The 220117-nt window shown below is 38.4% G+C and overlaps 8 protein-coding genes across 14 annotated transcripts; 3 read left to right on the plus strand and 5 right to left on the minus strand.

Annotated features, from left to right (window-relative positions):
- Positions 1-12791: 12791 nt before the first annotated feature.
- Positions 12792-61845, minus strand: slc24a4b (solute carrier family 24 member 4b). The gene is made up of 17 exons (XM_026923856.3): positions 61236-61845; positions 51418-51528; positions 33431-33507; positions 30012-30086; positions 29623-29707; positions 29327-29430; positions 24504-24578; positions 24254-24279; positions 24105-24158; positions 22241-22332; positions 20271-20440; positions 19656-19797; positions 16986-17152; positions 16781-16895; positions 15565-15677; positions 14572-14637; positions 12792-13234 (listed from the first exon to the last, which is right to left on the minus strand). The coding sequence occupies exons 1-17, from the start codon at positions 61396-61398 to the stop codon at positions 13082-13084; spliced, it is 1788 nt and encodes a 595-aa protein (XP_026779657.3). The 5' UTR covers positions 61399-61845; the 3' UTR covers positions 12792-13081.
- An 11842-nt stretch (positions 61846-73687) lies between these two features.
- Positions 73688-85735, minus strand: cpsf2 (cleavage and polyadenylation specific factor 2). Its single transcript, XM_026923696.3, has 15 exons — positions 85579-85735; positions 84681-84853; positions 83106-83265; positions 82851-82956; positions 81973-82102; positions 81750-81865; positions 80706-80893; positions 80063-80353; positions 79278-79378; positions 78941-79144; positions 78672-78824; positions 77233-77458; positions 76448-76759; positions 76003-76137; positions 73688-75358 (listed from the first exon to the last, which is right to left on the minus strand). The coding sequence occupies exons 2-15, from the start codon at positions 84827-84829 to the stop codon at positions 75266-75268; spliced, it is 2364 nt and encodes a 787-aa protein (XP_026779497.1). The 5' UTR covers positions 84830-84853; positions 85579-85735; the 3' UTR covers positions 73688-75265.
- Positions 85736-85981: 246 nt separating this feature from the next.
- On the plus strand, positions 85982-88189 carry LOC113532225 (NADH dehydrogenase [ubiquinone] 1 beta subcomplex subunit 1). 2 transcript variants are annotated; one of them, XM_026923491.3, is made up of 3 exons: positions 85982-86136; positions 87691-87835; positions 88023-88188. In XM_026923491.3, exons 2-3 carry the CDS (start codon positions 87696-87698, stop codon positions 88057-88059), a joined length of 177 nt encoding a protein of 58 aa, XP_026779292.1. In that variant the 5' UTR covers positions 85982-86136; positions 87691-87695; the 3' UTR covers positions 88060-88188. The 2 variants fall into 2 exon arrangements, with proteins under 2 accessions (XP_026779292.1, XP_053098074.1); XM_053242099.1 differs by having other exon boundaries at positions 86032-86116; positions 88023-88189.
- Positions 88190-88712: 523 nt separating this feature from the next.
- On the minus strand, positions 88713-98449 carry riox1 (ribosomal oxygenase 1). 2 transcript variants are annotated; one of them, XM_026923278.3, is made up of 15 exons: positions 98335-98449; positions 96626-96769; positions 96255-96409; positions 95582-95681; positions 94034-94147; positions 93726-93832; positions 93257-93364; positions 93129-93163; positions 92823-93001; positions 92627-92731; positions 91993-92134; positions 91057-91177; positions 90369-90468; positions 89682-89768; positions 88713-88927 (listed from the first exon to the last, which is right to left on the minus strand). In XM_026923278.3, exons 1-15 carry the CDS (start codon positions 98395-98397, stop codon positions 88859-88861), a joined length of 1629 nt encoding a protein of 542 aa, XP_026779079.3. In that variant the 5' UTR covers positions 98398-98449; the 3' UTR covers positions 88713-88858. The 2 variants fall into 2 exon arrangements, with proteins under 2 accessions (XP_026779079.3, XP_026779080.3); XM_026923279.3 differs by having other exon boundaries at positions 96626-96766; positions 98335-98442.
- A 2268-nt stretch (positions 98450-100717) lies between these two features.
- Positions 100718-125474, plus strand: extl3 (exostosin-like glycosyltransferase 3). The gene is made up of 6 exons (XM_026923154.3): positions 100718-101106; positions 114603-117187; positions 117400-117527; positions 118767-118911; positions 120484-120612; positions 122070-125474. Exons 2-6 carry the CDS (start codon positions 115058-115060, stop codon positions 122277-122279), a joined length of 2742 nt encoding a protein of 913 aa, XP_026778955.1. The 5' UTR covers positions 100718-101106; positions 114603-115057; the 3' UTR covers positions 122280-125474.
- Positions 125475-130921: 5447 nt separating this feature from the next.
- Positions 130922-149278, minus strand: ints9 (integrator complex subunit 9). 2 transcript variants are annotated; one of them, XM_026922618.3, is made up of 17 exons: positions 149137-149278; positions 147725-147852; positions 146991-147051; positions 146792-146854; positions 144968-145107; positions 144179-144265; positions 143804-143924; positions 143087-143221; positions 142799-142910; positions 142041-142221; positions 141088-141148; positions 140551-140722; positions 139998-140122; positions 139662-139829; positions 138306-138404; positions 137494-137631; positions 130922-132504 (listed from the first exon to the last, which is right to left on the minus strand). In XM_026922618.3, the coding sequence occupies exons 1-17, from the start codon at positions 149143-149145 to the stop codon at positions 132328-132330; spliced, it is 1977 nt and encodes a 658-aa protein (XP_026778419.1). In that variant the 5' UTR covers positions 149146-149278; the 3' UTR covers positions 130922-132327. The 2 variants fall into 2 exon arrangements, with proteins under 2 accessions (XP_026778419.1, XP_026778421.1); XM_026922620.3 differs by lacking the exon at positions 130922-132504 and adding an exon at positions 132527-135838.
- Positions 149279-149357: 79 nt separating this feature from the next.
- On the plus strand, positions 149358-187824 carry kif13bb (kinesin family member 13Bb). The gene is made up of 42 exons (XM_026922610.3): positions 149358-150012; positions 151387-151489; positions 152567-152660; positions 156859-156871; positions 158149-158209; positions 159255-159347; positions 159628-159808; positions 161146-161233; positions 161322-161456; positions 161572-161684; positions 163605-163716; positions 164111-164323; positions 164405-164515; positions 164605-164739; positions 165774-165904; positions 166057-166143; positions 166272-166450; positions 166541-166760; positions 168896-169058; positions 169232-169378; positions 170399-170548; positions 172365-172469; positions 173241-173417; positions 173977-174134; positions 174454-174586; positions 174755-174877; positions 174969-174998; positions 175681-175780; positions 176091-176217; positions 176336-176391; positions 177592-177710; positions 178427-178603; positions 179347-179439; positions 179664-179813; positions 181013-181090; positions 181185-181238; positions 182573-182666; positions 183429-183565; positions 184229-184291; positions 184374-184526; positions 184821-185754; positions 186161-187824. Exons 2-42 carry the CDS (start codon positions 151420-151422, stop codon positions 186397-186399), a joined length of 5796 nt encoding a protein of 1931 aa, XP_026778411.3. The 5' UTR covers positions 149358-150012; positions 151387-151419; the 3' UTR covers positions 186400-187824.
- A 2229-nt stretch (positions 187825-190053) lies between these two features.
- hmbox1b (homeobox containing 1 b) lies at positions 190054-214234 on the minus strand. Of its 4 annotated transcripts, XM_053242098.1 has the most exons (11): positions 214041-214234; positions 211174-211325; positions 206196-206687; positions 203177-203262; positions 202661-202771; positions 200949-201102; positions 197503-197585; positions 197129-197224; positions 195309-195418; positions 193750-193833; positions 190054-193653 (listed from the first exon to the last, which is right to left on the minus strand). In XM_053242098.1, exons 3-11 carry the CDS (start codon positions 206684-206686, stop codon positions 193510-193512), a joined length of 1359 nt encoding a protein of 452 aa, XP_053098073.1. In that variant the 5' UTR covers position 206687; positions 211174-211325; positions 214041-214234; the 3' UTR covers positions 190054-193509. The 4 variants fall into 4 exon arrangements, with proteins under 4 accessions (XP_053098073.1, XP_026778427.1, XP_026778426.1 ...); XM_026922626.3 differs by lacking the exon at positions 211174-211325 and having other exon boundaries at positions 195309-195400; XM_026922625.3 differs by lacking the exon at positions 211174-211325 and having other exon boundaries at positions 195309-195403.
- Positions 214235-220117: the final 5883 nt, after the last annotated feature.

Genomic DNA, 220117 nt, shown 5'->3' on the forward strand with positions numbered 1-220117 from the left:
TTCATGCTGCAAATCTACCACATCCCAAAGGTCTTCTACTGGATTCAGATCAGGTGACTGGGAAGGCCACTGAAGAATACTGAGCTTATTGTCATGTTCATGAAACCACTTTAAGATGATTTTGCTTTGTGACATGGTGCATTATCGTGCTGGAAGTAGCCATTAGAAGATGAGTAAATTGTGGCCATGAAGGGATGCACATGGTCATCAACAATACGCCAAATAGGCTGTGACATTCAAGTGATGATTGATTGGTATTAACAGGCCCAAAGTGTGTCAAGAAAACATTCCCCACACCAACCTGGCTGTCCATGGGTTCATGCTGTAGGCACCAAATTCTGACCCTACCATCTGTGTGCTTCAGAAGAAATGAAGATTCATCAGACCAGGCTGTGTTTTTCCAGTCTTCGACTATCTAGTTTTGGTGAGCCTGCACCCACTGCAGCCTCAGCTTTCTGTTCTTGGTTTACTGAATTGGAACCCGATGTGGTCTTCTGCTGTTGTAGCCCATCCGCCTCATGCCGATTCGACATGTTGTGCATTCTGAGTTGCTTTTCTGCTCACCACAATTGTACAGAGTGGTTATCTGAGTTAATGTAGCTTTTCTGTCAGCTTGAAACAGTCTATTTTCCATTGACTTCTCTCATAAACAAGGTGTTTCCATCCACAGAACTGCTGCTCACTGGATATTTTTTCTTTATTGCACCTTTCTGAGTAAACTCTTGAGACTGCTGTGTGTGAAAATCCCAGGAGATCAGCAGTTATAGAAATACTCAAACCAGCCCATCTGGCAACAACAATCATGCCACAGTCAAAATCACTGAGATCACATTTTTTCCCTATTCTGTTGGATGTGAACATTAACTGAAGCTGCTGGACAATGTCTTCATGATTTTATGCACTGCACTGCTGCTACATGATTGGCTGATTAGATAATTGCATGAATGTGTAGGTGTACAGATGTTTCTAATAAAGTGCCCCATGAGTGTACATGCAATATATGTATGTATGTATGTATGTACGTATGTATGTATGTACGTATGTATGTATGTGCTTGTTGAACATATCATTCCAGAGTTGGTCCCCCATTTGCTGTAATTAACATCCTCCACTGTTCTAGGAAGGCTTTCCAGTAGATTTTGGAACATGGTTGTGGGGATTTGTGCATTCAGACCCACAAAAGCATTAGTGAAGTTAGGCACTGATGTCAGGCAAAAAAAGCCTGGTGTGCAGTCGGTGTTCCAATTCATCCTAAAGGTGTTCAGTGGGGTTGAGGTCAGGGCTCTGTGCAGGCCACTCAAGTTCTTATACACCAAACTTGGCAAACAATGTCTTTGTGCACAGGGGCATTGTCATGCTGGAACAGGTTTGGGCTAGGCCCCAAAGTTCCAGTGAAGGAAAATCTTAATGCTGCAGTATACAACGACATTCTAGACAATTGTGTGCTTCCAACTTTGTGGCAACAGTTTGGGGAAGACCCACATATGGGTGTGATAGTCAGGTATCCACATACTTTTAGACATATAGTTTATGTGTAACATTACTGACTAAAAACCAAAGAAATATTCCTTGAACTGACTTACCAGTCTATAGTGAAGGGTGAATATGTAGATTTCTTGATTCACCTTTTCAAAAAGATTGGAGGTGTGTTTGAAATGGTGCATCTCTTTTTGCTGTCACATGCTTCAAACGATACATAAGGAATAAAACATGATGGGGCCTGTTGTTATAGGAAAATAATTCATGCCATCCATGTGTGTGATACTGCCTGACGTGAAGTAGAGGAGCCTGAGTTCATACCTGACATATGCAGAAGCAGCAGTAACATGAGCGGCATTGTTCACACATTCACCTATCTTATGTACATCTGGAGGATTAAATGGCATGTCAGAGCCAAAACTTCACTGTCCATCAGGTTTCCATGTTGAACTGTATAATGTTTAATGATTTCATATAAAGCTCTGATTCTCTTTAAACCCTTCCGCTGTCATTGCTGTGTCATGGGCTGCTTTTCAGATCAAACTCTCACCTTACCTTCTAAAGTATTTACTCATCTAGAAAATCCAGAAGACCGGTATGCAAACAGACCTTTCAGTAGCTTTGAAGGCTAAATGAGAGGTTTTTAAAATTCAAACACTAACTATAATAGGAAAACTGGTTAGTGTTGTGTACGTAATGATGGTATAGAATAGTACAAAAGACACAATTCTAGTTTGTAATTTTTATTGTTGAATTCTTATGCTACTGCTGCATGTCAGGATAGTGAAAATGCTAAAACAGTTTAATTTAACAGTTTAAAAGCATTTAAATGTAGCGTTTGAACATTATTCCTAGTGACATTTCAAAATAGCCACATACCAAATCCATCTTTGTAGTTTTAATGTTGATGGTATGAGAATAAGTTACCTTCTTGAAATATGACAAAACTTTGCTTTGTGGAAAAGTGTTTTGATTGGCCAATTTATGTGTGTACTTTTTAACCTTTCTTGAAATTGAAAAATCAATTTGGGTAAGGAGCCAGTTTAACAAAAGAAGCAGTAAATTGAGTCAGTCTGTCTGAAGATGTCTGAAACCTTGCTAGTTAAGTGTGATTTTCTCACAGGTTGATCAGGTTTTTGGATAGTTGAAACAGACATGAATAAAAAAAATGCTGAGTTTCAAATAATAATAATAATAATTAATTTCACTGTAAACATATAATTCTTTACAATTTTGCAGTAATGTCTTTCCAAAAGTATGATTATAAATGGAGCATTGTTCAGTGGAATTGGAATTTTTAAATGCTTTAAATTTTTCTACCTTTGCTTCAGGTTGAATATGTAAAAAAATAAAAATAATTAAAAAAAAAAAAAAAGCAAATTGCAGTTCAGGACAACATAGAGTTTTGGGAATTATGGGTATAGATTTCCCAGGCCACCACACTATATGACTGTTATGGTCAACTAAACTTGCATGATGATAAAATCTTCATATACTTATAGTCTCATTTTGGTATAAACTATTTTTAAGTCTGCATTATTAAATTTGAAGTAGAACTATTTTATCTGCATAATTTTCAGCTTAAATTCCAGATTAAATTCCGCCTACAAACTTTCGGGTGAAGAAAAATTATGCAAAGGAAAAAAAGTCATTCCTGCTGTCCTAGATGACTTACTGATTCAACCAAGACTTAGAATAAAGTTGTTTTATTTTTTTTATTTAAGATTTATGCAAAGGCTAATATCAAGCATCGTAAGTATGTAATGGATTGTAGAACTATGGAGTATTGAATTTAGTCTCTGAGTAGTTCATTTCAGGTCATGTTTTCACTATGTGAAAGATCAGCATCTTCATGTCAGATCCCATTATTCTATATATTGTGCCAAAATGTTCTTCTTGGGCCACTTCCAACACTAATCCCGCGGTTCAGCACAGAATCTTTGCCTCTTACACATAAATCACTCATAGGTATTCACATGTTCAATATGTCCTCCGTCTAGAACCTTCCACTATAGCCATTACAGTTAATGTTCTGTAATAGGAGGCAAACAGCATCTTTGCTGGCATTTTATTATCAGAGACCCAATCAAGCTCACAGTTATGCTGATGAGGACAAACTCTCACTGCTCTTTGTCATAAACGCTGTTATTTATTTAAAAAAAAAAAAAAAAAAAAACACTCCACATCACCACACCTGGAAGTAAAAGGCATCAGTGTGTGGGTTTGACTGCCAGGACAGTGATTTAAAAATGTTTCTGCCCAGGAGGAATAGATCTCTCCCTGCCAAGGATAAAAATAAATGGCTTTGCTGGGAGGGCCTTGTAGTGCATTACCATCCCATCATTTTGTCCCCAAAATATTTATGGGTCTTCAGGCAGGAAAAGCTCAGCATGACTTCCATTTTAACAGTTCTGTGCAGTATTGTAGAAGTTGCTGTCTGTGATGTCACCCTTCATCTCTGTGGGTAGAAATTAGGAAAACGCTATTTTTGTTAATGTATTGCTAACACCTCTGACTGCTGTAAACATGCAAATCTCTATGTTTTAATGTTGCTACAGCATGAATAAGTTTTTTCGACATTAAAACTAAGTTGAATGGTTAATTAATAGAATGAATACAGTTCAAAACTTTTGCAGGAAACAAAACTTGTGGAGAAAGAAGTCTTCAGATTAGCATATCCAATATGGAAAAAAGAATCTAAAAAGAGATCTCCTTATTATCTCTATAGTTTCTTCTAGCAGTGAGAAATTGAATTAAAAGGGAGATGTTTGCTTGATGTGTCAAGCTCATTCAAATATACTACCAAGTTTGAAGAGAAGTACACTAGTCTATTTTTCATATGCTAGATTAAGTACTTGGAGAAAAGTACATTATAGTACTTTTTATATGCTAGCATTTGTAAGTAGGAAAGAAAACTATAACTCTAATTATAGATGTAGTAATACTGGTATAAAAAGTATTTATTCTTTAGTGGATACTAAATTCTCAGGGGTACATTTTTATTATCCACACTAAATTATTTATATTTTACAAGAGCAAGTTTTAATCCAGTAATTTCATACAGTATAACTATGTTAAGAATGCATTTATTTCAAGCATTTAAATTTGTATTTGGAGAAGATTCAATTCCATTGTCTCATACTATTTCTCTTAGGGAATTTTTTGGAGAAGAATTGTGACAAAGTTGATACCTAAATGTGCTACAGTGTGCTACAAGTGCTAATCCCTTTTAAATCTCTTGGACTATCACAGATATTTTTGTCTAGGATATTAGGAGCAACTGAGGTTTGTCAGAAAGTCATGCTGAGAGTAAAGATCTCATCAGGCGCTTCCTGATAATTAAGCCTGTGAAAAAAGACAGAGGGCACGTGCACACATGTCATTAGTGGCTCTGGGCTCATCAGAGGGCAGGATAGCACAGTCACAAGACCATGAAATATGTGACCAGCCTGTAAGCTCCATGGCCTGAGGCACAGCTCATTAGAGAAAATCAATCAGCCGAACCTGAAAAAAAAAAAATCACTGAATATTAGGAACACATGGTAATGATGTCCATTCTTGCACATTCTGGTTCTGGGGACACTTCATGTAATTCATTCTCTGCTGTACGACAGCATACCAGTGAGGTTAGAATGGCCCATCATTAATCATTCCATTCTAAAGCTGTTTTCCTATTAGAATAAAATCATACTCAAACCATATTTTCTAAAATACACATATTAAACTCCATCCAAATATAGTCAGCAAACACATGTTTGGTGTCTGACATTTGTACCTTCGGGTTTGCACTGGAGCAACAAAGCTAATGTGTAGTAGCTAGCAAGTCAGGAAAGTTTATAGCTGCCTGTTTAGCAAACACTGCAAGACTCATTTTCTGAATGCGGCAGAAATCACGTGAAACAAAGAAGCCGTCACTCATGCACAGGAAGTTCTGTATGAACACACAGATAATAATTTGAGTAGCTGTCATTAACTATTACTATTACTATAATACTAAAGTATTTTATTCAGGCAGATTTAATGGTACAGTGACAGCAGAAAGGAGGCAAAATCATCAGTAATCTGAACATTTCCCTTAGATTTTTTGGTAAATTACCTGAAAAAGACTTCATATTACTAGAATTATGCTATACTTGCAGTTAGTCAACCACAAACCTATATTCTTTAGCTGCTGCCATATTAAGAAACACTCGAACTTTGAAGGCGATGGAAGAAATCACATGAAACAGTAAAGCCAGTCACTTATGTGCAGCACCAGTGAATATGACTACTGAACAATATGAATACACCATGCTGCTGATTGGGGGAAAAAAAGTCACTAACTGACTATTGTAAACTTTTCACACAAAACAGGCAGCAGTAGTCTACACTAGGCTTCTATGCATAGCAGATCATGAAACTGCTCAAACTTTACCAGGGTGGGAATTAACAAGCTTCATGTACTCTTACTATGGCACTTGACATGGCTGTAACAATACTTACTGGGTATAATTAAATTATAGTTATTTTACTTCAGTTATTCAACTTCGCTACATTTATGGTTGATCACCCTTACAGAGTAATAATAATAATAATAATAATAATAATAATAATAATAATAATAATACATTTAACCCCAGAAGACTGTAAGCCAATTAAAAGACAGTTTGTGCAAACTTTAAATACCTCCATTTCAAGACCCAATCAAAATAAAGCCACTTCTTGCAGAAAGTCTACACTTCAGGCATCAAATGCTTAGTCAGCAGCAGCAATGTCTGACACAGTGCACACAGATCTTCAGTTTTAAATGCTTAAAGGCCAAAACCCATGGAGATATCAGCATTTCACAGCTCAATATCCAACCTGCAGAAACATGTACAGGTAAGCCATTCACTACCTGAGTGATCTCGACTAGCTAGCCAGATCTTTTAATGTTTTACATTATGAAAGCTCTGTATTAAACTTAAGATATCACTTCAATGTTGTGTTAAATCTATAATACAAGTGCTGCTATAGCCTGTAGGTGACATTCAGGATAATATGTACCAAAGGAGCATCTTTGCTAGATAACTAACTATGTAGCAGGAAACTTGTATGAATTAACGTGAGCAAGCCTGGTAACGTTACCTTTCTTTATATACTGTTGATAATTGAGGTGGTGTTCACTTCAACATAGCTGAAAAGGTTAGTTAACATAATTGTTCAAAACTGCATTCCTTAGATATAGAACAGTTATAGGTCAGTTGTAGACACAAAAAAAATAATACATTAAGTAATTATTCAAGTAGTTTTTGATCAGATATCTTCTATAGTCTTACTTGAGTCATTTTCTTGATCAGTACTTTTACTCAAGTAAATTATTGCTATAGTAGCTGTACTTTTACTCATCAGTATGTTTTGCACTCTTTCCACCACCTCAGTACACAACATCTGATTTAATTTTCTGTCATTCTTGACGTTTATTAGATATTATTTACCCTCTCACTCAGTTGGATTCACAGACAATTTACCATCCTGTTCAACATACAATACAGCCATGGGGCAAAATATTGTCAACAAAATTGTTTGAATTGCTTGTACATGAGCAGTTTCATTAAACGGCAGAGTGAGTCCATATAAAAATGTCCAAGTACAACTGGATATATTATCATCCGAATAAATATTTCTGATGCTGCCACTAAGTGATACCAGTGCTGAAGAAACTATGAGGAAGAAGGTGATTCTGGCTTCAAGATGTACCTATGGTTGTTTTTAGCTCTATGATGTCCTTTTGTTAATTTTAGAGACGTCATACAGTGTCAGAAACCACATAAAGAAATCTGCTTGAGCTACTAAACAACTCAATAACATAGGTTTGAAGTGAAACTGTGATCATTTGTGCAATCACATTGCTATGCTAAGTTGCTTGCTTAGATACTGTATATTAGCATTTTAGCGCCAATAAAAAAAACTAAAGAAGTAAATTTTATGCATTAACCATGTCTTGGGGCATTGAAGTATAATGAGAACATTGTGTAAATTATATTTTTTAGCCAAAATGTTCTTTTAATAAATATTTTGGTGAAACTCAGTAGCTGAACCTGAGGCAAAATCAGGAAAATGAGCAACATATTAGCAACATTCATACATGCATGAAATTATTTCACCTTTACATACCATTATAGTTGTTCTTGAAGAATTTCACAAGCTTATTACATTTTATTGAACAGTGGTAGAACAGTGTGTCGAGAATGTCTCAACTGAGAACACGTGGGGTGTTCAAATTTCCAAACTTTCTGAATGTGTGCTTTGAACATAAGAAGTCAAACATACTGTATGATACGCTCGCTGTTCAAGTGGTTAAAACTTTGAGAACACTGTTGCTTGGCAACTGGGAAATATGAAAACACAGTATAAGGCTAATGTTTTAGGTAGCTAATGTAACCATGAAGCATTTTATACGGGCTGTTTTAAAGGAACAATGACAGAGGAAAGATGCCAAAATCCTCATGAATATGAACATTTGTTGGTAAATTAACAAAAAAAGACTTCATACTACTAAAACAATATTGTAACAGACTTTCCATTGCTTCTGCTATATCAAAAATAACCGTGACTAGTAAAACTTGGAGATATCTCAAGGTATTAATACCACAAGTGAGCCATTCATATGGCCTCTTGTCATAAATACTGTATGTCACTAGCCAATTTGAATGTAGAACTCTTTGAATGGAATATAGCCTATTCAAACACTGCTCCTGGAATAGAAAGGAATAGACAACCCATTTTCACAGATAATAATCTCTTTGCTTTTATACACATTCGTTCACCGGCATCTCTGCAAAAATATGAAATGGACATGATCATAACCTTTGTCATGTGATCAATGGGGATGATTATTTTATTAAATACTTAGCAAAGAGTGCCACCTGCTGGTCAAAATTTACTTTTGTAATTTGCTTTCAACTAGAGCTTGAGATCAACTCTGTGGTCCAGGAGCCATAATGGCTTGTTTTTTCTGCAACCTAAATGTGACTGTCATGTTGTAATTGCATTTAAAACCGAACAAATCAACCTATTTAACAAACACAGGTAATTACCGAGAAGGCACAGTGTATATGCTAAAGTAAATACACACATGCTGCATTCATAAAGCAGCTAACAGCAACAGTATGATGATAATCACATTAGCTTGTCCACCCTGTCTTTTCCTTTTTTACTGAAACATCTGTGAGTGTTTCCTGAATTTTCCTGATTTGTACATTCTCTTTGATTTTTTGTTGTCACAATTTGGCCCAGTCATTTTACACCAGCTATATATCGCTCCATTTATCCTAGCTAAGCTTCTGTAAGGTGAGAAAAGAGATAGCATAAGAGTTTATCTGGCTATGAGATAAACCAGTAAGAGAACTGTGAACATGCCTAAGGAAAGCACTACAAGGCATATGAGGCATATGTTTTTCTTTCTTAGGATGAGCAGCAACAAAAATTCCCAAGTTCCGTTTTCTAATTTCTGTTTTGAAGTATTGAAATTTTTAATAATCAGCATAAAGATGATGCTTTTCTCTAGATGTCTATTGTCACATGTTCTTACAGTCTTAACAGCTTATTTAGCAGAATTCCTAAGTCACCCTAAAACTTGATTTGAAGATTACAACATTGTTATATTAAATAATAAATTGATTGAAGTAGTAGTTCCCCAAATACTATGTCATTATACAAGAAAAATGGCCTGTTTTGGCATACTTTATATTATTACCTCCACTAATATAAAATATTATTGGAACAAGATATTGGAACCTTATTGGCTCTTAAATTTTATGATGCAATAACTTTTGCCTGTCACATATTCAATAGTAACTCAAGTTTTTCAATGGGATGTTCGTCACTCTATTTCTTTAAAAAAATGCAGCAAAAATCATGGACTATCATGGGTATCATCAGTAATCTGGCTTTATTCACCAACTCCATTGTTACTCATGGCAACAAGTAGCTGTTAGTGAACATCAGTATTGTGATACAGTATACAGTACATATATTTTGCCTCATACCACAGCATAGTAGTAGCGTAACCAGTAGCGTAACCAGTAGCATAACCAGTAGTGCTGACGATTTTGGGATAATCACAGGTTTACATTAATGCACTCAATCTAATGTTATTGTTTCTATGGCAACAGCTTAACCAGAGTATGTACAGTGGATGCTAAATGTAAATTGATTTTAAAAATGTGTGTAATTGTTGATATAGTGATGTATAGTGCCTGTGTTTTTAAGAGTCAGAGGATAAACTGTAAATTTTGTTTTCCGACACAGGAAAACCTTCAGGATGCAGAACTTTGCAGTTTCTTGCCTATTTTTTTTACTGTTTATAGCTGCTATAATGTCAGTGATAACAGGATCTAACATTCTGTGGATGTTCCAGTAAACTATAAACTGACTGCTGTGGTATAAGAGGAATAAAACAGTATAAGTAGTTAACAGTAACTACTTTGCGGCAGTCTGCATCACACCACCTCATCTTTGATTATTATTGAAAATGTATTGTTCATGTATCATGTGTTATTCCTTACATATCGCACACCCCTACTGCACACTCTGAAACTGCAATTCCCCTGAAAAGATTTAATCTTTTTTTTTTTTTTTTTTAAAAAGCCCATTTTATTTTTATAGTGTTACTTTAAGAAGCAGCATAAAAACACTTCAGGATAGACTCTGAATGTGTTAAGAAGGTTTTTTTTTTCCCTCCTTCTTAACTATTGCCCTGCATCAGCAAGACCTGAGACAGAACAAAAAAAAGTTGAAAACCTCAGTGGTTGGGTGAAATCAGAAATCAGGTTCAGAGTGAAAAGCAGTAGGGTACTGACAGAGGAGCTGATTAAAGCTTTGGCCCTCAGGAGGAACCACTCACTATATCTGAAATGAAGGGAAAAAAGACTTTCCAGTGCGCAATCACTGTTTCAGCTCTAAACCTCGAGCGAAAGAGGGAGGTCCTGTATCCCATAATGCACTGCATACAGAGATAGGATGTGCTCTCAGTGGCATCACTGGCACATTGAGACATTTAAAATATCACATTCCAACACTTTGACGCAGGTATAAACATCATAATTTAATCCAAACAAATTCCCATTCATAAGTGTTGATATATGACAAATACACAGGACTCATTTAGATTTTTTTTTAATGTTATTGCTTTACAGTAAAATGCATAATGGATATGTCCATTATTACAAGACAATACATTCATTGAAGTTAAACAGATGTAATCGTTAATGGTATCTATGTTTACATTAAATTTATACATATTCTTTCATTTTTAATGATCTTTTTCATAATAGAGACACAAATCCCACATCGAGTTGAGCTCACAGTGCATAGGGTCACGTTCATTTATACTGAATCGCAATTAACTCCCCCTCCATGTTCCATATATATATATATATATCATATGAAGATCATATGAAATGTGTTGTGTGCTTCTTTGTACACAATCTTTAATATGCACTCACAACACATTCTACTTTTTGAAAAATGTATTAAGTAAGCATTTATGAATTGTGAGACAGTACATTGCATGTGTGTAACAGTACAAGAGAACATCAAAAGGACATACAACAATGGAGACTGTCACAGATCCAACCACACCAAAAAACTGGTACATTTTCATTTTCAGTCTCCACAAATTAACTAAATTCTTTGCTCTCACACATGTACTTTTAAAAGAAAAGATTTTCTTTCAAAACAAAGAAAAGTCCAAGACAGCTGAGAATTCAGCATCATTATCTGTAAAGTGTAAAAAATGGCACTAGAGAAAATTTTCCCTGTCCATTAAATGAAACCCCATACAAGCTGCCATTCAAACAAACATTAAAATTGCCAGTGTGCTGAAGCGAGAGAATCTGAGTCTCTGGGAAAGATGAGCAGCTGTATTACAACAGTGTGAGTGAGGTCACTTCCTCCCAATCATGGTTAGCAGCTTCAGAAATCCAAAAACAAAAAGTCTTGCAGTCTCATCATGTCCCATGTTGGAGAAGAGGAGGGACGCAGATTCAAGTCATTCCTGAATGGGAAAGATGGGAAATATAATGCCCGTCCTCCTTGCATAGTGCCCCCATCCGGAACTTTCTTCTCATTCCTAAATAGCTACTAAATCGAGCCTCCTGATGAAAAGCAGTTCATGTTTGTCCTTCATGCTAAGACGTGAAAGCAATGCTCATGTTGAGATTGCATATTGTAGCAGCAACCCTTACACACAAATTAGACATGCCTTTCAAAAATGGTGCTTGGGTTTGTTATGTCGTGTTTTTGCAATATGAGGGGGGAAAAAGTCATCAGTTTTTGTTCACTGCTGCTGGTTTGGGTTTGGTTGAGGGTCACTGAACTGTCCCATCATGCACTGCGAATGGAGACGGGATGTGCTTTCGGCATCTGTGCTCAAGGAGTCATCGCCAGGGATCTCATCTTCCCTGAAAATATCCCATAATCTTTCTACAGTCTTTTTACACTTACACAGAAGGAAGCATGTTACACTGATGAGAGAGGACTTGCTTGGATGCTTGTGTTAAAGTGCAAGTATCTACATGGAAAGTTGTTTAAAAAAAAACAAAACAAACACAATCATCCGCCACTACAAGGCTTTCAGAGTAGCACATATCTGTCCATATCTGCTAGGAGACAAAATAAGGGTCAAGATCCAACCTATGATTCTCCACCTCTTCCTCAAAACTGAACACATACTCACACCAATTATGCACGGATCTCACAAGATGACATTCCAGACATTTCTTCAGACTGTGACAAAAAAATCTGTTAGATGAGATGACACACTTTTTACTGAGAAAGCATTTCCCCATTCCTGCAGTTCCCTGGAATAAATAGGAACCATTTTCATCTTTAAAGGACAACACACAGCGCACACAACCCAAGAGTGATTGGAGATCTTATCCAGATCTTATGCTTCTGCTTTTCTACTCTCTCTCTTGCTCTCTCTGCCATTTTGCATTCTTATTACAAAAATGTAAAAAAAAATTTGTTCAAAATTAAATATGATTTTCACATAGTGCTGCAAAATAGAAAAACATGCAAATCTGTCAGTCACAGTCCAATGACTGAGTTCTTAAAATAAAATTAGTGACATTAAATTAATAAATAACAATAAAGAATATGAAAAAGCAATGAAGAGAAAAAAAGGTGAGTTTATGTAGGACAAAGCCAACACAATCTGTATTTGACAGATCCACTCTGAAACATGGAAGATGTCTTTTCTTTTTTTTTTCTCTTAAAAGAATAGAAGAGCTGCCAACAAGAAGATCCTTCCTCTTGGATCATGGTGAGAACTTTTTCATGGGCTTGTGTTATTGTTTGACCTGCTATGTTGAGACAAGCTCCTGCTCACCAGAGAAACACCAAACACTTTGTGGACTGCTGCCATTGAGAAAATGATTTACTGTAAGATTGAGAACGACATCCTAAGTCCACTTTGAGGTAATGGTGGTTTTGACACTACAGTGGAAGACCAGCAGCTATTAAAAGAACAGAAACAGAGAGAGAGAGAGATAGTTTGGATGAGGGTTGAGAAAGGAATATCAAGGGGGACAACAGGATGGAGGTGAACATTAGCAAGATGTGGAGGATTGCATGGATTCTAATGGTCCTCCTGACACATGGGCAGGTTGACGAAGGTGAACACGTTGTACTCGATCATGATGGAGAAGCAGAGGAAGACAGCGTACAGGACCAGCACATAGACACCCAGCTTGAAGTCCAGCTTCCACTTGTTGATGTGGATGCCCAAGATCTAAACACACATCAGTCACATAAATACAGACAGTTAAGCTCTACACTCTTAATTAAACTGAGTCTAGGCTACTTTCACACTTGTTTTTTTTTATAAGTTAGAGAAGGTTTTTTTGTTGTTGTTGTTTTAGCTGATGACCAATCAGGTCGCAAGCTGGGAGACAAAGAAGAAAGGAACATTTAGGACAAGGTTTTTTGTTTTTTTTTTAGTACATCAATATAAGTAAGGTATAAAACACTTCTGAACATGCTGTTACAGGAAAATAATCCATGATGAGGAGGTGTGATGCAGCCTGATGTAAAGTGTAAGGCTGTTACCACCACAAAGTGGATTATTTTCCTATTATTTAACAGCATGTCCCAAAGTGTTTTGTTCCTCTTATACCACAGCAATTTGCAAACCATTACAATTAAAGTTACCTGTAGTGTTGTGGAATATCCACAAGTTAGTTATCACTTACGTTATAGCGGCCATAAACAGTAGTTCCCTCATTAACCTCTCTTTTTATCTCTCTTGAATACAACAAAAAAATGCAGCTTGTCATGTTAACGAGAATCCAGAAAGCACAAACTGCTATGTCTTCGAGACTTTCCTGTGTCGGAAAACTTACTGACCATTACAACGCGCTGAAACTGGAGACTCCTTCTAGAAATGTTAAATAAACTTAAAACCTTCACCCTTTCAACAATTGTGTTTTTCTTCGTCAAATAACATTTTTATCCATTTATTATAAGCCTTTGATTATCCAGATTGCCGTACAATTACAAGCAAAACATATTTTACAATAAAGAATTATGCTGTGCATATTAAATATGATTGACAGGGCTAATCTAAAATACGCTGTGTAAGCTTCACCTTCATCAATCATAGACTGTCAATCAAGCATGCTGATTAGAATATTAAACCACACCCACAAAGTTATCAACTCAATCTCTGATCTGGAAACTCAGCAGCATTTTTATCATATTTCTAACTTTTTTCTCATTTAAACTTTCCTCAGTGTTTAATATAACACTCAAGTTTGCACTACAAATCATATACCCTGGGGATTTAATATACACCAATTTGAAGAGTATGTACTAAGAGTATTGTTCTTTCAGCAAGAGACTGATTGCGCTTGACAACTGTAGCAATGTCTTATGAGAGCTAATAAAGTCTGTTTACTGTTTACATATTCATTTGTGAACACTAAGACAATTTCAAGCTTCAATAAAGCAGCTTTTCAGCCAAGTCAGCAAAAGCAACTGGATTCTGGTTTATTTGCCAGGTTTTTGTGTGTGTGTGTGTGTGTGTGTGTGTGTGTGTGTGTGTGTGTGTGTGTGTAGAATCACACCCACAGTGAGAGCGACGGAGCCGAGCAGCAGCACGACGGAGTACACTAACCCTCGACTGTTTATCATCACCTGAATGAGAAAGCAGAAAAGACGAGGTTTAAACACTTCCCTAAGAGGAACCACAGCAAACATTTCTGATGGGAGTGTAAATGGTGTTTATGCGCACAGCTCAGTTTATTTTATGCAAAATGTTTGCAGCCAAGGACCTCCTAGCAGTTTAAAAAAGTAAATCACAGACCTGAAAATCACAGCATGAGTTTGTTTATTCAGTAAGGGTTTTATCCTGGTCAGGGTCACAGGAACTATCCCAGGAACACTGAGTGCAAGGCAGCAATACACTCTGGATCTCGGGGCACCACCTACACACACCCACCCGCACCCACCCGCACAGACCCGCACCAACGGGCAATTTATCTTAGCCAATCCACCTACCGCCATAGTTTTTGGGAGGAACCCAGAGGAAATACACAGGGAGAACATGCACAGAAACTGCACAGAGACAGTACCCTGAGCTCACGATCAAAGCTGCTAGGCTTATAATTATAAACTCTATAAATAAAACAATACCAACTTTGACTGCAAGTTAATACTGATCCACATTGTTATGCTCACGAAAACCAACAACAGTACAGTTATGGGCTCCTGGTGGTACGCAGACTTTTTGAGCACCACCGCACTATTTCAGAAACAAGATGAAATCAGTGTTTTAATTTTCTCCATTTTCTCCATATCTTATTTCCAGTCCCTGCCATCAGGAAGATCCCAGAGCATGGACAGTACTCAAGAATGTTTATATTGATCACTGACACAGATATATTGAGGTCTTTTAAATAAATGGGAAGAGACCTCCTAACTCAGTGGGACAGAACATTGCTAAGCATTGAGCATAAAGCCTCTATAAAAACCACTATATTCCAATATCAGCTCAAAAGCTGTGCCACATTACAGTTAATGACCCAAGACCAGTTTAAGCGAACACAAAGTGGATGATTTTACCACTGAGCCGTAGCTGATGGCCATTGTCTGCAGAGCCCACGGCAATCCGAGCCCCACCAGGATGTCAAACACATTACTGCCGATGCTGTTAGACACAGCCATGTCGCCCAGACCTGCAGAGCACACACACACATATATGCACACGCACACAATGTCACACAACCAGCCAACACAGCCTGCACAGCCATACATGACCTAATGTTATTAGAGTCAGGGACACAGTGCTTAAATAAATAAATGTGACTGAAACTCACACGATAATAATAATAATAATAATACAAAAAAAGACTGATACCCACATAGTAAATCATATAGCTTTGTCATTATTTAATCTGTTGTATTTAATGTGAGCTGTAATGTTTTTGGTTAAGTCATTCCCACATGACAGAACAGTGAGAAGTTGTCCTTTAAAGTCTAACTTTACACAAAATAGAAACTAAGTGATAATAAGTGAGTAAACGCTACAAAAAGTCTACATGCAGAAGACTTCAGATAGCAGAATGAAAGTTATTGACATATGTTTTGTTAGCTAACATGAGCTAAGCTGACAGGAATTCTGAGAGGATTTCAAGCCTTATTCAGGAATTCACAAATCTTCACAGCTAATGCTAGCCAGCCAGCTAACATGAGCTAACTAGACAGAATTCAAGAGGAGTTTTGTTCAATAATGCTGATAATCTCCTCTGCTAGTACAATCTAGCTAACATGAGCTAACCAAACAAGAGTCTGGTTACACAAGGATTTTGAAGTCATATTTACACATTTATGAATTTTCACTGCTAATGCTTGCCAGCTAGCTACAATGAGTTAAATTGACAAAAGTCTCAGATGATATTTAAGTCATACAGACTAACTAAGAATGTTCAATGCAAGCTAACTAACATGAGCTAATCTGACAGGATTTCTGAGAGGGTTTACTTTTGAGGGTCGGGTACTGCTTAATAAAGTTTGAATAGCGTGTCTGAGTTTATATATAGGCTAATCTGTTTAATAATAGGCTTAGATTATGGAGAGTACTGCCGTGCAAGTCCCTGTGAATGACTTATTACTATAGAAATGATATTGTATTAGGACAAGTGCATTCATAATAAAGCTATCATTTGCCTTGCAGTCAGCACTACTGTCAGACCTCCAGGAAATTGTTCACAAGTTGGCAATCATAACAAAATCCTCCCCACTACACACTCAACATGATATTTGAATAGAAGAGACAAACCTTGGCGAGCAACAATCAGGCTGGCAATGCAATCTGGAACGCTAGTCCCGGCTGCCAGGAACGTGATGCCCATAATAACATCGGGAATGCCGAGAGTGTACCCAATGATGGTAACCTACAACCGCATGTAAGCTAGGAGGTCAACAAAACAAGGAACTATGATAAAAGCAGAGTGAAACAGAAAAGGTGGCTATTCTACACTTACCATCCACACCATAAAGTAGGAGAAGACTGCGATCCAGACAGTCGAGAGGATGAAGGACAGCATGAAGTATTTCTCCCACCGAGGTCTGGAGCAGTTTGGGATGGTGAAGAAGAGCAAAAGCAGCAGAGGCCATGAGATCAGCCATTTGGTCTTGTTCATGCAGCCCTCTAGATACACACACACAAACACACACACCTCAACAGCAGATCCTACAGGAACAATGAAGCAATAAAGACCTCTGAACACTGTTTCTCCTCTTAGACCAGTGATGGAGGGCTTTTAGGAGAAGTTTCTATGAGAAATTATAATAAAGCGGAACATCTTTACAGCATGTCTGGCAGTTCCAACTGGTGCAGCTGTCAAAAAAGTTGCCCTGCTCTCAAGTGGCTGCGATTTCAATTCCAGACAATGCCACAGCCATCTAAAAAGAGCACAAGTACACACTTTAAAAAATGAGCTCTGCTCACTCACAAACATACACAAATATAACTTCCTGTGAGTGATCTGTGCATCCTACAATGTGTTTGACTGCTTTGCTAGTATCAAATACATTAATGAAGTTTTACACAATAGATTATGAATGCGTTATTAGAGGGACTTGTTATAGAAGACAAGTTATTAGTGCTTTATTAACAGGATTTCCTACAGAAGACACACTGATAGAAAGGATCGTTTCATAGTTAAAAAGTAGCAATCAATTGTTAATCACGTTTCATACATCATTTACAGTAGGGTAATTTTGTTTATTCTGAAATGAGTTTTTTTTTTTTTTTTAAATATACTAATGCCCAACCCCAATTTTTACTCTCAGCTTTTTTGTTTTGTTTTGTTTTTCCAATTTGCATTTGTACAGGAACCACAGGAACTGTAACACACTCAACAGTGGAAAGAAATGGTTTGGGCTGAATATATTTAATTTTTTATATTGAATTAAGATTTAGTTAATGACAATCATTTTGAATAGAAAATATATATTATTTTTACAGAAGGCCACACTCAGAAGACCGAATTAGGGGAATTAGGAAGATTATATTCCTTTACATTTGTTATTTTTTAATTAAAACAAAATTGGCTTAAATACAGTGGCTGCTATCGCAAACATTTAAAACCTCCTTTAGCAAATCCATTATTAATTTTTTTATAAAATGTCGAACTTCACGCCTCAGCATATTTTGCGTTTAGGTGAACTCAGATTTTAATTGTTTTAGCATTTTTTCACACAGCCACTGTAAGAGAGAACAGAATGTTTAGTGTTCCCTATTTTTGTCCACTTTTCCACAATAATGGATTCTTTTGTCAGTGATGAAGCAGGAATGATTGACAGCTTTCTATGGAGCCATTTGGGGAAACATTGCTGTGTTTTTATTCCCTTGAATTCATGTTTTTCAAATAGATATTATAATCCAGAATGTGTGCATGTGTTTGGAGTTCAGTGGTGACCTCAATATGACCTGCCTAAAGCATTACTTTAAAAACCTCTATAAAAAAAAAATATATAAAAAAAATAAATAAAAAAAACCACTAGTCCTTTTTTTTTTTTTTTTTTTTTTTTTTTTTTTTAACTACACCAGTGTTGGAACAAAGCGATGTGTACTGAAGGCATAACATTTACACAGTACATTGAACACTGCAGTCACTTCACTGCTGCTAGGAACTTAGATGGAAATGATCTGCTTACATTAATCTTTCCATCACCAAATGCTGGTGAAGATTTAGTACAGGATAAACAAATGAAAAAAAAAAAAGTCTGCTGCGTGCTTTAAAGAGAATCCACTAATCTTTAATTTTAAGTGGATTATAATCATCTATACAAGATACCAAGATGCATAAAAGGTGCAGCACCTGTATTAATGGAAGCAATGCCACATACAGTTGTTTGTAAGTAATGTCTAACTGATTTGCATTCTGATAAACAGACTTGCCTGATCCATCCCTACTTCTGACTGGAGTTCTCATCACCTGAAAATCACTCGCTGCTGCTGAGGATGGTCCGACATGCACAGCCTAAAGATCACCATGAGATTACTGTGAATGGTACCACATAGAATGCTTAAAGATGGCTACAGATGTTCTTCCTCGGATAGCCTTAGGACTGCAATTGCTAAGAACAGTTTGCACTCCAGTCTCCATCACTGAACAGTTAATAACTTCAGCTCGATACAATAGACTTAAAGTTAAGACTATAATGAATTCAGAAATAATTCTGATGCTCATACTCATTAGCTGCTCATAAGTTCCTGTTTAAACAACTGTACTTTTTGACTATATAATGTACAGTTGTAGAAAGAATTTATTTATAACAATAGATAGAAATTACGCTAAAGATAGTAATCACACTATCCAGTGTCACCCAGATGACGATGGGTTCTCTTCTGAGTCTGGTTCCTCTCAAGGTTGCTTCCTCATGTTGTCTCAAGGAGTTTTTCCTTGCCACTGTCACCTCTGGCCTGCTCATTATGGATAAATTTATACATTTAAAATTAATATCTGGATTTAATATTTATATAGCAAGTACATTTATATAACAACTATGCTGTTAAGGGCCTTAATCAAGGGCCTTCAAATCTGCAGAACTGACCATCAACCATGAGTTACCAGTGCTATTTCTTCCCCAGTTTCACAGAGGAAATCCACCGTCACACCCTTTTCTTTTCTCCATGTCTATCTTACTTGGTATAGTGAACGGTGAGGTCAGTTCTCCATCCTCCTCCTCACTTGGCTTGTCCTCTGGTACGTTCCCGTTCTCAATGTCGCTCTTTCCATCCACCACTGCCACCTCAACGCCGTTGGCTCCCTGCACCAGCTTCTGCCTCTGCGCCCAAAAAAAAAAATAAAAAATTTAACACATTATTATTAGCATTATTTTAACACATTATTAGGCTAATTATTTAGGAAATTAGATTTAAGGAAACTGCATAAGCACTGGCATTAGGCCAAGTCTACCTTTATTATCCGATTCACATATGTTAGGACTGTATGAATTTTACTGTTGGATAAAAATTGAAATTGTTTATCAAGCAGTAATATTTCCATATTCAAAGGCAAAAGGTCCACATGTAAATTTTAAAATGTCATTCTAATGTTGCATGTTTCCTGAAAAACAACTTTTCTAAACTTTCTGCCATATCTGTAAAATCGATAAAATAAATTACCATAGGTACTGTAAATAAATTAAAACTAACCTTAAACATTAAAGGTTCACTGTGTGTAGCTGTATAACACTACAGGCTCATTAATATTCAAATGTCATTTTTAAAGAGTCTCTACATGTCATGTGATGCGCACCTCTGTAATAATGAGACGGCTGGCCATGCGCAGGCGAGTTTTGGGTCCGAAGTGGTTGGTGACCATGATACGAAGTCCAGCCTCGGGAAAACGGTAATTTGGAGGACTGGCATTGATGATCTCATCCACCATGACCACTGAACCTCGAGTGTAGGCCTTACTAGGTTTGACTACAGAGGGTATAGCACGCACACATTATGACATACTGCGATCGTAGGAATATACCCGTTTTATAATTCAGCGTAATTAGAAGTGAGGATAAGACACATATGAAACAGTCCAGTTAAAGTGTGAAATACGGTTAAAATTCAGTTCAGCTAAATACTAGCTACTAGCTATTATAGCTACTGTTGTATTCATTTTAGAATTGTGTGCGTCAGAAATGCACAAATGATGTGCAAGGACATGAACAGCTTTTAATTAGCAGCTTAAGTTCATCATGCTAAAATTTTCAGCAAAAAAAAGAAAATGTGCCTTATAATCCAACAATTATAGCTCATAACTACAATTACACAATTGTACACAATTTCTGCTACAACGGCAAACCCCATTTTTCCTCAAATTCCCTCTAATGTTCAACATTTATTCAAAGGTACAAATAGTGTTTAAACTAAACACACAGAACAGAGATAGTTATCCCATAAGAAGACATAAAACAATGGCCAGACAGAAGCAGGAGTGGGTTTAGTACGGCTAAACAGACAGGCTAGTGGGCTCGAATAAAGCAGAATTGAGCTGAAAAGCTTTCAGAATTCACATAAGGAAACAGAGAGAAAAAGATAAAGAGAGAGGACACAAGGGATTACCTTTTCATCAAACTGCAGCAAAAAGCAAGCACACACATACTTGCATATACATACACACACACACACACACACACACACACGTGCACACACAACTGGAGCACATGGCCACAGGAGGACGTCTCTGCTGAAAACTTCAAAAGCACATTCAAATTAGATATGAAGTTCAGAAAGCAAAGTGCTTTACAATTCTTGTTTAGTACAAAGTGTAAACAAAAGGGTGGAGATTTTTTTTTTCTGTAAATCAGAATTTTTTTTTCACCGCAAAGTGAAATATTTAGCCTGAATGGAACGCCATTTGTGCGCACACGCACGCGCGCATGCACGCACACACGCACGCACACACTGTGCCACCCATGGTTTATTCCTTACATAATAAATCTTTATACGTTAACAATTAGAATGTTATTTTCCTTAGTTAAAACTATTTTAACTAATATCAAGTCTATGAATAATATTAAATCTGTCAATACTATCAGTTCTTTATTTTGTGTTGTTCTAATTTCACCATAAATTAAGTAAAATGGTCATTTTATACAACACCTAAACAAAAGTGTGACCATAATTTGTTCTACAGTACACTACGATATTCAGCATATTACATTATTACGGATACGTCACCTTATCATCATGACGACTATGTTATATAATCTGTACTATTCGAGTCTGTCCTATTCAAGACAGGCATGTTCTTTAATTTGGACAAATATGATAGCAAAAAAGTTCCATGAAAGTATGCATAACATGGCACACATAACACTTGCTCCAAGCAAAGATATAACAAAAAAAGATACAACTTTGTGACCATATCATAAAGTGTGATAAGATACTGGCCAATTAGCATTGTGTGAAAAATTAATAATCATAACACACTTATAATTAAATGTGCAAGTACTGAGTTTTTATTAGTTTTGTATTTACTGTTATTCATCATTCTCACTCTCTCTCTCTCTCTCTCTCTCTCACCTAAAAAGAGTTTCCTTTCAATCAATATTATTTAATCAACATGACTCAATATGATTTATTAATACCTCATTATCCTTATGAACTATGTAACTAAAAGCTGGAGTCGAATTGAGAGTGAAGATCAGCCTGTCTGTTTAGCCTTACCTGAACCCAGCAAAGGTAATGAAGGGTCATCGGAGACAGAAGCACAACAATCATTACCGTCCTCCAACTCGTTTGCGCTTGCTGCGTTCCCGTTAGCAACATTCTTGTTGCCTTTTCCAGTGAAAAAAGTCTGCATGGTGGAGTTAAATCTAAAAGAGAAAAAGATACACAGAGGGAAATCAAGTGTTGAAAAAAACACAAATAGCAATGGATTTATTTTTTAATATTTGTAGAGTATACATATATCACTGCCAGCACATCCGAGCGTGGCTGCCGAGCAATTTCACAACTGATCAGCACTGTGCTTCATTCACACCAATTTAAAAACGATGAGGAACGTTCTGTCAGTTGCAATGTTTTGTCGACGGCGTGTCTCATTTACACAGTTTTCTAGCTCAATGAACAGCAAAAAGCATAAGACATTTTAAAGGGAAAATCAAAAGATATAAACTCCCTAAAGCCTGGTTCATTATTGTATTGGAAATATTAAAAGGATGATCCAAATGTACAAAGTTTCCCCTCTTCAACCAAATATAGTGCATCAGCCAAGACATGGTTGGTGTCTGAATTTTTCTTCTTTAGTTTTGCATGGGAGCTACGAAGCTTATAGCCGACTAAATCACACAGTCAACTCCTAACAACACTGCTTGGCTCAATAATGCCATTTATATGTAAATATATCAAATAAAAATATCAAAATGGCCATGTGAGACTAATTACATGCATGAATATGACACAATTAATAATTAATGAAGTAATAGTTATTCATAATTTAATGTTGTAATCAGAGGCATTTTAGACTCCAGTCTATTATTTCTTTGAATTCACTTGAATCTTCTCATTTGTATATTATCATATTTGTCTTAATTTTATTTTCCATTTTTAAATTTGCTATTCTGTTTAAATTACATCATATTACATTTGACAGCAAAGAAACAAAAACACTATTTCTTTCTTTAGTCTGCATTTTTTTTAAACTTAAAGGCATATGGCCTTTGAAGTTGAACTAGCATGAGGATGTGTTTTTGATGGAGAATATAAAGCATTTCTGTAATGCGCTCTGGATAAGGGCATCTGCTAAATGCTGTACAATGGAAATGTCTAGATGCTATTGAAAAGAAAAAAAAAACACACCAGAAAAATCTGGCAACCTCGGAAATCTCAAATACACACAGGTGTTTTGCATAATTTGAATGAGGCATATATATCTACTTAGAATAGCATTTATTTTTGCCATTGTACACAGTACAACGAAATTCTAGTGCGACAACCTCAGCAGTGCTTGTCACATAATAACACAAATAAAATTCAGTAAAAATATGTTTATAATAAAATAATTTTTTTTAAAAACTGTACGAAATAAGCATGGATAAAACACATTCACATACACACACACACTCAGACACATACTCATATACATATACTCATGCATGCACACAGTCACATATGCACTTGCATGCACGTTATCCACTTAAGCGTGTGCGTAACCCGTCTCTGAATACGAGTAACTTTCCCAGCATAAGCATTGTTAGCTGCATTAGCCTCACAGCTCCTTGAAAAAAGCAAACTTCAGACACCAAACAAGTCATGACTGGTCAAAGTGTAAATCTGTAACTTATATCTAAAATTGTATATGTACAACATTGCTGTGACATTTTTAAGTCAGAAATTGTAATTTATATATCAGTTTATGGACTTTTAACTATTTCCCACAGAACTTTGACGCAGCATGAGCAGCAGATGGAAAAAGATGCATTTGGCTGCCTTCACATATGTCAGAGGAAGGGTGTTAGCCTACACTCTCCCCAGTTGGTAGCTGTCGTGTGCTAGGGGAGAGCTGGCTGGTGGGTGGGAACTGGCAGGTAACCAAAATGGGGAGAAAAATGATACGTGATGCATTATATAAATCCCCTGTACTCACTTCATGATCAGAATGTATCCCGTATACATGACCACCAGCACCAAGCTCTCCCACCTGGAAAGAAGAAAACAATATGTAAAAGTCCATTTCTGCTAATCATGCTGTTAAACAATCAGCAGAAACAGAAAACACAAGTAACACACACTCACCATACGATCTTCCCATCATAGATGAACTTAAAAAAAAAAAAAGAGCAGAAAAAGATGATTGAAGAATCATTAGACCACAAAAAGGACGTCAGAGTGACATTATGTAATGGTGTATGCATTCAAATTATGTAGACAAGTCATTTAATACTGTCAGCTGATCAAACTGCTGATTTGGAATAAATGTGTGTGTGTTTACTGAGATGATACTGAGCACACAAAGTCTTGTATTTGTGTTTGCAGCAGGACTTACTGCAATCAGTGCCACAACAGACAGGATGTAGTAGAGAGAGTCCCGAAACACGGCCCACCATGTCAATAGCACCACCTGACATGCGCACACACACACACACACACACACACACACACACACTTGCAGTTAGAGGGGGAAATTCATGTTATCATGAACAAAAATATGTATGTATTTGTGCATAGTATAAACCTGGATGAAAATATATATTTGGAATTAGAGTTCATGCAGAGGCATCAAGCATCAAACCACTGCCATGATCTGTAATTAATTTCTGTACTTAATGGGTTAAAAAAATGGATGCAACATGAAGCAGCCAAACAGAGGGGAAGAAGCCCAGTTACCTGAATGGAAAACGACAAGGTATTGGGGAAAAAAAAAAGATTCCAGTAGCAGTTTCGCATCCACTTCCCTTGAATTCCCTTCTCTATTCACAGATTTTATATAAACCAGAGGTGTCAAACCTTTATCTAGGACACATTTCAGTCCAAATTGGTTCAGCGAGGGGCAGAAACACATGTCTAGGCTATCTGAAGAACCAAATATAACAAAAGGTATTCTGACTTAAAATGACTCTTTTTATTATAATATGTGTACAACTTCTGAAAAAGCTCTTCAGTGCCCCCTACTGGTGTACTCTACAAGGTGTCCCAAAAGTCTCCATACATAGGGAAAATTAACACTTTTTTTTTTTTTTTAGCAAAATGTCATTTTCATTGTCAAGTCATTCCATATTCGGGCTAGTGTAATGCTTAACATTCTAAATCCTGAGTCATATCAGTATTTTATAGGATATAAAACTTCTTACAGTCCAAAACTTATGGCACGGCAGAAGCCAGCTTTCAAGAAAATAATAAACAACCAAACGCAGGAATCTGAACTTTCTCCTTGTCTTTGTGTGGATTTACTGCAGTCAAAAGACAGACTGCTGCTCACACATGAAGCCTAGAGGCCCAAACTTTCTCCCACAAGAGAACAGTTCCACAAAACCACATCCATCCCTGCAGCAATGTGCACCATAAACAAACCGTGATCCTTCTCCTCACACAAGCTACTGCAGCACATCCTGATCTATTCCTGCATGGTGTCCTGTCTCCGTGCTGCGTTTTAAGTCCAGGCCCCTGAGACAGCACTCTGCCTCAGGCTACAACCTTCGCTCGATCCGACTGCTGCAATAGTACAGTGAAAATAATCACAGAGTGATGGCAAATAAGAACAACAATTTCAGTTCGGTGTTAGTGCCGGGTGATTATAGCACTGTGAAAGAAGTGCTACCTCATTTAGCTCACAGTGCATATATTAACCAGAAATGTACCCTATAGTGAAGTAAGTGAAGCATAAGCCTATCCAAACACAGAGCTGAGCAGCTGAGGGTCCTTACTTTGGATTAACATTGACTCTGTGACTCAATAGTAGCACTGCTTTTCCACAGACACTTTGCGAGTGCTGGTTCAGTTCTCCAGCAAATTCAATTTGATGTTTTATTTGTATAGTGTTTTGAACAATAGATGATGTCAGAAAAGCAGTTTGACAGAAATCCAGATGTAGATTTAGATCCCTAATGAGCACGTTAAAAGTGACAGTGGCAAGGAAAAACTCCGAGACAACATGAGGAAGAAACCGTGAGAGGAGCCAGACTCAAAAGGGAACCCATCGTCTTCTGGGTGATATCGGCTAGTGCGATTATACACCATTACAGCATATAGGTGTATACGTGCAAAGGCAAACAGTACTAGGTGTGTTGAAAGGATGGTCAGTATGAACAGATTGTGAGTAAGAGTGCTGGGATCAGCACAGGACAGTCTTACAGCAGCAGTTCTTAGGTACAAATCTACATTATCTATGTGAGATAATCCACTGACGCAAGGATGAGACTTGGGTTTCAACCAGGATGAGAATCAAATGATACAAAATGGTGGAGTTTACGCTTATGACTCATTACTGGTGTAAACATCACCACCATGGATTATTTTACAAGCTGTACTTCTTCATACCTGTGTTTTAAGTTTTATTAACATTATCTTTAACATAAGCCATATAGCAAACATTCAGTCTATTGCAATTGCTAGTAAAATGGTTGTTTTGTAAAATGGTTGTAAAATGCTGGAACTGAATAAGTTTTTTATGTTTTTTGATGGAAACATACAGAAGATTTCAACATCACTGTTTCACCAATACGGTTATCAGAAAAGGGCTATGGAAGGCACGGGAATGGGATTTGAACTCACAACCTTCAGATCACTAACACAGAAAATTAACCACTGAGAGCCCATTCTCATAATTAAATTTTTTTAGCTATGTATTTCCTATCATACTATAGTATTCAACTGTTTAATGAGTGTCTTACTTTGGATATTAAGCATATATTAGCCTACTAATACAAAACCACATTTTCCGGACTACAAAAAGAAATGTATGTTATCATTTTTTTTTAGTGTAACTGTAAAATGCACCTTTGTTAGATTTTTTTTGTTAGGTTTGCTACCCCAGCAGTTATAGTGGAGTTAGGAGAGGTTATAGTAAAGCTTAGCACCAAAATTCCAATCAAATTCCTATTGCTGTGCTAGCAAGAATTAGCGAAATCATAGCAGCAAGAACTGAACAAACCAAAACTCTTTACAAACTAAATGACAAGATTTCAGTGTTGTGTAATAACTTTTTACTAAGGACTGACCAAAGTGTTAAGATCTGCACTGTAACAAAGGCTTAAGCTTAGGAAACAAAACGGCCCTGAACTATACCATAACACTAATGAGACAAACAGTAAACTAGCCTAAACCAGTATAACAATATATATATATATATATATATATATATATATATATATATATACAGTCAGGTCCATAAATATTGGGACAGTGACACAGTTTTGGTAATTTTGCCTCTGTACACCACCACAGTGGATTTGAAATGAAGCAGTCAGGATGTGACTGAAGCGTAGATTTTCAGCTTTAATTCAAGGGGTTTAACAAAAATATTGCATTAACCGTTTAGGAATTACAGCCATTTTTTACAGAGTTCCTCCATTTTCACAGGCTCAAAAGTAATGGGACAAACTAATATAATCATAAATATTAGGATTATTTTTATTACTTGGAGGTAAATCCTTTGCAGTCAATGACTACCTGAAGTCTGGACCCCATGGACATCACCAAATGCTGAGTTTCCTCCCTTGAGATGATTTGCCAGGTCTTTACTGCAGCCATCTTCAGTTGCTGCTTGTTTGTGGGTCATTCTGCCTTCAGATTTGTCTTCAGTAAGTGAAAAGCAGCTCAGTTGGGTTGAGGTCAGGTGACTGACTCGGCCATTTAAGAACATTTAATTTCCAAGCTCTTGGGCTGCTTTCACAGTATGTTTTGGGTTGTTATCCATCTGTACTGTGAAGCGCTGTCCTATCAGTTTTGCAGCATTTGACTGAATCTGAGCAGAAAGTATAGCTCTGTACACTTCAGAATTCATCCTGCTACTTCTATCAACAGTCACATTATCAATAAACCCCAGTGACCCAGTTCCATTGGCAGCCAAACATGCCCATGCCATAACACTGCCTCCACATGTTTGACGGATGATGTGGTATGCTTTGGATCATGAGCCCTTCCTTTCCTTCTCCATACTTTTCTCTTCCCATCATTCTGGTACAAGTTAATCTTGCATCAGAACTGGTCAGGCTTTTTTTAGAGGTTTTTTAGCAAAGTCTAATCTGGCCTTTGTGTTCTTGAGTGTTAACAGCGGTTTGCATCTTGAGGTAAACCATCTGTATTTACATTCATGAAGGTGGCTCTTGATTGTAGACTTTGACAATGATAGGCCTACCTCCTCCAGAGTGTTCCTGACTTGGCTAGATGTTGTGAAGGGGTTGTTCTTCAATAAGAAAAGAATTCTGCAATCATCCACTTTAGTTGTTTTCTGTGGTCTCCCAGGCCTTTTGGTGTTGCTGAGCTCGCCAGTGCATTCCTTCTTTTTAAGAATGTACCAAATTGTTGATTTGGCCCTCCTAAAGTTTCTGCTGATAGGTCTGTTTTGGTTTTTCAGCCTAATGATGGCCTCCTTCACTTGCATCAACACCTCTTTGGACGGCATATTGAGAGTTCCCATGAACAGCTACCAAATGCAAATTCAACACTTGGAATCAGCTCCAGACCTTTTATCTCCTTAATTTATCATGATATAAGGAGGAAACAGGCCACAGCTGGCCATGAAACTGCTTATCAGTCAATTGTCCCATTACTTTTGAGCCTGTGAAAATGGAGGAACTCTGTAAAAAATGGCTTTAATTCCTAAACGGTTAATGCAATATTTTTGTTAAACCCCTTGAATTAAAGCTGAAAGTCTACGCTTCAGTCACATCTTGACTGCTTCATTTCAAATCCACTGTGGTGGTGTACAGAGGCAAAATTACCAAAACTGTGTCACTGTCCCAATATTTATGGACCTGACTGTATATATATATATATATATATATATATATATATATATATATATGTATATATGTATATATGTATATATGGTTATGGTTAAACATCTTAATATCACACAACTGCATGACAGATTCTTATAAATATCAGTTCATGATATATTGACATTTTTGTTTTTGGTAAGCAGCAAGAATTTATGTGGTTGCCACTTATATGGTACTGTAAGCTGTGCACAAGTAAACAGCCACACTACACTGTGAAAACTGTGTGTACTCTACACACACAACCAGAAAGCAACCAAACATGCCCACATGTGTACTTGGCACTATATATCACTGGAAATATATGGGTTAATACATAAATGAATGAAGACACACACACACACACACACACACACACACACACACATACCTGTCCAGCAAAAATCCCACACACTCCAATAATGCAGAGGATGTTGAATACAGCAGAGCCGACAATGGTTCCCACTCCAACATCACCGTGAGTAATGAACACACCTGCGAATGCATATTAGATCTGAAATCTAGTAAATTAAGCTCTCAATCGGTATAATTTAGGCATGACATCTGAATACAGTCATATTTTGTATTGTATTTTCTTTTCTTTAAATGCCATATACTGTATACATACAGATGGCTGAGATTTAGCTCTTCTCTAGTATTATAATACTAATGTGCGTTTGCTCTTACCTATAATGGATGCGAAGAGTTCAGGAGCCGAGCTTCCTGCAGCCATGAAGGTGGCTCCCGCTACATCCTCACTAAGATCCAACTTCTGCAGAACACACCCAATATCCCACACACAAATCCACAGTTTACAACACACACATACACAACAAATACAATTTACAAACTACACACAGACCACAATCTACATACACTTCAGGACATGGCCCACAATCCACAAACACTGAACACACGCACGCATACAGACACACACACACACACACACACACACACACACACAAAAACATTGACTCTGAGCCTGTTAGTGTATCTTTAAAAACTAAAATAAGATGTGATGTCCCCACGGTATCCTGATTTCCTGTCTTTAAGAAGCAAGTGCCTTAAGTTCTTACCTCACATATCTTCTCCAGAGAGGTCACAAAGTAGTCATCACACACAATCGCCAGTGCCAGGAACATATACAGAGCCTGTGAGGACACACATACAGCAGGATACTCCAGATCTCACACAATCTTTCCCCAAACCTATAATCCTGACTGCTGAAAATGTGGTAAGTAATGTAATAATAGAAATTAAAAGATGAAATTTTTAAGATAACTTTAAAAGATGAAATATTATATATATTATACACACAGTACTGTGTAAAAGTCGTAGGCACCCTATTTTTTTTAGTACAAACTTTGGTATAGATTTTTATTTTATGACTTCTACATTATTGATTCAGTACAAAAACATTTTAGATTTCCAAACACTAGTTTTCCAGCACAAAATTAAATGTTACAGAAAAATGTTTGTATGTCAGTAAAGAAAGCAGCATATTACATAAGAGACACTTTTCAGACCAAAAAAACATAATGAAGGCTGCTGGGTTTTGCTGCAAAAATAAGAAGCAAGTGTGACAGTCAAGGTCTCCAGAAGAACTGTGGCTGGTTCTGCAAGATGCTCAGTAACACTTACAGCTCATTTCCTTATAAAACTGCACACACTGTACCTGAGACTACTATTTTTTTTTTTTTAAAGCGAAGGATCGTCACTCCAAATATTGACTTTGTTTCATTTATTACTGTTTACTGCTCTTTATAGTATTTTTTTAAATGTAGAAGCATTTAGTTTCATTACTTTTGAAGGCATCTTTGCTCTACAGCATTTCTTTGCATGCGCCAAAGACTTTTGCACAGTACTGTATATATATAATAGTAAAACAAAACAGTTAAATGCCAAATTAGAAATACAAGCTAGTGAATGGCAGGGAGAAAAATATTTTGGTACGGAGATATTTAGTGGTGAAATGATCAAATTTTTGTTATTTGGTAAGCTGTAAAGCTATTTTTATTAGACACAGTATTAAAATAGAGGAAATAAAGGAAATTAGACAAGAACACAATATTTCCACCTTAAGAATATCCGTAAAAACTATCCATACTGCAAGCTACAATATATTTCTCCAAAATATTGAACATTACAAGTTTCTGATGTTTATGGTTTATACCTTGAACTAAACTTTAAAATTGTCGTCATGTATTTCATGTGTATTTTTGGGAAATCGCTGTAACCAACTGTGTAGCTAGCTTTTTAAACTCTGGCTTATTTTTTTAAAATAAAAGCTTAAAAAAATATTAAAAATACATCATGGAAGGTTATTATTTTCCATTTCATTAGCTTTTGCAAATAACCAATTACAATCCTTTCTGACCTGACCTGCATATTTGGCATCTAAAAATCTGCAGGTTTGAAACGTATACTGAAAAGAACAACTCAAGGTTTTATAATCATCTCAGAAATACAGAGCAATGAGATAATACATAAATCCCTCAATAGAGTTAATGAACCCATATTTTTAAGGTCCAGAGTTGGAGTTTGAAAGATGGCAGCTATAAACTTAACCTGGTCAATAAAACTCCCCTTTAACCACCATTGATTGAATCATACACAGCTCTGGTGGAAGCAGCATCTTGACTGAGAATTGAATCATCAATAAGTTCCTCACTCCTCCAGCAGGAGAGATGACATGATGAATAAATGATGGATCTGCCTTCATGTATTGCTGCAGCAGCTGGAGCAGGAATAGATATCAGCCATAGGGGGCGACACAGCACCGAGCAGCCGGTCAGACTCACGGATGAGAACAGCACAAGCAGTAAAGCCATTACGCCATCTTATAGTGTGTTACATAACGAAGAGCAGATTTTAACTGCTGCAAACGAGCAAGTGGAGTTAAGCTGAGTGTTAGGATAGCACCAGATTATCAGTGCAGCACCACTGCCTCCAAACAGCTCTATGATTTTTCAGGACAAAAGAGTTTGACAACAATATAATGACATTTAGGATTAAAAAAACAAACATATTTGAGATTTTCTACTAAAAGTTCCTCATTTCAATTATTAGAAATGTCTATTTTAAAGCCTATTTAAAGTCCTAAAGGTGAATTCTGTTAGTCAGAATTATTGAAATGAAGTATTTTATTAGAGCATGAATTTACAGATGGAGGTGGATTGTGAAAGAGACAAAATGAATGTGGAAATGACGAGAAAGAGGTGGATATAAAAGATAAACAGAAAAAAAATGAGTGATAAGCAATGAAATATGGAGACTGGAGCAAAGGCATTATGGGTAAAGAAAGATCCATGTGGAGATAAAAACAAGGAGGTGGAGTTGGAGATTAATAGAAGATGTTAGGATGAGAGAAAAGAAGATGAATATGAAAACAGAGACAGAGGAAGAGGTAAGAAAAAGAGATTGAGGTGAGAGTGGATTTGAAGAGACAAAAGGAGATGGAAATGAAGACAGAGTGATAGAGGTAGAGTTGAAGAGATGGACAGAGGTGAAGAGACAGATGGAGGAAGAGATGGGAAGACAGGAGGAGATAAAAGGGAAAGCAACTGAGGTAGAGGTGGGAAGATAGATAGAGTGTGACCTGGGTAAAGGAGAGGAGACAGATGGAGATAAAAGGACAGTGATTTGTGGAAATAGATGGGGATGAAGGATGAGATAGAGGTTAGAGGTGGAGACAGATGGAGATGAAGAAAGAGGAGATGATGAAAGAGCTAGAGGTAGAGTGAAAGACAGATGAAGAAAGAGAGATGGAGTTAGATGGAGATAAAAGAAAAGATGGAGGTAGAGGTGGGGAGAAGGATGAAGGGAGAGGGATGTACGTGAATTTTGAAAGATAAATAAAGATAAAGGAAGAGAGATGAGGTAGAGGTTGAGAGATAGATGAAGATAAAGGAAGTACATTGGTCAGTAGAGGTAGAAAGAAAGACAGATGAAGGGAGATGTGAGGCAGTAGATAAAGGGAGAGATGGAAGTAGAGGTGGATGGAGATGGATGAAAGGAGAGGGATGGAAGTGAAGATAGATACATGGAGATAAAAGGAGAGAGGTGGTGGTAGAGATTAAGAGATAGATGGAAAAAGAGAATGATGGAGGTAGAAAGGGAGTGATAGAGATGAAGAAAGAGGGAGATGGAAGTAGAGGTGGAGATATAGGGATGAAGAAAAAAGCGATGGAGAAAGTAGTAGCAGTATATACGGAGATAAAGAGAGGAAGAGAGAAGTAGAGGTGGAGAGACAGATGGAGATGAAAGAGAGAGATGAAGGAAGGCAGAGACATAAATGGACATGAAGATGAAACAGAGTCATGTGGAAGTGAAGACAGTTACAGAGATGAAGAAAGAGATGAAGATGATGGTGAAGAGGAAAGAGTTAGAGATAAAAAGAGAGCGAGAGAGAGCAAGAGAGAGAGAGAGAGAAGTGGAAATCCATTACGGCAGGCAAAGATGTGACAGAGAGGAGAGTAGAAGCTTTTTTCCTCACCGCTAGGATATGCAGTAGCACTGCTCCACTTTTCCGCTCAGCGTTGGTGAAACAGTCATCAGGAAATTCGTGTATGGCTGCAACACACACACACACACACACACAAACCTTCATTTTATACAATAGGTCATTTCGGTTCTAAAATCTGATTGGCTGAGCCGTGTTTGCAGCTGTTGTAACATCGTTGATATACACACACCTGCGAGCACATAACGATAATTCAATTCTGTTATCAATGTGCCAATAACACCAACAAAACCGTAACACTTCAGCCATTGTTCAGTCCAGAGAATACACTCATCTTTGCCGGTTCCATTCCTTAGCAACCAAAGTTTATTGTTAACAGACTGCAATGCAGGGCTCCTGAGTGGCGCAACAGAGAGACCGCAAGTCCGAATCCACAGCCTAGAGAGTCTAGAGAGCAAAATTAGCTGAGCTCTCTGGATGGGAGGGATGGTATACTCTATCTAATGTCAATCATAGTGACACTAGCCAATCATGGGTGTCTGTGAGCTCATGTATGCGCAAGAGGGGAGATAGTGCTTACTTCCGAGTGTGTTACAGTATGCAGCCCTGTGATGCAGCATGAGCAGGAGTTTGGGAGCAAAAGATGTGGTTGGCTGGCTCAAAAGACACACGTGTCAGACGTCAACTTAACCCAGTAGGTAGCTGTCATATGATGGAGAAGAGCTGGCTAGTGGGTAGGAAGTGGCCAAGACCAAATTAGGGAGGAAATGGGGGAAAATATTCAAATTCAAATTCAAATTTTATTTGTCACATGCATAACCATACAGTCTTGCAGTGAAATGCTTTATACAACTGTTCTGACACAAAATAAAAAAATATAGAAAAATATTAAATATTAAGAAAAATATATACATAAAAATATATATAAAGAAAAACATAAAGAAAAGTATTAAATATAAAGAAAACTATATACATAAATATATGAAGGGATTAAAAAATATCCAAACAAAAAAAAACAGATATATTGTATGGTAGAAAAATGGTTTATTGTGAATATTATTAATAATACATTTAATTTATTTACTTTTATCGTATATTTTTGTCGGCATTTTATAAAAGCAATAACCCACTCAAGCTCATGCATTACAGTAACAGGAAGTACAGTAAAAACACCTTTACCTGTGATAAAATCACTGTAATGAAGGCCATCGTGTGGATTATTGCTTTTAATCTAAACCTGCACAGTGAACTCATACTGATCTAATAAATGATTCAATTGTTCAATAATTCAATAAATGATTTGAATTAGTGCTGCATTCTTAATATTTCCAAACCCAAATTCAGAACAGCATGCAAAAGAGCGAAATACGTGTGGTACTTTTATTACTCTTTTTACAACTCTTACTATTGAATACATAATGTTCATTATTTAAAAACATTATCAAATCATTAGGGTTCCTTTTGCATTGCATTTTTTTTCCCAGTGAAAGTGGAATGGCCTAACACTTTTTTTTTTTAACTTAATAACAAGTCATCTTTGCAATACTGAATCATACTATTGTGTGTTCCTCTGAATCAGCTCTGAATCATATTGGCTGTTTTAAATGGATCCCTTACACATCAGGGTGTTAACTGTGGCTACACACACACACACACACACACACACACACACACACACACACACACAGCCTTGCAGCATGCAGTGATCTGCTCCTACTGTTCAGCATGACTGGGTAATGCAGCTCCATTTGAAAGGTCAAACACAAGCAAAGTCCTCACACTCCTCTGTGACAGGAATACAAAGTGCAGCTGTACCAGAGCATAACATGAATCTTCTGCAGCTAGGTCCTAATGTTCCGCCGAACTGCTGGATTGGGAAAATTACATATTTGTGTCCTATTCACCCAGATGTGGTAGAGGAATGAGACAACAACTTAATATAATGCAATGCCACAGCTTACAGTCCATCATGGTATCTTGATGTAAACACCTTCCTGTTATCAGAGATGACTTTAAACACAGTATGACACCGCAGGTTCAACGTGGATAAAGAGGCTCACGGTTAGCCTTATGGCTTGGTTTTAGAACTTGAGATAGTGCCCAATAGACTGCCTCTATAGACTCCTATAAAGCTTGAGTTCAAAATGTGCTTAAAAAAAATAAAACAAGATTATCACTAAACCAAACCTGCAGTTATGACACGTAAGATGGGAGCAGTAGGGGGGGATGACACCACTGGCATCAGCTCCAAGAATAGCAGCATATAGATTAATGTCTCCAGCAGGCCAAGGTGACCCTCTACACCATTCCAGCCAACATCACGCCTCACACTCATCATACACAGCGGCGCTGTGGTTTACCGCTGCTATCCCACACATCAATGTGTCAGAGGAAAGGTGGTAAAGTTAGAGACACAGAAGACACCCTTCATCCGCTCATTCATCCTTTAGTAACTTTTGCTATCCTGGTCAGTACTGAGGTGGATCCCAAGCCGTTCCCGGAAACAGTGGGAGTGAGGTGGAAATACACCCTGGATGGCACATCAGTCCATCAGACATATTACAATCCAGTAGAATAGTTGTTCATGTTCCAGGATTGTTTTTCACATTTCATCTTAGCTAAAATCAGTTAAGATCTTAAGGGTTGTTTCATTACTTTATTGTCTTGAGGATAGTTAAATGATCAGTAAGAGTCAACAAGTTCAGAACTTATCCAGAAAATAATTCAAAGGAAATAGCCTGTACAAATTGCTCCATAATAAAAGTCATTATTAGCCATAATAGTTTAAACAGATTTAATGTTATTTTAGTGATTAGTGATGAAGTGATGAAAAATACAGTATTTCTGTCAACTAATACAGAACCGTTTTAGCCAATGAAAATTAAAAGGTTCTCAGATTTCCCCCCCCAATATGTCCAAAATGCAAGTGCATTAGTTTTCCATGTTTTAATTCCTTCTTAAACTGAATACTGATCAATTTACAAATGCACACTGCCATGAGTAGCTTCCCAAAGCTTTTTTTTTTCCTCTGATGAAAGTCCTGCAGAGACTAAAACTATCACTAGGTTATGACCATGATTCTAACAATGCAACTGCTTCAGAGGGAAGTAGTACCTTTATTACGCTGCATACATCTGAAAAAAGTTAATTAATTTTGCCTGACAAAAACAGTTTTTGCTAGAGGATAAAACGTTTGACAAAAATATTGTCACCGTAGTCAAAAGGGTTGCAACTGTTAAAACAAAGACAAAGTTTTTAAAAAGAAAAAGAAGAAGAAGAAGAAAAATAGTTTTTACCTGCAGGCCACCATTTTACATTAATATTTTACTGATTTGGCAGACACCTACTGTATATACAAAGAAACTTATAATTGAGCTGAGCAAATGAGGATTAATGGTCTTTCTCAAGTGTCCAACAGTGGCACTGCTGCATGCCAGGATTTGAACTCAACCTTCTGATCAGTAGCCTAAATCCTTAACCGCTGAGCCATCACTGCCCCTTCAGGTTCTTAACTCGCCTCTAAGCCAGTTCATTCCCCTATTCCCACTGAGTCACTACATGTCCACTGTACTTCTGTTGTCACTAAATCACTTTACACCCCACCTTAGCACCGTGCAATAATTTGTAAGTTTGCTAGCCACATAATATTTTGAGTTAAGATTTTGAGTTCAAGGATGTTGCTGACAACATACACTTCATCAACAAAATTAACATTGGAATTATATGAATATGTAACATGAGTGTCAGCCAAATATGGAGACATGTAGACCTCATGTACACATACAGTACACTTCAAAATGAAAAGCAATTCATGAATAAATAAGCAAGAGTCAGAATGAAGAATGCACTTACACTGACCCTCACCATCAGCACTTCCCTTTCCTTATTATGTGTAACATAATACATTACATAAATATTCCTCTAAATGTGCAACACACACCTACTTCCTGACTTTCACTTGTCCTGGAACGTGTAAGTGCAGTCACACAGCGTGAGAAATGTGAGTGGTATGCAGCAGGACACTGAATCAGACTTCATGGTTTGTTTCTCTAATGAATTTCTCTAGTCTCACTCAACATATTCAAATATTTACCCATAATGCTTCTGGCTCATCAGGTTTCTCCAGCAATGTCATATCACTGAGACTTGAGCTGCAGCTCACATTTAGTTCAGGCAGAAATTCATGATTCAACTCAGAGAATTATGACAAATTTCATTTTAAAAACAATGTCAATGTAAATTTGTCATTACTTGTTATTTGGCATGTGCTGATAATCGATTCGATAAATTCAATACATTTGATAATTAAATGATTTCAAAATGTATGAAAATCAGTGACATTAACAACACTTTTACTCTGCAATTTCCATAAGTGTCTCATTGTCAAATAGCGTTTTACCTTCTTAGCATGGTGTGGTGCCGGCACTCAAATATATTTATATTTCACATCCATTTATATTTCACCACTTATCCCCACTGCAAAGCATGGTGGTGGTAGCATCATGTGCATTATCCTTGATCTCTTAGTTGCTTTGCTGAATAATGTTCTTCTTACCTGATCACCTGACTTTTGGTGGAAGGCTTCCTCTATGCCACATGTCAAACACAAGGCCTCGTTTCATTTGACCTGTGTAAACTTGGAAAAAATAAAACTGAAACAGCCCGTAGTACACTACTGCTCAACATTTTCACACTATACAGAATTCACAGCAGATCAAGAGAAAAGTGACATTGTACAGCGCGCATGGGCTCACAGTGCTGAAATACGGGTTAAAAGCAACGCCTGCATGCTGAGTTTGATGTAGATCACACTCGCACCTAAAAATGATTCACAAGCATCAGGTGTTGTGCTGGCAGTGGCATAAAAATAAATTAATTTCTGAGGAAATACATCGTAAAATCATGATTATTTTCTTGATCTGTAATTAACTTGGTAAGTGTGATATGCTCATGCATAGTAAGTGTGATATGCTCACAGGTGGATGTGAGACAGCAGTAGAAACAGAGATAATTTGTTATTTAATCATTTAAGGTAAAATCTACCATCAAACAATCTTCCCATATTAACAATGTTACCACGAAATACCTTTATGACAGTTCCACTGACAATGACTAAAATATGTTAGCAAAAGGGGAAAATTGTACCTCATATTATAAATCCTGTGCTACTTTTCTTTTGCAGGAAACTGCAGCAGGCTACTTCACCGACTCTCACCTCAGTGCTTTTAGTGTAGCTATCTGGCAAAAAGTTTTCAAAAAGAAACAGGAAAAATGCATCATCCCAACTGGCTGATCCTGCTTCTCATCAGAGCATCTGGTATCCAAAGAATGTTTAAAACAAAGGCATGCATTCATTCATTATAATCAATATAATAAATGTTATTACCCAATAGTGCATACAATTTCATCTGTAGCCCTTTTTCTGTAGCCCTTCTTTTTCCTAGAAAAATCTAGGTTATTTGCGTTAATCAATAGAATATGCTAAATAATTTAAAGAAAATGTAGACTGCAATTATAACCCTTCAGAGTATCACAAAAATGCTGATGTGGTTTGAAAATCTAGGAAGAATCATGGTGCTATATTCTTTCCACGTTTTAATAATGGATTTAATTGTGCCCTGCAGGCTGTTCAGAGTTTGGACTATTTTTTATACACCCAACTTTGTCCTGGGCTTGTTTTGATAGCTCCATTGTCTTCATGATACTGTTTGGTTAGGTATGTTCTCTAACCAACTCTGGGGTCAGTTAGAGGTAATGTAAGGTAATGCACTTATACCGAGATCTTACGACACTCTACTTGCACATGGGTAAACTTCATTTAACTAATTATTAGACTTCTAAAGAGAATTCATTTACTAATTTAGGGCTTTCACCAGAATGTAGCTACATTGAACAGCATAAACAGTAATATTGACAGCTTGAATGAAACAGTATAAAAGCATGCTAACGTTCAGAGTAGTCTACGCAAACATCAATTAGCCTTGCAAAATTAAGTATATGTTGCTATTTGTTGTTATGTTTTTGATGTCTAATTTAAGGCGACAATAACAGTCCTTATACCAGATGCTATCTGAATAAGTTTCCTATATTGCTCCGGTCACTAGCTAGTCAGTCTCTACAGGATTTCAAAGAGTTTTTTGTGATTGTTGTGGCCAAAATTGCTTGATTTTGCTGTGGCTTTTTTTTTTCAAAATTTGCGATGCAACTTGCGAAGTTTTTTTTGGGGCTTTTTTTTTTTTTGCAGAAAACTACTTGAATTAGCAAAATTGCAAGCACAGGATTCTTCTTTTAAACTACTATCAGTGAAGACACATATGTACTCACTTTCTATGATAGCTGTACTCATGACGCAAGTGAATCGAAGAGGGCTTTGGCTGAAGGCGCACTGTGATGACGTGACATGATGCGTCTTGGCCTAAATCTGCGGAAAATCTGTGGTAATTGTGAAGAAGCTCCTCTGAATATTGCAGAGTTTGCTTGATTTTGCATTAAATTTCTATGATCACAAAATTGCTAAATCCTGGAGGGACTGGCTAGTAGTACACAACCTAATAAGAGTGTGCTAGCTAGCCCAGCCCAGTTTACAAAGATCAAGATCTATATATATATATATATACATATTTCTCAGTGAACTAAAGGAGCCAGTCTGCATGTCCATGTCTAGACAGAAATGTCTACATGTCACATTACTAATAGTGATTTTCTCAGTAAGTCTGAAGCAGGTAGACATGTGTCGATCTCTTACAGTGAGATTCAACACACAATATAATTATCATTGAAATTTCAAAATATCATCTTTCTGCTCTAATTTGCACTGGAATTTTTTTGTGTGAATGTATCATTGTGTGAGAATGGCTACAGTTCAGCATTTTGAATATTTTCTAATCTTTCTGCATTTTATAAATAGTAATGAACATTAAATAGATTTAGATCCATTACATGCATGGATTACCTAGACATGTCCAAGCACAATGAAGCTACAACTGTAACAGCAGGTTCTCCCAATTTTAACTGTGTTTGTCATTACTGAGTGGTTAAAGTGGCATTGTTCTGTACAACAGCAACAATTACATTTAGTTTACATTTCACACGTTGTGATTTTGTTTAATATAATATTATGATATCTTTACCTCATATCAAAAGTTAGAAGCTTACTGCAATGTGATATGTTAATATCAGCATTTTCCCTAAAAGCAGGTAAAGAAAATGTGTTTGGAACCCTTATGGTACTGCTTAAGCCAAACATCTCAAAGGACTTTCAAAATTCCTGAAAACAGAGAACATCACACACTTAATGTCTTTTTTATCACAGTATTTCATAGTACATGGGACAAAGGATACAAAGGATAGGGAATTTCAGGCATTAGACAAGATCACACACAGCCTACAGCAGCCAAGACTTGAGATTAAATCAAACCAATCTAATTGTCTCCTTAAGTCCCAGATGCTTCAGTGCATCACACCATTCAGGAAGGGCTAGAGTAGATCAGTTGGGCTATACAAATTGGTGTGAATTGTGGGATTTAGTGAGCACACTGGAAATATTTTACACTAAGTCTAGTGTTTACACTTTCAGAAATGGCAAAATGGCCATCTCCTAACTAAACACTACAAGCCCAGATCACAATCCCAAGAGTCTCTGCCCACTTCACATTAAATGGATATGAGTGAAAGTGAGATTTTCGTATTAATCCTGGTCATTTGCTTGGGATTCGACTTCGGTGTTTACCTATGCAAAAAACTGTTCATGTCCCTTTCTTCCACTTGGTCCTTCAAATAATCTATCTGTCTCCTTCCTGTCTTCTCCTTCCACATCCACTAGACTGAATACAAAGCATGTGCAGCAACCACAGCCAATAATGCAGAGAGGAAGATTCAGTGACAGGTGCCAAAATGCAAATCTGTGCTTAATATAGTTCCCTGTGCTATATTCTGTACATTCGAGAGATACGCACACTTATTCAGGGGATGGCTTCCATGATTCAGGTAATCAGTGTGGGCAAATAGTTTGCTGATCTGTTTGTGATGGTACTGTTATGTCCATCAAATATAGATACAATATCATGATAATATTGTAAAAATTAACATGGGAACCTGCCTATAGCCACCATCACAAATGAAATTTTATGTCAGCTTACTGATGAAGCTGATGGAACGAGTACGTATAAAGCAAACCCCAAACCCATCAAGCAAAAGCACTTTAAAACCAGGAACATTTTCCAAGAACATTTGCAGTGCAAGTATTATTCAAACAGCTGGTCAATTTACAGCCCACTAATTTCTGTTCTTGACAACACGTAGTGAAACTCACAGGAGGAATGCAGGGACAGCTTGTTTCTTTTGAGGGAAAACATAAATCATGAGGTGTGTTTGCTTCAATAACTTCTGAAAACAACAAATCCACAGACCGGTGGCTATGCACCTGGTTAACAGGTAGATCTATGGTTTTCGATTTAAAAAAAAAACTTAATAACATCTACAAAGATATTCTACACGAGCAAATGTAGGAAATTTGCACTTCTAATTATTCACATGGTAAGGCATAGATCTGGTGACAACAGTGGATATGGGATGAGGGATACAAGGTACCTGTATCAAAGTATCAAAATGTTGGACGCACAACATGGGAAACGCAGATTAGGTGACGATGTATGGGAAGCAGATTAGGTGGTGACACTGATGACCCAGAATAGGTGAGGGTGCTTAGGCCATGTTAAGGCAGACCTGGATCAGGTGATGACATGGGGGACCAGAATCAGGTGACGACACTGGGGACCCAGATCTGGGGACGACACTGGGAACCCAGATCGGGTGATGACACTGAGGGCCTGGATCGGTTGATGACAGAGGAACCTAAATCATGTGACAACACCGGGGAGCCAGATCAGGTAACAATTCAAGGGACGCTGCGCAACTGCTGATATGACGAGCCATATTCGTTCTTATAACCACTGATTTGAAGCACACAAATGTACTGTGGAAACACTATATTTTTCTTCCATCCTGTTTGCTGTTGGCACATTTTTCTTTTGATGACATTCAAAACATACACAAATAATCTAAATGCAGCTGAAGACTTTTAGGACCAACAGAACAATCAATCCCAATAGCACTAATCAAGTCAGATCTTATACAATGATTTAATACTGGATTCAGTAAATGCATGGTGTTTATTGCACCCATTGCAGACGTCCCACATTAAGTGAGCATTATTCATCACTCTTCTCTCAATACCAGTTCTTAACGAAGACATACATTCTGCCTATACAACAACACTGCAAAATTCTCAGCTCCTTAATAAATCTTGATCTCTTCTATTTGTGTGTCTGTGGACCTTCAGTCAAGAAGCTGACAGTCACCAGAACATGGTAATTGACTTTACATCAAACACTTACTACTGGTGTCGCCTGTTTTACGTGAGTTACAGAACTGCAATGCTGCCTGCAGTATACATTTGTGAATTCTCCATATTTTTAACTTAAAGGAACTGTTTAGTCAAAAAATGAAACACAGTATTACCCTTACCCAAATGTAATGTAGTTGTATAACCTAGACATGACTCTTTAGCTTTCACTGGATCTATGAAGCCAGCTACCAAGTAAGGATATAGCTACTAGATTAGCCTTGTGCAAACTGCATGTCAAAGCATAATTTGACTCCATTCAGATTCATAAAATAGCAAAATAAGTCAGTATTAAAATTAAACATACCATTTAAATTGAAACTGACTTGAATCACTTCAGACACACAGTTTAGCCTTCAAACTTGGGGTCACTTCTCCTGTCCAAGTCTGAGGCATGCACACAGTGAGACCAATTTATATCCTGAAAAGCAAAGTCATTACAGTCATGATGCTATCACTGGTTTCAGCTCAGAGACTTCCTTTTGTTGATTTTTATAAATAACACTTTTCCATGCAGTGTCCTAAATCGCATAACTCGACATAGCTTGAAGTGTGTGTGATCAAAAATTGTGCAAATGTAATTTTTGCCCTAACTATTCTTTTAAAGTACAATACATAGTCAACTATTAACATAGCTTTAACATAGCTTTATGTTGACCTACCACACCAACGGATCAGTTCCCTCCCACACCTGTGTGTGTGCTATCTCACAAGGTATGTGCCAAGTAAGGAATAAAACACGATGGAGCACGCTGTTATAAAAAAAAATAATCACCAGATGTAACCTGATGGGGAATGGATTTACAGTTACCACCCCGAAGTTGATTATTTCCCATTAATAGCAAGTCTCAAATCATTTTATTCTTTTTCTCTCTCTTGAAGTTAAGAAGTTAGACATGGCCACAAAGTCCTCTGCCCTGAAGATTTTCCCATGCTGGAAAACTTACTGACCATTACAAAGCACTGACACTGGAGACTCCTTTCGAAAACATGAAGTAAATATCTCCTTACAGAAAACGTCATCATATTTATGATTATATTTTTTTCTTTGTTAGATAATGGCACATTTTCAATCCATGTATTATTAGTCTTAGATTATATGGAGGGTCCAATTTACAAGTGCCTGTGAATGAGCAGTTACTATACTGCAGAACTGAGAAAGTATTAGAACAAGTACAGTAATATATATCTGTGATATTATAAGTCAGTATCGCAAATGCATATAATGTAATGTTTATAATATATATTAAGCAAAGAGCAGTGGGTCCAGCTGCTAACATCTGGTTTGCACAGAAGTGTCACCATCAGAGCAGAGAATGGTCTGTCGTGTGTATGTGTGTGTGCATGTGTGGGGTGGGGTTAATGGGGGTAGAGCATATGAGTGTGTAATCAGCTGGGCAAAGAAGAAAATGTGCCAGATTAGATGCCTGCAGGAGCAGCATTCTGATAAACACACCAACACACACACAGAGACAAGGACAGGGTGATATAAATTCATAATTGTATCCATCTGATGTGAATTTTGACTTTTACATAAGAAAGCTTTGTACCCATGTTTTGCCGGACATTCTTTACCTAATCTTTTCCAATTTCAGTTGGATAAGTCTACTCTTTTGTATAGCACTACTATTGTTGACATGTCGATTAAGAAGAGATGTGATAATGTGACACAAGATCCATGCTGCAATCTGTTGTACTCAGTACTCGGAAAAACCCGACCTCTAATGCGGAAAAGCACGATGGAACGGTCATTCTGCCCGGAATTCCCGGTCGAGAACTCAGGCAACATCCACCTTGCCCAAGTTCTCTGACACAAACACACCTGATGAAAAGGTGTTTTAACAACTTTATAAGATAACTTTGTTAGATTTGTGTGTGTGTGTGTGTGTGTGTGTGTGTGTGTGTGTGTGTGTGTGTGTGTTGTATGTTTGCCTGGTTTGCTTTTAATGCCGTCATCTTATTGTTCCTTAAGGAACAGTTTATGGAAATGTTTTTGCATTTTCTTTTGTATATTTTTTTTACAAAATTCATTTTACATTGGTTTTATTGTACAATGCAACTCTTGTTAGCAAGAAACTTCAAAACACAACATACTCTTTCCTGAAGACTTCCTGAACAAGAACCAGCTTCTGGCACTGGAACTACAAGATACAAAGATACAAGATTCTTTTCTACTGAAGCATGTGTTCAGACAACACTCCAATAGATTTGATCTAAAATGGATCATAAGGATTTATATAAACTTGTGGAGTCCATGCCAGCTCGAAAGCAAAAAGGGAGACGTACCAAATACTAAGAAACTCTGAAATTCATGTAAATATTTCAAAGATTCTACTTTTCACTCAAGTTGTTGTCAGTGATATAATTTGTAATGAAAATTGTTGTATTAAATTAGAAAAGAATGTAAAATAGAAGCCTTTTCAGTGGTGCTCTCAGACTTTGGACCCCACTGTACATGTACAGCATTTCCCAGATGCTTTTATCTACATTGGCTTACAGAAGTGCTTCGCTGTCTACTTAGAAAATATATAGATATGCAATGTGTAAAGAAATCCATAAGTCTAAGGCACTGCCAGAAACAGGAGTCAGTGCTGATAGATTACTACATTAATGCACATGTTACAAGTGTCTCTTTTCAAAAGTGCCCAATTAGTGGTCATTCTTATTAAAGGCTTATTAAAGACATCAGCCTTCGGTCTATATTTGAAGATATCAAGGGACTTGGCTGTTCAGACAGTCACAGAGAACCAATTTCACTGTTCAAACACTATTCCAGTTTTCACAATATTTAAATATTCAATGGCTAAAAATCTACATTTTAATTTTTAAGTGGAAACAAGTTTCCTATCTAATTAGCCTTCTTAACATTTTGCTAAATAACCCATGTGTGTTGTTTTAATGTAGGAAGTATGACAAATCTGGTATGTCATATTATATATTACATTTTTAATGATGTATTTTCTCATGGAATATACTGTAGTACTGTTGTATTTAAGTACTTAATTTCCTACAGACACTTATTGGTGACACTTTTTTGTATTTTATAGTGTTTATGTAATAAACTATAAGTTCTCCTATGCTATCATGTTGGTCCCCATATAGTGAGCATCTGATGAATAAGCCTGCAAATTGTGTCTCTGGTAACAGCCAGGAAATGTAGAATACACCGAAATACCAGCAATAATAACATAACATCAATATAACAACAGTAATAACATCATTTTGCAATGCAAACACAAAGCACAGTGACCATTTTGATCAAAATGTAGTTTTTGACGGAAAGCTCTTATGGAAATATGCTTATATCTTGGAAAACTCTTCGATATTTTCTGTTTAGAGACCTAGGGTCTATTCCAGAAAGCAGCATCTTCATGTTAGCCTGAGAACATGAGCTGACCAAAAACCCGAGTCTTTGATATAAGCATAAGAAAAAAATCAAGATCGGTTAGCTTAACAGCTTATACTCTTCAACTAACATTCAGGTTTAGAAGAGTTAATTTTTTTCTGTAACATAAATAAGTCATAATTGGCCATTGTTTGCCATTCAGTGAGCAAAAAATTGTTACATGTGATTTTTCTTTGCTGTAAGCTGTAACTGATTACATTTACAGGGCTTGATTGATAAGGGGTTTTAAATTTTGCAGTGAACTGACACAGCCTATCTAATTATAATCTGTTTTTTTTTTTTCTTTTAATCAACAAATCCGCAAGCACTAAATTTGGCTAATTCAACTCAAGATTCGAGATTGATCTTAAATTATTTTTTTTTAATCTCCTCCTCTGATTCAAACTTGGGAACATTGAACAACAGTGGTGTGTGTGTGTATATGTAGACATTAACACAGAAAAATAGTGAGATGGACAGTAAGACGCAAACAGTCAGATACAGTACAGAGAAAGACACAGACAGATGTAGACAGACAGACAGGCAGATAGACAAATAGACTGACAGAAGGACACATAGACAGACATACAGAGAGAAAAATACACTCCCATTGTGCAGAAAGACAGAAATGCTCAGTGAGAAAGAGACAGATAGAGACAGACAGTAACACAGTCAGAAAAGTAGTGAGATGGACAGTCAGAGAAGCAGACAGATAGTTGGGCAGACAGACAAAAGGACTTACAGATAAATAGACAGACAAACACACAGACAGGAAGTCACACAGATAGACAGAGAAAAAGACAATCAGTCATGCAGACAGGCAGAGAATGTCAGGGATAGAGAAGATTGTTCGACAGAGAGGCAGACAGAGAGGCAGACAGGGACTGTCAGTAAGACAGCCCACAGGAACATCTATCACTCTTTCAGTCTAATGTATGATGGTAAACTTATTTCAAATAAACAACCCACTTTTAAACAAGTCCATGAGTTTTATAAAAAAAAAAATGATGCTCAGATCTTTTATGTAATGAGGTCAGAAAACACGAATAACAAACAAACAGCACGACGTCCTCACATAACCGGCATACTGCTGAGATCTCATAAAGTCTGGCTTTGTTTATAACCATTAAGGATCGAGCAGAAAACACGGCGCAAGCCAACAAACAAAGCTTTACATAATACCACACACACACAGAGAGAGAGAGAGAGAGAGAGAGAGAGAGCGCAAGCTGCAGCTCGAACACACACACACACTGTGTGTTCTATAGGTGTGGAATCTGGGACTCAGGCCAGATTAACTCAAAGCACAGTGGCAATGCAGCGTCATCTGGTCATTATCACAAAATAAACACTGACATGAAGATCAGCGCCGCAACCCAAATGTTTTGTCGCTCACAGAAGCATTCTCATATTCTATTTATTTTTTTATTTATACAACACTGGACATTGTTACAAAGCAGCTTGACAGAAATCCAGATATAAAATTTAAATTTATCCTTAAGTAACATACTGTCACTATCACAAAATAACACACTGTTGTGTATTAGGCACACGTTCACCAAAACTGGACAGTCAAAGATTGGAAAAAGATCAGCTGTTTTGTTTTCCAATCTCCAACTGTCCACTTAGTCATCCTGTGCCCATGATAGCCTCAGATTCCTGTTCTGGGCTGACAGGAGTGGAACCCGATGTGGTCTTCTGGTGTTAAAGCCCATCCACCCCAAGATGCGATGTGCAACCTGAGATGCTTTTCTGCTCAACACGGTTGTAAAGAGTGATTATTTGAGTAACCATAGCTTTCCTTTCAGCTCAAACAGTCTGGACATTCTCCTCTTACCTTTCTCATCAGCAAGGTGTTTTGTCCTTCACACCATTCTGTGTAAACTCTAGAGACTGTTGTGCATAAAAAATTTAAGACATCAGCAGTTTCTGAAATATTTAAAATACTAACAACCATGACATACACAAAGTCACCGAGATCACATTTTCCCCATTAGGATGTTTAATGTGGACAGTAGCTGAAGCTCTTGACCTGTATCTGCATGCTTTTATGCATTACAGGATGCTAAATCTGGCTCTTTTCAATGAATCAGAGTTCAGCTCACTAATATGCAGTCGATTCTTTTGGCCCTCGAACAGTTGATTATCATTTCTTTCTAACATGGATGTAGTTTGAGATATTTTGACCAGTGATTGTTTTTCTCTGCCTAACTATGACTAGAATGAATCAATGAAATTTTACTCTACCTTTTAATTATCAAAGTAACATTACTGTCCTTTTATGAAACCTATGTAAATATTTATTAACGCAGCATGGCAGTGTGCATTGATAAATACAGTGAGCATCCCTGAATTAAATGTACTGAAGATTAATTTCATTGACTGTATACAAAACATCTTCAACGATCAGATCACACACCTGAGGGTCAAACAAATGTCTCACCATTCACATTGGTTTTTGAACTGAAGCATTTTGATTAAACTGCATAGCAAGAGTAGCAGCATTGCCTACATCTACAAAAAAAAATGCAGATGTAGATGTTTACTTAAATGAGTCGGCTCAAAGAGGCAACTTGTTCACAAATTACACACCTGCCTATAGTCAATTACACAAAAACACAACCAGCTTGCTCATTAGAGAAGCTGGAGATGGAGGAAAAGGATCAGATTTTGTCCCTTAAATAAGGTCATATTCACTTGTGCCTGTACAGAGGTGGTGATTTGAATGCCGAAGCATTTACACGTTCCTCCGAAAGTATTGGAACGGCAAGACCAATTCTTTTGTTTTTGCTATACACTGAAGATATTTGGGTTTGAGATCAAAAGACGAATATGAGAATAAAAAGATCAGAATGACAGCTTTCATTTCCTGATACATCTAGACATGTTAAACAACTTAGAACATGGCACCACCATGGCACCACTTTTAGGTCAGCAAAATTATAGAACCAGATAGTCTTAAAGTAAATTTAAGTAAATAACACTTAATATTTCGTTGCATATAACGTTTTCTACTGTTATGCTTTTCCAGGCTTGTACTGCAGCTTATTTCAATTGTTGTTTGTTTTGTTGGGGGGGTGATGAAGTCCTTTTTTATTGGCAGTGTGCTTCGGGTCATTGTCTTGCTGCGTGATGAAGTTCCTCCCAATTAGACTGCAGCCATGCAGTCCCAAGCCATGACACTACCTCCACCATGCTTGAACAATAAGCTTGTATCTTTTATGGAGATCCTTTCTTTCTCTTCATTTTGGCCTTTCCATCATTTGGGTAAATGTTGGTCTTGGTTCCAGAACTAGCTCATCTCTGTATTTCTTTGCAAATTCCTATCTGGCTTTACGATTCTTACTGCTGATGGGTGGTTTGCATCTTGTGGTATGGCTCTATATTTCTGCTCTCAAAGACTTCCTCAAAAGGTGGATTGTGATACCTTGACCCCTGCCCTGTGGAGGTTGTTGGTGATGTCACTGACTGTTTTGGGGTTTTTCTTTAAAGCTCTCACAATGTTTCTGTCATCAGCGGTGGTTTGTTGCACTGGCTATGCCCAATACTTGTGCAATGGTTCCAATTGATTTTACCTCTTTTCTTAGCTTCAAAATGGATTGCTTTTCTCCCATAAACAGCTCTCTGGTCTTCATGTTGGTTTATCCATTTTAACAATAAATGCAATCTTCACAGTCAAAATCTAGGACTCAAACCAAGAGTAGACATTCAGAGCTATTCATTGTTTAAACAGTCAATCTAACAGTGCACACCTGGGCAACAAGAAACACCTCCCAGTCACATGTTCCAATATTTTTGATCACTTGAAAAATTGGTGGGTTCAAACAAAAGGTGCTATGTTTTAAGCTATTTAACACATCCATATGTAAATATCAGGAAATAACAGCTGAAATTCTGATCTATCTATCTGATCTGTCTTTTTATATCTCAAATCCAAATGTCTTCAGTGTATGGCAAAAACAAAAGAATTGGCCTTGCTCTAATACTTTTGGAGGGGACAGTAAAACTGAGGTCTGATAGCTAAAAATGTTTATGCAATTGAAAATTGTTTTGTGCAAGGGAAATAAGGACTGAAATAATAGGACAATATTGGATCAGTTTTTCAGCTTTGTGCACAAGCACAACAAATTTAATAGATAACTGGAAGCATGTGTGAATATATAATGGCCTGTGGGATAGTTTGTTTTCCTCTCAGTGTGATGCTCAAAAGAATGCTACTAAAATAATGAACCACATTTCTCATAACTCCATGTATTTCTTTATGAAAGCCTCTGATTTAGACTATGAAGTCTAAACCACTGCACTGTTCTATTTGACTGAAAACATAAAACTGTTAAAACTGCATTCTTTAAAAAATAATTTCTTCCACTACATCTTTTTGAACGGAATGTGCTAGGTTATGAATTGAGTCTGTGATCTGAATGGTGGTATTGTAATATTAGGTATAGGATGTTGGAATGAATGTTAGGAATAGGTTAGGTGGGATATGTATCATGACTTTTTTCCACCCCCTCAAGCCATTGAAGCCCTAAATGTTTGTGCACGGGTCTGGAAGAACCAGTCAAGCCACGAGATTAGAGTTGGAGGAAAAAATAAACCATGCCTCACAATTCTGTCCTTATACAAATCTGCACTGGTGCACAAAAACACCATAATCAGACTTTTAACTGAACAAAGTTAATAATACTATATATCTATGATGAAAATAAAACACTATCAGCTAGGGCTGTCAAACTTTAATTACTTGAAAGATTTCGTATTCAAAAACTCATTGTTGAAAAAAAAATGCTGCAATGAATCGGCCTGAAGGTGTTGGATGTAATAAAGAAAGACACTGTGTGTGGGATGTAGATATGCAAGTCAGCACTGCAGCAGCCTATTACTGGAAAACCAGCTTTCTCTCTTGAGCCAGCCATTAAAAGAGATATGATTTAAGCCATATTATCTGCACATCAAAGGTAGGCACCGTAAAAAGGAAAAAGCAGAGGAGGACGAACCGAAGGGAAGAGTGCAGGTAATCCTGAGAGATCGTAGACAAGATTTTGATTGTCTAATCTCGTCAACTGGCACTTTTCAGGAGAGACTGAAAAGTTAATGGAGTCCAAAGCTTATTTTTTACCACTAAGAGACGGAAACACCAGCAATGCTGAGACCCAATGAAGTGCTTCACTTCTCCAAGATCTTGTGTCTATATTTGTGTCTATGTGATGATGACAAAGTGTCCTCTCCTACCTGGCTCAGTACAGTTCTTCTCCACAGTCTCGTTGATTTGCGCCAAGGCCATCAGTCTTCTGCCCCAGTGGGCATCAAAGTTTATCCCTCCATCTACGATCATGCCGTAACCTGGAGAAAATGGAAATGTTGGTCATTTCAAACTGCATGCATCACCACACTTGAGTAACACAAAAAATATATTTCAAATAAGCTGCCATTTTAAATCACATCAAGTTGATATAAACAGACATGACCTAAAAGGTTTTATCTGATGGCTCCCCCATTCTAATAAGATTGAGATGTATGACTGACATGTGATCAGATTGGTGTTTCGCTCCCAAGTTCGACGAGTTCACATCCCAATAAAACCACACTGTAGCCTCGACACAACCTCATTCTGTTTCAAGGAGTAACATACAGTACGTGTTCTATAATTCTACCATAGCATAATAATATTTGTTAACTGTAATAATCGGAAACCGTTAAAAATTGTAGGCTATTGTTATTGAAATTAATTACTATCAGCACCTGACTAACAGCTGGCTTGTTGTAGCTGTGTTTAAAAGTGGAAAAAGATCACATGATAGGAAACTCTATGAAGTTCTGGCATATTGACTTTTTAAACAGATGATGAGGTGTAAATGTTCACATACGACCATTTTTCTCAATTTGATCGCTAGCAAGAGGTGTGATAATGCCAAACAGACCTGATATTCTTGTGAAAGAAGACTAATGCTACTTTAGACAGATGTAAGGAAAGAAAATGGGAGCACACATTGGGAAAATGGGAGCAGGCATTATACTACTTTGGAAAGTGTATATTTATTTCCTTATGCACCTATATAGGTAATGTCAAATACATTGCAGAATTTATTACAGAGAATGATTTAGCCCCATAATAAGATGCAATCACCTCTGTGTATGGACAGTTTCTGCTTCACTGTTCTTAAAACAAGAACACAAGAGAGCAGATATATAAATCAGAGTTCTTGTCTGCCATCTTTGTTAATGATATACAAAATAAATACAAAATTTAGATACATTTCTTAAGCTTCTGGCTCTGGTAGGTGCCACAACATTGAGGGCTGGATGATTTTTGATAAAATAGGAATAATGAATAATGGCTAAGAGTTCACACACTTTTGAGTATGGTGAGTCAGGCTGGAGCCAGAGTCTGTCCCGGGAACACTGGGAATGAGACTGGAGCACACACTGGAGGGAACGCCATCCCATTGCTGGGGACATTCACACATACATTCACACCTGGGGGAGGCAATTTATCTTAGCCAATCCACCTACTGGCATGTTTTTGGGAGTTGGAAGAAAACCGAAGAACTGAAACTCTGAAACTCTACAAAGACAGTAACCCAACCTCAGGATTGAGTTAGGGACCTTGGAGCTGTGATGCGGCAATGCTACTTTCTGCCTGGATTAGAACTGAGATCACGAATTTCACTCATGAGTCTTTGATCCATTTTGCAAGAAACAATAAGCTGCACCAGCTGCTTGACTTTAGCAGACAGGAGCATGTAGTGGTAGCTACATTTGTTTGTGAATGACAGATCATTCATTTCCAATTACTGATTTTTGGTGTATTTGTACTGCCGTAGCCAAAATCTGGAGCAAAATGAACTGCTGCTTAGTATATAAAACATTATTCAGGTTGCTATAAGCACAGTGTGTTAAAGTAAAGCAGCTATATTAACAGCTGTTTAAATAATTAATTGTGGCAGTGTTTCTGTTGTCATGCCTAGAGCAACTCATAAGCCAATTGTGGGTGAAAGTCAGGCTTGATAAATTCACCATATGCATAATGCATCAATGGCAAGTTTTGAGCAAGATGGCAGCCATGACTCACTCAGCCCATTCATTCACTTCATTCATTCAGTCTGTTTAGTGATTGGGAATTTAATATTCAGTCCAAAATTCTAAACATAATATCAATCTGTTTAGGACAAATTTGTTCCTTCTGTCATGAGAGGTAGATAATTTGGGTAATTTTAAAATTCGCTCGCAGCTTAGCTTTTCTATGTTGTTTCTTCCTTTTTCTTCTTCAGGTACGTGCATGAGGTTATGTGGCACATCATCTGGCAAATAAGGGGAATTGTGATGCTCTTTTTTCCCCTGAAGGCTGCCTGAGAGAAAACGGCACAGGAATGATAGTTCTTGAATCAACTGTTGAGAAACAAATATTTTTTTTTGTGCAGCCCAATCTATAATAAGTCGAGCAGTTTCAGAAGTGTGAAAGTGGTAACTATTACCCAAGTATGGTCTTGCTAGTAAATCTACATTAATACTTATACTGGTTAATACGATGGATAAAAAGCATAAATATGTAGTAGTAAAAAAAAAAAAGAGAGAGAGAGAGAGAAACCATCAGTATATAGCCATGTCATTTCATATATGCGAGCCAAACTGATTAAAACAGAAGCGAATATAGATTATACTAGCTAGCACCTTATGAAACACCAACACATTCGCCAACAACACAGTTTTCATTTTTAAGGACCATATATTGGACCAATATCCAGTGTGAAGTTCAGTCGCAACCCAGCATCCTGTTCACCTCAGAGACGTGTGCCAAATATGGTGCTTGATACAGCAAAGAGGTGCCCGGTCAGTGCAGATGCAAGGACAAATGTCAATCACCACCGATGTCCATGCCATGACCTCTCTGCGACAATGATAGCATGCAGACGAATATGCACTAAACCTCTCTCTACAAACACCTACTGAACTGTGCAAGATTCATTTCACTGCCATGGCAACAACTCAGGCAAATCAAGTTAATTAAATGACCTCCTTAAGAAAAAGACAAAGGTGATAACAGTGCTGATAGTTTTTTAATCAATACCAGTAACATAAATTGAATGTTAAATCTAACAACACTCCTCATGCAGCTACACACAGAATAAAGTGGTAAACATTGTCCTCAATCCTGCTTGCACGATTATCACAAAAAAAAAACATAATTTCTGATTGTTTCACTTGATTTAGAGATTATGATTAATAATTTAAATTGATAGAATTTCACACTATAGTGACTAAGGTGTGCATTTATTTTCTATAACAGCACCTCTGACTGTAGTTCTGACTATAACATAAATGATACAACCAGCACATTAATATAAACCTAATAATGCCAATAAAGAATTCACTCTGCTTTTCAGTTTTTCATAAATATAATCCAACTGCTCAAATACACAGTAATGTTCTGGCTATTTTTTAGAGAGGTTTTTTTATTCCTGAACTTTCCATTGACTGAACACATTTTAGAGTTATTTAAGTATGGACTAAGCCCATTCACTTTGAAGGACCAGTCAAAGAGGTTAATAACTATAAGAACTCAGTAATAAATACATTAGCTTTGTAAATAGTGGGTTCTGCTTTCTACCACAATAGTAAAATAAAACAAAATTCAGATTCTGTGGCTTCACTTTACAGACCTAACTTTGAGAACCACTGGTCTATGGCAATGTCTCATTAAAAGATATGACTTTAGATTCTCAAATATTTACATTGTGTCTTAGAAAAATATCATATCTAATGACATTATGAAATAAAAATATCAAAAAATGTCATATCTGTTGACGTTATGAGTCGGCTGTTAAGCTGTTGGAAACTCTGCTGGAGAAGCAAACACACATTGGCTTTGTCAGTGGAAAAAGGATGTGTGTGAGGCAGAAATATGCCATTCAACAATTCCCCTTAATTTAGCTCTGCTGTCACTGTGTCCATCAACTGGTCATCACTGGAAAGGTGAATTAGGATTATTACCTTCTGCAGATACAAACAGGAACATTCAGACAGGACTCGACTGAGGTAGAGAAATGGAGGGAGTGAGGGAGAGGAACAGCTGATGGATGGGGTGTGCACATTTTCTTTCTTTCAGATTATTATGAGTGCAATCATGAGAGCTGAGAAGCACCGACGCACCCACAGCGCCTTTCATCAAGCAACCATTACACAAAAAGACAACCATTACTGACGATAAACGCTTTGTATTCACATCCCACACTTCCTCCTGCGAAATTTAGCATTCTCACTATGATATCATCTGCTATATAATGCTTTATCAGCTTGTTTTTTTCCCCTGACTGATTCTTTGACATACAGGAGACTATGACAGGAATCAAATGATGACTGTTAGTTTATTGAGCTATGTTAAAGCTTCTGTGAAAGGAGACATTATATGAAGCTTGGTCTTGCATTATCTTGCAATATCTTCAGTTTGCATATGATGCTAACTAGCTCGTTAGCTGAATACTAATTGTGAATACTAATTGCAATTGAGTGGAGCTATTACCAGTTGAAGATAGTCGTGATATGTTTCTAAGAAAATAAAATGCCTATGATTGATTATTTATACCTGTCTAAGTGGGTAGTGTATTGAGAGTGTTGACCAACATTAGCCAGCTAAGTTACACAATGTTATCAAATTACATACACTGTCAAAGGTTGTACTAGGGTTAGGGATTAAGGAGGTATTACATTTTCTTGTTAAATTCAACTATGGACTGACATATGAATCAAACATATGAAAAGAATTACCTCAGTGACTAGTAGTACCTACATTTTAGCTACGGCTAATCAAGCAGAAGGCTATTTAAAATCCAATGCCAGAGAAGTGACAATATTTTGTAGTTGGTTAGCAATAAAAACTTTGAATGAACTCTTTTTTATTCATCATCCATTAATTCAAACATAATGCTTTTGCCTTTACTAAAACAAAAGGAAATCTACACTGTGTCATTATTAGCCTTTGTATGCTAATCCATTTTCAGACAACAATTGTCAAACAAAGTAAGTAAGTACTGAGACTCATATCAACCCCTAGCATAAGGTGAGTATTAGAAGGTAAAACACAGAACCAAAGCATGTAGCTAACAATTGAGGAAAACTTTGCATAATGCTAAAAACAATAAGAAATAATTTTCCGCTGTTGGTTAGCTACATTAGCATCTCCGCTCCAGTGCAAGCAGCATGAGACACTTCTGCTCATGAGACATGGAGGATCTGATTATAGTAAACTTTTCTAAGAGTACTGTGAGGTATGGTGGCTGATCCGGTATACTGGTTGTAATTCTTATCGATCTATTTTGTCCACACCATTATGTCAGTATGGAACACTTTTATGTAACAAAAACCAAAACATTACACAAAATTCACAAAGAATGTGATTTGACAGAGTGAAAGAAAAGTGAACATAATTTTATGCAGTATACACGATGGCAGTGGGCACGTGGTGATGCCGCCTGACAGCCCCGGGAATCGATCCTGACCTTGAGTTACTGTCTGTATGGAGTTTCTCATGTTCTCCCAATGTCAGCAAAGGTTTGCTCAGGGTGCTTCGGTTTCCGCCACCTCCCAAAAACATGCCAGTTGATGGACTGGCTATGCAAAACTGTCCCTAGGTGAGCATGTGTGAAAGTGTGCGTGCACGGTGCAATGGACTGGCATCCCATTCAAAGTGTATTCCTGCCTCATGCCCAGTGTTCCCAGGATAGGCTCTAGATCCACCATGACACTGACTAGGATAAAGTGGTTACTGAAGAAGAACGACTGAATGAAGAAAGGCTGTGTGTGAGCATGATATCACTCGTCTCCTTAATTTCACTGACTGTTTCAGCGACTTTACATTTGTCTACTCCTTGTACAATGCAGAATAAGCTGTGTCAACTGTTAATGTACATGTGTGTGTGCTTGACAGAGTACAGTGATAATAGTAATCCTAGAGTAATTTTGCATAAATCCATAAGAGAGGCGATAATGGCAGCATCGCTAGCCTCTGATCTCTCCTCTCACATCCGACAAAGCGACAGGCGATTCTCCTTCAAATCCTGAATGAAGAGCTGATGGGCTGGAGTTATATTAAAGCACATTAATGTCCCCCAAATCTTGTTTTGAAGGCCCCATATTTGTTCTATGAATATGCAAATTCGATACACCCACAACCGTATCCACCCTACCCATTTTCTGGTAAACCAGTATTGCACGGTTTGCATTTGTACATTAAAACCTGATAGGCTCTTATTTTTAATGCAAAGAATAAAACACGATGGAACATGCTGTTATAGAAAAATAATCAATAACTGGGTGGTGTGATGCGCCTGAGGCAACTGTTACCACCCCACAGATGACTATATTCCATTAAAAGAATCAGAAAGATTTCAGGAAGTGTTTTATTCCTCTTATACAACAGCAATTTGCCAACATTTTTATTTATTAAAGAATAAGAAGGCAAAGACAATTATAGCTATCCATGAAGCAAGTTAGATTACAGTAGCTATAAATAGTTAGAATCAAGAATTCAACAGCACTGCGGTATAAGATGCAATAATATGCTTGTTGTATTTTTCTCATGAGACATGTTTTATAAAGTTTAGGGTGATTTACAACCTCGACATGACAGCTTTATTTTACAGCAAGGGTCCCCAAACTAGGGGTCACGACCCCACATGATGTCACTTGATTTACAAATATGGTCATGACAGGAACTCACAATCTCCACTTTTGTTTTATTCATTTATTTAACAAATTAATATTATGAGTATGGCTCAAACTATAAAAATGGATTTTGTGGGCTACTGTTTTGAAATAGTCCAATTGAAACTAGTCAGTCAAGTCATAAATAGACAGTCAAAACAAGCTACATTTAGATGAAGAGCATACATGCTATTTTAGTCTTACTAAAGCACTAGCGTAGGAGTTTAGCAAAAAAATGGACAAATTTCTTGACTAGTTCAACAGCAACACAAAGACTCTATGTGGAACAACAGAGGACAAGAAAACAAACATGAAAATATGCAGATATATTTGAAGATAAATAACAACAAGAAACCAAAATGCCTCATGTGTGACAATTTTGGAACACTGAAAAAAAACAACTAACCAGATATTTCTTGGGTTTTTTTGCAGGCGCCTATCAGCGTGAAGTGCCCCCACCTGCGTTTAGAAAGGCACTCTCTTAACAAGATGCTAAAATGCTCCCAAATACTGCACAGGGCAGCTCTGGAGAATAGCGCACTTCCACCTATGATGCATTTAAGCATCTACTAGAACAATACTGTGCATGTTGAACATCCAGGATGATAATCAGCATGTTCCTGCAGTGTAGGTATTCATGCGACACTGCAGGTGGTAATTTAATACTGGGAGATTTTGCTGTGCAGCTCTACTGATCTCACACACTGCGGCAAGATCACAGACTCAAAGTGAAGACCACCGGCATGAAGAGAACATCCTGCGCTGACCCATATCTTCAGAGTTCAGACCATAACTCAAGGAAACAAGTACACGGTGCCTGGAGAGCAAGTGCCAGGTGCCATCAGCATCCTGAAGCTCTGCCTGAGAGAGAATCATTCACGTGAGCTATTGACACTCTTTCACACTGTGGCAGGTGACAAATGCCACGTGGATTTAACCCCATGAAAAACTCAGTCCTGATTCATCATTTTCCATATGACACCAGTGTAAAAGCTCTGAATATGTGCTAGGATTTTCTGATATTCTCTTTTAGCTAATACTGAGCTTAAGAGAGACAACACTCATTATAATTATGCTGTCTGAAAAAAATATACTGGACAGATCAGATCAGGCTCCAAACAGTTAAGGCTGGGAAATCCATCCATCCACCCATCCATTCTCTGTACCACTTAATCTAGACAGGGTCATGGGGGAAACCTGGAGCCTATCCCAGTGGACTGTGCCAAACCCATCGCAGGGCACAATCACACACTCATTCACACACTCATTCATACACTATGAAACATATGGAACTGCCAATCAGCCTACAACGCATGTCTTTGGACCGGGGAGGAAACCCCTGAAGCACGGTGAGAACATACAAACTCCACACACACAAGGTGGAGGTGAGATTCAAACCCCCAAGGGACCCCGGAGGTGCGAGGCAAACGTGCTAACCACTAAGCCACCGTGCCTGTGATAAATGTGTTATGTAACAATGTTTTTTTTCCTGACAATGTTGTTCAAAGTGGCACTACTGTTTGTGTTGCAGTTTGTTAGCACACTTAAATATCATAATATGTCTAAGTATTGCGATATGATTTTTTCCACAATCCACAAATGTAATCAAATGAATATGAATAAATGATAATCAAAATGATAATTGTGTTGCATATCACAAACTACTACTCACTGGATACCTACGATTTCTACCTGAAACCCTTTCAGATAAGGAGACATTCAGTTTCTAGGGTAATACTTAGAACCTTTCACGCTTTTTTTGGTAATTGCATAGCACTTGACAGTTAAGTTGTGGCTGCAGTGTATTGCAGTGGCTTTAAAGATTAGACCACTGTTATAAACACAACACTGAACACATAAAACTTAGTGGCAATCATATTTGAAAATGTCTACTCAAACTATAGAAGGTGTTGAATATCAACATACACTCACCATTCACTTTATTAGGAACACATGTACACCTGCATATTCACGCAGTTTTCTAATCAGCCAATCATGTGGCAGCAGCACAATGCAAAAAATCATCCAGATACAGATCAAGAGCTTCAGGTAAAGTTCACATCCAACATCAGAATGAAGAAAAAGGGTGATCACTGTGACTTGGCTGACAGAAGTGGAACCTCATGTGGTCTTCTGCTGTTGTAGACCATCCACCACAAGGTTTCATGTGTTGTGTGTTCTGAGATGCTTTTCAGCTCACCACGGTTGTAAAGAGTGCTTATTTGAGTTACTAAAGACTTCCTGTCAGCTCAAACTAGTCTGGTCGTTCTTCTCTGATCTCTCTCATCAACCAGGTGTTTCAGCTAGCAAACATCTCTGTTCACAGGATTTTTTTTGTTTGTTTGTTTGTTTGTTTTTTTAACCATTCTTTTTAAACTCTAGAGATTGTTGTGTGTGAAAATCCCAGGAGATCAGCAGTTTCTGAAATACTCAAACCAGCCCATCTGGTACCAATATACCTGCCACAATCAAAGTCACAGAGATCACACCTTTTCTTCATTCTGATGTTTGATGCGAACATTACCTGAAGATACCTCTTGATCTGTATCTGCATGATTTTTTGCATTGCGGTGCTGCCACATGATTGGCTGATTAGATAACTGCATGAATGTGTAGGTGTACAGGTGTTCCTATTAAAGTGGATGGTGAGTGTACATCATACACTAGATTACACTGAAGATGTTAACCCAACACATTTCAGACTCATCTCTACAGTACCAGATGTGTGTATGAAATGGCTCATTAGGACAGTTTCTCTGATTCCTTCCAATTTGCACATTTCCTTATATTTACAAGGAGCATCTCTGTTTATCATTTGGACCTGAATATGGGCTAATTCAGCTAATGAGCTGAATGATATCTTAGAATAGGAAACACACTAAAACATGTGTATTACACAGACTAGGACTGGAAAACACCTTTCCAAAACGAGCAGCTGTCTGCACAGCACCTTTAATCACAGTGACGTACTGAGACTGATGTTATTTCACTTTGACATCCGAATCAGTGTGTGAATGCGTGGCTAAGTAACATGTTATAGTATATTTAAGAAAAAGAAAAAGAAAAAAAGCATGCATGCCTCGTGCTTGAATTGCATCTGCAAAATTATGCATGCGATCAGGCAGGAACTGATGCAAAACATCGCGGGGTAGTCATGCGGATTGCACTGCAGGATGGAGAGCTTTAAATCAGCTGTGTGTGTGCAGCAGTGGCATCACTTTCCTGCAGAATATCCAAGACGCAGATCAGCTGGATGTGCGCGCGCGTGGTGTGTGTGTGAGTGTGTGTGTGTGTGTGTGTGTGTTGCAGCAGCACCACATCCATCTGCCTGGAGGTGATTATGGACTCACCTGCCTGGGTGAGGAGCTCGGACATGGACCAAACCCCTAGCAGCAGGCTGCACAGCAAACCCGCCTGCGCGCACAGCAGCTCCCTCCTCTTCCGAACTTTGAAGATCTTCGCGATGGCGCATTTCTTCTTCATTTTGTCTCTCTGCTCCAATTCGATCCTCATTTCATTTCATATGCGGCGTTCTCTCTCTCTCTCTCTCTCTCTCTCTCTCTATCTCTCTCTCTCTCTGTCTCTGTCTCTCTCTTGGTACATGCAAGCCCTATAACAAGAGCCGGTGTTCTGAATCAATGCAGCATTTCCGTCCCAAATCCTCCAGATTACTGCCCTTCATAAATCGTAACGATGCGGATATAAACGCATGCACGCGCTGTCTGCGCTCTATCCCACCGGTCACTCACATTCACGTTCCTCGAGTTCACCTTCTTTCCGTCTCTCAAAGCGGCGTGCAGTCCCGCAGACGTGCCCACGCGCGCGCACTCGCGCGCCCCCGCCGCTTGTCTTAATTGGAAACCCGAGCTGATTTCATCTAGTTTAATTGGTCGATATGTAGAGGGCGTGGCTATGTGGCAATCCCGCCCACTCGAACCCATCCGCAAGATGAAAACACGCACTCCCTGCCTTAAGGATTCCAGCAGTGATGCCCAGTTCAGACTTACTTCATCCGATTCGATTCTGTAAAGTGAATCGTTTAAATGATTCATCACTCACTGTTTTTATTCCGGTTCTCAGCATGCTCCAGTCTACCTGCCCTCACCACTCAGATGTGTACATCACCTCAACTGGGTGTGCAGTGACATAAGGAACAACAGGATTCAACAGGAGCACACACACACACACACACACACACAGCAAGATTTTGACCAAAACTAAATGTACCCCCGTGTTCCAAACAGTTGAACAACCATGACAAATGGGCTTTTTTAGTTTAGCTCTGATTAAGATAGGCTAATGTAACTAACAACTAATGGAAGCTTATAGTCTCCAGTTTAGCACTGTGCAAATTCATTCATTCATCATTCATTCACTTTCCATAACCTGGTCAGGGTGGTGGTGGATCTGGAACCTAACACAATACCGCTAACACTGGGCACAAAGTGGGAGAATTCACCCGTGATGGGACACCAGTCTATCACAGGGCACCATGCACACACACATCCACACACTCATTCACACCAGTTGTGGCATACCAATTATGGCAATTTACCACAACCAATCCAGTGCATGTTTTTGAACAGTGGGAGGAAACCATAGGAAACCTACATGAATGTGGGGAGAATCTGAAACTCAGCACAGATGGTAACCCAGGGACACTGGAGCTGTGAGGCAGCAATGCTATCCATCACACCAGCAACCCCATTTATACATACAACAGTTTCAATATAGCAGAATATGTGCATATTAGAAAAATTAAATAATTGGAACTATATTATAATCTAAATCACTTCTAATATTTAATTCATAACTCCAACTGTGGCCCACTCCTCTTACCTGAGTCTGAGGCTTGTGCAGAGTGACAGTTAATTATATATGCTGAGGTTAAAAGCGATTCAGCTTCAAGAATTTCCTTTTTGTCCATTTTGTCCATTTGAAAAACTTGAAAAAGGCATTACCTAGAGGCTATAAGCTGCTGTTAAATGTTAGCTAGACTAGTAACTCCACTGCAAACATCAGACACCAAACTTGGCTGAATGACTACATGAGCTATAGGGTGAATATGGTGGTACATTTCATTTTTGGCCATTTCTTTGAAATAAGAATATGTTCCTGTTATGATGCAATGAGTTTCATGTGTATGTCCATGTGAAAATAACTGACAATAATATATTGCACTCAAACCCACATACAGTGATCTGTGGTGGAGAAAATGAGTGACACTGGCATCTTTAGATGGCACCAAAAGTGTAAGTACCTTGTAGACCTTGTAGTTCTGTGTTGTTCTGTGTCGTCTTATGTAGCACCTTGGTCCTGGAGAAACGTTGTTTCATTTCACTATGTAGTTGTATATGGCTGAAATGACAATAAACTCCACTTGAACTTGAACTAAGTATAAGAGTAAAATGATTTCCGGTAATCCTTAGAGCTGACTGTTCACCATAGAAACACCAGCATGATTTTCATCTACACTCACAATGGAAAGATTTTTGACCTCAACTTTGTCAATAATGCTGAGAATAATGTTGATCTGTCCAGAATTGTTGGAGAACACTGAGCAACAAAGGATTCCAAGCCAAATAACGGATGTAAATTCTTCATGTAAGAATACTGAAAGTGGCTGGCAATAACACCAGTTTTTAACCACAAGCTACCTTCGATGTGGTCAGCAGCAGTGAAATCCTGGTTACACATAAATGTACATCCTTATCAGATCACAGAATCCATGTCTTTGTCCATCCTGATTGCTCTAAGACACAGTTTCCTTAAATCTTCATCCACGAGAAAGCTATGAAAGCTGAGCTAAGGCTGATTTGTTTAGAATTGTAACAAAAAGCGACATTGCAAAAGCAGTCATTGTTGTTGCAGCGGAAGTACACTTACCTGTGAAGGCTCAACAATGGGGATGCCTCAGCCACAAGTCTAGTCTTTCTTGTAATTAATTTGTATGCCAGAAATACCCTTAAAATATACTTCAGACAGGAAGGAAACTATTGAAGAAAAACTATTTGACCTTTCTGTGACCTTGACCCTGTTTGTATCAATTCCAAAATCTAACCAGTTTATTTGCTGGTTCCAGTGCTAATTCTGTATAAATCCTACAAATATTCAACAGCTTGTTCTTTAGATATCACACTAAAGAGAATCTTAAATCTCAGACTGACACATGCACGGACACACGCACAATAAGACACATGGACGGACCAATGGCAAAAATTGTTGCTAGCCAAAAAAATGGGCCTTGAACATGAACGTGTAAATATCATGTGTAAGAGGAAGCTTGAAGAAAAGCTATTTCATTTGACATTTGACCTTGCTGTGACCTTGACCTTGTTTGTATCAATTCATTAATTTATCTGCTGGTCACAATGATAATTCCATATAAATCCTTTTCAAGTATCTGAATTTTGAGGGCTTGTAAGATACCCACCCATTAACATCTCCCTGAATGCTTTCTTCTTATGTTTCATTTTTACAGTAAATCTTTATATAACATATGCAAGCCTGGTTACCACACAAAGCTACAAACTACCTTCACTGTCATAAATACACCAACAAATGGCCTAATTACATTTAGACTAGTGTAAAAAAAAATATATAGCATGTATATCACTATGGTGTAGGACTTAGATCACAAGCTACAAACAAACAAATAAATAAATGACCATTTGGAGTGTAATTATGCAACTGAATAATTTGCTGTGTGTGTTCGTGTGCAATATTTAAATAATCAACATAATAGTATACACTATATTATTTCACTCAGTACAGAAAGGCTGCAGGAAAAAATTGACAGGATGGTGTTTCTAAGCAAGGGCAAGGTCAAATGAAGGACACACGTCCACACATGCTGTCACAGTGAGGACATCAGAGAACTGTCATGTCATATACAGCAACAGTGTGGTGCAATTATTTCATCCATCACGACATTGATGGCTCTGTGTGTGTGTGTTTGTGTGTGTGTGTTTGTGTGTGACACAAGCGTTACAGCTGCTTAGTGAGAGAAATCACACCATGGTGATGATCATTAATAGCTGGGTAGCAGGTAACAGTATGTATGGACAATAGATCAGAATTTTTAAGCATCCTTAATAAAATCGTACCTTTTGCTGTATGCTGACACTATGTCATTATAAACTATCTTTTTAAATCAGTGACAGTGCACTATTTATATTATTTCACCATTTTATGATGCATTTAATACAGCATTAAGCACAAGTTACCCATTAGAACTACCAGATAAAAGGAATTTCTTGATATGTATGTGTGTGTCCTGTTTTTGTGTCCACTGGGTTTTGATCTCACACTTCAGTGTGCAGAGGCCATCCCTATTAAAGCACTATATTAATACACCACTTTTGCCATAATGAAGTCAATTCCCATTGTTAAACTTTTAATTTCTCACCCTGTTCAATTAAATGTTAATGACATTTTCACTAATGGAAAATCACACTCTCGAGTGCCATTCAATTACACAGCACACACACCTGGGCATTAAGGGCCATGAGTGATTTCAGACCTGGAAGTTCACACCAGTGACAGATCTTCATAAATCTAACTTGGGCCAACATTTACAACTCAAATGGAAGGATGGATAGAGAGATTGAGGTGCTGGTGAAATACAACAGCAGGTATAATAAACATTTACAAGGTTTATTACTTTCTCTATAATTATTTTTTTTCTAAATACATTTGGATGAGAACCTAGAACTAAATAGACTAAGCATACTGTACATTGTCCAATCAAACTACAAAATCTTGAGGTTTGTACAGTGTCTCTGAGACGACAGTAGTTTTTTTAATAAGACCTGGTCACAAATTAATAATAATTCACTGAAACTGGACAGGTCAACATCACTTGGTCTTTTTCCAATCTTCAGCTGTCCAGTTGTGGTGATCCTGTGCCCTTAGATTCTTGTTCCTGGCTGACAGGATTGGAAGTCAATGCGATCTTCTGCTGTTGTAGCTCAGTCACCTCTGGGCTTGGCATGTATTATGTACTCTTCTGCTCACCACGGTTGTAAAGAGTGGTTATTTACCAAAGGCTTCCTGTCAGCTTGAACCAATCTGACCGTTCTCCACTGCCAGCAGAACTGCTGCTCAGAACTGATGTTTTTGTTTTTCACACAATTCTGTGTAAACTCTAAAGACTAGCAATTTCTGAAATACTCAAACCATCAACCATGCCACAGCCAAAGTTACTGAGAAATTTTCCCCCATTTTGATAGTTGATCTAAATTAACTGAAGCTCTTTACCTGTTTTTGTGTGATTTTATGCATTTCACTGCTGTCACATGATTGGCTGATTGGATAATTGCAGAAATGAGTGGGTGAACATGTATATTTTGCATTATTTTAGTTATTTGGCAGGAAATGGCTGAAAACACGAAAAAAATACTTTGTTTAAGGTGATGTGGGCTGAGGCTATATCTACGTCACAACACCAGTGACTTCAGTGTGCCTTTATCATTCTATGATTGAAGTAAATGTAATAGTATCAGTCATATTCACGCTTAGGATCCTATGGGCACAATGACTAATTCAATTGATTTCTCTGAGTCTCATCAATTTGAATATACAGTAGTTGCCATGAGCTTTACCATGCTTGTTATTTGGCAGAGACACAACATGTTTACAGACTTGAAAATGTAATTTAGAAAAATTAGAAAGCACAAATGGTGCCGCTTATCTGTCTTTCATCGAGTGCACATATGTGTAATAGCTTTATGGCTCTTGAGACCTTGTGCCAAAAAGGCTCAACCGTAATGATTTTAAGTAATGGCAAGTTACTAACAGTTATTAGAATTTTTTTGACCCTACCATTCAATATCAATATAAGCTATTCACAAGGTTAAATGTCAGTGTTAAGGCACAGAGACACTAAAATATACAGGGATCAGGAAACATTGCTCCACAGAAAAGCTTTTTCTTTTGGTTGGTTTTGTTTTTTTAGCATGTGCACATCATGCACAGTTTTAGACAGATGTGACTGAGTTTTTCATTGGCTTAAATCCATCTAGCAGATCTTTGTCACCTGCCACAGTTTGAAGGAGTGTCAATAGCTTGAGTGAACAATTCTCTCTCCAGGAGACAGGCAGAGCTTCAGCATGCTGAAGGCACCTGGCCGTGTACTCGTTCTTCTGATTTATGGCCTGAACTCTAGAGATATGGGACAGCAAAGGCTAATTTCTTCACGTTGGTTGACCCCAGCAGTCAGTGAACAGTGTGTTGCTCCTCTCTGATCTGCAGCAGGGGGAGTAGCACTCTAGCTAAAGCTGGTTAAGCTCTTTCTGGCACTGGTCCGAGCACATGTGCCAGGTTTCTAGTTCTGGCGCAGTCTAATCCTCTGGAATGGCATATCTCTGCACATATGTATGAATTTGTGTGATAGAGAAGGACGTCACCATGATGTGATCAAGGTCATGACTTTTAGAGCCAAGATGCCAGCCTTGCTTATGAACAGCCTTACTTGAATTTATCTGTTTATACCATTCTTTATCTATTTATTAAAATCTTTCATTTTACTGAAAACTGATCTAACTACAATTTCCATTCCATAGTCTGCTTAAATAAGAGTTGTACCACAGCACTGTTGAATTCTCAAAGGTGTTGATTAATTTTCTATAACAACAGCTCTGACAGAACCTCCGGCAGACACTTTACATAATCTAATACTGATAATAAACAGATGTAATAAGATTGTTATTTAACAAAGAAAAATATATAATCATTTCTTTGGTAAAGATTTCTGTTTATCTTTATTTAGCATTTATTGAAGGAGTCTCAGGTGTCACCACTTTGTAACATTGCAGCTTTGTAACATGACAAGCTGTGTTTTTTTTATTTTTTATTTTGTCTTATTAAGTTCAAGAAAGAGTAAAAAGAGAGGCTAATGAGGGATTGTTTATAGCTTCTATAACATTTTTCTGAACATTCCACAATATTACATGTTTCTATAAATAGCTAAAAAGCATGACTCGTTGTACATTAATTAAATTAAAACACTTAAAATTTGATCTGGAGCCTATCCCGTACATGAAGCAGGAATATCCTTGAAGGGCACCACGTACACACATTCATACACACATTCACACCTAGGGGCAATTTATCTCAGCCAATCCACTGGAATGTTTTTGAGAGGTGGGAAGAAACTGGAGAACTAGAATAAACCCACATGGACATGGGGAGAACATGCAAAGAAACCCAAGCTCTGTGAGGTGACAAAGCGCAGCACCACACCGCCTAATATTTGCACAATATCTTTCAGAGCTAAATTCTCTCATTCAGAAGGTATCATAAGGGCAGCTTCTTAGCATAAGGCCTGTCTTCTTATGTTCCTTACTTTAGCGCAGTTTACTGTATATATGTGTCCTTCTCTGCAAGGACAATACCATAAGTCTCTTCACTGGAAGGCAGTTGCATGAAAGTCGAAAACAAGGGGGACAGCACTGTCATTCCAAGACTAATGGTGTAATTTTTAAAATGTAATACCACGACAAAATGTCAAGCAATTATTGTATTCTGAAAAAGAAATATATGCATACGGTACACATGAGATAAGCTAAATATACTCCTTGTGTCTGGAGGGGAGAGAGAGAGAGAGAGAGAGAGAGAGAGAGAGAGAGAGAGAGAGAGAGAGAGGATACTAAGCAGCAGTATGGAATTGGACAAATTTTATACTGATGCTGTGGATTTTTCCCGTGGCTTATATACATCTATATACAGTAAATATAAAAAGTCTACACAGCGGCAGTTTTGGGATGTAAAAAATTAAGTTAAGCCACGTCAGAACCTTTTTCACCTTCACTGTGAATTTGAACATAGTGATAAACAACCAGAAATGTTTTATGGAAAAAAGAAAAACAAAAAACTTCCAATACCCAGCTTGCATAAGTGTGCACACCCTTTTATAATTGGGAATGTGACAGTGTTCAGAATCAAACAATCACATTCAAACTCATGTTAAATATTAATTAGTATATCATTATAGCATGCCATTAATTAAAGTGACTGATTAACCCCAAATAAAGTACAGCCTTTCCTATAGGATTTTCCTGACATCTTCTTGGTAACATCCAACTGGAAAAGCCAGGGGCCGCAAAGAGCTTACAAAGCAGGTATGGGATCTCGTTGTTGAAAAATATCAATCAGGATTGGGTTTACAAAAAAATTTTCCAAGGCATTGGATATACCATGGAACACTGTAAAAAAATAATTAACAAGTTGAGAAAATATGGCACAACAGTGACATTACTAACAACAGGATGTCCCTCTAAAATTGATGAGAAGACCAGGAGAAATCTGGGCAGGGAGTGTGACAAAAGGCCTACAGCAACATTAAAAGAATTGCAGCAATTTCTGGCAAGAAATAACAATTCTTCATAAGTCTGGGCTACGAGGTAGGGTGGCAAGACAGAAGACCTTTTTAACCCAAAAAAAATCCAAGCCCAGCTTAGGTTTGCAAAATAAATAAATAAATACATCAAATCTCCCAAAACCACGTGGAATAACGTAATATGACCAAAGTTATAATACCAAAAGATGTGTTTGGTGCACAAAAAAAAAACACAGCACATCACCAGAAGAACACCATCCCCACGGCGAAGCATGGAGACGGCAGCTTCATGCTAAAACACTTAAGATGAAGAAGAATTTCACCTTTCAGCACGATAACAACCTGAAGCACACCCCCAAATCAACAAAGGAATGGCTTCACTAAAACAAGATCAAGGTTTTTGAATTCCAGATCTAAATCCAATTGAAAATCTGTGGGGTGACCTGAAGTGGGCTGTGCACAGGAGATGTCCAGCCAATTTGACAGAGATAGAATGCTTTTGCAAGGAAGAATGGCAAAATATTGCTAAGTCAAGATGTGCCAAACGGATTGACCCTTACCCAAAAAGATTGTATGCTGTGATCAAATATAAAGGTGCTTCAACTAAGTATTAGTTTAGGGGTGTGCACACTTATGCAGCCAGGTTATTGAACATTTTTTATTTTTTCCCCTAAAATGATTCTTATTGTTATTCACTTTAATTTATATGCTGCAATTTCAAAATAAAGGTAGAATGGTTTCTGGCATAATTTATCTTGGTTTCTTTTTACATCACAAAAACCTGCCATTTTAAGAGGGATGTGTAGACCTTTTATATCCACTGTATTATAAGATATTCACAACAAAATAAATAATTTATTTTTAACAAATCTTATAGGAACTGAATTATCACAAATACAGAATGCCATGAACACCCAACAAGTCTCTAAACTTGTTGCTGCATATGCATATTATAATACCCATATAATATTCATTTATAGGGCTCTAATAACCTACAATCGTGGAAAATAGAAGTATTACATATGACTGGTGTTTGTAAATTTAACCCACAAAGGTAATGTTACTGGCATCCCATTCTCACCATTTCTAATTTTACCCTCCTGATAGATAAAGTATAGCATTTTAATATAAACTGATAAAACTCAAGCATCCTAAAATAAACTGTATAGTTATTTGTGGTATAAAATCTAAAGAAATAGCTTGGATAAGTGGGGCATCCAGAAGGCAAAGGAACTTTGGGTTCACAAATTATTTATAGTACTACATGCTTTACCACACAGACTTAATGCATCATGAACACGTCACTGATGTGATATTGGATTGGGCACTGGGAATACGTAGCACTAAAATAGCTCCTTTATTTCGCTGTCTGAGGAGGGGAGAAGGGATGATAGTGACAGAGATAGAGTCAGAAAAAAAAGAAAAAATAAAGGAAGAATAACCTTTCGATCTTGTCTTCCACAGAGGCTCATTAAGCCAGACCGCAAAGGTTATTTCCTAAAAAAAAAAAAAAAAAAAAAAAAGCAGATGTTGTGTGCGGATGGAGAATTCCGCTGAGTTTATTCCCCCCAACCTGACAAGCTTCATAGGGAAAATAAATCACTCTGAGTAAGCAGGAGCTCGGACGAGCAGACAAGGAAGATGAATTATATCAAGCTCTGACCTCAAACACTCAGAGATCTGCTCATGTGCTGGCTGCAAGGAAAATTATGATTCGCAATATACAAGGAGCAAAGAGGTTAGTTATGCTTAAGAAATACCATTTACAGTTCTACTTCACTCCTGCTAACCAGCAGTGGTACCTGGAAACCTCCTTGTGCTCACATATACCAAGACCTTCCAACTTATTCTGCAGTATCTGCAATACAGACTGCCATCATACAGCTGTCTTTTCCTTTTTTCTTCTTGCCTGTGTGCATGATGGACTACATGTACACAATATGGAGCTATCTGTTTAGCATCTTGTGACCATGGTCAGAGTAACAGCTCCCCTCATTCCTTTGTACCTCAGTCAGAAGCCCAGAAAATGGTCTAAGATGCCCTCTAGACAATGAGTTGTACCACACTTGTACTTTTCAAAAGAACCCTCCTTTTTGCCCATTGTCAGGAGAGGGTGAAGATGCCATGTCTACAGCTGTGTCTGAGAGGTTGTTCCAAATAGATAATGACCTACCAGACCAACCTCCATTTTTAACTTTGGTCTCAACAGCATCTGAGGAAAAGTCTGGCTTGGCGTCTGCCAGTTGGCCAACATCTATAACAGACTCTAGTCGTGACAGCTACTCTAGAGTCAGAGTTAGTTATTGAGAGCTTTCAGGGAGGATTTGGGCAGACCCCAGCTCCCTGGCTCTGTGGTAAATCATAAACAGGTTGGTTTGTGGGTTTTACCTGCCCTGGTTGTGTTGCATCACTCACTAGACAAAGCGCTGCACCCAGATATGCGTGGCCCAAGTACTGGTTGAAGACTTGCGATATTGAATTGCGTGTGGTTACAATACACTGTTGGCTATTTTGCTGCTACTTCACTCCTAGTGGTGGACACCTGGGCCAGGATATGGGGGGACTCTCCACTAACAAGTGTGCTTGATACAATCTACTATGACTGATGTGTGCAAATCAATTCTGTGGAGTCTGCCATGCTCACCAGGGTCACACGGCTGACATACATAGCTCTAGATAGTAAAGTTCATAGTCTATGAATTTAGAATATAGTGCATTGTGCATGATTTGAGACATGGCTTGAGACCGAGCCAACCACAAACTGAGAATAATCTGCTACTGTCAGTAAACAATAAAATCCTAATATCCCTCATCATAATATCTGGCACACCTGGGTCAATGAGTTTGACCCCACAGTCCATGAATTCTCTAGTTGTATCTCCATTTTGAGCCTACAGCTGCCACCTCCATTATAGCTCAGCTCTGCAGTCAGCATTATGAAGGCTAAGAGGATTAGCCGATGGACAGTTTCTGGCTGTCCCAGTCAATTATCCAAATGAAAGCCCGGATCTCGCATCAAACTGATTTCTGTGTCTCTGTCACAGGAAGCAGAAAGACATAGTGGTATATCTATGCCGTTTTAGGGGGGCAAAATTGTGGATTATAGAAAAGCCTTTACAGGATAATGCCTCTAAAGTGCAAAATGATATTATGCAACACTTGAGAACGGAAAATAGCTCATCTCTGTCAGCCATGCGCACACATACACACACAGATGAACACAAAAATAAAAGGAATCACACACACTGAATACCAGTTAGTGACAGAGAAAAAGAAGAACGGGGGAATAAAGAGTGCTGTTAGTTAGGTTTATCGGAATACCATAATTTTGACTTTGATACTGGTATCACAATGTCCTCTTTAAGTTTTTGCGGTTATTATGACATCGTAGGTCACATGACAGTGCCAACAAGGCAGATGTAGTATATCCACATTGTACTCATGCTACACACGTATACCGATCAGTACATACTGTATCAATGGCCGAGCAGTAGGTACTGCAGTACACCATTTCAGATGCAGCCCAAGAGTAGATATTCAGAGCTATTAACTGTTTAAACAATGAATCTAACACGGCACACCTGGGCAACAAGAAACACCTGTCAGTCACATGTTCCAATATTTTTGATCATTTGAAAAATGGGTAGGTTAAAACAAAAGGTGCCATGTTCTACGTTATTTAACACATCTAGATGTAAATATCAGGAAATGAACGCTGAAAATCTGGTCCATCATCTCATATTCAATCAAAACAAAAGAATTGGTCTTGCTGTTCAATACTTTCAGAGGGGACTGTATAGACATTTGATGCTTCGTATAACACTACCTGCTAGGAACTATGAGAATGACAGTGAAATAGAGCAAGAAAAAAAAATAAGAGACAGAATTTCCTAGAGATGATAGCAATGGATTTAGTTTAGTTCTGCGCTGTAAGAAATATATGCTGCCTGGTGTACTTGGCTCTCATTGGCTGATCAGAAGCCGCTATGGGTTCACGTCACTGCTGCTCTAAATGTGTGACATTATTTTTTATGTCTTTTCCAGTGTTGTTGATTATGGCCAATTTTTCAAACTGCTCCCTTGGGTACAAATAATGGTTTTCAGTTAACACATATACAAGGAAGTAAATGCTTAAAACTGTTCACAGGTAGTATTCCCTCTAAGTCCACTGTGACCACAAACTACACACAATCAATAACTATGGGTTGTAAACGCACTTCTGACCAGTAACACTGAACCGTCATCCTGGAGGACCATAGCACTGTTTCCTGTTTTTCTTATATTGCTGGTACTGTCCAACCAAGTGCTTCACTTTTTAGTTGTCTGTGTACAAATTTATTTTTCAGTAGGAAGACATTACATATACCTTTGATCTAAATTAGTCTGGCATAGGTCTGCACTACTGTTTTATTTTAAGTCTCTCCTGAGAATCAAAGGATTTTTCTAAAACCAGGTTGATATTAGTTGTATCTAGAATTTATTTGAAAGAAAACAAAGCTGTTAATTTTGACATTTAGAAAAGGTGAGCTAGCTAGCAAATTAACTAAATGCATTTAATCATGCAGATGCAGCTCAACAGGTTCAGTTAATGTTTACATCGAACATCAGAATGGGGAAAAATATGATCTCAGTGACTTTGACCACGTTATGTTTGTTGGTGCCAGACAGGCTGGTTTGAGTTTTTCAGAAACTGCTGATCTCATGAGTATTTTACACTTAGCAGTCTCTAGAATTGACAAAGGATGGTCTGAACAACAAAAACATTCAGTGAGCCATAGTTCAGTGGATGGAAAACGTCTTGTTGACAATAAAGGTGAGAGGAGACTGATTCGAACTGACAGAAAGACTACGGTACCAAAACTGAATAGTTGAATATTGGAAAATCATCTGTCCCGTGTTGGTGAACATGTGCCCAGTGTACACTCAGGTTCCTGGTCCTGGCTAGAATTTGATGTGGTCTTCTGCTGTTTTAGCCCACGGTTTAAAGTTTAACATGCCGCTCACTGGATTTTTTTGCACTGCTAATTGCATGAATGAGCAGGTGTAAAAATGTTCCTGTTAAATTGGGTGGTGAATGTACAGGATGAAAGTCCACATAATTACTGTGTTCTTTCTGAGCTTACTTTAGTTTTCAACCGAGTACTCTGAATTTAACTGAAAGGTCTATCTGTTGCAAGTTTTAAAAACTGACAGTCACAAACATTAGTTTCAGTCACTGACAGTTTGGTTCTGGCCCTTTGAATCATCTTCCACGTTCGGCTTCCATTTGGGTCAAAAAAAATAATAAAAATAATACACCCACAGTCCACTAGACGTCCACTGGATTTTTTTTGTTGCAAACGCATACAGGGTGCCCTCACTGACTCCTGTGGACACCTGTTTTAAAGAAGCAGGATGGTCACTGGTGGTGACAGACATTGCAGAAAGACATTAGGTGTTCATTAAACAATTAATTATCTGAAAGAGTGAACAGTATATTTAAAACGCATATTGACTATGTGACTGTGTCATGTAAGTCTGTGGTGTGTTCTGATCTCATGTGGTGTGTTTTTTTATGCAGTTTAGTGCTAGTGGGAACGTCTGAGGTTTGTAAAATACACACTGATCTATGGTCAAATCGTGACATTGAGAAAATGGCTCCATCTGGTGTTTGGATACAAACTGAGAGCAAAATCAACACATCCACACACCCCTAACATCTCATCTGCTTCTGTAGAGAGAATAAATGTGACATAAAACTTTTTTTCATTTCAGAAAAACAAATTTTTTTTATCATTAGACAAAAAAAGATAAAAAAAAAAAAACAATACAAATAAATCCTCCATAATCAATTGTTTTCTCAATGCTTTCAACACCATGTTCCGAGTTCAGGACAAATCTCGGAACCTGCAATGTCTTAGTGAGCATGCTCATACTGAGAGTGACTCAGGGACAGCATCTGCCACACAGCGCAGGTAAACAAGAAATAAACACAGAAACTACAAAAATAAGGAATTAGGACATGTAGGTCCCAGTAGAGCAGATTAGAGCTGAGGAGCGGCACTACACCACGGCATACTGCTGATACAGCAGCTCCCGAATCCTGTAGTAATCCTCGCACATGCAGCCCTCCAGCCCGATCCGGCCTGCTTCCGTCTGTGTGTGAGAGAGAAAGAAAGAGAGACAGACAGTAAGACAGAATTAACAGAAAATAGAATAGAACAGAGACAACAAATAAAAAATTGGCAATGAGAGAACAAGACAACACAAGAAGACAAAAGAGAGGGAACAAGATAGCAGGAAAGAGCAACAGAGAGTGTAAGCAAACAGACAAAAATCCAGTAAATGAAACAGATACAAACACAGTTAATGAGAGAATAAATAAGACAGAGAATGAGAATGAAAGAAAGCAAGACAAGGAGATGAGATAAAAATCAAAATAAGAGTGCAAAAGTTAAGTGGTTAAGACAGAGCTCAGCAGGTTCTTTTTCGTAAATGGAAACATCTATGTGTCCTCCTTTTACTTTTTAGATGTTATTAGAGGAGGATGGGGAAGTGTGTAAATGAGGGCACTTACGTAAGTTATATGCAATGTAAGACGAATTTTAAACGATTTATGGGTGACGACCACCACAACAGGGGGCAGGTGAACAAATATTAAATATACAGAGAACATGAAATAATAATCACATAAAACCAGTCCGTTGTTTCCAATAAGTGTACCAACAAACTGATGAAAGAAACCCAGCATATGAGCACTTACACTGAGGAAGGAAGAAGGGTAGGAGGAGGAGTCTTACCCTGCGCACAGCCACCATGTTGTTACAGACGAGCACTCCGCCCACAAACTCGGCCTGGATCCCCTCACGCAGCAGAACCTGCTTAAAGTCTGAGAGCCTTGGCTCATTGATGAACACAGCCTGGTGACCTGGAGCCTGAGAATACATGTGCACACATACACACAATGTAATGCATAAATCCATCCTGTGTCTTGTATTACATAGGAACACAGTGTTAAACATGGCCTCTGATCAAGGAAGCAGCTTCTGAACTAGTGAAAAAAATTTCACAAATTTTGGGTCTGGCCCTGTAACAATCTTTCAGATGAAGGCCTCAGAGCTCAGTGATATTAATCACTCATCATTTCATTATCACTGAGTCTACCTGAATGTTCACAACCTCTGCTCCTTCACTGGTCCTCAGACTATCATACGGTGTATCACATTGCATGCTCGCTTCACTCACCTCAGTGGGGGGCAGCGGCTCTAATGTAGGAATGACATCACTCTCCTCTGAGATCTCCTTCTCGTCCTCTCCGAACAGTGTCTTCATTGCCCGCTGTGTTGCTACAGTGCTCGGCTCAGTCATGAGGTCGGGGGTCACATCCATGGTGATCTCTCCGTCCTCTGTGTCGTCCCTGGTGTCTCCATCCTCCGGCAGCACGCCTGTGTCCACCTTCACCACGCGCATGTCCAGCACACCATCGATCCAAGCCAGCTCTGTGTCTCTGGCCTTGCAGAACTGTAGAGAGCTGACTAAAGAGTCCTTCAGCCTCACCTACACAAAAAAAGCAAACAACAGTCAGAAACTGGACTCCCATGAGGGCCTAGGGATATAATTTGAAATATAAAAATGTTCCAAACTCTGGACTGTACCAAATGTTCAGCAAAACAAACCAATAGACAGATCATTCTGTACAAGACCCTAATCTGTTAGGCTACTCAAGGAGAACTACACACAACAACACAATTGGAGAGAATCAAGAGTGTTCAACCCTACACATACCAATCACATTTTTTTCCTTGTATAATTTTATGCATTGCACTGTTGCCACATGATTAGCTGACTGGATAATCACATAAATAAACTGGTATACAAGTGTTCCTATTAAAGCAGCCATGAATGTAAACATTTATTATAGATAATTAAAATTCACACATGTTCTTTATTTAAAATCAAAATATACTTGATAAATAAATCTATAACTAAATTCTCAATCCTGGTTTATTCACGTATTAACTTCGGATTACCTGGTAGATGTGTGTTTCGCTGGTGGCGTCCACAGTCTCCTGCAGTTTGGGTGTATAAACTTTGATATCTTTACCGCTGAAGGCCTTGCAGGACTCAGCCAGGTCCTGACTAGCTTCTGGAGGTCCGTGAACAATAACCAGCTGCCGGGGCTTCATCTGGTTTATAATTTTCTTAATGGAATCTCCATCTGAACGGCCCTCGTAGTCTATGTAAGTGACTCGAGCTCTGGGGATGGAAGCATGAACATCTCAATGAAATGACTATTTAAAGAGATCTTACAGCCTCATCAGGAAAATGTGTGAATAACTGTGATGTTACAAAGCTGCGTGTGAAACGTTGCTAAAATATTGCCAGTCTTCTAAAGACATCTCAAGCTGTGATTATGAAAAATAAACAAAACACAGCTTTCTATTATATGTGCAAAAGAACCCTTGACAAGCTCCAGTTATCAGGATATCCACAATTCAGTAGTTTGAAACTGTGACAGCTTGAAAGCTTGACAGAGAAAATATTCAAGTATATGAATCCCAGGAGAGGATATCCTCATATAAGAACAATGGTTATAAAGCATCACTAATAAACTCAGCAATACATTTCATCTCCATTATTATTTCAACTACTCTTAGAAGGGGACCTGGGGGAATTCTCAAAAACTGGCAACTGGCACTCATGAGGAAAAATATGATTATGTCTGCACTTAATGAAAGAATCAACAGCCTGTTGCATTCAAACCTATTGCAGAGACAAACATTAAGCAGGCAATGAGTTTGACACCCTTGAGGTACAACCTCAAATAGAAAATGATGATGGTGGTCACTTAAAATGACAATGCAGGCTAAAGGGACTAAAATAGAGCAAAAAAAAAAAAAAAAAAAAAAAAAACTAAAAATGTGTCACTGTAAGAATGTGTCTTTCCAAAAATTATTTTAATTTTACAATCTATATTGATCCTCCCAACTTCACTATTACGGGCTAATTCTTGTAGTTTCAGGACATATAATCCCAATTAAGTAAAACCATAATTTGGATTTTTTGGGGGTAATAAATTGTTATCAGTTCATCTGCATGTGCATTCAGAATGCACCTTTCAGGCAAATGCTGATAAATGAACACATTTAAGAAAAGTTGTTGATGTGTTATTGGTCACTAAACTGATTTTTTGGTCCAGCTCACTTGACACTGGTGTAAGTGTAATGTGGCCCGTTACCGATAATGAGATTGAAACCCCTGAGGTAGAACATGAAATAGAAAATTATGATGGTTGTCACTTAAAATGACAATGAAGGCTAAAGAGATGGGGGGCTACGTTGGGACCTCTGTAACAGAAGTATGTTTTGAACTGACTTTCTTGTACTGACGTTCTGTAACACTACCAGAGTCATGCTGTTTTTCTGAAAACTGCATTCTGTATTAGAGAGGCAGGCAGAGGGGTACTAACCTGATTTCTAGGGTCTCTTTGATGGATATGCACTTAGTGGGGACGTCAGAAAGGTCCTGCTCCATCGGCTCGTCTCCGTTAGCCAGGCCTGACTCCAGCTTGCTCTTCTCCTCCTCTGTGGCCTGCAGCTCAGGAACCAGGAACTCCTCAGGTCTGGAAGGAATCACATACCGAACACAGCAATGAAATGTGTTATTCAGCAGACGCAGAAAAGCAAAAAAATATCTCAATCTACAAAACAGGAATTACATAAAAATGAGACAACTGACCTAATGATCTCTCCGTACTCATCCCACTTAATCCTCTCCTCATGAGTGGGGAACATAGGGTATGACTTCTTGGCCTGTTTGAAGAAGCCTCCCTTGCGCCCTCCTTCACCTTTCATCATCAGATCGTGATGTTTGGTCTTCACTGCAGCAGGCTGCTCCAGATCATCGTCCATATCACTCTCATCACTCGAGTCCACGTCCACCCTGAGCAGTTAGAAAGCGCTTTACCCTACGGTTTTACGATCTAACTTGGTAATTAACTGATACTACCTCAGAGCTCCATTTGCATGCAACCTAATAACCCGTTAATAATCTGATTCATAGCTGGCTGACTCACTCTTTCGCTTGTTCCAGTTTTTTAGCAGTTTCTTTCTTTATTTTCTCCTTCTCCAGATACTCCTCCAGCTCCTTGCCTTCCAGTTTGATCCTTTTTCTTATCTGGTGCCAGAACAAAAAAGGGAATAAATGAACCAATCAACAGCCTGTTGCATTCAAACCTACTGAAGAGACAACATTAAGCAGCCAAAAATCATTTCAATTTCATATGTGTCTAGATTGTAGGGTGCTGGATTTAGGGGTCTATTAGATGTGATTTTGCCTTCTAGCAGGTGCTGTCAGATAATAAGTGAATCCTAACTGGCATATAATTGTTACAGAAAGTGTGCCACTGCAGTACTTATGGTACTTTGCCCATTTGTTAAGGTAACTAGGGTAATCTCACTTAAGATGGTACACAACTGTTGTCTGAAAAGGCAGTTCCTCATCTGAAAAGCTCATTGTGCCCAAAAATACATATTCCCTTTGAAAACCAGTATTCAGAAGAGCGATGAGCCAATCAGGATTCTGAAGCCTGGGCCAGAAAAGTGTATAAAAGACATCAGACGCTCTGGGCAGAACATCTGAGGCTGAGACTACTGCAACATTAACGGGACAAACACTAAACTAAACTACACATGTAGTGGCTGCTAAAATGCCATTATGGGGGGGAAGGGAGGATGCAGGTGGTGGAACTTCTACATTAATGACACCTGCGGCTTTAGATGATGTGTATTAACACTGTAAGGCAACTTACTGTCTATTAAATATGGTAATTGTATTACTGTTTATCTGTAGAAAGTGTACCTCTAAATCTATCATCTTCTCTCCAGGATGGTCTATAAGGTAGCGTGCCAGTGTGCCCGGCGTGGTGCGATACGTCAGGATGATGGAGTTTTTGGAGTCCTGGCACCACTGAATGAAAAGCTCACGTGAGAACCCAGACTCCAGATCAGGCTGGCTGCACAGCACCACTTTGGGACTTGGCACTCGTGCCAAATCTGCTAAACTATGGCACAAAGACAGGTGGCGGAACTGGAACGGGTTGTTGCGCTTGTCTTCGAAACATCGCATCAGCTTGTCACTCATCCACTCCACCTAGGGAAAAAAGAAAACACGGGACAGGTGTAATTCACCAACACTTCTGAATCCCATTTTCCCCATTTGACCCTGTGCATTCACGATGAGCTTCTGCACTGGACGACTCATTAAAATAGAATTTGTTTTAATTGCAGTGGTAAATTTTCCAAGTGAAAGTCTGATCGCTACGCATAACTGCTGCACACAATTATATAACAATCGGAACAACAACATAAATATGGTGGAAATCTGTTATGGTGATCTTAAAGTATTAAGATTCAGATTTTCTTACCAATGCATACTGTCTTGTGGAAGTCACACCCCTTAGCTACTACCCAGGGATAGTTCTAACACCCCTGTCCTTGATTACCTGAGACTTGGAGAACTCCACCACATTATAGCTGACATTGTTGAGCAAGGCGAGAGAGTAGACGCCCAGTCCTGCGTCCTTTGTCCTCCAGATCTGATCCAGCAGCTGAGCAAGCTCCAGCACACGGCCTGCAGTATCCACTGCGATCAGCACATTGCCATCATTACGCAGCGTTTCCATGATGTTCGCTGGAAGGGCGAGAACATAAGAGTGTGGTGCTGAGCAAAAAAATACAGCAGACTTCCTGAGAGGAGCTGCATTAAACACAAACTGGAAATGACATCCTGTTTACGAGTATATATTTAAATATTTTTATACCACAGCACTGTTTCATTCTTGAATATGATTGGGTAGAAGGTATTAATTAATTTTCTAAAACAGCAGCTCTGACAGTAGTGCTGACTAACTCAAATCAAAGTTTTTTTTTTGTTTTTTTTTTAATAATGTCCATTAAATAATGTACATTATCATTTCAGTAGCAGGAACATACTCACAGGGACACGCCATATAGTGTAATGCTAATAATAAATGGATAAAGAAAAATAACGTAAGGTCATGTAACAAAGGTGTCTAATCTTTGATATGGTGAAGCTTTCTGTAAGGAAAGGTTAATTTAACATTTATGGAAGGAGTCTCGAATGACACTGCATTTTAATGGTCAAAAAGTTTTCCGGGGAAGTCTTCAGGACAGAGGCGCTTGTGTTTTCCAGTTTCTGTGTAACATGATAAGCAGTGTTTCTTCATCTTAACTGTTTATAGGTTATATTTGCCAACGCTAACAAATAAAATTTGTTAGCGTTGGCAAATACAAGAAGTATAAGAGAAATAAAACACTTAGGGATGTTGTGTCACTGGAGAAATAATTTTCTATTCTATAGACTCTTTATTTCTATACATATATACATACATATATAAAAAATACAGATCTCTGTATATTATAAACACTGAATAGCCTATTTATTCCAAACACCTACAAATGTTGTAGCTACATTCATTTGGATAGTCATTTTTAACTTAGCATGCTGAGAGGGTGTGAGGACTCACTCAGGAGCTGCTCATCACGCTGTTTCCTGCGAGGCTGAACGTAAGTGGCATTGAAGGAGTCAGTGATAAGCAGGGAGGGACGATTGATCGCCTCAAGGGAACAACCGTTCAGATGACTGCAAGATCAAGCATAAACCGGTTCATTTCATAATCTGACACTCTATAATACTATGTATTTAAAAAAAAAAAAATTAAATAAAAATCTTTTGGGACATGTACTTACATTTCTCTCTTGTGGTTGAAATCCACCGCATAAATAATCTCCTCTTCTCCATCCTTTACGATTTTCCAAATGGTCCCACCAAGCATGTGTCCCGCAGGGAGAGGAGTGATGGACAAACCATGTCCTTTACCTGTGAGAAAAAAAAACAGAAGAGGTGTAAACTAATCATACTGCTTCTTCTCATGTCTTCTGACTGAGAAACATGTAGTTTGTTTCCCATTCAACTACAGACACTGGGCTATGTAGCAATTTCCATTCTGACAGTAGGGACACTTTCCGTTCCAGTTCCATCAGCAATGTACACTATAGATTTGTAGAATAAACAGATAGTTTGTCCTGCTGCCTGCCAGGTTGTTTTATATACAGATCAGTCTTCATCCACCATCTCTGTTAGTGGATTGCGAGGCATGGTTCTCAAAGTGGGTCCATGAAGCATAGACAGTTAGCGATTTAAAAATAAATACATAAATAATATTATGCTCTTGGAAATTACAACCCACTATTATCCAAGTTACTACTGATTTACTATAGTTATTAGCCAGTTTCATTGGTCACTTGAATTGAATAACCCAAATAAGTAGGATTGCAAACAAAACCAATATGAGATTTGAGAATTTTAAATCTAATAAATTATTAAACACATTTAAATAATGAGTTTAATGTGTGGATTTATGTTAGTAACATAAATCTGTAGTGAGCTGAATTTTCTTCATTATAGTTAAAAGGGGTAAAGAGCACCATACTGTACACATTTTTGATGGTGTTGCTTGTTCCAGTGTATTTTGATGTTAGCTAGCCCTATTCTAATACATGCCTTGATATAAATAGTATGAGCACAGAAGTGCACATGCCCTTTGCCAAAGGCCCTTGCTATTTACCTTTCAGATTCACGATCTGTGAGTATTTCAGCTGCAGGATCTTGTCGAAAGCTGAGTCCACATCATCCAACGTGAACAAGGTGAAGTTCTCTGTGTTGTGACGAGACTGTGAGAAACAGACGTAACATCAGGAACAATACACTCTGTGTGTTTTCATTAGATTGTTTATTCATCATAGCAATATTTTAATGAGTTTTTATATTTTATTTAGATTTTAAAGTTTTTTCCTGCTCAAACGTGACTCCACGTTCATACCTGATAGAGGTCATACATGAACATCTGACCCATCTTATACACAGGGATGGTGGCATAGATGGCACAGTTGAGACCGAGTTTGCCAACAGCATAAGGCAAAGCGCCGAGATGAAGTGGATCTGGGTGGGACAGAAGCACCGCATCAACCTGATGGACATACCTGAAACCAGAGTAAAATAAACACAGGCCATACAACCAGAGTAAAATAAACACAGGGCAAAAAAGACCGTGTTCCCCTTGGAAAACGTCTTTCATTCATTCATGTTGAACTATTTATACTTTGCTTAACAGTTTCCTACATTACCCACAATGCCGTTTGACTACATACTGATAGTGGCACCAGTGGAGATTTATGCTGCGCTCAACTAAAGATCATAACTCTGAAGTTCCAGTCTACAATCCAAAAACCAAAGAAAGCACCCCCTCAACTTGTAATTCCTACTCTGAAAGTCTGTAAGGCCTCCTTGTTCATGGGTTCAGCATATAACATCACGTCAACAGTAACTAAAATCTCTCTTCACTACTTTAAATGAGTTTACTTTAGATCAATGTCTCTGACCAACAGAGACATATTAGGTTGTTAAATTTATAACACTGACCATACAGTTTGCTGTTTTGGGAAAATAAATACATCATAAACTCATGATTAATAATGTTAGTTGGCTAGCTTGTTGTAGTAAAACATATGGTTTCATGGAGGCATCCATGTTTTTTTTCCCTCCCACTTTGACACTCGAACCCACAGAGTTCAAAAATTATATAATTCCAAGTTCAGACTTCCCACTTCCAAGGTAAGTCGAATACAGCATTAGCTGTTCAGAGCTAATGCAACAGCACTTTAGATCTTTAGTCTGTCCAGCTCTCTCACCTTCTCATCTGTACACTCTGGTTCCAAAGGTTCAACTTTCATGCTTATACCACCATCAGCATCATTGTGCTCAATATCTTCTTGATCACTAACTACACAGCTGAGCCGAGTCTCTGCCACAACACAGTGTGTCGTGTAGCTGCACTGCATTCTGGAACTTTGAGTCCAAGGAAAATGGTGAGTGAGAAAAGAAGCTGTTTTTAGGGGCCAACAGCGAAACCTGACTGGTATTCCTTTGGTTTTTGCCTGTTAAATGAATAATGGAAATTCAGCACCATACAACAAATTAGCACCAGAATTGCTAAACACATCACCAATAGCAGAATATATTCAGTCATCTGCAGTAACTGCTTTATCCCTGTCAGGGACACGATGGATCCGGAGCTTATCCAAGGAATACATGGGAATAAACCCTGAATCAACTCCAGGCCATCACAGGGCACCATGCGTGAACACATGCTTTAACACACTCACTCAAACCTAGAGCCGTTTAGCATAGCCAATTCACCTACTGGCATGTTTTTGGGAGGTGGGAGGAAACCAGAGAACCCAGAGGAAACCCACACAGACACGGGGACTCCGCAAAGACAGTAGCCCGAGCTCAAGATCAAACCTGGGATTCTGGAGCTGTTAGACGGCATTGTGTGCCACATAATTTCAAAATAAACATACTTAACATGTTTCACAGTGGAGTTTTCCTTAAGTACCTTTTCATAGCATCTATGATGTCCATGGAGAAGCTCTCGTCCCAGCCACAGTCCAGCAGGAAGCGGAACTCGTCCACCTGTAACAGGTAGCAGAGAGCAGACTCCTCCTGCACCCCGGATACAGCCGTCAACTTGATGATGGACGTCATCCTCGACACTGAGATCTCTCACACCTGAACCGAGGAGGGGAGAAATCACAGGACATACTTGGCACACTTATCTCACCACCTCTGTTTAGTGATTAAATGATTAACCCTTTCTTGTACACCAAGCACCTTATCACTATCTCAAAAATATCATCAAAAATAACTACCATGGCACAGAAGTGATGACTTTCAGCATGCAACTCAGTCAAGTCTATACACAGGAACACTAGTGCTCTCTAGTCAGTTACAATAGATAGATAGATAGATAGATAGATAGATAGATTCACCCCAGAGGGGAAATTCACCTATTACAGCACAGAGTTAGAAGTATGCTAAAAGTAATACTTAATAAATAAAACAAAATTATATATATATATATATATATATATATATATATATATATATATATATATATATATATATATATATATGTTTTAAAAGAAAGAAAGAAAAGGATACAGTGTAAGAGTATGTGCCCAAAAGTTCAGTTTGCTTTGTCATATGGAACCAAATTTCACAAAAGAGATAAACAAAAATTTTAACAACTGGTTCAAACCGTCAAAACCTTAAAAGCGTGACTCTCAAACCTGGATATTTTGTTTAAAAACTGACCGAATTGACCACTTCATTTTGTTTACTAGCATAACAACTAACCACTTTGAAATCAACTCCAGCGTAGCTAACAAAGCTAGCAAACTAGCTAACTGAACTGAAGCATAACTATTACACAATATCCATTGATAGTAGCATACCAGACAGCGTGCTAAATTTAACGTAGTGATTTCGCATAAAAGTAAATCCTGACAAATGTTTAGAAACTGGAACAACATCATTGTTTATTCACATTTTTGGAGCCACACGGCTCACACTTTTCTGTGCTTCAGCCATTTTGTGGCTGAATCCTAAATTGCTCCCTAACAGACATATAGTGCACTACATAGTGCACTACATAGTTCTTTTCTATACCCTACGCAGTGCACATATATAGGAAGTAGCTAGCTGTTTGGGATTCTGCCTTCGTGCGGTTGCCGCTACAGTCCGGCGTCAGCGGTATGTACCATTATATTCCTTAGGGATGCTTTAAAATATGTACTATTTCCGAAATCACTTCACAACGTTTAAATTAACTGTAAACTATAATATTACATAATATAACATAATATCTTGTTTAATTTGGTATGACTCATTACAAAGACCCTTAAAGTTAATGTTAATAAATAAATATAGTTCAAGAGAGCTATTACACAGTTGGTATGGTCCAATGACCTCCGCTTGAGCAGCCTGATACCAGTAAGCGAAGCTAAAAACCCGTAAGTTGAAATAAACTGTAAAAGCAATGTTTAAATAAATAAACTTGGCACAATTGTTCGGTTATCAGTATTTTTTAGATGTTATAATTGTTTATTGAATTTACGAGCAAAGTAGATCATTTGTACTTGAAAATCTAGGATTTTAGCTGAATTAGCCAAGTTGTTTGCTAACTAACGAGCTTTTTTGGACCTGTGTGTGTGTGTCACTGCTGGCTGTTTCACTAGAATTTATTTTTCGTTCCTGTATTTTATTCTTTATCTTTTGGTGTTTCTTCCTTTAGGCTAAAGTTGAATCCCTTTGCTCGCTATTGCTACTCTATAAGACAGTGGAGTAGCTAAGCTAGCTGACCCTGACTCCTGGGTTATACCCTCATACCTTACAGCTTTACTTATTCTAGTACACACATCATCTCAGCAAGAGCTTGTTAATGAGCTGATGCATGTAAACAATTATGCAGTGGAAAGAAATAATTTACTACAGTTAATAGTTATAGATTGTGAAACAGGGGTAGTGTGCATACATGCATGGGAAAAGCAGTAAGTTAAGAATTCCCTGTATGTGTACTCCACTATCATGTAGTTCACTTTTCCCATATACTGTAGCACATCTGTTAGTCTGCACAATGTGTCAGATTCCTACACTGTCCATCAGTGGAAAGGGATGTGTCAGATCCCTACCCCGTCCATCAGTGGAAAGGGATGTGTCAGATTCTCTACCCTGTCCGTCAGCGGAAAGGGACCACTGCTGACCTGATATTTTTTGGTTAGGGATTGGGAACCATTATCAGTAGTGTGTAGTTCTGCCTCAGTGTATTGTCTCGCTGCTGGCTTGAGAAACAGTCCACCATTCAAAAAGTTCAGTCATTATATACCTACAAAATGCACGAATAGAGTTGCTGAACTACAGCTGTTTTTTTTTTTTTTTTTTTTCCTCTCATATGGTTATCGGCTCTGCTGTAGTGCTTTTTTCAAGTAGGTTCTGTGTGCTGAAATAATTTGCCGAGTCCACATCTGGACCACAGTCCACCATTTGACGACCCGGAAAAGTATTTCAGCAGACCACACTAAGTAGAAAAATATTGTTGCAGAGAAAATAAATAAATTAATTAATAAACTGCCTGTAGCTGCTGCTTATCTAATCACATGCATTTATGTCAATTATTTAGCCGAAGGTATCGCATCCGAGACAAGCTACAAGGCTTGAGACATTTAGTATGTATTGGGAGAGTTTTCACAGACTTTCAACGATATTTATTTCATTTTAAATAAATGAAATGGTCTGATTGGGGAACCGAGACATGGCTTGTTAAACAAACAAATGACGCATACAATGTGTAATCTGCTCAGAATCCATGGCACTGGTCAAAAAGTGCTTCTCTGAAACAAAACATAACCACTTTAAGTTGTTATTTATAGCCATGAATTAACCATTTGCTTATCCAGACCTTCCTACGCAAATAATTTTATGTAACTGAACCTTTACAAATTTTAGCTGAACACCCCTGAGTGAGATCTGATATATAATGTGGTCACTGAGTGTATCTGTTGTTCCAGGCATCATGGTGAACTTCGCAGGGATGGTGCGTGAGCACTGGGTGAACGTCCTGGTCCCGCTGGGCTTTGTCATCGGCATCTACCTGGACAGGTGGAATGATCAGAAACTGACAGCATTCAGGAACAAGAGCGCATTGTACAGCAGGTGTGTTTCATACAGGCAGTGTTGAATTGCGCTCACAGAAATGGCCAAGATGTCTAGTATCAGAATTTACACCTTGTATTGATAATGTACAGTCCAATTTTATGGAGAAGATTTACATGCCAGAGCAAAACTGTGGCCAACCCCGATGAAATGTTGACTAAATCCACAAGATGCTCTTTCATTGCAGGGAACTGAAGCCTGGTGAGGAATATACCTGGAAGTGAAATCTTCACCCTCCTATTTATTGGACTTCCTGCTCTCTTAATTTCCTCCCTGTCATCCTCAAAGCTGTAAATGAGTTTTCAATAACATTTGTGATGTAAAATATACTGATACCAAAAAAATCCACTGTGTTTTTGTACTACTTTCTCTTGCCATTTGTCAGACATCATTAGCGTTTCAGTTCAGTCTGAATCAGTTCAGATTGGACACTGTTTACACACCAGTTTACTCCACATACACTCTGAGCTGATTGGGGGTAATTCTTTACAAATGTGAACCTTACCTTGGAAAAGCACTGGAATTATACCTTTCCAGTTTGTATTTAACATGCTCATTCCTAGTTTATTTTCATTCCTATCTCAGTTGTTTCATATGATAGTCAGCCACACAGCCATAGAAACTCTACAGTCTGTGAAGTGCATGTTACATCATTCATGTTTTTGCAAAGGACCTTTTACTGACTATCTCACTGCTTCTTAGCTTGTCCTGGTAGTGAGACACTTGCAAGTCTTTATTGGTTCAAATGTCACGTCTAACACTTTCGTTACGGATATAAATATTTGCAAATCTGAATCACAATTTCAGAAGAGAATATTTTGATGTAGAATTCTACATCACAGATGAACAGGCATTTTAATAACAAGTCACAAAAGCCTTCTGAAGTTAAATTGTTTACTGCAAAGATGTAGATATCAAACAGTCAATTATGACTTTAATCCTGATCCCAATGTTGCCAAAACCAAGAAAAGTGGGAAAAAACAAAGACTTGTTCTGGGCAATTACGGTGAACAGATTAACTCTTCACTTTGTGGTCAAAGGTTCAGATGTGTGGATCAGTCCTTTCGCAAACAGCATCTCTGCCAAGGACACCTGCAGAACGACAGTCACACTGCTGATCAGGACAAGAACATTAACACTAACTTTGTTTACACATGGATTATATCCATTTATCACATATTTAAAACAGTGATTTTAAAACTTTAGATTAAAAATGAAACAAAACATCACAATATGATATCCATCTTTAAACACTGGACAGAGATGGACCAGATTCAATACCAAAGAAATGTTGGATCAGAGAAAACATATCCAATATCGGATCCTGTCGCATACAGCAAATATTGGAACTGGAAAAGAAAATTACTTTTGGAACTAGAAATGTGTACCTATAAAGAAATTTTACTTTTTTTCCCACTCTGATTAGGTCTGATTTTATTATATTTATACTTTATTATATTTACAGTGTGATTTAAAAAGTGATTTTTATGTAAAAGAGTTCAACTGGGAAGTGCTTCAATGGAAAAAAAAAAAAACATTTTAAAGCTTAGTAGTTTTTAAAGAAAACAATATTAAATGGGTAGCAGTATCGGCTGATACTCAAGGCTTCAGCATTGGTAAAGAAACGATGATATCTCCAACACTGGAAGTTGGTGTTTGAAATGTATTTAGCTGATTTGTATATTAAGACGTAATACAGCACTTATCAGAATATCAGTCTGGAGATGCATTTAAGCACGTGTTTATGCACTTGGTTAAAATCTTACCAAGATACAGAATCACGACACATGAAATGGGCAGGAGGGGACAAATGGGGTGATAATTTTCCATCAGGGATATGTGTTACCTTGTCTTCTGTGGAATCACAGGGTAAAGTTGAGATTGTGACAAACTTTGGGTACGAGTGGATCAGGAACTCCACAGCATCTGTGTGCTACAGAGGACACGCCCAAAGTGAATAAAGCAACACACAGCAATGAAAGTACACAATGCATCTTAGGAACTGTCCAAAAACTAAAGCAACACCTAAATGCTGTATATTCCACTGATTAAAGGTATTAAAATCAGTCATTAGCTGTGCTCAGTTCTCACTCCCCCCGGGCTTGCTCTGATTGGCTGCTGGCAACCAAAGAGAAAGTCTATTGCAGTCTAATCAAATACAAAAAAAAAAAAAAAAATTAGATTTAAAAAAAAAAAATAATGTCAATAAAACAAATGTTAGCACAGGGAACAATTTCAATTATCACCCACCTATAAATTAAGTCATTGTGTACTAAATTTCGTGTTCTTGTTATATTAGTAATGTAATAATGTACACTACACTGTTCTGCCTCTCATACATGATGGCTCCTTTCCACTGCTACATGAGAGAATGTGGACAAAGAGCACCTGATATTGTAAGTGTACCTGATTAAATGAGTAGTTTACACACAAAGCTTCCTGAGAAACAGGACACTACAAACTATTTACGGTATGTTACTCATCACTACAGCACACTGCATCTATATGCTCTTACACACTTCCCAGCTCGTACCTCTGCGTTTATCTCAATGCTCTTGGGCTCCTCTTTGTGATAAACTCTGGAGTTCTCGGTGGTGTAGTAAAGATGAACAGCCTCACCGTCACTGCACAGTCTGTGTACAGTAGCACATAGAGAAGAGGTTTTAATCCAAATTTGTCATGGTGCAATGAAAGGCCTCAAATTACAGAAGCGGAACGGTACACTTCCATCCACAATTTGTAGATTTTTTTTAAAAACAAATGTATGAAAAATGGCTAAAATCATAAAAAAATCATTGTGTTTCTACACTCTAAAAGAAGGGGTTACTAAATTATACCTTGTTGATGGGCTGGTATTCTCAAGGGTACACTTAGGTACCTTCAGTGTGTATCTTTGACCTTGAAAGCTGCCTATAGTGCACCTTTAAATAATATGGTCCAATTATGTATCTTAAATCATTTTAAAGGTACACTATATCCAACGTTTCCAGGTAAAACGTACATATTAATGGTACAAAAAAAAGATATTTCCTTCAGGGTACCACCAGCGACACGTAAAGGTACAGTGTAGTACTATTTTTCTGAAAGCGGCATCAATCCAAACACCTTTCCTTTACTCTTTATCACATCATACCTTTTCTAGACACACTGCTTTTATACCTTGGACAAAATCCTGCACTAATCACTAATGTCTGAAATCCTGGCATGAAAAGAGAACACACCTGGCGATTCCTGCACGGAGGAGTCTTATTTTGGTCTGAGCCTTCATGTGTGTGGTCAAATCCACGGCCTCTCCATCCTCGAATCGCACAGGAGCGCCGTACACGCTGCTCGCTTTCTCCGCTACACACACACACACACACACACACACACACACACACACACACACACACACACAGCTATTACTGATCACGTTAGACACTGTACTCAACTCTCATATTTTAACAGGTTTGATTTTGCTGAAGTTAACCTGTAATACATTCCAAATGTTTATTTTACAGATGAGGCTCCATTTACGAATAAATTTGTTTGTATCCAGCTTTATAATGGAGGCCCATGAACTGTAAATTTTCATCCCTAAACAAGCCTAGCTAGATATCTGTAACGCTAAAAGAAAAATTGTTTTGGGATATCATTTGTCACGTACTTAAGCTTTTTCTTTCCAAATAAATCAGAATATATGGGAACAAATTAGCAGAATTTAAAATTGTTATTAATGATTTCTCATGCATTCTTGTCAAGCATTTTGAAATAAACATCTACTCTCTAAACACACAGATATGTTTGGAGAGCTAGCAAAAGTAATACTAGTTTAAGCCTTCATCTTGTTAACATTAACTAGTTTTATTAACTAGCCAGCAGGGTCAAGACTGTTCAGGTTCACATTGTGAGTGGTTGAAAGTCACTCTACATGGAATCAGTTCAGAGATGGACATATTGCATCTGAGCTAATGCTGCTAAGTAGTTAGGTTTAGATTACAGTATTAAAATATGAAAATTCTGTATATCATATAAAATCTCAGAGTATTATGAAGAGGCAGGAATAGCTCACTGGTGTAAAAAAAAAAAAAATGCTAAAGGCTAAAATAAAAAAAAAAATCTGCACTAGTAAATAAAGGGTTAATATTAACACGAGAGGAGAAGGTCATTGCACTTACCTGGAGTTAGCACAGGTGGAAGGCAGTCGTGCAGAAACTCGCGTGCTTTCTGATCCACAGCAGCATCCACCGGAGCATAGGACGCTAACCTCTTCATTAAACCCTCCATGTGAGACAAAAATCTGTCTCTGCGTGGATCTTCCTATTCACACACATACACAAACACACACACCATGAAGGCTAAAGTGGGATGCAGTTAATAAAGATAAATCATGTCCTTGCTTCACCATGCCCTAACTAATTTGCATAAAATATAAAAGAGATTTAAGTATATGGTGCATTAAGATGGATTGAACGTTTGAATACATTGTGTGAAAAGAAGACACACTTGCCGTTCAAGTGGAGAATGGAAATATCATTCCCACAGATGTAATTTACTGTACAAGTACATTAGTGATGTCATACATTTGTGTGACTTCTCAAACCAATTATTTGAGAAGTCACACAAAAAAAGTCATGAACTTGAAGATGTAACAAACTAACAACTAACAAACTTTAACTGTTGAATAGTCTGCTCTTACACATAGTGAACACATGACACCATTTTAACCTGGCATTAATTCCATTTGTTGCCCTTGTAGGAGATGAAGTCACTGCTTGCTTGAGTAAATGTAGGGTGAAATGAACACGACACCTTGTCAGAGTTCTGCACTCCCATGTAGGTGAGGTAATCAAGAGGAAGTCCCTTTCTAAACTCCACATCCTCCTCCATCGCCATTTCCAAAGCTGCTGGCATCACCTGAGGATCGAGTGGAGAAGCTAAAACTTACACACAGGCTCTAAAATCACTCTAAAAAAAAAAATTATTGGATAAATGTGACAGAAGGTACCTTCAGAAGTAGATCACCCCAGCTGCTCCTCTGGTACGAGGAGATGGTGATGTGCAGAGAGTGGGCGTCCGGGAGGCAGTTGCCCTGGTGAATAAACCCGCGGGGAAAATACAGCAAATCACCCGGCTCCAGCACCACGTCCAGCATGGGCTTTCCGATCTCGGACTGACTGAAATTAGCTGGAGGAAACGAGGAACAATACAGAACGATGGTGTCTTTAAGATCCATGTGAATCAGAATCAGTAAAATCTCTGCATCGGTACTGACTTCAAACTTTTTTTACGGCATGAACTGAAAATGACTTACGGCTCGACACAAGTGATAACACATCATCTTCAGACCTAGAAAGATGTCGAACGCTGATGTTAGTATACAACGCTAAAAAGATATCATCATTACCAATATGTTTAACTGAGAACTAACTGGTGACTCACCGTGGGTTATACACTCTCCAGTGCTTCTTCCCTTCCAACTGCACAATAAACGCTTCGATATCATCATAATGCGGTGCGAATCCCTGTGTTCCTGCTGGTGTTAAGTACCTTCATACACAAAAAACACTGATATTCAGCCTCACCTCTCGGAACAGTCAGATCAGAACATCAGAGTGCACTACCAAGCGGTTTTATTTTTATACTCAAATTATATAAACCAAACATTTCTGATTATTCACTAACTGGAACAGGGTGACCGAAATCAGCCACACGTGAGGATTTCTCACACAGATAAACTCTAGATCTGTCTCCGTTTTTTACATAATGGATTCCTCAATAATAAAGATCAGCTGAGAGAAAGTTGTGCTAGTGTTTGCAAAGTGAAAATCAAACTGGTGTAGTTCCTAGTAGTGTAGTCAGATTCTTGGTCCCCGCTTAACAGTTTGCCTTAATCAGTGTTTCCTCTTACACGTTGGCTCCTGCCATGTTGCCGAACTTTTCCTGCAGGATGGACAGAACGTTCCACACAGTAGAGGAGAAGGCCTGAGGGTTCAGCATCCTCAGCGAGCAGCCGTTCTGAGAGCGAACACAAATCCACGCAATCAGTTCTGGTATGGTAATGACCGAACATGAAGCGTGCAAGCTACTCAGAATGATGATGTACAGAACAGTGACTGTGGTTTGTGATTAAACAGTAATTAACAGTTAAGATGAAGCATATTAAACCTTGGAATGGTCTGCTAAATGTCAAGCGATTGTGTACAAACCATTTTGTACCTCATAGAAATCCCACACTGAATAGGGCAGAGCCCTCCCTGGAGGATTGTGTGTCTCTCTCTTGCCATTTGTGTAGCTCGTCACATCCAGATTCACTCCATACTGGACATCATCCTGTAAGATAGCACACAGAACAGTGGTTATCTGTTAGAGTAGTAATTCTCCTTCACTGTTTCAGATTCTGACAAATCCTGACAGTCATCTGCCTAGGCGCAGTCCAACATCTAAGGAATAAAACATGACGAGGTGTGTGGTTATAAAAGAATAATCAACCACGGGCTGGCGAAACACAGCCGGAGCAACAAGGAAACAGGAAATCATTTCCTATTACCACTTATAACAGCTATAAACAGCTGTACTCTCATCAGCATCTTTTTTCCCTCTTGTAGATAATAAGACAAAAACAAAATTAAGCTTTACCTCAAAGCGCTGAAGGCACTGAAGCCTCTAAAAAGAAACGTTTCCTTACAGATAGCTTCAGCCAAGCTACTTTTTGTCATTAAATAACAATACCTACTGAAAATCTGTTTATCGTTATAGTTAAATTATGTGCTGCATTTTCCATACAAGCTGTTACTGTAGAAGCGATAGTGTGTTAGAATGAGTGCATTAACATACAGTGCGGTCCAAAAGTCTGAGACCTCAGTGAAAATCTGGAATTTTTTTTTTTTTTTCATTTAAAATTGGAAATAAACAGAAGGTTTTACAATTTTGAAATATTTCAAACAAAGAAAGTAAATACTCAATATCTTCAATAATATCTTGCTAATTATTCAAGATTCTTGCTTATATTTAAATTTATGCAAATTTGTGATACTGACCATGTTTTTACAAAAGATCAGATTTTCCTCATGCCTAATCTCGTCTATTGAAGCATGTGTTCAGACAACACTCTGATGGATTTCACCCGAAAATGGATCACAAGTTTTTGCACAAACTTGTGGAGTCCATGCCAGTTCGAGTGCACTGTCATTAAAGCAAAAAGGGAGACGTACCCAATACTAAGAAACTCTGAAATTCATGTAAATATTTCAAAGACTCTAATTTTTACTCAAGTTGTTGTCAATAATTTCATTTGTAATGAAAATTGTTGTATTAAATTAGAAAAGAATGTAAAATAGAAGCCTTTTCGCTAGTGCTCTCAGACTTTTGGACCCCACTGTATACCTGTGATTTGCCTTGAATTACTGTCAAAGCTGCTGTTACAGAAAATTAATCAACACCTTCAGACCAATCAGATTGGAGAATTCAACAGATCTGTGGTATATATTGCGATATTCATATACGTCATATCATTATTGTGGACACGCCAAATACTGCCAGTACCCAAGTTCTGTTAGAGAGGACATTGCCTAGGTATACACCATAACATGCAGCATTAGTAACAGGCATTACAACTAACTTTACGCAATCCTGCCAAGGATAAAATGCTGTTATAGTTTAAAATGCTGACCAACCAGATTGGCAAGACAGAATCTTGCATGCATAGTAAGGAAAATACGGTGATAGTTGTAATTAATAGGTTGATCATTACGAAGAATAAATTACATTTCTCAAAATGCGGTCAAACTCTGCTGTTGAGAAAAGGCCCTCATAGTAGTGTGGATTCTGACGTCTGATCAAGAGAGGCTTCTTCTCCCAATTATCCCTAGAGGAGGAAAAAAAAGACAGAATTACGCATCAGTTTGATATTATGCATTTGTCCTTTTGTTACCCCATTTCCTCTGTCAAGGTGCTGGTGCAGGGAACCGCTGAGTCTTTTTAAGCTTTTACGTCATCAGATGTGAGAGTTTATTAATTCATGTGTTAAAAATATTTTATATAGATATATATGTATGTATGTATGCATATATATATTAGATATACACACACACACACACACACACACACACAGAGCACATAGGAAACAATTATGTGCAAGACAAGAGGGCCATGTTTTAGGTTTTATTTTGAATGTGTAGTCTAAGTCTACATTGTTAATATTATTTTAGCGATTTTTAATAAATGTCAAAACACTGTGCTCTGTTCAGATCTTTTTTTAATGGTGGTTATGTACGTAACTTGAGTTGGCAACAAGACAGTGAGGTCACTGATTCTTGGTTTCAGATCAGCAGGATTTCTGGCCCGGAAACGTTTATCATGTTGGAAGAGTGAAGAAAGGTTTGATCTTATGCACCGACACGTTGCTGGTGGAAAAGCTGTGTGGGCTCAAAAGCTGTACCTGAAGAAGGTTTTGGCTGTTACAGGATGAATGAGCCACTGAAACAGCATGTTCGCTCGCTCCCTGCTGTTGTCCACTTTGGCCAGCTCAGTGAGAAGTGTGGGAAGTGTGTCGTTGTTCACTTGATCGGTCCCGTTCGATGGTCGCTGCTCCTCCTGCAAGGTCATTAAACTCCTTAAAGTCCCAGCTAATCACTCAGGTGTTTATCTTACAGCATATCAGTCAATAACTATTATAAATAATTCAGTTACTATATTTATACTAACAGGAAAGATATATAGTTAGGAGGTATTTTAAGTCTGGACCCACTGAACGGTCCTAGAGATTAAACTATGATGTAAAGCACTGAAAACTCATACAAGGTCACATACATCAACAGGCTCATTGTGGTTTTCCTTCTGCTTTGTCTTTCTCTCCGCAGGGATCTTTTTCACCTTTTTCATAGCGCTCACCGCAGGTACCATCCCATTCTGCTTCCTCTTCTTCTTCTTCGCTGGTGAAACTGAGACTTGCTGCTAAAAAAAAAAATATTTAAAAACAGAATAATATTGAAATTGACCTACAATCAGGGCAATGTATTTACTCACATTTGCACCTAAATATGTGCGGTGTGAATTGGCAAAATCAGCTGCACTCATTTTATGCACTTTTACAGTATGCAATGATGATTTTTTTTACGCTTATACAACGCTGGCCAGCTGATACACTGTAAGTCGAGACAGTAACAGCTGAGAAAAAAATAATCACAAAAACTTCAGCAAAAAAAATTTGTTTTAATCTAGCAATAGTAACATTCAGATAGGAATCATTTTTATGTGGAGCTGAGTGCTGCGCAATTCTTTTATTTCCGTCCTGATTTTGGTGTTTTCCTCCTTCATTTCCAAAGGAAAATTCACGGCCTGAATTACCTACTGTTTTTTGTTTTTAAATAAACTCTTCATCGTCTGATATTTTTACATCCTTTCATAAAGACATCTCAGGCTTTACAGGCAGGTTACACCTGCTGCGATAAGAGAAGCATTTTTGACAGCTGACACTAAAGCACATTTAGTCAGTTTTGCTTGCAGATGAGAAAATCCATCCTGCCATCTATCCTCTGTACTGCTTATCCTACATAGGGTCACAGAGCCTATCCCACAAGGCGGGGGATACCCTGGATGGGGTACCAACCATCACAGGGCACAATCACAAACACTACAGACAATTTAGAGACGCCAATCAGCCTACAACACATGTCTTTGAACTGGGGGAGGAAGCTGGTGTACCCAGAGCAAACCCCTGTAGCACAGGAAGAACACGCAAACTCCATACACACAGCGTGGAGGCAGGAATCAAACCCCAAAGCTCAGAGGTGGGAGGTAAACGTGCTAACCACTAAACCACCGTGCCCCCCGGATAAGAAAGCAATTCTGTCAATCACAAAATGATGGCTGCTTTAGGAACCTCTGAAAGATGTAGCGGAGATGTATCCTATCACTTTGTCTATATAATATCTTCATTAGGCGTCCATTACCAGGTAAACGAATGTAAAGCTACAGTTAGTACAAACACTCACACCTGATACTCTCTCATGCCACAGTGTTGTTTAGTGACTGGAATAAATCAATTCATGATCCACTATCATGTCTGACTTTATGAATTCTGTGACTATATTACCATGTGTGATGCAAAGATCCAGCTTTGTGGGAAACTGTGTTATTAGAAACTCACACACTTTATGTTAATTTATAGATTGGATTATGTTTGATATCACGATACTATCGCAAACCGTGATAAATTGTTCAATTATCGTCCACTAAAAGTCCAATAAAAGCATGCATGCTCACACAGTACTGTAGTAGTTTGAAAAGGAATAAAATAAACCACTTTATACATAACTTTCTAACCTTAATAACAACATTATTATTTACTTTTAATATTAATTGTAGTTTATGCTACTTTGCCTTATTTGCCACAGTGTGTAATTGATCTACCTCTACCCCAAACTGCTAGCATTAGTTACCTAACAACTAAAGAATGACATGAAGCCCACCTCTGATAATGTTACACATTCTATATACCATTTTAAAGCCATATATACCTGTGTTTGTGCTGTCTTTTCTTTAATTGACTGATAATAAGCAAACGCTGACTTTCTCTCCATGCTGCCTCAAGCACCAACACGAGACAAGGTTGCCAAATCCCACTAATCCCCCGCCTCCCCATCCTCCGGGGATCTTCCACAATTTTTGCGGCACGAACCACACTTTCACACATTACCACCAATAAAAACAATTCCCTAAATATACAATATTGCTGTTTATAAAAAATAGTACAATATCACCTGTGGTGTAAATAAGTTGCTTACTGTTTTTCATAAACCATTCACCCTGGATAAATGTTTAAGAAAGAGTTTTTAACGTGTCGCCGTTCCCCCCATTTCACAACTCAATGGAGTGATCTGTTTCCATGGCAATCATGTAAGGGTCTTCAATGGAGAATGAAGAATAAAATACTAAAGAGGAAGAAAACAGAACATATAAAATGCTGAAACTGTATATTTAATCAGTCTTAAATAAAATATTAATTAAAATATGTGCTTTTTAAAACATTTTTGTGTCCATCACAATGCAAAATCCTAAACAAATAGTTTGCAATAGCTTAAAAAAAAAAAAAAGACACCACCTTGTTATAGGATGTGATGTTTACACTCATTCCTCACATGGTTTATATGAAATTTTGAATCTGATTGGTCAGAAGGTGTTGATTAGCACCTTCTACAGCTATGATCTAAGGCTAATAATAACTAGATAAATAGATTTTTTAAAAACACTATATACTCCTTTATATGAGGAAGTCTTCCAGAGTCGTTTATTAGCATTTATGGAAGGAGTCTCCAGTGTCAGTGCTTTGTAATAGTAAGAAAGTTTTCCACCATGGTAGGCTTTAGGACTGAGAACTTTGTGCTTTCCAGTTTCTTCATAACATAAGCTGAATTTTTGTCTTAATAACTCAGCTTATGTTATAACAAATACCACTACAAACCATCAGTTAACCATTAAAACCATTAACATTATTGGTCCTCAATGGTATCCACTAGACGTAACATACCACCAACAGAAGGCAACAAATTACCAGTAGAGACCCACAGGGACCATTACAGTTTCCATTAAACCCAATACAATTCCCATTATAACTATTAAAACCATTACAAATTCAAGTTTTTTTTCAGCAGGGATAATACCTGAAAGAAAGACTGTTTAATAATTGCTGTAACGTAAGTGATAACAGGAACTTGTCTTGTAGACGGATGTTCCATATCATTAAATGTAAAAACACTACAAAAGCAGGATGTGTTGTTTATTACTGAATTCATCCATCCATCCATTTTCTTTACTGTTTATCCTACACACAGTTGCGGGGAGCCTGGAGCCTGGAGCCTATCCCAGGGGACTCAGGGCACAAGGCAGGGGACACCCTGGCGAGGGTGCCAACCCATCACAGGGTCACACACACACTCACATGCTATGGACAATTTAGAGATGCCAGTCAGCCTACAACGCATGCCTAGGGACTGAAGGAGGAAACCAGAGTACTCGGAGGAAACCCCCGAAGCACGGGGAGAACATGCAACCTCCACATACACACAGGGCGGAGGTGGGGTTTGAACCCCCAACCCTGCAGGTGCAAGGCAACAGTGTTACCCACTGAACCACCAGCCCTGTTTATTACTGAATTAAAAATAGAAATTGTTGGCAAATTGTTGTGGGTAAAGCAAAATAAAACACCGTGGAAACGAATCAACTTTGGGGTGGTAACTATAACACAGAGCACCACACCCTCCTGTCATGGATTATTTACCTGTAACAGCACACCCTGCTATGATTTATTCTTTACATAATAAAGAGCACAATAAATGTATGAGTGAATACATTAAGAACAGAAAGGGTGTATTTTTGAAACATGGCAACCCTGACCAGGGGAGTTCTTCTACATTTAAATAGCGCACAAACTTCGATACTTTACTGCCACCTAGTGTGTTGGAGGTGAACTAACAGTTCATGGCACAGCTATAGGATATCTGATTTGTTAGGTTCATATAATTATAGACGAATGAGAAAAAAAAACTAACAGTTTTTCTCTAAAGTGTTGAGCCGCCAGAATAGCTTCAAATGCGCCTTAGCATAGATTTCTACAAGATTTTTATCTACAAGTCTTTATACATAAATAAATCTACAAGTATTCATATATAAATAAAAATATCTATAGTATAAAAATATGGTTCATATCTACAGCTTATGAAGGCAAAAACATCGAAATTGTAGCTCTATTTAATTTTCTAATAACTAATTCTAATTCTAACAGCATTACACCACAACATGTAGATGTTGACATTAATAACCGCTAGATGTCGCCATTTTAATGCTAAAAAACACATAACGTTACCCAGAATTCCTCACGGCAAGTGTTTGCATTGCTGATTTAACAATGCAGCAGCTCTGCGTTTTTTTCTTTCCCTATCCGCATTCCTACAAATTCCACCTCCTCCTGTATGAGTGGCTAATACTCCGCAGAGTATCCGCTATTAACCAATAAAATCTCAGAAGCCGGATGATATTAACCAATCCTAGTGCGGGGAAGGCGGGACGTATCGGAATACGGGTGGGCAAAATACAACGCAGGTCTGATTTTGGCGTTTGCTGTGTAGCTTTTCAAGGCAGACTAACGGGCTAAAAAACAGCGGTTGCGGATGCACGGATTTCTGCAACGCAAAATATTCTGGTCTTTTTAGCAGATTAGTAGCAAAAATGTCTGTTTTTACGGAATGGCCCAGGTGTAATTTGGTGTTTCTGCATGCAGAGCTTCAGACCGGGTAAGAAACCGAGCTCACATTTCTGCCACTGCTAAGCGAGCTAGCTGATTAGCATAAAGCTAACAGCAGGGATTGCGTTTGTGGGGTTAGTTATGAATTGTTTTATGCTTATTCTCCATATGGTCATATATGCAGTGATATTAGTGTTTAGGTGCATGTTTAAGTCTGTACATTTTTCCATAATAAGCCATAAACAGTGACTGTAGTAAGTATTTGCTCTTACAGTGACAATCTTAATGCCAGTGTAGCATTAAAGCACTTGGTGCTGTTGCAGTTTGCAGTTTGATCTCTGAGTGTATGAGTGTATAAATGTGTATAATGATTTGAATCTGATTTTATGTATGCAGTAAAGTCTGCACTGGTATTATCTCTTACAGTAAGATCATCATGTCCTCACCTGTCCTGTCCTGTCCTGTATGTCCAGAATCCAGCACAGCTCCAACACTCCTGTTAAAACCTGGTCATTATTTGCTGACTGTGCTGGACTTTGGACATGATGACCCCCTGCAAACTGTGTATTTAAGTCTGTCTGGACCTAAATGACTCCTACAGGTCTTAAATCAACTCTGAGGACTTTGCTGAGTGCCCATATACAAGCCATAAATGCAGATCTTGAGACCTGTGTTTAGCGCTCTTCACCTGTCTCAGAGAAGCACTGACATATTGTGCATTCGGAAATGCTTTTCTGCTCAACACGGATGTAAAGAGTAGTTATTAGTGGTACCATAGCCTTCCTTTCAGCTTGAACCAGTCTGGCCATTCTGCTCTATCCTCTCTCATTAACAAGGCTTTCCACCCACAGGATGTTTTCTGTTTTTTTGCACCATCCTGTGCGAGAGCTTTTCAGGAGATCAGCAGTTTCTGAAACACTCAAACAAGCCTGACTGGCACCAACAACCATGTTGCAGTCAAAGTCACTGAGATCACAGTTTTTCCCCATTCTGATGTTTGATCTTGAGACCTGTATTTAGTGCTCTTCACCTATCTCAGAGACATGTTGTGGACTGATCACTCAAATCACTTCAGTTGGTCAGGCAGGAAAGGAGTTAGAGTAAGACTAGGAAAATCTCTAATGATGAAGCTACTCAAGAATTGTAATTAGTTACAAGATTTAAAACTCTATATACACACGCACCGGCTACTTCAATATTCAATCGTGTGTAAGCAGCGCCATGCATAAAATCATGCAGATACAGCTCAAGAGCTTCAGTTAATGTTAACATCAAACATCAGAATGGGGAAAGTATGATCTCAGTGACTTTAACTCTGATGTGGTTGTTGGTGCCAGTCAGGCTTGTCTGAGTGTTTCAGAAACTGCTGATCTCCTGCAAAACTCTCGCACAGGATGGTGCAAAAAACAAAAAAACATCCTGTGGATGGAAAGTCTTGTTACTGAGAGAGGATAGAGCAGAATGGCCAGACTGGTTCAAGCTGAAAGGAAGGCTATGGTACCACTAATAACCACTCTTTGCGTGCGTGGTGAGAAGAAAAGCATTTCCGAATGTGCAATATGTCAATGCTTCTCTGAGACAGGTGAAGAGCGCTAAACACAGGTCTCTAGATCTGCATTTATGGCTTGTATATGGGCACTCAGCAAAGCCCTCAGAGCTGATTTAAGACCTGTAGGAGTCATTTAGGTCCAGATAAATTTAAATAAACTTTAAATTTAAAGTTTGCATGGGGTCCAGTTTCAGTAATCCTGTGCCTGCTGTTGCCTCTTGACCTGTATCTGCATGATTTTCTGCACTGCTTCCACCTGGTTAGCTGAACTGATAATTGCATGACTGTGAATATAAAGCGGTACAGGTCTTCCTATTAAAATAGCCAGTGAGCGTATATCTGCAGAAGTGTCCAGGTACTAATTGCATAGTTCTTCAGTAATAACTGTAGAAGTTGTAAAAATGTGAAACAGGACATTCCTGACAAAAGTCTTTCATCAGCTCTGCGAGCAAAACACTTCTGAGGCGGTAGGAGGTGAAAGCAGTTCATATTCGAAATGGTAGATGATGTAATATTTAAAGAATAAAACACTCAGGGTGTGCAGTTTTTGGAAAATGATCAACGACGGGGTGGTGTGATGTGGCCTGACACGAAGCGGAGTTACTGTTACCTCTCACAGCACATCCCGAAGTCTTTTATTCCTCTTATACAACAGCAATATGCCAATGATTCCAATATTTTATTTATTAAAGAGCGGCACGTCATACTTTTACTCATTTATAGTTACATATAACGGTGAAACAAGTCAGTTCCTGTTGTCACTTACGTTAAAGAGTCACTCACTTTTCAGTTTCTTTTTCCTGCCCCTCTCTCTCTCTCTCTCTCTCTCTCTCTCTCTCTCTATCTCAACCTCTCCCTTGTCAGAAAGCTGACAGTTTTACCTTTGACTTTTACAAAGTGCTGACACTGGAGTCTCCTTCCAAAAACTTCTTTTCCTGACAGAAGACTTCACCATATCAACAATTACACCCTTTTAATCTGTTTAAACGGAGTGTCCACCATTAATGTAACTGTGGATGATCTGTTCCTATAGAAACAACTGCTGTTATAGAAGATTAATCAACACTTTCTGACCAATCAGATTTGAGAATTAAATGGCAGCGTGGTTTAAAAAAAATATCTATTATATATTATATTATATATAAATCAAACACTGTCCTGCGGCCAACAGCACTCAGGCACGTTCACACACTTTGAGCAGCAGATCATGTCGGCCATGTGGACGTCAGATCGATTTGTAAAAGGATAATTGAACATGTTTTACGTTTTTATTCACCTAAAAATCCACCCTCCAGGTGAGTGTTTGTGTTGGTAATATTATTACACTCTCCCACAGTCTTCCTTACACCTGAAATGGTGGGTCTGTTATAATGATGAGCAGTTTCTCACTCCAGTCGTCAGGTTTTTTTCCCTCCATCTCAGCTCGTAACTCACCTGAAATTAGTAATCACATGTTCCAGTAAGCAGCGAATACACTGTGACTATGTGTTCAATGCTGAGCAAAAGAAGCAGGCAACTTTGTATTTGTTGGAGCAACGTGAAAAACGAAAGTCATGTGTTTAAGATACAATATCGGTTGAATGTGTCTCACTGTACATGGTAAAATTAACAGATTTTAAATATACTATAGCTTTTTAAAATAACTGTAGCCTAGTTAAATTTTATTCCTTGTATTAGATTTTGTCAAGTTATTTGATATGTGCATTATTTATCTTTATACCACAGTGCAGTTGAATGCTCGAATCTGAAGGTCAGAAGGTGTACATTATTTTCCTATAGATCCGGCTGTAGCCTGAACGATAGGTTCATATTAATGCACTTAATAATAATAATAATACATTGATTAAAAAGTAACAGTTCATACACAGAGACTTTATCTGCGTACACGCAGCGTAATCTAAAATTAATAATAGACGGATTTTAAAATTGTGTTTAGCAAAGTAGAGCAAAGTGTAATTGTTGATGTGGTGACATTTTTCTGTTAGGAACCATTTATTTAACATTTATGGAAGGAGTCTCTGTTGTAAGCGCTTTGTAACAGTCACGGTGCTTTGCAAAGTTTATCAGGACAGAGGAGTTTACGTTTTCTGGTTTCTCAGCAAAATGAAAACCGAGAAAAAAATGAGAGAGAGAGAGAGAGAGAAAAGAGCAAGGCTGGTGAGGGAATGTTTATAGTGGCTATAACATAAGTGAGAACAGGAAGTAACTTGTCTCTCGGACGTTCCACACCATTAAATCTGACTATAAACCATTAAAACTTGTGATGTTTCGTACATTAATAAATTAAAACAGTGTTATCATTGGCAAGTTGCTGTGGTGTGTTGTAAGTGGAATAACACACTCCAGACCGTGCTGTTATACGTAAATAATGCACTTTGGATCACACCTTCTGTGTTGTTTTCACCTAGCATCTGCAGACATTTTTTTTTCTCAGCTAGCCAGCATACACTGCAGCGTCGGTTGCTGCCTGACGATGAGTTTTATGTTTAAGATGATTCATCAGGTCAGTTGTATTGTTGGAAGATGCTGTAGTTCCTCCTTTCGTTATTTTCACGCAGTTTGCAGTCTGCTTTGCTTTGATTGCATAATACGTACAGATCGTCTGTTCGTTGACATGACAACGTACACTAGGCTTACGTTATAGTATAGCATGGTCTCGGATGTTGGTTATTTATTTTTCTGAGTAAATGAGCATAGAATCAAGCTGATGACAGTGTGTCACTGTGTACTGTAGTAGTATTGTGTGTGTTACGTATTTCATTTGTATGATTATCGGCACATGCTAAGCATGTCGGATGCAATATATTTAAAGCACATTTAGTAATTCCATAAATGTGAGCAGGTTAGATTACATTTCAGTTATTTGGCAGATGAAGAGTTGTGCAGCATTTTATCTCCATATGAAGCAGAACATTTGTGCAAGTCAAAATGATGATGAGAAATGTCTCCTGAAGGCAGCTGTTTGCATGGATAAGTGTGTACAAGAAAAATGACGGTCCTTGTAGTCTTGGCAGGCGCTAAGCAACGTTGGTGTGTGTGTGTATGTGTCTGTGTCGCCTCTTGGCCAGACCTCCAGTTTAAATTAGGCTATTGAGCAACAGAAATTTCCCCTTTTTATGTAAAAAAGACAGAATTCTCAACTGCTTCAGTCTCTTTCTTTCTCTTCATCTGCCCTTACCCCTGTCCTGCTTTTTATTCCTCAGTGCTTCTTAAGAAACTTGCTCATCATGTGTACGACCTCTAAACAAAAGCTGTTACTTTCAGTGTGGTGATTAAGACCGCATGATTTCTCATTCTCCAGATTTCTGTTTAATTTACTTTGTTTTTCTCATGAAGCCAAACTTACCATTTCAACTAAGGCTGTAGTCATACAGTTACACAAGCAGCACTGTTCACGTACACAGTTGTGTATTTTTTTTATTTTTTTTTGTCCTACTGGAGGATTAAAAAGCTGTCCACTAGAGATCGTGCAGGTCAGAGGCAAGACAGGGCTCTCCAGCACAGGATGACCTTCACTGACCACTGCCTTTAATTTTGCAGAGCAAGGTAAATGGCAAAGGTGGCAGATGTTGAGGAGGCTATGATGGTGTGTATCTTTAGAAGAAAAGAAGCGCAGAAACTGGGGCAGCAGAGCCAGCGTAGGTGGTATGTCAGGTTATTATACCAGTCTTCATGCAGCACCAAGTATATTTCTCTCGTTGTATTTATAAGAGAAATTGATATCAAGAAGCACCATCTGTCTCTTATGGAAAGCACCATCAGGTTGCATCACACACTGCCCCCTCTGTTTATATTGGTAATTTGTCATCTGCAAGCGTTAAGTTTTTTGGACATGAACAGTCAACGCTCTGATTGAAAGCAGGATGCACGCGACAGCTGGCTTCATAGTTAAAAGCAAGTATATCCCTTGACTTAAATAAAAACACAGCCAGGCTTTTTAAATACTGATCTCCAGGGGCTGGCACAAGAAAAAGAAAAATGTGATCAAACATGGCAATACAATAAATTTGCAATAAATTGCCCAATATTGCAAAATATAGCTTGCTGTGATGTAAAACTGAATATCATATGTATAGCCAGAAGTTTTATGTCTTCAGACTTTTTCTTTTTTTTTAATCAAGGTAGTTTTAATGAGTGCTGCATTAAAATTAAAATGCAGCTGCCTCTTCAGTTCCGCTGCCTGCACTCAGTGAAGCATAATCTGCAGTTCTGCTCATCTGCAGCTCTGTGTGTGTGTGTGTGTGTGTGTGTGTGTGTGTGTGTGTGTGTGTGTGTGTGTGTGTGTGTGTGTGTGTGTGTGCTGTTCCTCCACATCAGCATTAACATTCCCTCTTTTCCACTTGGGGAAGCTAATCATGGTCCTCTGCCACGATTCATCTATTTTGTAAAGAGCCTGGATTTGGGCAGCTTTATGAAGATAGGACATGCTGGATTTGGGTCATTTCCATGGGCTCCTCTGGGTGTGTGTGTGTGTGTGTGTGTGTGTGAATTTCGCATTGCTTCGGACAATCCGTAATTAGACACCACCAAATGTGATTAAGGTGAAAAAGTTCACTATTAAGGCAGTTACTAGAGTGAGACTCTAGGGAGATGAGACTGTACCAATTATCAAGCTTCTTTTTGGACAACTTAGCAGATGTGGTACAGAATTGGTGAGTAACTAAATCTATGAAATATTTTAACATAAGCAGCTGAGAAATTAGTTTTTTAAATTAATTTTTAGATACAGTCATGTTTCAAAATATATCACTTAAATATATTATAATGGTTATAATAAAACGATATTTCGACAGTGGTCATTGAAGTTTGTTTCCAGTGCCATCCTGCAGTGCACATCGCCAGTGTCCTCCGTCATCATCTGAACTTTGTCCCCCATTGTTCTTGGATATGTGTCCATTAAAGTGATCTGGTCTGCGTTCCGATCATCGTCCGATCTGCATCCCCCATCATCCAGTATGAGCCTCCTGTTGTCCAAACTGATCTATGAATCACATTGTCATTTGATCTGCGTCCTCTGTTGTCATCAAAACTGTGACCAAGTTGTCCGATCTGTTTCCCTCATTGCCTTCCGATCTGCCACCCCCCCATCTTTGTCCTATCACCATCTTCCAATCCATGCCCCCGGTGTCCCTTCTGCCTTTGTCTTATTGGCCTTTTTTCCCCCAGGATTAGTATTTTTTTATTTAATTAATTGTTTATTTTAACGTCTGGTGCATTTTTTTTTTTTTCTGGTTCAATATGTCATTGATTTTAGTTTCAGTTCTTTAAATAATTTTTCCGGTGTGTCACTGTACTTTATAGGCTCAATTTGGTACCTTTTCCCAGCAACTGAGAGGTTGGTGAAATAGATCATTTTTTGTCGTGATTTTGCAGCTCTTGCTAAGATGCTTGACCTCATTGCAAAGTGAAGCACTTTGCTGGACTCCACATATCCGATTCAGCCTCTAGTACATGCATTTGTAATATTATTTGAGCTTTGTTTCATTGAGTGTAAGACTTTTGCTGTGTTTGCATAGCTCACCTAGTAAAGACCTGGCTACATTTTATGGCTTGTTTGACTGCCGGAGATCTGAAAGGAATTTCCTGTGATCAGGAGGAATCTTCCACACCTTCTGGCAAATCTATTAGAATAAATCATGTTTTATTTATAATGCCTCTGGGAATTTGCAGATCCTCTGGCTTTCCCCTGACCCTTTACACGCTCATGTTTAAACACGTTTCGGCACTCGCCACTTTTAGTGAAAATATACAGTGTTGGACAGTTGTCATGTCAGTTATCATTGATTTTCTATCAACATTGTCCAAGTTACATAAATCTATGTTAATTATTCAATTCAGTTCAATTCAATTTTATTTGTATAGCGCTTTTAACAATGAACATTGTCTCAAAGCAGCTTTACAGAACATAAGAAACAAAAAGCATGCAAACAGAAACAAAAACATGCAAACACTGAAATACTTCATCTTATTCAAAATCCTGTCTTATTCAAAAGATTGTTTTATTCAAAATAGTTCTGGCTGGAGCAATGAATAAGATAAAACTTTTATCGCACACACTAAAATAAATTTTTTTTTGGTAAAACATGCAAGCTAATTTTTCACATTCAAGTCGAATTCAAATTGTGAAGTAAAAAGAAATTTCTGGACATGCAACACAGTTGCTCACCACCTTTAATTTTTTTTTTTTTTTTTTTTTTTTAGAAATGGAAGTGCTTTGGATGTTGTACCTAGTGTGAGAAGTGACTGAGCCAGTCTGTGTTTGCTGTAGTCCAGAGAATCAGAAAGGAAGAACAAACTCAATGCTTACTAACTGTTGTACGAGTTAAAACATTTCTTTATTTGGTATGGCCTTTTTCATAGCATTGCCAAACAACCACAAGGTGACAGAACAGAATTTTAGCCATTTTCAGTTCAACTGATAATCCTTTGCATTAAACAATATTCTACCAGTTTCACAAAAGGAATAATGACCTCTAAAGATATTTGGCTCTACATATCCTCTCACCTCTCAGAAAACATGCTGGTAGGTAGATTGGCTACTCTAAATTGCCTCTTGGTGTGAATGAGTGTCTAAAGGAGTGTTTGCGTAGTGCCCTGCAATAGATTGGCATCCCATCCACGGTGCATTTCCACCTCGCTTCCAGTGATGGGCTTCAGATCCATGGTGACCCTGACCAGGATAAAGCTGTTACTGACTATGAAAAAATGAATGTTCACCCCATGAATTTTTTTTTTCAGTTTGTTCCTCTCCTGAAGTAAACATATAACAACTGTGTCAGAGCTGGAAAACAGACAGCAGCCACAAGTGCCTACATTCTCTGTAATAAAGGGAACTAAATGGGAGGTTTCTCCTGCTCTCTAATTCTTCTCAAAACGTATTCTTAACACTCTCTAACACAGCATGTCTTCTGAACAGGGCATGGTCTCTCGGTCCCTTGGCATTTCTTCAAAGAGCTTCTATTGTAAAATGTCCAAAAATACCAATTCTCCATCAGGTATCTACACCATTTCAGGAAACTGCTCACAGATAATGAATCAGATAATAACTCATTTTGTATCTTTGTTAAAAGCCATTAGGGTTGCGCTGAAGTCAGCGACTCATCCAGCACCCATCTCTTTTTAAAGCTTTTTAAATGCCACTGAGGGAGAGAAATGCATTTCCAAATGAAAGGGATAGTCATCTTAAGCGCCATCTGTGGCAAGTCATTTCCAGTGTAAAGGCCAGAAAGACTGAGCAGATGGATGTGTGCTCAACAGAAAGCCTCTCTGAGAAAGCCCGCTGGGGCTCTTTGACCTCAGGATGGAGAGACAGATACAGAAGCTAGATACAGAAAAATGGGTAGATACAGAAAATGAAAGGGGTATATACCGGGGATGGGCATGAGCACTTCACTGTTAAAAACTAAAGTAATAAAAACTAAATTATTTTATTTTATAGCCTTTAATTGAGACTGTACCTGGCCCCAGTTCACTCATGCCCCAAATCTGTGGTACACATTGTAGTTATATGAAAAATCATGAGCAGGTAAGGTGTGGTTATATGCCTGCCGCTGATGCACTACACCAAGATGTGCACTGCCCAAGTGCTGATTGCAAATGTACTGATATGTCTTAGTAGGGATGTGTTTTGATCTTTCAGTAGAAGAGCTAGTTGACACCTTGCTCCTAGTGGTGTCACGTCTAAGCCAGGATATGGATGACTGTCAAATAACTCAGTTTATTCATGATCAAGTGTGGTTAGCACAGTCTGCAAGATGTGTGTATATCGACCGCTGTGGAATCTGCTTTGCATGTCGTCACTGTTCAGGCCTGCTGCTACTAAAGAGGCTTTAGAAAGGAGGGTGCAGTTTTTGGGATCACAAAGCCAGCATGGCCAAACTGACTGTTCACTGTGCACCTTTAGGTCAGTTCATGGTTTGTTTCAGGACCCACAAGGGATAGATTTTAGGCACATGCCACACCTTCAGACCCCTGATAGGTGTCTGAGTGGCAAGGTCCCCAGACAGTGCCCCCACCAACCACTATAAAGTCCCACAAAGCACACCCTTGAAGCGTAGGGACTGGCTGCAAGACATTTACAGCATAAACCATCACTCATGAGACAACAGCTATGTCACAGGGATAGAAACCTCTTCCATCCTCATTTTTTGGGGGCCTTGTCTATATCAGACATCAAGAAAGTTATTGCGCTGTTCCAAGAAGTTTGTTCTCTCTTGGACATAAGTATGATGGAAAATTTATACCATGCAGTTTAAAAGAAGGAGCTCTATTCCACTTACCTACTTGTTCAGAAGAAGGAAGTTGTTTTTTATTTTTGTTGTTGTCCAATTCTAGAGTTGAGACGGTTGAACCAATTCTTAAAATCCTCCCTTTTTGAATGCTAAGGGTATAGATGTAGATGTTTGTGCAACCACTGGACTGGGTCACATCGTTGGATTTGTGCAAAGCTTATTTTCATATCACCAGAACACATTCTTTTCAAAGGTTGCCTTCTGAGGACAGCCAATCCAATACAGTCCTACAGCAGCTTCTCAGCATATTACAGCACACCACAGCACCATAGATAGAATCTATTTAGGGTCTTAAGTGTATTGCAGCCTTTCTGAAAGGGGACTAGGTGCCACCATCCACCACAATTCCGTATGAGCCTGGCGTGGAACTTCGTTATTGTGCTGGAGTCCCTTAAGGGCCTTTGCAAGCCAGTGCAGGTGTATAGGGTTCTCTCTGAAAACTGCCTTTTTGCTAGCAGCTAAAAAAGTTGTAGCTTGCTCTGGCAATAAGCTTCCATTGCATGCGTTTGTGGCCAAATGACTCTCTGGGTTCCCTGTGGTTGAATCCAAGATTTCTGCCCAAGTCATATCACCCAGCATTCTTTGCTGTGCCTGGTGTGTGTCCTGTGGTAATATTTAGACTGGGCAGTGGACATTCAAGCCTCAGACCAACTGATCATGAAGGAAAGAGCTCTAAAACTTATTGCAGGCTTTTTGTGATATCAGTATTGCAAAGGCCAGTATTAATTATTAATATAAAATATTGTATAGCCATAACTGAGATGTAGAGATAGAAAGCTGTGAATTGAGAGATAGATACATAGGATAGATACACATGGAGGGAGATATGAATGAAACAAGTGGTAGAGGATGAGAGGGAAGAATAGAGAATGATGAGCAAGAGAACAGCTGTTTTTTGCTGCTCTCTCCAGCTGCCCTCTTCTCACATGTACTTGCCAGTGGGAGGTTCATAAATATAGAGCTAGTTAAAAATGCAGTACGGTATGTATCTGTGTCTTGTCTCTGTTTACTTCAGACTACAGTTTGGTTCATGTCACAGAGCTAGCTAGGTTACTGAAAATTTAATATATGCCAATATTAAACTTTTACATAATGATGACAGTTTATCCAGTTTATCCAGTTTATCATGGTTTAGCATATTATTTTGAGAATATGTCTGATACAATGTGCGTATTACATTTTATTAACTCAGAGTTGCACACTAGCTTTGTAGCGTAGATACGTGAAACTGTAGTATTCATTATTTCAATAATAATTGTGATGTAAGATCTAGCTGATTATCTGCACCGGTAGTGTCATGCCATTTGGCAGTGCTACATTAGAATGTGCATTCATTATCCGTTAGTGTGTTGCGGTTGTGTTTAGCTGCCACTTTCTCTACAAGAGCTTGGCAGAACAATTGCTCCTGTTTAACACAGCTGGTTAAACATTGGCTCAGTTTGCTTCCAGTTTAGTTTCCACATGGGCATCAGAGATGGAAGGCACTCTCACTTGTGTTTTGACAGCCCCCTCTCTCTTCTCTTTTTCATGCTCTCCTTCTAGGTAGAATACACACTTCCAATGCATTAAGTGTTCAAAAATTTAGAGAGTCTGGTCTTGTTACTGCTTGGTAGTGATGGTAAAGGTTATGTTTCCATTTTTATCTCTGTCTCTGCGCTATCAGAGAGAACATGGCAGACTCCCAAGACTAGCTGGACCAGATGGTGTTTCGCTTGGCCTTTGACCTCTGCCAGCTAACAGCTTGGGCTTGGGTTTTTTCCCTCCTTTTTTGACATTTTTTTGAGATAGAAAGTCTTTGTACACAATCAAGGCTGAAGAGTTTTAGTTACCAAATCTTACCATTGTGTTTGCTATTTAACAGGCTAACAACTTACCAAAAACTTTACCTTGTTTGTTATAAAACCTTGGGAAACCTTTTTTATTTACAGCTTTTTGAAATTTTGCTAACTTTTAATGAAAGAAAAACTGAGGAACTTGATCTAGCAAAGTCAGTCACTAACTGACCTAGCTGTTTTAACGAAGGCTATGGCACTAGCTGAGCTAATGAAGGCCATAACATTAAGCAGGTGAGCTAAGCTACTAAAGGTCATGGCCAACCACGTCAGAAGAGCTGTAAAATTGGCATATTGTTCTGCCTTTCGTTTTGAAGAATTGTTTTTCTGGACAGTGTTTATTCCCATTAGTCCTAGGCAGCTACATAACCCACAGTATTGTGGATGTACTTTTGACTAACTAAAGACCCCAACTAGGTGGTACATCAAAAATAACTGTACCGAACCAAGTGCTTGTTGGAGCACTGATGATCCTGTTAGTGTTGGTCTGCTGCCCTGTTTCTGTTTTCAGTACATCTATCCCATCAGTACAATGCATTATTATTTCTGCCACATTTAACATGCACCTGGAGTATGTGTTGGGATTGTGTGTTCTCAGACTAGAATCCTTCTGATTTAATAATGCTGTAGAATTTCATGTTATAAGCATGGTGTTTGCCCACACAACACTGTATTCCACCAACATTTTTGGCTTGGTCTAGGGATTTTCTTTAAGCTGCAGCATTTTCTAAATAATATGTTACTGTTGGAATCTATAGTATTTCTCGGTATTGGTGAATCATCATTAAAGACCTAATAAATTGTTAATTGTTAATTGTTGTAGTGGATTGTGGTTAAACGGCTAATTTATGTTCTGATTCCCTTTGAGTCTCCAATGTTAGACTAGAAAAACTTTGAGCAGCTGTATTGCAGACCGTAAGACTGCTTTGGTTTATGCCAGTTATTTACTTTCCATTTGTTTCCTGTTTTGATTAATGGTTAATTAAACATTAAAATTGTTCAATCCTTGCACATCAGAATAATATAATAATTATCATACATAAGAATGTGTACAGAAGAACTAGGGCTGTTTCATAGACGAATACAGCTAAAGAGCTTGCACTGTCTTTTATTTATATAGGTTTTCCTGTAGATATGGATGTTTTGCTTTAGCATTACCTCATCAGCTCAGATATAACATTAAAATGAAATTTGATCTAGAAAATTGATAAATGGATTCTCTGCTGTTTAGTGTTTCACTGAATGATATGTTTGTTGAGCTTATTTGACAAGAGTTTTTTTAAGTGACACTTTTTTTTAAGTAACAACTTGCCACGATAGTAATGATCAAGATTCTGCATTTACTTTCTGCCACGGTTAGTTAAAGCTCTTAAGTAAATTTGTGAACCATTAAATAACTAAAGCTGGACAAGTATATCAAGTCCTAGATATTACTGTACTATATATTGATATTAGATATTATTAGAATAGCTAACAAATACTATTTTGTGACTAGTTTTGTGGCTAAGTAGCATGAATTATCAAATTATATAAAACTGTAACTGGACTCATATCTCTGTCTGTGCTCTGGACACTCTGCATGGCATGAATAATGAGCTCATGAGTCCATATGGCTCTCTCCCATACTACCCAGCAGGGTAGCAGGTGCAGCTGTCATGTCACAAACTGCTTTGATACAGAGAAATTCACTTTCTCATCCCGAGTTGTCTAAAGTTTGTTAACGGCAAAACTATGTGTGAGATCTTGAACCTAATTTAAAGCAAGCAGTAGCTGAATGTGAAAGTTGTGTGTATGCTTTAGAAGCAGGCAGTAGCAACAGTCACTTTTAATGATCTGCCTAACAGATGTTATGTTGTATTTTTCTCTGTTCTAGATTGGACATTGCATTAAAGGCATGCTAGATGGCCCATAGACCATGAGTGGCTGGAAAGCATATCATAGCCGCCGTTGCAAGCTTATGCCGAGTGGAAGAATGGCTCTGCCAAGCAGAATGACGAAGAAAAATTAATACCAGCCATGTCCCCATCTGTGATTTCAACAAGGCGCATTCTATTCTTGCCACTGTCCAAGGTCTCATGTACATCTTTGGGTAGCTTTGGAGTCTGGTTACATAACATAGAAAAAAGCAGCATTATGTTTGGACTGCATACTTTTGAAGATGAAGTTTGCTTTTGTTTGAAGCCCCAGTAAAGATGAGATTTTTTTCTTTTAGTTTAAATTTTTTGTCTATCTACACATGCTTACACAACGTAGATTGCATTATGGCTGCTGAATCTCCCCAGCAACTTTATTTATCTGCTTGGTGTGGTGGAGAGTGACGTTTGGACAATGCAGCGAAACGGTGGTGTCACAGGGAATGGCAGCCAGCCATGGGTGCTCCGGCGCGTTCGACTGACATGGCTCAGTTTCATGCTCTTTTTCATTTTGGTCTTTTTCCCACTCATTGCACATTACTACCTCACCACAATTGATGAGGCAGGTGGTCCGGACAAACGCATTTTTGGCCCACGACCTGGTGGTGAACTGTGTGAGGCGAAGCATGTGCAAGACCTTTGCCGTATACGAGAATCAGTGAGTGAAGAGCTGCTTCAGCTGGAAGCAAAGCGGCAAGAGCTCAATGGTGAAATAGCCCGTCTCAACTTGCGGATTGAAGCCTGTAAACGTAGCATCGACAGTGCCAAACAGGACTTATTACAACTAAAAAATGTCATCAGCCAGACAGAGCACTCCTATAAAGAACTCATGGCTCAGAATCAGCCAAAATTATCTTTGCCAGTTAGACTGTTACCAGACAAAGATGATCCGGGGCTCCCTCCTCCGAGGTCTGTACAGGCCTGTCGCTTGCATACTTGTTTTGATTATGCCAGATGTCCACTTACATCAGGGTTCCCAGTCTATGTGTATGACACAGGATCATATCCTTGGGGAGACAATATTGACCCATTGGTCAAGCAAGCTTTTGCATCTTCTGTTAAAAGCAGTGTTTATGTTACAGATAATCCAAATATTGCTTGTCTTTATGTGGTGCTTGTCGGAGAAATACAAGATTCCTCACCCTCTCCGTCTGACTTGGAAAAGCAGCTGAAAGCATTGCCATTCTGGAGGTCAGATGGTCATAATCACCTGCTGGTTCACCTGTCCAGGAAGTCATTAACTCAGAACTTCTTGTACAATGTAAGTACAGGCCGGGCAGCTATAGCACAGTCTACCTTTCTTCAACGACAGTACAGAGAGGGTTTTGACCTGGTGGTGTCTCCACTGGTCCATGCTCTCTCTGAGCCCAACTTTCTGGAGGTGCCTCCACAGGTTCCAGTGAAGAGGAAGTATCTCTTTACCTTTCAAGGAGAGAAGGTGGAATCTCTACGGAGTAGCCTGCTGGAAGCACCACCACAGTCCTTTGAGGAAGAAATGGAGGGAGATCCGCCAGCTGATTATGATGATCGCATCATTGGTACCCTTAAGGCAGTACAAGACAGCCACCTAGACCAGGTACTTGTGGAATTTACCTGCAAGAACCGACCAAAGCCCAGTCTACCGACTGAATGGGCACTGTGTGGGGAGCGTGAGGATCGCTTGGAAGTGTTAAAAGCATCTACATTTGCTTTGGTGATTTCTCCAGGTGATGGGCAGCTCATAGCAACTGCAGGGTGCAACATGCGCCTGTTTGAGGCCCTGGAGGTTGGGGCAATCCCTGTGGTTCTTGGCGACCACTCAAAGTTACCTTATCACCATCTTGTACGTTGGAGTGAGGCAGCTATCATGGTACCTAAGCCTCGCATAACAGAGTTGCACTTTCTATTGAGGAGCCTATCAGACAACGATTTACTGGCCATGCGGCGGCAAGGTCGATTCCTTTGGGAAACGTACTTTTCCACTTCTGAGAGTATCTTCAACACCATTCTGGCCAGTATCCGAACCAGCATTCAAATACCAGCAGCACCCATAAAGGAGGAACCTGCCCAGGAGATTCCCCATAAAGCTGGAAAGATGGCAGGTACAGATGCCAATATGGCTGACAATGGGGACCTGGATCTTGGTCCAGTAGAGACAGAACCCCCTTATGCATCACCTAGGTTTTTGCGGAATTTCACCTACACAGTATCGGATGTCTACCGAACCTGGAATCGTGCTCCTGGGCCTTTCCATCTGTTCCCCCACACACCTTTAGACCCCGTTCTACCTTCAGAAGCAAAGTTTCTAGGTTCAGGAACAGGTTTCCGCCCCATAGGTGGAGGTTCTGGAGGTTCTGGAAAAGAGTTTCAGGCTGCATTGGGTGGAAATGTCCCACGAGAACAATTTACAGTGGTCATGCTGACATATGAGCGAGAGGAAGTACTTATGAACTCCCTGGAGAGGCTAAATGGCCTTCCCTATCTCAACAAGGTGGTGGTAGTCTGGAATTCCCCAAAACCACCCTCAGACGACCTCCTCTGGCCAGACATTGGGCTGCCCATTGTGGTATGTTTGTTTTATCTTGATTATACAGAAGTGTTGGCCAGCATGTTTTAAAACCTTGATAGTAGGACGTTTATGTTGTAATACTGAGGTGATAAATTTGTAGAAATAAGAGTCACATGCCACATACCTTCCTTATTTACTTTCTCACTTAACAGTGCGCATGAAGATCATTCTGAGAGCGATATTCTGAGGCGATGTCTTATTTTTTGCAGGTGGTGCGGACAGAAAAGAACAGTTTGAACAATCGCTTCCTGCCCTGGGATGTAGTGGAGACTGAGGCCATCTTGTCCATTGATGACGACGCCCATCTGAGACATGATGAAATCATGTTTGGGTTCAGGTAATATTTCTTTCTTTAAATGTATTGACATAATAGCAGAAACAATGAACTTTTTTTTAAGTTGAAACAATTAAGTATTACAGAATGGATGGAGTATTCTGAAACATAGTTCTAGGAGAATAACATGTCTGGCATGATATTAGTGTTGGCTTAAGTATATTGATTTTTTTCCCCCTTGCAATCTCTGCTTTATAAGAAAAACAGGTCGTAAGGACAGAACTGATGTCATGATAGGGAAACAGTTTGAGCCAAAGGAAGGGTGTTTGTGTCTAAAATCTTTTGAAGTGCGTAATAATAATTTCCCTCCTAGGAAAGAACACGTGTTAAAAGAAAAACACTGAATTATTTCACATCCTTTTTGTGAAACCTTTTGACCTTTAAATAATAGACAATATAAAATCTTATCATGCTGAACAGGATTTGATGCGGAAATGAATGAACAGATCATTTTTAACCTAGATTTATGTAAAATAGGTCCGTGTGGTGTTTTAAGTGTATAGGTGTTCCCTCCCTGTTCAGGCATGCACATAACAGCTATGTGTCAACTTGGTCATTTGGCATCAATTTTACCTAGAATGTTTATCAGTGATGTTTGTTTTAGAGCAGGGGTTCTCAAACTTTTTGCCAGGGAACCACTGTAACTGGGTCAATACAATATTTTGGCTACGTGTTGGCACCAGAGAGTTTTTTTTTTTTTACTCCTGACCTTTATTTGTTTCTTTAGTTACTCGTGTTTGGATTAAACCCATTCAGTTGTAGTGACCAGTCAAACAGGGTAATAAATGACTCACTATAAATATAACAGCTTTGATAATGGTGGGGTTTGATTTCCATCACCTTGGTAAAATACAAAAAAAATTCAGAACTACACTCTCTACACTTTGAGAACTATGGCTTTAGAGGACATGTTGTAGCAAACATTGTGCTACACCTGTTCTAAGGATAGAAACGTGAGGAGTTTAGTTGTAAGGGTTATAGGGCTTTCAGAGCAGGAAAATTAAAAAAAAAATAATTAGGATTTTTTCCCAGTGCCATCGTGTGGACTTCCTATAGTTGAATAGAAAATTGCCATACCCTAGCATTGTTTCAGACTTGAAACTTGAGTGCTTTAAAGTTGATCTAGGTCGTAATGTGAGAGAGAACAAAAAAGAACACAACAGTTACTAGTAGTTAAATTATAAGGACTGATTTGATGTCTTCAACGCTCATTTGTTCTCTCCTACTTCCTCTCCTTCTCAGGGTGTGGCGAGAGGCCAGAGATCGGATTGTGGGCTTCCCAGGGCGGTTTCATGCCTGGGACGTCAACCACCAGTCTTGGCTCTACAACTCCAACTACTCTTGTGAACTCTCCATGGTGCTGACAGGCGCCGCCTTCTTCCACAAGGTAACAACTCTCAACCAGCTCCAACATCATATGGTAACTAAACCATGAGATTAAAGTTGAGTTAGTTCTAGGTCAGATGGCGAAAGCTCACAATGTTTCTTTAAAGCATATAGTGATCATACTTTCGCCATATGATGTGTGAATGCTACATATGATCTAAAATGATTATAGCAGTATCATAAGCACTAGCATTATGTACCAGATTAAATTCTGTAATGTTATATAATGGGGGAAAAACACAAAGTCTTTTAGTAAGGTGTTATTGCCATCATGAACCATCAGACCAGCTTCATTGCACCTTGGCACAGATTCTACAAGTGTCTGGAACTGTACTGGATGGAGGATCAACATTCTTCCTAAAGATATTCTCTCCAGTGGGTTTTTTTGATGATGGTAGTGAAGGTTAAGCGCTGTCTAAAATTGCAATGACGTTTCCCCTGAAAGTGGACAAGTGGACTTAAACCATACCAGCAAAATAAATAAAATCCCCTGGCACATAAGAGAGCCGCTGTTTGTTTTTTTTTTTTTGTTTTTTTCCTTTTTCTTTTTCTTTCTTTCTTTCTCTTCCCTTTGATTTGCTATTTAACTGTATTATTCTGAAAGACCAAAAGGAATGCAAGGCATGCAGTACAATCTTATTCATATCACATCATGGTTGAATTATCATTCGGGAAACTTACTGTAATGAAACATTCTTTCTTTTTAAGTTGTTTTGGGAAAATAATAATACTACTACTTAGACTGTTAGTAGTATCCATACTAATACTAATAGGGCTGTACAATCAGTTTTGCTCACCATTGAAATTGCAGTTACTTCTCATAGCAATGCCTACTGAATTTTCAAAGTTGAAGTTGTGGCATGGCAACAGCAACACCAGAACATTATCAGAACATCTTAAACAGAGCTCGTTCTACGTACAGAATGCAAGGAGGGCAAGTTGGGCGAGCTGTAGCGCCAACATACATGCTTGCATTAAATTTCCCACATACTGTGACCAGCAGGAATAAGAAAAATGCACTAGCAGTAGACAGCCAGTGCTTTTACTGTACATACTGAGCTAAGACTGTATATCACTGGTGAGTGTACTCAGTATGACTGATCCACATATGCTGAGAAAAACAGCATGCCCAAACTAATGAAGTATCAGTTAATCTAGCATAAATGCTGTATAAAAGCACAGTTATACTGTAAATAATAATATATTTAATATATAAATTAACAAGACACCACAGTATGGAGTCACAGTTATTATAGATCAATTCTACTTTGTGCAGTAATCATTGTGTAGTTCTGCAAGTGTAGCTAAATAAAATTATTATTCGTCTACTGCATGTGTTTGGGAAACGGAGAGTGGTAAATGATCCAAGCACACCATAACTGGTCAGACAACTTTTATTACTGCTACTACTACTGATATTAATAATAATAATAATTTCTATAATAATCTAACAGTGTAAATACTAAAAAGACAAACTGTGGGAAAGTACATTTTATTTGTTAAGTACTTGGTGCAGCCTTAATATGAGAATGGAAACTGATGTTTATCTGTGTGTGTGTTGGTGTGTGTTTAGTACTACGCCTACCTGTATTCCTATGTGATGCCCCAGGCCATCCGAGACATGGTGGATGAGTACATCAACTGTGAAGACATTGCCATGAATTTCCTGGTGTCGCATATCACACGCAAACCCCCTATCAAGGTCAGTGAGTTCTCAGTGAGAAACGGGTTCTCAGCTAGACCACACTTCTGTGTGGAAATTAGTTGAGAATTTCTAGAGGAGTTTACCTTTGTATGTGTTTATGATTACTTTCATAGTTGTAGTCTATGATGTATTCATTTGACAGATGTGTTTATCCAGAATTCAGGCAGAATCCAAGCCAAGCCGCAAGTCTGTTAAAAGAGGATTAATTAGAAATGGACAAATTAAACAGAAGGGTTACACAATTCCTGTAATGTCTCATAGTGTTTTATTCCTTTTATGCCACAGCAATTTGCCCATGATTACAATATTTAATACAGAACAACATGCCAAAATTTTTAATCGGTTGTAGTTTTTTTATGCTGAACATCCCTGAAACAAGTTGGTTCCAGATGTGTTAGATTATAACAGCTATTAACACTCATTTACTCACCAGTCTCTCTTTTTTCTCTTTCTTGAAGTCAATAGGACAAACAAAAGCTGCTTGTCGTGTTATCGAGAAACCACAAAACCCTCCACCCTGAAGACTTTGGCAGACAACTTAGTTTTAGCTTTCTGTCTGACTGTCACAAAGCGCTGACACTGAAGACAAAAACTGCTAAATAAACATCTCATAAGAAACTTCACAATCTCAATAATTACCTAATTTTTTATTTGTTATTGTGGCAGGTTAGTTATAGTTGATCAGTGCTGTGGCATAAATGTTATGACTAGAGGGAAAATTAATGTAACGTGTAATCAAAATATATAACACACTCACTCACTCACTCAGAGGAAGAGCTGAGTGTGTTTCAGTATAGGAAGTGAGTCTTCAGTGTTTCCCATCTAAGTGAAAAGGGATTGATGTGGATTACACTGCTGGTGTTTGGTAAATTTTAGAAAGGCCTTGAGCAATATTCTCTGAAGTGTGGCACTGAAAAAAAAAGAAGGTAATGAAATTTCATGTACTGCTCGTGTTATTAGTGCGTCTGTGCAGCGATTTCCCCTGAAAGTCATAAGCTCTGTTATTGAATTTCTCGCAGTCAGTCTCTCTAACCCACAATCTTCTCTTCAGCAAGTTCATAATAGCATAGAGAAATCGATTGTCTTCACTTTGTCATTTGAAAATCTGAGCTAGGAAATCTTGTGTACTCCAAAGTAAGTCTCTGCAACAACAAATAGGGCTGAACGATAATGGCAGGAATGAAAATCACGATTATTTTGGTCAGTGTTGGAATCATGCTCACTGATTTAAAAATTATTCAGGCAATTTAACAGCAAAATACTGTAGTTTTTCACTTTATTATTGTAAAAAGTTAAAATGAGAGTGGCTTTTATTTCATATTGCATGTTGTATAAACCTCTTCCTTCAAACATTCATATTAGAATTAAACTAATGCTGCACTCGAGTCTTGATTAGTTAATAAATAAAAATCTTTGTTTGGGTCAGTAAATACAAATTCTGTCTCTCTGATCAGGTGACGTCTCGTTGGACATTCCGCTGTCCCGGCTGTCCTCAGGCACTGTCTCACGACGACTCGCACTTCCATGAGCGTCACAAGTGCATCAACTTCTTTGTCAAGGTGTACGGTTACATGCCGCTGCTCTACACACAGTTCCGGGTGGACTCTGTCCTCTTTAAGACTCGACTCCCGCACGACAAGACCAAATGCTTCAAGTTTATTTAGAGGGACCAAAAGAGGACATACAGACACCTCCTCTGACAGACAGGAGATTTTATCTGACACAAGTCAAATGAAGGGAGAACTACTACATAAAAGCATTTTATTTTAGTTTATATGTATATCAGCAACCACTACTGGTCTCATTCGCACCACTTTCAACAGTCTTGGAAAAGAGGTGGATAAGAGGCGAGGACACTTTAATGGCTTTCAGACTGAATGCTTTGGAACTGACAGAATGGTAAAAGACACGGGCAAAAGCTTCCTGTCTCATTGCACTCTTTATTTTTTAACCCATTCTACATTTATATATCTATATATAGTGCTTGTCATATGCAAGAGAAGATATACTCTTGTATATGACAAGCACATTTCTGCAGGTCACAGAAATTTTATTTGTGTGTGTGTGTGTGTGTGTGTGTGTGTGTGTGTGTGTGTGTGTGAGGAGTTTTGAAAGAGGAGTTTTGAAAGAGGAATTTAAAGTCACCAGACCTCAAAGATAGACTGACAAAAGTGCAGAAATGAAAACACTACATGGTTGGGCGAGCGATAATCATTCTGAATACTCTCTCTCCTGCGTGTCGGTGATCATTAGGCTCGACAGTGTGTACACACTCGCTTCATCAGGTCTCCTTAGGCATGTGCCGATATCACATTATCATATCAGAATACTCGCTTAAACTTTTCACACTTTATGATGTTATCACAGCTGGCAGCTTACCGATCACTCATCTGCTGAACAGGATTATGAGATACACATGACACTGACTTTGTAGATTTGTAGAAGACAGCTGTCCTGATACTGCTTTCCCAACGGGATTGGCTTTAGCTCAGGAGCACAAATACCGCACAAAAACGCTGCCTACGTAGGCAACTGCTTTCTGGATTGAATGTAATGGGAATGACAGTAATTTAAAGTTTCAACAATAACAACATACTGCATGGTAAATATGTAAGACACAAAAGCTACCAAACCTTCCTATTATCAGAAAATAACAAATGAGGTGGAGGTGAAGAACACCACAAAAATGAGGTCTTTGTCTGATATCGCCACACCTGCTGATCGGCGTTTGAACAAACTGGGGTTTTGTGTAGGTTTTGCTCCCTCACAACTCACTATCATGTTATTTAAGTAACTTTGAACTCCCTCCACCCCACATAGGAAACAGTTTTACAGTTGTTGCTATGGTTATATCTCTAAGCCGTTACCTCCCTCTATTATTGTCACTTTTAATTATGACATTTCTGCACACTGCAGTCTATAAATGATTGTTTTCTGTATAAATCTGTATAAATGTCATTCATTCCCCCCTTATTTCATTTAGCAGCTCAATAGTGAAACGTGATTAGGTACTGTGTTTACAGTAATAGTAATTCTGACCTATACAATGCACTATGTCATTGTCAGACTCTAAGAACTCAAAATTTTCTGAAAGCTTCCACTTAAGTGTGTGATGTGACGTTATGAACAAACATGACTGAAAAGACGGCAGCCACGTCAATGCTTAATCATTTTCTAGTATTGACTACATGATGAATGAGAATAGTTTAGCTTTATATCTACAAACCTGGGAAAGAGGTCATGGTGTTGGGTGTGTCTTCATAAAAACAACTTCAAGAATGACTGAGCTGTCATTTGTAGTTACTGAGCTGAACACACTGACACGGCAAGGCTAAAAAGTTATTATGAACATTGTCATGGTTACATCTCAACATGGTTAGATGGTATGAGTTATATAAGTATGGCTAGTTCATGCACATGGTACCAAAGATAAATAATGAAAGGAAATAACACCAGTAAAGGTCAAATACTGAGAAAGATGATTTGACAATTAGACACTTGCTTTCCCCAGAAATACAATGCATTAAAACTCATCTGTTGTTGTTACTTCAGTCAATTTAGATGACATGCATTTCTTTAGAGATATAAGATAAACTGTGTTCAACAGTGCAGACTTGAAACAGCACTCAGTGTGGGATGATAAAGAATTTTCATATCCTAAAACCTTTGGCTAGACTTATTACAGTTTAAAGTATTAGCATGATGTTAAGTTTAAAACTATACATTTAACACTTACAGTTGGGTGAACTATATTTTAAGGGTGGCATGGTAGTGCCTAATAGCTCCAGGGTCCCAAGTTCAATCCTGAGCTTGGGTTACTCTCTGTGCATGTTCTCATCATGTCTGCATAGTTTTCCCCCAGGTTCTCAAGTTTCCTCCCAAAAACATGCCAATAGGTGGAGTGCTAAAATACTAAATTGCCCTTCGATTTCCTTAGTGTGTGTGAATATATGCATGCATGATGCCCTGTGATGGACTGGCATCCCATCCAGAGTGTGTTCCCCCCTCCGGATCCGGGTTCAATGCGACACTGACTTGGATAAAGCAGCTACTGACGATCAATGACAACATTTTAACCAAAACAAAATCCATCACATTTTTCCTAGTTTCATAGAAGTTACAGTAGTTTGGGGGGATGTAGTGGCTCAGCGAGTTAAGGCTTTGGGCTGCTGATCAGAAGATCATGAGTTCGAAGCCTAGTGCTGCCACAAATGAGGAAATTTTAGGAGAAATGACAGCGTATCGTGTAACTGATTATCAGCACATGCCTAAGCAGCACAGAGGATGTTGTCCTTTGTATTTCTGATTTGCCCGTCTCATGTTTGTCCTGTCCTTTGCTCAAATAGTTGATGTGAAGTTGGAGTGAAGACCTCAGGTCTGAATACTAGCACAATTCTGGAGGATCATGCTGCGTATAAATACTGCGTAAGAATTACTGGCACAATCTGAACTCGTTGTTTCAAAACGGTACTTTGTTTCCTCATTGAACTGTTAAATCCAAAATGCCTCCATGAACATGAACTGATGTTTGCATTACAATGCTAATTTCTGTCTTGAACTGTATAGTGCATAGAGGTTTCTGCATTGTAAATCCATTAGGTCTTTTTTTAATATGTTATTGTATGTTTCAGGTCATGAATGCCTTTTATGGAACCTTTTTATACACCTAATGACTGTGTATGTATAAATTTGTTGAGGTTTAAGTAATGTGTGTTTTTTTTTGTCCCTGTATTGCCACTTGAGCATGGAGATTGAGGAGGCGAGGAAGCAGAAGCACAGCAACCTGACTGACAGACTTGTATCATTAGTGTGATCCTCGTAAACACTAATAAACCAGCCCGTGCCATTTGTCTCTGGAACTTCTATGAAAATCAATGTTTAATTACCAGAATGAAATAATTAACACATTAAACTTGCATAGGTCCCAGTTAATTGTGATATAAAAAAAAAAATAGGACTGCACCAATCTTAGTTTTTAATTTTCTCTACAATGCTGATATTAGCACTATGGGCATCAGCTGTTACTCACCACTGAATCAGAGTCTGCTATCTATAAGCGTCTGGTGCAAAGTCACGTAAAGCATCACAAGTAAGTCTTTTAAAGATCTGATATTTAAGCATCAGACAAAACAGACCGTAGCATACAGCCTGGATAGAGTCCAAGCAGATGATCTCCATAGTTCTTTTTTTTCCCCCTGTCTAGAATGTATGAAAGATGTATGAAGGAATTTCACCACTAGACAAAACAACAACATAGTGTGCAGGCATGGTAGTAGTGCCAAGAGGAAAGGGGACAATTAGAATATGTGTGGATTTGACAAAACTAATTGCAGATGTGTAGAGATAACACAACATACTACCATCAATGGAATCATCATTCACGCAGTTAAATGGTTCCAGAGTTTGTACCAAACTAGAGGCAAGCTGAGGCTTTTGTCAGGTCCTGTTAGCTCCAGAGAGCTGAGGGTTCACAACTTTTATCACTCCTTTTGGTAGCTTGTGCTTCAGTGTTTTGTGCAATACACTATTTGGCCAAAAGTTTGTGGACACCAGACCATCACTTACGTTTGCTTGTTAACCCCATTCCATTCCATATGTATTCCCCTTTGCTGTTATTATAACCTCCACTTTTCTGGGAATGTTTTCCACTAGATTTTGGAGTGTAGCTGTGGGGATTTGCCCATTCAGCCGCAAGAGCATTAGTGAGGTCAGGCACTGATGTTGTGTGAGAAAGCCACTCAAGTGCTTCCACACCAACCTTGGTAAACCATGTTTTTATGGACCTTGCGTTGTGTACAAGGGCATTGTCATGCTGGAACATGTTTGGGCCTCTTAGATCCAGTGAAGGGAAGTCTTAATGTTGCAGTTGCAACATTCTTTACAGTAGCATGCTCCCAACTTTGGGCAACACTTCGAGGAAGGTCCACATATGGGTGTGATAGTCAGGTGTCCACTTACACTCGCCGGTCACTTTAATAGGAACACATACACCTGCTCATTTATACAGTTATCCGATCAGGCAATCATGTGGCAGTTCCTGGAATGTTCTCACACAACAGTCTCTAGCATTTACACAGAATGGTGCGAGAACCAAAAAATATCCTGTAAGCGGTGGTTCTGCAGACTGAAACACCTTGTTGATGAGAGAGATCAGAGGAGAATGACCAGACTGGTTATTCTCAGCCAAACTGGACAGTTGAGTATTATAAAAAAAAATCAAAACACCTGGTCTTTTTCCAGTCTTCAACTGTCCAGTTTCAGTGAGTCTGTGCCAATGATAGCCTTAGATTCTTGTTCTTGGGTGACAGGAGTGGAACCTGATGTGGTCTTCTGCTGTTGTAGCCCATCCACCACAAGGTTTGATGTTTTGTGCATGTTGAGATGCTTTTCTGCTCACCATGGTTGTAAAGAGTGATTATATGAGTTACTATATCCTTCCTGTCAGCTCGATCCAGCCTGGTCATTCTCCTCTGACCTATCTCATCAACAAGACGGTTCAGCCTGCAGACCCTCTCATTCTGTGCAAACTCTAGAGACTGTTGTGTGAGAAAATACCAGATCAGCATTTTCTGAAATACTCACTTTTTCTTCGTTCTGATATTTGATATGAACATTACCTAAAGCCTTTGACCTGTATCTGCATGATTTTTTGCATTGTGCTTCTGCCATATGATTGGCTGATTGGAAAGCTGCATGAATGTACAGGTGTTCCTAATAAAGTGGACAGTTCCTAATAAAGTGGTTGGGCTGAAAGACAATTACATGCCATGTTTGCAACACATGGCATAACTGTGGTGGTGATTGTTAATAATCGACCACAGTTTTTATCCTCTGAATTTGCCCCCTTTGCCACATTTTCCACAAATCGACAAGGAAGCAGAACAGAAAAAAAAGAAAGATGCCAAAGGAGATCCATATAACTCGTTGCTAGCCTGTAGCATCATAATGACATGGAGTTTTACCTGCTGAACTCTTTATGGGCAAGACATTGCAGTGCAAATGATGCCCAGATGGCTAAACTCTGGGGTATTTGCTAAAAAAACATGCTTATATAGAAGAATTTTAACAGTTGACACAGTACCAAAACTAAGCTAGGTCTGACACAAGGGAAATGTGTCTGGGTCAAAACTCCCAGTGTATGAGGAGTACCTGGGACAATAATTGAAACAGCTAGCATCCCACGATCATGTGTAGTTGGGACACCCATATAGGGGATATGAGAAGAAACAGGGCACATCTACAAGTGCTTCCAGAGTTGGTGCAAAATACATCTTTGGAGAAGGAAGAAATCTCTGAGGAAGGGCTTGTCATACCAGAGAGAAGAGTGCAGCCAAAGAGACAGGTAGGGCCATGCTCTTGGCTAAAAGATTATGTAATGTGAGTTAGTGGTAAAAACTATTTCCATCAGTGGGTTATTTAATACTGACCTCTGAACTCAAGGGGGTTTGGTAAGGGGCTTGAGGGGAGTATCAGCCGGACCAGAAGGGTTCACCCTCAGGGTCTGCAGGACAAGACATTAAAGTTGGCAGAGATTGCGGGTTGCACATTGAATGTGTCTTTCTGTGTCCTGATTATTCAGCCATTATGCTTACACAGAAGCCTTGCTGGTTTTGGCACAGCTGCTTTCATTCAGTTGCAGGCGATTCTTTCATTTGTGAAATTCCAGTGAAGTGAAGCAAATTAATTAACCCAAGTAAAGACCCATTGGTGCCAGGAGGTTTTAGAGCCTGGTGTGTAGCAGCCCTAGTGCTGCTGCCATATTACAATTTGGCTTGTATATGGTTATGACTGCCAACCCTTCTTTCCCTGAAGACACAGTGAAACAGCTGTTTTCTTCCCTGGAATGTCGCAGGCACTTCATCAGGCGTTAAAAAGCTTCAGCAATGCGTTAAGGGTTTTTCCCCTCTGTCCATTTTTAATTGTAAGCTTGTCTTTTGCAGATGGCCAGAAAGCCAGGCCAGTAAGGAATTCAATAAAGGCAAGCACCAATCCGATGCTGATCATTATCGTATATCAGGATCCGATCCACTGATTTATTCTTGTATACATGCTGTTAATGTGTGTGACACTGACTGATAGATGTTGTGCATAAACATGGGGCACAAATTGTCCTGAAGAAACTGGCCAAAAACAAAATGTACACAATTTTCCCCCTTACCCCAAATGTAGCTGATTAGCCAAAACGTTTGAAAACATGTCTCCTCCTTGAGTTTTGTACTGAAGCTATGAGGTGCATGCAAGTAGAACTTTGGTAGGTAAACTTACAATATGCTCAAAATATGAATGGTGAAACATGTGAGATTACTATTGCTCAGCAGCTGGAATATACAGACACCCGGCATATGCTGGCTAATGATTAATGATTTAGCTAGCACATGGCTCTTCTTGTATAGACAGTGTATAGGAATACTGACAGTGGAAACAATGTGGAAATATTAACATTTTCCCCAGACATGTTGGTAAATTGCTCAGAAAAGCCTCGGTATTACCAAAATAAAACTTTATTCGCAGTTAGCATAACCGAACTACCAGAGGTTCCATTATCTTCAGAAACCTTAACACGACTCATAGTCTGTTTGGACCTGTCTGTTTATGATACTGCCTCTGATGACATAAATAAGATAATGTTTATTCAATTCGTTTGGATTTAGTGGCTAATCCAAAACAGTAGTGACAGTTTCTGTGTTTATGTGACTAAGCCTGAGCTTTAACATCAGCACCCTGGAGGTGAGAAAGTGAGGGAGATTTGCTGACTCTGGATCCTGAGAGAGAGAGAGAGAGAGAGAGAGAGAGAGAACAACTAAAAAGGCTCCTATTACAGCTCAATGGAGTGTAACACCCCTCATCAATACACTCTCTGGGCTCAAATCCCAACATGTCCTAATGGCCAGATGTGCTCTGTTCCTCCCTCGCTGAACAAATGGGATCTGAACGGTGGACGCCTTAAGCAGCTGTTAATCGCAGGGAGTGTTTGAGTAGAGTGAGTGGTGTCAGAGCTACATTACTGAAGAAAGTCCCTCTCGGCTCAGTGGATGAACAGCTGTGCTGGTGTTAATCTGCTGCCCTCATGGGTGTGCGTTTTGATGATAAACTGGACTATGAGCCTGACTATTAAAGAAATGGTTTCGTGAAAAATCACATTTACACAATTATCCCCCTTGCTCAAATGTTATCAAATCAGCCATGTTTAATTTTCACTTCTGCTTCTTTAATTTTACACTGAAACTTCAAGGCTGAAATCCTTTCATGGACCTAAAACCAAATCCAGTTCATTAGTGATGTCATGCAGACAAGCTAATGGTACTAATAATTTACCACATGGGGCTGCAAACTAATGTATCCTCTGCAGTTGCAGCGCTAACGTAACAACACACTGAAAAAAACACAACGCAAAAAACATATATGTGTGGTGGCCTGGGGAAAACCCTTCACATTGGTAGAAGTTTGACATTTTTCATTATTAACTGAATACGTTTCTCTTCTGCATGTATCTTAAGCAGTTATAGCATGTTAAAGTCAGGTTAACCATTTGCCGAAATATATTTATAGTTTCTTAATGTTGATGAAGTGAGCTGCTGCCTTTATAACAGAATAAGGAAAAGGATATTTGTCTATCAAGACAGGAATAACCAGAATGACAATGATGATGAAGAACAAAGAGATAGTTATGAGTGAGGCAGGTTTGTCATTAGGACAGAGCTGAGACTCCTAACCTTCGCCCGATACCCGCTGTTCTGAATCAGTGTAGCCAGACTGTAAACATTCAGATGGGTGTTTAGTTTAAACAGCAGTGTTTAGTTGAACATCTAACTGTCAGATAAGAATGATATCTAGGTATTTTGTAGATGAAATCAGAGGGGCAATATGAGGAAATATTTGTGCTCTGAGTCCTCCCATTCAATAAACTGATGGTCATGATAGAAAACTAAATAGAAGTATGCAGTGATAAGTAATGTGGTTAGTCATTTTAATTCCCTCCCTACTGCAGCTCACACAATCTGAACACTACACTGAAAACCAACTCACTGGTAGTTCAGTTTTAAGCATGACTGCTCTAGCACACTTTAAAGGCCAAATTACACGGCCATCTGCAGCGCTCCATTTATTTAATTATCAAGAAGCACATTCCTTTTGAAAAAAAGCAAAACCCACAGTCCCACTAACAGGAATTAAATCAGTCTGGCTCAAAATTATTTTTAGAAGTTGTACTGGCTAGCGGAGATTATCGGGCTGCTCAGTTCTGACCTCTGGTGCCAAAACTTCAGCACAGCCACTGATTAGTGCAGGGGAGAAAAACAGACATAAGGAATCTAAGAAACATTATTTATTACAAAATTATAAAAGACTTAAACATTAATATAAAATGGAGTGAAGTAGAGATGTCTATTATTATTTCATGTACATTAAAGCTGCTTCCTGAATCTTTTTATCACGTTTCATTTCCTACTTTCCTGAAGAATCGAAAAATACATTTTTTGCACATTGTGGCTTATTAGGCAGGGCCACTTTTTTGGAACAACAGTATCATCTGATCTGATCAGATTCCTTGCACTCTTGAGCCGCTTGAACATTCCCTCCGGATGTGCCATTCAGCTTCCAGACACAAAAGTTACTAGCTCTGAATGTCATTTTTGACACATTTTACTCAAAGCTCACTTAGAATGGAAGTCTAAGGGCAGTTGTGGAGTTCCATAAATAAACATTTAAAATATGGGACTATATAACACAAACACAAAACTAAAACCATTACATTAACAATACAGGTCTTAGGATGAAATGGGCATGACAGAAAGTCTTACCTAAGCAGTTCTTAGGAAGTTTTATCCAACTTTCCAACACTGGAGCAATGCAAAGTCATTCTGCTTATTTGAGCTTTAGGTTTTGTGGTGTGGTGCCATCAGAACTACACTGGTAACACACTTGACCACAAATTCTTTCCTCTGGAGAAGTAGTTCCATCTCTGAAAGGATGGCTTGTACAGATTCAGTGTATGCATACCTTTGACTACAGAATGTGTATGATATGTTGTTTACTGATAGCATTCGAATCCCATTAGACTTCCATTTAAGTGTGTAAAGATTATATGAAATTAATACAGGACAATTTATCACAATTATTATTGCCTGTGGTTATCCTACATACATAGGTTATATATACAGAAAATTTCCCCACCAAAATGTGCCATTTTCCAGAGATAAATCACTGTGTAGCTCTATATTACAGTTAATAATAAATTAACAAAATTCCTGAATTATTAAATATGAGTGAAGATGCGCCTTGTTCATGATTTTAAAAAATAAAGATTTTTAGTAATTTGTAGTTTATTGCTAACCTTTATAAATTGATATACAGACCTACACAGTAACTTTCCTTCTGAATGCAGTGCATTCTGGGAATTTTTAAATGGCTCAAGAGTAGGAGGAGTAGGACACAAACTGATGTCATTAGTGCTAAAAGGAATGCTAGCTCAGGAACATGTCCTACTTCAAGAAATCAGTGAAGTACAGTGTTCGCCAGTGGGGACTTCCTGCCCTGAGACGCATCTCTCTCATGTTTAGAGTGAGCTTCTGTTTTTACTTAAACCACAAATAGCCTCAGTGGCCTCAGTCGCATCCCAGTGCTCACTGCTCACTGCTACTGACCCACTGGATCATCACCACGCTGTGTGCAGCCACACTGAGGTCAGAGAGTCCAGACTCAAAAATTCAGAGGTCAGAGCTTCTGGAGGAAGCGGAGCACCAGGTCCCTGAGGGCAGTGCGCAGTGGCTCGTTGTTGTCACACACGATGTGTGTCGCATCCTCCTCCAGCTGGATGAGTGCATCCTCGGCTTGCAGATGCAGGATGTGACCGTCTGCCGTCTCCTCCACCTTCACCTCTGAGATTCCACTCTGACCACAAACAAGAAGAATAAAGCACAGTGAGTTGTGGAAGCTCAGGCACAACAATATCAACAACAACAATATGCAAATTAAAATATAGCAAATATTAATACAACTGGAGAAAAAGAAAAGATAAAAGTCCCTGCTAAAAAAAGTATATAAAAGAAATTAAAGATGACAAAAATTTGAAAGGATAATTTATGATGATTTTTAAAAGTGCCTACAAGCTGTGTAGAGAGTATACTAACAGAATAAGAGTAGTATATGTACAAGTAACGTATTATAAATCATGTAAAATGCAATACCCTATGACTGTACTGAATTCCAAAAGAAATCGGTCTCTCCAATTTCTCTGTCGATTGCACTTTGGACAGACAGTTCTAGAAGCTAAATGCAAACCTGCTCCAGTGCTGCGTCTGTACTTAATGTACCTTTGCATTTTATAATTTGGCTAAGCCACGACATGCAAATAGACCTCAGACGTGTTCTGACTCAGTAGTTTCCACACTGCAGGCAATGGTAATGATAAAGAAATGAAATATTCCTGACTTCACCTTTTTTTTTTTTTTTTTTTTTTTTAAAACTGTATGCAGGACAATTCTGGGACATACATCAAGCTCAGGACATACATCAGACATCAGAATTTTGCAAAAAAACAAAATGTGTGTGTGTGTGTGTTTCTGCCTAGCTTATAGCTGCAATTTAATTAATGTTATTATTCGTTTTCAGTTTTGCTTCGTTGTGATTTGGCGAACAAAAAACAGCTTATGAAAAAAAACTGCCTTGATTTTAGGGATATGACTTAATCTGTGTCCCACTTCTCATTCTTAAACTTCCCAGCGTCATTCACATCGTTAGCACATTTGCATTACACATCATTACCCGATCTGCAGGACCTGAATCCCCTGTGTCACTCCCACATTTGGCTTTAATATTGTGACTTGATCTGCATTATTACCCTGTGTTCCCTGCGTCTTGGTGAGCGGGGGCTGGCAATGCTGTTACCCGATAGTATATATATTATACTATATAATATACTATAGTCTGCACATAGTATCTGTGCAGTTTATCATATTTTCCAACATTACTTGATTCAAACTTGCATGTGCATAAACAGTAACCAGTAACAAAATCACCTTATTCACCTTACTGTTTTTTTTGCAGTGCTGAATTAGATTTTTTTTATGCTGCTTGACCTAGGAGGTAATTTAGCCCAGGAATAACTTCTCAAAATTTTTCTAGCCAGGGACCCATTTAACTGTGAAATTTTACACATTTTTTTAAACATATTTTTACATATTTTCTACACATCTACACATTTTACACATCCACACTTATTTTATGAAATAATTCAAATATTCAAATATTATTATAATATAATATTATTTTATTACTTATTATTACTCATTATTTAAATGTGTACAGTACTATTTTTTTTGGAGCTTTTTGTTCCTGAACATTCCTTTTTTTTAATTATTGAGGTTTGAATGTAACCAATTCCATTCAAATGATCAGTCAAACAGGCTAATAACTATGACAACTCAATAATAAATATAATACTTTTGATGATTTCCACCAATGTTTAAAAAAATATATAATAAATTAAACTTGGCCACTATAAATTCCAGTCTTTCTTCTTTTGAATCAATTTAATTGCTCTGATCTGAGTTGTTATGTTTCACTGCCCAGACTCTGTGGATTTCCCCATGCTGTTATACACCATATCTTTGCAGTTGGATAAGGTTTTGATGCCAGTGTGCTGTGTTTTGCATAAACCAACTAAACTAATGCATTAAGGCTCGCACAGCTAATTCAATAAAGTGTTCATAGAGTTTGACTGTATTGGGTTTATGATATGCAATCTTCAGCAGCATCGTCCTAGGTCTCTCTCTCTCTCTCACTCACACACTCACTCACACACACACACACACACACACACACACACACACACACACACACACACACATAGCTAATCCTGCCAGCTTTCCACAGGCAGTTAGCATATCGATCACGCACTAATGAAACTGGATGGTGAGTGTGCTGCAGTATTTTCTGCAGCGATGTTAAAGGCCTGCCATATGACCCTGACTAAAGAGGACTCGCTGCACTTTTAATTAGCTGGTGATTGAAGACGTGCTGTATGTTTTAGTGCTTACTACGCACCTTTAAGTCTCAGGAGGAGTTCAGAACACCTTCTTTCCCACGACTCTTAGCTATGCAGCCTGAGAGGGCAGCCTTATATACAACAGATAACCTATATAACTTGGATCAAGCCCAGATCCCACTTTATCCCAGATAAAAACAAGTTCACAAACTTTCTCTCTGCACTTAATCCTGCACATACAGCAGAAAAAGATCAGCTCATCTGTTGGGGCTCTTGCTGTTGCACCTTTACAGGATGGTGAACTGTTTTATTTTTATTTATTTATTTATTTTTTAAATGCTAAAGTGAAATGGTTGCAATGCTCATTTGTTTAGCTTCAGCTCTGATCTGCAATGCTTCACCCAATCAATCCAACCAGTCAACGTTTTTGAACATCAGGTGTGCTAGATCTGGTGCAGAATTATTTTCTGTGGTCCTTTTACAAATTGTTTATCGTCCACAGTTTGTCACTCTGCATTTAATTAATGAAACTTATACCACAGTTCTTCTGAATTCCGATTGGTCAGAAAGTGTTGATCAATTTTCTGTAACAGCAGCCCTGACAATACTTCTGGCCCCAGGGCAAATCCAAGGCTTATGCTAACACATTCTTATTAATACATTTTTCATTTCTATAAGTTGCTTACACATGGTGAACACAAACAGATTTAAAATTAAAAAAAAGGGTCTAATTGTTGATATGGTTAATTTTTGTGTGAGGAGATGTTTATTTAGAATTTTTGGAGTTAGTCTCCAGTGTCAGCGCTTAGTAACAGAATTAAAGCTGTTTTCGGACATGAGAAAGTCTTGAGGACGGAGGGTTTGGGAGTCTCAGGACCAGCTGAAAAGCTGCGTTTTCTTGTCTTTTTAACTTCAAGAGAGAAAAAGAGAGACTTGTGAGGGAGTGTCTGCTATAATGTAAGTGTTAACAGGAACTTGTTTTGAAAACAATCCACAACATTAAACAGTAAAAATAAGTTTTTTAATAACACCCATATTTTGGACAATCTCGGAAGCTGCTAGAATTTCCAAACTTCCTTAATGCAGCCATGAAAAATAATAAGTAGTGTTCTTTCAGTCCACGCTGATGGTGTTATAGCTACTCTCTTTCCAGTTTAATCTGTGTGTGCTCCACCTCTCTGCCTCAATTTGGAGTGCCATCAGGGGTCTAATTCTCAAATCCCACATCCTTTCTCCTGCCTAAAGTGTCACACACACACACACACACACACACACAGAGTAGAAAATGGATCACAGCTTTCTCGTGTCTTACGTCACTACATTTCACTCCGGATCATTTAGAGCTGGTAATGGAACAGAAATGAAGCGCCTCTCGCACACACCGTGTTCGCCAACACTCTCTATATTGCACACAAGAGACCCTTATACTATTAGAAGTGGACGGCTTCATCCATCACCCTCCATCTCTCCCCTCTTAATGGGGATTTAACAGTAACACAGATGGGATTACACTGCACTAATTCCCTGCCTCTATGGATGTGCATGGCCCAGAGACCATCAAACAACATGATAAAATACTACTGCAATAATAAGAAGCTTCTTTAATGTAGCACTTTTCGTTCATTTCCTGTATCAAATTAAACAGTGATGTACTCTAATTAGAATTCCTGGACAAAACCAAACTTTCAGACACACTGGCTCTAAAACTGAAAATCGACTGCTGTGATTATAACTTTGCTTATTTGTATGGCTGTCTGGGAAAACCCATCGGACGTCGCTGCGGCTAACTTCTGGAAAACCAAGTACGACATAAAATTGAGTTTTGACCAAAATGGAGTTTTTCTGCCACTACTTTGACATCTCTACTTTAAGAAAACATAAAAATTCCTTTACCAAGCAACATGGAAATGACTTTATTTTGGTTATTTTATAACCTCGCCTTGGCTGCTTATAAAGATCATACTGGGTTAGGAGTAAGTTTAGCAAAAGCAGCACTAATGCTGCATTCCACTTACCTTGTAAGTGGAAATTTGCAGGTTATTCCCTGTTGTTTTTTTGTTAGCAACAAGCGAGCATGAAAACTGAGATGAGTGATGTATATTTTCCACCCCAAACATCAAATGGTATAGTCAATGTTATAGATTTAACAAGCAAATATGTCAGTATGTTGATTGATCCATTGAGCCATGCTGATCTGACGTCACTCCACAAACTGGGAAGGAAATTGTAGTTAAGAAGACTACCCCGAGTTGACTTGAGGGGGCGTATTCTTTGGCTTTTCCTGGTTGGAGGCTGGGAATTACAGCTTGCGACCTCAGTCTGGCTAAACATGTCTAAAACCTTGCTAGATAAGTGTGCTTTTTCTCACACTGACTGTTGTTGGATAGCTAGGTGCCATAACAAAATGGACATAAGCCTATTCAATTTAGTGAGTAATCAGATACTTAAGAAATGTCTGAAATGATCCTGTAGCGTCACATCATCAACATAGAAAGAGCACATTTCCCACTGTAAACATGTAATTATTTAAAACTGGTTAGTAAGGTTGATTTATTTCATAAGTAGGTTATAAATGTTGAAGTAGGAGAGATGGAACTGGAATGAAATATCTGAATGCAATTTTCTCTCTTAACCAGATTTTAAAATGTTAGAAGTTTTACTTCTGGTTGAGATACATGCAAAAGAGGAAGACATTTCATTTCAGGAAAACCTTTCCGAATTATATATAGTATAAAAGGGTTTTCCAGGCCACTACACATTTATTATACCAGTGTGTCTTACATCCAAATATAGGATACGACACTGTGATAATTCCTCCTTGTAGAATAATTTATGATATTATTACGATATTTATATATGAACATTTATTTGGCCCATGCCCAGCTTTCTCCCACCTTGTGCAGTGAGGCGAGGAAGGCCTCCAGAGGCACATCTCCGCTCAGCAGGGGCTTCGGGCTCGACAGCTCAGGAACCTCCTCCATCAGCCTCTTCCTCTTCTTACTTGGAGCTACAGGAGCAGGCTTGGGCACCAGCTACACACACACACACACACAAACCGCATACAGGAGAAATGCTGCTATTCTTCTCAAGAAGGAGTAAGACCTTGAGTTTGTAAGAACTTGAAGTACTTAGTGAGTACCTAAGAGGTTGTAAGTACTTGCACGACTAAATACATGTTCAATGTCGTTTCACCTTGTCAGTTCCTTTCTAAAGATGATCACAAGTGCTTAAATAGTTTAAGAGACTGTGTAAATGTCATATTGACTCAAGTAATCACCACATGTTCAAGACAAAACAGATGCTCTAAATAAGACCAGAAACATTTTTATGGAATCATGAAAGGGAGAAATCGGCCTAACAAGAAGAAAGAAATGGATGTGGAACTAAAAATCACATCAGGCTGTGTTGCTCACAGTCCATCCATCTCTCTCTGACACACACACAGACACACACAATTTCCAGTTTCAATTTTCAGACATTCAGGCACTTAGACTGAAACATGATAAGGCAATGAACACAAGTGTTCATTATCCCTCATTTTTTGACAACTTACAAAAAAAAAAAAAAAAAAAAAAAAATCTGCCTTTCACATGAAAGTGCAGATAGTCTTTAATTGCCCATAGAAAGCTAGAATATTTTTTAAAGTGACTGAGATTATTGCACTTATCCTTCAGACGTTTATCATTAATCACTGTTGCACACAAACCTGGAGGAGGTGCTTATTGTCCTTGGATTGTAGAACTGCCGACACGTTTGCCACAGAGATGCCAGGTTTAATCTCAGAGGGTACAAGAGTTTTAGCAAGCTGAAAGCAGAAAGACAGAGGATTTAGATTCTATGTTCCAGCTTGTTTCTGATCATCTTGCAACGTCACATTGAAATCAAGCTCCTGTTTATCACAGCTTATATCTCTCATGTATCTTGAAAGAGTTAAACTATCATGTGAAAATATTTGTGACAATGACTAAAAACCAATTGAACTCCTTCCAATTGAACATCCCTTATCAAACACACTTCCCAATTGCTTCATATGGAATTTCTCTATAAGGACAGTCAGTTTCACACAGAAGCTTTACTGTGCCTCTTACAGGACATCCAAGAGGACTTTGGGGCTGTCCAGACCTGTTTTTTTTTTTTTTTTTTTTAAACCTCCCCTCAGTTGTGTGGTATGCATGTTCCCCCTCAAAAGATAAAAAACCTACTTATAAAAATGTATGCAATTAATCAAACAATTAAGACAATTTCCAAACAAGCTTGTTTGAATGTTCAAATTCTCTACCTCTGTCACCTGCCTTTTCCCAAGATTCCACATTTCAAATGCATTTTTGACAGCAATATGTATGTAAGTGCAAATTAATGCCTCTGTAATTTCTAGAATTAGAAATGTAACGCCATTAGATTCACGCACACATACATCTAGAAATACTTATTATTAGGAGTGTAACAATCAGATGATTTGGATCGATGCATCAATTTAAAAGGCAAATGACTTAAATGAATCCAGCCAACAATCATAAATCAGTTATAATTATTATTATAACTTTATTCTTGATTAGAATTTAAATTGATTTGCAATCATAACTCGATTTATTATCAATTCACAGTGATTTGAAAACAATTATTATCAAAAAAAGGACACACAACTGTTACATAAAAAGTAATTCATTTTTTAAACTGAGGTGTAAATAGGTTAGCAAGATGACTGGCCCAGAACAATGCTACTTAGAATAGTCTTTCTCCACCCCAGGTTCTGAACAGAGTTTGTCACATATTGATCGGAGGCTACTAAATTGAATCGTTGAATCTTTTTATTTCAGTGGTATCATTAAATATCGAATTGTTGCCTTATGAACTGAAATCGTATTGTAACATGTACAACCCTGAGGTTTGAACTTCTTCTCATTAGACAATATGAACGCTGCTCAAGCTGCATTTTCATATGAGCTACCTAAAAATACTATGTGATTAATTTAATTTAGTACGAGGCTGGATGGGTGGAATTTTTTAGTTTTTTAAATAAAGACACACACACACACACACACACACACACACACATACTAACCTCGGGCAGAAGGTGGACACGTTCATACGTGCGGTGGAAGGGCAGATTGAGAACGGAGCATCGGCTATAGGGCAGAGGTGGAGGTTGCAGCTCCAACATCAGATCAGACCGGTGAGACTGAGAGGGAGGAGGCTGAGTGTACTGCTCTGGACATACCACATGAAGTGGCTAACACACATACACACAGCCAGACATTAAAAAAAGCAAGAGAAGAAAATATACACACTATTACAGAACCACAGTTCTAATTTGTCAGTAGTGTAATGACCTCAAGGTTTGAGTTTGCTCTCACAAGCAAAGACGCAAAGCTTATGGCAAGGGAATCACAGTGTGTACCTGAACCTCCTTCAGAAGTTTGGAAACCTGGTGGAAGTTGAGGCGTGTGTCGATGGGGCAGTACACACACTTCATGGCCAGTGGCTGGTAGGGTGCCAAAGCGTCCAGGTAGGAGAAATCAGGCTCTGTACGGAGACCAGTACTATTACTTTTTATCCAAACCAGCATGTTTAATCCATAAATACTGAGATACATGGTTTTGATGTCAGCCAATGACTATTGTCAGCCAATGGGCATACTAGTTAAAAGTAATTTAAAAGCTTTCTTTTCTAGACAAAAAATTTTAAATATGCATCTTCTGTAGTTACTGTTCAATCTGTATTTGCAAAAACCAATATTCTACCAATAAGTATAATACTTGCATATTTGGGCAGGAATTAACTCCTAATTCTTATTTAACTCATTATTCACGTATGTATAGTCCCTTGTTTTTGCTTGTTAAATGTAAATCTGAGTTATTACACTGATACAGACTGTAATGTAGGACACAAATCTTTGTATGCCTAAATTTCCACTGTTGCAGATGTGTGTATGTATTAGTGTGTGTGCTGACCGGTGAAGATGATGGTGTTGAGACTGGATTTGCCCCACAGCTCCATGAAGTGCACTACATCCCCGAACCTCAGTGAGGGATGCCCTGTAAACACCACACACGGCTGTCTGAAGTCGCTGCTGAAATCGCCGTGGATGCTTGGGTAATGCTTCAGCTTGTTGGTCTGGATCAGCTGTATGTGTGTAAATGAGGAAAATAATGGATGAATTAAAAGAAAAGCCACAATGTGAAGCAAAGTCTGTTACATTCTTATATTAGGAATCTATATTGGCTGCTACTTTGTACATATAGATCTTATACAATGGCGTAGTGAGTGTGTGTATCCATGTCCTCATGAATGTGGCCTAAACCATAGCATTATTAGGATGAGATTATATCTACATGTGAAGCTGGGAACTATACATCCTTTACAGGTGCAACTCAGTGATTTCTTTTCTGTTAGGAGACACAATGTCTGAGTTTTCTCCCTTCACCTCCAAAAACATTCTTCACAATATATAAATGTGCACATTTATAGATGTTGGTATGAAGATTTACCTCAGCATGTGGGAAAGGAGGTTCAGGGAGGTAAGCCTTGGACTGCTTAGTCTGACACAGCCTTGAGACAACAGAGATAAAGAGACAGAAAAACAGGTAAATTAAAAAAAGACAGACTGTCCTTAAAGCCCTCATATATTTCCATCCAAACTGAAAGTTTCCTGACACCTTTGAAGCATCAGAAAGGCACTTCAGATGGGCTGGAGGTCAAAGTGAATCTAACTGCATTTCCCATAGCGAGAAGAAAACCTTGTTCCTAAAGAAAGTAGCTTCTAAATAGTGAAATTATTTTGTTGCCTGAGCGGTGGAGAAATTCTTAACATATTCTACATGGTTTTGAACTGATGGAAGAACGTAGAAAATAAAATGATGTAGTTCCAGCGCAGTGGACCTGTTTTGCATAATTGATATTGAAAGACTCGTAATAGGGGACAAGTTGGAAAAGAGCTGTACAAGCATCTAATTTTAATCAAGCTCTAATTAAAGTTTCAAAACCTCAAATCATAGTTTCAATAAAACTTCCCAAAAAAAAGTGATTCTGCATAATCTTCGGATAAGGGCACAGCAAAAACACATCGCAGTTGATGCACCGGAAGTCAAAACATCTTGCTGTTTACTACCTGCCCTCTTGTTTGAAAGACAGCTACGGCCCTCCCTACTCTTCTGAAATACTGTGAAAGGCTCTGGGATTTTTAAAGTTCATTCTGGTCAGCTCTCATAAGCAGTTCTGTTGAAGTGTAACAAGCCATTTAGTTTACAAACCTGTTGTTGGTACTATATACATTCTCAATACTAAAGAAGCAAATGTTGGACACAAAACATTTCTTGGTTGATCGACAGAATTTAGGGATAAATTGTTTTCTTTGAAAAATGTCGATGTTTCCTTTTGTCATCTGACCTACGAGATCAACTCTGGATCTAAAAGTTTATAAGACAATAATCAGACTGCGTACCACTCTGCAAAAATCTGGGAGAACTCCAGCGAGCTGTTGGCCACAGGTGAGATGAAGTAAAAGGGTGTGCTTCCCAGGTTAGCAGAATCCATGAACTGGTAGAGGCACTCCAGCAGGTCGTAAATCACACCAGAGGAGTAACACGGCACCAAAACGTTCCCTCCAGCTCGGATTGTCATGGCTGAGAAAGAGAGAGAGAGAGAGAATAAAAGAAATAAAAAGGTAAGTGAGAATGAGATAAATTAGGAGAAGAAGCAGAACAGGGTTTATGATTCATTTACAAGGAATGTGGCTTGGTAATTCTTCACACTGACAGATATAAGAGATATGATCCCTGTGTGTGAATTGCTCCCCACGCACAGCATTGTGAATTATAGGTATTCTACACAAGCTAGCATTAATCATTTGGATCTATTAAAGTGCGATAAGGGATTTCACAAGTTCACTAAATATTCTCCATTTAGCTTTCAGACAAGACTAGAAAAATGGCAAAACTCTGCACCTATATACAGTAGCGCACATAAATAATTGCAGTATAATATTTAGCATTTGATGTCTTATTGGTTTCCCCTGAATGCTTGAAACACTAAACAAAACATTTATAAATATTTTCATTGTGTGGTTTATATTTAGAACTACACTGTAGGTAATAAATGGCTGTTGAATATAATGACATGTAAATGAGGATAACATATCCCCAGACCTCAGTAACACACAGTAAATACACAAAGTGTTTGAGCAGTCTTTCCTCAACTGACCCAGGTTGCTGCAGAATTCTCCCAGCATGCCGTCTGGGTTGGCCGTGGGGATCTGGGTCAGGCCGGTTAGGATCAAAACGTCACTGTTCTTCAGAGAGCTCTGGTCCATAGGCTGCATAAAACACAACATGATTGAGACTAAACCAATCCCGCCTGCTGCTCTGCCAGGCCAGAATGCTCGATCAGCAGAAAATAATGCTAATGACACACTGGAACTTTTTAGTGTAAGGTTTCATGTGTTTCACTAGTGTGCAGCAGGGTAGTGAGCGAGCTCAGTAAAGTGCTGACCTGAGGGTGTGTGGTGAGCAAGGACGAGCCGGAGACATAGGACACTTTCTCATAGTGAGACTGGATGATCCAGTTTGAACTGCCCAGGGAATACCCGGAGCTCAGAGGGGTGACCTGCACTGCACCAAACAACTCCTAGTGTCAGGGAGGAAGGAGAAATGAGAGAGAAAGAAGAAAGAGTAAATTTTCCTCAATATTAATGTACCAGATAATTATTTCTAGTCATCTCATTTTTATCTACTACTCCTTAACATTTAGAAACAAATTAGTTTATACTTTATCATTTTAAAATATTAGTAACAGCCTGGTTTACTTTATTTACATTATATAAGGAATTGGTCAAATGCTGTTATAGGAAAATTAGCAATGACAGAGTGGTGTAATGCAGCCTGATGCAAAGGGGTGTTGCTGTTACGACCCTAAAGTTGATTATTTTCCAATGCGCAGCTTTTGATTTGATGCACTAGAGTCCATAATAAAAGATTGTGTGTGTTTTGTGACACTGCCCTATGGTTGGTGTGTTTCATAACCTGTTATGAAAAACTAAATATCATGACATTCACTGTATTGTGAAAAGTAGGATGATGTGATCGGTTTCACCATGTTGTCTATCCTTAATGTCAATAAACCAGATGTTTACGTCAAGTTGAAAATATGCATGAACAGGCTGATGATGATAAACAGTTGTGGTGAAGGGGAATTGATGTAGGGACGTACCACTTTCTGTGAGTAGCCCACCAGCTGTACTTTACTGAGAGCAGAGTTCACTTCCTGCATACTGTAGCACTTCTTCCACGACCACACTTCCACTGCATCCTTCAAAGGCCCAGGCAGCAGCCTAAACACACACAGCACAGCACAACACAACATTGATTTAAAACAGCAGGAGGACATGGAGGAATTTCCGTCATCACACATATTTAGAAATGCTGACATTTTTCATGCGGGTGAAGGTGTAGAGATGTCATAGTGCATTTTAATAATTTACTTGGCATTAAAAACATATTAACCAATTTAATATACTAGACAGATTATTTTAATGGGTTAAAATTTTGTATTCAGTTATACTTTAAAAGGCCACCACTTCCTTACCTCTGTATTTCCTTGTTCTTCCAGCAGGTGGCAGTCTGAGCCTTTGGAACTCTTTCCATGAAATTAACCAGCTCCTCCATCAGCAGTCTGACACCAAGAAAGACCATAAATGTATTTAAAGCAGCAACATCCAACGTTTTTTACTATTTACCATATTTAACAGGACAATAGTATAGGGTGCAGAGTATTAGGCTGCTTTCAAATATTGTGTGTTCACCGTCTTTATGAACAGTATGAAGTCTTGCAAAAGAAAAAAAAATTACAATTTGCGACATAATTACTGCTTTTCAGTATGACGGGGATTATGAAATTTCAGCTGGAGGTTGATGCAAAGTGTAATTACACCGAATAGTAATAAGACACAGTCTTCATAGAAATTCAAACTGAAGCTCTTGACTTGTATCTGCATGATTTTTTGCATTGTGCTGCTGCCATGTGATTGATGGATTGGATTTGTTTCGTTTGATTTGTTTAACACTAGATCATTTTTTAAATGACTGAATGCTTTTTTTGTCAGATTATCCATTTGTTCATCGTGTTTGCTCTCTCATCCTCTCATGTTGATGACAAATGCACTCGATACACCCTGACTGTGGAACAGAGGAATTTTGCCTGTGTACACGGTGTGTACCAGAAAGCAGGAAATCCTGCCTCATCATATTTCAGTCCAGGAAACATCTGGAAGACCTGACTCCATGGAGACAACCCCACTGTTTCCAGGTCATGTAGTTGGACAGAAATCACAATCAAATTCAATTGTTTATTAAAAACGGGCTGTAAATAAGATACCTGCCGATCTGGAAGGTGGGTTCGGTGGCGTAGACGGTGCCTGAGAAGCCGGTGTGCTCAGTGATGTAGGGCAAAGCCATCATGCAGTGGTAGTTAGAAATCAGGATGACATCGATAGTAGACAGGTCGAGCAGCTCTCTCTGGGGAAAAGGAAAAAAAAAAAAAAAGACCCAACCACTCAGATCCACTCAGAATCAGCACACCAAGGTTATAAAACATTTTCTAAATGTGGAACAGTAATGATTTGAGTCTTGAGTTCTTCACTTAAGAGCAAAAATTGGAAACGCAAGATTAATATTAGTTGTCATGTTATATATTTTTATAAATAGAGCATTCTCTTAAAAAGCCACACTTGTCAAAATGTAGCCAGGAATAGTTTTTTTGTACTCTAATGGGTACAGTGATTTACACAACACAATGACATTTGTTGAAGCTAATAGAATTTGGGGCTCTATTTGGACCATATTATTTTCACATGGGGAGGAGGTATGTTTGAGATTTTACTCCCTTTATATCCATCATGTCAGTATTTTTTACAGACTGTGCTGCAAAGATCTCACTGTCTGTACCCTACTATTCAATGACCTGTAGAAATAACCTCAGGTAATATGACCACTGACCACTTTATTAGGAACACCTGCTTATTCATCCAATCAGCCAATCATCTGGAAGCATCATAATGCAGATACAGGTCGAGCTAATGTTCACATCAAACATCAGAATGTGGAAAAATTGTAATCTCAGTGACTCTGACTGTGGACGTTTGAGTATTTCAGAAACTGCTGATCTACTGTGTTTCTTTTTTTCATGAACAACACTCTCGAGATTACACAGAATGGTGTGAAAAACAAAAACACTCCTGAGGAATTTTATGTTAACTCAAATAACCACTCTTTACAGCGATGGTGAGCAGAAAAGCATGTCAGAATGTGCAACATGTTAAACTTTGATGCGGATGGGCTACAGAAGCAGAAGAGCACATCAGATCCCACGCCTGTCAGCCAAGAACAGGAATTTGAGGCTGCAGTGGGCAGAGGCTCACCAAAACTGGACAACGGAAGATTTTAAAAATGTTGCCTGCTCTTTTTTCCAGGTGTTCCCAATAAAGTGGATAGTGGGTGTATATCCCGTCTAAACAGACATGCTGAGAAAAATATCCTTGGGGACACCCATTTTTCAGTATGGAGACACTGACATACTCTGAAATCAAGCCAAAACCAAGTAGTGACAGAGTTTAAAAAGCAGAACAATAAAATATATATGACTTTGGTAAGGACTTAGAAAAACACTGCTTCTAGATACAAGTCACTGAGCACCTAGGAGAGGTATAGCCTTTATACATGTCACGGGTCTGTATTATTAATGATCAAGTACAACATGTGTAGCCTCAAGCCCTAAAGCAAGTGCTTACAATAAAAGACTAAGCAATCAGTTTGCATTAAAGTTGTGAGGTGTGCGTAATGTGCATGGAATTTTTTGTGCATACATCATGAAGACACTCCCATGAAGGTAATTTATTACACAGATCGCTTACTCCGTGGGAATCGTTCATAATTACAACACATACCCCCAAGCAACATTACTCACCTGATATTCCCTATCCAAATAGTCCTTTATATTCAGACTTACTTTCAGGGAAATACAGTACTGTAATATGTGCTCAGTGTTGTGTAATGACTTGTTACTAAGGACGGACTTACAGACATAATTTCCAGACCTGAGAGAGGAATTTAGATGCTAATTACATAGAGCCTAATTATACAGTAATATTATTACTATCACTATTACTTATTGGTTATATTATACTACATATTTAACACATACCTCAGGAAGACAAAACTCTGGCTCTGAGTCCACAAATACACGACCAGCACACTCCTTTAACTCCTTCAACAGAGAGCAGATAGAACATGTAGACAGTATGTACTGAATTCACTGTCTTAATTCAAATTCATTTTTACATGCTATTAGCTTTGCATATATGTCTTACAGCAGTAATTTAAAAAAATCATCTAAAACTCACTTTCTCAAGGTTCACTGTTCCATCCTTGGAGACCCATCCTGGGAGTTTGGACAGTCTTGGACTGAAAGATGACAACAAAAACTCATCAGTAATTTCACTGCTTTCCAGAGACATGTAAGAGTTTAAGGTGTATGTACACACACCTCCACCAGTCTTTACTGTATTATAAGAATCCACCTTCATGTTCAACACACCTAGAAAATGCTCATCATCCCAAGAACGTGCTTTAATTATTCATTTTATACTTTCATTAATATTCATTTTGTTTTGTTAGTCATCGAAAATGTCCTGAGTAAATATATGCATTTATATCCAGAACACATATACCATACACATATGCTATTCTTTAAATGGCTTACAAGTTTCAACGAATATTTTTTTATTGACCTTAAACTGTATACACTACTGGCACATTATTATTATTATTATTATTATTATTTATAGTACCCTATATTTTCTCTGATAAAATTCACTTGCATTGCCTACAGCAGATAGACGGATGAGGAATTAGGTTTAAAAATAACCTGAGACTACGGTTCTGGATTAGTCCAGCTCTATCATGATCATTTTGACCTAAATGCAAACTGTAAATTGCAAAAAACTACAGAAACTGTTTTAACACACACAAACACCACTTTTACCCCTGTGCAGAACATCCTAAACAGCTGACAAACTGTATTAGGTGTGTTAGAGCAGGAAAACAAACGTAAGAGATGAGCGATGATAAAACTGACCTGTGCACCAGAGGCAGAGGGAGGAAATACAGAGCTGAGGTGGTGTCCAGCCCGCAGTCCAGCATGATGGTGGTGCATTTAAACTTGAGAACATTGCAAGGCAACGTCGGGTGACCAGACAAACAATACTAGAATAAATAAATAAATAAAATGCTACATTAGTAAAGATAATGTGTATGTCTAGAAGAGGATGGGTTCACTTCTGAGTCTGGTTCCTCTCAAGGTTTCTTCCTCATGACTTCTCAGGGAGTTTTTCCTTGCCACTGTCACCTCTGGCTTGCTCATTAGGAATAAGTCTATATCTCTATCTATATCTGGATTTCTATAACAACATTATATAAATAAAATATATATAAATAAAACTGAATTGAAGAAGAACGAGAAAAAAACTGTAATGTTATCTTTATGCAAAGAATAAGGGAAAAAACTGATAACCAGGTATTAATAATAGGGAGGTATGAATTAATTTATATAAAAGCTTTCATACATTTAAAACACAGCTCAAACTGAAAATAGAAATAGAAACAAAAGTATCCAAAATAAATTATTAAATATTATTTAATATTATTAAATATTAAACATGCAAATAATAATAATAATAATAATAATAATAATAATAATAATAATAACAATGAAATATTTAGTACCAGTGACAAAAGAAAAAATATTTAATAAAAGTGTGTAAAAATAGGATAGAAATAAAATAATAATTTTAAATATAAAAGTAATGTAAAAGTTGGCATAACAGTAAAAATAAGGCAAATAAAAAGAGGTAAAAAAAATACTTTTTTTTTTTTTTAGCAGTTGTTTTTTTCTCCCAATCAGTGACAGATGGAGCCTGATAAATGTTTAATGGCAATGTGTTCTCCACTCTTTTTTAAGTTTCACACATAGAATATGGAGAAAGTCAGCACTAGATTATTTTAAGACACAATTTGGAGAAGTGGAAAGTGTGCTTTGCCATTCAGAGATTTATAAACTAGTAATAAAACTGTAGAGTCAATTCTAAAGGAAACAGGCAGCCAGTGGAGTGATGCTAAAAGCACTATATGCTATAACACACAACCAGGGCGAACCGCACATCTATTTAAACCGTGCTGAATAAATATAAATGCAATCTCATACACTTTAACCTGGCTAATTCTAACCTGCACGGCTTTGGGTTGCGTCCCAAATTGTTCTCCATTTCCCAAACTCGTATAGTGCTCTAGGTAGGCTGCAGAAGCCATTTCTTTACACCTTATCTAGTGGACATAAATAGTCAATATTGACACATTTTGAGATTCAGCCTTAAAAACATTAGCTTTGTTAGCCTTTTAAAACATGTTTTAGTACTACTTGTTCTATTTTAACCTAACAAATGCATTAGAGAGGTGTTCTATAAATGAAACACATTACATTTTTAAACTCACCAATTTCATAGCTGATACTGTGCGGTGAAATTTGATAAATTCGTACTAGCGAGACTGTACGAAACCGCTAATAGTTTAGCTCAGCTCAGTTCTTCTTCGGTTGTACTACCGCCGAGTTTGAAGCCGCCCCCTGTTGGCCAGGCGGGGTAGTGCGAGTTAAAAAAATCTCCACCCACTTTAAACTGGATAAAGAGAATTACTACTGTAGGACGCCTAATGGGATTTGGGGGGTGTGGGGTGTTTAGATTAGCCCAGTTCAAACGGGATGTTTTTCTTCCATACAAAAAGATAAGCACGAGTTCCTGACGCTTTTGTATAGTTTATTTGAAGGAATGAAGTTGAAAGTGACTAGTCAGTACAGTGAAAAAGAACAGGGAAAATATTTTCTATACCAAAATAAACAAAGCATTGACACGCAGAGAAAGGATGTTATTTGATATATAATTTGACTTGCTAAAGCTATATAGCGATAGATAGATTAGATAGATAGATAGATAGAGGGATAGCTATTCAGATGAGATGAGATGAGGATGAACCTGTGCAGTGAGAGGATCGACCCACTCGCACCTGTTTACCGGATTCCGGATTTTCCAGGTTAAAATGTAAGATGGCGACAAACCGGAAATGAAACAGGTGGACACTCTCAGCCGGGACACTTTACTTCGGTGATTTTTGCAACTTTTTTTTCTGTTGCAAGTTTGATGACAGTGGAGTTTAATTTGTTTTCCGTGCCTGGATAAAAGCCACCAGAGCAGCTGTGTGCAGTGTGCTGTGTTCCTCTTCACACGCTGTGGGCTTGTTGTTATAACCTTTACTCGCCTGTACAGGAATGAGAAACTCAGCATAAACAAGCGGAGCGACTTTCTTCACCACACGGTAACTTCACATTAAATGTTAGCTCTGAGCTCAACACAGTGTCGGGACACAAACACCGGAAGACTATAGTGTGCCATGCAAGCTGTTTAGACTTTAGGTTTTGTATGTAAGGAAGTCGAGTGCTTAAATTTTAACCCTTACAGTGTTGAATCAGGACTGCAGTGTTGTGTCTTACTCAGGTTTATTCTTACAGGCTTGAATTAACCCATTTAACCCATATGGGGGTTAAACACAACATTACTGCTATGTAGTTAACCTGTACAATCTTGATTTCATGCATACGGTGTTAAATATGTCTGAGTGTTGAATTCACCCATAATGGGTTAAAATAACTCTTGCAGTGTTGAATTAACCCATATAGTTTTGAATTAACCCACACCGTGTCTAACTAACCTGTAGTGTTGAATTAACCCATATAGTTGTGAATTAAACCATGCCCTGTTTAACTAACTCATAACTTGTTGAATTAACCCACGCCCTGTTGAATTAACCCATACAGTGTTGAATTAAAGTATGCCCTGTTTAACTAACTCATACAATTTTGAATTAACCCATATAGTGTTGAGTTAACCCATGCCCTGTTTAACTAACCCATATAGTGTTGAGTTAACCCATGCCCTGTTGAACTCATACAGTTTTGAATTAACCCATATAGTGTTGAGTTAACCCACGCCCTGTTTAACTAACTCATACAGTGTTGAATTAACCCATATAGTGTTGAAAGAAACTAAACCCTGTTTAACTAACCCATACATTGTTGAATTAACCCATATAGTGTTAAATTAACCCCTTCAGTTTATAATTAACCTTTAATTGTCCAATACTGTGTTGAATTAACCCATACAGTGTTGAATTAAACTATGCCCTGTTTAACTAACCCATACAGTGTTGCGTTAACTCTTACAGCATTGAATGATCCTGTCCCATGTTGAAACAATCCATACAGTGTTGGATTAACTCTTACAATGTTGAATTAACCCATACACTGTTGAATTATCCTGTTTGCTTTTGAATGCCATATGGTGTTGAATTAACTCTTACAGTGTTGATTTACCCCATGGTGTTTTATGTTACCCTGTACAGTTTTGAATTATCTTTTATAATTTTGTATCCTGAACAGTGTTGACTGATTTTTTACAGTGTTTAATTAACTCTTACAATGATGAATTAACCCATACAATGTTGAAATATCCTGTACAGTGCTGATTTATGTCTAAGTGTTCATTTGTGTATAGCAGGACATACTGTATATACTCAAGAGTGCAGGTGTTAATTCAACATCTGCTCTTTGGAGTAATTTCATGTAGCTTTAGACTAGAAAAAAAAACACAGCAATTTTGTATAGTGTCCTGCATTAACACACTGCGTCCACAGCACCTCTTGTTCATGTGGCTGTGACCTGGGGCAATGGACGACCCCCCTGTGTGTGAGTCCAACGTGACGGTGGCTGTTCGGGTCCGACCGCTCAACAGGAGAGGTGAAGCGATATTTTAAAATAGAATACTTGCTAATAGTGATATCATCTGCTTTTGCAACACTGACACATGATACAGAGTTGCAGTGTGCTTTAACTAATCCCTAAGTGTGTTTATAGCTGTGTGAACATCCTGATATTTATTCATTAACATTACCAATTTCTCACAAAGCATATCACAAACTCAGTATGAAACATAATTCCATCTGTGATTTAACTCTAGGAAGGTCACGGTCACATTGTTAAAAGCGAAAGTGTTTTTTTGCACATTTCTTTTTGGCTTGGATCAGTTGTTACTCACTGCCTTTGTCTTGATATCGTAAATACCGTGAACATGTAAGGAATAAAACACAACTGGTGTCATAGGAAAAATAATCAACATCAGGGGGATCTGACCACCATGAAGTTGATTATTTTCTATTAACAGCACCTGCTGAAGTCTGCCTCTATTGTACCAATTAGCCAATGATTACAATTTTTTATTTGTTAAAGAACCAAACGTCATACTTTTTATCTGTCTATAGTTACATTTAATTATGTGGAACAACCGCAAAACAAGTTATTTCCTGTTATCACTGTAAACAGTTGTTCTCTCACTTTGTCATGAAGTGAACAAGACAAAAAAAATCAGCTTGTCACGTAACTGAAAGCAAAGCATAAACAGTGTTAGTATAAAATATATATATATATATATATATATATATATATATATATATATATATAGATCAGATTCAAGAATTCATCAGCGCTGTGGTACAAGAATCAGAATCAACCATCCATCAACCAAAATAAAATTTTTGAGTGCGGCAGCACTTTACCAAAGCACAGGCAGGTCTAATTTTAGATAAATGAGTAATTTTAGACTACGAACTGAAATGGTTGCAGGATGGTAGTTTCAAAGCTGCATCTGTGCAAAATGGCTCCTTATTGAACATAAAGTGCACTATAGACGGAACAGACGACACTATTTTATACCCTTGATGGTGCACTTATGTGGAAATCAAGGAAACACTATGACCAGTGTGTTATGACTACTCCTTTTTTTCACGTGGGTACACTACGGTTTTGTTTTTAACACAGAGAAGGAACTAAAAACAAAATGTGTGGTGGAGATGGAGGGAAATCAGACCGTGCTGCATCCAGCAGGCAGCAACCTCGGAAAAGGGGACAGCAGGTAAGTGTGTTTGTGTGTGTGTGTAGCTTTAACAACACACTCATGTCTCAACGTTTCATTTTCATTTCACTCATTTGGCTGACGTGTTTATCCAAAGCGAATTATAACTGAGATGTTGTACTAGAGTAGCCATTTTAAGCAGTCCCACATGACATGTCAGGAGTTCTACACAGGTCCATAATGCACTTTATTATGAACTGAAAGCTGCCCTTCTGTTTTATTTGGCAGAAATAGCAGATCTGCATATTTGGTAATGATGGTTAAAAAAAAAAAATAGCTTTTTATTGTTCAAAATGTATCTAGAATTCAGAGTATTTTAAAAAGACGTTAGAAAAGTCACAAAACAAATGTCAGGGGTTGATTTTCAAACAAATCATTTGAGTGAAAGAACAATATTAAAATTTTAATTACATCAGTTCAGTCAAAAATGGAAGTAGGTTGGGCAGGTCTTTTTTTTTCGACCCTATACAATTGGTTAATATCTTGGGTAGCAAATATTGCAATCTGTCTAAAGCCTGTATTCACTGAGTAAGAAGGGGAATTCAGTGTAATATTAACAGGGCTACTATAAGTGCACTGGCAGATATTTACTTTTATAATCTGAGAGGTTACTGTTCTGGCATATCATATGGCAGGTCTAAAACCAGCACGAACTGAGACCTGTGGATTAGTTATGTATAGTAGAGTGTATCATTAGAGAATAAGGATTTGTGATGGTCTCCCCCTTCTGAAGTCATAAACTTTGGATAATAATTCAAATCAGAATCTCTCTTCCACGTTCACCCTGTACGAGGGATTAACACACTGATATCCTGTACTATACTAGTACTGTATGCAGGAAAAATGTGTATGAGTTTTATGTTATATATATATATATATATATATATATATAAACATATATATATATATATATATATATAATCAACATTGTAATATACAACTGTTATGTACAGTTATGTACAGTATGTGTTGTGGGTTCATATGTCATTTATCAGTATAAGTATCAGAGGGTTATTTGGTAAAATGATATTTTTTTCACCTTATATTTGTGTTAATGTGTGAGAAAGCGAAAGAGGAAAGGACAGTGTGTGTCCATGAAGGTTTATTCCCACTCACATGACACTAATGCCATTTTGGTGTGTTTCTCTTGACTCCATGCTGTCTGGTATTTGCTGTTTCTCCTCCCCTTACTCACCCAAATTCCACCACGTTCAGTCCGCAGATGTCATAGCAACTAGTGATAGTTCAAAGCAAGGTTAAGAGTAACCTAGGATACTCGTGGTGAAAATACTTGTTTCATTGGACATTTTCCAACACCTACATTTGTAGAATCTATTATTTTGCGTATGTGGCTAGTACTATACTCTGTGTGAGAAGCTGTTTAGAAGTTAACTTTAGCCGTTAACTTCTACATATTAGTAATAGTGCATTTAAACTCATTTTTCACATATTGAGTAGAGTTCAGACAGTGTATGGTGTGTGGTCAATCCCAGTGGTAGGTGTGACCTCTGTACCTGTTAATCTCAGTGAAGGAGGTGTGGCCTCTAACCTGTCAGTCGCAGTGAAGGAGGTGTGGCCTCTAACCTGTCAGTCTCAGTGAAGGAGGTGTGGCCACTAAACTGTCAGTCCCAGTGAAGGAGGTGTGGCCTCTAACCTGTCAGTCCCAGTGAAGGAGATGTGGCCTCTAACCTGTCAGTCTCAGTGAAGGAGGTGTGGCCACTAACCTGTCAGTCCCATTGAAGGAGGTGTGGCCTCTGACCTGTCTCACTTGCTAATGCTAATGTAGGGTTATTCTCATATATGAATATGTGAAAAACTTGCTACTTGCTACTACTTCACAATGAGCTTTTTGGAGCAAGATATAGTCACTTGCTTAAAAAAAAACTTAACAGAAACCCATTTTAGAAAGTTATTATACAACAGTTACATTTCACTGTTTGTGTCACTCCGCTTGTCTGTGTTCGCTACGTAAAATTCCAAGCGTAGCAATAGTTCATTACATTGAAACCGTTACTATGCTTACTACAGGCTGTCAGTCAGTCTGTGCGTTGTGGAAAAAAAGCTGGTCATCTGCCATTTCAGTTAAAATCCCCCTTTTGAATGTCCTGAATCGCACCGAATCGTTGGCAGCTTTAAATGCATTCATACATTGGATCATTGATCATGTATCAAGATTTCCATCATATCACCGTAATGGAGACACACACTTCTTGTGCAGGAATAATGATGGATATCAGTTGTTGGTGGATATTTGAGACCTGCAGCTGCATCGTCTGTCACTACAATGGCTGAATTGTTCGAATTGGATTTTTGTTGGAACTTTTATCCATCAGCAGCAGTTCATTTGTCACTCATCAGACTAATACGATCCCCTCCTATCAGTACACTCATTATGAGGCTGTTTTTCTGTGTTTGTCTCCCTCTATGCTACCAGGCAAAAGTTTAGACACATGTGCTCATTAAGCAGTGACCAAGAAAAGTGTTAAACACATCATAATTTATATTTTAACTATAATTAATGAAGGAGTTTCAGCCAGGAGGATTTTCCCAAAAATGAGCAGAGCTCCACACTGCTTCTCCTAAGTTCTGATTGTTTGGGGAAGCAATTAAATCTTAAGTAAAAACTAGCTGGTTAAAGTTAAGACGACATATATTTCGATTTAGCGTTAACATCATCATTTGTCGTAGAAATAAATACCCACCATAAGCCTTTATCAAAATGTCTATATGCATAGATTTTTATAAGAAAAGTCTAGTGTGTCTTTTCACTGGTCATGCAGCTGATTAAAGGCAAACCAGTTAGATGGCTGTGAATGTTTATAGACCTGCTTCTTTACCTCATTTTCACTTGCTTCTTTCTTTCTCGCTGTCTTACTCTTGTTTACGGAGGGTGTGTCTCTTCACTTCAGGGCCTGTCTTTGCTTGTCTTATTGCATGCATTGTGCATGTCTTCTTTATTGCAAAACACAAGTTAGTTTAATTTCCTTATTACACACAATCATCTGTGTAGTAGTTTTTTCAGTCCTGTCTGCCACACTCAGAGCAGTAATATCTGACATTTCTGCAGCAATTCATGTCTCTCTGCACAGACTTGCATGCTTCTGTAACTCCAAACAGGTCTCACAAGGTTAGACAAGAACAGGGGTGTGTACTGTCACTCTGTTGAAGGGGAGGTACAGGGGAACTTAAGTAAGTCAACATGTGGCGTGATTCATGAAATACTGTTATGCTATTAATCATGGCAGATTTTCCTGCTTGCATCTGGTAATCTGCTATACATAATATGAAAATGACCAAATTACAAATGAGAAATGTTATAAAATGCGCATTAAGCATGCTCGCTGGCTGAAATAACTGCTTTCTGGCTGTGAGCTTATGCTTGAACATGACTGAATGTTTGCCAGCTATTTGTGGAATGTTCTTAAAAATGGCCAGCTCTCTCAGTGCCAGGTAGCTGAAGTGGTGCAGAAAGGAGTTGAAGAACGTTAAAACACCTAGGAGTTGAAGAGAGTTAAACATTGTAGCTTTTCTCACTTTACATTGGTTTTATCATAAGTAAGTACTGATTGCACAAAGGTTCTGTGCAGTTGAGCGCGCACTGTTTGAACACACCTGATTTAACCTGTGTGAAGTGAAGGGATAGGGTGGGCTTTGGGGTTTATAGTTTAAGGTTTAAAGTAAAGGAACCTGAACCAGACCTCCAAAGAGCAGATTCGATTTGCTTACTAAGTCATTCTTAATTGAAACACTTTATTGTTAAATTAATAATACAAAGCCTAGTTTTAAAATACAATAGCAGCATTGCATCTTGCATTCTGTCAGCACTCATGTAGACCCTGTCTACATAAATGTATAGTTTAGGTGCTAATTAAAAGAAAACACTCTCTGCAACCATGGTGAGCAGAAAAGCATCTCAGAATGCATAACACATCCAACCTTGAGGTGGATGGGCTACAACAGCAAAAGGCCACATCGGGTTCCATTAGTGTCAGCCAAGAACAGAAATCTGATGCTACAGTGGGCACAGAGATACCGAAACTGGACAGATTGGAAAAAGACCAGGTGAAGTTTTTCCAATGTTGAACTGTCCAGTTCAGTTAATACTTAGCTATATAATTCATTGCACTTTTTTCCCACAGTTTTATGATTTGATATTTTGTTCATTCTGACCATCTTGTATCTCTCTGCTCTCTTTCAGGAGTCAGCCAAAGGTAAGGCCTTTAACTCTAATTTATTATTTGTTTGGCTCAGTCTTGTATTGAAGAGAGGATTTGGAAAAGCTTATATCTAATATGTATATTGCTTTCTGTTTATCCATATGGAACACAAATGGAGGCCCGTGATGCATATAATTGATGCACCATCTCTATTAAATGTTAACTAAATAATGAACACTGCCTAAAAAACAAGTCCACAAATACTGATATGAACTAAAGCCTTAATTAATATATTCTTAGTAGCTAATTATCCACGTACCTGACTAGATGATAATTAACATTAAGTTTATTAGCCCAGTTGTTTTTTTTTTTTTTGTTAGCCCAGTTTTTTTTTTTTTTTTTTTTTTTTTTTTTTTTTTTTTTTGTTGTTGTTGTTGTTTTTTTGCGCACTAGAGCTACAAGGCTAATATAGCTAACAAGTAATGGAATCAACTGAAAATATTTTGTGTAAAAATCTTATTTAGGCCATATTCAGTCCTTCAGTGATATCACTCAGACATGCTGATGTTGTTTAATACACAGTATGAATAACTGTAATCCTGAAATAAACTAAAATAAAAGCTGAATATTACAGGGGTTGCCAAAGTTTGACAACCAGATTTTTTTTCCTTATTGCAGGTTGCTATCATTTCACCCCTTAAGGCTGGTTTGTACTTGACGCATGACTTTGTGCCATTGTTCACATACTGGCCTGCATATCTTGCATACATCTTGATTAAATGTGACGTCCACTAGATAGCACGTCAGAGCCAAAATATCCATTTCCAACTGGTTTCCAAGTCGAGCTGTAATGTTTAACGATGTCATGCACAGCGACGTTAAATACACTGATGAGCTCTGTTTCTCTTTATAACTTCAACTCAAATAATTATGCATCACATCATTAGCATTTTTTTCTAGCATCACTTCCAGCTGTAAGAGGAAAAGGATAGAAGGCAGGAATTTACCAAGTGATGCTAAGAAAAAAAAAATCCATTAAAAGGTTCAGCTGCTGTGACATTTTGTACAAGTTTCGAGATGTTTATACATTAAGCCACACTGTGTCCTAAACCACATGAGCTTGCCTCTGTGATATTAGTAAAGAACTGTATGTGGTTTAAGACAGTTACTTACAGAAAAGCATTATACACATGCATTTGTTGCTATGGTTATGTTTCAGAGGGTGTTGTTTGATTTGGGGCAAAGACAACACTGTGTACACTGATTTTTTTTTTTTTTTTTTTTTCTAAGCCATTGCTTTAAAGTAAAACACGCTCTTATTTTCTTCTCAGGTGTTTGCATATGATTACTGCTTCTGGTCTATGGATGAAGCACAGTCTGACAAGTTTGCAGGTCTGTTGATTTGACTTCGACCCTAAACACACACATGCACGCATGATGCGGGATCATGACAAATATTTCAGAGAAGATTAAAGACTTTTCCTGTTAATAGGAAGAGGACATGAGGACATGGTTTTATTTGATGGTTTCCATGAGCTCATCAGTCAAAAGCACACTTTTAGATCAGAATGAAATATTTATAAAATATTTTCCACACAGTCCCTGCGCGTATCTGAAAATTTGTGGTGGAAATAATGGCAGAAATTAGAGTTCGAGTGCAGAAATTTGCATATTCTTAGGATATAATGAAGAATACAAATAAATGTAGTTTATAGTAGCAAGATATTTCGTACTATAGTGCTCTTGATTCTGACTGGTCAGAAGGTGTTTATTAATTTGAGCTGCGAAATAACTCACAGATTTATAGTAATGTGCTAATTCTGATAAATTTCCATAGTAACCATTTACACAGGGACTTGTTTGGTAGACGTTCCACATAAATGGATTAAAGATATGTGTAATTGTTGATATGGTGAAGACGTTTATTTAGCCATTTTGGAAGGAGTCTTCGGCGTCAGTGCTTTGTAACAGTCAGAGCTAAAGCTGTAACTTGAAGCTTTATGACATGGGGAAAGTCTTCAAAAATGGATAGCTTTTCTCTGTAACATGGTAAGCTGCATTTTTTATCTTATTGACTTCAAGAGGGAGAAAACAGAGAGGCTGGTGGGAGCAGTTGTTTATAGCTGCTTTAAAATGTTAGTGATGACAGGAACTAACTTGTTTCACTAACTTGTTTTCTCCGGGTTCTCCAGTTTCCTCCCATCTCCCAAAAACATGCCAGTAGGTGATTGGCTGCATGAAATTGCCCCTAGGTGTGCATAAGAGTGTGAATGTGTGTGCATGATGCCCTGCAGTGGACCCCCTCACGCACAGTGTTCCTGGGATAGGCTCTGGATTCACTGTGACTCTGACCAGGACTAAGCAATTACTGAAGATGAATGAATATAATTTGAACGATTTTATAGTATAAACCTGGTTGTGTTTTGTTCACTCGCAGGTCAGGACACTGTGTTTCAATGTTTGGGGGAGAATCTGTTGGATAACGCATTCCAAGGCTACAACGCCTGCATATTCGCTTATGGCCAAACAGGTACAGCATGTAAATACAATACAACATGATGTTCTTGCAAATCACTTTGGTGACTTTTTACACTGCAAAAACTGACATCTTACCAAGTGAAAATATCTTGAATGAAGTCAAATTTATCTAGTATTTCCTATTAAGATTGCAATAAACCAAATATAAAATTATTAAACCTATTTCTGGACATTTTTACTCATTTGAAGCTTTACATTTCCTTATTGTATTGGCAGGTAATTTTGCTTCTTTCTAGAAAGAAATGCTTCAAATGAGCACAATTATCTTTCAGGTTCAGGGAAGTCGTACACCATGATGGGTTCAGCTGAACAGCCCGGTCTCATCCCTCGCCTCTGCAGCTCTCTGTTCGAGCGCACCGTCCGTGAGAAGAGAGAAGGAGAGAGCTTCACTGTCGAGGTCTCCTACATGGAGATCTACAATGAGAAAGTCAGAGATCTGCTCGATCCCAAAGGGTGAGAGGACACATCCACAGATCACCTGATCACCCAAGGTTTTCTTTTAAATAGCATTAAAGATATAAGCTGATGGGAGAAACTGGACCAAAGCCTTGAGTGGGGTAGGATTGTCAAGTTTAATAAGACATCATTTATTTGCTTATTCAATGAGACATCATTAATGAGTCGCCACTAAACTGATTCTGTTTCTAAAGTAGCATACCCAGCCACAGTGAGCTTCACAAATATTTGCACATTTAAATTGTTCCTGGAAATCTACCTTTCTACAGAACGTGACTCCAACTTTAATGCACCACACTTCCTCCAGATAATCGATCTACATGGATTAGGGCTGGAAATCAATTCTGAAGGAAGATAGCAGACTACAAAGTTTCACGAACATAGCTGATGATCATGGGCAGCCATGTGCAATGATTAAAATAATAAAGCTCAATTATAAAGAAATAAAAAGAAAAAGGCGAAGTTGATATAAAGAAAAAAGATGAAGATGAGCAAAAGAACGCCACAACGCTTAGTACTGTGATTATGTTTTTAACCAGAAATAGGTGCCCTAAAATTTTATATATATATATATATATATATATATATATATATATATATATATATATATATATATAACAAAAAAAATTTGGACACTTGGCAAATAAAAATTAAAAACTTTTTAAATGTAAGCATTTACATTAATGCATAGACATTGCAACAGTGTAACTGCTGGGTTGTTTTTTTTTGTGTCTTCCTTGCATGTTTGGGGCTGGATGTTTGACAAACATCAGTTTAATCATATATTTAATATTAACGCATTCACATAAAAAAATCATTTATATCCAAATCCTATACCAAACTGACCACAAATTGGTAAAGTGGTCTGCGCTTTCTCATCTAATCCTGTTATAAACTAGCAGTCAGAAATTTGGATATACCTGAAATTATATCAGTAGTTTTCATTTTGAACTTGGGGGAAGCAGCCAACAAGGTATTGTACAACACTGCAACATTACTTTAAAATATTACAATGAATTTGGGAATGATAATCGTAATGTTGGATTGTGTGTAGGGTCTGGAGGTGGAGTCTTGCTCTTTCTGGACTATTTTTTTTTTTCTGTAGACATGGCAACCCTGGCTGTAACATGGATAATGTAGCTATACACATGTAGTGTATTGTGCTCTAATGATTTATTGAAGAAGTTCCACCTGATTTTTTTTTTTTTTTTTTTTGTTAATATTAATCCTATTATTACCTTTTTGATTGTAGGTCTATATGGAACTATATCAGATAACAGTGAAGGGTTAACTCAATGTTTTTATTTATTTATTTATTTTGTCTTTTTCCACAGGACTTCTCAGGTGTTGCGAGTGAGGGAGCACAAGGTTTTGGGCCCTTACGTTGATGGTCTTTCCCGTCTGGCTGTGACCAGCTACAAGGTAATTCCACAACCATTTCCTGTAGACTCAACACACACAATGACACTAGTTCGAGCTATTAGAGTGAATCTCGTCTTTTTAATTTCAGGACATTGATTCTCTGATGTCAGAGGGGAACAAGTCACGCACGGTGGCCGCCACCAACATGAACGAGGAGAGCAGCCGCTCACACGCCGTCTTCAACGTCATCCTAACACACACGATGCGAGACCTTCAGTCCGGGGTTGAGACACACATGCATACACACACTACCTCACTGTTATGTGTGTAGTGTAGTTAGAAAAAAAAAAAAGCTGAGGTAAAAACTAAATGTTTTTTCTTCTTGCCTTTGTGTGTAGACGAGTGGAGAGAAGGTGAGCAAGTTGAGTCTGGTGGATCTGGCTGGCAGCGAGCGAGCGGCTAAAACCGGAGCCTCAGGAGAGCGACTCAAAGAGGGCAGCAACATCAACAAGTCAGTGCTGGAGGGATTTATTTGTGTGTGTGTGTGTGTGTGTGTGTGTGTGTGTGTGAAATAGGGCTTGAAAGATACATAATTTGGCTGGTATTAAGGTTTCACTGACAAATTAGCATTAAATAAATCACCAATAATATCTTTTTGCTGGGGGCAATAATCACCCCAAGAAAGGAATTTTTAGAGAATATGTGAACAAGTGATGGTTATATACGAAAACTACACTAAAATGAAATTAAAACTAAAATCTATAAAACAAAATCATAACGTAAAACAACGGTGTCCCGTAATTCCAGCCTCACACGGTTAATCTCGATTTTTATATTTTTATAGACCATGATGTCTAAGCAAGGAAGAATAAGAAGAATCTAAATAATCAGAATAATTCTACTCAAAGGAATATGTGTATTGAGAAGAATGGTGGATGTATTCTTTAAATAAAAGCTATTTTTTGTCTTTTTTTGTATTTTTTTGTTATTTTTCTCATATGGTGCTGGATTTATGGGACACCCTGTATATTAAAAAATGAAAAACTGAAGTAAAAAGAATATACAGTATATAAAATCTGAAGTAAAATAAAATGCTAAAATAAAATAAAAAGTATTGCCAATAGGATTAGATTGCTAATAGAACTAATAGGAATTTTATTAAAGTGTTTCTATGCCATTTTTTCCCCCTCTATCTACACAAAAAACCTTAAATACTAAACATCTTTTAAAACAAATAACAGCAAAATGAACTAAAACTGAAATTTTCAGGTAAAAACTGAAAATAATTAAAAAAAAAAGAGCACTAGGTCCTCTCTCTTGTGATTCTTGTGATTTCATGACAACTTGTTTTTAAATTACATCATAACATATAAGGACAGAATATATGTGACTTGGTTTTAGATGCAAAAGTCTTAGGCAGCATTGCAAAGAAATGCTGTAGAGCAAAGATGCCTTCAAAAATAATTAAATTAAATGTTTATACATTAAACAAATACTATAAAGAGCAGTAAACAGTAATAAATGAAACAAAGTCAATATTTGGTGTGACAATCCTTTGCTTTAAAAAAAAATTTTAGTTTCAGGTACAATTTGTGCAGTTTTATAAGGAAATGAGCTGTAAGTTTTATTGAGCATTTTGGAGAAGCAGCCACAGTTCTTCTGGAGACTTTGACTGTCACACTTGCTTCTTATTTTTGCTGCAAAACCCAGCAGCCTTCATTATGTTGTTTTTTTTTTTTTTTTTTTTGGTCTGAAAAGTGTCTCTTATGTAATTATGCTGCTTTCTTTACTGACTTACAAACATTTTTCTGTTACATTTAATTTTGTGCTGGAAAACTAGTGTTTGGAAATCTAAAATGTTTTTGTACTGAATCAATAATGTAGAAGTCATAAAATAAAAACCTATAACAAGGGTGCCTAAGACTATTGCACAGTACTGTATATTACTGTTTATATTGTTTATTTGAGTTGTGTATATCATTAGTCATGTTTATCTAAAATTTTTCCAGATTTTTTTTTTTCCTATAAAATTATTTCTGTTGTCAGTATTTAAATCTGGTGTTGGTGGGAAATTTGGGGGGAGACACTAGTAGAATCTAGTAGGAGCAGAAGCTTTTAGCTACAGTAATTTGTAAGTCAGTGTCTATAATGGGTTTAGTGAGTAGTAGCAGTGAGTCAGTAGAAGACAAATAAAAAAATACCACATTTTCATCAAGGGCTTGACCAAAACCAGTGGAAAATTAGAATCATGATAGAAGTAGAAATGTGAGTGCGAGTATTTTTCAAGCTTCAAATCCACCCAGGTTTTGAACTGATGATGCATTATTAGATGGAAAAACCTGTAGACCCCTATACCCCTGCATGCATCTATTTCTATGCATGTTTGTTTCTCATGGATGACATTGAGTGATGTGCATGTGTGTTTTTCTAGATCTCTCACCACTCTGGGCCTGGTGATCTCAGCGCTGGCCGATCAGGGAGCTGGAAAATGCCGGAATAAATTTGTGCCCTACAGAGACTCTGTACTTACATGGCTACTAAAGGTACATCACACCCTCATCTCGCACTCCCATAAATCTCTGCTTCAGTGCTTTTACAGCTTAAATTGATAATTTGGGCAAAAATTTTATGACCATAATGTGCCATCTTACATGTGCACTCGATTAGCCAAGGCATGTTTGGCGTCTGAAGTTTGTTTTGAAGCTACGAGGCAAATAATGCAAAGCTTATGGCCTCCAATTTAGCATCATGAAACTTCCATAATAAGGATTTTAAGAAGTCTTGTATTTGACATTGCTGACCCTGTGCTGTTGATAACACTGTATCCATCTCCTTTATTTTCTTTTCCTCGTTTTTTGTCTCTGTTCTTGTCTTCTTTTCTCATTCCCTGCTTTCTTCTTCCCCTCCCTCTCCTCTCCCATTTCCTCTATTTTTCAGGATAGCCTGGGAGGAAACAGTCGCACAGCCATGATAGCAACTGTGAGTCCGGCCGCTGATAACTACGATGAGACACTGTCCACGCTACGCTACGCAGATCGAGCCAAGAGCATCGTTAACCACGCCGTGATCAATGAGGACCCCAATGCCAGGATCATCCGCGAGCTCAGGGAAGAAGTGGAGAAACTCCGAGAGCAGCTCACCCAGGCTGAGGTAGCTCATACTGTCATTGGTGGATCTCTGAATGCTTGTTGTCTGTACATGTATCTTTAGTGTGTTTCTGTGCTTTACCAGTCAATGAAAGCCCAGGAGCTGAAGGAGAGGCTGGAGGAGTCAGAGAAGTTGATCCGAGAGAGGACAATCACATGGGAGGAGAAGCTCAGGAAGACTGAGGAGATTGCACAGGTAGAACAAGAACATCACCACACTAACTTAATATAGGAAGGAGGCAGTAAGATGATCTGTCTCTCTCTATCTCTCTCCCTGTGTGGCAGGAGCGGCAGAGGCAGCTGGAGAGTTTAGGAATCTCTCTCCAGTGTTCAGGTATCAGGATGGTGGAGGATAAGGCATTTCTGGTGAACCTCAATGCAGATCCCGCCCTCAACGAGCTGCTCGTCTACTATTTAAAGGTGAGCAGTTATTCTGGATACATTTCAAAGTTTTTATTAAAATGTTTTAGAATGGCATGTTATGATATAAAGGATCCTTTCTTCAGTGCATAGTAAATAGGAGTCGAAATGCAGCAAGCTTGCAGTAGTCCACTGGCGAGGATGATTATTATTTCATCAGTTATCACTTCATCAAATTAAATTTGTCAAACAAGATCATCATTCTTTACCCATTCAAGACAAAACAGTTCCTAGTGGCTGAAAGCAGTAGGGATGATTACACCTAGCACACACACAGAGGGATGTACTAGCCAAGTCTGTAGTTGTTAGGACATACCACTAGTGGCATATGCATGTTTCCATTTGAATAAAATATGTGGCCCACGTCTCTGAAGCACGTGTTTGTCCCAACCTCTCCTGTTGCTAGCTGCTGAGTGATGGGGATAGTTAGCTAGTGGGTTGGAATTAGCAAATGACCAAATTTGGGAGAAAAATAAAGGGAAAAACATATACAGGAAAAAATACACAATATCTCGTTATAAGATTATGAAATTTCTAGACATTTTACTAATTTCAAGCTTACTGTCGGAGATTACTTTTTTAATCTAAATGGCTGTATCAGAAGTACTTCATGTCAAACCTAGAAAGTTATGATCAGGTCAAATGATCACCTGCTGAGGAAACTGAATAATTAAGAACAATATCTGTGGATTTGCTTTAACGTCTGGTATGATCATTAATCAATAAGATGAACTGAGTTAATAAAGCAGTAAATTAGAGTTTAAAATATCAGGAGGCGTTTCAACATTGTAATATGCTGTGTCTCATTAAGTAGGCTATTACATTAGAAGCGTGACTGATTAGCTAACTAGCTCATATGGGTTTCTCCTTCCAGGCTAGATTTTGGCAAATCCTGTTATATGAACCCCCCACCCTTTGACAAGTTTTTTAAATCAACCCCTGGTTATATGATGTGGCCTAATTTGTCTGTGTCTTCCTGTCTGTCTGGATGTGTCTGTCTCTGTGTTTGTCTATGTATGTGTGTGTCCATGAAGGATCACACATTGATAGGCTCAGCCGACTCTCAGGACATCCAGCTGTGCGGCATGGCCATTCATCCACAGCACTGTGTGATTGACATCACACCTGACTCAGGGGTGATAATCACACCAAAGAGGAATGCACGGTACTCACACACTTTCATCTATACACTTCATTAAACTGTTATTATAATCGCTTGTTGCTGGGATTTAAACGGCCACTACCATTGTCCACTTTTGCCTATATATTATTGATGGAGTGTGTATATGTGTAGTTTATGCATGTATATTTCTGTAGTACGTATGTGAACGGCTCTCCAATCTCGGCCCCAGCCCAGCTGCACCATGGTGACCGCATCCTCTGGGGAAACAACCACTTTTTCAGGTCTGGATGACTCTTGTATAATAAAATCTACTCCTAGAAACATCTTTAAGATTATACCATAGTTCCAGTCATAATATGGCATCCACTCTTTTCCTCACCTCACATCTCTTTTATCCTCCATCTCTCAGGATCAGCTTGCCAAAGCCTCGTTCCCGTGCTGAAGTCGAAGAAGGAGGAATGAAGAAGACTCTGAGTGTGGAGCAGCTGGATGTGGATCTGGACCGAATTAGCCAGGGGTCGAGTGAGGCCAGCTTCAACTACGAATACGCACAGACTGAGGTCATGATGAAGGGTCTGGGCAGTGACGGTGAGAGCTACAGAGGTGGTGCCAATAAGAAAACTATTTGAGATTGAGTAAGGAGAAATATAATTCGACTGTCCTGTCTGTCTCTCTCAGACCCGATGCAGTCTGTTCTTCAGGCTCTGGAGCGCAGGCACGAGGAGGAGAAGCGCTCGGCTCTGGAGCGTCAACGCCTTGTGTATGAGGAGGAGCTGCAGCGGCTGCGCAGACGCCTGAGTCCTCAACAGAGAAGCAGCGAGGTTGGGATTCCCTCCTCCTCATCAATGTCATCGTCTCCAAAATTACAGAGCCATCAATGGCATGGCAACGAGGAGAGGTGAACCGTCAATATACAGCATCTAACAACTTCCTGTAAAGTTCAGCTCTGTCTCTAATCATTACACACTCCTGCAGCCAGCAAGGCTTCTTATGCCAGCATGGTTCACGCATGGCTGGTTGTAACTCTCATGTAGGAAATTTAAGACTAGGATTCTAATTATGAGTTTAAAAATCTGATTATCTGGTTATTTCAGTGCATGTGTGTTTTATCAAAATTACACCAAGCAGGCTGTTATAAATAGGATCAAAGCATCATCTTTGACAGTGATGTATTATATGGCCAAATGTGGTGGACACCTGACCATTAAACCCATATGTGCCTTTTTAAACAGCCCATTCCAGATTTAGTCCCCCTTTTGCTGTTATAAGAACAGCCTCCTTCCACTTCTGGGAAGGCTTTCTACTAGATTTTGGAGCATAGCTGTGGGGATTTGTGCTCATTCAGCCACAAGTGCATTAGTGAGGTCAGGCACTGATGTCAGGTGAGGAGGCCTGTGGTGCAGTCGGTGTTTAAATTCAGCCCAAAGGTGTTCAGTAGGGTTGAGGTCAGGGCTCTGTGCAGGAGACTCAAGTTCTTCCACACTGACCTTGACAAACCAAGTTGTCATGGAGCTTGTTTGTGCACAGGGCCACTGTCATGCTGGAACAGGTTTGGGCCTCTTAGTTCCAGTGAAGGGAAATTGTAGTGCTACAGTATACAAAGACATCCTACACAATTGTGTGCTTCCAACTTTGTGGTGACAGTTTGGGGAAGGTATCACATATGGGTGTGATGGTCAGGCGTCCACAAACCTTTGGCCATATAGTGTGTCAGGATAAATGGATACCGCAACTGATGTGTTCTTTTGTGTTTTTTCCTTATGTCTTCACCTATGGCATAAATATTATTGTTCATTGTTTATGGTTCATTGTATTGTTTATTATTTACAATAAGAATTAAATTGTTTTGTTATTATTTTCTACATGATAGTATGAATGAGCAGCATATCTGTAGGCTGTTTAACAACTGTTAATGGTTACACATAGACACCCATGAGGACATAGACATGGACAGACACCCCCACTAGGACTGATTTTGTAGTGTGACCATGTCAGGAAGGAATGACTGTTATCACAAATTCACAAACAACTAAAAAGTGTTTCCATCTTCTTCAACTGGGAAGTCACTTTCTGAAATCTTTGACGTGACGTTGTATGATGTCAAACGCTAAACGAATGCTGATGAAAAAATGGCAGTGATTTCCATAGATAAAGGCAGTTGGGAGTGTAATGGTTTTCATTCTATGTGGCTAAAAATGTTTCCTATTAGTTTCTAGAATTCACCCGTAATAAATTACAACATTATAACTAAGTTGGAGACATTAAGGTGTTGTTTCCATAGAAACCAAGAGCTCCAAGTAGATAGATGGATAGATAGATGGATCACTGTATTCAGCACAGAGAGTTAGAAAGTATACTATAAGTAATGAACTTATAAATGGAACAAAATAAGAATAAATAAATAAAATAAATATAAATAAATGTTGTTGTTTTTTTTTTTTTTTTAAAAGTAGCATATCTGAGTAGCATATCTGAGCCATTATCTCGCTAAAGCCATAATTGCAATGCGATGTGCATGCACTGTCAGCTGCACCCAGATGTGACTTCAAAGTCCTCTTTTGGTTAATTGCTTTTAGCTGAAAGCTATTTAGCAGTTAAGGCAGTTTTACTTAAAACATGTCAGTGCAGCCACCCTGAATATGCTGAATAAGCAGATCAGGTGTGATTATTTTTGTATGCAGGCCAGCAGATCTCTAAGAGTAGCATGTGTGACTTCCATGTTCTACCAGATAGCATAAAAGAACACACTAGGTAGGGTACAAATGTCTGAGTCCACCCGTAACAAAAGTCTTGATTTCATTAGTTATGAAACACACACGTAAGAGACAAATTTAAGAGACGATTTAAGAGACATTTATTGTTTGGCTTTTTCAGAAATCTTCGCATGAAGTCTGTCTGAACATTCTGTTCACACACCACCCACTAATATCTAACTAAAGATAACTAACATAAGCTCAGGTTTTTGGACCTGATTGTGTACTGTACCTCATGTCACATATGCTGTGTGTGTGGCTGTTTGTCTGTGTGTGTCAGGGAGGCAGTTTTGGCCCGGAGTCTGCGGAAGCTCAGGGAGCAGATAGTGAGAGTGAATCTGATGGTGCAGGAAGCTGCCTTCATTGCAGAGGAGCTCAACAAGAAAACAGACTACAGTGTCACACTGCAGATCCCTGCAGCCAACCTTAACGCCAACCGCAAGGTCAGGGATATGTGTGTTTGTGTGTGTGTGTGTGTGTGTGTGTGTGTCAGAGAGAGAGAGGAAAGAATCTTTTGAATGACAGAATTTGTTTGCTGTTTTCACAAAGATCACTGAAGTGCAGTATCTGAGCAGTGTATTTGGTATATGTGTGTGTGTATGTGTGTGTGTTGCAGAGGGATACAGTGTTGAGTGAGCCAGCAGTGGAGGTGAGACGGAAAGGGAAGGGGAAGCAGATCTGGGCATTGGAGAAGATGGAGAACAGACTAGTGGACATGAGAGAGCTCTACCAGGAGTGGAAGGACTTCGATGAGGACAATCCTGTAGGACAGCATTTAACTCTCTGCTTAACACTTACACACACCAAATGTGCACAAAAAATCCTGTAGGGGAGAATTGAACTCTCTACTGAGGGTGCCGGTGTTGAAAGAATACTTTAGTGAAAAATCAGGCATAACCAATTTTATTCTTAACTCGAATGTAGTAAACTAGACCTACACGGCTAATGTAGCTAATATGTAATGTTAAGTTTATCTGAATCAAAAGCCTTTCAGTGGAAAAAGCCACACAATCTTATTTTTAAATAAACAAGTTTGTGTAAGAGCACAGCAAGTCTGTATTCACGCATTTTCCTCTATAAGGTTCTCATTTATAGACAAATATTTAAATGATCTTTTGATCAATTAATAAACGACTTTTTCTCTAGATTTGATTAATAAATGACTTTATCGCTAGATTTGCAGAAAAGATGTCACAAATCTGAGAAAGCAGATGGAATTCACACACTGGTTGCTTTATTTTTTTTTATTCATATAGTCATGGTGGTGAATGTTGTGCTTCTACTATTCACTGCTGTGGATTTACAGCCTATTAGTAATGAATTATTGACTCTGGTGTGAAAAATACTGTATTACTAAACTGACCAATCCCCTGCCATATTTTCTTGGCCCTCCAACCACTGTATTGAAACCACTCCTGCCATAATCTTAGTCAAGCACTTAGTACTTTAGCAGGCTCTGGTGTTTGCCCTGGACACTTCAGATTGAAGCTGATAGTGACATGTGGACAGAACAAACTTTGTTTGTGTGGAACCCAAAAGCTGTCTAGTGGTTGACTATTAGACTTAAAAATTCAAATCAGAAGCTTAACCCAGACAGCGATGGGGCTTCAGATTAGTGAATTGTACTAGTCTTTGACAACTGATCTAATAAAAGCATTCTTGGTAATCCACACATTTGACCCTGACTGTATCTGCAGGCTTAGGAATATACTGTAGTTTTAGTGAGGAGAGAAGTGAGTTTTTTTGCCCTCTTGTCCTCTACTCATTTTTTTTTCCCCTGCAGCTCATGCGCTCATACTTCAAGCGAGCTGACCCATTCTTTGACGAGCAGGAGAATCACAGTCTGATTGGAGTGGCTAACGTCTTCCTGTCCTGTCTCTTCTATGATGTTAAGCTGCAGTACGCCATTCCCATCATTAACCAGAAAGGAGAGGTCGGTGAATAAAAAAAAAAGTCGAGGTTAAAATTAACTGTACCACAGCGCTGTTGAGTTCTTGATTCAGGTTGGTCATGACTATAGCTGTTTTGTTATATGTATAGTACCAGCTCAAAGGGACTTGTATGGTGGACGCTAATTCAAGCCTAACAATAATTTTTTTTTTTTCCCCTTTAAAAAAGTGTTGAAACTTAAAGTAAAACTTATAGTCAAAGCTTTTGGGTGAGATAAGGTTTTCCTCCCTGGGAAAGTCTTCAAGGCAGAAGACTTTGTGCTTTGCAGTTTATCAGTAACCTGACAAACTGCATTTTTTGTTTTATTAACTCTGAGAGAGAGAAAGAAAAAGAGACACTGGTGAGGATGACAGTTTATAGTTTATAGTTTATATTACAATGTAAGTTATTAAGAGAACTAACTTATTTCGCTAAAGTTCTACCACGTAACTGTAAATGTATAAAAAAGTATATGTGTCACTCATTAATAAGCAAATAATCATTGGTGAATTGCTGCGCTATAAGAGGAATAAAACACATCAGTATGCACCGTTATGGAAAATTCTGTGTTAAAATAATAAACTCATGGTAATACTGTACTTTACATTACTGTTTGACAACTTATAGGTAACTGCAGGAACTAAAGAGGAATGAAAGAGTAGTTCTTTATTAACACCTATCTTATTCCTGTAAGATACTAAGAACTAAGAAGTACTAGTTAATTCCTCAGGAGTTCACTATTAACTATCCAGTAATTAACTGAATCTTAAGCAGTAATTCCTGAGTCATGCATTTCTCCAGCAGAACTTCTAGATAACTACTGCTCTTTTATAATAATTACTTATTAATTACTGATCATATCGACAAGTTCCCAATCCCTTACCTTCCACCTGGAGATCTACTACCTAATATACCTCAAACCCTTTCCAATACCTCAGTGTCTAAAATGTAATGTAGGAGTTATTATAGGTCTCCTCAGAGGAGCTCAGGATCGGTGTGTTGTTTTTATTTAGCCAGTAAAGAGAGAAATGGACCACAATAACCTACAAAAGTACAAGGCTATAATGTAGCAATCAGTAACAAGTTCTCCATTAACATACTTTCAGATTTGTTTGTAAAAAAAAAAAAGAAATAATAAAAATTAGTAATGAATTACCATGTGTAATATTGTTCCACATCATTAACTATTGAAGAACAACACAGTAACACTTCAGTCATTACTAATGAGTTCTAATGAGTTTAAACTCATATCCCTATTGTTAAAATACATACAAACAAGTGATTCATACAACTTAGACCTGTTATGGTACAAAACATGGGTGACAATTTAAAATTACATTCTAATCACTTAAACCAATTAAATAAAATAATAATAAATTGAACAAATGTTAACCTTAGCATACCGTTTGTTCATTTTAAATAAAATGTTATAGGAATAAGATAAGTGTTATAAATGAAGAACTACTCTTTTGTTCCTCCTTTGTTCCTGCATAGTTACCTATGAGTTGTTGAACAGTATTTTAAAGTGTTACCAAACTCATTGTTAATTTTTTTACTATAACAGCACATCCTGTAGATTTTTTATGTATATATATATATATATATATATATATATATATAGAACAAAGCAATAGTATGTTCACAAACAAAACAGAATACTTGGTGAAGCTTTGATGAAGCAATAGCCAACTAGCATAATGAGATTTGCTTGTAGGCTAATACATTAACTTATTTTTAACCTAAATGGATTTTCGGCATTTTATACATTTCCATACATGTAATTTGTAAATAAGACTCCGATATTGTATTTGTATGTTTAGGTCTCGGGGCGTCTGCACGTAGAGGTGGAAAGAGTGTGTGGAACTTTGGAAACAGAGGCAGGACAAAAGGAGACTGATACACATGAACGCAAACTAGTCTGCAGGGTATGTAACCTCATTACAGATGCAAACTGTATGGAAGGCAGAGAGAATACATCTCTTGCATGAGACACTATATGGTCAAAGGCTATATGACCTTGAAGGTTGACCTGACCTTCACACCCATATGTAGGTCTTCCCCAAACTGTTGCCAAAATTCTATAGGATGTCTTTGTATGCTGTAACATTACAGTTATCCTTCACTGGAACAAAGAGGCCCAAACCTGTTCCACAAATCAAGGACCACGAAGACTTGATTTGCCAAGGTTGGACTGGAAGAATTCAAGTGGCCTGCACAGAGCCCTGACCTCAACTCCACTGAGATGAACTGAAACATTGATTGTGCCCCAAACCTCCTCGTTCAACGCCAGCGCCTGACCTCACTAATGTTCTTGTGATTGAATGGGCAAATCTAGTGGAAAGCCTTTCCAGAAGAGTAGAGTTTATTATAACAGCAAAGGGGTGGACTCAAATCTGGAATGGGATGTTCAAAAAGCACATATGGGTATGATGGTCAGGTGTCCACAAACTTTTGGCCATATAGTATATAATTCAAATAATTGAAAGCTCCTGAAGTGAAACATGAGGAACTGACAAACTGACAAAGCAACATGTGTTCATTTACTGCATATCCTACACAAGTTTATGCAATCCCACTGACAGCAACAAGCTGCATTACAATTTCTGCATTCCAATTCTCCTTGTTTTTATCATCTGTATTATAATATTATTCCAGCACTGACATAGACAGCGGGTTTTCTCTCTGCTATGTTTCAGATTAAGGTGTCTCAGGCCACTGGACTGCCGCAGAACCTCTCCAACTTTGTGTTTTGTCAGTATCATTTCTGGGGACAGGAGGAGCCGGTGTTCATTGCTCCTGAGGTCAATCTGTCCACACAATCTACCCCAAACAGCAAAGAGCCGCACTGCAACGTGCTCTTCAACAGCTGTAAGGTCAGTACTAGCAGCTAGCTGCAGCTTAGCATATACAGGTTCAAAGTCACTGAGCTGATGAACTGATTAAATGTCATCCAGAAAGGATCACAGTCACAGCAAGTTCAAGTTTCTGAAATAGTTTTTCTTTAATGTTTGAATTAAATTTTCAGGGTTTTTGAGGCATAAAGGTTACTAACAAGAAGGCTTGTTGGTGGCAAAGGCATCCCAGTTGATGCTGTTGGCGTTGACTTCTACTTGTCTTCTAGCAGGCTCAATTAAGACAACAGAAATCATAGCAATTAAAATAAATAAGATATCCAATGTATCCACCAAAAACCTCGTGTGTTTTTAAACACTGGTTAAAATGGAAGCATCGTTGTACTTTTCAGAAGAAAGTTACTCCAGGCTTAACTTTAAAGGATTATAGTCGTAAAACATAGGTTAAAGTCACATTTTCTGGTTCACAGATCTCATTATATTTGAGATTCATAAAATTGCGATCATTCATGTGATTCTGGAAAAAAAAAAGTAGTGTTCAGTATAATTCTGATTTCATGTTTGCTTCATGTCCCTTTAGGATCTGGAAATGACAGTAACTGAAGATCTAATGGACTTCCTGGCTGAAGGCGCTGTGGCTATAGAGGTTTACGGGCACAAAGTAGCAAACCCGCGCCGAAACCTAGCACTCTGGGACCTGGGGGTGATTCAGGACAAGACTCGCTCACTCAGAGAGAAGTACACACACACATACACACACCCACACACAAAACTGATCAAATAAAGAGTATTATTATTATTATTATTATTATTATTATTATTACAGCAATAAAAACTAAAAAGTACTCTTAAGAATACAGACTCAAATATAAGCTATACAATTCTTCTAAAAATCAGTCATACATAAAATAAAACTATAAATTAGAGCTTGGCGATATAGCAAAAAAGTTGGCAATTAAAGGAACAATTTGTCTGAGGAAGAACTTTATTCTGGCGTCATGCCTGGCATGGCATGTGCATGCATGTGTGTGTGTGACAGTGCTCTGTCCTGTCTCAGGTGGAGTGAGGTGATGAGGAGGCTGGAGCTCTGGGTGCAGGTATTAGAGCTGAACGAGGGGGGAGAGTTTGTCCCTGTGGAGGTGACGCCTACTAAAGAGGTGCGCACGGGAGGAGTGTTTCAGCTCAGACAGGTACGTCTGCTATGTGGTTTTCATGGTGTGTGTGTGTGTGTGTGTGTGTGTGTGTGTGTGTGTGTGTGTGTGTGTGTGTGTGTGTGTGTGTGTGTGTGTGTGTGTGTGTGTGTGTCTGTATGTCTGTATGTAAATGTGTGCCCATGTACTGTCTATCTGTGTATGCAGGGTCAGTCACGGAGAATTCAGGTGGAGGTACGCTCAGTGCCAAATTCTGGCACCATGCCCCTGATGGCCGAGTGTGTGCTCAGCGTGCACGTGGGCAACGTAGAGGTGCAGCCGACCCCACAGGTGAGCTACTGTCGCACACTGATCAACTATTCATCTCATATACACAAACCAGCTGTTTATCACTAACACACTGCTGCCTCTGTCTCTGCAGGTGGGAGACAGCGAGCTCGACAGCTATCAGGTGAGTCTGAACTGGAGCAGCACTTAAATATCAGTCTGACGCCTGAATTTCATTTGGGAGGTGGCTGTGTCGGTAGGAAATATCTGTCCACTTGAGATGAAAACTGTCCCATTTGGAAAGCAGCACAGCCACTGTTCCTTATTTTGGACAAATGTGAAAGCAGCATCACATGTGTCCAAGAGGCTATATATAACAGAGATATAAACAGAGAACACTAAGGGGCCTAGAACAAAGCTTTGTGGCATTTCTTGTGGGCAACCACATAATCCCATCATACATTTAGTATAATTTTATACTAAAGCAATGTTGAATTTATGAATCTGATTTTTCTAATCTTTTTGTGTTTTAATTCTCTATAAAAACAGCTCTGACAGGAGTTCCACCTGCAAGGTTTACGTATATATGCGCTCATTCTTATATGATTATGTTTCTATAGAAACAACTTACACAGAGACTTGTATGGCAGACTCTCTAAATAATTGGATAAAAAGTGTGTAATTGTTGATATGATGAAGTTTTCTGTGAGGAGATGTTTAGCATTTTTAGAAGAAATATCCAGTGTCGGTGCTTCAGGTTTCTGATAGAGGAAAATTTCAGGACCGAGGGCTTTCCGAAGAGGTCTGAATACTTTCCGAAGCCACTGTAAATCTGCAGCATGTGTGGTGTGGATGTGTTTGTGTAGGAGAGGGATTTGGAGAGACTGAAGGCACAGTGGCTCGCCGCCCTCACTCAGAGACAAGAGAACCTGGACCAGCAGCTCCAGAATCTCGTCAGTAAGCCAGGTGAGACTGCATGAGCAGTTTGGCCATAAATAAAATGTACACAGCGTTCCACACCATTAGGTTAAATGTAGTCGATCATCCAAGAATATTTAGTGCATTTAGTTCGAGATTGCTCTTTAGTTTTGAACTGGAACTAACAAAGGCAGCTGCTAACTGTTTAGTGTTGAGAAAAATCATGTCTAAAGCATCACACAGAACAACACTGAAGTCTTATAAGTGATGGATCTCTCTCTTTCTGTGTGTTACCTCATCCATCCATTCCCTGTGCCTCTCTTCCACTTTGTCTTTATTTCACTTTCTCTTTCTGTAGATAAATCAGAGGAAGATGTAGAGAGGGAGGCGCAGCTGTTGGAGTGTCGTCTGACTCTGACAGAGGAGCGGAACGCAGTGTTACTACCTCCTGCTGGCAGCGGTATTCCTGGAGCTCCTGCTCACTGGTGAGGAGATCTCAGCAGCAGATCTCGGAGTACCCCCAGCCTCTCTTTCTCTTCTTTCTCTTCTTTCTAAATGGCCAGCTCTCAGGTCACTTTGACCAGGTTTTCCTTTTCTCTGCAGGGTTCCAGTACCGGGAATGGAGACACATATCCCTGTCATCTTCCTCAATCTCACTGGTGAGTTCTGCTCAATTTGAACACATTTGCTCTAGCTTTTACACTCACAACAGATTCATACTTGCTTATAGAGGTGTCTGAAATTCTGAGTGCACTACTAAGAACTTTTTTTTATTTCATCAGTTATGCTGTAAAATTTTTTTCACATTTATATTTCTCCAACATGATTCCAACATTCTTCACTAATATAAGTAAAAACAGTGCATTATACATCAACAGCAGGTGGCACAGTGGCACCTCAAAGCTCCAGGGTCTCTGGTTCTATCCTGTACTTGGATTACTGTCTGTGTGCACTGCAAAATAGCAAGTGAAAATATCTTGATATAGCTAATATTTCTTATTATGTGATTATTATGAATCACATATAAAATTATTCAGCAAGAAATAGGTTTAATAATCATATATTTTTACTGTAACCTTATAATATGAAATACTAGATAAATTTGACTATATTCAAGGCATGTTCATCACTTGCTAAGATTTTTGTTGTTTTGCAGTGTTTCGCATGTTGTCCCCGTGGGTTCCCTCCCACTTCCCAAAAACATGCTGGTAGTTGGATTGGTGACTCTAAATTGTCATGAGATGTGAATGAGTGAGTAAATGAGTGTGTAAATGTGTATGCGATGGTCTGCCTTCCCACACCCATTGTCCCCACTGGGTGTAAAGGATGTCCAGTAGATGATCTGCCAGTAGAGAAATGAATGATAAATAAATGTTTGTACTGATGGAGTCAATATCTGGTGTTTTTAAAAGAATACTTTAACCACAAATGTAGTCGATCAGCCAAGACATGTTTCTGAAGTTTGCTACTTTCGTACTGGAACTATGAGGGTCATGTAGTTTTTAGCTTCATGAGTTTTATCAATAGCTTTTAACTTCATGAGTAGTTTTCCAGCTTCCAGTTTGCTGAACTAACAATGGCCTTGATTCAAAATGTTCAGTAATATTATGTTCTCTCAGTAAGGTTTTTTCAAACAGCTTGTTGTGGACGTGGGTCTAAAAGTTGATGCTGTGCTGTTTTAAATCTGTGATCTTTAGTGTCTTCTTTGTCTCCTTCATCATCCTCACTATACGTCTTTACATGTGTGTAATATTTATACCCCAGCAAAAGACAGCACATTGACAGCACATCGAAAGGCAATGATAGAGTTCCTGAATACTAAAAATAGATTTTAAATCATTTTCCTCTGCTGTCCGCAGCTGAAGATTTTCATGATGGTCTCTCGACTCCGCTGGCCGCAGGCGTGGATGCTTTCCTGAACAGAGAGGATGAGGACGATTTCTTTGAGCTGCAGATCGTAAAGCACCATGACTCCAAAGTAAGGACTGTACACAGTGTGACCTGTTGCGAATAAATATTACATTTCATAGAGCCCATATGGTGGGATGCTCCATATATTTTAATCAATACCCCTTAAAAAAATCAGTCTATCTGTCTACTATCTGTTTACTATCTGTTTTTTATATATATATATATATATATATATATATATATATATATATATATATATATATATTATATTATATATATATATATATATATATATATATATATAAATATAGTCAGGATGGACACCTCTAGACTCAATTAGATGCCATGTGAATCTTTCTGGCAAGCCTTATTTAAAAAAAGAAAAAGGCAGTACTGTTCCTTGTATTTGTATCTGTATTTTAGAACTCTTTATCTGTTCATAATGATAACAGAATAATGTATTTGTATTTGGTTACGTCTCTTATGTACATGGTTACACCTTATCTCTTTATGTATGTCTGTCAGTCTGTCTATTATCTGTCAGCTTGTCAACTAACTGTCTGTCTGTCTGTCTATTATCTGTTAGCTTGTCTACTATTTTTCTGTCTATCTATTATCTGTCTGTCAGTTTGTCTACTATTTGTCTGTCTATCAAGTTGTCTTTAATTGCCTTCTAATTCATTATTTTCATTTTCCATTTCATACATTGTATAGTCTGATAGCTTTTAGGTTTACAGTAGGTCACATGTGGATAACTCATTTGCTGTGTACGTGTGTGATCAGGTGAAAGCCGAGGCTTCATGGGACTGCACAGTGCATGAGTGTGTGGAGCTGAGTCGAGGTGGAGGGCCGGAGCAGTGTGTGCATCTGATCGTGCGGGTTGCTGTGCTCCTCAGCCACCCAGCACAGATGCAGCTAATTCTGCGTAAACGCATCTGCGTCAACCTCACTGCACGACAGGTCAGACACACACTATAGCCACCACTGCCAAACATGCCACAGTATACACAGTTCACTGTTTACTTTGCTCTAGTGGAGTGATGTCATGTCATACGCATATTGCATTATACATCACAGTGTATTCAGTAATGCATCGTCTTTTAATATAATGATGCAATTATTGCTAAGGAATGAAAGCAACATTATGAATGTAGCACTGGCAAATGCTCACCTCAGACAGCCTTATTGCGTAGTTCAGTATCTCAAATAGATTTGCTTTTGTGGTTTCAGACACTGTCACATTCTGCTACCTATGAAAAGGACGTCACAGAGCTAAAACAGTAGCAGCAGTCATTTTGAAATTGAATCACTTTTTTCCTCAGCACATACTTCAGTGTCACCCTGCCCCATCTTATGTAGGAGGTGTGGCCCAAAGTTGAGGTTGAATTATACATTAGACGTGATTTGGATGATGATACAGTTCTAATTCGAGCGCTATATTTATTTTAAATTTACTTAATTTAAATTGATTTTTATTTTTATGTTTTAATATGGACTGATCAGCAACGTTTGATGTAAGTGAAACATTATGTTTCTTCTGCTTTAACATACCCATATAAACTCAAAGGGCATGATATTGATTAAATCAACCATTCAGTCATATTAGGATTAACATGTTAAAAATATGCACAGGTTGCAGATTAAGTAATTCTGCACTGTTGCCTTTGAATGCTAATGTTCCACCATTTTGCTGTCTACCACAGGGATTTGCTAAAAGCTTACTGAAGAGGATGTCTCAGCGGAGCAACATTCCTGGCAGCGGAGTCACCTTTGAGATCGTCTCAAACATCCCAGGGGTACTAAATCCGGCATAATGTATTTTTCTTTATTGTCCTCAGGCCATAATGCTTGGTGCAGCCTGGTATCTGCTTACAGCAGTGTGATCCTTCATGGGCATTATTATTATTATTACTGTTTTACTGCTTACTGCTAACAACTGATAAGACTTCCAACAACATGCTACATCTTTTTAAATGTCAACTCTTTGTTTATTGATTCAACACTGTGTTTTTGTCTTTAGGATGCCCAGGGCCCGGAGGACAGAGAGATGTTGGCCAGACTTGCCACCAGTGCAGGGAAAAAAGCAGAGGACAGCGAGGCAGCAATAGAGAAATACCTGCACACAGTTCTGGCTGTGGAGAACACCCTCACACTGGACCGCCTCCGACAGGCATGAACGTACACACACACACACAAACACACACATTCGCACACTCACACTCATCAGGTTAGATGTCAGTAGGCAGGTTATGCATTATGTTCAGACTGGCCAGGTTTCTAGTCTCATTGGAAATGATTTTTTGTGTTGTGTCATTTAACCCTGCTAGAAAAGTGAGTAGCCAAATGGCTTGTTGCTACAGCCATTGCACTCTGAACCATTTTTCATTCATCTTCACATTTACAAATAATAAATACATCCATAGTTTCTGTGTCATAAGGTGATGCCAGCCATTATATCCTCTCCTGTAGTGTCTGTACTGTTACAACGATTCATTCAGACAGAGTTCACCTTAACACAGACATTTCATGAGACTTTTTTGTGATGAATTTCTTACAGAAAATTTGCTTAAGAGAGCAGATGCTGTACTTAAAGACAAAAATGAAATCAGGCCATTTTTTTCCTTACCTTTAAGGAGAATTCAGGTATTAATGTAGCCTAATGTCAACTTTTCCATGTTATAAACTCAGTGACAGAACATATATAGTGTGTGATTCTGATGTATAGAATACTTCAACAGATATTAATAAAGTAATATCAGTATTAGTTATTTTGAAGTGTAAAAAGATATGGAATAATATATTGCATCTAATTACTACCAAAAAGAGGCCGTTATATTACAGTAATTGCAAGACAGGAAGCTGAGGCTACACTGGGCACAACTAGGCAAAACTGGACAGTTGACTGCTGCTTTTTTTCGCACCATTCTGTATAAATTCTAGACACTGCTGTGTGTGGTAATCTCAGGAGATCAGCAGTTTCCGAAATACTCAAACTCTAAACCATGCCACAGTCAAAGTCACTGAGATCACACTTTTTCCTCATTCTGATGTTTGATGTGAACATTAACTGAAGCTCTTGACCTGTATCTGCTTTATTTTATGCACTGCACTTCTGCCACATTTTGCTGATTGGGCAGGTGTTCCTCTTAAAGTGGATGTTGAGTGTGTTTTCTGAGCTTTTGTATTTCACTTTGTAAATTCATACAAAAAATATAATGCACTTGTAAAAAGACAAGTCACTGTTTCTAGATCAGATATATTGTCCCCAATCTGGCAGCCTGAACAAAATGCTCAGATTTATATTCTGGTTGTAGTCTTTAATTAAATCATTTGTCCTTAATTGAAATATGTGTGTTTTTGTGATATCAGGAAGTGGCAGTGAAAGAGCAGCTTGCCAGCAAAGGGAAGAGTCAGAGACGCTGTCTCAGCTCACCCAATGTCCACAGGGTGAGTAAGAACTGTAAAACTGAACACATTCACTGGGATTTAATAATAAAAAAAACACTGACACTGTAATAAATGTCTTGCTTCCTATTTTCAGCTGTCTGGGAGCAGGCAAGATCTTTCATTCAACCATGAGTCCGGTGTGAACAAAGTAAGTGGAGGGTGGGGTAGGGGAGATGTCCAGAAGCTATTTAGCAGATTTTCAGACATGCATTAAGAAGTTATTAGAGAATATTTATATCACATACATTCAGAAAGAATGAAGCACACCTTTAAACAGAAATGTACTTTTTTAAACTAATAATATCTTTAAATGGATATACAATTTAACCATTTTGTTACCTCTAATAGTAATGAATCATTGTGAAACCAAACACACTAAATCTTGTGAGTATAAATATAAGAATATGTATACTAACAAGGTTGACTGCATTTAGTTTCTTAATGATTCAGAAAGTATTTAGACTCCTTTCACTGTTTGCACACTTCATCATGTTACAGATGCAAGATGCAGTATCAATAATGAAATGTAACAGCATGTTTTTTTAAATTTTTGCAATTATTTTAAAAATCCAAAACTGAATTCTCTCATTTAGATAAGTATTAATACTCTTGTGACACATTCAATTGATTGGACATGATTTAGTAAGGCAAACATCTGTGTGTATATAAGGTCCCACAATTCAGTGGATGTCAGACCAAAAACCAAGCAATGAAGTCAAAGAAACTCTCCGTAGACCTCTGCGGTCAAATTGACTCTAGACATAGATCTGAGCAAGGGTATAAAACCATTTCTAAAGCTTTAAATGTTCCCAGGAGCACAGTGGGCTCCATCTTTGTGAAATGAAAGAAGTTTGGAACCATCAGGACTCTTCCAAGAGCTAGCCCTCTGGCCAAACTCGGTAACAGTCGAGAAGGGCCTTCAGAAGTCCTCTGCACAATTGGAGAACCTTCTGTAAGGACAACCATCTCAGAAATACTCCAGCAATCAGGCCTTTATAATAGAGTGGCAGAAGCAAGAGGCATATGGCAGGCACCTGTAGGACTCTGTGAGCATGAGGAAAAAGATTCTCTGGTCTGATGAGACAAAAATTGAACTCTTCAGAATTAGGCTGAAGGTCTGAACTTCAAGGTCTACATCTGGTGAAAACCAGATACTGCTCATCAACTGGTAATAACATTCCTACAGTGAAGCATGGTGGTGGCAGCGCATCATGTTATGCGGGTGTTTCTATGTCCTTGTGTCTTTTATATGTGTCTGAATGTCCTTGAGTGGCCCAGCCAAAGCTCAGATTTAAATCCCTTTGAATTCTTGAGAGAGACCTGAAAATGGCAGTTCAAAGATACTCAACACCCAGTCTGATTACGCTTGAGAGGACCTGCCAGGGAAAATGGGAGAAACTGCCCAAATCCAGGTGTGCAAACTTGTAGGGACTTGAGCCAAAAAGGTTATATAGTTTTTTTTGCTCTTCTCTAAATATCTAGGCTGCTTGGGAGAGACACCAGGATATTTCTGTGTCGCATTCCTCACTCAAAAATGCATCATCTCATTCTGAACTGCCCCAAAACCCACAGCCAGGTAATCTACCCCAGCTACATTCTAATTTAGTGCTACACAATATGAGCAAAATGCTATGTTGTAATATCACATTGATTACCCTGTACTGTACTGACTTAAACGAAGATATTGCTAGCATCATGCAAATTCTGTAATTACTAATCAAAGAGTTAGTCAAAATCACAGATCCTTCAGCACACCAAAAGCACACAATGAAACAGTTATTGTTTTATTACTGGGCTCAGTTGCATGTCAGCGGTTTCTTACCTTTGTCTCTTCCATCATATTGGACTTGTCAGATTTCTGCCTTGAGAAGCAATGTCAGTATAAGGCCAATGCTGTAATAATAGTTAACAAACAATATACTGCGTAGTCCTAATGTCCTGTGAAACATGGCCACATTTACAGCTAACTGTTCACTGTTCACATAGCCAGTCACCTTTTTTCTATTCACCATTTCATCTGTCTCACACTTGTCATTATTTACCATTTTCCCATCTGGATACCATCTGGATAGTAATACTTCATACAGAGCAGCTGACAGTTATCTGTAGCTCCAGTTTCTCTGCGGTGGTCTTACCTCTGGTGCTTAATATGTAAGAAATAAAACACGACAGGTCATACAATATAATTGGGTGTAACATTCTGACCAATCAGATTCGAGAATTCTACAGCACTCTGTAGTACAGGTTATGTTATTGCATCTCTCCAAAGTTTGGTCTTATATTCATTTGCCTAAAACGGCTCTGTTTGTCTCTCTATCCACACATTCATCTACTCCAGGACTTTCAGGCATGGCCACATCTTATTTGTCCCCAGTTAAAGCTCTAGTGCCTCCAGTGCCCAAGATGCTCAAATCCCTGTTCCCTAAAAGAGAGGAGAAGAAAGACATGACCATTCCTCCTGTCTCACAGCCACAGGTATGGAATCCTCGTCATGCACTCGCCTTGTTTGCATCAGACATGTTTAGACGTTACATTTTTTTTACTGCAATAACTGACTAACTATTTATCATTTTATTATTATGATGATGATGAACCTCAGCACCATCACATCACTATTTCTACCTTGTAATCAGGCTGGTTCCTACCAAGCAAATAATATTCAGGTCAAATTTTGATGACCTGTAAACAGTTTAAAGGTGTACCTTGGCATACACATAATAAATTTTTAGTAAAAACATTGTATTGGTTAGTATCAGTGATTTGACAGAATTCGTGTATTGTTGATGTTTGCTTGTCGAAGCACTACCACGACAATACCCAGCATGCATTACATAAATAAATACACAACCATATTGTTAGATTTAAAAATCCAATCCTGACTGGTAACCAGAGGTGAACAAACTCTCCTTACTCTTCTTTTTGCTGCCATTTTTCTTCGATATACTCACACGTGCAGCTTTTATATCACTATGCAACTGTAAATTTAAAAAAGTGAGTTAAAGACAGTTATTCGCTTTCCTTAGAGTGGCTAAGTGCCTTCCTTCGGCATTATGGTGCAATGATGTTAGCTGTCTAGGTGGCTGACTAGCTAATGCGTGATTTAAAACTCTTCTTAACTCTTCCCTAAATCTCTTACAGAATGTTCCTCTCATAGTAATTCAGTGTGCAACTCCTCAAGAAGACCTCAGTGCTCCTAAGCTGGTAAGCTGATTCAATCCAGAAATGTATTTACTGTATTTTTAAACTGTAAATCATGAAGTCAGCTGTATGTTGGTTTCTTTAGGAAACTGTAAACTCCACACCAATGCCACAAAAAAATACAGCGTCATCAGTACCTGAAGCTTCATCTTTCACTGTGGCTGATGTGCATACTTCACCAGTTACACAAATTACTGCAGCGTCAGACATTGTCACAGAGAACACACCTGATGCCCAGGTAACAAAATATTCATTAGCACAACATATAAATCCCATGTACACACATCATTGTAAGTGTGCTTATAATTCATCTGGTAATTTAGCAACCCATGGTTTGAAAACATTCATAAAGTCTCAGTAAGTAAGGAATATATGGTACATGCTGTTATTGGAAAATAATCAATTATTTTCTTATGTCATTACATCCTGTCATGTTGGGTTACAGGGAGCGGTACAGGTTCGGAACAGTACACTGTCAACAATATTGATTCCTGTGTGCCATAATCATCTCTGAATCACATTCTCTTTGCAGACCACAGTCACAAAAAGCCAGACACAGATCCCACCTGAGTTTGTAGAGGTTTCACCTCTGGCTCAGTCTGAAAGCGAAGACCTGGCTCACAGCCCAGTTAGCGATGAGTCTAGTGGCTACATCTCCACCAGCATCTCTACTGCGACTCTATCAGACACTCTAATATCAAATATAGACGTGAATTTAGTGCCCACTTCAGAGGCAGAAGTACAGGAAGCTCTCAAACCCTCACACAAAACGGAACCAGAGGAAGATGTTGATGATAAAGACGTGCAATTTGAACCAGGGAAAATAGCTGAACATCCAAGGACAGAAGATAAAAGCCAAGAAAATGCTACGACTCCTGATGAAAAATTCAGTCCACTTTCAGAAAAATCTGCTCTTACATCTTCCTCTCTCTCTGAGAACTTAGTTGAAATGGAACCCTCTGTTGAACCAAAGGAACCTGTACCGCTCCCTGTAACCCAGCCATATAGTCAGCTTACTTCTGAGAAATCTCCACCCTCAGCTTCTGATCCTGACATCCATCCCAAAGCAGCACACTCCTCATCCCAAACAAGGATTTCAGACCCACTTCCTGTTCCCGAACCTTCACCAGCACTACCAGTCAAACAAGAACAAGCTCTTCATACCCAGCCACCCACATCAAACCCGTTCAGAATCCAGAAGGTAAAGGCTTCTGGCCTGAAATCATTTAAAGCCATCCTTCAGGAGGCGGACAAAGAGTTGGATAAAGAAGGTGTGGATCCTCTGGAGAAGCTGGAGATCCTGTCTGACACAGAGGAAGGCCATGAGGAAGCAGCTCTGCCAGACTGGCTGAAGGAGGATGAATACGTTACTGTAGGCAGCAACAAAAATGGCACAGTGCGCTACATCGGACCAACGGACTTCGCAGAAGGGATCTGGGTCGGTGTGGAGCTCGATGTGCCAGCAGGTACTCCTTTTTTTTTTTTGTGTGTGTGTGTATACTGTTGTCCGGATACAAAGTTGCGTGTTTGTGAGTCCACATTTCTACCTCTTAAAGAGCTGCTGATCTGCACTGTTAAGCTTTAAGGTTAATGGAATAGTTTGGTACACAGTTATCCTAAATGTGGTGGATAGGCCAAAATCGTGGTGCCCAATGTTTAAAAAAATGCTTGAATCTTACTTTAGAAAGTAGTTGCATTGTCATCGCAACTACTTTCACTCAAAACCTGCAAAAATCGTTTTGAGCTTCAATTTGTGATGAATCTTGAAGTGAAGAAAGTGTGTTTTAATTTATGATAGCTGATGAAATAAAAACAGAACTCACATGTTGGGTCCATACTATACATTTGTTAATGAGACTGTCTTCATTGCAGGTAAGAACGATGGTTCAATTGGAGGTCGTCACTACTTCCACTGTAACCCAGGGTATGGGGTGCTGGTGAGGCCAGACCGAGTGGCTCGAGCTTCAGGAACAGCTAAACGACGGAGACAGAAACGGAGCTCGCAGATCCTGTCTGGGTCGAACCCAAACTTAGCAGCCCTGACCTCCATGGCAAAAGGGGACAGTGTAGGAGCACGCCGAGGGGAGAACAGGAAGTCCTGGAACACATGAATGAAATGCTCTGCGTCCAGGATGACCTGACAAATTAAAAATTAGTGTCACTCTCGCTGACAAAGAGCTTAACAACCAGGTTATCTTTGTGCTGGAACGCCTCAAGGACGACAACAACAAAAGCATCAATCTTAATGAAAAACAAACAACTTCCTCTGTCCTGGAAGACTAACACAAAGCTAGTTCATCTGTACCTTAAAAAACTCAATGAAAAGATGTGTTCAATGAGCTTAATGAAAAGCAACTCTTCAAAAAGCTTAGCAAAAGCTACAGTTCCTATCTATCTTTGGAGAGAGGAACAAAACAACATCCTGTCATGGAAGAACTTCAGTGCTGAAGGAAATTTATGAAAGCTATATTTCCTCTCTGCCCTGAAAGACCTTAAAAAAAAAAAGAGTACTTCATCTCTATCTTCTAATAGGCTGTCGTAACAAAACTCTATAGACTTCCTTTGAGCATGAACATTAGGAATTCCTTTGCATTTTCAAAGAGTTTATTTAACAACAACAACAAAAAAAAAAGCGAAGAGCAACATTTTCACCATGGGCAAGAATTACTTAGCAAATTATGACTCTTGCTCTCTACCCGGGAAGCAGAGCTTTTGTGCATTAAGAGCTGAGCAAAAATGGCTCTTCCCATCTGTCTTCCTCCTGACTTCCAGTGTAATGGCTACCAGTCATGGACTTTGCACAATCACCTTGTTCAAACACACTACACTGTTACAGTGTTACAGATCAAACATCAGCCTTCTGGCTCACTCCAAATGACAGATAGTTGTAGGATATTTTATAATCAGCTGTACTAATCAGTATTTATGATGAGTTTTATCTATGGTAAGTGCCTTAACGTCATCTTATTTACTTTTAGGAAAATCTCATGCCCAGAAACATCATATGTGATATTTAATTAGTCAGAAAGAAAGCACCTCATCATTCTGGAGGCTGGGTGAAATAAAATGGTAAATATGCAAGGGTGTACATGTCTAAAAAGCAAAACGAAGGGTAGAGGTCTTCTAAGCTTTTGAATGTGTGTATATATGTGTTTTTTTTTAAATGGTTAAAAAAGATGTTATAAGATCGCTGGGTGTGAGAGGCTTCATGTGAATTAGTCTTGGGGGACATGCTTTTAAATATCGTGGTGGTTTATCGGAGTGTTTGAAGTATTAAGTCACATAAGAGCACACAATATGGTTTGTATTACAGTGTAAACTGATTGAACAAAAATCTTTGATTCTCGAAAACACTACTGATGCTTTCATACAATTAAACACAGAAGCCTGCTTTCACATTGCGTATGTAGATCTTCATTTGTAGTCTGTGATGTGTTGTTAAAACTGCAGATGATTGATTTAAAAATGAACTCGACATCACCATTTTAATAAAGTTGGAAAGTGAAGATGTAATATAATTAAATATAAAAATTCAACTGATTTGTTTTGTGACAGTATACCATAAAATAGAAAGCGGCTCTGACAGTAATGCTGAATATAATTCAAAACACAGGTTTATATTAATGCGCTCGTTCTAATACCTTATCGTTTCTATAGTAACAACTTACACAGGGACTTGTATAGAGGACATACTACATAAATGGATTTTTAAAAATGTGTGTAATCATTGATATGATGACGTTTTCCGTGAGGACACAGTTATTTAGCAGTTATGGAAGGAGTCTCCAGTGTCAGGGCTATAACAGTGGTAAAGCTGTTCCTTTAAGTTCGTCACCACAAGAAAGTTGTCAGGAAGGAGCGCATTGGGGGCAATTGTATCTATATTTTTATTTATATCTTATATAGATGTTAATTCCAGGTGTTGTTAGGTTACGAGAGCTCCCAAGCTGCACAAGAGAAAAGCGTTTAAACATTGAGGTTGAATCCTGAGAGTATAATCGGCCCCAGTATTACTCTCAATAATACTCTCTTCAGTGCTAGACATCTTTGAGTTCATGTATACAAAAGAGTACCATGTTTTGATGAAGAGGGTAAAACCAGACAAAACTAAGTGCTAGTAGCAATGCTAAGAGTGGCCAAATGAATAGCTATGGTATTATGGAATTAACTTTTACAGTGTTTAAAACTTACAAGGTTGCATTTATTACAGCAGTGAACACTAGTATTATGACTTTAGAGTTGTATTAACATCTACAGTGCATTACCTATGCTTTTAGATATAAAGTGCTATATGATAAATCTATAACATAACTGTACATAACTATATGGCTAGATTGTTGCTAACCAAATATGATTAATGTTTGTCCATGGTTTTTCTCACTTTGTAGCTCATATGCGAAATGTTCAAAATGGCGTATCAAATGAGTGTTAAGTATTCACCCACAGGGCTACCACGGTGTTGATTAGCATCTCTATTAGCAGGAACACCTACAGCGTTCAGGTTACTTTTATAGGGTTGGATTACCTGATGTTGAAGGAACCATCACAGTGCTGAATTAACTCCTCCACCTACAACACACACGGAATTAACACTATATCGAATTACCAAACAAAAAGGTACATATATATACAGGCACATACTCAAGACATTAACGGAGCAGAGGTTGTGTTCATCAATATACCTTTATTCTCTAGTAGATACAATACTAAAATAAACACAAGTTTTAAAAAAAGTCATCTTAAACAAAGAAACTGTACAAAAAACGCTAATATATACTACAGTTTAATTACAGAACAGTCTACTGTCCAAAAAAGGCACTAAAGTCTTAAATGGGACAGAATGATTGAGATCCAACTTACTTAAAATCAATACATTTATTTTTAACAGTTTATTTATAGTTTTTATTATAGTGTATTCTTTACGATACATCGTTATTGAACTGTCGATATAAACTATACGGAGAGGAGATGTTTATGGACAGATGAATGTGAACCCTGAAGACTGGAATACAAAGCACCCCCCTTTTTTGTTTTTAAATTATTGAGCACTTACCCTTAAAGACTAGGGATTTAGGCTAAAATATCGCAATATAATACTAGTGTGTGTTGCAGCTGAGAACTATGTCTTCCATAACATATGGCTTATAAAGCCCAGTTAATGTGATATTACAGTTTGGCACAGTGTTTTGCTATGTGTGTGTGTGTGTGTGTGTGTGTGTGTGTGTTTAAAGTTGCAACATCAGTACTCATGCTGTTTTTCAGCACATAAATAAAGTGTATGAGAGTTACACTGCAATACGCCATAACAAGTGAAAAATACCCCGCAAGTGGTAGCTTTTAGTCACTGAACTGTTTTCTCAGAGCAGAAATGATGATTGATTTGGTCAGATAAGCAACCAAAACAAAGCTAGCTACATCAGCAAATTACACTGTGCTCTAGCCAACATTGGCCAAGCATCTATTTAAGTTATTGGATTATGCTGAAACACTGATGTCCAGCTAGATAAGATAATGAACAAAAGACTAACGGTAGCTTTAAATAATTATTCAAGTTATCATAAAAACCTCTGTATCTAGCTAGCTGGAAAACAAATAGCAAGCTAACGTTAGCTAAGCTCTGTTTAAAAGTTTTTAAATCATTGCTACGTAGCTAGCGTTATAACAAAAATACTTGTTAATGTTAAAAGAGTATCTTGCTAGCTACAACACAAATAGAAAGCTAATACTAAACTAAGTGCTATTTAAGAATTTGGTGAGATTAAAACATTGGTATCTAGCTAACCAAGGTTTCTAATCTCACTAATTCAAATAAAAAACATTGTAGGTAGTATCCAACCAATATTTGAATAAAAAGTATATTAGCAAAATCATATGATAAAGCTTACTACTTAGCTTACTACTTTCTGTCATTCACTGCTAACTTTCCTGCTTCCAAGCCCTGATTTGCATTAAAATAGGTTTATTTAATGAATCTATAAAGCAATTGAGGAGTAATAACATGCTAGCTAGGATTAAACTCATTTTGAGTGAAGAGTTTATGATTCTCTGCTTCTGGAAAAAACATTTCAGTAACAAAAACTCCTTTGTGTGTAGCTCAGTGAAGGTGGTTACATGCGAGTAACCAGGAGGTTGCAAGTTCAAATTTCAGGACTGCCAGAGAGCTAGCTTCTGAATCCTGAGCCTCAACTGCTCAGTTAACATGCCATGAGGATAAATCAAAATATTTTTTCCAACAGCATCTTCAAGAAACAGTGCTTTAGCTTTCGGTTACTGACTGCTCGCGTGGCTTCAAGAACTGCTTTTACTTTCAACAGGGGGTGCTCTGTTTTCTGTTTCAAAATATGCTTGAAAATATCTGACACACAGAGAGACTGCTCTTTAAAAAAATAACAAATTTAAAAAAAAAAAAAAAAAGATATACGACATAAAAGAAGAAGAAGAACCCTTGATTAGTTAATTCTGCATTTCATAAATATCACTCAGCTTTTTTACACTGGGAAAGAGAAAGGACAAATCATAAAATCATATTGAATATAACGAGGTTTATATTTTAGATTTTTTTTTTTTTTATTATTATTGAGTAAAATAGCTACATATTGGAAAGTGTACCGAGCCTGCGTTAGTTAACAGCAGACTAGGCATGTGCCGATACTGATTTAATGTGTGATGTATCGATCCGATACTGAGTATCAGTATTGATTTCAATACTGCCCTGAAACACTGGATCGGAATTGTAAATGCGAAAACGGACATAAACTTTACAACATAAACGTTTTTAAGCACACCGCTGTCGTGACTGTGAGGTTTTATAAAATGATGCTTGCAGAGAGGCGCTCGGTTACTATGAGGATGTTAGTATCAGGTATCAGCTCTGATACCCAAGAGGTCCTATATCAGTATTGTTTGAAAATAGTAAAAGTGGGAACAGAGAGTTGCTAATACAAGCCACATGCTGAAGAAGGGAACAACGATGAGCGAACTTTAAACTAGGAATGCACCTGCCTTTGGAAGTAAGCACAACCGTGCAGGAAGCATTGTCCTTCGTCATTTGCACACTAGTCTACTGACATGAAGCTCAGTCAAATATTTGATTTTTATGATATTAATTAATACACTATATTTTATTTTCTCTGGCATACAGCTTCGTCCAATTTCTTTTGGCAAACTAAAATGATGCTGCAGCAGATTGCAATGATTTCTGGGCAGATTCTGCTCCTGAAGTCCAGATTTTCTATTAAACTTCACTTAAACTAATACAGTAATGGAATGGCCTTTAAAATGGAGTCCAAGGGAAAGTCAGTGAGAGTATGTTAAAAAGAGTATAGACACAGAACTCTTGGCCCATGAACAGAATTATGGGATTTCCTTCAGAGAGGTGGTCGGGGGGGGAACGAACCACTACCTATCTCACCAATGGAACCCAGATAATAATAGTTTAAAACATCGAGACTAAGAGAATTTTAACCAACCGTCTAACCGATTATCGGCACATGCCTACAGCAGAAGTCCTGAAGTGGCAGAACAGAAACATATTAGCTTTCCTGTACACTGCAAAACTGTTACAAAATCAAATGGCATCAAGAAAGGATGATGCACTGGCCAGACTATGAGGTTTAGGGTTAAGATAAGAGCACTCAGTCTTCTCTCTTTTTCTCTCTCTTTCTCTCTCTCTCTCTCTCTCTAATCTCAGATTTACTGCTGTCATTGCACGAGAACTTACAAGTGTTTAGGCCATGACTGAGGTTTAGCTTATTACTCAGGAATCTCTGGATATGAACATAGAAAAAGAAAATAAATACTAAAAAACAAGAAAGGATTTTCTCCAATCCACTTTGGGTGAAGCTGGACATTTAACAAATAAAATTAGAAACACCATTACTGTATTTTCTGGACTGGAGGTCACTCTGGAGCACAAGATGGCTCCCCTATACCTTTGGGTGCCAGTTTGAGGTATACCTGTCGAGCCCCTAACAAACTGTCAACTTGTCATGCAAGTGAACCAGACAATACTATCTGATGCACGCTTACCATTTTCAGTGATGTAGTTCATAAAATGCAATTTAACCAGAGCTTTGCAACTTTTCCTAGTTTCTCAGATATAATAGAACAGAATTCTGTATGAGTAATAAAAATAACAGTCAAGGTTAATGCAAAAAAATAAAATCCTTTTTGTTCTACTAGGAACTGTCTCTGTAATGGGAAACCCTCTGCTGCAAGGTTCTTTAAGCGTTCTAAAGAAAAACATACACCTTATAGTCCAGAAAATATGGTAATTTTGTGTTTAGAGGCTTTCAGCTGACCATCGCTTTATAGTCCAAGGGACTCTTAAGTTTCCATCCTTTGGCATTTATAAAACCACATTTTATTAGTTTCACTTTTGCTCATTTATATTTCAGTTCACCTCTTCCCATGACCAAAAAAAAAAAAAAAAAAAAAAAAAGTACGTAAAAATCTGATTGATGTTTGAACCGTGAACTAAAATCGATTCTAAAATAATAAAAAGTAATAGTAATAATAATAATAATAATAATAATAATAATAATAAAACCAAGCCAACTTTAAGAGGGAATAAAAGTGTTCAAGCGCCTAAATACACAGAGCTGTCAGTCAATGCAGAAGTCTTACGTCTGGTACACATCCACGAGGCTGTGCAGCACACACGCTTTTCCATTCCACCTAAAAAGCTTCACACACTCTCACACACCGACGTCAAATGTCCGCAAAAAATTCCTGCACATCGGCGGAAAAGACAACGCCACTTCCAGGAAGCACCGATGAGGGACGAAACGCAAAAAGCACGACACACTCCTGGAGCGGAATGAGGTAAAGGTTGGGGTCAGGTTAAAGGAAGGGCCAGAGGTGGCGGCCCCACACTGTGGAAGATTCCAGAAAACATGAGGACCTTCGTGTGTTTTTGTTTTGTTTTTTTTAAACACAGTCCCAGGCTGAGGAACAGAACCTGGACTAGATGGCCATTTTCAGATACAGTGTAATGAGAGGATGCAGAGGAAGAGATTGACCCACGTCTGAGCAGCATGGAGTCATCACGAGAGTCGACCTCTGCACTGGAAACAAAACAGCACACATCCATTTCTCCACACACACGCACACACACACACGCACACGCACGCGCACGCACGCGCACGCACACACACACACACACACACACACACACACACACACACACACACACACACACAGCTCCATCCAGCAGGCCCTCCTCAGTCATCGTCCAGCGCCTCTGTTTTGATATCGCTGGCCACGCCCCCTGGGCGAGACAGGGCCAAAATGCTGTGATTGACAGCTGCCATCTCCACAGCGAGGGAGATGGGATCTTGATGGTCTGCATGGTTAGTGCTGTCATCCTGCCCAAAAAAAAAAACCCCACACATGAAGCCATGGAGAATCTGAAACAGTTTCTGAAACAGATGTATAGCTGTAGTGCATCATTCATTCTTTACCTGGGTTGGCGATGTTGGCTCAAGCCTGTAGAACCCAAACGGCCGGGCCAACTGTCTCTTCTCAAAGTAGGGCAAATCACAACCCTGTGAGTACATGAGAGGGAAAGAACCATTTGCTACATTAGCAATAAAAATAAAACAAAAAAAAAATTCATTAAGAACATCTCCAATATACCATGTTTAAAAGGGGTGTAATGATGCATCATGACATGATGCATCGTGATGCAAAATTGTGAAAATGTGCACCGTAAGAATAGGCAACTCACATCCTGGATATTAGCATTCTATCAATTATGCCTCTAATGCAATCGCACTGTTTGAACACCAGAGGTCCCAATCTGTGCAACCCATAGGTATATAGTTAAAATATATAGCTGGCTGGTCACATGATCACATTCTCTTGTGAAGGCTGCAGAGATCAGCATTTTAGCCGACTTTGGAGCTCTATTTCCGGTTAAAGTGAAGTCTCAGACGCTGCTACAGACCTCAGTATGCTTCAGTCGATCTCTTCCCCCGGGTCAGTTTATTCAATCAAATTTTTGGGAGAAAACATCCATCCATGGCTGGGAATCCAAAAGGGCAAATTTGTCCATGCTCTCTGGGTGGGAGGGATGGCACACTCTCTCGCCTGTCAATCACACCAACACTGGCAATCATGGGTGTCTGTGAGCTCATGTATGAGGAAGAGGGCAGGTAGTGCTTAGGGGGTGTTCCAAAGTGTTTTGTTTCTCTAATACCACAGCATGTACAAACAATTTTTTACTTAGTAAAGAACAACTCATTGTACTTTTTAATTCGTTTATAGTTACATTTAAAGTTGTGGAACATCCACAATTAATTCCTTGTATCACTTACATTCTAACAATTATAAACACTTTTTCCCCTCACTAGCCTCTCTGCAAAAAAGCAACAGGTTGTGTTATTGAAAGCTGTTTAGACTTTACCAAACTAGCAAAGTTTGAATTGAAATAAAAAAGATAATGTGATAAATCAATGCGCAAACATCAGTTAAACTCGCTAATCACACTGATCTGAGAACTGTGTGGGTGTGGTCTAATATTGTAATGAGCACATTTGATTGGCATGCTTTGACCCGAGACAACCGGCCTGCTAGTGGGATTTTTTTTACCCCTGCATGTACCAACCAACAGAATTATCGTTTGCATTCAGTCAGTACCATTCAAGCGAAAACAAATAAGATAAGCCGCACCCACTTTACACGCAAAGTCCATAAAGACATTGCATTACTTCATCTTCAGTATGCACTTTATCCTAGCCAGGTTTATAGTGATTCCAGAGGCTATCCTGGGAACACTGGACGTGAAGCGGGAATACACTTAGGATGGGATGCCAGTCCCATCGCAGTGCACCACGCACATTCACACACACACCTAGGGGCAATTTAGAGTCAACAATCCACCTACCAGGATATTTTGGGAGGTGGGAGGAAACCAGAGAATATAGAATAAACCCACATGTTCATGGGGAAAACACTGAAGGCATCTCAAAACCACCAATTATTCAGATATAGCTATATATATCTATAGCTGATCCCTCACCTGCTCGGTGTAGTCGTTGCCGTCGATGTCGTCACTGTTGGAGTGGCCGCCAGGGCTCTGCACATCGATTCCATGACTCTCCAGGATTGTGGCTTCTTGGAAAAAAGACCCTGCCATGACACATCTGAAGCTACTTAAAAACCCACTAAGCGACTGGCACACGAGACCAAACATGCATTCATCTATGATCTGTACACCTGCCCTCCTGCGTTTGTAACACACCCTTGTTGACTTCCCTCTCAAACCTTGGAAGTAGACAAACCCTATGTTACACAAGTGTCCACTAGGGGTGCATGACCACTAATTTTGAACTAGTCAACCAGTAATAAACAAAAATATACTCAACTAATCGTCTTTTTCATAGTCAAAGCAAAAACTGTTTCAGGACTTCACTACTTTTTGTGCAGCAAAGAACTGCATTATCAGTCATACATAGATTACAAATTAAATTTCCAGCTTCAATGTTTTTTAGGCTATGCGGTTAATGACTGAAGTAAATAAATTGACGCAGTAAATGTGCAAAATAAATCTGTGTATCACTATTTTAGGATGTACTAAATGTTAAAATGCATTTGTCTACAGAGATACCAAGTCTATTTCTCAGGCAAACATTACTTGAACTAAAAAAAAAAAAAAAAGAAAGAAGAAAAAAAAAAGAAAATGGCCCTTAACATGGGAACAGGGACACAAAGAGGAAAATGGTGATGGGATGTCAGTGAGGGTGTGTTAGAAATAGCACTGGAACACAGGGCTGAGCTGTTTTGAATAAAGCTCGTTGATGTTTTTGAACACTAACAAATTTGTTAGTTATGTTGTTTTCTTTGCAGGAATGCCATGTTTGATTTTTTTTCTCTGCAATGCCATTACTGATTCAGTAGCATTTTAGACATACTTTATAGTATCAAATGCATACACACTGAATAGATAATTCTATCAACCCTGCCTTCTGCTGTCCTGCTTGCAGTCTAAATAAATGAATAAGTAAGAATAAGTGATCTCAAATTAATATTGCACAAACTGAGCTGAAAGACCTCGTCATCTACCCTGTTTGCCCCTGGCTGTTTCATGCATCTTGAATCAGGATTCAGATTTGAACCACATGGATTTAAATTTGTAGTCAAATGCGTCCTCAGTTTGCCAGATTGAAATCCTACTGCTGTATTGTGGGTAGTACACAAATTAGCTCACAACACTGACAACCGACTTCCTGTGTTGTTCCTTTTTTCCAGGTGCTCTATGCAAAGATCATTGTTGCTGTGGGGATTTCCCAGGAACTTTGAAGTTAAGATCAGGAACATGTTGCTTTATGGAAGCAATACTTTGCCAGCCGTCAAAAGAGAAAGAAAACACGGTGTAAGGCTCACCACTGCTGTATCTCTGTCGACTGGCCTAATAACAAGAGGTTATATTGGGGCAGACCAAAGCCTTTTGGTGTAAAGTTCACAATGCTTCTTAGTAGACAGTGAGGAAATGCCTGAAGGGTGAATTGTTGCAACAGTGAGGTTACTCTAGTCAGATAACATTCTGGCTATTAAATATCAACAACAGTATGATAAATTCAGAATCTAGCAAAAGGGTATGGGGTCATGGACCACATCCGGTATTATGTTTTGTAGTAAAAATTCATTCATTTTCAAATACCTCCTGAAGTGGTCTGAACAACTGGATTTAAATCAGTGTTAAATGTGCCTTGGTTGCATTTATACCTGTAGTTTATATACATTTTCCTAGTCCAGATATAATCTTCAAAATGCATGAAATGACCAAGTGTAAACCAGATCAGTGACTGTTCCAGAAAAGAAACAGAGGTAACACTTTACCAATATTGGCCCTCCTCTTGATCTCTTTGCGACGGTTAGCAAACCAGTTGTAGACCTTCAAGGATGTTACTCGCTCAAAATCAGACAGCTTTTTCCCTGCAAAGACCAAAACATCAGCTAAATCTCATGCTTATGATTTCTAATTAGCTCATTGACATTCTGACACAAATCCAGTTGCCTACATGTACAAGATATTTAAAATAACCCAGATATCTGAAGAGTGTGCAGACATTTTGTTCATGGTGAGTGATCACCATGGACTCGATTAAGCTCTGCCACAAATGATGCAAATCCTCCCAAGTGTGGCCACAATGCTAAATAGAGTCTAACATTTACATAATATTTATATATGTGTTTGTACAGTATTTGCCTACCTGGCTTTTGTATGACAGCATTGCAAGCGTTGGCAATCTCCTCTCTTTTGGCTTCATCAGGATACTGGTTGTCATTGAAGTAGCTGTGAAGGGGGAAAATAAAGCTTTTACATTTTTTACTCCTACAGTTATAGAATATGTACATCCTGTTAGATGTGAATCAGTACAAAAAAAAATCCACTGCATGAAATGTGTCCAACCCAGTAAATGTTTTCAGTAGACTACAACTTCTTAGAAAAGAAACTTCAGAAAAGAAAAAGTTGTACAGCCTAATGGTTGTTTAACTGGTAAGGGGCAAACTGTGGTATGGGTTCTTCAACATAACCGTCAGGGTGGATACTAACTCCATATACAATCAGGTCCATAAGCATTTGGAAAGTGACAATTTATCATTTTCCTCTGTACACCACCACAATGGATTTGAAACGAAGCAATCAAGATGTGATTGAAGTGTAGACTTACAGCTTTAATTCAAGAGATTTAACAAGCATATTGAATTAACTGTTTAGGAAACTAACAATAATAAATATAAGGGTTATTTTTAATACTTGGATGCAAATCCTTTGCAGTCAATGACTGCCTGAAGTCTGGAACCCATGGACATCGCCAAATGCTGACTTTCCTCCCTTGAGATGCTTTGCCAGACCTTTACTGCAGCTGCCGTCAGCTGCTGCATGTTTGTTTGCCTTCAGTTTTGTCTTCAGTAAGTGAAAAGCAAACTCAATTGTGTTGAGGTCCGGTAACTGACTTGGCCATTTAAGAACATTCCATTTCTCTGCGTTAAGAAGCTCTTGGGTTACTTTCACGGTATGTTTGTGGTCATTATCCATCTGTGCTGTGAAGCGCCGTCCTAGGATGTACATTTATCAATCCTCTGTAGCGGAAATTTAAAAAAAAGACTGAATCTGAGCAGAACTACTTCTATCAGCAGTCACATCATCAATAAACACCAGTGACCTAATTCCACTGGCAGCCATACATGCCCATGCCATAACACTGTCTCCACATGTTTGACAGATGATGTGGTATACTTTGGATGAGCCCTTCCAATGGCTTCCAAATTAAATGGCTGTAATTCCTAAACAGTTCATGCAGTATTTTTGTTAAACTCCTTGAATTAACGCTGAACGTCTACACTTCAACCGCATGTTGATTGCTTCATTTCAAATCCATTGTGGTGGTGTAAAGAGGCAAAACGACGAAAATTATGTCACTGTCTAAATACTTATGGACTCGACCATATACAGTGAGGTCAATAAGTATTTGATCACCCTGTGATTTTGCAAGTTCTCTTACTTAGAAATCATGGAGGGGTCTACAATTTTCAGCATAGGTGCATTTCCACTGTGAGAGACAGAATCTAAAAATAAAAATCCGGAAATCACATTGTATGATTTTTTAACAATTTATTTGTGAATTACTGTGTCAAATAAGTATTTGATCACTTGCTTATCAGCCAGATTTCTGACCATCAAAGACCTGTTATTTTGCTTTTAAATAGTCCAGCTACACTCTGCTCATGATTCTAAATTAGTAGCACCTGTTTGAGGTCGTTAGCTGTCATAAAGACACCTGTGCACCCCAAAATCAGCCAAAGTCTAAGTAGCAACATGGGCAAAACCAAAGAGCTGTCAAAAGACACAAGAGACAAAATTGTAGACCTTCGCAAAGCTGGAAAGGGCTACGGGGCAATTGCCAAGCAGCTTGGTGAAAAAAGAACAACTGTTGGAGCAATTGTGAGAAAATGGAAGAGGCTAATGATGACTGTCAATGTCCCTCGGACTGGGGCCCCACGGAAGATCTCTCCTCGTGGGGTATCAATGATGCTAAGAATGGTGAAGAATCAGCCCAGAACTACACGGGAGGAGCTGGGCAATGCCGTGAAGAGAGCTGGGACCATCGTTTCCAAGGCTACTATCAGTGATACACTAAGACGTCATGGTTTAAAATCTTGCATCGCACGGAAGGTTCCCCTGCTTAAGTCAGCCCATGTCCAGGCCCGTCTGAAGTTTGCCAGGGACCATCTGGATGATCCAGAGGAGTCATGGGAGAAAGTCCTGTGGTCAGATGAGACCAAAGTAGAACTTTTTGGTCTTAACTCCATTCGCCGTGTTTGGAGGAAGAAGAATGATGAGTATCATCCCAATAATACCATACCTACAGTGAAGCATGGGGCTGGAAACATCATGCTCTGGGAGTGTTTTTCTGCACAGGGGACATGACGATTGCACTGTATTAAGGAGAGGATGAATAGGGCCATGTATTATGACATATTGGGCAAAAACCTCCTTCCCTCAGTCAGAGCATTAAAGATGGGTCGTGGCTGGGTCTTCCAACATGACAATGACCCAAAGCCCACAGCCAGGAAAACCAAGGAGTGGCTCCGTAAGAAGCATATCAAGGTTCTGGAGTGGCCTAGCCAGTCTCCAGACCTAAATCCAATAGAAAATCTCTGGAGGGAGCTGAAACTCCGTGTTGCTCAGCGACAGCCCCGAAACCCGACAGATCTAGAGAAGATCTGTATGGAGGAGTGGGCCAAAATCCCTCCTGCAGTGTGTGCAAACCTGGTGAAGAACTACAGGAACCGTTTGACCTCTGTAATTGTTAACAAAGGCTTCTGTACCAAATATTAAAATTTTTGGACTCAAGTGATCAAATACTTATTTGACACAGTAATTCACAAATAAATTGTTAAAAAAAAAAAAATCATACAATGTGATTTCCGATTTTTATTTTTAGATTCTGTCTCTCACAGTGGAAATGCACCTATGCTGAAAATTGTAGACCCCTCCATGATTTCTAAGTAAGAGAACTTGCAAAATCACAGGGTGATCAAATACTTATTGACCTCACTGTAAATGTACATTTTAAAAACAACCACTAAGGCATACAGGCACTTGTTATTATAATATTTATAATAGAAAATTGCTTTTAATACTTCTGTATTTCTGTAGTTTCAGGTTGCTAGGTATTCTGTAATATTTGAATTGTTTATGTAACAGTGGTTCATGAAGATCTGTTTCCAGAACATTCACTAGTAAGTCTAAATTCAGTACAGACTCTACCTTACTGCTGCCTTATGTACTTACTTCACAGTTAAACATGTTCACTATGCTTGAGCCAATAGCTACTCATGCCAAAGATTAAACAAGGAAGTAACAAAAATGAAAATAAACAGAAAATAAAGCACAGATGACAAAAATTACCCACAACCAGCAAGGCAGAAACAACAGAAGTAACAAATGAGCCATTCCAAACGATAAACAAGCTGAAATGTTTGCATAGATGATAAAATGGCCATTCACAAACTTTTACCAAAGAACTTACACATTTTTACCAAATAATTCATTCTTATTATTTTCACCCTCATACACTCACGTCTAATCCTACACTCCTCCTCTCTGTGTCAATGGCATGTGTGTTCGCAGTCTCGCCATCACTCTTACCTCTCCATAACAGCGAGACACTCCTTCCTCCAGGTGAAGCGGCTGCCTCTGCGCAGACGGAAGCTGCCTGTGGCTGAACTTATTGGGGGTGGAGTCTGACGCCACTCAATTTCATCCAGGGTCATCGGGGCAGGACGCATGTTCAGAGTAGCACCTGAAAAAACACAGAAGATCGTTATTATTATTATTATTATTATTAAAAATATGTAAAAAAAAAAAAAACATTTTTAAAAAGTCAGAATTCAATACAATGTTATGAATATGTAGATCAATTTTACACAATGATTTTCAATATGTATGTGCATAAAAGTACAAGAACTTCATCTCTATCGTGTGAACTGTGTGTGTGAACTCCTTTTTGCAGGTGTGAATTGTTTACTGTAATTTGCTGTAGTGGTGACTGATCACTGTTCACCAGACGGGCTGGTTTGAGTATTTCAGAAACTGCTGATCTCCTGGAATTTTTACACACAACACTATTTGGAGTTTACACAGTATGGTGCAAAAAACAAAAATATCCAGTGAGTGGCATTTCTGCAGGTGGAAATGCCTTGTTGAGGAGAACAGCCAGACTGGTTCAAGTTGACAGAAACAGTAACTCAAACACACTTTACAACAGTGGTGAGCAGAAAAGCATCTCAGAAGGCACAGGACATCTAGGTGAGCCTGTGCCCATTGTTTCCTCAGATTCCTGTTCTTCGCAGACGAGAGTGAAACCCAGTGTGGTCTTCTCCTGTTGTAGCCCATCCCCCTAAAGATTCAGTGTGCTGTGCATTCCAAGATGCTTTTCTGCTCACCACAGTTGTAAGGAGCGATTATTTGAGTTACCATAGACGTCATGTCAGCTCGAACCAGTGTGACTACTCTCCTCTGACTGCAGAACTGCTGCTCTCTGGATGCTTTTTGGTATTTTGTGTGTACACTCTAGAGACAGTGCTCTGGGAAAGTGGCAAAATATGGTAGGATTGCAGTTGGTGTGCAATCCAGTGTAACTTTGTCAAATAGCTAGAAGGCAAAAATACCGGTGAACAGCAGAGCATGGCAATGCAATGTGTGGTGCGTGTATCCCTTCTGGTTTAATAAAATGGTTTAGAATGAGCTTTACCATCATGACATTAAACTGTCTACTATCGCGTGATGGTGAGCGGCCGATTAAATGGATCATACAAATGGATTTATACAAACATTGTCAGAAATGGTCTTGTGCCCAAGAGTAAATACAAAGTATTATTAAAATGTGTATCTCACTGTTAGTGCAGACTCTCTGCTTATTCTCATTTATTTTACTGTGTATAAAATCATATACTACTCCATAAAATAGTGCATATGAAATGGTAAACAAGCTAACCAGATGCTGTTTTGGGCACAAAGAGGCCACGTATATAGAAAAGAAGTCTCTGTGGTTAACACTTAGGAAGCAGATGGCTAATTCTAATCGGTATGTTACACCTGACATCAGCCCTACCAAATATAGTCCCACCAAAATCAAATGAGACTGAAATGCGCAGGAAAAAAAAAAAAGAGAAAGGGGCACAAAACCAAAATTCACAGTTGCTTACCTGAAAAAAGACATTGTTCTTTTTTTGCATTCAAACAGGAATTCATCACAGAAGTTATAGCTAACAGTAAGAAGCTACTTATGAAAATTAATTAACAGGGCCTAGACTGGCACATTTCAGAGGTCATACTGCACACACACAAGCACATCTAACCTGGAGTGGTCTTTTCCAGCTGGTACCAGCGATAGAAGGCTCTCTTCTTTTGCTCACTCAGATCGGATCCCTGCTGCAGGAGCCAGTGGGAGATCCGACTCTGACTGATTCCTGAGAGAGAGAGAGAGAGAGAGAGAGAGAGAGAGACAGGCAAATTATACAGGCATCTACTTTGAGCTGACAAAAATAACTAAAACAACAAAACAGCCTGAAGTCCACTATCTGATCCAGAAATGTTTGATTTGATTAGGTTTAAAAGTGAGGACCTCGTGAAGACCAGGAGGTTAAAATTGAGGACCTGATGAAGACCTCTAGGTTTAAATTGAAGACCTGATTAGGACCATTAGGTTAAAATTGAATTCTTAATGAAGAACAGTAGCTTATAAGTGAGGACCCGATGAAGACCAAGACCACTAGTTTAAAGGTTAAAATGAAGACCAGTAGGTTAAAAGTGAGGACCTGATGAGGACAACTGTGGTAAAAGTAAAGGTGCAAAGGAAGAACATGCCCACTAACCTGTGACCTGGGCCACCACTGCCTGAGAGATACGCCTGTTAGCCAGAAAAGCCTTGATCTCCTCTTTCACCAAACTGCTGTCCCTCCTAGACAGACAGACAGACAGACAGACAGACACACACACACACACACACACACACTTTTATGAGGCATGAGGAAAGCAATTTGTAAGCAGCTTTGTACCCCTGGCCACTTGGCAACAATAATAATCATAAGTGGGTCCACCATAGAAAGATGTTCCCTGATGTAACATAGCTACTGATTTAATTACACTTCCGAGTATTGAGGTTATTTCTTCTGTGTCTGGCTGTTTGTGCAAATGCTAGCATGTTGGTCATGGGTAGACAAATCATAAATCCATTAGCTAACCTTAATTCAATTATCCAGCCCAATGAGTATGTGAAAGCACCAATATGCTGTCCAGTCCCATGTTTCAGTTGTCCAGGACCCTAACTGACTAGGCCAAGAGATGTTAGCTAACAATGTCATATGTCAAGCTGGTTAATTAACAAATATATATATTACACACACACACATATTATATATATATATATATATATATATATATATATATATATATATTCTGCGTAGGAGACGACTTGGCTAAAGCAGTCATCCTTTTCTAAGAAAGTGTCTGAGGCAGCATGTTGTGTTTGCATAAACATTTGGCTACAAGCTGCAGTGTTTTCTCTCATATCAGACTCGAAAGATATTGTTCGAGTCTGGCCAGCATCTGATAATGAAAAGGTTTACATCATCTATGCTAGGGGTGTAATGCAATGACACTATCTGCATCTGTATCTGTTTATCCATATCCATATCATTTGTTGATTCTGCGCTTTAAAAAATTACAAAAATTTAAAAAAAAAATAAAAAAATAAAAAAATAAAGCAGCTGTGCTGCTGAGTGCTGTTAAGGGTTATGACATATTGACAATTGGCATGTGGATTTCTATACACTTACAGAAAGCCAAATTTTCACCAGCAAATTGAAGTTAAAAATTATAAAAATTTGATTCAGTTCTGACTGGTCATTTAGAATATAACATCCTTATATATAATGTTCTTATAACCTTAAAACATTCTTTCTTTCTTTCAAGGAGACAATCTTTCATTGTACTGAAGAAGTGGGACCACCAAGCATGTGGCACCTCCTCGTATTTAATCATTCACAGGTTTGGAAAATAATACCATCCCAGTCTGCCAATAATTTCACCATGCAAATAATCAAATCAAACATAAATGCTAGGTAACTCCATGCTAAACTTTATGTAAAATGTCCAAAGCATTCTGTATGAAACTCGTCTGAACTGGATTAAGGCTGAATTAGGAAGGATTTATCTAGCTGTTTCTCTCAGACTTGACCTGAAACTCAAGTTACACATTTTACGCTTTACTCTTTTTTTTCCAACTTTAACACAGTGTCACTGTGGGACCAACCACACCCACTATCAGCACACACACACTGATGGTCCAATGTGGTGAACTGTGTACATTTCGTTTTCAGCTGAACTATTCTGTACCAGTTCAGAAAAAGGTCCAGCAGCATGTTTGTATATGAGACAGCACAAATACAGCTGTGCTAATACTTTACACAAAGGATGTTATTGGTGTGAGCTGCATCATTTAAACTAATTTATGTTTCTCTCACAGCGATGCTGCTCCCTATTTGTTTATTCTTTAACAGAAACAAAATGTAGATAATAGTTCAGTCTGTACTCTTGGCTTTTAAAGTGATTTCAGACATCAGTCAGTATGTATTTTCCTGTTTGACAAAAGCTCTGTTGTACAGACCAAAAAAAAAAAATTTGGAACAGACAATAAAACCTTCGTTATGCCATATGTCTCAGTCTGGCTTATTACTCAGCTTGGCAAGAAACCCTAGACCTGGTTTAACCAGTATTTTGGCGGGAAATATATTAAAAATTCCCACACTGATCCAAGCCTGAACTTGTGTTATATTATGTTGAAGGTGCTTCTCTTCTCATCTTCTGATGAACCTCCTAAGGTTAAATGTCTTCATGATATAAAATCAAGTCCGGTCGTGTTACTATTACAGTTCATCAATCCCAGTGAATCCCAGAACTCTGCATATGGGCTGGCACCCGATACTGAGAAGATACTAAACTTATAAAGTTATACAACTTTTTTTTATTATGGGAGTGAGAATACGCACCTTTAACACTTTAATGTAGACTTAGAAACAACTCATTTTAACAATAATAGCTGTATACCTTACCTGAACAACACTCTTAAAGGCTAAGTAACTTTTCTTCAGCATTCCTTCAGACTGCTAACTAGATAGCCAAACACTAAACTTCTATTCTTTACAATATCTAGTCAGATTAGCTCATTTTAACCTCACTAATTAAATCTAGTATCTAAGTTTACAGTTAATAATGCTGCAAATGAGTTAAGTTTAAAACTCATTTGCAGCATTAATAAAATCAGTAGTCATGAAAGCTTGTTAGCAAGATAGCTAACATCAGCTAAACTACCAGACTGTGTAATTAAAACTAATAGACAAGGTTTCTAGCAAGCTAGCTAAGTGTCAGTAGTTACATTGTGCTCTGTACTACTATTGTTTATCAGATAAAAAAAAAGGTTGCTAAGTCAGCTAGGAAGTTGCCTAAGAGCCATGTTATTGTGCAGTTATAACCAGTATATTATTACTGTAGGAACCATTAAGGGATGGGAGAGGAGCAGTTTTTCCTTAGAGGTGACTGGGTTGTTTTTTAGCTACCAATACACACCATGACAAGATGTAAAGTACTGAACCAAAACTGTGTAAACAAAATGCTTAAAAAAATGCTACAGGTGGGTGCAATTTTATCATGGTCACTCGAAGTACAAACAGGCTAAGTGAGTAAGAAGGAAGTCACTTCAATCTGATTTACCGAACTACAATGGGGAAGAATATAGAAATCTCAAAACTGATATTCATGCTTTTTTTTATGAATTATGGTAAGAAGCTAATCATGGAAATAATTTGACAGGAAACAGTTATTCTGATCACCGACCTCATCAGGTCCTCCACCTTGTCATCAACATCCATCTCTTCCTCTGTTCCATCAAACCCATATGGTCTCACCGCCACGGCCGCTGCCGCGTTTCCTGCCGGATAACGGGGTGGAGACAGTTTCCCATTGGCTGTCCCATTTTGCGTCACAGCAACCAGTGAGACGGGTGGTGAGGTGGCGTAGCTGTTGCTTGGTGACGGAGAGAGGAACTGAGTCTGCGTAGCGGTGGTGGCAGTAGAGATAGCCATGTGGGAGGTGGAGCTTTCATTTGTGCCATGTGAGGGGGCAGGGTCAGATACAGAGGGAGCAGGGCCACAGGAGGAGGAGGCGGAGCCACGGCGCCCAAACTTGTCTCCATGCTCTCGGTCGAGACGCTCCAGTGTGTCCAGTGCGTGGACTATCTCGGGCTTGGTCATGCCGCTCCGCCGCAGCCGCTGCAGCAGATCGATCTGCTCGATGGTGAAGCGCGGCTCGTCTGTGTACTGGGACATCCTGGTGGAAGAAGAAAAAGAACAAAGACATTTCTATGAGACAGGAATATTTACCACAATGCTTCTGGGTAGTAGGTTTAGGGGCAAGGATTTAGACGTCAGGGTTTGGGATGATGAAGCATAGATCATGTGTGTCCTGAGATATTTTTCTGGAAGGTCCTTTTTGACTTTAACCAGGTTAATTTTTACCCACTTTACATCTGGGAGAAGTTTAGCTTTCAAGGTTAGGCATCAGAGCTTAGAGGTTGAGCGGTGAAATGAAGCTTGTCTTCACATTTGGGTCCTGAACTTGAAATGTGAAAATTAAAAAAAGTTGTGAGCAGAAAACAAATGTTGAGCAGAAACCTTTACCCACAATCCATCCGGGTAAAGGTTATGGTTTATTATGGTACAGGGTTGGAATGCTGAAGCACGGCATATCTGTGTACTCTGGTATCCATGTAACCAGGCATAGTACAGGTAAACATGTAGTATATTTTTTCCATTATATAGTGCGTTCTTTATCATGAATGAAAATGTGTCATGGTAAGATTATAAACAGTGATGGAAACAATGGCATGAAATGAGAAAAAGTGTTGCAATTTAGGATCATGTCAAGTACACTGAAATGAAGCTACGCCTCAAAATGGCTGACATTCCTCACAGCAGAACGTCTCTGCAGCACGTCCTGACAATAAAAGGGAAAATCCTTTTTATACGTGACCTAATTCCTGCCGTCTGGAAACATTCTTCCTTCATTAATATGGCTCATTGTGACTTATCACTTCTGCTGTTGCCATGGAAACCCTTCAGCTCTGAGATGTAATTTTCTCAGATGGTCTGTAACGTGATTTACTTGTGGCACATTGAGCCATTTTTGATCATTTGGTCCAAACCAATAACACACAAAGTGGAAACAAGATATGCAGCATTTATAACTTTGTGACACTTTTTAAATGATTTGTCACATTTCCAGCTGTATGATATGAACATGTTGAGCTATATAAAATACCTCATTGTACTGCATATGCTACATAGTGTGATATCAGTGCCCCACTGGTGAAGGCTTGGTGTTCATTGTTAAAACCACCTGCATTATTTGGACCAAACCGATTGGCATGTGTTTGCTTGTATGAATATCGATCAAGCACAAGGCTCATAAGATACCAACACACAACTCACCTTGTGTGCATTATATACAAATAATCTGGTGGGTTGAGTCTCACCATCTCAGTTTTTCGAGTTGATCAACCTCTGGCTGGAAACTGCAGAAAAACTGGCTCTTTCATTTTCTTTGTGATTGATATAGTGATTGTTAGTATTCCAAATTTTTGCACATTTTTTCTTAAACTTTGTAATAACCCATAAAGCTAATCAAACAAACTCTGTCTAGTTCACACAGCTCACTTTACGTTTGGTGTACATTCATGTTCAAGGTTCTTGTGGTGTAGATATAATGTTGAGATACAGAAAAGCATCGTTGTTCACAACATATTGTGCATGTCCATTCTCTATTGATTTGTTTCACACATAAAGGAGGTGTGGAGCTATTTTAGGACGTTTTGCCCATATGATGAAGAGTGTAGATGTCAAGTGTTGGATACATTTTCTTCACTGATTTCAGCAGGCACTTGGTCTTGGAAATAACACACACAACCAAACTTTTGCAGTAAAGGTTACATCCAATAAACTCATTATCACTATCATTATGTCAGTATATTAATGAAGTGTTAATGTATAAAATACTACCAAGCCATAAAACATAATCTAACCATAAATATATGGCATTTTAATGTTTAATAAGAAGTTTATTTGCCTGTCTCAAAGCTCAGAATCATTTTTGTTCATTTTAACACCCTTATGTTTGAAATATAACCCTTACAACATGTGTACAGTTGCAACTGTGTATGTAGAGCATATTTTATTTAATTAAAAACCATTACACCACTAATCCTGCAGTATTCTTATTAAAGCAGAAGTTTTAAAAGAAGAGCTTTTATTTAATCTGTGCCATTTTGGCAACTACACTTTCTCTATTGTTAAGGCCCAACCACTGGCGTGTGCGCATAGATAAATCTTGGTCCAGCTTTTATCTGTGAAACTGGCTGTATAGGAGGCTACATGCATGCTGGGTCTGCATTCACATGGAGGGAGTGAGACAGTACACTGTACAGGTACAGCTAGGCACTCTGTTGGGAGTGATACCGGGAAATTCCTATGAATGCGTGCATACAATTTCATTAATCCCTCTTTATGTACACCTGCCTATTCATGCAGTTATTCCATCAGCCAATCATCTGTCATAAAAGCATGCAGATACAGGTCAAGAGCTTCAGTAATGTACATATCAAACAGCACAATGGGGAAAAAATGTGCTATTATTGTCTTTGACCTTGGCATGTTTGTTGCTGCCAGACAGGCTGGTCTGAGTCTTTCAGAAACTGCTGATCTGGGAATTTCACACACACAAGTCTCTAGAATTTACCCAGAGTGGTGCCAAAAACATCCAGCGAAGCAGCAGTTCTGTGGATTGGAAAACACCTTGTTGATGAGAGAAGTCAGAGGATGATGGCCCGACTAACAGGAAGGCCACGGTAACTCAAACATACCACTCTTTACAGCCATGGTGAGCAGAAAAGCATCTTGAACGCACAACAAGTCAAGGTCACAACAGGATACACTCCTGTCAGCCAAGAACAGGAATCTCAGGCTGCAGTGGGTAAAGGCTCATTCAAACTGAACAGACTGGAAAAACACTGCCTGGTCTGGTGAATCCACTATTTCCACTATGATACAATACTGTCGAGCTAACACCACCTTCTGACCAATCAGAACAGATCATGTGGTATAAGAAGTAATAAAAAGTCACCCAAAATCATTTCTATAAATACATGCTCAAATATTCACATGCCACATTAGCCTCATATCTCTAGTAACATCGACGATCAAACATGTCTTGGCTGATCCACTACACATGGGGTAAACGGAAACATACTGATTTTTCAGTTGCGTCATAACCCATAAGAGGTTAAGCAATTACTGTAATTTTGCTGCTACTGCTGCTACTCGGTTAGTTTATACCAGGATTATGCTCAAGCAGTGAGACTCTGTGCCCTCTATGTCAGCTGGTTACAATATAATCAGTTTTATGTTAATAGATGAACAAAGCAGTTTAATAGTGTACCAGTGAGAAAGGAGTAACGTGCCAAATTGAGCTCTCTGATTTGTGTTTGTTCTGTGGTGAGAGCTTCAGGTCCATTTTCCATCGGCTCGACCAGCCTGTGTACACAAGTTTAGAGTTAACCTACTCTACAAAACATACACCAGGATATGTAGTGGATTAGCCTAGACATAGTTGATGTCTAAGGTTTGCTTCGGTAGTTTTGCGCTGGACTACAAAACTATTATTAAGGAGTAAAACATATTGGGACAAGCTGTTATAGGAAAATAATCAGCGTTGCAGTGGTGGTATATGGCCTGACGCAAAGTTGATTATTTTCCAATAACAGCACAAGTGCTAAAACAATTTGCTAAGGATTACAATTCTGTATTAATTAAACATCACACTTTTATTAGTTTATAGTTACATACAATTGTAGCATGTCAGTGAAACAGCATTCTCTTTATTTTCCTCTTGTCTTTTTTTTTTTTTTAAGCTTACCATGTTACCGAGAAAACGCAAAGCCCTCCGTTCTGAAGACAGTCTGAAAACTTAAAGCTACAGCTTTACCTCTGACTGACACTGGAGACTCCTTCCAAAAATCCCCTCACAGTTAACATATCCTCATATCAATGATTACATGTTTTTTTTCCTTTTAGATCCATTTAGGTGAAGTGTTCGCCATACAAATCCCTGTGTACGTTGTTACTATAGAAACGATAAAGCATCAGAACAAGCAACGTGCCAAACGAAGTGTTTGTTTTATGACAAGAGTCTCCGTTCCATTTTCCATCGGCTCGGCCAGCCTGTGTACACGAGTTAAGCGTTAACCTACTTTACGGAACACCTACCAGAAAAAAAAACGAAATAAAATAAAACAGACGAACCGTGACTTTAAAGCACTAGGCCCATAAAAATAGGTCTTTATATTATTTCATTAAAAAAAAAAAAACACACACACAAAGATAGCAGTCTAGTAATAAACAGTACAAAATCTGCAGTTTTTCCATTAGGGAATGTTGGAGGAATGCATGAGAGATGCCTGTACCTAACTGGTTTCATTTAACACTTATTAAACACTTATGTAGGAAATGAAGGAAAATGTAATAAACATGCAGATTGTTCAATTTTCTTAAAATAGGCCACATCATGGGACAAGGGCACGAGAGAATGACTGTAAGTGCTAAAGAGATACATACAGAGCAAAGGAGCGAGAGAGACTGCCATAAAGCAGCACTTTTGACACGCTGCTGTAATCTGCAGCACAAACACAATCCTCCTGCAATTCATCACCAGGCTGACTGGCAGGTTGGCATAGTAAAGCATAGAAAATGAAAAGCAGGGTCACCGTGCAGGTTGCGTCACTTTCCTCAGGGCCGTAAAGCACAGGGAAGGCTAGGCTGCAGCAGTGACGCTGCAGGTGCTGGTTAGCAGCGAGAGAAGGGACGCGCACATGCACCAGCTGCTGCGTAACACAGTCTGGTCCACCGCTGCAAGGCACTGCACCAAAAAAAAAAAAAAATCATGTTTCCCTTAGACACTTTCTTCGAACATCTAACACTCCTACAGGGAGTCAAACATGGATGCTGATTATGCGCATTCTAAAAGATATGCAGCATTCTGATATGATCTGTGAAGTTTTTATAAAGTGTGAGGAATTGCACACATCCACTCCATCTTCTCTCATTTAAGGAAGGAAAAAAAAAAAAAAAAAAAACCCAGACGCACAATTTCTCTGCATTGCCATTATAATAATAAATGATTTGTGCAGGAACGTTTATGGCATTATGATCCAAAAAAGGTTGAATGCAAAAGGAATTTAGGTCACAGTGCAAAATAAAAACAGATGTTGTTTAATTACTCTCAGAAAACAGGTACAAAACTGTACTATTGCTTCACCATAGTGAAATAGACCCTAAAGTGCATGTGTTTTGTACCTTTGCTGTGTTTTTACAAGTGGAATTAAATCGAACTGTACCTTTAACACTGATCTAGGCACCATACCTAGACGCTATGGCACTTGAAAGGAGTTAAAAACACACTATATTAACTTTCCCCAGCAAAAAGATGCATCCTTGAGGGTCTCATGCCAGTGACAAGCAAAAGCAGAGTTTAGTTTTATTGCATCTACATTATTATTAACAGACAACCTTGAATGCATGATAACTGCAAATACACTGTTAATACAGTATTACTGGACTTTGAACACAGAATTATCACGAGTCCTCACTTTACAAAGTAAGCATTTAATCTGTGTACACCTGCTTGTGAGATCTTATGAGGACCACAGGGTCTAAGTTTTTCCCTATAAACTACTTCCTGTTTGAAGACGTTGACCGGTTACACAGTTTTTGCCAATTAAAATGTAACACAACATCATAGTCCAGATGTCAGAGATGAAAAAGCGCAGAAGGATGCATAGAAGCGCTCTCTAAAATCAATCTCTAAATGTGTTATATTGCGTGGGAGCATCATGACTGATCTCAGACGCTCCAGACGAACGTTTTTGTGCATTTGAATGAATCACGGCATTTACAGAAAGTATTTCAGCCCTGATTTAACCACAGACAAGAAGTTTTAATATTCTGCTCATTTGGTAGACACGTTTTACTGCAACATGTATAAGTGAAAACATAACTGCAATATGACATTTGGCCAAAGTGCAAATTACTGAAGTGATTTAAAGATAAGAATGCAAGACTGATTCAAGCTTAAATTCAATTAGACATTTTCTCTGATCTATTAATATCCTACACTGATGAAATTACGTAGTGATTAGCTGTATCACAACATACATGTAATGCATACAGAAGGTGCAATAGGTGATTTTTTTAATTTATTCGTTACTTGTACAGATAACCTGGAAGATATGTAGAACATGATATAGATTTAAAAAAAAACAACAACAACAGTGGATTAAGCTTTGCAAAAGTGTATTAAGTCGATGTGGAAAAGCAGGATGGAAAATTGACTTCTGGTCCAGAAAGCTTGTTTGTGTTTGGATGTGCCTCCTGTCAGTCATTTTACAGACACTCTATGGACTCTATAAGATTATGGGGGCGGGGCCTCATGAACATGGGCGGGACCATTGAAATGTCAAACCCACCTAACTGTTTCAGGACCTAATCTTGGGGGGAGAAAATAATAACAATAATAATAATAATAACTAATCTTTATGATGCAACTTTCAAGACTGTAGTATAAAATGTCCCAACAGTGATCTATACAACTATGCAAAAATAAATAAATTAATTAATTAAAAGTACTGAATGTCACGTGATACTGACAAACATAAGCCACAGTACAGGAGATCTCTAGGCCAGTGGACTGGGAATGAAAAAAATAACAAGATGCATATCCTAATTATTCCAGTCATGTAAATATAAGGCCTCAGGCTTACTGGGCTTGGCCTGCAAAAGCTCAATTGCAGCAAACCGCCCATTCTAAGCCAAAAATAACTCCACTCTCATGATCTTGTTGAAAATAAATAAAAGCTCAAGCCATCCCTCCATCCCTCCATGCACTCATCCATTCCCATCTGTACTAAGCCTGGGATATTTGGGTTCATTATTTCAGGATCCTTTTGCAAATACAATGCAAACACTTTAAAAGTCAGATCTACATTCCTTCTGGTGTGAATTCTGAACACCATCCTGACCTTTTGCAAAAATCCCAAGACTCTCCATGTCCCCCTGCTGCAAAAGACAGCTTAGCTCAGCATAATGCATGCAGGTTACACTTGCAAGATCATGAAAACCCAGCACAAGAACAACAATAACGTTAACCACCACCAATCCTGCACCCGCATAACATTTATGCCAGGATAAAGTGTTCTTTTTAATGAGGGTGGGTTTGCTTAAAAAGCTCATAAATGCATTTAATACATAAAGTTACCTCCAAATATCTGCAATAGCGAGCTAGCTTAGATAGCTTTCTTGCTCAACTTTGCGAAATCAGATGTTATCGCCGTTTTTCCCCTGCTAGCTCAGCTGCTAGCACACATAACTTTACTAGCTTGCTAAATATATTCGCTTTCATATCTACGTTTTAATCAGTGCAGGCTCTCTGGGCTTTTCTGGAATGCAGCTCAAGGAATTGCCGAGACTGTCTGCTATCGCCGGGATTTAGGGCCCGAAATATAAACCACATCAAGTCGCTAAGATAGCTGCTAACAGCAAGCTAATTCCTTTAGAAATAAAGAATGCAAAGCCTTACCTTTAGGCTACGTGTGAATATTGCAAACGTCCCAGCCCAGCAGAGCATTTAATGACTTCACCGAGTGCTGACGACAGACAAATCCAGTTTATTTTTCACATTTGAATATCCTGCATTTATTTTTCTGCAGCCCTGCCCCGGCCCTGCTCGCTCGGGTTCAATCAGAGAGGCGGACTGTCTCGCCTTTTGTCTGACTGACAACAGCGACGTTGCCATCAAAACCCGGAAGCTTTTAAACAGGAGCCTCATGGGAAATGTAGTTCGACAAGGGTGAAAACTGAGAGTTTTTTTTTTTTTTTTTTACTTTATTTTACATAGCAATTACGTATAATCCAGAGTGATTAAAAAGTTTCATCCATCCATCCATCCATCCATCCCACTCAGGGTCACAGGGAGCCTGGAGCCTATCCAGGGGACACAAGGCAGGGGACACCCTGGACAGGGTGCCAACCCATCGCAGGGAACAATCGTACACACCACACACCCATTCACACACTACGGACAATTTAGAGATGCCAATCAGCCTACAATGTATGTCTTTGGACTAGAGGAGGAAACCGATGTACCCAGAGGAAACCCCCAAAGCACAGGGAGAGCACACACACTCCGTGCACACAGGATAGAGGTGGGATTCGAACCCCCAGTGCTGGATGGGCAAGGCAAATGTGTTAACCACTAAGCCACTGTGCCCTCATTAAAAACTTTCATACAACAATATGAAAATAATCTATGCATGATATGAATGTAGGCTAATAGCAGAAGAGGTAAACATACCCAAATTCTTTACTCAAGGAATAGTGCAATTATTCATTATTATTTTCACAATTATTCATACTCTAGTAGAAGTTGAAGTACAACTTCAAATTCTCCTCAAGTTTAAAATTGAAAAGTTTAAAGGCTGGGGAAACGTGGGAAGACAATATCTACAGCTAACAAACAGCTTCATGCCTAATCTCTCCGATGTTAGCTGGCATGATAATTACTCTGACAGTACAAGCTAGCTGAATGTTTCTATCACAGACTTATGTGATAAATGCAGTGTACATAGCAACAGATAGATTACAGTGATGTGTATTATGTCTTATTCATACAGTCACATCTGTTAAAGTTTAGCTTCGTTAGGAATTTAGACCAACTCCTTGAAGCTGTCTGATACTAAAATGTCACCTTATGACTTTACAAAAAGGGTTATAGATAAAGAGCCAGGAAAGAGCTGGTCCCTTAACTTCAACAAAATGTTATAGTCCGAAGAATATTATGATTTATGGTATCACAAGGTGCAATGAAATCAAGCAACACAAGCAAAGACGTACAACCCTGGTCAGAGGCCAGTAATAGGTCATTTACTACTTTAACCAGTGCTGTTTCCAGTGATTTAGGCGATGAAGTCTAAATCCTAACTGAAAGATTTTATGTGTATGATTCCTATGCAGGTAGGAAATCAATAAAATTAGTTCAATCAGTTGGATTGGGGTAAAAGATTCCAATCACTCTACTGATAAAGTTATATTCAGTTATATGATGAAGTGTCTACATGGCCAGGAAGGAAATGAACTGACTAATGTTTTGGTATTGGTGCTTGACGGCTGTCTTATTTCTAGTTGACTTTGCTACTGTAATAAATAAGAATCATTTCAATCATCAAGCATTTAAAAATGTTTATTTTTTGTAGATAGAGCTTTGGTATAGAGCTTAATTTGAAGTTGATGGATTTACTTGGAACCCAAGCACCTTTCATTATAGCTATGATGATTAGCATCACTTTTACCCACTTTAATAAAATCACACACACACACACACACACACACACCTTCCCCCACCCCCATCCAAAGACACAAACATACACAACTCAATATATGATATATGGACTTTACAAAAAAAAAAAAGTTTTTTTTAATTTAGTAAAAGTGATTACACTGGCGCCATCTAGTGAGCAGATCCAGACATTTCTGCTGGAAAAAAAAGGAGTACAGAGATGTACAGCTAAAAGCATTCAGACAAATGAGAAGTAATTTGGAACAATATACTCTGCTCAGGTGAATCAAAAATAAGATTTTTTCCCAATAATTCAGCTTGTCATGTTTGGAGAAAAAGCTTTCCGCATATGATCCCAAGAACAACATTACCCACAGTGAAGGAGGTGCGAGCGTCATGATATGGAGCTGATGCTCTGCAAATGCTACTGGGACATTACACATCACTGAAGAAAACATGAATGGAACGATGCACCATGACATATTAGAGGAGAATTTAATTGCCAAGACAAGGACCCCAAACATACAGCCAGAATAACTCAAGAAGGCCTTGCATGGCCTAGCCAGTCTCCTGATTTGAATCCCACTGAAAATTTGTGGAGGATTCTGAAATTGCGAGTCCATCAGAGGGCCCTTCATAAGCTTGGGGAACTGAAAATGATTTGCCAAGGGGAACAGGACAAAATATAATACAATGCTGCAAAAAGCTGATTACTTTTTACCTAAGATGTCCCGAAGCTGTAATTTTGCAACAAAGTAATGTTGGTAATTTGTGTTGTCTGAATTTTTTTTTACCTGTTCTTTTAAAAAAACAGATTTTTCTTTATGGTTATTAATACATACTTCTTGTTCATATTTAAAAGAACAAAGTCAAAAGACATTATGTGTATTAATTTGAAGTGCACATATGCACTGGATGTATATCAAACGACAAAATCAGTAATGTCTGAATACTTATTTTCCTTCACTGCAAACTATTTATTTTAAACTTTACTGGACACGTCTCGCCAGACTGACGTTTATCAGCCAGTGTGCTGACAAAAACACATTCTCCATCACGCTTACGCACAATCACACGTTACACACTGCGATTCACTCAGCTGTGTGTGAATCAAGTCTCTATGTCTCTCAACATGTCTTCTGAATATGAGCTCTGTTCTGCAAGTTACACTCATCTACATGTACATACCTTCAGCTCAATGTAATTAAGTGAGAGTTATAATGATATGCTGGAATGTCTCCACCCACACACACACACACATACACACACAGAGTGTTTCATGTCCATCAGCAGTGAGTATTGTGTAATGTTATCATGCCTTGTGCATGTCATGAATTTGATTGTTTTGCCTGTAGAATGGAAGTGTTTGGGTGTGCAACACAATGTGAAGCCACTGTTCCCGACTTCTCATGCAAAAACACACCAACCCTCTTTATTTTCTTTTGTAGAAAAATATTCCAGTAGTTGTTAACAAATTTTTTTGGATTGATAACAAAATGAACACAGTTGTGGTCATATATGGGCCTGTTCCATTTTGTAGATGCATAGATATTAAAAAAAAAAAACTGGACCAGTCAATGATTTCTGTGTGTGTTAGATATATAACAAATATTTGAAAGAAAGCTGACAAGTGAACACTTGTCCATTAACTTGCAAGTGTCATCAATTTAGTTACATGGTAACTACAATGTACAATAAAATATAAAAGCAGTGCAGAATGAAAAAAGAATGCAAAATGAAGAGCTTCGTAGAAAAAATAATAAGTAGAATAAATAAGCAGAGTAAATAAATAAAAAAAAAAATAAGTTACTCTAAGAGGCAGCAATGAAATCAAGATAAAAAAAAAAAAAAAAAATCACCCAAAAATGAAATGAAAATGAAACAATTTCTCTCCCCAACCCTGACATAGTCAAGCAGCCAACAAATGTTGTGTCCAAAGTTTGCTTCTTTAGATTTTGTGCTGGAGCTGCAAGTCTCCAGGTTAGCATTTTGTCTAAATCATCACATACTCACCACACTTCTTTAGCTTAGTAACACAATCTTTCCATAATTGGCACATATTAAAGCATTAAATATACAAATCTCACATCAAAAATCCAAATCCAGCTCAAACACTGAGTCATACCTCCTTCCTGAGTCTGAGCAGGAGTTAGACAGTCTACATGATTTAGACATGTAGGTGCTCCGCATGTAAGTCTGAGTTGTTTTACATTATGTGATTTCTTTTCAGGGTATGTGAGTTTTTTAAGCTTAAATACACAAATGTTTAATGTTTGGCCATGAGCATGGCAGGCTTATTATTTATAACTAAATATAGACTGCAAAATGATATCAGGGTGTTATTAATGCTCTCCTGGCAGCAGTGATGGATTAATAAATCTTGGGCTCTTGGGCAGGAACCCAAGCAGGGCCCTCTCTTCCCTCCCACTACACAGGAACCAATGCTTGAAACCCAGCACATGCTAAATAAAATGCATACATTACTATGTTACACTTCCATTATGAGTATTTGAGAAGCCTTGGTGCTATGCAGAAGGCAGTCTTACCTTAGGTGGCTGGCTTTTTTTTTTTTTTTTTCATGCATTTCTACATCCCAGGTTTATATCCCTAATGAGCAAGTGAGAGGCAACATTGTGTTTAAAGGATGTTCAGTATGAACATATTGTGAATAAGAGTCCTGGGATGAGCACAGGACAGGCTTTATGATTACAGCAGCAGTTCATGGATAAAAATCTATAGTATCTAGTTGATATTATCCACCGAAGCAAGCGTGAGACTGTTTTTTTGTTCTTTTTTGCAGAAAATGCAAATCTATAGGGCATATGGACTCATCCACAGCATGGATGGTGAGTCTTCCTGTCCTTTGCTCTTACACATGCTGTATCATTGTTGATTCATTTGAAATGCACAATGACACATCTTTTACAGTACAATATATCAATATATAATTTTTCTTTTTGGTACTCCAGGCCCCAAGTCTTGAATGATCGCCTCAGCCAAAATACTCATGTTTTACAGTGTTAGTGTATTAAATGCTTTCAATTTATGAGTTTGAACTCTGGCTGAGATGTCTTTCTGAAGAAAAAAAACCCACATGCAGACAGGCTTGTAACATAATCGCCTGAGTCATTACAGCTCAGGATATTTCCCTGAAATGAGTCTGATGATTTAGGAAGGGTCTGTCTGAGGATGATGTCATCAGGAATTATCAGCCTAAAGAAAAAAACCCAAATGCTGAGAAACAATGAGTGTAGCTTATAGAAGTGAAGTGGTAAGTGGTGTCAGCTGGTGCCCCATCCATGATGCTTGCAACCCTAATGGCCACTTCATGTCTACAGCCCTTAAATATGACAGAAATGTATGGGGCGCTGGGTAGCACTGAAAATAATCACTGACGCAGTAGTAAATACATGACATTAAAGTGCTTTAAAGTTTTATGTAAAGGTGACGTATCACCTAAGTCAAGTGATGCAGAGACAAAATATATAACTGTCACTATAGTTGTATGACATTGTCATAAGTATTCAAAAAATCTTATAAGCAGAAATAAGAAATGCACTGCCTATGTGTCAGAGAAAATACACAAAAGTGTGTCAGGGTCCTAATCAATTTATAATGAGGGTTATAATCAGAAATAAGAAATGCACTTATAAGAAGTGTCAGAGAAAAGATAAATAAGTCTGTCGTTACAATGCCATGATACTGTAATAAATATTTATAAAGAAATAGGAAATTCACTTTGATCAAGTATATAAGAAAACAGACCCAAGTCTGTCTCCATACCAGCAGTGAGTTACAAAATCAGGTGTTATAATGTTTTTAAGCAAGCTGGGAAAATGAACAAAAGCAGTCTTTCTAATAGCTAATACCTACTGCAAAAAACCTTTATAAATATGTATATAGTTTTATGTCAATTGTAAGGAAGAACTTACAGAGGTGTCACATAGTTCTATGGACAAAAGGGTAACAGAATATTTTCTTCTTGGTAATAGGCAAGAAATCCATTGCAAAACTGCCCAGATACACTTTTTTCTAGTTCCAGCATTTGTTTAATGTGCCACAGTCATCACTGTATCTTAGGGAATTTTTGGTTAGCTATTGTATTATTGGGAATCTCATGTTGTTTGGTCACATTTTTGTCATTTCTCTATGGCATTTAAAATACCAACATAATTCTTAAAATGCCTTTATTTTATTTGATTTTTTAAAAATCCTCATTAAGCAATATGAGAGAAATAGTATATTCAGATACATCCTTTAGTTGTGGTTGAGGTTTTTCGTCTGACAGTAACTCCATTGTACTACATACGGTCATGGAGAGA

Source organism: Pangasianodon hypophthalmus, chromosome 19, assembly GCF_027358585.1.
Source record: "Pangasianodon hypophthalmus isolate fPanHyp1 chromosome 19, fPanHyp1.pri, whole genome shotgun sequence".
Classification (NCBI taxonomy): domain Eukaryota; kingdom Metazoa; phylum Chordata; class Actinopteri; order Siluriformes; family Pangasiidae; genus Pangasianodon; species Pangasianodon hypophthalmus.

Excerpts from the sequence above, each read along its gene's own strand:
- slc24a4b (XM_026923856.3), bottom strand. The coding sequence starts at position 61,398 with ATGAGGATCGAATTGGAGCAGAGAGACAAAATGAAGAAGAAATGCGCC. Across the intron at positions 33,508-51,417 it reads GAAGAACTGTACTGAGCCAG|CCATACACGAATTTCCTGAT; the intron begins GTAGGAGAGGAC and ends TGTGTGTTGCAG. Across the intron at positions 22,333-24,104 it reads GGATACATTCTGATCATGAA|ATTTAACTCCACCATGCAGA; the intron begins GTGAGTACAGGG and ends TTTCTCTTTTAG.
- cpsf2 (XM_026923696.3), bottom strand. The coding sequence starts at position 84,829 with ATGACGTCCATCATCAAGTTGACGGCTGTATCCGGGGTGCAGGAGGAG. Across the intron at positions 79,379-80,062 it reads AGAAGATGATAGATTTAGAG|ATAAGAAAAAGGATCAAACT; the intron begins GTACACTTTCTA and ends TTCTGGCACCAG. Across the intron at positions 77,459-78,671 it reads AAAGAGACCCTAGAAATCAG|AGCTCGAGTCACTTACATAG; the intron begins GTTAGTACCCCT and ends TTCCATCCCCAG.
- LOC113532225 (XM_026923491.3), top strand. The coding sequence starts at position 87,696 with ATGGTGAACTTCGCAGGGATGGTGCGTGAGCACTGGGTGAACGTCCTG. Across the intron at positions 87,836-88,022 it reads AAGAGCGCATTGTACAGCAG|GGAACTGAAGCCTGGTGAGG; the intron begins GTGTGTTTCATA and ends CTTTCATTGCAG.
- riox1 (XM_026923278.3), bottom strand. The coding sequence starts at position 98,397 with ATGGAGAGAAAGTCAGCGTTTGCTTATTATCAGTCAATTAAAGAAAAG. Across the intron at positions 94,148-95,581 it reads TTGACCGCATTTTGAGAAAT|GATGATGTCCAGTATGGAGT; the intron begins GTAATTTATTCT and ends GCTATCTTACAG. Across the intron at positions 93,365-93,725 it reads AACATGGCAGGAGCCAACGT|GTACTTAACACCAGCAGGAA; the intron begins GTAAGAGGAAAC and ends TTGTGTATGAAG.
- extl3 (XM_026923154.3), top strand. The coding sequence starts at position 115,058 with ATGCAGCGAAACGGTGGTGTCACAGGGAATGGCAGCCAGCCATGGGTG. Across the intron at positions 117,188-117,399 it reads ACATTGGGCTGCCCATTGTG|GTGGTGCGGACAGAAAAGAA; the intron begins GTATGTTTGTTT and ends TATTTTTTGCAG. Across the intron at positions 120,613-122,069 it reads CACGCAAACCCCCTATCAAG|GTGACGTCTCGTTGGACATT; the intron begins GTCAGTGAGTTC and ends CTCTCTGATCAG.
- ints9 (XM_026922618.3), bottom strand. Across the intron at positions 142,911-143,086 it reads TGCTCACCACACACCCTCAG|CCTATGGACCAGAGCTCTCT; the intron begins GTCAGCACTTTA and ends TGTTTTATGCAG. Across the intron at positions 140,123-140,550 it reads CAACACCATCATCTTCACCG|AGCCTGATTTCTCCTACCTG; the intron begins GTCAGCACACAC and ends GTCTCCGTACAG.
- kif13bb (XM_026922610.3), top strand. The coding sequence starts at position 151,420 with ATGGACGACCCCCCTGTGTGTGAGTCCAACGTGACGGTGGCTGTTCGG. Across the intron at positions 166,761-168,895 it reads TGGCATGGCAACGAGGAGAG|GGAGGCAGTTTTGGCCCGGA; the intron begins GTGAACCGTCAA and ends TGTGTGTGTCAG. Across the intron at positions 177,711-178,426 it reads TAAAGCACCATGACTCCAAA|GTGAAAGCCGAGGCTTCATG; the intron begins GTAAGGACTGTA and ends GTGTGTGATCAG.
- hmbox1b (XM_026922623.3), bottom strand. The coding sequence starts at position 206,686 with ATGTCCCAGTACACAGACGAGCCGCGCTTCACCATCGAGCAGATCGAT. Across the intron at positions 201,103-202,660 it reads GCTGGAAAAGACCACTCCAG|GTGCTACTCTGAACATGCGT; the intron begins GTTAGATGTGCT and ends GTGTTTTTTCAG. Across the intron at positions 197,586-200,948 it reads TGTCTCGCTGTTATGGAGAG|CTACTTCAATGACAACCAGT; the intron begins GTAAGAGTGATG and ends CCCCCTTCACAG.